Raw genomic sequence first — 288,358 nt, forward strand, 5'->3', positions numbered from 1 at the left:
AATTATTTTAACTAGGTAACTATTAAATAGTTCTTAACTATTTAATAGCTATTGTACATGGTTAAAATAATTACAAAGTTGCCTGTAAAATAAATATTAATCCTAAAATAGCTACAATGTAATTATAATTTATATTGTAGCTATATTAGGATTTATTTTACAGGTAAGTATTTAGCTTTAAATAGGAATAATTTATTTAATAAGAGTTAATTAATTTTGTTAGATTAAAATTATATTTAATTTAGGGGGGTGTTAGGGTTAGACTTAGCTTTAGGGGTTAATACATTTATTAAAATAGCGGTGAGCTCCGGTCGGCAGATTAGGGGTTAATAATTGAAGTTAGGTGTCGGCGATGTTAGGGAGGGCAGATTAGGGGTTAATACTATTTATTATAGGGTTAGTGAGGCGGATTAGGGGTTAATAACTTTATTATAGTAGCGGTGCGGTCCGCTCGGCAGATTAGGGGTTAATAAGTGTAGGCAGGTGGAGGCGACGTTGAGGGGGCAGATTAGGGGTTAATACATATAATATAGGGGTCGGCGGTGTTAGGGGCAGCAGATTAGGGGTACATAAGGATAACGTAGGTGGCGGCGCTTTGCGGTCGGCAGATTAGGGGTTAATAAGTGTAGGTAGCTGGCGGCGACGTTGTGGGGGGCAGATTAGGGGTTAATAAATATAATATAGGGGTCGGCGGTGTTAGGGGCAGCAGATTAGGGGTACATAAGGATAACGTAGGTGGCGGCGCTTTGCGGTCGGCAGATTAGGGGTTAATAAGTGTAGGTAGCTGGCGGCGACATTGTGGGGGGCAGATTAGGGGTTAATAAATATAATATAGGGGTCGGCGGTGTTAGGGGCAGCAGATTAGGGGTACATAAGGATAACGTAGTTGGCGGTCGGCAGATTAGGGGTTAAAAAAATTTAATCGAGTTGTGGCGATGTGGTGGGACCTCGGTTTAGGGGTACATAGGTAGTTTATGGGTGTTAGTGTACTTTAGAGTACAGTAGTTAAGAGCTTTATAAACCGGCGTTAGTACAGAAAGATCTTAACTACTGACTTTTTTCCTGCGGCTGGAGTTTTGTCGTTAGAGTTCTAACGCTCACTTCAGACACGACTCTAAATACCGGAGTTAGAAAGATCTCATTGAAAAGATAGGATACGCAATTGACGTAAGGGGATCTGCGGTATGGAAAAGTTGCGGCTGAAAAGTGAGCGTTAGACCCTTTTTTGAGTGACTCCAAATACCGGAGGTAGCCTAAAACCAGCGTTAGGAGCCTCTAACGCTGGTTTTCACGGCTAACGCCAAACTCCAAATCTAGGCCATAGTGTCAAAGTTCTATAAGGGGGGTAAGGGGGGGGGGGCGGAGAATTCACCTGGATTTACTAATAACATTAAGGACATTATTCACCCCATTACAGCATATCTAAAAGTATGAGGGGATCATCAGTTATGTAAAGTTTCAGCCTTCAACTAGTCAACCCCTGCTGAAAGTGCGAATATCTGGCAACGTACCCTACTGCTATCATTTAGTGAAGAGTAAAAATATTCAGTAAATTGATGAAAACAGCGGGAAATAAAGACTAGGGGATGAAGAATATATTCTAAAACAACGTAGCCCCAGTATAATGAGGTACATGTCTCCATAGGAGCAAAATATAGTATGGACTGCATTTGGTTCTGCGTGAACATAAATGTATCTGTATTAATATTTATAAATCTTATTGACTGGCTGTGGGCCCTACACCCAGCAACAAATGAAGCATGTGAATAAACAAGTGTCCATAGCTAAAGGGAAAATAATATATTGAACTCTGTGAGTTTAAAACACAACTAAAAGTGTACATTGGTGGAGCAGAGTATAAATTGCAGAGTGGAGAAACCATGGAGGGTTGCTTATGGGTCAAAGGGAAAAGTATAAACCACTAGTCTTTACTAAGGGGTTGTGATGAGGCTAAGTTTGGCAATGACAATAATATAGATTTCAATATGCATCCAAATATATGCTTCCTTGCGGTATTAAGCACATTAAAGGCAGGAGAATAAGAATATACAAAAGTCTAGTAACCATGTAATCCAACCTACAGGCGGGTGAATAGCTATCTGCTCACAATCTAATGTAAGTCTCCAATAACATAGACCCAAGCCCAACAGATGATGTATATATGATATAACATTGTAAACTGACTTTCAGATGATAAACAAAAGCAACTAATATATGTTTGGATCTGGACATGCTCAAGTACCTCAACAGTAACTCCTCAATCAGTACTGACTAGATAACTGTAACTGCCGTAATTGTTAACTGGTATGTGTAAATCATAGTTTCCACTTCTCAATATTTAGGAGTTTAGCACATTTGATTAGAGATGTTTAACTAGCTTAAAGAGTAACATAACATATGTAGTCAAATCCTAGCAAAGCCTGTAGAGAAAGAGATGGACCAGACTGTTATGAATAACATATATGTATTGTTTGAGTTTACATATATGAAAAACAACATATGGTATTAAAGCTTAGTCTGCTCAGAGATGTGTGCTCAATCACATCTCACAGCCTGTAGCCATCTTTATATCTCCTGTAGAGAATAAATATCTAGAGCAAGGTTCACATATATGTATGTATATCAGATAATATTATAGGATCCATTAGAAATCGTCTGACGTAAACTAAATCATATAAAAAGTATGACTATACAGTATAAAATCTAAACTGCTAGGGGGACAACAAGCTACCTAACCATAGGAAATTACTGTGAGAGCTGGTCTAAATTGTATTTAAATATGTAAACAGTGCACTTCAATAAGCTTACTTAACTTGGTATAGTAACCTAGAGTATGAAATACCCTAAGTAGAAAAAGCAATATGTTGGATTGTAAGCTGTGCTATCAGTCAATACTAATTTGAAACTGCAGCAATCGTCCCATAATGTATTTATAACTCCACAAACAAATCTCAGCAAGAGCGCCAGTGAGCAAGGAACAACATTTATAAGAGCAATAAAAAAAACAAATAAGGTATTTATGACATTTAACCTTAAACGTAACAGTCAGAGGCACATTCTGCCAACTGGAACTAAAGGAACGGCATATTTAGGAATAGATTAAGAGCAAAAAGGAGCTCCATGTGGTATATTACACATTTACCCCACTCCAATCTTTAGTGAAGGGTAGCAACTCTCTGCTATGGCTAATGGATCTCTAAAGTCCCAGCAGGAGAAAAATGAGTCCCTGTAGCAAAGTGGGCTTGATGGCAGAGAGGTGTTTAGAATAAATTCTCTTTAAAGCTGTATCTCCTCTTCTTTATCCAGCTTGATAAGATTTACGACACACAGAACATCAGTGTCCCAGACAAAATGCAGCAACTCCCTGTAATGAGAAGCACTGGGGAGTAAACAGGCTGTAGAAGTATGTGCTGCTTGCGACCATGCTTCCTCTTGACTCTCCAGCTTGTTGAGATGTACAGCACACAAATCACCAGTGTCCCAGCCAAACTGTAGTAACTCCATGTAGTGACAAGCACTGGGAACTAAACATATTGTATAAGTGAGTGCTATTTGAGGCCATGCTTCTTCTTGTCTTGTGACTAGATTGTTGTCAATGATTTTTGATTGCAGAAAGCTCCCAGTCGTATAAGCAATCATAGTGGGCAATTGTGTCTCGCCTATGACTGGTTTATTATGTTTCATGTCGGTTGACAAGTGCTGGGGCCCCAAAACGCCATCCTCCACACTTTCTATTTGTTGAGATTTCAGCTGAGTACGTAGCTGGGTTGCACATAAGCCGCTTGTGTTAAGAGCCATGCGTATGATCTCATCGAAGGCAGCATAGTGTTTCACCAGTATACAATCAAACTCCTCTATGATGTTGCTAGCAATCACCATTTCAATCCACAGTATAAAATATTTAAGTAAAGTGGTGAAGCCGGTCTCTATGGTCTTATGCTGGTTGCTCTGGTGTCTCAATAAGCCGTTCTGTTATTGGTGAAGGCCGCACATAAATGTTCCACTTTTGCAGGATCATAAACTTATATTCCACCTGTTTGCAATGGGTATAAAACTTCAGGCACCTTTGATATAGTAGTGTTTATGTTATCTGAGCTATTATAAGTAGATATGATGCTTCAGAATCGTTAATTTTGTAAAACATTATGCAAGCTCCTCTGTAAAGCAACCGCTCCGGATCATGGTTAGCTCCGCCCTCCCCCAAGATATTTTTTTTATTTAAAAAATACCCTAACAATAACTACAAATTCTTTTGTGAATTCAGCAAACTTGAAAATCTGTAAGAAAAAAATACAAATAATTAGAATATGAAAGCAAGTATGTTATTGCATAACACATTAATACATTTTTATCTGTAAGTATAATAATTCTAATGTCATCTTCTGTCTATGCTATAAACTTTAGTGTTTGTACTGATATTAAAGCCAGGTTCAAACTGGATATCTAAATATACATAATTTGAAAGAAATAACCTTAAATTGGCTAATCAAAAGTTGACTTACATATTATCATTTAAAATTAGACAAATGACTGTCTAATATCCTATTTTGGGCAAATATTCATTAATAATTCAATTGTATGAGGGCACTGATATGTTTTATTGTAGAGTCGTTAGTTTGTTGCATGTAGAGTTTGTAAATGGGGGAAATGGATGTCTCTCCTTGCGCTATTCTGTGTATTAATCTATCCCCAGGTTTTGATTTTGAAGTTCCTCATGTTTGAGTAGTTCGTTGGTGTAGTGCCTTGCCTGCAAGTATGCAAACTTATGTTTGTGTGGTAAATTATATTGGGTTTGTATATCCCTGAATGATTTCATTTTCATGTCCAATCTGTTTATGATCTGGGAAACCAAGGTCAAACCTCTGGATTTCCACATAGCAAACACTCCCAAATCTATTCCCGCAGGGAATTCAGGGTTACCACTCATTGGAAGATATCTTGTGTATTTATAATTGAACTGGAGTTTTTTTACACATTTTCCACCAAGCTCGAAGAGGTTGATGTAACATTGGATAGTCCTTGAGAAGTTTACTAACTTGTGTGGGTTGTATGTGTGGGATGGCTTGTAGCGACCAAGGGGATATTGGTTGTTTTTGTCGGCAATGTGAAATGTTGCTTCCCAGTTAGCCAATCTAGTACATATTTAATTTGGGCCGCCCACAGTATGTTTCGAAATTTGGGATCTCAAACCCTCCCGAAAATCCTCCGCCATCATCCTAGAAGCGTTTATTTTGTCCGTATTCACTTTATAACCCGAGACAAGGCCAAATTGGTGTATGATTTGCATAATCTGTGGAATGTTTTCTTTTGGATTATGTATGTAAAGGATCATATCGTCTGCAAAAAGTGATAGATGACATTGGACCCCCCCACCCACAACCCTCTCGTTTCCGACCTAATTTTAATGGCCAACGGTTTGACCGCTAGATCAAAGAGTAGGGGCGACAATGGACATCCCTGTCTAATCCCCCTTCCCAGCTGGAAAGACGGAGACGGGATCCCATTGATTAATATGGAAGATTTAGGGTTAGCGTATAATGCCCTGACTGTGGGCGCGAAAAGGCCTGTGACACTGAATCTGTTGAGCGTGTGATAGAGATGTTCCCAAAGGACCATGTCAAAAGCCTTCTCCGCATCTACCAGCAGTGCACATGCTTCAGGGCTATCTTCCCCCCTCTCCCCTTTTTTATTCCAGAAATGGGTTAGAATGAATTGGAGCTTCCTAAGGTTTAACACTGAAGATCTTCCCTTTACAAAGCCTGTTTGATCATGATGTATTAAAGTAGGTAGGGCCACAGCCAGTCTAACAGCTAGTATTTTTGTCAATAACTTATAGTCCTGATTCATTAAAGATATGGGGCGGTAAGACTGAGGAAGGAGTGGGTCTTTGTTTGGTTTGAGGATTACACTAACATTGGCTTCCGTGAACCTATCATTTGGAGTAACTTCCCGGTCATAATTTTGTTATAAAATGCTGTGAGTGTCGGTGTCATACTTGCCCCCAGTAATTTGTAATATTCTCCGGGAAGCCCATACGGGCCCGGAGTCTTGTCGAGTGAAAGATTATTTATCGCTCTTAATGTCTCTGTGTCAGTGATTTTAGCATTTAAGAGATTCAAATGCTCTTCTGAGATATGCGGATTGCATATAGATTCCCAGAACAGATCTTGACTTTGTTTGTCTATTGAAGTTCCCTTATACAGTGATTGATAATATTATGTAAAGGTTACTTGTATGTCTGGTGTTGTTGTGTGAATGGTGTCCCCTCCTTTAATGGCATTAATATATCTATTGGGTTTGGTAAGCTTGGTGAGTCTAGCTAAGAACTTCCCTGTCCTATCCCCATACCAGTAGAATTTTGCTTGTGTTGCTGTCATACCCCTTATGGCCTCCTGATTCAATGCTGTGTCCTTCACGACTTTTGCCCCTGCATAATAATGCTTTGTGAAAGGGTTGGGGTTACGCAGAAATGTATTCCTCGCACTCAACACTCTTCTGAGCAGGATTTCTGCTCGCTGATTTTTCTGCTTAATTTTGCCTGCAGAGTATGAGGTTATAGTTCCCCTCATTACTGCTTTGCTCGCCTCCCAATACAATTGGGTGTTATCTCTGTGTGCAACATTTAAAGTCTTGTAAGCCCTCCATTCCCCAACTAGTGTGGTTTTGAAATTCACATCTCCATAGAGATACTTCGGGAAGAACCATCTACGTGGTCCCTCCCTTCGGGGTGTGAGACACATTTTTAGGCTGATAGGTGCATGGTCTGAGATTGTTGGGGTACCAATATTTGCGTCAGTAATGTTCGGCCCTAGTGAGTAGGTGGTTAGAAATAAATCTATCCTCGAAAATGTGTTCTTTGCTGGGGTGGAGCATGTATAGTCTCTTTCCTCTGGGTGTTTATCCCTCCATATATCTGTTAATGCTAGGGAGTGTTTAAATTTGGACAGAATAAGGGAGTCTCTTTTCGTATTGTGTTGATTCAGAGTTTGCGTAATATATGATGAGGGGTCCCTAAACCTGTCAGCCGGTGATTGCGGGACTATGTTATAATCTCCACCCAGGATCATTTGGGTGTCTGCAAATTGTAATATCCTGTTGCTTAAGTCTCTCCAGAACTCTTTTTTGTTAGTGTGTGGTCCATATACTCCTCCAATAGTAAGAAATTTATTCTCACATTTTAGTTTGAGGAGAACATATCTCCCCTCTACATCTGTTAGCTGCTTGTCAATAGTGTATTCTAGATTTTTCCTGAAAAGGATAGCGACTCCCCTCGCTCGCTTTTCCTCATATGTAGTATGAATCACCTCCCCAACCCACCCCTGTTTCAATTTTTGGTGCTCTGCATTTGATAAGTGTGTTTCCTCTAGGATTGCAATGTCGGCTCGTTGGTTTTTAAGGTGTTTAAGTATGGCCTTCCTCTTTATGGGGGAGGTGATCCCCTCCACTTTCCATGACACAATTTTCATGTTTTATGGTACTAAGTGTGTTTCCAGCTAATCTCTCCAATAGTGGTATGGTGTGTGAGTGTAAACTATGTCACGTTTACTTACTGTTTGTTGGTGGAGGGAGAGAGTACAATCTTACCAATATCTCTAAGGTCAGATTAACTTTTCCTTCAAGAGCTCTGCAAATAAAACAACAATTAAATGCAAAATAGTTTAGCTTTTCTACAATGAGGAACAATGTCGCTTAATTAAGAAAATAATCCCACTCTGTGAAACAATAATACACATGCACAAACAAATAAACAACTAAATGAACTTCAGAAACTCCCAACAGCCCCCCCCCCCCCATTTCCTAGTACTAGCATGTTAACTGTGATAAACATCACTTAGAGTTCTTAGCGACCTTCGATTCGGTCAATGTAGGCTGCTGAGCCCATGGTGTGAGTCTTTGTAATAAGTTCAAAAGTACTTTCCTAGTTCAGGCTCCCATGTCTTCTTCACAATGCTCACCCTGCCTGTTGTCCAAAGGTCTTTTTGTATGGTATGCTCCAGAAATTCCTGCAGATGCTGTGGGGTCTCAAACACCTTCGGACCTTGCGCTGTTTGCAGCCTCAGCTTGGCTGGGTATAGCAGCGCCACAGATTCCCCCTGGGCTATCAGCTCCTTACAATACGGTGAAAATTCTCTCCTTTTTTTGGTTACTTCTGCCGAATAGTTCTGAAAAATATATATTCTTCTCTTCAAATGTGACGGTTGGTATCTGTCTGTAGGCTCGGAGTATTAGCATTTTATCCTTAAAGTTAATATATCGCACCATAATCTGTCTTGGGGCTCGATCTTCGGCGTTCTCTCTCAGTGGTGTTCCGATTCTATGAGCCCTTTCAACTATGCACAGTATATTAGAAGCTGGGAGCTTGAGGAGTTCTGAGAGGATAACTTCAGCAAACTGTATCAGATCTTTCGATGGAACAGATTCTGGAACTCCTACTATACGAATATTGCTCCTCCTCTATCTATTTTCCAGATCCTCCAATTTGGCTTGTAGGATCCTATTTTTTTTTTGGATATTAGAAATCGATGAGGAGGCCTCTCTATGTCTCTCCTCAACTTTTTGCTCCACATTGGTTAGATGGGGCGAAAAGGCTCTAACATCCATGGATAGTGTGTCCATACCCGTCTGGAGCTGTTCAATCTTAGGTAAAAAAAGGGCAGAGAGTTGTGATACAATTGGGTGTGCTTCCTGCCCAAGGTGATCAGAGGTTACTGGTCTTGGGTTTTCTGTTTCTGGAGCATCTGTATGGTTTTTATGATGCCTATCCAGCTGTTTTTGCCTCCCTGACATCCTGTCAGTCTTTTTATGATATGGGGGAAAATACTTTTGCATACAAACAGGGCTTGCTTAGAGGACTGGCACTTAAAATTAGAAAGACACTGCAACTTCAAACGTATTTAGAACCAGTACTAATATTGTACACAGAAGGTCTTCAAACAAGGGGGAAGGGTTACTGGCCCCTGTTTAGTGTGCCATGTTTATCTTATGATTCCCCGGGGAAAATCCTGATAAGGAGAATAAATCAACAAGGTGTGCTTTCCTTTATTTGTTTTTTCTTTCAGCCAGTCTTTCCCCTTATTGTATTTTCTTCCCTTTTATCCCCCCTTTTATGTCCCCTCCTCTAGCGAATTCCCTTCTATCCTTACAGCTCTCTCAGGTTAGGGATATTGAGAAGGTTGGGATCTCAGTGTGATTAAGATGTCAGATTATGATGCGTTCTTCTCTGATCTCTTTTTCACACTTCCGGTCTTTGAGTCAGTAGACCTAATGTAGTGGGCCACAGCTTTAGCTTTTATATGGCTACCTGACCTCAAATTGTAGAGTTTTTTTCAAGAAATGGTAGACAAGTACCTTTATAATACTGCACCCTTAACTTTTGTAATGTGTGCTGAGGATTAAAGGCAAGGAGCAGGGGGTGGGGTTTAAGATGGCGCTTGGTTGCGCGCCCAAATGTTGTTTCCTTATGCGGGTATATCAGTGTCTCTACCCCTCTACTCTCAGCCCCCGTTTGTCACCTGCAGCTCACTTTGCCTGCTTCTTTGGGTTCCGTGGTCTCCCTGAGATGAGAGTATCTGTCGCGGTCCGCAGTCCGGCGTTTTTCTATTTACCCTCCGGTGTGGAGTTAGATGGCGACTCCTTGCTCTACCAATGTTCCGACGGCTACCTTCAGTTAATGCCGCCAAGGATCCGAGAAACTGGGCACTTTAATAGGTATTTTTATCCTCTTTTTCTTCCAGGCTGCACGGAGCTCCTTCTCAGTGCGTCCTGCTCGTATACCTGCCCACCGGAAGTCCCCTGCCTCCCCCAGTCTTGTTCCAGATATTGTGTACACTTGCCATGTGAAGGTGTTTTTAAATGTTGTAGAAGTCAGCACAGTTGAAAGACAATGCCACAGACATGATCACATAGGTATTCTTCACTTTTAGTCTGTAGATGAAGTAAATCTCCCTAATCGAAAATAAAGTGTAAATCTAATAAAGTGGTACATAGTTCTGCATCCATCCCCCTAAGATTAACTATTTCCTAAATGTTTATTAGCAATAGCTTAATAAGTGTATGTAGCCTCTTTTGTGTTATAACAATCAAGTGTGAAGCTAAGTCACATACATTGTGCATACTTAACCTGTGATGTATGACTTTGTCAATTCGATATGCTTTGAGTATCCCTTTATCTGCTATCTGTGGCATTCATCCCTTTCAGACTATCTAAAATCTAATAATGTCTAAAATGAATAATAAATGTAAACTAATTGTGTGCCATATGATGGATCAGTGGCCAACATCTCCACCCCCTAGTCTTGCTCCATACATTGTGTATACTTACAATGTGAAGGTGTCTTTAGATGTTGTGGAAGTTGAAAGACAATGCCACAGACGTGATCACATTAGTATTCTTCACTTTCAGTCTGTAGATGAAGTAAATCTCCCTAATTGAAAATAAAGTGTAAATCAAATATCTAATAAAGTTGTATATTGTTCTGCGTCCCTCCCCCTAACACTATCTATTTCCTAAATGTTTCTTAGCAATAGCTTAATAAGCGTATGTAGACTCTTTTGTGTTATGTTATAACAATCAATTGGTAAAGCTGAGTCACATCCATTGTGCATACTCAACCTTTGATGTATGACTTTGTCAATTTGATGTGCTTCAGAGTATCACTTTATCTGCTATCTGTGGCATTCATCCCTTTCAGACTATCTAAAATCTAATATGTCTAAAATAAATAATACATGTAAACTAATTGTGTGCCATAAGATGGATCAGTGGCTAACCCCCCCCCCCCCCCCCTCCCCCTCCAGTCTTGGTCTATACATTGTTTATGCTTATTAGATTAAATTAGATTTAGATTCGTTTATTGTCATTGTACAGAGTAAAAAAACAGAGACAACGAAATTGTAATTGAAAATCTAACCAATCCCATACACAGATAGTACTATAATGGTAAATCTAGTAGACAAAAAAAATCAAGTGACTTGTGCAAAAAAATTCTATACCACAGGAATAAACACAGATGCAAGTGTAATAAAGTGCAAGTGCGAAAAATCAGTTCCATACAAAGGAATATATATATATATGTGTACAAAATACAATATAAAGAGTTGCTCATCTTAATCACACATGTGCATATTTGCTTAATGTATATAATGTGAATTGTGTGTGTTATATAAATCACATGTGTATTTTATATTATGTGTGTGATGTGAATAAAAAGTGAAAAGGACCATTAACAAGATAAACAATTAGATTAGGTTAAAACCATTAATTTAGCACTTTCTCTGTTATAAATAAAAAATCCAATCATAAAAGATAAGAAGGATAAAAAGATAAAAGGTTAAAAGAAATATGAGCATAAGAGAAGATTTTTAAAAATTATTATTTAGCAAGGTAATGGCGCTTGGAAAAAAGCTATTCCGAAACCTAGCAGATTTTCCTTTTAAGCTCCTATAACGTCTCCCAGATGGTAAAAGGGCAAATATTCTATTGCTAGCATGAAAAGGATCTTGGGTAATTCGATAGGCCTTTAAAAGGCTGCGTCTGCTTTGAAGATCTTCGATAGAAGGTAGTTAGGTACTTACCATCTGATGTTTTCTTTAAAAATCAGGTGGGGAAGTCATCACAGAAGCCAATGCCAGAGACATATGATGTATAATTCACCTATGATTATGAAATTTATATTAGATTTGATACAGTAATTTCTTGAACAATCCTAACATGTTCACACGATTCTACTTTCATTTTACTAAAAGTGTCACATATTCACAATGCTCCTATATAACTTATAGTATTTACCTTCTGAAGTGGTGAAGTGGTTGTTAATGATGTTGTCTCTGACATTGACCCCCTCATTCCAGAATGGCCCCTCTACGGCTTTATTGTCCTCCTCATCTCTTTGGAGGGCTAGGGGCACCTGGACGTCCTGCATCATCCCTGCCTGTTGAACTATGTTATGAAGCACGCTGCAGGCTATAATGATCTTCACCACCTTCCTAGGGCTGTATTGGAGGGCTCCTCCAGACCTATCCAGACATTGAAAGCGCATTTTGAGGAGCCCAAACATCCATTCAACTACAGCCCTAGTTCGCTTGTGCACCCGATTGTAGTGCTCCTGTGCCTCATTGGTGGGGTTACGTAGAGGCGTAAGGAGCCAATTCCGGCTCAAGTAAGCCGAATCGCCTATAAATAATTAACATTACAAAATGTCAATATTATAAATATATGATAAATATTAAGATGAAAAAATGCATTTAAAGAAAGTAAAAGAAAATGATACAATGCCTTTGTGTATACGAAAATCGCATAAACTCCATGAAATTAAAATGAGGGTTAAACATTTACATAACCTAGCTAAAATTGCTCTGCTAGTGACTTTGAAAGACTGTAAAATCAGCAAACTGCTAAACTGTCGTCTACGTCAGTTATGTTTAAAGATCTACACTGTCACTTTAAAAGTTTTGTCAAGTCTATGAGCTGCTACATATCTGTTTATATAAACCTAGACATTTGCTGAAAGAGACAAGTAAATGGCTAAACCTCATTCTATATCTGCACATTTTAGCTATGACCTGCTGCATATCTGTTTATATAAACCTAGACATTTGCTGAAAGAGACAAGTAAATGGTTAAATGGTTAAACCTAATTCTATATCTGCACATTTAAGCTATGACCTGCTACATACTGTATCTGTTTTGAGCTAAAACTAGACATTTGCTGAAACAGACAAGTAAATGGTTAAGCAACATTCTATATCTGCACATTTTAGCTAAAGGTACCTTCATTCAGCAAGAAGACGTCGGCCGAAGAGGATGCTCCACGTCGGATGTCTTGAAGATGGAGCCGCTCCGCGCCGGATGGATGAAGATAGAAGATGCTGTCTGGATGAAGACTTCTGCCCGTCTGGAGGACCAATTGTGCCGTCTGGAGAACCACTTCTGCCGGATTCGTTGAGGACTTCGACCCAGTTGGGTGAAGACTTCTCCCGGTAAGGTGATCTTCAAGGGGTTAGTGTTAGGTTTTTTTAAAGGGGATATTGGGTGGGTTTTAGAGTAGGGTTGGTTGTGTGGGTGGTGGGTTTTAATGTTGGCGGGGGATTTGTAATTTTTTTTTTTATAGGTAAAAGAGCTGATTACTTTGGGGCAATGCCCCACAAAAGGCCCTTTTAATTTAGTGTAGGGTAGGGCTTTTTTATTTTGGGGGGGCTTTTTTATTTTGTTAGGGTGATTAGATTAGGTGTAATTAGTTTAAAAATCTTGTAATTTGTTTATTATTTTCTGTAATTTAGTGTTTGTTTGTTTTTGTACTTTAGATAATTTTATTTAATTGTATTTAATTTAGGGAATTAATTTAATTATAGTGTAGTGTTAGGTGTTAGTGTAACTTAGGTTAGGTTTTATTTTACAGGTACTTTTGTATTTATTTTAACTAGGAAGTTATTAAATAGTTAATAACTATTTAATAACTATTCTATCTAGTTAAAATAAATACAAACTTGCCTGTAAAATAAAAATAAACCCTAAGCTAGATACAATGTAACTATTAGTTATATTGTAGCTATCTTAGGGTTTATTTTATAGGTAAGTATTTAGTTTTAAATAGGAATAATTTATTTAATGATAGGAATATTTATTTAGATTTATTTAAATTATATTTAAGATAGGGGGTGTTAGGGTTAGGGTTAGACTTAGGTTTAGGGGTTAATAAATTATATAGTGGCGGCGGTGTCGGGGGCAGATTATGGGTTAATAAATATAATGTAGGTGGCGGCGGTGTAGGGGGCTGCAGATTAGGGGTTAATAAGTATAATGTAGGTGGCAGAGGGCTCCGGAAGCGGCGGTTTAGGGGTTAAACACTTTATTTAGTTGCAGCAGGGTCAGTGAGTGGTGGTTTAGGGGTTAATACATTTATTAGAGTTGCGGTGGGCTCCGGGAACGGCGGTATAGGGGGTAAACAGTATAGTATAGTGTGGGTGTTTATTGACAGTATACCAATAAAGCTGTGAAAAAGCTGAAGAGCAGCGAGATCCATCACTGTTAGTTAACAACAGTCGCTGCTGATCGCCCCGTACTTGGTGCGTGGCTTTTTGACAGCTTTTTTGGTAACTTTGGAGAGCGTATTCAGTTCCGCGGCCGCGATGTTAGGAGATCTTAGGCGAGCGTATTGGTGCCGTTGAATGCAAGTAAGTTGACGGCTTGATAAGTAGATGCCTATATCTGCACATTTTAGCTATGACCTGCTACATATCTGTTTGGAGCTGAAACAAGACATTTGCTGAAAGAGACAAGTAAATGGTTAAACAACATTCTATAGCTGCAGATTTTAGCTATGACCTGCTACATATCTGTTTATATAAACCTAGACATTTGCTGAAAAATACAAGTAAATGGTTAAACCTCATTCTATATCTGTACATTTTACCAATGACCTGCTACATATCTGTTTATATAAACCTAGACATTTGCTGAAAGACAATTAAATGGTTAAACATCATTCTATTGCCTAGATGTAGAGTTTTGTCTGTAAAGACCCACGTAGCTAACGCTGCTTTTTTTTCCCCAGCGCACCCTTTAAACAACGCTGGTATTGAGAGATGGTAGCGGTAAGCTGGCAAAACGTGCTCGTGCACGATATCCCCTTAGGAAACAATGGGGCAGTTTGGGCTGAAAAAAAACCTAACACCTGCAAAAAAGCAGCGTTCAGCTCCTAACGCAGCCCCATTGTTTCCTATGTGGAAACACTCTCTAAGTCTACACCTAACACCCTAACATGAACCCCGAGTCTAAACACCCCTAACCTTACACTTATTAACCCCTAATTTGCCGCCCCCGCTATCGCTGACACCTGCATTTTGTTATTAACCCCTAATCTGCCGACCGGACACCGCCGCCACCTACATTATCCCTATGAACCCCTAATCTGCTGTCCCTAACATCGCCGAACCCTACATTATATTTATTAACCCCTAATCTGTCCCCCCAACATAGCCGCAACCTAACTACAAGTATTAACCCCTAATCTGCCGACCGGACCTCGCCGCTACTATAATAAATGTATTAACCCCTTAACCGTCGCACTCCCGGCTCGCAAACACTATAATACATTTTATTAACCGCTAATCTGCCCTCCCTAACATCACCGCCACCTACCTACAATTATTAACCCCTAATCTCCCGCCCACAACGTCGCCACTACTATAATAAATGTATTAACCCCTAAACCTAAGTCTAACCCTAACCCTAACACCCCCCTAACATAAATATAATTTAAATTAAACAAAATAATATTCCTATAATTAAATAAATTATTCCTATTTAAAACTAAATACTTACCTATAAAATAAACCCTAATATAGCTACAATATAACTAATAATTACATTGTATCTATTTTAGGATTTATATTTATTTTACAGGCAACTTTGTATTTATTTTAACTAGGTACAATAGCTATTAAATAGTTATTAACTATTTAATAGCTACCTAGTTAAAATAATTACAAAATTACATGTAAAATAAATCCTAACCTAAGTTACAATTAAACCTAACACTACACTCATTAAATTAATTAAATAAATTACCTACAATTAGCTAAACTAAAATACAATTAAATAAACTAATCTATAATACAAAAAAAACACTAAATTACAAAAAATGAAAAAATATTACAAGTATTTTAATCTAATTACACCTAATCTAAGCCCCCTAATAAAATAAAAAAGTCCCCCAAAATAAAAAAAATCCCTACCCTATTCTAAATTACAAAAGTCAGTCCAAAAATAATGATATAGCTGCACCACCATCTGTATTAAAACATCATTATTTTATTGTGCCACTTAAAACAGACAACGTTTCGGACCCATGTCCTTATTCATGTCTAACATACAACTCTAAAAACAAACCTTATAAAGGCTGCGGCTCCACCCACCACACCTGTTCTCACCTGTGTTCAATTAATACAAACTTTTTTGTTTTGCTTAATGCCATCTAGTGGTCATTACTTACATCTCTAATTACATTTATCATAGTTTTTCAACAAAGGACATAAAGAGTACAAAAAACTTTTTTTCATCATTGTTAATCATACATCAAGTTAATCTACTCAGTACAAAAAATAATTGAATATACACTTATTGTCATTAGTTATTGTATTGCAATGTATTATTTTCAAAAAATAACATACAAAACATAAAAAAGGGGATTTTTTCTTTTCTTAATTCTTTTTCAACATTGCTAATTGAAATATCTTTTGAAGAAAAGCAAATTTTAATTGTTGCCCTTCCAATTAGATCTTATTAAATGGTCATCTTGAAAAAAGAATACTTTTGGAGCTCTTAAACAATTACCAAGAACGTCCTTCAACAAAGGATAAAAAACAAAAAGGTCAACCTAAAAAAATTCTTTTTTTATAAAATGTATGCCAGTTCTTAAATCTTTTTACACGTTCAGCATTAAATTTAAAAAGGTATTAGCTAAGTGAATTTAAATTCCAATCTATCAAAAAAAAGACTTTCAACAAAAGATATCAAAAGAACTGAGTAAATGTAACTATCCGTATCCCTGAAGTTTTAAACCCAAAATTTTTTTAGAAAAAATTTTGGGTTTAAAAGGCAACCATGGGGGGCTGCCTTTAAAAGGGGCAAGAACCTTAAAGATACATTGGTTAAAGCTGATGTGGGCCCAAGGGGTAGAATTACCCAGGGACACATTGGGCATAAAAACTTGGGATGTTTTCCATGCCTTAATTGTCAAAACTGCAATAGTATCATTAAAGGCCCCATTTTTACCCATCCCTCGTCGGGTAAGAAATATAAACTTAAGGATTACTATACTTGTAACTCTAAGTTCGTGGTGTATCTAATTAAGTGCCCATGTGGTTTAGGGTATGTGGGCGAGACCACCAAGATGGTACGGGAGCGTATTAACCAACACAAAAGTAATATCAGGACAGGAAAATTGGATGCTCCTGTATCCCACCATTTTATAACTGCTGGACACCAGATTAATCAGCTTAGATTCCAGGTGTTAGAACATATTAGTCTTCCTAGGAGGGGTGGTAATAGGGTTAGGTTGTTAAAATATAGAGAATTATACTGGATTCATGAACTGGGGACTATGATACCCAATGGGATGAATAGGGAAATGGATTGGAGTGTATGTCAGTAAATATGGATGATTAGGTACTTGATAGTAGTTTAACTGGCAGTTTTTTTAAAAAAAATTTGGGTTTAAAACTTCAGGGATACGGATAGTTACATTTACTCAGTTCTTTTGATATCTTTTGTTGAAAGTCTTTTTTTGGATAGATTGGAATTTAAATTCACTTAGCTAATACCTTTTTAAATTTAATGCTGAACATGTAAAAAGATTTAAGAACTGTCATAAATTTTATAAAAAAAGATTTTTTTTAGGTTGACCTTTTTGTTTTTTATCCTTTGTTGAAGGACGTTCTTGGTAATTGTTTAAGAGCTCCAAAAGTATTCTTTTTTCAAGATGACCATTTAATAAGATCTAATTGGAAGGGCAACAATTAAAATTGGCTTTTCTTCAAAAGATATTTCAATTAGCAATGTTGAAAAAGAATTAAGAAAAGAAAAAATCCCCTTTTTTATGTTTTGTATGTTATTTTTTGAAAATAATACATTGCAATACAATAACTAATGACAATAAGTGTATATTCAATTATTTTTTGTACTGAGTAGATTAACTTGATGTATGATTAACAATGATGAAAAAAAGTTTTTTGTACTCTTTATGTCCTTTGTTGAAAAACTATGATAAATGTAATTAGAGATGTAAATAATGACCACTAGATGGCATTAAGCAAAACAAAAAAGTTTGTATTAATTGAACACAGGTGAGAACAGGTGTGGTGGGTGGAGCCGCAGCCTTTATAAGGTTTGTTTTTAGAGTTGTATGTTAGACATGAATAAGGACATGGGTCCGAAACGTTGTCTGTTTTAAGTGGCACAATAAAATAATGATGTTTTAATACAGATGGTGGTGCAGCTATATCATTATTTTTAGACTGACTGACTTCTTGGGACCTTGGTGCAGGTCCAATAGTTGGCACACCTGCAAACAAGCTGATTTATACCCTTGGTGCTTGTGCAATTCTTTGCTTTCTAAATTACAAAAGTAATCAGCTCTATTACCAGCCCTTAAAAGGGCTTTTTCCGGGGCATTGCCCCAAAGTAATCAGCTCTTTTACCTGTAAAAGAAAATACAACCCCCTCCAACATTACAACCCACCCAAAGCCCCCTTAAAAAAACTATCACTAACCCCCTGAAGATCTTCCTACCTTGAGTCGTCTTCACTCAGCCGAGCCAAAGTCTTCATCCAATCCGGGAGATGTGGCCTCCATCCGGTAGAAGTCTTGATCCAAGCGGCAAAAAAGAGGTCTTCCATCCGGGCGATGTCTTCTTCCAAGCGGCATCTTCTATCTTCTGTCTTCCGGATCCATCTTCATCCCGCGGACGCGGAACATCCTCCTTCCCCGACGGACTAACGACGAATGAAGGTTCCTTTAAGGGACGTCATTGAAGATGGCGTCCCTCAAATTCCGATTGGCTGATAGGATTCTATCAGTCAATCGGAATTAAGGTAGGAAAAATCTGATTGGCTGATTCAATCAGCCAATCAGATTGAGCTTGCATTCTATTGGCTGATCGGAACAGCCAATAGAATGCGAGCTCAATCTGATTGGCTGATTGGATCAGCCAATCGGATATTTAACAAAATAGCTGTCAAACAGCTGAGCACCAAGTATGGGGCAATGAGCAGCAGACTGTTGTTAACTAACAGTCATCGATCTTGCTGCTCTTTGGCTTTTTCACAGCTTTATTTGTATACTGTCACTAAACACTGCCACTATACTAAAATGTTTAACCTCTACCCCGTTGCTCCCCGACCCTGCTGCAACTAAATAAAGTTATTAACCCCTATCCCGCTGCTCCCGGAGCCCACCGCCACTCTAATAAAGTTATTAGCCCCCTATTCCTCCGCTCCTGGAGCCCACCGCCACCTACATTATGTTATTAACCCCTAATCTGCTGCCCCCTACACCGCCGCCACATACATTATGTTATTAACCCCTATCCCGCTGCTCCTGGAGCCCACCGCAACAAAATAAAGTTATTAACCCCTAAACCGCCAGCCCCCCACATCGCCATAAACTAAATTAACCTATTAACCCCTAAACCTAACAACCCGCTAACTTTATATTAAATAGTAACTCATCCCTATTTTATAATAAATTTAAACTTACCTTTAAAATTAAATTAAACTATATTAAACTATTAATTTATCTACCCTAACTGGTATACTAAAATTACATTAAACTAACAATTAAATTAAATATATATTTAAAAACCTAACCCTACTCAAATAATTTAATTCTACAATTAAAAATTACAAAGTTACAAAAAATTAACAACTAAGTTACAAAATATAACAAACACTAAGTTACAAAAAAAAATAAACACTAAGTTACACAAAATAAAAAAGAAATTATCAAAGATTTAAGCTAATTACACCTAATCTAAGAGCCCTATGAAAATAAAAAAGCCTCCCCCAAAATAAAAAAAACCCCATACCTACAATAAACTACCAATAGCTCTTAAATGGGCCTTTTGCGGGGCATTGCCCCAAAGAAATCAGCTCTTTTACGTGTAAATAAAAAATACAAACAACCCCCCCAACAGTAAAACGCACCACCCACACAACCAACCCCCCAAATAAAACCCTAACTCAAAAAACCTAAGCTCCCCATTGCCCTGAAAAGGGCATTTGGATGGGCATTGCCCTTAAAAGGGCATTTAGCTCTATTGCAGCCCAAACCCTAATCTAAAACTAAAACCCACCCAATACACCCTTAAAAAAAATCTAACACTAACCCCTGAAAATCGACTTACAGTTTTGAAGATCCGACATCCATACTCCAAGAAGCAGACAGAAGTCTTCATCCAAGCGGCAAGTTGTTCTCAACGAAGCCAGCAGAAGTGGTCCTCCAGACGGGCAGAAGTGCTCCTCCAGACGGGCAGAAGTCTTCACCCAGACGGCATCTTCTATATTCATCCTTCCGACAGGAGAGGCTCCATCTTCAAGACATCCAGTGCGGAGCATCCTCTTCAATCGACGTCTTCTTGCTGAATGAAGGTACCTTTAAATGACGTCATCCAAGATGGCATCCCTTAGATTCCGATTGGCTGATAGAATTCTATCAGCCAATCGGAATTAAGGTTGAAAAAATCCTATTGGCTGATGCAATCAGCCAATAGGATTGAACTTCAATCCTATTGGCTGATCCAATCAGCCAATAGGATTGAGCTCGTATTCTATTGCTTGGTTGTAAGAGCCAATAGGATGAAAGCTCAATCCTATTGGCTGATTGTAACAGCCAATAGGATTTTTTCAACCTTAATTCCGATTGGCTAATAGAATTCTATCAGCCAATCGGAATCTAAGGGACGCCATCTTGGATGACGTCATTTAAAGGAACCTTCATTCGGGAAGAAGACGTCGTAAGAAGAGGATGCTCCGCGCCGGATGGATGAAGATAGAAAATGCCGTCAGGGTGAAGACTTCTGCGGGCTTGGAGGAAGACGTCGGCCGCTTGGATGAAGACTTCTGCCGGCTTCTTGGAGGATGGATGTTGGATCATCAAAACTGTAAGTGAATCTTTAGGGGTTAGTGTTAAGATTTTTTAAGGGTTTATTGGGTGGGTTTTAGTTTTAGATTAGGGTTTGGGCTGCAATAGAGCTAAATGCCCTTTTAAGGGCAATGCCCATACAAATGCCCTTTTCAGGGCAATGGGGAGCTTAGGTTTTTTTAGTTTAGGCTTTTATTTGGGGGGGTTGGTTGTGTGGGTGGTGGGATTTACTGTTGGGGGGTGTTTGTATTTTTATTTACAGGTAAAAGAGCAGATTTCTTTGGGGCAATGCCCTGCAAAAGGCCCTTTTAAGGGCTATTTGTAGTTTATTGTAGGTTAGGGTTTTTTTTTTTATTTTGGGGGGCTTTTTTATTTTCATAGGGACCTTAGATTAGGTGTAATTAGTTTAAATCTTTGATAATTTCTTTTTTATTTTTTGTAACTTACGGCTAGATTTAGAGTTTTGTCGGTAACGACCCGCGTAGCTAACGCTGGTTTTTTTTTCCCCGCACCTTTTAAATACCGCTGGTATTTAGAGTTCACAGAAGGGCTGCGTTAGGCACCAAAAAGGGAGCGTAGAGCATAATTTACCGCCACTGCAACTCTCAATACCAGCGGTGCTTACGGACGCGGCCAGCTTCAAAAACATGCTCGTGCACGATTCCCCCATAGGAAACAATGGGGCAGTTTGGGCTGAAAAAAAAACTAACACCTGCAAAAAAGCAGCGTTCAGCTCTTAACGCAGCCCCATTGTTTCCTATGGGGAAACACTTCCTAAGTCTGCACCTAACACCCTAACATGAACCCCAAGTCTAAACACCCCTAACCTTACACTTATTAACCCCTAATCTGCCGCCCTGCTATCGCTGACACCTGCATCATTTTTTTAACCCCTAATCTGCCGCTCCGTACATCGCCGCAACCTACATTATACCTATGTACCCCTAATCTGCTGCCCATAACACCGCCGACCCCTATATTATATATATTAACCCCTAATCTGCCCCCCACAACGTCGCCGCCAGCTACCTACAATAATTAACCCCTAATCTGCCGACCGGACCTCACCGCTACTATAATAAATGTATTAACCCCTAAACCGCCTCACTCCCGCCTCAATAACCCTATAATAAATAGTATTAACCCCTAATCTGCCCTCCCTAACATCGCTGACACCTAACTTCAAGTACTAACCCCTAATCTGCCGACCGGACCTCACCGCTACTCTAATAAATTTATTAACCCCTAAAGCTAAGTCTAACCCTAACACTAACACCCCCTAAGTTAAATATAATTTAAATCTAACGAAATAAATTAACTCTTATTAAATAAATTATTCCTATTTAAAGCTAAATACTTACCTGTAAAAGAAACCCTAATATAGCTACAATATAAATAATAATTATATTGTAGCTATTTTAGGATTAATATTTATTTTAAAGGCAACTTTGTAATTATTTTAACCAGGTACAATAGCTATTAAATAGTTAATAACTATTTAATAGCTACCTAGTTAAAATAATTACAAAATTACCTGTAAAATAAATCCTAACCTAAGTTACAATTAAACCTAACACTACACTATCAATAAATTAATTACATAAAATACCTACAATTAGCTACAATTAAACCTAACACTACACTATCAATAAATAAATTACATAAAATAGCTACAAATAAATACAATTAAATAAACTAACTAAAGTACAAAAAATAAAAAAAGAACTAAGTTACAAAAAATAAAAAAATTATTTACAAACATTAGAAAAAGATTACAACAATTTTAAGCTAATTACACCTACTCTAAGCCCCCTAACAAAATAATAAAGCCCCCCAAAATAAAAAAAATGCCCAACCCTATTCTAAAATTGAAATAGAAAAGCTCTTTAACCTTACCAACCCTTAAAAAGGCCTTTTGCAGGGCATGCCCCAAAGAAATCAGCTCTTTTGCCTGTAAAAAAAACATACAATACCCCCCCCCAACATTACAACCCACCACCCACATACCCCTAATCTAACCCAAACCCCCCTTAAATAAACCTAACACTAAGACCCAGAAGATCATCCTACCTTATCTTCACCACGCCGGGTATCACCGATCGGTCCAGGCTCCGAAGTCTTCATCCAAGCCCAAGCGGGGGCTGAAGATGTTCATGATCCGGCTGAAGTTTTGATCCAAGCGGGAGCTGAAGAGGTCCATGATCCGGCTGAAGTCTTCTATCAAGCGGCATCTTCAATCTTCTTTCTTCCGGATCCATCTTCATCCCGCCAACGCGGAACATCCTTCTTCACCGACGACTTCCCGACGAATGACGGTTCCTTTAAGGGACGTCATCCAAGATGGCGTCCCTCGAATTCCGATTGGCTGATAGGATTCTATCAGCCAATCGGAATTAAGGTAGGAAAATTCTGATTGGCTGATGGAATCAGCCAATCAGATTCAAGTTCAATCCGATTGGCTGATCCAATCAGCCAATCAGATTGAGCTCGCATTCTATTGGCTGTTCCGATCAGCCAATAGAATGCGAGCTCAATCTGATTGGCTGATCCAATCAGCCAATCGGATTGAACTTGAATCTGATTGGCTGAGTCCATCAGCCAATCAGAATTCTCCTACCTTAATTCCGATTGGCTGATAGAATCCTATCAGCCAATCGGAATTCGAGGGACGCCATCCTTCGTCGGGAAGTCATCGGTGAAGAAGGATGTTCCGCGTCGGCGGGATGAAGATGGATCCGGAAGAAAGAAGATTGAAGATGCCGCTTGATAGAAGACTTCAGCCGGATCATGGACCTCTTCAGCTCCCGCTTGGATCAAGACTTCAGCCGGATCATGGACATTTTCAGCCCCCGCTTGGGCCAAGACTTCAGCCGGATCATGGACATCTTTAGCCCCCGCTTGGGCTTGGATGAAGACTTCGGAGCCTGGACCAATCGGTGATACCCGGCATGGTGAAGATAAGGTAGGATGATCTTCAGGGGCTTAGTGTTAGGTTTATTTAAGGGGGGTTTTGGTTAGATTAGGGGTATGTGGGTGGTGGGTTGTAATGTTGGGGGGGGTATTGTATGTTTTTTTTTACAGGCAAAAGAGCTGATTTCTTTGGGGCATGTCCTGCAAAAGGCCCTTTTAAGGGCTGGTAAGGTTAAAGAGCTTTTCTATTTTAATTTTAGAATAGGGTAGGGCATTTTTTTTATTTTAGGTGGCTTTGTTATTTTATTAGGGGGCTTAGAGTAGGTGTAATTAGCTTAAAATTGTTGTAATCTTTTTCTAATATTTGTAAATTATTTTTTTATTTTTTGTAACAGTTCTTTTTTTATTTTTTGTACTTTAGTTAGTTTATTTAATTGTATTTATTTGTAGGTATTTTATTTAATTTATTTATTGATAGTGTAGTGTTAGGTTTAATTGTAGCTTAGGTTAGGATTTATTTTACAGGTAATTTTGTAATTATTTTAACTAGGTAGCTATTAAATAGTTATTAACTATTTAATAGCTATTGTACCTGGTTAAAATAAATACAAAGTTGCCTGTAAAATAAATATAAATCCTAAAATTGCTACAATATAATTATAATTTATATTGTAGCTATATTAGGGTTTATTTTACAGGTAAGTATTTAGCTTTAATTAGGATTAATTTATTTAATAAGAGTTAATTTATTTCGTAAAATAAAAATTATATTTAACTTAGGGGGGTGTTAGGGTTAGACTTAGCTTTAGGGGTTAATAAATTTAATAGAGTAGCTGTGAGGTCCGGTCGGCAGAGTAGGGGTTAATACTTGAAGTTAGGTGTTGGTGATGTTAGGGAGGGCAGATTAGGGGTTAATACTATTTATTATAGGGTTAGTGAGGCGGATTAGGGGTTAATAACTTTATTATAGTAGCGGTGAGGTCCGGTCGGCAGATTAGGGGTTAATAATTGTAGGTAAGGTAGCAGCGACATTGGGGGCAGTAGATTAGGGGTTAATACTATTTATTATAGGGTTAGTGAGGCGGATTAGGGGTTAATAACTTTATTATAGTAGCAGTGTGGTCCGGTCGGCAGATTAGGGGTTAATAATTGTAGGTAAGGTAGCAGCGACGTTGGGGGCAGCAGATTAGGGGTTAATAAATATAATATAGGGGTCGGCGTTGTTAGGGGCAGCAGATTAGGGGTACATAGGGATAATGTAGGTGGCGGCGGTGTGCGGTCGGCAGATTAGGGGTTAAAAAAATTTAATAGAGTGGCAGCGATGTGGGGGGGCCTCGGTTTAGGGGTACATAGGTAGTTTATGGGTGTTAGTGTACTTTAGAGCACAGTAATTAAGAGCTTTATGAACCGGCGTTAGCCCAGAAAGCTCTTAACTCCTGGCTTTTCTCTGCGGCTGGAGTCTTGTCGTTAGATTTCTAACGCTCACTTCAGCCAAGACTCTAAATACCGGCGTTAGAAAGATCCCATTGAAAAGATAGGATACGCAAATGGCGTAGGGAGATCTGCGGTATGGAAAAGTTGCGGCTGCAAAGTGAGCGTTAGACCCTTACCTACACGACTCTAAATACCAGCGGTAGCCCAAAACCAGCGTTAGGAGCCTCTAACGCTGGTTTTGACGGCTAACGCCAAACTCTAAATCTAGGCGTTAGTGTTTATTTTTTGTGTAACTTAGTGTTTGTTATTTTTTGTAACTTAGTTGTTAGTTTTTTGTAACTTAGAAATTTTTTAGTGTAGATTTAAATTATTTGAGTAGGGTTAGGTGTTTAAATATATTATATAGTTAAAGGAACATTAATCTCAATTTTTTTCTTTCATTATTCAGATAGAGAATACAATTTTAAACAACATTCAAATTTACTTCTATTATTTAATTTGCTTCATTCTTTAGATATCTTTTGTTGAAGAAATAGCCATGCACATGGGTTACCCAATCACACAAGGCATCTCTGTGCAGTCACCAATCAGCCGCTTCTGAGCCTATCTAGATATGCTTTTCAGAAATGGATATCAAGAGAAGGAAGCACATTAGATACTAGAAGTAAATTAGAAAGTTGTTTAAAATTGCATGCTCTTTCTAAATCATGAAAGAACAAAATTTGGTTTCATGTCCCTTTAATTTAATTTGTATTTTAATGTAATTTTAGTATAAAAGTTAGGGTAGATTAATTATTAATTTAATATAGTTTAATGTAATTTAGTCTAATAGTTAGGGTAGATTAATTATTAGTTTAATATAGTTTAAAGTAATTTTAGTATAACAGTTAGGGTAGGTTAATTAATAGTTTAATATAGTTTAATGTAATTTTAGTATAATAGGGTAGATTAATTAATAGTTTAATATAGTTTCATTTAATTCTACAGGTAAGTTTAATTTTATTATAAGATAGGGATGAGATAATATTTAAAATAAAGTTAGCGGGTTGTTAGGTTTAGGGGTTAGTAGTTTAATTTAGTTTATGGCAATGTGAGGGGCTGGCGGTTTAGGGGTTAATAGGTTTAGTAAGTGCTAGTGATGTGGGAGGCCAGGGGTTTAGGGGTTAATAAATTTATTTAGTTGTGGTGGGGTCCGGGAGCGGCGGGATAGGGGTTAATAACTTTTATTTAGGTGGCAGCGGTGTCGGGACGGCAGAATAGGGGTTAATAAGTATAATGTAGGTGGCGTCAGTGTCGAGCAGCAGATTAGCGGTTAATAAGTCAAATGTAGGTGGCGGCGGTGTAGGGAGCGGCAGATTAGGGGTGTTTAGACTCGGGGTACATGTTAGAGTGTTAGGTGTAAACATCACTTTTATTCTCCCATAGGAATCAATGGGATATTGGGCAGCAGCGAACATACGCTTTCACTGCTTTCAGACTCCCATTGATTCCTATGGCATCCGTCGCCTCCAGGGCGGCGGATTGAAAAGCAGGTACGCTGGGCCGGAATAGTGGCGAGCGTACCTAGAAGATTTTTGTTAACTTGCAAAAGTAGTCAGATAGTGCCAAATTTGCATTCGGAACATCTGTAGTGACGTAAGCATCGATCTGTGTCGGACTGAGACTGGCGAATCGCATGTTACGTCACAAATTTCTACTTTTGCCGGTCTGTAGGCTTTGATAACTAAGGCGAATCAAGCTCTCCACAATTACGTTGCGGAATTCCAGCGTATTTGCGGTTGACGGCTTGATAAATAGACCTCATAGTGTAAAATGTCCAATGGTAGCATGTTTGTAATGATTGCTGATTGTATACACTTGATTATATCTGAGTGGCGCGAATGCTTTCAAAGTGGACATTTTTTTTAATGTTTGTTTATATGCGTAACAAATACTTAGTAAATGCAATGTTATATTAAAAACCACAAGTCCACGCTAAAATGATTCAAAGTGCATACTTTATAATGTGTGCATAGACATGGCATAGAATCTGATTGAGCAATGTTGCTGAAATATTGTTCCAAGTGATTGTCAAGATTTCAGTATTTTACGTGTACCATTGAAATCGCAATAATAATGAAGATTTTCCAAACCTCTCGTCTACTTATATGTAATATTGAGTGAGATACTGATTAAAGGGACACTGAACCCAATTTTTTTCTTTTCTGATTCAGATAGAACATGCAATTTTAAGCAACTTTGTAATTTACTCCTATTATCAATTTTTTTTCGTTCTCTTGCTATTTTTATTTGAAAAAGAAGGTATCTAAGATTAGCACTATAGCACTATTTTTTTGGTGGATGAATTTATCCACCAATCAGCAAGAACAACCCAGGTTGTTTACCAAAAATGGGCCGGCATCTAAACTTACATTCTTGCATTTCAAATAAAGATACCAAGAGAATTAAGAAAATTTGTTAATAGGAGTAAATTAGAAAGTTGCTTAAAATGGCATGCTCTATCTGAATCACAAAAGAAAAAATTTGGGTTCAGTGTCCCTTTAAAGAGGCAGCAAAGTCCTAATGCTATACTCTGTATGGTTGAAGATTATAATGATGTCATCATATTAGCTACATGCCTGTTTACTTTCCATATCTTCTTTCTCTTGTTCTACTTTGCAACATTATTATTGTGTGATGATTAAAAAGATAAATGTGAGTTTTGTTGTTGTGTGATGTGTGTTATGTACATATATGTATGTATAGTGATTCTTTACCACATATGTTCCTTTATATAAAGCAGTATAGCATTGTTGTTCCTTCCAAAAAAGCTGCAAAAACATAATTTATGCTTACCTGATAAATTTATTTCTCTTGTAGTGTATCCAGTCCACGGATCATCCATTACTTGTGGGATATTCTCCTTCCCAACAGGAAGTTGCAAGAGGATCACCCACAGCAGAGCTGCTATATAGCTCCTCCCCTCACTGCCATATCCAGTCATTCGACTGAAACAAGACGAGAAAGGAGAAACCATAGGGTGCAGTGGTGACTGTAGTTTAATTAAAATTTAGACCTGCCTTAAAAGGACAGGGCGGGCCGTGGACTGGATACACTACAAGAGAAATAAATTTATCAGGTAAGCATAAATTATGTTTTCTCTTGTTAAGTGTATCCAGTCCACGGATCATCCATTACTTGTAGGATACCAATACCAAAGCTAAAGTACACGGATGATGGGAGGGACAAGGCAGGAACTTAAACGGAAGGAACCACTGCCTGTAGAACCTTTCTCCCAAAAACAGCCTCCGAAGAAGCAAAAGTGTCAAATTTGTAAAATTTTGAAAAGGTGTGAAGCGAAGACCAAGTCGCAGCCTTGCAAATCTGTTCAACAGAGGCCTAATTTTTAAAGGCCCAGGTGAAAGCCACAGCTCTAGTAGAATGAGCTGTAATCCTTTCAGGGGGCTGCTATCCAGCAGTCTCATAGGCTACGCGTATTATGCTCCGAAGCCAAAAGGAGAGAGAGGTTGCCGAAGCTTTTTGACCTCTCCTCTGTCCAGAGTAAACGACAAACAGGGCAGATGTTTGACGAAAATCTTTAGTAGCCTGTAAGTAAAACTTCAAGGCACGGACTACGTCCAGATTATGCAAAAGACGTTCCTTCTTTGAAGAAGGATTAGGACACAATGATGGAACAACAATCTCTTGATTGATATTCCTGTTAGAAACCACCTTAGGTAAAAAACCCAGGCTTGGTACGCAAAACTACCTTGTCTGAATGAAAAATCAGATAAGGAGAATCACAATGTAAGGCAGATAACTCCCAGAGACTCTTCAAGCCGAGGAAATAGCCATCAAAAACAGAACTTTCCAAGATAAAAGTTTAATATCAATGGAATGAAGGGGTTCAAACGGAACTCCCTGAAGAACTTTAAGAACCAAGTTTAAGCTCCACGGGGGAGCAACAGTTTTAAACACAGGCTTAATCCTAACCAAAGCCTGACAAAATGCCTGGACGTCTGGAACTTCTGCCAGACGCTTGTTCAAAAGAATAGACAGAGCAGAGATCTGTCCTTTTAAAGAACTAGCTGATAAGCCTTTGTCCAAACCCTCTTGGAGAAAGGACAATATCCTAGGAATCCTAACCTTACTCCATGAGTAACTCTTGGATTCACACCAATAAAGATATTTACGCCATATCTTATGGTAGATTTTCCTGGTGACAGGCTTCCGAACCTGTATTAAGGTATCAATGACTGACTCGGAGAAGCCACGCCTTGATAGAATCAAGCGTTCAATCTCCATGCAGTCAGTCTCAGATAAAGTAGATTTGGATGATTGAAAGGACCTTGTATTAGAAGGTCCTGCCTCAGAGGCAGAGTCCATGGTGGAAGAGATGACATGTCCACTAGGTCTGCATACCAGGTCCTGCGTGGCCACGCAGGCGCTATCAGAATCACTGATGCTCTCTCCTGTTTGATTTTGGCAATCAGTCGAGGGAGCAGAGGAAACGGTGGAAACACATAGGCCAGGTTGAAGAACCAAGGAGCTGCTAGAGCATCAATCAGCATTGCTCCCAGGTCCCTGGACCTGGATCCGTAACAAGGAAGCTTGGCGTTCTGGCGAGACGCCATGAGATCCAGTTCTGGTTTGCCCCAACGATGGACAAGTTGAGCAAACACCTCCGGATGGAGTTCCCACTCCCCCGGATGAAAAGTCTGACGACTTAGAAAATCCGCCTCCCAGTTCTCTACACCTGGGATGTGGATCGCTGACAGGTGGCAAGAGTGAGACTCTGCCCAGCGAATTATCTTTGAGACTTCTAACATCGCTAGGGAACTCCTGGTTCCCCCTTGATGGTTGATGTAAGCCACAGTCGTGATGTTGTCCGACTGAAATCTGATGAACCTCAGTGTTGCTAACTGAGGCCAAGCTAGAAGAGCATTGAATATTGCTCTTAACTCCAGAATATTTATTGGGAGGAGTTTCTCCTCCTGAGTCCACGATCTCTGAGCCTTCAGGGAGTTCCAGACTGCGCCCCAACCTAGAAGGCTGGCATCTGTTGTTACAATCGTCCAATCTGGCCTGCGAAAGGTCATACCCTTGGACAGATGGACCCGAGAAAGCCACCAGAGAAGAGAATCTCTGGTCTCTTGATCCAGATTTAGTAGAGGAGACAAATCTGAGTAATCCCCATTCCACTGACTTAGCATGCATAATTGCAGCGGTCTGAGATGCAGGCGCGCAAATGGCACTATGTCCATTGCCGCTACCATTAAGCCGATTACTTCCATGCACTGAGCCACTGACGGGCGTGGAATGGAATGAAGGACACGGCAAGCATTTAGAAGTTTTGATAACCTGGACTCCGTCAGGTAGATTTTCATCTCTACAGAATCTGTAAGAGTCCCTAGGAAGGAGACTCTTGTGAGTGGTGATAGAGAACTCTTTTCCACGTTCACTTTCCACCCATGCGACCTCAGAAATGCCAGAACTATCTCTGTATGAGACTTGGCAATTTGAAAGCTTGACGCCTGTATCAGGATGTCGTCTAGATACGGAGCCACCGCTATGCCTCGCGGTCTTAGAACCGCCAGAAGTGAGCCCAGAACCTTTGTAAAAATTCTCGGGGCAGTGGCCAACCCGAAGGGAAGAGCTACAAACTGGTAATGCCTGTCTAGAAAGGCAAACTTTAGAAACCGATGATGATCTTTGTGAATCGGTATGTGAAGGTAGGCATCCTTTAAGTCCACTGTGGTCATGTACTGACCCTCTTGGATCATGGGTAGGATGGTCCGAATAATTTCCATTTTGAATGATGGAACTCTGAGGAATTTGTTTAAGATCTTTAGATCCAAGATTGGTCTGAAGGTTCCCTCTTTCTTGGGAACCACAAACAGATTTGAATAAAATCCCTGTCCTTGTTCCGTCCGCGGAACTGGATGGATCACTCCCATTACTAGGAGGTCTTGCACACAGCTTAGGAATGCCTCTTTCTTTATCTGGTTTGATGATAACCTTGAAAGATGAAATCTCCCTTGTTTAGGAGAAGCTTTGAAGTCCAGAAGATATCCCTGAGATATGATATCCAACGCCCAGGGATCCTGAACATCTCTTGCCCACGCCTGGGCAAAGAGAGAAAGTCTGCCCCCCACTAGATCCATTTCCGGATAGGGGGCCATTCCTGCATGCTGTCTTGGGGGCAGCAGCAGGCTTCCTGGCCTGCTTGCCCTTGTTCCAGGACTGGTTAGGTTTCCAGGCCTGTCTGGAATGAGCAACAGATCCCTCTTGTTTTGAAGCGGAGGAAGTTGATGCTGCTCCTGCCTTGAAATTTCAAAAGGCACGAAAATTAGACTGTTTGGCCTTTGATTTGGGCCTGTCCTGAGGAAGGGTATGACCCTTGCCTCCAGTAATGTCAGCAATAATTTCCTTCAAGCCAGGCCCGAAAAAGGTCTGCCCCTTGAAAGGAATGTTGAGTAATTTAGACTTTGAAGTCACGTCAGCTGACCAGGATTTAAGCCATAGCGCCCTACGCGCCTGGATGGCGAATCCGGAATTCTTAGCTGTTAGTTTAGTCAAATGAACAATGGCATCAGAAACAAATGAGTTAGCTAGCTTAAGCGTTCTAAGTTTGTCAATAATTTCATTCAATGGAGCTGCCTGGATGGCCTCTTCCAGGGCCTCAAACCAGAATGCCGCCGCAGCAGTGACAGGCGCAATGCATGCAAGGGGCTGTAAAATAAAACCTTGTTGAATAAACATTTTCTTAAGGTAACCCGCCAATTTTTTATCCATTGGATCTGAAAAAGCACAACTGTCCTCAACCGGGATAGTGGTACGCTTTGCTAAAGTAGAAACTGCTCCCTCCACCTTAGGGACCGTCTGCCATAAGTCCCGTGTAGTGGCGTCTATTGGAAACATTTTTCTAAATATAGGAGGTGGGGAAAAGGGAACACCGGGTCTATCCCACTCCTTGCTAATAATTTCTGTAAGCCTTTTAGGTATAGGAAAAACGTCAGTACACACCGGCACCGCATAGTATCTATCCAGCCTACACAATTTCTCTGGAATTGCAACTGTGTTACAGTCATTCAGAGCAGCTAATACCTCCCCAAGCAATACACGGAGGTTCTCAAGCTTAAATTTAAAATTAGAAATCTCTGAATCAGGTTTCCCCGAGTCAGAGATGTCACCCACAGACTGAAGCTCTCCGTCCTCATGTTCTGCATACTGTGACGCAGTATCAGACATGGTTCTAACAGCATTTGCGCGCTCTGTATCTTTCCTAACCCCAGAGCTATCGCGCTTGCCTCTTAATTCAGGCAATCTAGATAATACCTCTGACAGGGTATTATTCATGATTGCAGCCATGTCCTGCAAGGTAATCGCTATGGGCGTCCCTGATGTAATTGGCGCCATATTAGCGTGCGTCCCCTGAGCGGGAGGCGAAGGGTCTGACACATGGGGAGAGTTAGTCAGCATAACTTCCCTCTCGACAGAACCCTCTGGTGATAATTCTTTTATAGATAAAGACTGATCTTTACTGTTTAAGGTGAAATCAATACATTTAGTACACATTCTCCTATGGGGCTCCACCATAGCTTTCAAACATAATGAACAAGTAGGTTCCTCTGTGTCAGACATGTTTAAACAGACTAGCAATGAGACTAGCAAGCTTGGAAAACACTTTAAAACAAGTTTACAAGCAATATAAAAAACGTTACTGCGCCTTTAAGAAACACAAATTTTCCCAAATTTTGAAATAACAGTGAAAAAATGCAGTTACACTAACAAAATTTTTACAGTGTATGTAATAAGTTAGCAGAGCATTGCACCCACTTGCAAATGGATGATTAACCCCTTAATACCAAAAACGGAATAACAAATAACAAAAACGTTTTTTTTAAACAGTCACAACAACTGCCACAGCTCTACTGTGGCTTTTTATCTCCCTCAATACGACTTTTGAAGCCTTTTGAGCCCTTCAGAGAAGTCCTGGGTCATGCAGGAAGAAGCTGGATGTCTGTGTCTGTAATTTTTGCTGTGCAAAAAAACGCCAAAATAGGCCCCTCCCACTCATATTACAACAGTGGGAAGCCTCAGGGAACTGTTTCTAGGCAAAATTCAAGCCAGCCATGTGGAAAAAAACTAGGCCCCAATAAGTTTTATCACCAAACATATGTAAAAAAAACGATTAAACATGCCAGCAAACGTTTTAAAATACACTTTTATAAGAGTATGTATCTCTATTAATAAGCCTGATACCAGTCGCTATCACTGCATTTAAGGCTTTACTTACATTACTTCGGTATCAGCAGCATTTTCTTCCCTAGAAAAATATTTTAACTGCACATACCTTATTGCAGGAAAACCTGCACGCTATTCCCCCTCTGAAGTTACCTCACTCCTCAGAATATGTGAGAACAGCAAAGGATCTTAGTTACTTCTGCTAAGATCATAGAAAACACAGGCAGATTCTTCTTCTAAATACTGCCTGAGAAAAAACAGTACACTCCGGTACCATTTAAAAATAACAAACTTTTGATTGAAGAAATAAACTAAGTATAAAACACCACAGTCCTCTTACGACCTCCATCTTAGTTGAGAGTTACAAGAGAATGACTGGATATGGCAGTGAGGGGAGGAGCTATATAGCAGCTCTGCTGTGGGTGATCCTCTTGCAACTTCCTGTTGGGAAGGAGAATATCCCATTCCTTACAGTGAAAAATTGTTTCCGTTGCAGGTGATTAAATCTCCTTTCCTCCAACCTTAAATTGTGACTTCTTGTCACAAATAATTTTCTTGGAATAAACAGAGCTTCTGCCATCTCTGTATATGAGGCCTCTCCTCATGCTTAATTTCTCCATTGCCCTTATTATCGTTGTGACCCTTCTTTGAACTTTTTCTAATTCTGCAATATATTTTTTTGGGACCGGTCCCCAGAACTGCACTCCATATTCAAGGTGAGGTCTTACCAGGGATTTATATAGTGACAGAATTATTCTTTCTGCCCTTGAATCAATGCCTCTTTTAATACCTGCTAGTATCTTATTCGCCTTTGTAGCTGCTGCCCTGCATTGTGCACCCATCTTTAGCTTGTTATCTATTACTACTCCCAAATCCCTTTCCTCCTCTGTTTGGCTAAGCCTTGTCCCATTTAAATAATACGTTGCCTGCTTATTTTTACTTCCAAAATGTAGACCCTTGCATTTTCCCACATTAAATCTCATTTGTCATTTACCTGCCCATACTTCTAATTTTTGCAGATCCTTTTGTAACGAAAGTTTATCCTGCTCTGACCTAATGACCTTACTTAACTTAATATCATCTGCAAAAATAGAGACGTCACTATTTAATCCTTGCTCCAAGTCATTTATAATAATATTAAAAAGAACAGGGCCCAGTACTGATCCCTGGGGGACTCCACTGATTACCTTTGTCCAATCTGAGTATGATCCATTCACTACTACTCGTTGCTCCCTATCTTTTATCCAGTTATTTATCCATGAGCTAAAGTTTTCAGCTATTCCCAGTCCCTTAATTGTGTGCATTAATCTCTCATGTGGCACTGTATCAAATGCCTTTGCAAAATCTAAGTGTATCACATCAACTGATTCCCCTTTATCTATATTTTTACTTACTTCCTCATAGAATCTAATTAGATTAGTTTGACATGATCTATTTCTCATAAAACCATGCTGATTTGAACTCATAATCTTGTTTACACGAATGTGCTCATTAACATAATCCCTTATAATCCCTTCAAATATCTTCCCCACTATTGATGTCAGACTAACTGGTCTATAGCTTCCTCAATTATCCCTGCTTCCCTTTTTGAAGAGTGGCACCCCATCAGATTTATGCCAATCCTGTGGCACCATGCCTGAGGATAATGAGTCTTGAAAAATTAAGAGTAAAGGTTTGTCTATACCAGTGCTAAATTCCTTTAACACCCTTGGGTGAATTCCATCTGGGCCTGGAGTTTTATTTACTTTAATATCATCCATTTTTTCCTGATATCCTCTATACACAACCCAGTTAATGGTATGGGCTGGCATGTTCTAGTTTGTTCTAAAGTATCGTACATTGGTTACTCTCTTGTGTATACTGAAGAAACAAATTGGTTTAGTATCTCAGCCTTCTCCCTGTCACTGATAACCATGCTACCCTCCACGTATTTTAATGTACCTATATTGTCCTTCTTAGATTTTTTGCTAATTATGTACTTAAAGAACCTTTTAGGTTTAGACTTAGAATCCTTTGCAATAAATTTTTCATTTTCAATTTTGGCTAATTTGATTGTTTTTTTGCATGCTTTGTTATATTCCTTATAAATATGGTATGTTGAGTCTGTATTATTTTCTTTGAATACTTAAAATGCCCTACGTTTTTTCCTAATTTCTTTTAACACATTTTTATTTAGCCATATTGGCTTGGATTTTTTTTAAATTTATTTTGATAACCATATGGTATTTGTTGATATGTATACTTATTTAACAAAGTTTTAAATGTTATCCATTTATCCTTTGTATTTTTAATAGAGAATACTTTGTCCCAATTTATGTTATTTAATGATTTCCTTAAATCGTTGAATTTTGCTTCATTGATATTAAAATCTTAGTTAAACCTTTAAGACACTGCTTATGAAAAGAGATTTTAAATGTGACCGTGTTATGATCACTGTTACCCAAATGTTCTTTGACTTCTATGTTTGATATTATATCTGTATTATTTGATAGCACTAAATCCAAAATAGCTTTACTCCTAGTTGGCTCCTCTATTAATTGTGACAAGAAGTTATCTCTGAGAACATTTAAAAATCTATCCCCCTTAGATGAATTACTAGTTTCATTGGCCCAGTTTATATCAGGGTAGTTAAAATCTCGCATACAGCACTGTTATTAGCAGCCTTACCTATTTGCATTAGTAGTTTAGTGTTTCCTCCGGGTCACTAATGTTGAGGGGCTTGTAGCATGTTCTAAGTAAAAAAAAAAAAATAGGATCCCCCCCTCTTTATTTCAACCCACCATTATTTATATATCCTTTGTTGAAGAAATAACAATGCACATGGGTGAGCCAATCACCCAGGGCATCTATGTGCAGCCACCAATCATCATCTACTGAGCCTATCTAGATATGCTGTTCATCAAAGGATATGAAGAGAATAAATCAAATGATAAAATATAAGTATATGAGAAAACTGTTTAAAATTGCACACTCTTTCTGAATCATGAAATATAAAAATGGTGTTTTAAGTCCCTTTAAATATGTGTTAATTCTTGAAAATGATTTCCTATTTGTGATAATACAATTGATCGTGATTTATACTTGATGTAATGTAATTTCCTAAATGATTTTGACCTTGTACAGATATTCACACATGTAAAACACAAAACTACAGTGGCAAATATTATATTTTGTGATCTATTTGTCATTGCGGGACCCACGCAAGAATTAATGAATTAGCACAAACCATAGACAGCCAGTATTACGAGTTTAAAAATAGAAAATTATCGTGTGCGTTACGGAAAGAGGCTGATTGCATGCACGAGCATGTATTCCCCATAGAAGTCAAAGGAGGAGAGAAATAGAAAATAAAAGAATATTCCAACACTCCTGGTGAGCTCAAAGTGAGTGATGTTATGTGATTCTGTGAAATAGTACATGAAATTGTGATAATTTCATATTTAAAAAATTGTGTACGTAATCTGCTGTATATTGTTTATATGTAGATAATTATGTATGTATGTGATGATATTTGTACGGAGATCTAACACCCGAGTTCTCGAATCTTTGATCCATTATAAAAAATAAAAAAAAATTATTTTTACAAATGAATTTATTGTACAGTGTTTGTTTCAGTGTAAGTGTACTTTGTATAATATATTTGAAGTGATTACTGAAGGTTTTTAGTTGCTATATATCAAAAACTACTGGTCTTGGAAAGCGTTATGCATTTGTGCATAAATGGGGATTTTTGTTGCGCTATGGAGGTTTTTTCAAACTTGTAATGGCTGCATTATGGAAATTGATGCATTATGGGCCATAATGCTACAATTTGAGTCATGACGCACAACTTGAAATCTAGCTGTTTGTCAGTAATCTAAATTTCATAATTCAAAAAACAAATGTGTGGGATTAAGGGCAACCAAAATGGCTATTTGGTGGGTTTAGCAAATACATCACATGTTGAATGGCTTCTGTGTTGACTGATCCCTTTTGATGTAGTGATGCTAATAAGTGATGTGTGCAATCAACCTGCTGTGTTCTGAAACCATAGAGATATGTGTGTATGTCTCTTTATGGAGGTTCTGCTGGAGTATTATCAGTATAATGAGCATGTGTGCTTGTTGGGTTGTACCTAGATGCCCCATCATTTTAAAAAATGTGTGTGGTGATGTCACCGGCATTTGGCCATCTCATATCCAGCGGGGGAAATAAGCTCCATGGCTGTCATCCGCATTTAAATCATTGTGGGGGTATAATAACCTAGTTGTATCAGCAGCATTTAAGTGTTTAATTACTTTTTTTTGCTTTAATTGACTCAGCATGTAGCATTTGTATCTGCTTGGTGATGTTTCTTCATAAAATCATTCAATATGTCGGTAAATAATTTCAGTGTATTTTGCCCCTGCACAAAATCAAAAAGTTTTTGGAGTACTCGTAAGTTGAAAATCTTGTCATGGTTTTTTCAAGTTATTTCAGCTGTAGAATTCAATAAATCAAAAATGGCCTTGTACATGTGTTAAGTATCAAGAATTTGGATTGTGATCAGGCAAACAGGACTGGCACATATTGACACTAGGGACATTTTTTAACAAACAATATGCATCTGCAGCCATTAACATGGTCATCCAATATATATTATATTGTTATCAGCCCCTATCTTTTTTGAAAAGCAATCTAGTGTTTCACTTTGGACAATGACCCCTGGCAAAAATAATGGGTAGCTGATTAGGAGTGGTGGCAGACGGCTAGTATTGATTATTATTGATCATTGGCAAAAGGCCAGGTCACCACTCCAAATCCTGTACAGGGGGGACATAATGGAAAATGTGAACAGAAGAGGTTAAGGTAACACCCTACAAATAAACTTTGACTTGAACCTTTAAAGTTTGGTTCTTGAAAATAAGCAGAGTGATATATTAGCTTAATAATCGGTCATAAATTGTGAGTAAAAGATGTTGTCAATAGCACTGAGGAAAATGGGATAAGCACTGTTTTTTCTAGCAATCTTAAAGGAACACATGCAGATGGATTAATCCAATGATTTAGTCAAATAATTAAGTTTAACATTACGTTTCAAATAGAACAGAAATAAAAGTGAACTGTTACCTAATTCTTTAATTTTCATTATACTCAAAGGACAAATTAAAGTTTGCTGGTCCTTTTCAGATATACAATTTAATTAATTCCTGATGTGATTCGTACACTTTCACAACAGCAATATAATGTAACATTCTGAAAACACTCCCTGCTAGATGAGAAGCCTCTTCCCAAATTACATATTGTACTCAGTGGCAAATCTCAATAAAACCATGTGAAGTTTGAGAGCAAACTGTAGGTAAATGGTTATTAACATTTGAATCTTAGTAATAATGAATGAAGATAAGTAATTATTTAATTAACTTTATCAAATTATTGTATAACGCATAAGATGTCTTCTTTACACTGGACTGTAAATCCTTTTTTCTGTGAGCTGTGCCAGCTATGTGCTACTAATAAATATTGAGATTTTATTTATGGAGCCCCTGTTCTTCACTTTGTTTCTATACAAACCATATCATTATGCTAGGAGCAAGGAAGATAGAAGTAACTATTAATTTACAATTATCAACAATTAATAAAAAAATATAGGTTGCAGAAACATAGAGTATGCAAGTGAACTTTCCAAAGAGAGCCTGCCCCCTCTTACATGACCTATTAAATACCTTATTCAACTAATGAAATTATTGTGTATAAAACACACCTTTTTTTATTGCATTGTCATGCTAATATCTCATTCCTGCATAATAACCACCAGAAGTAAAAAAAATGAAATATCTATTTGCATAAGTACTGATATCTATATTAAATAAGTACCAGTGATTACAATAATCAATAATCCTGTCATCTACTAGACCCCCCCATCAGAGTATGGCTAACTGGACCAGCCCCCACTACATTAGCCTGTACCATCAGCCTTATTATTTTAACCCTAAGCTAACATCCTACTACTGCAGGAAAGGAACAGTAGACACCTTCTAATTACAAGACATTTCTGTTGTGTTGCTATAGAATAATATCAGCCAAGTCTTAATGTTTCTAACAAAAATGAACATGCTTTTTACTAAAATTATTTTTCAATACAAAAGCTCCTCTCAACATTTTCCTTAGTTGGAAGAGCCAATCTGGGCTTTAGTCTGCAGACAACAAGGCTAGTCATGTTAATAAAACTAGAAGTTTAAACCCAAAATATAGTAATTTTTATATCTTGGTCCATATCCCTGGGTAATACCTACCATTGAGAACCCTTCCCAGAAGGGGCATGGACAGAACTGCCCACTCCCCTAGTTACCTGTATATAGTTAACTTATGGGTAGTAAAACCCCCTCCTCCTATAAATGTCCAGCCAAATAATGGTCATGAAAAAATGGGAGGGAGCCTGGTAGGCATTACCCAGTGATATGGGCCAAGATATAGAAATTACTATATTTTGAGTTTAAATTTCTAGTTATCTTGGACATCCCTGGTAGTAATACCTAACAATGAGAAGAAATTAAAGCTATAAAGATTACAAGGGTGGGAAATTAAAAAATGAATACTACAAATTTTAACTGCAAAAACATAATCATTTTATTCAAGACAAAAGTGAAGAAAGAATCTTGCGACCAAACTTAGCAGAATCTGATTTTTGAACATCCAATTTATTGTGAGATATGAAAGTATGATGTTATTTCCAAATAGCCGCTTGGCAAATCTCCTCAGGAGTAGCATCTGCGTGAAAAACCCAAGAAGTTGCAACTACCCAAGTTGAGTGTGCCTTAAGCCCCTTAGGAACCTGTTATCCTTTCTGCTTTTAAGCTCTTTAAATAGACTGGACAATCCAGCTTGTAGAAGAGTTTCAATAACAGATTTTAATAACAGATTAAGAAATATTCTTTAAATGTAATCTGGAGACCTCAGCAACCAGGCCATCAGCCTGAACATCTGTGGGTTTGGATGATACACAGGACCCTGGCACAACATGTCCTGATGCACTGGAAGGTGCCAAGGTGGAAGAATTGCCATCTTCTGAACCAGGGAAAACTATGACCTGTGTGGCCAAAAGGAAAATATCAGAATGAATGTCCCTTTTTTCCTTTTGAATTCTTCTTAATAACTGATGAATTAGAGGAAGAGGAGGAAAGACATAAATCAGATTAAACTGCCAACTTTGTAGAAAGGCATCTACCCCCAAGGCCTGAGGTGTTGGAACATGACTGTAGAACTTGGCAACTTGATGGTTGTCCTTGGAAGTCATGATATCAATGAAAGCTATAAAGATTACAAGGGTGGGAAATTAAAAAATGAATACTACAAAAGTGAAGAAAGAATCTTGCGACCAAACTTAGAAGAATCTGATTTTTGAACATCCAATTTATTGTGAAAAATGAAAGTATGATGTTATTTCCAAACAGCCACTTGGCAAATCTCCTCAGGAGTAGCATCTGCGTGAAAAGCCCAAGAAGTTCCAACTACCCTAGTTGAGTGTGCCTTAAGCCCCTTAGGAACCTGATAGTCTTTAGAGTAAGAAAACAGAGTGAAACATCTTGAAGTGTTTCAAAAGGGTTTTCCATAAAAGAATCCAGAACTAAAGGCAGAACCCAGGAAGTTATAATATTTTTAGTAAATGTTGAATATGGGCCAAGGTTTGAAAAAAATTAATAATTAAAGGTTCTTGTGCCCACTTGGTTCCAGAAATAGCAGAGATAGACTTGAACCTTTAAAGTTTGTGCTTTAAGGCCTCAAAGAAATCCATCATGTAAAATTTCCAAAATGTTGGAAAGCCGAATAGTTGATGAAGCTTGATGATTAATCATTCATGAAGAAAAAACATCCCAATCTTGTAATACATCTTAGAAGCTGAACCTTTTCTAGCTTGTAGAAGAGTTTCAATAACAGATTAAGAAATATTCTTTAAATGTAATCTGGAGACCTCAGCAACCAGGCCATCAGCCTGAACATCTGTGGGTTTGGATGATACACAGGACCCTGGCACAACATGTCCTGATGCACTGGAAGGTGCCAAGGTGGAAGAATTGCCATCTTCTGAACCAGGGAAAACTATGTGTAGCCAAAAGGGAAGTATCAGAATGAATGTCCCTTTTTTCCTTTTGAATTCTTCTTAGTAATTGATGAATTAGAGGAAGAGGAGGAAAGACATAAATCAGATTAAAATGCCAACTTTGTAGAAAGGCATCTACCCCCAAGGCCTGAGGTGTTGGAACATGACTGTAGAACTTGACAACTTGATGGTTGTCCTTGGAAGTCATGATATCGATGAAAGTTATAAAGATTACAAGGGTGGGAAATTAAAAAATGAATACTACAAATTGTAACTGCAAAAACATAATCATTTTATTCAAGTTAAAAGTGAAATCCTGCTAACATACCAATGGCAATTGTTTCGTAGCAGGGATGCAGATCGGACCGGAGACTCCTTCCTGAAGCCAATACTGCATAGAACAGCAAACGCTATAATAAAGCCGGCACCAAGGCTTTTTAAATATTGGCTCACATGCCAACCAGAACAGCCCTTAGATGACATCATGGTCAAGATCGTGGCCCCCACGAGACGATCACAAGAGGATTACCGCCAGCACAGGCAACAGTGCCACAATGACAAAGAATATGCTGCACATACTGAGTAAGTACCAAACTCCCCTGGGAAGCCAAATAATGTCCACAAACACACATGAAAATCTTGAATATGGAGAAGGTCTCCCAGCTCTGACCACCTTGAAGGCTGGACAGAACTAGGAGGAGGGGGTGTTACTACCTAGAAGTTACCTATATACAGGTAACTTGGGGAGTGGGCAGTTCTGTCCACGCCCCTTTGGGGAGGGGTTCTTACTGGTAGGTATTACTACCAGAGAGGGCCAAGATAGTTAGTATAAAGTGTTCTGTTTTGTCAGTTAAACCCAATTAGTGAAAGATCTGTAATAGGGTTGGCATTGAGAAGTCAGTAGAGTGCTTTTCATGTTCTGAGAAGTAGAAATTGCTCAAATTTTCTGAGCTAAATTACATGAAAATGGGGCAAAATAAATAATGAAAATATACTGCAAAGTTGTTTAATTATGCATAAAAACATTTTATATAAAAACAATCTCAGTGTTTACTGTCCCTTTAAGCCTTAATATACTATGCTTTCCAGCACATTACACCCTACCTCATATATTTTGCAATTATATCCCTTATATATAACTGCAATCCAGTAAACATAATTTTTATAATCTTCCTTCTAGTGAAAACTGTATTTTCATAACCAACTGGATAATTGTCCAGAAAATGTAATCCTCTAGTTCCCTTGCATATCGGTTTGCATAGCTAATTGTACAGTTAAATTAGCTGAATTTTTCACAGCTTCTTGCACAGCTATCATCTTACTTACTAACGGCTAGATTTAGAGTTTTGTCGGTAACGACCCGCGTAGCTAACGCTGGCTTTTTTCTGGCCGCACCTTTAAAATAACTCTGGTATTGAGAGTCCACAGAATGGCTGCGTTAGGCTCCAAAAAAGGAGCGTATAGCATATTTAACGCAACTGCAACTCTCAATACCAGAGTTGCTTACGGACGCGGCCAGCCTCAAAAACGTGCTCGTGCACGATTTCCCCATAGGAAACAATGGGGCTGTTTGAGCTGAAAAAAAACCTAACACCTGCAAAAAAGCCGCGTTCAGCTCCTAACGCAGCCCCATTGTTTGCTATGGGGAAACACTTCCTACGTCTGCACCTAACACTCTAACATGTACCCAGAGTCTAAACACCCCTAACCTTACACTTATTAACCCCTATTCTGCCGCCCCCGCTATCGCTGACCCCTGCATATTATTATTAACCCCTAATCTGCCGCTCCGTAAACCGCCACTACTTACATTATCGATATGTACCCCTAATCTGCTGTCCCTAACACCGCCGACCCCTATATTATATTTATTAACCCCTAATCTGCCCCCCACAACGTCGCCTCCACCTGCCTACACTTATTAACCCCTAATCTGCCGAGCGGACCGCACCGCTATTATAATAAAGTTATTAACCCCTAATCCGCCTCACTAATCCTATAATAAATAGTATTAACCCCTAATCTGCCCTCCCTAACATCGCCGACACCTAACTTAAAACATTAACCCCTAATCTGCCGACTGGAGCTCACTGCTATTCTAATAAATGTATTAACCCCTAAAGCTAAGTCTAACCCTAACACTAACACCCCCCTAAGTTAAATATAATTTAAATCTAACGAAATTAATTAACTCTTATTAAATAAATTATTCCTATTTAAAGCTAAATACTTACCTGTAAAATAAATCCTAATATAGCTACAATATAAATTATAATTATATTATAGCAATTTTAGGATTTATATTTATTTTACAGGTAACTTTGTATTTATTTTAACCAGGTACAATAGCTAAAATAGTTAAAATAATTACAAAATTACCTGTAAAATAAATCCTAACCTAAGTTACAATTAAACCGAACAATACACTATCAATACATTAATTAAATACTATATCTACAAATAAATACAATGAAATAAACTAACTAAAGTACAAAAAATAAAAAAGAACTAAGTTACAAAAAATAAAAAAATATTTACAAACATCAGAAAAATATTACAACAATTTTAAAGTAATTACACCTACTCTAAGCCCCCTAATAAAATAACAAAGACCCCCAAAACAAAAAAATGCCCTACCCTATTCTAAATTACTAAAGTTCAAAGCTCTTTTACCTTACCAGCCCTGAACAGGGCCCTTTGCGGGGCATGCCCCAAAGAATTCAGCTCTTTTGCCTGTAAAAAAAAAACATACAATCCCCCCCCCCCAACATTGCAACCCACCACCCACATACCCCTAATCTAACCCAAACCCCCCTTAAATAAACCTAACACTAAGCCCCTGAAGATCTTCCTACCTTATCTTCACCATACCAGGTTCACCGATCGATCCAGAAGAGCTCCTCCGATGTCCTGATCCAAGCCCAAGCAGGGGGCTGAAGATGTCCATGATCCGGATGAAGTCTTCATCCAAGCGGGAGCTGAAGAGGTCCATGATCCGGCTGAAGTCATCATCCAAGCGGGAGCTGAAGAGGTCCATGATCCGGCTGAAGTCTTCTATTAACGGCATCTTCAATCTTCTTTCTTCCGGATCCATCTTGTAGACCTCCGACGCGGAACATCCTGCTGGCCTGACGGACTACCAACGAATGAAGGCTCCCTTAATTCCGATTGTCTGATAGAATTCTATCAGCCAATCGGAATTCGAGGGACGCCATCTTGGATGACGTCCCTTAAAGGAGCCTTCATTCGTCGGTAGTCCATCGGGCCAGCAGGATGTTCCGCGTCGGAGGTCTACAAGATGGATCCGGAAGAAAGAAGATTGAAGATGCCGTTGATAGAAGACTTCAGCCGGATCATGGACCTCTTCAGCTCCCCCTTGGATGATGACTTCAGCCGGATCATGGACCTCTTCAGCTCCCACTAGGATGAAGACTTCAGACGGATCATGGACATCTTCAGCCCCCTGCTTGGGCTTGTATCAGGACATTGGAGGAGCTCTTCTGGATCGATCGGTGAACCTGGTATGGTGAAGATAAGGTAGGAAGATCTTCAGGGGCTTAGTGTTAGGTTTATTTAAGGGGGGTTTGGGTTAGATTAGGGGTATGTGGGTGGTGGGTTGTAATGTTGGGGGGGTATTGTATGGGTTTTTTTTACAGGCAAAAGAGCTGAATTCTTTGGGGCATGCCCCGCAAAGGGCCCTGTTCAGGGCTGGTAAGGTAAAAGAGCTTTGAACTTTAGTAATTTAGAATAGGGTAGGGCATTTTTTTTATTTTGGGGGTCTTTGTTATTTTATTAGGGGGCTTAGAGTAGGTGTAATTAGTTTAAAATTGTTGTAATATTTTTCTGATGTTTGTAAATATTTTTTTATTTTTTGTAACTTAGTTCTTTTTTATTTTTTGTACTTTAGTTAGTTTATTTCATTGTATTTATTTGTAGATATTGTATTTAATTAATGTATTGATAGTGTAGTGTTAGGTTTAATTGTAGGTATTTTATTTAATTAATTTATTGATAGTGTAGTGTTAGGTTTAATTGTAACTTAGGTTAGGATTTATTTTACAGGTAATTTTGTAATTATTTTAACTATTTTAGCTATTGTACCTGGTTAAAATAAATACAAAGTTACCTGTAAAATAAATATAAATCCTAAAATAGCTATACTATAATTATAATTTATATTGTAGCTATATTAGGATTTATTTTACAGGTAAGTATTTAGCTTTAAATAGGAATAATTTATTTAATAAGAGTTAATTTATTTCGTTAGATTTAAATTATATTTAAGTTAGGGGGGTGTTAGTGTTAGGGTTAGACTTAGTTTTAGGGGTTAATAAATTTATTAGAATAGCAGTGAGCTCCGGTCAGCAGATTAGGGGTTAATGTTTTAAGTTAGGTGTCGGCGATGTTAGGGAGGGCAGATTAGGGGTTAATACTATTTATTATAGGGTTAGTGAGGCGGATTAGGGGTTAATAACTTTATTATAATAGCGGTACAGTCCGCTCGGCAGATTAGGGGTTAATAAGTGTAGGCAGGTGGAGGCGACGTTGTGGGGGGCAGATTAGGGGTTAATAAATATAATATAGGGGTCGGCGGTGTTAGGGGCAGCAGATTAGGGGTACATAAGGATAACGTAGGTGGCGGTCGGCAGATTAGGGGTTAAAAAAAATTAATCGAGTGTCGGCGATGTGGGGGGGCCTCGGTTTAGGGGTACATAGGTAGTTTATGGGTGTTAGTGTACTTTAGGGCACAGTAGTTAAGAGCTTTATGAACCGGCGTTAGCCCAGAAAGCTCTTAACTACTGACTTTTTTCTGCGGCTGGAGTTTTGTCGTTAGAATTCTAACGCTCACTTCAGCCACGACTCTAAATACCGGAGTTAGAAAGATCCCATTGAAAAGATAGGATACGCAATTGACGTAAGGGGATCTGCGGTATGGAAAAGTCGCAGCTGAAAAGTGAGCGTTAGACCCTTTTTTGACTGACTCCAAATACCGGCGGTAGCCTAAAACCAGCGTTAGGAGCCTCTAACGCTGGTTTTCACAGCTACCGCCAAACTCCAAATCTAGGCCTAAAACTTTCTTCCTGGGGCATCCCATGTCAGTGCACTACTTACTGAATCTATTTTGGAAGTGTGCACTGTAACATAGTCACATAGTAGATGAGGTTGAAAGACAAAAGTTTATTATACAGATTGAACTTAAATTAATTAATTAAATTAATTACATTAAAAAGGTGACAACATTTAACATAAGCTACCACATCCCCAAAATCCTGTTTCCAGCCATAAATGTATCTAAGCCATTTAAATGTATCTAAGGTATTGGCATTCATTTCTATCCTTAGGTAATGAGTTCCACAATTTGATTGGTCTTACAGCAAAAATATGTTAATGTTGCTGGAGATTAAATCTCATTTCCTCCAGCTTTAAATTGTGACCTCAAGTCATAAACTATTTCCTTAGAATAAACTGAGCTTCTACCAACTCTGTATATGGGTCTAGAATTTAATTATTTAAAGTAATCATATCACCTCTCAAGCACCTGTTTTTCTAGAGAAAAGAGACCCAGTTCGCCTAACCTCTCCTCATAGTTTAAATTTGACATTCCCCTTATTAGCTTTGTGGCTCTTCTCAGAACTTTTTCTAACTCTGCAATTTTTTTTTAAGATTGTTCCCCAGAACTACACTCCATACTCAAAGTGAGGTTTTACCACATATTTATATAAAACAGTTGTCCACAGCACCAAGTAAACTATTATATTTAACTATTACAATAAAGATGTTATAGTTTACTTGGTGCGGTGGGTACCTGTTTTGTGAAGATTGCTTTGGGGATTTGGCAGTATCCCTTGTCGTCTTGCGCACCTATTATATTCAGGAGTGCTGTTCTATTCTTGGATGTAGGGATTTATATATTGACTGTGCCACTCTTGCTTTAATGACTTTGTAGAGTTTGTACACATGGTGTGGTTTTAAAACATTCTTGCAGGCAATGCAGGGAGTACAATAAACTAAACAGTCCCAATGTTCTCCTTTTTTTTTTTTTTTTTTTTTCTTGTCATCCACTGACATTGTTTGCCTCTTCTTATGTATACTGATTACATTTTTTTATTATTATTATTTCCTAAAAAGTCATAATTTTTTTTATCAAAAAGTGTCCTATCCCTTTCTTTAGCATTATATATATTTCCATCATATAAGAACTGGATAACTTGATTTAATTAATATATTTTCTGTCTTCCTTCAGCATTATCCAGCACTTCTTTCAAGTCTTGCATTTTATTTTTCACTAGTGGCCTTTGACTTCCCTGCAGTACGCTGCTTTCTTTCTGTTGTTTCATATCGGTTGTAAACTTTTCTGAAAATTCTCCATCCTATGAATTTGTCTTATCTACATTCTCTGGGTATTTCATCCATATTTCACCTGTAATGACACCAGAGAATTTAGGCTTTGCACTTTTTTTAAGACTGTGTTTTTATTGAAAGATTTTACATGCTGACATAAATAATAATAATAAGTAATAAAACAATAATGGAAAGAAAAAAATATAAATAAATGAGTTTGAATAAACATGATCTCCAAGCTTTAAGTAAGGTGAATAACATTGAATAATTATGTGACATTTATCATTAGCTATAGTACTGGCAAATATTAACAAAAATGAGGACACATTTTTTTCCAAAGAGATAGTATATTATATTAAATTGAGCCATTCAGTTGTAGAAGGTATTTGTGACTTTTCCAATATTTCAGTATTAATTTTTGCAGCACAATTTGTTGTAATTTTGTATAGAGATTGCCTGTGTTCAAAAGGCAATTGTATCGGGTCATTTAAAGGGACAGAGAAAGGAAGTAATATAAGGTGCAGAGGTGCCTGAGGTTTATAGAAAAATAAACTGTCTGAAAATACAGGGCGGACCGTGGACTCACTGTGTCAAGAAATAAATAAATTTATCAGGTAAGCATAAATTTTGTTTTCTTTCTAATGACACGGTGAGTCCATGGATCATCTATAATTACTGTTGGGAATCAATACCCAAGCTAGAGGACACAGATGATAAGGCAGGGACAAGACAGGTGATCTAAACAGAAATTACCACTGCCAGAAGACCCTTTCACCCAAACGAACCTCAGCCGAGGTAAAATAATCAAATTTATAGACCTTAGAAAAAGAGAGCAAAGAAGGACCAGTCGTCATCTCACAATCCATTCTACAGAGGCCTCATACTTGAAGGCCCAAGAGAAAACACCACCCAAGTGGAACAAGCTGTAATTCTCTCAGGAGACTGCTGTCCAGCAGACCCATAAACCCTAAGAATAACACTTCTCAAACAGAGAGAAAGAGAAGGGGCAGAAGCTTTTTGACCTTTATATCTATCCTGAAAAACAACAAACAATACAAAAGACTAACAAAGTCCTTCATAGCCTGTAGATAAAATCTCAGGGCCCGCACAACAAATAAGTTGTGCAACAGATGCTCCTTATTAGAAGAAGGATTAGGACTGGGAAAGGAACAAAAAGTTACCAATTCAAATTTCTGTCCAAAACAACCATAAGAAGAAAACCAAGCATGGTACAAAGAACTGCCTTATCCCTTAAAATACGAGATAAGGAAACCCACATTGCAAGCTGAAAGATCAGAACCCTCAGAGCAGAAGAAAATAAACCTTCCAAGATAACAACTTAATATCCATGGAATACATAGGCTCAAACGGAACCTGAAGCAAAACCTAAAGAACAAGAATAAGGCTCCAAGGGAGCAACAGACTTAAACACAGTCCTGAATCAGACCAAGACCTGATAAAAAGATTGTACTTCCAGCACGTCCGCCAGACGCTAGAGCAGCAGAATGGAAAGAACCGAAACCAGACTCTTGCAGGTACTTACAGATACCCCTTCTCAGGTCTACCTGGATAAAAAATAAGATCCCTGAGATCCTGCCATATCCTATAGAAAATCTATCTAGCAATAGGCTTACGAGCCTGAATTGTGATCTCAAAAAACGATTTAAAAACCCATGCTTAGTTAAAAACAAGCGTTCAATATCCAATCATTCAGCTTCAGAGAAAGAGAAATGAGGATGGAGGACCCCTGAAACTAAGATCCTTCCTCAGCAGAAGCTTCCACAGAGGTAGAGACGACATCTCTACAAGATCTGCCTATCAGATCCTGCAAGGGCACACAGGAGCTAGAAGAAAACCAATGTTCTCTCCGACTTAACCCAACGGTGGCTCGTGGAAAAAGAACAAACAGAGAGGAGGATATGCCAACCTTAAGTTCTAAGGAACTGCCAGAGCATCTATCAGAAAAGCTTGAAGATCTCTTGACCTTGAACCAAACTTGGGAACTTGAAGTTCTGACAAGACCCTATCAGAACCAATTCTGGTAACCCCCATGCGGTAGATAACCTGGAGAACACTCCCGGGTGGAGTTCCCACTCCCCGGAACAGGAGGTCTGACTGTTCAGAAACCGCTTCCCAGGTGCCTGAACTAATAGAGCATCCAGGAGGAACGCCCCTGCAATCCCGGACCAGATTGCAGCCCAAAAGGAGAAAACACTGGGAAATGTGGCAAAGCGATAGTTGAACCACAAACTCTAAGGTAATTAAAAAGGAACCTGATAGTATACATCCTTAAAGACTAGGGTCGCCATAAACTGACCCTCTTGCACCAAGAAAAATTGAGCAAATAGTCTCCATCTCGAAAATGATCACTCTGAAAAACTAGGTCAGACATATACTGTCTAAATTAAGAGGAAATTCCCTCTTTTTTCACAAACAGTATGGAAAAGAAACTAAACCATGTTCCTATACTGGAACTGGAACATTACTCCCATGAGGAAAATCCTTTCAACTATCGGCTTTGGAAAATACTGAACCTGCAAATGCAGAAATATAAAACCTAGGCTGTACCACTAGACCACAATTAGGCTTCTCAGCTGACCACATATAATTGGAGTGAGCAACAGGAAAATCCTTTAAGGACGGAAGACAGGGAGAAGACTATTTATGAAAATATCCAAAACAGGGCTAGAACACTTCCTCATCGAAGGAACACCACAGAACTCAGCCACAAAGCCTTAGCATGCTGACCTATCTGTCTAGCTATCTATATATTCAATAAACAATAAATACTGGCCTTAACAGAATAGGAATTCACCAGCAGCCTCCAGTTATTAAAACAGCTTTCTGATACAATACTATCCTATACTATGCAAGCAAATCTGAATTGCAAAAACAATTAATCCTTAGGAGTCAAGAGACTCATAAGAAAGAATGATTTTATTGTGAAACCATTCTAAACATAAGGAACCTACTATTAGGTCCTTAAGAGCCTAAGAACAAAACCCAGTCCCAAAAGAAAATTTCCAATTTGATATTTTAATAAAAATAAACACATATATAAATAACGTTTCCACTAGGTGTACAGTATTTCAAACATTGTAAGAGGAGTACTCTCTATCCTGCGGATCTCCTCTATAAGACCTCTCCGCTGTGAAAGAAATGTATAATGAGAACGCTGCTCCGTTCTCGATTGAAAACAAGGCGGATTTATAGAAAAAAACTAACAAGAGCCTAAAATGGTGCTGCTCCGCTTCTAAGAAGAAAAAGGAGACAGAGCCATAAAAACAGAATGGGATGAAGTGCTCTGTATACACGCTTTATCCCGCCGAACTAGGAATCTGGTCTTGAAACCAGAGCGATGAAACCTGTAACTCTAAGGTGGTGTAGAAAAGACAGAGGGGCCTATCTATCAAGCTCCGAAAGGAGCTTGACGGCCCGTGTTTCTGGCGAGTCTGAAGGAGTTAACCCCTTAGTCTCCAAACTCACATGCAAGAAGTACCTGCTTACTGCCAAAAAATTCCTAACTAAGGAATTCATGTCCCATATAACTGCAGTTACCAGAGTCCTAAACCCTTTCAGTGCCCGAGCTCCCAAAGACAAAAAAGGGCACTTACCTGCATTCCAGTCATGTGGCAGCTTGACAACCTCACAAAGTATGGGAGGATACGACTCCTCACAGAGACCTGTGGAAAAAAGAAAGACAGAGTAAACTTACTCTGACTTTCTATACAAGGGCAGCAACCTGTTAGGAAAATGCAGCAAAGCACACTTTACAAGTTCCTAACTGCTTAAAATCCACCACTGCTCTACTGAACAGACTGACATGGACTACGGATAGACCCCAGAAAAAAACTGCTCTGCTTTAAAAATAACAAACTCTTGATTTATGGATCAGACACCAAACTTTACCACCTCCTTGCAACTGATACAAGCAAAGAGAATGACTGGGGATTGTGGGTAGCGGAGTTGTATTTAACAGCTTTGCTGTGGTGCTCTTTACCTCCTCCTGCTGGTCAGGAGTGATATTCCCAACAGTAATTATAGATGATCCATGGACTCACCATGTCATTAGAAAGAAAGATAAACATTTTGTTTGCATTGCAGTGATTTTTGTAATGCAGTAGTTAATTTCTGAGACATATATAATAATTTACTTTAATCTCAGGTTTCTTAAAGTCACTACCAGACACTGCCCTTTCTCCTTGGATATTGTTGTCTGCAGCATTTTTAGTGCAGACCTCTGCAAATTAATTTTCACTGGCTGGTTGCCAAGTGCTCACACAAAATCATCAAAATCTCCACTAGAGGAGGCCTCTGGAGAGGGTCTATACCAGAATAGGTATAAAGGTACATTAGAGAACCAAGGAGAAACACACATTTTTCCACAGGTAAACATCCAGATAGTCACAGTGCTTGATGGGGACATCTTCCATAGCTCTTTTGATGGAGCTGGACAAACCACGATTTCTTCAGTTATGAAATAATCCATCTGTTTTAAATCTAATAATAGGTTTTGAAATATTTGTGACAGGACAAAGGAACTAGGAAAACAATATATAGGTAGGAATACCAGGACTGAGGGTGTTTAGAAACCTGGTTTTAATACTTTAGTGAAAGCATGTAGTCTGATTATTAGTCCAGTTTAGCCTAGTGTTCCCTATTCTTACAAAGACGCTTTATGAAATGTTGGAATTCAAAATCTTATCTATCAATATCTGAAGGTAAATCTGAGAAGATTCTGCAATGAGGACTCTATCTGGATCCATTTTTTGGGCTATTAATGACAACTCTTAAAGGGACAGTCTACATCAGAAGTGTCATTGCTTTAAAAGATAGATAATCCCTTTATTACCCATTCCCCAGTTTTGCATAACCAACACTGTTATATTAATATACTTTTTACCTCTGTGATTACCTTGTATCTAAGTATCTTCTGACAGCCCCCAGATCACATGACTCTTTAGTTATTATCTTTTGACTTTAATTTTAGCCAATTAGTGCAGTGTCTGCCACAAGCCACAGGCGTGATCACAATGTTATATATATGGCTCAAATGAACTAGCACTCCCTTGTTGTGAAAAGCAAATAAAAATCATGTGATAAGAGACTGTCTTTAATGGCTTAGAAACAGGCAGACATTTAGAGTTTCAATGTTATAAAGTATATTAATATAAAAATGTTGGTTGTACAAAGCTGAGGGATGGGTAGTAAAGGTGTTATCTTTATTTTAAACAATAACAATTTTAGTGTTGACTGTTAATTTAAGAGAGTTTCATGTTATATGTTGAATAAATATGTAAAGAAGGTGTTGATTATAAAAGACACAATATCAGCAAATGGCTTTCTCAGAAAGGCCTTAAAGGACCAGTCAACACAGTAGATTTGCATAATCAACAAATGCAAGATAACAAGACAATGCAATAGCACGTCATGTCCGCCAGACATCGCTGAATGTGGACAGCATACGCGGTCCGTATTCAGCATTGCACAAGCAGTTCTAGTGAACTGCTTGTGCAATACCGCCCCCTGCAGATTCATGGCCAATCGGCCGCTAGCATGGGGTGTCAATCAGCCTGATCATATAGGATCAGGAGGATTGCTGTACGCAGCCGCAGAGGGGGCGTATGAGTTAAGGAGCAGCGGTCTATAGATCGCTGCTTCTTAACTCCTGTTTCAGGCGAGCCTAAAGGCTCGCACAGAAACAGGGTGAATTGGCCCAAATCGGCCAATAATAATTTGACCCGTTAGTCTGACCTTCAAATGAGTAGTAGATTTTTTTTCTGACAATTTTAAAAATTATGTCTATTTCCCCTCCCCCTGTGACAGCCATCAGCCAATCACAAATGCATACACGTACCATGTGACAGCCATCAGCCAATCACAAATGCATACATGCTTATTCTGTGAATTCTTGCACATGCTCAGTAGTAGGAGCTGGTGACTCAAAAAGTTTAAATATAAAAAGACTGCATATTTTGTTAATGGAAATAAATTGGAAAGTTGTTTAAAATTGCCTGCTCTATCTGAATAGTGAAAGTTTAATTTTGACTTGAGTGTCCCTTTAATAAATATGCTTGCAAGACACCAATGCATTGCCACCTCATCAAACTAGTACTTATGTTGTTCCTTAGCTCAGATAGGGCAAAGAAATAGATAATCCGTAGAAAAGCAGACAGTCAAACTGTCCCTATTTAAGAGGGACATTCCTTAATTCTAAGCTCTGCCCCAACGTCCCTCTGAGACCGCATATTTATTGAATGTGGACAGGCTTGGTAAGAATCCATTTAGTGTTATCGCCAATCAGCTAATATTACATATATATTCCCTCTGAGACAGCCATACGCCAGAATTTGCAGAATTTCCCTTAGCCCTGCCCATTGACCATCTAGACATGTCCATGTTCTGTCCACTAAGTATCTACCCATGGTCCCATCTTCCCTCTCCACAAAAAAGGAATTCCCATAAATTTCCTGAGCCCCTAATACCAAGCCACAAATGCTGGGACATATGGAAAAGTTGCTTTGCATTTTATTAAATGTGCTATATTTGTTTGCTATTTTAAAATAAATCTTGTATTTAGTATTGAGGATTATTACAAAAAGGAAGTTTATCAAACATGTATTTTTATTATACAAGCCTAACTAATATACCAAGAAATAAATTGTGACTCATTAGAATAAAGTAGAAATTTGCACTTAAAGTTCACTAGTCCATAAAAGAAATCTCAATTTGCATGTCGTATAGTTTTCCTTTCTTTCAAGCTTGTTATCAGCTCTGCATAATTACCACTTCATTACTTGGAAGCTTTGCAATCCTTGTGAGTTTTCATTAGCTGAGCTCAGGTTCTGCTTCATTAAAAGCAGCTTCAACACTTATATGACAATCAAAAAAGGAAAAGTTGAAGCATTGTACAGAATTTACCCAGCTGACCTTATGACTTACATAGTAACTGCAGGTAAAATGTCTAAATATTATTGTTCTACTGTCTTGTTACCAAGAAGAGGACCTGAGGAATCTTGTGTTAAATGACTGGTGTGGCTGTGTGATTCCTTTTCTAAAGCAAGTTGCTTACAGTAATACCTTTAAAGTGGTTCAAAGCTTTCTATAAACCCATTTTTTCATCATAGGCTTAGATTCTTGATCATCATCTTGATATTTTTCTTAGGTGATTCAACATCACATGACCAGCAGCTTTTAAAATCAGAGCAATCTCTATACATTCATTAAACTATTGTTCTGCATTTTTTCGAAATGACATAAAAAGGCATTAGATACTTAACATTGTGACCTCTTTTAATCCATTAGAAAAATATTTTTGTTAATTTTATGAGCGATTCCGACAAAGCGCAAGATTTGAGTTGTATTAGGAGGTGGGGGTGGGTGGAGAAGAGTATTGAAAGTGTAGAACAGACGTTTCGGGGCGTATTAATCAATGTGTGAGCGGACATGATACGAAGTAGCGTATCATGTCTGCCGCACATCGATAAATGCCGACAGCATACGCTGTCGGCATTTATCATTGCACCAGCAGTTCTTGTGAACTGCTTGTGCAATGCTGCCCCCCAATCTGTCGCTAGCAGGGGGTGTCAATCAACCCGATCATATTTGATTGATTTCTGTCCGCTGCCTCCGAGCAGGCAGACAAGTTATGGAGCAGCGGTCTTTAGACCATACTGAGCTTGATAAATATGCCCTTTTGGGTTTGCAGAAAGAGTAGAGATAAGAGTAGATAAGTAATGTTGCTTATAAAGATTAAGGGCAGAATAGTAGGAGTTCAAGATGAACTTGTAGTAAAGAAAGTCAGCTGAACTCTGAGATTTTCTCCAGTGTCGCTCAGCAGTACGTGGACATATATATATATATACACATATAAATACATAAATACATATGTACACACATATAAACACACACACACATATATAAATATATATATATATATATGTAAGAAAAAGCTAATGGCACTACAAATCTTGTCACTGAGGAAATATATCTATACTGTATATATATATATTTATTAAAAAAAATTCTAACACCTGATACCTCATATCTTTGAGCCTTTATAACTGTGTAATTATAAGTGCAACTGTAGCTTTTACATGCAATTTTGATGTGTTTGGTGCAACTTTTTATTCAAACCTAAGAGTTAACCAGAGTTCTGAGGTCACGGTAACCATTCTAGCCTAAATTTAACTTGTGCGCAAACGGCTGCAAAAAAATTCAATATCACTTGCTTGCAAATAATATTGCGTTATTCATAATCTGGCCCTACTGTAAATGAAACAAAAAGTTTACAGTACAATGTCCCTTTAAAATAAAATAAAATAACAGGGGCTCAGATAACATAGAATAGTATCGGTTTACTACCCGCTCAATCATGAGTGATTTATTTATTTTTGTATTTATTTTTTCAAGGGTTAAACATGATCAAGTCTTCAACATCAAGGTCCTTCACCTGCATTGCTGACCATTCTGTGAGATTGCAGCGTACCTTGGAGTGCTCAGTCTTGCATGTGTTTCACTTTATCAGAACATCACATGCAAAAATACACAGACAACTACAGGTTTTATATATAATTTATTTTTGGAGGGAGGAAGCTGAGGACTGTAAATTGTTTAGTAGGTATAAATATATATAGCAATTTCAATGTTGTATGTTGTCCTGCTGTTATCATACAGTTCATGAAACTGTCACACTTGCTGAACTTCAGACCAACCACATGCATACTTTTTTAGCCCTAAGAATAATGGAAAGGATCTATCAAAAGATGAGGAGATGTTTGAACACATTTATTACAGATTACAAATGATGGCATTATTTGTTCATTCTAAATTAAAACCACGTCAGCTGCACATTCAGCATTAATTGTATTTGCATATTAATCTTCATCTTAATTTTTGTTTCTTTTCTGAAAATGGAATTCAAATATCAAATGTTGACATTTGAGTGTTGATTCTAATAGACTTTGGTTGATGTAAAACTGGAGAGTTACATTCAGTATTCAAATATTAACATTTATTTTATAAAAACTTTTATACGTTAGGCTGAATTGGAAGGGAATACGTTTTTTACCATTTGTTATATATAAAAAAAAAGAGTTCCATAATACTGCGCAGTCACAGGTTTTCGATAACTGTTTTGTTGTATTTTTTTGTTTGTTTAAATTAAATATGTCCTCTTAAATGCAACTTCTTTATTAATTGCATTTCTTTTTAGAATTCATAGTAAAGGAGTGTCGAATATTTGCTATGAGCACTTTTTTCTAATACTAAAGCTTGTTTATTTTGCTGGTTAAGAAATAACATCAGTTGGTACTTTATTTAATCCCTTTACCAGAAAAGTGGTTTATGATAAAAGGTAACTGCATCTTTTTACAAAAGAATATGGACCAGATTATAAATGAAGAGCAAAATATCGCTTACGCTAAAGTGATATTTGCGCTCAACTGAATAATGTGAGCTAATCTGCGCTGGCATTATGAGTTAGATGCAATGTGAATGTGACCTCGCGTTCACATTGCACAGAAGCTCCATAGGCTCCAATGGGAGCCTCGTTCTGATGCCGTCATACACGGCACAGAACCTAAGGTAGGCAGTGATGGGCAGCAGATTATAAATATATATGTGTATGAATATATATTTATGTGTTTATATGTGTATACACACATTAACACATAAATACTGTATATATCTATATCAGCATATGCATATATATTTACAGGGAACACACAGTTCCGATACACCGCAATGTAAAGGCACTTTTCAGTGCCGTTTTTTTTTAACACCTCAAAGTCACCAACTTTTAACCCCTTAAAACTGCCTAGTGCAGTATTTCTTTGGTTAAAAAGTTTTTAACTTTTTTTCAATAAAAAAATAAAATACCCTCTTTTTTGGGGGCATTTGGGGCACTTTTAGAAAATTAACCAGAGCTCTGATCTCTGGTTAATTTTCTGAGTGTTAATTGCTACCGCGAACTTGTGGTAGCAATAACCAGATACGTGTAATGGCTGGTTATTTATTGTGTGCCCGCAAACGGGCGAATTTGCCCATTTACGGGCATGTGATAAATTAACGCTCCACTTGTGATCTAGCCCTATATGTGAAAATAGAAAAATGCTATTTGCAGGGTATAAAAAAGCAATAATTAAATAGCTTTGATTAGGTAAAGAGAACAGGATCTGTTATGCTTGTCTGTGCATGCATGCACTACTTTTAGTATTAGAGCTTAGCGCTATCAACCTGATTTGAAGCACAGGCCCTTTAGGAAATAACCAGACAGAAGAACAGCTGATTCTAAGCTGAACAGTGGTAACAACGGTTTTGAGTTGCTGTAAAGAATGCCTTGTATCTCTGAGCTCTGACATGATTACAAGCTAATGATGTGACAGGACCACAGGCAAGTCTCACTGCTTACAATGATGTCTCGAGAGCATCATGCAGTTGCATTTTTCTGAAGTTTAGTAGGGGTCTTGCAATCACTAGCTATTTTTAAAGTACAAAATAAAAGGTTACAGGCAGAATTCAATCAACACTGTAGAATGCTTTTAATTAGAGAAATAGAAAAATGGAAATGTGAAGCAACTATATATTTTCTGCCTGTTATGCATCGCTAATGAGGGGAAGACCATCACAGCTTATCCACTTAAGATACAAAACTGATTAGTAGCATCAATACAAGATATAGATTTGTCAGTATATACAATTCAATGGGTTCTTTTGTTATATTTATTGTGCTATTGTTGAAAGTTATGATTAATTAAAGGGATACTAAACCCAATTTATTTCTTGAATGTTTCATTTTCCCTGTTTTTGTGTCATCTGTATTGCAAGCCTCTCTTTTTGCATTTTTTCTGTATAATTAATTATGTATTTACCCTGCTGATATCTTGTCTTTATCTATGTGATGTTCAAACCTTGCAAATACTTGTTTTACTTCCTAAATTTATCATTTCACTAATGGTTTAACCACAGCCCCAAATTCCATTGTCTATTATTTTTAACTTATCTCACCCTGAATCAAATGTTCCCAATTGGCCTTTCTACTGTCTTTGATTAGGTCATTACCTAATTTATTGCATTCAGCTGAATGCTCTGGCCTATAAATTTTACACTGTTATGGAGAAAGCAATGCAGTGGTTAGCAATGTAGGTTATATAGCAATAGTGTAAGATCATCTGTTCACATCTCTTAAGTGAACATTTATAAGTGAGGCACAACAAATTATACAATAATTCAACAAGGATTGGACAAGGGATAAGGCAAGTTCTGTCTTAATACTGAGCTTTATACACTGTCTGACTATTTTGTAAAAATGCACAATATCTTAATAGCCCTTTTTGACACCTTTTGTCTGTTTAACAAACTACTTTACTCAATTACCCCTCACCACCTGCACTGCTCATTAGTCCATCTCTCTTAACCTCACCCTATTTTTGTATTCATGAACTTCACACATTCCTAAAGACTCTCTCTCCCCCTTGCAACTCATCACAAAAACAGTCTCACTACTGCAAAGCCGCATCTCATCTCATGTGACACTCCCTCTTGCTCATAATAGCTGCTGGCGACATTTCCCCTAATCCTGGTCCCCCACAACTTCCTTGCCCTGCACACCTATGTGTACCCTTCAATAGACTTCAAAAACAAAACTCTGTTAACCTTAATCGTATTCCTCTTGCATCTAAAGCCACCACCCCTTCACTTGTGCACTATGGAACTCTCACTCTGTTTGCAACAAACTCACTTCTATCCATGACCTCTTTATCTCCCACTCTCTCAATCTTCTGGCTCTCACAGAAACCTGTCTCTCTCCTTCAGACACTGCTTCCTCTGCTGCACTGTCACATGGGGGTCTCCACTTCAGCCACACTCTTAGGTCTGACAATAGACAAGGAGGTGGTGTTGGTATTTTACTTTCCTCTCGTTGCACCTTTCAACAAATACAGCCCTTCTCTTCCCTCACATTTTCTTCATTCGAAACACACATGATTTGCTTATTCTCTCCCCTCTCTATACACGTTGCAGTCATATACCACCCCCTGGCTCTGCAACTCTATTTCTAGATCACTTTGCCACCTGGATACCTTACTTCCTTTCCTCAGATATCCCTGCCCTCATTCTCGGTGACTTCAACCTCCCTGTTGATAATCCCACTGCCTCCTCTGCAAAACAACTTCTGCAACTCACTTCCTCTTTCGGCCTGTCACAATGGACTGACTCTCCCACTCACAAAGATGGTCACTCCCTTGATCTGATTTTCAGTTATCAATGCACTATCTCAAACTTCACTTGTACCATCACCTCCCTCCCTACAACTCTCCCTCCTTTTACCCCTCACACTAAACTTCACAGAAGAATCAAGTCATTAGATCAGCAACAGCTCGCTAGCTCTTTCGAACATCTTCTCTCTTCCATCCCCTACTTTTCCTGTCCTGATGAATCCATCTGCCACTATAACTCCACCCTTACATCAGTCCTTGATAACCTGGCCCCACCTACCATAACTCAGAAAACATACACTCATCTTCAGACCTGGCATACTCCTTTGACACGGTACCTACGCAGATGTTCCCGTACTGCTGAGCGACACTGGAGGAAATCTCTGAGTTCTGCTGACTTTCTTCATTATAAGTTCATCTTGAACTCTTACTATTCTGCCCTTAATCTATATAGCAACATTACTTCTCTACTCTTATCTCTACTCTTTCTTCAAACCCAAAACGTCTGTTCTCCACATTCAATACTCTTCTCCGCCCACCCCCACCTCCCACCACAACTTTTCTCTCAGCCCAAGATTTTGCCAGCTACTTCAACAACAAAATCGACTCCATCAGAAATGAAATCAGCTCTCAACATACTACTGGTCTCCCACCCCCCTCAAAAGCTCACAATCATCCAAAACCCACATAGCCAAAAATTTAGCTCTTTTGCCCCTGTTACAGAGGATGAAGTTTCTGCCCTTATACTATCCTATCACCTCACTACCTGTCCCCTCGACCCCATCCCCTCACAACTACTCCCCTCCCTCTCTTCTACCCTTGCCCCTATACTCACACACATCTTCAACCTCTTCCCTCAGCACTGGTATAGTTCCCACATCTCTTAAACATGCATTAGTCACACCTATTCTCAAAAAACCTTCTCTTGATCCAACCTCCCTATCCAACTACCGCCCTATTTCCCTACTACCTCTTGCCTCAAAACTTCTTGAAAAGCTAGTATATGCACATCTATCCCATTTCCTTACATTAAATCCCCCCCTTGACCCACTGCAATCTGGATTTCGCCCCCTTCACTCAACAGAGACAGCAATTGTTAAGGTTACCAACGACCTACTTACAGCAAAATCAAAAGGCCATTTCTCTCTACTTTTCCTCCTTGATCAGTCTGTAGTGATTGATATTGTCGACCACCCTCTTTTGCTCCATACCCTCCAATCCTTCGGCATCTGTGACACAGCTCTCTCTTGGTTCTCTTCATATCTGTCTAACCATACCTTTAGTGTAGCCTTCTCTGGGGCATCCTCTGCCCCGTTATCTCTTTCTGTTGGGGTACCACAAGGCTCTGTCCTCGGTCCCCTTCTCTTCTCAATCTACACGTCCTTACTAGGTTCCTTAATAAAGTCCCACGGGTTTCATTATCATTTGTATGCCGATGACATTCAAATCTACCTCTCTGCACCAGAACTATCTCCTTCCTTGCTAACCCATGTCACTAACTGTCTCTCTTATATCTCATCTTGGATGTCCTCTCACTACCTCAAGCTAAATCTATCCAAAACTGAGTTCCTTATTTCCTCCCTTCTTCCAAAATCTCCACCCCCCATGTCTCTATAACTGTTGATAACTCCATCATTACCCCAACCTCACATGCCCGATGTCTTGGGGTCACACTTAACTCAGATCTTTCTTTCACTCCTCACATTCAGTCCTTGGCTAAAGCCTGCCGCTTCCACCTTAAAAACATTGCTTAAATTAGACATTTCCTTACACAAGACACGACGAAAATTTTAATTCACTATCTCATCCTTTCCCGCCTCGACTACTGCAACTGTATCCTTTCTCGTCTCCCTAGCTGCCGCCTAGTTCCTTTACAATCCATAATGAATGCCTCTGCCAGGCTCATCTTCCTTGCACATCTCTCTTCATCTGCCACACCTCTCTACCAATCCCTTCACTGGCTTCCTTTTGCCTCCAGGATTAAACACAAAATTCTCACTCTGACACACAAAGCCCTCAATTGCATTGCTCCTCCCTACATCTCAGACCTTATCTCCAGATACTCTCCCTCCCGTGACCTTCACACCACTCATGATCTCCTACTCTCCTCCTTTCTTCTTACCTATTCACATTCCCGTCTACAAGATTTCTCCAGACTTACTCCCATCTTATGGAACTCTCTGCCTCGCTACAGAAGAATCTCCCCTAGTTTTAAAAGCTTCAAGTGCTCCCTGAAGACTCTAATATTCAGGGATGCTTACAACCTACACTAACCTTACTATGTCCACTGCTATCCCCTAAAACCCCATAGCATGTAAGCCTATAAGCCCAACTGTTTGTAGTTCACCTTCAGAAGAGCCGACTACAACTGTGCAACTCTCGGCAGGACCCCCTCTCCCCATTTGATCCCTGTAATCGTTTTTTTATATACCACCTATGTTCACAGCGCTGCATAACCTGTTAGTGCTCTACAAATACCTGATAATAATAAAATAATAATAATAATAAAAGATAGAACATGCAATTTTAAATAATTTTATAATTTACTCCTATTATCAATTTTTCTTCATTCTCTTGCTATCTTTATTTAAAAAAAGCAGGAATGTAAAGCTTAGGAGCCAGCCCATTTTTTGTTCAGACCTGGGTTATGCTTGCTTATTGGTGGCTAAATGTAGCACTATCCAGGGTGCTGAACCTAAAATGGGTTGGCTCCTAAGCTTTGCCTTCCTTTTTTTTTTTTTTTAATAATAGGAGTAAATTAGAAAGTTACTTAAAATTGCATGATCTATCTGAATCATGAAAGAAAAAAATGTGGGTTTAGTATCCCTTTAATACTCACTAGAACATCTTATATGTGCCAGGAATGAGTTCTACCACATCCACCAGAAGTACATTCCATATATTTTGCACATTTTTGGAAAGGCTATTGTTAATGACTCTACAATTTCAAAACATAGGGGCCGAATGGAGCTTGATGCCCCTGTTTCCATGCGAGCCTTTAGGGTCGCCAGAAACAGCAGTTATGAAGCAGCAGTCATAAGACGCTGCTCCATAACTGGTACGCTGCCTCCGAGGCTGCGGTCTGCAATCCGCACGATCCTATACGATAGGGATGATTGACACCCACTGCTAGCGGCCAAATCTGCAGGGGGCGGCATTGCACAAGCAATTCTAGTGAACTGCTTGTGCAATGTTAAATGCAGAGAGCGTATGCTGTCGGCATTCAACGATGTCTGCCGGACATGATACGCTACAGCGTATCATGTCGGACAGACAGTGATAAATTGGCCCCATAGACTCCTTTTGCAAAGCTTCTCCTTTTCCTAAAAATGGTTGCCAGTTAAATTTAAAGAGACATACAGGCATTACATATATACACACACACACATATATATATGTGTGTGTGTATATATATATATATATATATATATATATCACAGCAATCCAGGGATATAACACAGAAAGTCCCTTAGGTACTGTTACCTGGTCCCGTTTTGGTCAGGTGTAAAACAGTGTGTAGTTTCTTATAGAGCAAGGCAAACTAAACATTTAAAATATTTAATTAAATGGATATAAAACCCAACATAGAGCCAGATTACAAGTGATGCGCCAGTGGTAGCGCGGGTCACGGTACGCAATTTCTCTTGGTATTACAAGTCCAAGAGATAGAGCGTTCACCAGAGAAGGGTTCGTGCCGCCGACATTGCTCTAGCACAAGCTATACTTTCAATTGATGAGCTCTTATTACAAGTAGAAAGTTATAGGTTGTGCTTGAGCAAAAGCTGAAACTGTGCAAGAATATTTGGTGTGACTTAAAACATGGGGGCCGAATTATCAAGCTCTGAATGGTGCTTGATGTCCCTTGTTTCTGGCGAGCCTGAGCAGTGGTCTAAAGACTGCTGCTCCATAACCTGTCCGCCTGCTCTGAGGCCACAGACAGAAATCAACCCGATTGAATACGATCGGGTTGATTGATACCCTCTGCTAACAGCTGATTGGCCGAGAATCTGCAGGGGGCGGCATTGCACCAGCAGTTCATAAGAACTGCTGGTGCAATGATATATGCCGACAGCTTATGCTGTTGGCATTTATCGATGTGGCGGAAATGATACGGTACATCGTATCAGGTCCACTCATACATTAATAATTAGGCCCCCATGAAGAAAAAAAAAAAAAAAAAGTTCACAAAACATATCCAACCAACACACAGTAAAATAATGTATTACACTCATATGTAAAACATTTTTATAAAAATATATATTTTAAATATTGTTCAAAATGTTTTAGAAGGGTTAAAAGGGATATGGTATATGGCAAGGTGTTTGACTGGAAAGGGCTCCAATGTGTGTGTGTATATATATATGTATATGTGTGTATGTGTGTATATATGTTTATACATGTGTATTTATGTGTTTAGATGTGTAAAAATGTATGTATGTGTGTGTGTATGTGTATATATATTACTATGTGGATGTGTGTATATATGTTTATACATGTGTATTTATGTGTTTAGATGTGTAAAAATGTATGTGCACACATACATACATATATATATATATATATATATATATATATATATATATATATATATATATATATACACACACACACTTTTAGCCCCTTTCCAGTCAAATAACTTGAAACATGCAATATTATTTTTATTCATTTAATGTGTTTTTATATATATATATATATATATATATATATACACAATGTATATCTATGTCTGTAAATATATACAGTATATACAGTATATATATATATATATATATATAAATATATATACATAAATATCTATTTAAAGATAAAAATGTAAAGAACATAAGAATGTTAGCTATTCCTAATAGGCTTAGTGCAGATGGTCTAAAGCAGTGTCGTATTAGCAATAGCTTTTTTCAGTTGCGATATCCAAAGGCCTGAAGTTAGCTCCCCTGTTTTTCATTCGCTCACTATGGCCTAGATTTAGAGTTCGGCGGTAGATGGCCTGCTAACGCCACGCGTGTTTTATGTCTAACGCACGGCATTGTTTGACTCCGGTATTTAGAGTACAAATAAGACCATCTAACGATGCTCCTAACGCGTGTATGTCACACGCGTAATCCTGCCCGCGTTAGACAGTCTCCCATAGAGATCAATGGGAAAGGCAAAAAATTGATTTTTTCACCTAACACTCGATCTCGCGAGAATACGCACAGCTCGGTCATATGACGCATACCACATCATGCACAACAATAACACGCCGCAAATGTCACAACAACAATCAATCAACAAAGCACACAAGCATTACACATTCACAAGCGGGGGGATTTGAAATAAAATTATATACGGGGAATACGCATATACTTTAAGATGCGGAAATTCGCAAAATAACAACAAGGAATAAAAAATATATACATACACTAGAAAAATATTCGCATTCAATATCACTATATATTAGGACAAACATACATATACAACACTTCAATAATACCACACCATCGCAAATTCACATTTAAAAAGAATACTATTGGACAATGTTAGAGAAAACGACCACTATGACATCATTGCATTCTACACATTCCACAAATAACTCAAAATGAGCATGCGCAAATTCACACAACTAATACACATTGCACTAATATTAATTGATAATAAAGCACACATGAACACAATTTACAACGGAAATTGGTACATCATTAAACATTTACACAGGGTATATAAGCACCACACAAGCAGGGCTTCTTTGACTGTGTTGCTGGTGGGTCTTTGGAGATTGGAGGTTTAATATTAGAGAGTTGGTGAATTATTGTGAGTGAGTTAGTGAGTTAGTGTTAGCGTGAGAGTCAGTTGTTAGTGTTATCGTGAGTTAGTGGGAGTGGGAGAGAGTCTGTTAGTGGGAGCGTGAGTGAGTTAGTGGGAGTGGGAGTTGTTAGTGAGAGTTGTTAGTGGGAGCGTCAGTTAGTGGTAGTTAGTGAGCGTTAGTGGGAGTGTTTGTTAGTGAGAATTAGTAGTAGTGTGTTAGTGAGAATTAGTAGTAGTGTGAGTTAGCGAGCGAGTGATTTTTCTGTACACTTAACACATTTACACGCAAACACATTCAATACATACATACACTTATCAATAACACTACATACACTCCATACCCCATACCCCCTCATACTACACTCCATACCCCATTCCTTGTAGTCCCATTCCCTTTCATCCCATTTACTCTTATCCCATACCCCATACCCATCCCATACCCATCCCCTAGTTACATTTAGTTTACATATCCTCCTTTTAGTCTTATTCTTCTTTTGGTTTATTTAAATACTCCTTACCCTCTTTGTTTTTTTACATCCCTCTCACACTTTAAGCACCTTTTTTGTCTTTTTACTTCTTTATTTTGACCCCCTTTCATTTCATCACACTCACTTTTTGTTTGATTATTTGGGGTTTAGTTTAGGCAACAGATGGAGGCCAGGCAGGGTACAGGTAGAGGGGGGAGGAGAGGGAGGGTAGAGGAACAGGGCAGGAAGGGGAGCAGGAAGGGGGGCAGGAAGCGGGGGTGGAAGCGGTGGGTGGACCCAGCCACTTGGTTCAAGATGACCAAGTGGCTGGGCCCAGTGGCGGTCAGAGTAGGGCTTCACAGTCCGGGAAACAGAGGGCATCGTCACAGGGGAAGGCCAAGGCGACTAGGGAGGCGAGGTTTTCGATGGAGGAGAAGGAGGCCCTCGTAGAGGCCTATATGGCCAGGCATAGGAGGCTGCAGCACCAGAAGACAACCCCGACTGACAAGAGGAGGCTCTGGAATGAGATCAGAAATGCAGTCAATGCAGTGGGTGGCCGGAACAGAGATCTGGATTCCATAAAACATCGCTACCGGGACTGTAAAATGGATCTAAAAAAAAAGTTAAGTCTGGAGGCCCGACATGCCGCAGGAACCGGTGGCGGACCTGCCCTGGAAGTAGAGTACTGCCGATGGGAGGAAATGTTGTGGCCCAGCATCTCCGAGGTGGAAGTAGTCGGTATCGGAGGAATTGATACCGGGAACCTGCCACTCTCATCTGACGGTAAGCTCATTGAACAATAAATTCACATACGAATGTATTTCAAGGGACACTATACGCAAACCTTTACTTTCATGATTGAGGTAGCGAATACAATTTGACAAAACATTCAAATGTACTTATATTACCTAATTTGAATCCTTCTTGAGATATATTTTAATGAAGAAATAGCCATGCACACGGTGAAACAATCACAGGAGGCAGCTATATTCAGCTAACAGTCAGCATCTTATAAGCATATTTAGATATGCTTTTCAGCAAAGAATATCCAGAGAATGAAGCTAATTAGATAATAAAAGTACATTAGAAAGTTGATAATAAATGTATGCTTCTAAATCATGAAAGATAAAACATTGGGTTTCATGTGCCTTTAAGGATCAGATTAATGCTATAACGTTGTTTACACGCATTCAATTACTTTGCGGTTACATCAGTATCTAGGCTATAGGTTAGGTGTGCATTTAAACAGACTGAAAACAAACGCAAAAACATTCACATTGACCACAGATATCACAAACACGGTTTTGAAAAAGCGGAAATCGTATTGATTGTTTGTTAGATTTCAAAGTGGATTAATGATTCTGCATTTGTAATTGTATCGTAAGCTAAGTCATTTAAAGCTTCATTTGCAAATATGCTAATATATACATTTTTTTTTTTTCTTTTTAAATATACAGAGTCTGTGGAGGAGGCAGCACAGGAAACACAGCCTCATGCATCTCCCCGGGATGAGAGTGGTGGGGAGGAATTTCCACTTCGGAGGGAAGAGGCCCCCCGTGACGAAGAGCGCACGGGAGCTGATGAAGAGGCCCCGGAAGCAGAGGAGTATCCCGTGGAACCAGGGGACCCTCAAGGACCCGCACACCGCCGTGCACGGGCACCCCGCCGTGCACGGGTACCTCGCCAAGCACAACAAGAGGAAATAGCGGAGGTGCGGGTTCTACTGGACTACATAGACCAGATGCGTAACTCCCGGATACAAAATATCGAAGGACGCACTAGAATACTTGATGGCCAAAATCAAATAATTGAAGGACAAAACCAAATCATAAACATACTCAATAGAATCAAAGAAGGCCAAAACAGAATATTTCAGCTGCATCAAGAGATGTTCAATTTTTTCCGGGAGGCGCATGCTGGTCTACCTCCTGGTCCGCCTCTTGCTGCTGGGCCTCTTGCTGCTGGGCCTCTTGCTGCTGGGCCTCCTCCTGCCGGCCCATCTACTCCTGCCGGCCCATCTACTCCTGCCGGCCCATCTACTCCTGCCGGCCCATCTACTCCTGCCGGGCCATCTCCTCCTCTTCAGCCATCTCCTCCTCTTCAGCCATCTTCTCCTCCTCAGCCATCTTCTCCTCCTCAGCCATCTTCTCCTCCTCAGCCATCTTCTCCTCCTCACCTTGGTCGCCCCAGTACTCTTCCTTCCACTCTTCCCACAACATCTCCAAGGAGAACTCTTCGGAGTCGGCAGTTGCCCCTCCCAGAGCCTCAGCCCCGTGGGAAGAGGGGAAGCAAGAGGAAGTAAGTATTTGTTTTCATCTTTAATGTTTTTTTTATTTAATGTGTAATGGATAGGTATGTGATGATGTGGTTTTCATACACTTGTGGACCACACTCTGTATATAATCTACTTCTATGGGACCGGGTCCATGGAGGCAGATTGTTTGCAGAGTGTGGGTTATAAGTGTGTGAAAACCACATCATCACATACCTATCCTTGTTCATGATATTGATGGTTTCTGTGATGTGATGTCTAAACTGTTTCCCGAATCGCAAACAAAATTACCATTACAATTATCCATGATGGCATATTACTGTTTGAATGCCAATAACACAGCTTAAAGGGACAGTCAGAAAACTATTGATTACAAAGAAAACACTGTATTACGCATTATCAAGTTGGAAACAACAAAACATGGAGAAATACGTGTGACTTATGTGCTTAACCTTGTATCTATGACTATGAAAAATGACCACTTATTTGTTGTTCAGACATAACAACATTTTAGATATCAATGATCAATACATGGTAAATAATATGCTGTATGAGCACAACGTTTTACATATACAAATGCTATCCAAATGCCCTCTAGTGGTCAAATTGTATAATGATTACATGCACTCTTCAAGCTCCAAGAAATGAGCACACGAACCTCATAGGTTTAGCTAGCAAATTTAAATAAACACAGACAAATGATCAATTGGTGAGAAACATTTGATATCATTGATATTACATAATTGACTTTTAGAATAATGAAAATCATTATTTGTTTTCTAAACTGTCCCTTTAACAAAATTACATATGCTAACACATATTTGAAGCTTGTTGGTATATCTACATGTACTTGTTCAAAAAATAAATATTGAAATCACATTTATATTGACGTGTTAAATAAAGTCTATTTTCTTAAAGAGACATTATTGTGTTAATTTTTTATTGGAAAGACATTTGTTTGAACAATGAATATGGTTTAAAGTCCTTTTAGGAGTGGGGGGGTGAAAATATGCTAACAATAATATATTTGAAGATTAAACAATGTGGAACTCATACATGATACAAAAATCAACATTTGCATTAAAGGGACAGTATACTATATTTTTAACAGAACTGTATGTAATAGACACTACTACAAACAACAAGATTAACATATACTGATATCAATATTACAAAGCTTCAAACACTTTCAAAGAAAATCGGGTTAGCTCTATTGAAAATATAGATGAACCCCCATTACAACCGTAAAACAAGACAATACCCTATCATTAACATATGAAAAGACCCTTTACACAAACAGGAGAAAGCTGGAGATGGTACTCACATGAAACTCAGAGGCTTTGCGAGGAGTCTGAAAATTACTTAAATTTTCTTAGAACAGAAGCAAAATGAAGCGTATTTGTTAAACAATGGACTATCTAACTAGAGACAAAATAAAAGCTTTTGATTTATAATGTGAGTGTCTAATGAACCTTTAATAAAATATACAACGAAATTACATTTAGAAGAAGTCGGCATCATATATTTAGCATATGATAAAGATAAATGCATATTGATTACTTTATTCTAACACAATAGCGCATATTTATTAATTAGATATCTTTAACATTAAACACAACAGTCATTTTTCTGAAAAAGGAACATTGTTGACAAACATATTAAACAACATGGACTATAGAGATTTGCACTTGCCTCGAAATATCATATGCATGAAAACATTTTGCTTTCGTTCGTTTATTCAACCAGACATCCAGCAAAAGAGAATGTGGTGGTCTTTATCAGCTACGGGTCAACAATGTAACATGATGCAAATAATACATATTCGCAAGGTTTTTAAAATTGGCTGCAGTCACAAACATTTTTAACATGCACAAACAAATATTGCGGGACTACGTAATCCAATCCGACGTTTTTTTACCTTTGCATGTGACGTCTTAACATGGCGCTTCCTTGATCACGTAAGAACGCCATCCAATGAAAGGCACATTCTTGATCACGTAAGAACGCCCAAAAAAAAGGAGCATCCTTGATCGCGTCAAAACGCAATCCAATAAAAGGCACATTCTTGATCACGTAAGAACGTCAGTCAATACAAGGAATCATTGGACAGCCTGGCAGGTGACGTCTTAAGCAACATGGCGCATCCGAGATCGCTGAAAAACCGCAGCCAATACAAGGACTCAGTGATATCTTGGCATATCACTAAGAAACGTATTTATATTTTAGGAACTAGTATGTGTCTAGATTGCTATCTAGGAATGTCACCAAATCATGAATCATCTTTTCGGACTTGACTGTCCATTGAACTATAGCTATGGTGTATATCTTTAACATTTAAAAGATACACATGAGAAATACATATGCCATTGATGTTTTAAGATATGTTTTGATTGTTTTGGAATAACAATAGTTATACATGGATTGATTAAACGTGTCATTTATTAAAGTTTAATTATGGTCAGCCTACCTATAGCCATATATGGGAGGAGAAGTATTTTGTTAACATATTTGTTAACAAATATTCATCATCTAAATTATTTGCATTACACACAGAGATTTATTTGGTTACACTTTTACAATAAGATAGAATTGAAAATGAAATACATGTGCTGTCAACATTACAATAAGATTGTTTATTAATAAGATTATATGTCCTTGTTCATGTAAAAAGGACAAAAACGCTTTAGAAATGGAAATACATTCATTAACAATTGTGCTCACCATCACTTAAAGGGACATGATTTTGTTTTTAAAAAGAGCATACACATAGACAATACTATTTCAATAAAATGAACACTTTACAGGGATTATATCTTTGTATCAATACTCAGATCATTTGTTAAAGGTGCATCAATTCATGCAGAGTTTCTAAATACACACATGGATCTGAACATTGAAATATACATATATACACAAATAACAATCTATATATACATATATAAAACAAATAATATGGTAATCATAATCATGCAATGATAAAGCTAAGAGAAAAATATATAAAGACAAATAATAAGATTACATTGGAGATGTTAATCTTAAAGTCATTTACAATTGTCTTACATATATGATTTTATTCTAAAAAATATTTTTGGTAGGTCCCTTTAAGGATCAACAACATAAACTAGAGCTTTCAAAAAATAACATGAAGAATCAGGACAAAGATTTGTGCAATGACATGTCTTTTATTAGTATGTAAGAAAACATCAACAACGTTTATAAATAATCTTGTAAAAATAAGGAATATATGAGCCATATGACAAGGTAACACAGTGCATCACAGTCCATGAAGAGAGTTGCCAAGGGCCAGCATAGCCCCATTGGAGACATATGACAAGGTAAAAGAGTGCATCACAGTCCATGAAGAGAGTTACCAAGGGCCAGCATAGCCCCATTGGAGACATATGACAAGGTAACACAGTGCATCACAGTCCATGAAGAGAGTTGCCAAGGGCCAGCATAGCCCCATTGGAGACATATGACAAGGTAACACAGTGCATCACAGCCCATGAAGAGAGTTGCCAATGGCCAGCATAGCCCCATTGGAGACATATGACAAGGTAAAAGAGTGCATCACAGTCCATGAAGAGAGTTACCAAGGGCCAGCATAGCCCCATTGGAGACATATGACAAGGTAACACAGTGCATCACAGTCCATGAAGAGAGTTGCCAAGGGCCAGCATAGCCCCATTGGAGACATATGACAAGGTAAAAGAGTGCAACAGGCACAACAATAAACTTTTAAAAAGGCCAAATGGCAACAATAAAACAAAAATATCAACATGTGGACGGAGGATTCTTATCTGCCACCTTGGAGCATCTCCAGATCCTCCACTTACTGGTCATCCTCTTCATCGTCCTGTGCATGTCCAGCTCCAGATTCAGGCCTTGAACTTAATCGCATAATTGCACGCAGAGTCAAGTCCTGAACCCGGAGCTGGGCCTGCATGGTGTCGTTCATCCCTCTCAGGACAGCTGCGTTCCTCAACACGGCCTGCTCTACTCTTGCTATGCCTTCTAGCATGAGCCATGCTGAGTCACAGCCTAAAATAAAGAATACATTAAATATTAAGGATAATTACACAACAGACGAAAAAATTATCAAAGATACATTGTCATCATAAAGACAAATCATTCTTTACATCAATTAGTTTAAATTTATTCTTTACACATGAATTAGGTTATTCAGACAGACAGAAATCATTAAAGGGACAGTTTACTCAAACATGTTGTCCCCTGTAATTGGTTTTAGATGATCCACTTATACAGCTTGAGTGTATCAAATCTTGTTAAAGGATTTACATTGTACTTACATTAGCAATTTAAATATTTAAATTATACTGTGGTAGGCACACCTATCCTTAAACATTTTGGCATTGAGGACAAGCTGTGTAAACATAGCAACCAGAAGAAATTACATTCCCACTGGGTTAGACAAGAGATAATGTATCAACATTTGTACATTAATTGTTGGATCCAAGTAGTGGTGATTGGTATATGTAGTGATATCCAATTAAAGGGACACTGAACCTAAATATTTAATTGACTGATTCAGATAGAGCATGACATTACAAATCTTTAAAACTTACACATATTCTTTAAATGTTTGAATTCTATAGCTAGATTTTGAAGGCAAGAATGTTGCTTTTTAGGCCAGCCAATATTTGTTTATCAACTTTGTTTGTCCCTGCTGGTTGATGGATACATTCATCCAACAATAAAGAAATGATGGCCAGAATTATTTTTATTTTTTTTTAAATTATAGGCATTTCTTTGTTTCAATAAAGATATCAAGAGAATGAAGAATAATTCATAAGAGTAGTAAATTATAAATTTGATTAACATTGCATGCTCTATTTGAATCACAATAGAAAATATTTACCTTCACTGTACCTTTAAGTATCTTATAACGTGGATTTTGAATGATACTTACAGCTGTGCCTGGGAAGGACAATCCGACACCCAGGACAATGAAGGTTGAGACAGGGGGGAGGGATGGGATTGGCTTGGGGAGGGATGGGATTGGCTTGGGGAGGGGTGAGCTGCCGCTCCAGGGTAGGCCGTACAGCTGGGGAGTGGGGAGTTGGGGTCTGGGCAGCTGTACGGGCCATAATATGGGGAGAGCGGCGAAGGGGGGTGTAGGGGCGTTTTTTGGGAGGGACAGGAAATTATAAATGGGAAGGGCCGGCAGGGGTCTGGGCATGGGCAGGAGTCTGGTCATGGGCAGGGGTCTGGGTCTGTGCAGGAGTCTGGTCATGGGCAGGGGTCTGGGTCTGTGCAGGGGTCTGGGCATGGTCAGGGGTCTGGGCAGGGGTCTGGGCAGGGGTCTGGGCATGGGGAGGGGTCTGTGACTGTGCAGGGGACTGGGCAGGGGCGGAAACCAGATGACCAGAAGTGGTGGATCCATCTGAAAATTTATTAAATATATATTAACATCTCATACATCATGAAATCAAATCAACGCATTTCAAATTGTTTATGTTTTCAATATACTTCGAAGTGTGTTTGAATTTGTAAACAATTATGAAATGAGGATATGGTATGCATATAGGCACTCAGATGAATATCAATTACTGTCTGTACAATTATAACATTATTATTGTGTTTTGGCCTGGAATATGCATGTGACATAATGATGGCATGAATTTTAAATATTTTCAATTAAAAAATTTTCATGCTGCCTGATATAGAAAGGGGGCAGTAGTGTATTTGAACAGACAAATAATATTCCTTTTTAAAGTGCAAAAGCTGTAGACTTTGAATGTCTTCAATGAAATTATTTCAAAGAAACCAATATGTTGGAAACATGATAGATATATTTCACATACCATTAGACTCCAAGGCAGCCTCTTCCTCCTCCGTCACATATGTTAAATCAATCTCTGTAAAACATAACATGTTGTGTACACGTTAACAACAGATATTATAACATATGTTACTGTTGTTCAAAGACACACATCAATGTTGCTTTAAAGATATACACACCCAAAGTTATAATTTACATCATTTTGATGGAGCATACAAATTACATTAGATTTGTTATTCTCAATGATTCATATTTTCGATGTATTGTTTGGATTAATTTAAAAATCATAAAAGCATAGTACATAGAACATTTAAGATTTCTCATGTGTGTATCACTTGATGACTGTTGTCAAAAAAGAACATGGAAACAAACATATGCTATACATCTTCTGAATAACAAATGTGTAGACTAATAAAGTTTAAATTATTAATCGTTCAATATTAAAAGAAAATTAATATATAATCAGAAGAGAAAATTATATGTTTGTTTCAAATGTTATGCTTCATCAGAATCATGCTCATAATATTGATTAACATTACACCTTCAATTACATATAAATGAGTCAATGGACTTACCAGGAGACCGCAAAGGCGGCTCTATGTCACTGCTGGATTCCTGTGGGCTCACCACACCAACTCTCTCTATGAATGATATAGATATATATTAGGAAACACATTTGGGATATCACTAAATCACATCTGTCTCGAATTTTAAGATTAATCAACTTGAAAATGTGAAGAATAGAGCAGTCATTAAACCAGAAAATGATTGATTGAATCAAGGGGATTCTGTTAAAAATTCTGTATTGAACATATGTTTAATTTCAGACTATATTAGACATCAAACTCATCTCATACGATGCTATTGCATATCTAAATATACCCATTGATCAATGTTCGTAAAAGAATACACACAAACCACATTTTGAAGAGCAGCTGTTGACAAATCTAAACAAACACATGTGGCACATCGAGCCATTTGTGCAATGTACAGTATTCTTGTTTAGGACACAACACATATTTATCACAATACAAAACCAAATTGATTATTACAAATATGTAATCATGGTGCTGTTAAGAGTATGCTGATATCTATAAAGTAACTCCAACAGTGAATATGTGAATTATATATCAATATTGTTTAATCCAAAGAATGTAAAGATGAATGAATCTATTTTTTCTTAAAGGGACACTGACATGATTAATTTAAATCATTGATTTCTCTGTTCAAACTGTTCAACATTATTTAACATTGACTCCTATTATAATTTGAATGTTGCTAAATTTTAATATTAAAGGCAGATAAGCAATATTGGATTCAATAAATATTGTTTGTTGAAGGTATCCACCAATCATCAATAAAAACCCAGGTTGGTCAACCAAAATTGAGATGCAGATAAACGTACATTCTTGATTTTAAAATACATTTAGCAATAGAATATTTAACATATGATGATAGTATTATATTTAAATGTTTATTAATATTGCATACTCTATCTATATGTTTGTTTCAAATGTTATGCTTCATCAGAATCATGCTCATAATATTGATTAACAATACACCTTCAATTACATATAAATGAGTCAATGGACTTACCAGGAGACCGCAAAGGCGGCTCTATGTCACTGCTGGATTCCTGTGGGCTCACCACACCAACTCTCTCTATGAATGATATAGATATATATTAGGAAACACATTTGGGATATCACTAAATCACATCTGTCTCGAATTTTAAGATTAATCAACTTGAAAATGTGAAGAATAGAGCAGTCATTAAACCAGAAAATGCTTGATTGAATCAAGGGGATTCTGTTAAAAATTCTGTATTGAACATATGTTTAATTTCAGACTATATTAGACATCAAACTCATCTCATACGATGCTATTGCATATCTAAATATACCCATTGATCAATGTTCGTAAAAGAATACACACAAACCACATTTTGAAGAGCAGCTGTTGACAAATCTAAACAAACACATGTGGCACATCGAGCCATTTGTGCAATGTACAGTATTCTTGTTTAGGACACAACACATATTTATCACAATACAAAACCAAATTGATTATTACAAATATGTAATCATGGTGCTGTTAAGAGTATGCTGATATCTATAAAGTAACTCCAACAGTGAATATGTGAATTATATATCAATATTGTTTAATCCAAAGAATGTAAAGATGAATGAATCTATTTTTTCTTAAAGGGACACTGACATGATTAATTTAAATCATTGATTTCTCTGTTCAAACTGTTCAACATTATTTAACATTGACTCCTATTATAATTTGAATGTTGCTAAATTTTAATATTAAAGGCAGATAAGCAATATTGGATTCAATAAATATTGTTTGTTGAAGGTATCCACCAATCATCAATAAAAACCCAGGTTGGTCAACCAAAATTGAGATGCAGATAAACGTACATTCTTGATTTTAAAATACATTTAGCAATAGAATATTTAACATATGATGATAGTATTATATTTAAATGTTTATTAATATTGCATACTCTATCTATATGTTTGTTTCAAATGTTATGCTTCATCAGAATCATGCTCATAATATTGATTAACAATACACCTTCAATTACATATAAATGAGTCAATGGACTTACCAGGAGACCGCAAAGGCGGCTCTATGTCACTGCTGGATTCCTGTGGGCTCACCACACCAACTCTCTCTATGAATGATATAGATATATATTAGGAAACACATTTGGGATATCACTAAATCACATCTGTCTCGAATTTTAAGATTAATCAACTTGAAAATGTGAAGAATAGAGCAGTCATTAAACCAGAAAATGCTTGATTGAATCAAGGGGATTCTGTTAAAAATTCTGTATTGAACATATGTTTAATTTCAGACTATATTAGACATCAAACTCATCTCATACGATGCTATTGCATATCTAAATATACCCATTGATCAATGTTCGTAAAAGAATACACACAAACCACATTTTGAAGAGCAGCTGTTGACAAATCTAAACAAACACATGTGGCACATCGAGCCATTTGTGCAATGTACAGTATTCTTGTTTAGGACACAACACATATTTATCACAATACAAAACCAAATTGATTATTACAAATATGTAATCATGGTGCTGTTAAGAGTATGCTGATATCTATAAAGTAACTCCAACAGTGAATATGTGAATTATATATCAATATTGTTTAATCCAAAGAATGTAAAGATGAATGAATCTATTTTTTCTTAAAGGGACACTGACATGATTAATTTAAATCATTGATTTCTCTGTTCAAACTGTTCAACATTATTTAACATTGACTCCTATTATAATTTGAATGTTGCTAAATTTTAATATTAAAGGCAGATAAGCAATATTGGATTCAATAAATATTGTTTGTTGAAGGTATCCACCAATCATCAATAAAAACCCAGGTTGGTCAACCAAAATTGAGATGCAGATAAACGTACATTCTTGATTTTAAAATACATTTAGCAATAGAATATTTAACATATGATGATAGTATTATATTTAAATGTTTATTAATATTGCATACTCTATCTGAATGACAACATTAATAATTGTAGCTCAGTATCCCTTTAATATAAAATTAAATTGATTTGACAATGTTGGTGTTAATGAATTCTCTACTCCATATGTTGATGTAATGAATGGGATTGAGCATGCAATTCAAATCTAATATGTTATTTAAGGATATCCGAATAATTATTTAATTTTCATCTATTAAAGGGACATTACATATAAATATTGAACAATGTGGATTTAGTATGTAATGTTCTGTCCATGTTTCTAAGACAAATGTCAATTAAAATGAGACACACCATACTGTGACAAGCCCTGCCTTAAGGATCCAGCAGCAACATCCATATCTGTAATATATTAAATGAGGATTGCATATCATTAATACAAATCATGCCATGTTTAAAATCTTTACATTATTAACAAATCAATTTAAAACTATTAATCCTTTGGTAGTCCCATGAGTTAATTGTTTCCTCAATTAAATTCATGATAAATATATCCTGGACTCTTATTTTCAATCAGTTGTGTTGTTTACTGTATCTTTAATAATTTTTTGGTGTTATTTCATAATCATCAATTGATGGCCATATGTTATAATTTTTTTTTTTTTTTTTTTTATTATCTATAATATTGAAAATAAGAATACTGTATTCTTCACTAATATAATAATTCACATTTAATTTTGACCAACATGTATAAAGCAATGCCACTTACAGCAAAGCCATGTTAACGTGGATGCGAAATTCCATTTTCGCGATCATTGCGCAATGATTCAAAGCGGAATTACGCATCCGTCATTTGACCAACATGTATAAAGCAATGCCACTTACAGCAAAGCCATGTTAACGTGGATGCAAAATTCTATTTTCGCGATCATTGCGCAATGATTCCAAGCGGAATTACGCATCCGTCATTTGACCAACATGTATAAAGCAATGCCACTTACAGCAAAGCCATGTTAACGTGGATGCGAAATTCCATTTCCGCTCTGTGACGCATATTCTGTAGAGCGCAAGAAACATCATTCCTATTTCATGTGTCACTAATCTAAAATCAGATATCTAAACATCATATGTAGTGTATGTTGTGAGATCTGTATAGGTTTAGTATCTGACTATATACACATTTTTGGATAAAAATAACAAATATTAAGATATTATATGAAGTTGGATAGTTACCTGGTTCAGATTCTCTTTCAGCTCCTCCCAGGCCACCGGACGGAGAAGCAGCTGCCCTGGCCCCCGGGCCAGGACTTTCAGATCCAGCAGCTGGGAGGGAAGAAGAGGAGGCCGAGGATGGCGAGGATCTAAATCTTTTGGGGACCCGGAGAGTGAGGAGCTCGCATAAAGTCACCTCATAAGGGAGTAGGTAGAGTTTCCGCGGGGCCTTTCTTTGGCCCCCTCTTTTACGGGCTTGTACCCACTCCCTTATGAGTTCGACTTTTTTTGTCAATCGCAACCTCATATCTCCGAATCTCCGCATGATCTGATCCTGGCTCCTCTGGACGCCACACACCAATTGAACCGCATTGGTGATAGACTCCCAGAGGGCCTTCTTAACAGGCGCATCTGTCGACCTCCTCTTGTTCCCAAACAGCTGGGGATAAAAGTCCTTAACGGCGTGGACCAGTGCAGCGCTCTCCTCCTTGGTGAACCTGGGAACTGACATGCCTGCTGGGTTTTCCAAAAAATATATTATTATAATATATACTGCCTGCAGGCATTAGAGAACTGACAAAGATGGCAACGTGTAATGGACTTTTATATGGTGAAGTAAACATGAGATGCACCATGGGACAAGTTATCTGTACATCTGATTGGATAAAAGTTTGAAATATTGTTAGAATGTCTGTGAGACCATCCTGACTAAAGTTGTGTTTGTGTGATGAACTCGGATTGGCCGTTCCTTAATGTTTCATATCTTAGTAACTTCCTTACACATACCGCTTGGTGGTGCTGTTACTTCATTTTTCATGTAGACTTATTTGTAACTCATGGGCCTGTCATGCGGATATGTGTGACGCAGATTTAATATCCGTGATCTGTTAAATATTAATGATTAAATTCTCTTTAAAATCTAATACTGTCACATTATTAAATGTTGTAGACATTTTTCGGTTTAATAACGGTCTGTTTCTTTAATACAAATACACATTTAATATTGTATGTCTTTATTGTTCATAAAATAAATTTGTTGACTTATTGAGAATTATTGACATTGCTCTATTAAATGTCTTTATAATGCACATTGATTGTGTGCTATTGCGTGACATTAGACTAATGTTTAAAGATGCTAATCTGGTGTTTCAAGATGCGTTTCCCACGCAATATTTCTTAATGTTCAAATTCAGGTTAGAATGTCAGTAACTTGGATAATCTGTTTATAAATGTTAAACTACATGTTTGTTTGTTATTAGCAAATAAACCTCGAGCTTGTATTTCTCTGAAGTGCTCATATATGTTATTGTGCAATGGCGTCTTTATTTTTAAATAGACATTACAAACAAACAATTGTATCAAATGATCTGTAGAGCTAGAAGATTGTTTAGACTTTAAAATGTAAATCAATTTCTCTTAGTATTTATATATCCTCAACAGAAGAAATTTCAATGCACATGGTTGAGCCAATCACATAAGGCATCCCTGTGCATCCACCAATCTTCATCTACTGAGCCTATCTCGATATGCTTTTCAAGCAAAGTATGTCAAGATAAGAAGAGAAGTAAATACACTCTTTAAATCTCTTAAAGGGACACTGTCCAAACAAATTTAGCGTTCGTGATTCATATTGAGCATGAAATGTTAATCAACTTTATAATTTAATCCGATTATCAAATGTTAACAGTTATCTTGTTATGTTTCTTTGCAAATCAATAATGATATTTTAGCTTACGGACATTTGTTTCCAAAAAACCTGGGTTGTCCTTGACGATTGTTGGATCAATTAATCCAACCAAAAAAAGCAAGTTCTGTCCAGAGTACTGAAGCAAATAAATTATCTTTTTAATGCCTTTTTTTTAAAGTAATGATAGCAACATCACAAGGAGCATTCATAATACGAGACAATTTTTAAAGTTGCTTAAAATAGAAAACTCATTCAGAATGTATAAATCATTAATTTTTTAATTGTCTCCCTTTAAGTATATTTTGAGTTCATGTCCCTTTAAAGAAACATTTCACAATAATGCTTAAAATATCAGAAACCTAGGCACCTTCCTTTTGCTAAATTAGTCTAACATATGAGTAAAGCAAATTTAGATTAACTTCTAGATTGTTTTACACACTGACTGAAATATATTTATTAAAGGAGGTATTTTGGAGCCTTCAGCTTAGAGGGACATTAAGCTATATGTTATGTATGCATTTTGTATAAGATTCTAATATTTGACCAACTTAATATGTTTTGTTATTCAATCATTATATTGTAATTATATATATTCTTGGATTAAATACATATCTACATAGGCTATTTTGATGCTGATTGTTGGTTGCATATAAATGCCTTATGTAATTGACTAAGATATGTGCATTGATGTATTTTTTTAAAAGTATATTTAAAGACTGAATGTAATTCTATATTACTTTCTAAATATGTTTAAATTCTTTTATGATTTTTTTAAAAATCTATACACAATATACTTTGTGAATGTCCCTTTAAGGACCAAAACATTTGGAATGTTGATTTAACATTGTCAAAATAAACTAAAGGGGAATTAAAATTATATATAGATATTTGATGTCTAACCCAAGAGGTAATATTTTTTTAAATACATAATATTACTAACTATAGTTAAATGACTCCACTAGAAAATTACATAGATTAACCTGGCATCCAATAACTAGCTTGTTAAAAATATCAAGTTAAATGACCTACCATTTATACAAGTAAAAATTTAAATAATTTCTAAAAAAAATTTTAGAGATACCTAAGGAAGATACAAGATCTTATAAAATTAATTTTACATTCAACAACACTGTCACTTTAATGTAATTGAACCACTTCCCCTTCTTAAAAGTGAAAATAAATAATTTATGAGAAATTTTGACTACATATCAAAAATTAATTTAATATATAAGATTTTCAAAAGAAAAGCATCGAAGGATCTCACTCCCCAATTAATGTTAATAAAGATAGTTTAATGTAATATTCTCTGAATCAGTTGATTTTCTAAAATTAATGCATTATTTGATCTTATGCATGTGCTTGGCAAATAGCCAACTACCAGTCATGGGAGTCAAACTTTTTTTTATTGACAGATTATATTGATATTTATTATAATCTGTTCAAAAGAATGTATTTAATAATAAAATGTTTATTATTAACATTTAAAAAAAAAAAAAGAAAATTTATTGAAAAAAAAAAAAATATTCCTGGAAGTCATCAGATGCCAATCTGAAATGACAAATAAAAAAATGGAACAAAGTTAATACACACGTTGTCAAATATTCATAAAATACATTTACAATCATCTTGTGTCTATGCTCTAACTTTGTTCAACATTTTTGAAAGATATTTATTAAATTGATTAAAAAAATAAACATACAACATTATATTGTTGAATCAAAATTCAATTTAAATATCCAAATTTCTAATTATACATAATGTATATCACATTTCAACAATATATGTATGCTGAACATAAATGTAATATTTCATGTCCATTCAAATACCTCTATATCAACTATAATATGTATTCCTTTTTCTGATTGTGATCCCTAAATATCTAATGATGAAATAAGTATGACTAATGTATGTAAGCTAACAATAATCGACATTCTTCCTGTGATTCTTAACTAGCATGCACCAACCTGGATAATGCATGGTCTTTAAAGTCAATTCAGGGGTAAACAGTTTATCTTCAATAGGTGTCTTATTCATCAGTTCATTAAATAGAGGACTGGGAAATACCATCTAAAAATTAGAAAATCATCTAAGTGTCTCCAATAGGATGTCTCCACAGCCTTATTCTAGCAAATAGTTGGCACTTACCATGTGAACATGTCTTTGTATGGTTTTCAAGGTCAGCAGATTGGAAAGATAATGCCAGACATGATCCCATTGGTATACTTCAATTTCAATCTTGGCTTTTTTCCACTGTCAGTCTGGGCAATCTTCACTGTCAGGCTTCAAATTCTTCCCTTTCAGTCTTTAGATTAAGTCAGCTCCCTAATGGAAGAAACATTTTAATTAAAATTACTACAAGTGTGTGAATCAGTTCTGTACCCCTCTCCCACCCCCCATTTCATAATAAATTTCTGTCAATAGCTTACTAAGCGTGTGTAGCAACTTGTGTTATTTTCTATAAAGTGTGAAGATGAGTCATATTGAGCAGAACAAACCTCTAATGTGTGACATTGAACCATAGTCATTCTAGAGGATCCCTTTCTGAGTATTTACATTTTAAGTAATGTGTAAACTAAATACTATTTTTGAAAATGTATGCCATATGATGTATTTGTGTACAATTCATGCCAGCAACAGTCCATACATTTATACTTACCATCTGATGTCCTCTTTAAAAACCAGGTGGCAAAGACTCGCTACAGGACCCAATGCCCAGAGCATCACCTATATTAATAAATGAAACACATTTTTATCATTTGATGAACAATCCTAACATGTTTGCACAATTCTCTACTTGTCATTTCCCTAGAGTTCACATCTATGGAAAATACTACAGTCTAACTTCTATTCTTTACCGTCTAAAGTGGCGTTTGATGACGTCTGCTCTGACATCGAGGCCCTCGTCCTGGAATTCCCCCTCTAGAACAGGATCATCCTCCTCATCTCTGAGGAGGTCTCTGTCCACCGGGACGGCCTGCAGCATCCCAGCCCGCTGTGCAATATTATGCAGGACGCTACAGGCTACAACGATCTTAGCCACCTTCTTTGGGTTGTACTGGAGTGCTCCTCCAGAACGGTCCAGGCACCTGAATCTCATCTTCAGGAGCCCAAACATCCTTTCAACCACCACCCTGGTTCTCTTATGAGCCCTATTGTAGCGCTCCTCAGACACATCAGTCGGGCTACGCAAGGGGGTAATGAGCCAAGGCCGGCTCATGTACCCAGAATCACCTATAAATTATGAACAGAACATAATTCAAACAGAATCCTTAAAATAGTATTTTGATAAAAAAAAAAATTTTGGTACACGATAATCCATTAAAAATTTTTTTCTTACAAATCCAAAAATCAAGTTCTATATTATTCTGTATCTTCCCATTTCATCTAACACATGCTACATATGCATATTTCTCCTAAACCAAACCTTGTGTAAAATGCTAAATACATGGTTACATTGCATTCTCTGAGCATTTAAGGTAAGACATGCTACATATCTGCATTGAACTAAAAGTAGACATTAGCGGAAAGAGACAATGACATGGTTAAATTGCATGAGCTAATATCTTCCCATTTCAGCTAAGACATGCTACATATGCGTATTTCTCCGAAAAAAAAACTTGTGTAAAATGCTAAATACATGGTTACATTGCATTCTCTATCTGAGCATTTAAGGTAAGACATGCTACATATCTGCATTGAACTAAAAGTAGACATTAGCGGAAAGAGACAATGACATGGTTAAATTGCATGAGCTAATATCTTCCCATTTCAGCTAAGACATGCTACATATGCGTATTTCTCCGAAAACAAACCTTGTGTAAAATGCTAAATACATGGTTACATTGCATTCTCTATCTGAGCATTTAAGGTAAGACATGCTACATATCTGCATTGAACTAAAAGTAGACATTAGCGGAAAGAGACAATGACATGGTTAAATTGCATGAGCTAATATCTTCCCATTTCAGCTAAGACATGCTACATATGCGTCTTTCTCCGAAAACAAACCTTGTGTAAAATGCTAAATACATGGTTACATTGCATTCTCTGAGCATTTAAGGTATGACATGCTACATATCTGCATTGAACTAAAAGTAGACATTAGCGTCGGAAAATAACAAATGGTTAAATTGCATCCTATAGCTGAACAAGACGCTAACATTTTAAAACTACAGTGGCAATTGTCAAACTAATTAACCATGTTGTGCACAAATACTCACCAACGAGATAACCAGGGGGCATTTGTCTTTCCTCAAACTGTCTCCACAGGGACGACTGAAAGAGGATGCGGGCATCATGACAAGCACCTCCAAAATTCGCATACACATGCATAATCCTCATCCGTGCGTCACAAACATACTGCACGTTGAGGCTATGAAAATGTTTGCGATTTCTGAAGGGCAAGTCATCAATTGGAGCACGCAGCGCAATGTGGGTACAATCAATGGCTCCCAAGACATTGGGCAATTGAGCAATATCAAAGAATTCCCGCTTCAGGCGCCTCCAATCACCATCATTCTGTGGGAATCCTATGTATTGCTTACTGATACGTACCATGGCGTCCAGAAAGTTATCAAACACCCCAGAGAATGTACCTTGAGCCAGGCCATGCATGTACAGTTCTCCGGATTGAAAACTCCCGGAGGCCAGGACGTATAGACAGCTTAGCATCTTACTCATGGGGGGAACAGCAGTCCTTATTTGTATACGTGGCTCCAAATGAGGTTTAAGAAGCTCGTAAAGGCCAATGAGCTGTTCCCGATTGAGCCGATACTTATCAAAAACCTCAAAGTCGCTCATGTTTTCCAAGGTGGGTCTCACCCTGTAGACACGAGGACCGCGAACCAGACGACCCCTTCGTCTCAGTCTGAGCCGCCGAGGCTGCCTGATTCGACCAACAGCTAGTTCGCCAATAGCAGCACCAGCAGCGTCTACCATGTCATCGTCATCCATCTTTCAAAACAGCGTAACAAGGTAAGCACTTGATCTGATGTGGATCACAAGTGATGCTTTGGCCATGTTGTTTGGGGGATTTATAGTACAATTAGTCCAATGGTAGTGAGTTTGTAATGATTGCTAATTGTATTCACTTGTTTGAATGTGAGCGGCGCGAATGCTTTCACAGTGGGCGTTTTTTTGGTGTTTGCTGAAATGTTGTTTTCCCCCAATGAATCTCAATGTGAAAGTGTCAAATATCACACATACAGTGCATGTTTGCAATGTTTGTTCATATGCGTAATCAATATTTCTTAAACGCGATCTTATAGTAACAAGCACACGTCCAGGCTAACATGAATGAAAGTGCATAGTTGTGTATAATGTGCATCGAATGTGATCGATCAATGTTGCTGCAATATTGTTTGTAAACGATAAAGTAACATCTGCCATCTGTAGTATTGTATATATAAGTGATTGCCGAGATGTCAATATTGTATGCGTCCCTTTAAAATCGCAAGAATAATTCAGAACTTCCCGTCTGCCATCTGTAGTATTATATATATAAGTGATTGCCGAGATGTCAATATTGTATGCGTCCCTTTAAAATCGCAATAATAATTCAGAACTTCCCGTCTGCCATCTGTAGTATTGTATATATAAGTGATTGCCGAGCTGTCAATATTGTATGCGTCCCATTCAAATGGCACTAATACTGAATAACTTCCGGCTGTCATCTGTAGTATTGTATATATAAGTGATTGCCGAGATGTCAATATTGTATGCGTCCCATTCAAATCTCAATAATACTGAATAACTTCTGGCTGTCATCTGTAGTATTGTATATATAAGTGATTTCCGAGCTGTCAATATTGTATGCGTCCCATTCAAATCGCAATAATAATTCCGAACTTCCCGTCTGCCATCTGTAGTATTGTATATATAAGTGATTGCCGAGATGTGAATATTGTATGCGTCCCATTCAAATCGCAATAATAATTCCGAACTTCCCGTCTGCCATCTGTAGTATTGTATACATAAGTGATTGCCGAGCTGTCAATATTGTATGCGTCCCATTCAAATGGCACTAATACTGAAGCACTTCCGGCTGTCATCTGTAGTATTGTATATATAAGTGATTGCCGAGATGTCAATATTGTATGCGTCCCTTTAAAATCAGCATAATAATTCTGAGCTTCCGGATGTCATCTGTAGTATTGTATATATAAGTGATTGCTGAGCTGTCAATATTGTATGCGTCCCTTTAAAATCAGCATAATAATTCTGAGCTTCGGGATGTCATCTGTAGTATTGTATATATAAGTGATTGCCGAGCTGTCAATATTGTATGCGTCCCTTTAAAATCAGCATAATAATTCTGAGCTTCCGGATGTCATCTGTAGTATTGTATATATAAGTGATTGCCGAGCTGTCAATATTGTATGCGTCCCATTCAAATCGCACTAATACTGAATAACTTCCGGATGCCATCTGTAGTATTGTATATAAAGTGATTTGCGATCTGACAATATTTCTTAATTGTCCCATTGAAATTTCCCTAATAATGCTGTTCAAAAGTGTTGTTTACTAAGAGAGTAGTGGCAGCAAATTATGGGTCTCTGCTCAAAGAGCTCCAGCAGACAATCTCTGGTTGGAAGTTCCCGGAGGTCTCATGGACGGGTAGGGTTGCGGCTGTAAAGATGCTCCTACTACCAAAACTAACTTATCTATTCCGTTGCCTCCCAGTTCCGCTCCCGGCATACCTTCTCAACCATTTCCAATCTATCTTCACAAAATACGTATGGAAGGGGCAACATGTTCGGCTTCCCCTAACCCAATTACAAAAACCGAGGAGGTGTGGAGGCATGTCGATGCCGAATATTACGCTTTATTATAAAGCTGCCATGCTCACGCATATCGCGGCCTGGGGAGTGAGGGACTGTTCCGCAAGGTGGTTCCAAATTGAACAGGGCTCGCTGCCCGCGGGAGTGGACATAGCCAACCTCATATGGATCCCTGATCATGCAGAGGTACTGAACGGAATACACTGCCGCATAGTCAAGACCTGTCTGAAGCTATGGAGAGGGCTCCGTCCCCTGGACCCGGTTGCCCCACATCCCTCCCCCATACACTCTATCAGAGCCCTGCTACACTGCCTTCCGGACTCACACCCCGGGAGGTGGGAGACCTTGGGGCTCAGATCACTCTCGGATTTGTACAGAGAGGGCGCCTTAGCTATCCCACCCCAAAATTACCCGATGGACAGCTTTCCTAGAGAGCTGCAATTCGAGTATCTCCGCCTGGCTTCACTTCTCTTATCCTGGGGATTTCAGAAAGATAACTTGAGAGCTCTTACTAGGTGGGAGAGGAGGTGGTTGGCTGGTAGACCTCTACGAGGCTCTCTGTCATTTCACTACAGGACTCTCTTGGACTCCCCTTGCTTCACAAAAACTCGCTCCTCAGAGGACTGGGGGAGAGACCTAGGAGTGGAGGCTTCGGAGAGTAAATGGCAGAACGCTCTTCAGGATGTCGGGGTGGCAGTGCGTTGCTCCAACATGTTTGAACTGTACCTCAAAATTTTGCTTCGCTGGCACTGGGTGCCCACCAGGCTACATAGAGTTTACCCCTCCAGGTCGGCAGATTGTTGGAGAGGCTGCGCCCTCCGAGGCACTCACCTCCACATTTGGTGGGAATGCCCCAAGCTCAGACACTTCTGGAACCAGGTGGCTGGTTTGCTCCGAGGTCTAGGCCTCATTGACGACCTCTCAGGGAGTACGGCATTATTTCATTTTGGTCTGCAGGATCTTCCAAAACCATCTCGTCTCCTGGGGGTTATTGTCCTTCTGTCGGCAAAACTGGTTATAGCCAGACAGTGGCTGAAACAGGCCCCTGCTTCGCTGACCCCAGTTCTTGATTCACTGGAATTTATTCAAAACATGGAAGAATATGGTCTAAGAGTCGAGGGCCGATATGATCACTACTGTTCTATTTGGTCGGCATGGGATGAATATAAGAGATCTGGCGAACTCCCAGTCTCTTTGAATAGCCAGATGGATCTGTAGGCCCTGGTCTCTATCAAGGATTTGGCGACCTGAATACCCCTGCGGCACCTAACCCTTAATATATGTACATATATCTATATGTCTATTCCTTTTTTTTTTTTTTTTTCTCCTCTCCCCCCCCCCCCTCCCTCCCCATTCCTGCCTACCCCGCCCACCTCCCTGACCCAACCCTGGCAATAGTTCTCCGGGATATCCCCCCCCCCCCCATATTTCACATCATATACCCTTTCAACTGACTCCCGTATCCTATCTAATATTCTACTAATCTCGTATTCTTACGATCAGCATAACCTAGCATTCGATCTTTGCTGTATATGTTCCATTCTGACAATTTTTTTTTTTCCTTACGAGTTTCGTCTTCAGACAAGAATTAAGTTCCAGGTCCCATAAGTGGACCTATTATATCCTGTTGACACATGTTTCTCCTGTTATTAAAATATATAAAATGGGGCTCTATTAGGGTCAATACAATGCTCCTTTTACTGTCTATTGCACTTATGTCCGAATGATGGAATACTGTCATGTAATTGTGTTTGAGATATTGCCCTATATTTTGTGTTTGTACTTTGTCTTATTATTGCCTCAATAAAAATATTTTTCAAAAAAAAAAAAAAGTGTTGTTTACGTATATGTTGTATTGTAGTATTGAGTGTTAAAGTTCCTAAAGGGGCGGTACAGTGGTGAATCTGTGATGTGTATGGTTGAATCTTCTAATGACGTCATGATATTATTAACCTGCCTATGTAGTTCAGAAATCCTCATTGTGTTGTTGTATTGTGCTACATTGTTATTGTGTGCTGAATAAAATATAAATGTGTGCTTTGTGGTTGCGTGATGGGTGATGCGTGTTATGTACATGTACGTATATATTGTGATTGTGTCCCACATATGCTGACTTCTATATAGTGGTGTGGCATTGTTGTTCCTTCCCATAAAGTGACATCTGTAATCTTGTGTAATGATGTTCTTGTTGTACGTAATTCCTAATGGTTTCTGGTGATGGAATCATGATGTTAAAAGTACAGTAAAATCCATATGTTCTGTTTTGTGATTCCTAGAGAGAATGTAATGTGTTTGTCCCCCATCATTTGAATGCACATGTATGAGTGAATGGTAAAAGTAATGTATGTGCATCCATGACTGATCATGTGTTAAGCCTATGTAGATATGCAGTTGCTGCAAGCATATGAGTTGAATAACTGAAATGCAATAATAAAGGTAAATGAGAGGTGTTTCCCATTGTGTACTGTTTGTGAATCCAGAAAAGGTTAATGAATTTTTTTTTACGTTTAAATGTAATTTTATTTAAATAATAATGTGTTACTATTGATGTTGATTTGTAGTTGATGTAATCTAAAAGTGTGAAACAATTTAATAGTGTTGTGAATATTCAAACTGTAAAATCCATAAATCCACCATAGGGAAATAGTCATTTGTTGATCTATTTATCCTAGCTGTGTCTAACGCATAAAATCATGTATTTTCTAGCGCTGGTATTTGGAGTTTTTCTGTCTACGCTATTTGCGTGCGTTAGGGAAATGTGGGTTTCGCGTGCACGAGCACGTCTTCCCAATAGAAGTCAATGGAGGCTCTAAAAAAATTTTTTTTTTTTTTCTAAGACTGGTTTTCCTCGTAAAGTGAGTGACGTCATGAGCTTTTGGGAAAAAGTAACTAAATCGTGTTCTTTATGTAATAAATCAATTTTTTTTGTATGTCATGTGGTGTATATTGTTTGTATGCATCGATGAGTGTATATTTGTGATAATGTTATTAGTTAGATGTAGGTATATGAGGGTCTCTTCCCCTGTGTCAATGTAAGTCAATGGGAAAATGGATTTGTGTATATTTTTTTCTAACACCCGAGATCTCGCAAATTTGATCCTTTGTATTTTGATGAAAAATTATTAAATCATAAAAATAAAAATAGTGTAGTGTTTGTATGAGTGTAAGTGTAGTTTGTGTAATATTTGTTTTGTGATTCGTGGATGTTTATTTTGTCGGTATATGTTTACTACTGGGTCAGAGGTGGCGGTAGAAATTTGAGCGTTAGGTGATTTTTGAGTGTCGGTAAATAAACTCTAAATACCGGAGTCCGTAAGAAACCCGCGTTAGGGGCCTCTAACGCTGGTTTTCACGGCTAACGCCGAACTCTAAATCTAGGCCTATGTTTTTAACTTGTAATATGCTTGCTAATGTCGCAGCAATAAAATTTTACCTTGAGAACAGTAAGTGTGCAAATGGAAAATAAATTTTTAAAAAATCACTTCTGATCTGGCTCATTGAGTATACAATTTTAAACAACTTTCTAATTTACTTCTCTTATCAAATTCACTATTGGTATCCTTTGTTGAATGCACTCATGGGAGCTAGCTGAACACATCAGGGAGCCAATAACAAGTGGTATATATGCCCAGCCAGCAATCAGCAGGTAAACCCCTTTTAATGTATTGCTGCTTCTGAACCGACATAGGTATTATATGCTTTTCAACAAAGAATACTAAAAAAAGAAAACAAATTTAATTGTAGAAGTAAATTAGAAAGGTGTTTAAAACCGCATGCTCTATTTGAATCATGAAAGTGTTTTTTTTACATTACTGTCCCTTTAATGCATATTGCACTTTTTAATATGCTTAATTAAACATGTTATTGGAAGATTCATATACGCCTAGATTTGGAGTTCTGCGTTAGCCTTAAAAAGCAGCGTTAAGGGGTCCTAACACTGTTTTTTAACACCCGCTGGTATTACGAGTCAGGCAGGAAAGGGTCTACCGCTCACTTTTTTCCGCGACTCGAGGCTTCCGCAAATCCCCTTACGTCAATTGCATATCCTATCTTTTCTATGGGATTTGCCTAACGCCGGTATTACGAGTCTTGGAAGAAGTGAGCGGTAGAGCCTCTACCGCCAAGACTCCAACCGCAAAAAAAAGTCAGTAGTTAAGAGTTTTATGGGATAACGCCGGAACATAAAGCTCTTAACTAAAGTGCTATAAAGTACACTAACACCATTAAACTACCTATGAACCCCTAAACCGAGGCCCCCCCACATCGCAAACATTATATTAAAAATTATTTAACCCCTAATCTACCGACCGGACATCGCCGCCACCTACATTATAGCTATGAACCCCTAATCTGCTGTCCCTAACATCGTCGACACCTACATTATATTTATTAACCCCTAATCTGCCCCCCCCAACGTCGCCGCCACCTACCTACACTTATTAACCCCTAATCTGCCGACTGGACATCGCCGCCACTATAATAAATGTATTAACCCCTAAACTGCCGCACTCCCACCTCGCAAACACTATAATATATTTTATTAACCCCTAATCTGCCCTCCCTAACATCGCCGCCACCTACCTACAATTATTAACCCCTAATCTGCCGCCCCCAACGTCGCCGCTACTATAATAAAGTTATTAACCCATAAACCTAAATCTAACCCTAACACCCCCCTAACTTAAATATAATTTAAAGAAAACGAACTAAAATTACTATCATTAAATAAATTAATCCTATTTAAAACTAAATACTTACCCATAAAATAAACCCTAATATAGCTACAATATAACTAATAGTTACATTGTAGCTATTTTAGGATTTATATTTATTTTAAGTTACAAATACACCTAACACTACAGTATCAATAAATTAATTAAATAAATTACTTACAATTATCTAAACTAAAATACAATTCAATAAACTAAACTATAATACAAAAAAAACCAAACACTAAATTACAAAAAATAAAAAAATATTGCAAGAATTTTAATCTAATTACACCTAATCTAAGCCCCCTAATAAAATAAAAAAAGCCCCCAAAATAATAAAATTCCCTATCCTAAACTAAATTATAAGTAATCAGCTCTTTTACCAGCCCTTAAAAGGGCTTTTTGCGGGGCATTGCCCCAAAGTAATCAGCTCTTTTACCAGTAAAAAAAAATACAATCCCCCCCCAACATTTACAACCCACCACCCACACACCCCTACTCTAAACCCACCTCGCATTCTATTGGCTCATCCAATCAGCCAATCGGATTGAACTTCAATTGGATTGGCTGATTAAATCAACCAATCGTATTTTTCCTACCTTAATTACGATTGGCTGATAGAATCCTATCAGCCAATCAGAATTCGAGGGACGCCATCTTGGATGACGTCATTTAAAGGAACCTTCATTTGGACTTAGGACATCGGAAGAAGAGAATGGCTCCGCGTCGGCTGGATTCAAGATGGCTCCGCTCCGGTTGATTGAAGATAGAAGATGCCGCTTGGATGAAGACATCTGCCGCTTGGAGGACCTCTTCTGCCCCGATCGGATGAAGACTTCTGCCGCTCCGGATGTCCACTTCTGGCCCATCGGTGGCCGGCTGGCTGAAGACAGCTCAAGGTAGGGTGATCTTCAGGGGGGTAGTGTTAGGTTTTTTAAGGGGGGATCGGGTGGGTTTAGAGTAGGGGTATGTGGATGGTTAGTTGTAATGTTGGGGAGGGATTGTATTTTTTTTTACAGGTGATTACTAGTAAAAGAGCTGATTACTTTGGGGCAATGCCCCGCAAAAAGCCCTTTTAAAGGCTGGTAAAAGAGCTTATTACTTTGTAATTTAGTTTAGGGTAGGGAATTTTATTATTTTGGGGGGCTTTTTTATTTTATTAGGGGGCTTAGATTAGGTGTAATTAGATTATAATTATTGTAATATTTTTTTATTTTTTGTAATTTAGTGTATGTTTTTTTTTGTATTATAGTTTAGTTTATTAAATTGTATTTGAGTTTAGATAATTGTAGGTAATTTATTTAATTAATTTATTGATAGTGTATTGTTAGGTGTATTTGTAACTTAGGTTAGGATTTATTTTACAGGTAATTTTGTAATTATTTTAACTAGGTAGCTATTAAATAGTTATTAACTATTTAATAGCTATTGTACCTAGTTAAAATAAATACAAAGTTGCCTGTAAAATAAATATAAATCCTAAAATAGCTACAATGTAACTAATAGTTATATTGTAGCTATATTAGGGTTTATTTTATAGGTAAGTATTTAGTTTTAAATAGGATTAATTTATTTAATGATAGTAATTTTAGTTCGTTTTATTTAAATTATATTTAACTTAGGGGGGGTTTTAGGGTTAGGGTTAGACTTAGGTTTAGGGGTTAATAACTTTATTATAGTAGCGGCAACGTTGGGGTCGGGAGATTAGGGGTTAATAATTGTAGGTAGGTGGCGGCGATGTTAGGGAGGGCAGATTAGGGGTTAATACAATTTATTATAGTGTTTGCAAGGCGGGAGTGCGGCGGTTTAGGGGTTAATACATTAATTATAGTGGCGGCGATGTCCGGTCGGCAGATTAGGGGTTAATAATATAATGTAGGTGTCAGCGATAGCGGGGGACGCAGATTAGGGGTTAATAAGTGTAAGGTTAAGGGGGTTTAGACTCTGGGTTCATGTTAGGGTGTTAGGTGTAGACTTAGAAAGTGTTTCCCCATAGGAAACAATGGGGCTGCGTTAGGAGCTGAACGCTGCTTTTTTGCAGGTGTTAGGTTTTTTTCAGCCAGCTCAGCCCCATTGTTTCCTATGGGGAAATCGTGCACGAGCACGTTTTTCCAGCTTACCGCTACCGTAAGCAACGCTGGTATTGAGGGTTGAAGTGGAGCTAAATTTGGTTCAATGCTCCCTTTTCTGAGGCTAACGCAGCCATTCAGACAACTCGTAATACCAGCGTTGTCTTAAGGGTGCGCTGGAAAAAAAGGCTCGTTAGCACCGCAGGTCTTTACAGACAAAACTCCAAATCTAAGCGTTTGATTTTTAATTTGGCTTAATTGAAATTCTTAATGTATGTGAATATTTTCTCAATTAATTTGTCTCACAAGAATTTCACCTTCCTTTAAATTAAGTGTCTTTGGATTACCTATAGTAGAATCTACCTTTCAAAATGTAGATTATTTAACACTGGACAATAGTTTTACATTATGCTGCACTATTAAAGGGACAGTCTACACCAGAATTTTTATTGTTTTAAAGGATAGATCATCCCTTTATTACCCATTCCCCAGTTTTGCATAACCAACATAGTCATAATAATACATGTTGTACCTCTGTAATTACCTTGTATCTAAGCTTCTACTGACTGCCCCTTTATTTAAGTTCTTTTGACAGACTTGCATTTTAGCCAATCAGTGCTCACTCCTAGGTCACTTCACGTGCATGAGCTCAATGTTATCTATATGAATCACATGAACTAATGCCCTCTAGTGGTCAAAATGCTTTCAGATTAGAGACCGTCTTCAAGGTCTTGGAAATTAGTAAATGAACCTCCTAGGTTTTGCTTTCAACTAAGAATACCAAAAGAACAAAGAAAAATTTGTGATAAAAGTAAATTAGGAAGTTGTTTCAAATTACATGCCCTATTTAAATCATGAAAGTTTTTTTGGGACTTGACTGTCCCTTTAATGTAGTTCCTGTTCTTTTTCTTTCCCCATTCCACCATTATTTCCCCTCACTTGCCACGTTACTCTGCTATATAAGATATATAAATATTTAAATCTTTTAATCCTGTTTTTTTTCATTATTTTTTATTGTATCTTAATAATTTTATTTCACTTTTTGTCCACTTTAGAATTGATCCCAATCTTCCCTATATATTTTCAGCCAATAACAAGTTTTGAACTTTCAATAATCAGCATAGTTTCCGACTGATTCCAACTTACTTCTGTTATTAAATCCACGAGCCACAATTTTTTTTTTTAATAGATAATGAAGTCAAAACGTATTTTCTGTTGTTAAAGGGTCAGGAAGTCACAATAATTTTTGTTCATATCTAAATATATAGATAGATATATCAATTTTGTTTTAAACTCTAAGGGCCCCATTTATAAAACTGTAAAAGCAGCTCTGGGGCCCCAGTGTTTCAGCCTTGCACAAGTAAAGTGTGGCGGAGTGAAATCATTCTGATCCAATCTGATCAGAATGATTGACAGAGTCTGCTCACATTCAATTGGCCATTGTTTTTGCAATATTAAACACAGGCAGTGTATACTGCCTGTTTGCCGCGAGGCCAGACAGGCAGGTTCATGGCAAAAAACCCTTTCCTCCTGGGAATCAATAAATGGGACCCTAAGGCCCAAAGGTTCATCAGGTCTATGAAAAATGTGTATTTCAGTCTTGAGATATATAGGGCACGGTGCCTCTATGGGAGGTGCGCAGACCAAACAATACCAGAATCCCCAAGAGGAACAGTACATAAAGGCAGCACTCTTGAGATGGTAGATGAAAGAAACCTGTAGGGACAGGTGAAAAGGCGCCTAATAAAACAATATCGTTTGTACAGGTGAGACAATTAGAACGAAGACAACCCAAAACAGGTGGGTACTCACATAAGGAGCGACACTTGACAGAAACGCGTTGCTGTTAAACTGTGTTTTAATAAATGTTGACACTTTTTTGGTACTTGCTCTACGTATTATCTTTATTTTTGCCACGTTTCAACTATAATTCCACTGAGGTTTGTTACCGGGCCTGCTGCACTTTGGTTGGCTACATCGCTAAACATTGTGATTCGTAGGACATAGTAGAACTCCTGATTGGTGATTGATCCCCATGTGGTCTGATCAGAGTGGTAGTCTGCCGGTGACGTTGTGAGGTCCCGGCCTGCGTTGTTGGGCACCATACAAGTGCCGCTCTTTATGTGAGTACCCACCTGTTTTGGGTTTTCTTCGTTCTATTTGTCACCTGTACAGACGATATTGTTTTATGAGGCGCCTCTTCATCTGTCCCTAAAGATTTCTTTCACATATTTCAGTCTTGCCAGTCTTGGAATCTGTCTGCCTGGGAAAATGTTATAAAAAAGCGAAATTTATTGTGCGGTTATATTGGCATCACAAAAATGTATTGAAAACATTAAAAAAACAAAACTTCTTTAAATACAAATACAACACCCTCAAACCAATATACACTAATATGTGGAAAAATAAAAATTAAATATATATACAGTATATATAATAACCTTTGTAATAGAAACTCAAGATTGCAACATGAGATACTTCAGGTTTAAAATAATGTATTTTAAATTCCTGCATTCTGGGTTAACGTTTTTAAAAAGCTGTACCACATCTCTACGGAACACTCATAAATATTAGCTTCTTCTTGTCTATGAGATTTCCAAGACAAATTACATTTTCCAAAATGAGACTACAGTAACATCACAAAACACGTGACTATTTACTAATACAGGCATTTGAAGAGCCGGTTGACAAACATGTTTTCTAGATATTGTTTTCTGTTGGTTCTCTTTAGCTATGCATAATACAATGTTTTGTTGCCACTTAATGTAATTATAATGTAATTATATATGTTAATTTCAGGAACACCCACAAGTGGAGGGTGAAATGAGCCTAAATAACCATTGTTCCCTAACCACATTCAATATGGTGTTGGGTATATACAGCGTGTTTTGCTCATGGGGTGCACAGTAATAAGTAATTACAGCCTAGCCCCTTATTTCAGTAGCTGCAAGAAGTACAAATATAGTTAAATTATGGGCTCTTTATCAAAAGCAGCACTTCTGATGTGATGTTGTAATGGCTGCAATGCAGGATGCCAAGTTTGATTGACAGTTTCTTTAAGTCCTGAAGATGTGAAAGAAATCATTGTTGAAGATACAATTCTCTTTCTCTAAACATCTTAATCTGTCAGTTTAGATAACACACAGGCTATGCATGTCTAAGGATGTCCACAGGTATCTTAAGTGGAGACAAAAAAATACAAATCTTCTGGCCATAATGTTGAGAATGAAGCTAGAAATTTACAGTTTTATAGCTCTGCATCAAGTATCTAGCGTGAAAAGTCACTGATGCTTTATTGTTAGTGGTATCATTTGCCTCTCATTTATTATTAATTTCATTAGACTATTTTCATTAATTATGTGACACCTAGATAAATCTCTTAACTTTTAAATGAGGAAAATCATGGGTGTATGTAGAAATAGACACAAATCAGTCCTCTCCTATATTACTCTACTGGATAATGGATTTGCTTATTTAGCCTTAACTATATTATACAGTATCTAGGTGAAAATGTATTTGTTCATTCTTTAAAATAAGAGGTGCTACTCTTCATAAACACTGACCCTTTCAAGAATTACCTATATATGATGTAACTGATGTCCACAGCCTCAACATGTGAATTTTTCTTAATAGATACCCATTGTCTTATTTAGTTGTTGATATTCACTACAGCTATGCTGTCATATATTAGTATTGGGTTATTTTATTTTTTATTAAGTCATAGGGCTCCATGTACTAAGCAGTCAGCGAGCTACCCGCAACAAATCTCGCGTCAAAATTCGCAAACTGATATGTACAAAGCCGTCAATTATGTTAAAACTCGCATCTTTAAAATTGCGAGCGTACTTATCCGCCAAACCTCGCTACCGCTCCATTTTTCACTGTAATTAGACACATTTGACCACCAACTCGCCAAAAACGAATGTACTAAAAAAGCTACAATTTCCGCTCCCACCTCGTTATTTTTGCCTCGCCACCTTTTAGGTGGCGGGCAAGGTACAAAACAATAGGAAAGTCAATCTAGACGCCAGTCTAGACATATATAAAAGGCAGTAATATCAGCATTGTACTTACAGCATAACTGGCGTCTAATTTGTCTCTCATTTCCATGTACATAAATTGCGCCCAATTTGTCAACTGTAATTAAAGAGTAATCTATTTAAATTTGTATTGTATAGTTGTCAATCTTTATAATTATTTTTATATTAATATTTATATATTATCAGATCCAGATGAAGCCATATCCAAATTGTAAATAAATATTACAAAAATAACGCTCTGTTATCACTCTTCAAAAAATTTTGAACAATAATAAAGTTGTTTAGATAAGTTGAACTTTTATAGGAGCAAAATTCTATTCCCGCGACTACTATGATGTTCGTGACACCTTGCATGTCACGTGTTAATAATTGGCCAGACAATTCAACTGAAAGTTAAGTACATCAGCTTAGTCGCGGCGAGCGAGGCGTCAAATTTATCAACAATCCGCAACTGCTCGCGGCGGGCTAGACTTGTCTATTTATTGGGGGAATATTAGTACATAGCGACAGCGGACACCATTTCGCCCGCGGCGAGTAACGGCGAGTTTATCCGCGTCTACAATGACGGATGAATTGACTGCTTAGTACATGGAGCCCATAGTTTGTCATTCATTAAGCTTAAAATATTGAATGACTATCTACTGCTATCTTACTTGTTATTTTGGTTCCATATACCCTGGACCCTTTATGTCATCCCAGATATGTTATGCTGTATTTTTTTCAATGCTAGTAACCCCTGAATCTTTACCAAGTTGCTTTTTGTATTTCTTCCCCAATTTGTAGGAAAACACATTCAATTGCAGTTCAAACTTTTATTATTTTTACTCACAGTGTGTTGATTTTTAAACCTCAATGTTAGCTTATTTCTTTATATTTTTCAGCCTTATGTGGGTTGGATTGACATGCGGTGAGGTCAGAGGCTGGTGAGGTACTTGGCTATGATATGGCCGAGAAACACATATATGAACCCGACAGAGGCATCTTAAATTTATGATTAAATTGGCAGGTTGCGGGTCCAATTTACTGCTATTATTAAATTTGCTTCATTCTCTTGGTATCCTTTGTTGAAGCATATGCAGCATTGCACTACTGGGAGCTAACTGAACACTTTAAATGAGCCAATGATTAGAGGTATATATGTGCAGGCACCAATCAGCATCTGCTCCCAGTAGTATATTGCTACTCATGAACCTACCTAGGTATGCTTTTCAAATGATACCAAATGGAAAAAAAAGCTAATTAGATAACAAAAGTAAAATATAAAGTTGTTTAATATTGTATGTTCTATCTGAAGCATTAAAGAAATAATTTGTGTTTAATACTCCTTTAACATTTGAAAAAAATAAACATCCTTTTTACTGCAGCTATTCTCCAGTAGTCAAACTCCACCCACCATTTGTCTTATTTGGAGATACCAATCTGGGCTTTATTCCTCAGACAGCAAGGCCACTCTCATAAAGTTAGTATAAACAGTTTTGCTGCTGTTATCCACTAAAGCCAATTAAGGACAGATATGTAGCAGGTTTAGCCTTGAGAAGTCAGCAAGATGCATTCCATGTTCTGATAATTAGAAATTGCTGAACTTTCAGTGCTAAATTACATGAGAAAGGGGGCAAAATAAATAATTAAAATAAGTTGTTTCATTTTGCATAACAAGGAGGGATTGCTTTTGCTTAGCTCTGTCTGTGTTTGTGTATCCATGTGTGTGTGTGACTGTGTCTGTGTGTTTGTCTGTACCTAGGCAGCACTAACCTTTGAAAGACAAGTGAAGTCCGTCCTCCGGCTGGGCAGCTCTGGTCCTTCCTGTGTGTCTTCAAATTTTTGGATCCCTCAGCAGCACTGCAAGTGTTGTGTGTCTTCCCGGCCACTTCTTCCCTCCACTCTGATTGTCTTCATTTAGGGCTGGACTATAAATAAAAAGCAGCCCTGGATAAATTTGAAGACCAGCCCCATATCCAGTCAAGTCTGTAGAATGATTATAAATATACTGTAGATAGGCTAACACACACAGGCAGGGTGACACACACAGGGAGGGAGACAAACACATAGGCAGGGTGAGACACACATAGGCAGGGTGACACACACACAGGCAGGGAGACAAACACATAGGCAGGTGAGACACACAGAGAGGTAGGGTGACACAAACAGGCAGGGAGACAAACACATAGGCAGGGTGAGACACACACAGAGGCAGGGTGACACACACACACAGGCAGGGAGACAAACACATAGGCAGGGTAAGACACACACAGAGGCAGGGTGACACACACACAAGCAGGAAGACAAACACATAGGTAGCGTGAGACACAGCAACCCCTGTCACCCCTCAGCAAATGTATTGCTTTTCTCTGTCTCTGCTGCGGTCCCCCCCCCGGAACTAATTACTGCCTTCTGGTCCCCTACTCACCCTCTCTGAGTGAGGTAGGCTAGTGCCGCTTGCCTATCCAGCAGCGGTACAGGGATATTTGTTCAGTTAGGGACCTGTAATCACTAAGAAGGCTCTTTGCTCTTTTCTCTCTGCCTCTGCTCCCTCACTGAGGCAGTGTCTGTAAGTTGGGCCCGGCCTGTTAACCACACCCCCCAGCCATAGCAGAGCAGAGTGAAGCTTGTTTCTCTGCCTGCTTGTGCGTGCGGTCCCTACTCACACTGAGGCACTGTCAGTTTCTTCATGTGGCGCCCTCCTCTGGTCCCACTGATCCCAACAAAATATTTCTTTAAGGTTAAAGGGATACTGAACCCAAATTTTTTCTTTCGTGATTCAGATAGAGCATGCAATTTTAAGCAACTTTCTAATTTATTATCTATTATCAATTTTTATTCGTTTTATTGCTATCTTTATTTGAAAAAGAAGGCATCCAAGCTTTTTTCTTGGTTCAGTCTATGGACAGCACTTTTTTATTGGTGGATGAATTTATCCACCAATCAGCAAGGACAACCCAGGTTGTTCACCAAAAATGGGCCGGCATCTAAACTTACATTCTTGCATTTCAAATAAAGATACCAAGAGAATAAAGAAAATTTGATAATAGGAGTAAATGAGAAAGTTGCTTAAAATTTCATGCTCTATCTGAATCACAAAAGAAAACATTTGGGTTCAGTGTCCCTTTAAGGCAGTGCCAGCTGCTGCACTGGTGATGTTGTGTCCTCCTCACAGCTCAGCTCACAGTCTCACACAAGCTCTCATCACATGCACACTTGACTACTTGTGTCTCCCTCTGTGCCTCAGTGCAGTCTCCTTCCGGCCCGACGGCCAGACTTTGATGACATCACATGCAAGTTGCTGATTGGCTGGGCTCTGAGGCTGCTTATAGAGCAGCCTCTTTGGGAGCCGTATGGGCCGCATACTAAGAGAGACTAAGACAGTAAGCGCCATTGGGTGGCAGTCTCTTTGGCCAATATTACATTTGAACTAAAGACAATGCATCCATATTGCACAAAGGGAGGGGAGCTGAACGGCTCACAGCCTCATCTTCCTTGCGCAATAATGGATGAGCATGGAGATGAACAAAGTAACTCAAAGTAATACTTCATTAAAAAATTGGAATTAATTAATTGCATGTTGGCAGTGGCAGCGGCAGGGGATAGGGGGTAGGTGGGGTCAGTTGTAATAAATACAAAAAAGATATTTAAAAAATAAAAATTTGATAATTTAAAAAAAGTGTAATTACACTCCTATGACTGCACGTCACTGGTTGGATAATAAGATATATTTTAGCTAGAAAATAGGTTAATAAAAGTTTTGACAATTTTAATGAAAAGTAAATTTGGGCAGTCACTGCATTCATTACTTGCTCCAAGTTTCTTAGAGTTATGTTGTGCTTTGTGTCATAGGTGCCAACGATGGGCTAGATTACAAGTAGCATGCAAATGTTAGCGTGGTGTGCAATATGCAATATTGCGACCGCACTAACTAGCATGCATATTGCAAGTTGAAAGTAAATGGGTGTGCTCGAGTGCAAACAAAATTTGTGCTCACCGGATTAGCGGTCAATCGGCCCCAATGCTTCTAATTCCGCACAAGCCTTCAGGCTCGCAGGAATCAAGAACCAGCGGTCTTAAGACCGCTGCTCCTTAACTCGTCCACCTGCTCTGAGGCTGCGGACATCAATCCGCCCGATCATGTATGATCGGGTTGATTGACACTCCCTGCTAGCGGCCGATTGGCCACGAATCTGCAGGGGGCAGCATTGCACAAGCAGTTTACCAGAACTGCATGTGTAATGTTAAATGCCGAAAGCGTATGCTGTCGGCATTCAGTGATGTATGGCGGACATGATCCGTTACAGCGGATCATGTCCGCCAGACATTGATAAATCGGCCCTCTAGCGTAAAGTGTGAGCATTTAAAAAAAAAAAATGTTCACCAAACACAACAAGCTTACTTTTAAATAAACTATTACACTCATATCCTGTAGCGAGAAGAACAAAGCGCAAACCCACATCAAGGTAGACGTTTTTGTATTTATTAAATATAAAACGGTTAAAAACACTCACAAGGTAATTAAAAACACAAGCCTGTATCCCACTATAAGGGAAGAGATAAGAGTCACAGTTCACATTGACCAAATATCCTTTGAGTACTTGAAAGTACTTAGTGAGATAATTGTATATTATTAACAAGTGGATTTCAGCACCAATTGTATAACACCTTATAACATCTTTGAGTCCATTTTTAGCTGCGCTGTAAATATCTTATTTTTAGTTTTATTACACTCATATAAACACTTTCTGATAAAAACTATTATCCTATTCTATAAAAGGCCAAGTGTGTTTGTCCGAAGCTGTCATGCGCATTAGAAACTGCGCAATGACAAACACACCTGGCCTTTGAGAAGACTGACCTGGCTGGAATGATATCTGGGACGACCGTGTGAGATGGGGGAGGGGCCGGCCGGGGAGAGAGAGAGGAAAGAGAGAGCAAAAGAGATGGGAGAGAGAGCAGAAGAGAGGGGGAGAGCACAAAAGACAGGGGAGAGAGAGTGCAAAAGAGAGGGGGAAAGAGAGGTGAGAGAGAGAGGGAGCAAAATAGAGGGTAAGAGAGAGCATAAGAGAGGGGGGAGAAAGGGGAGAGAGAGCAAAAGAGGGGAGAGAAAGAGCACAAAAGAGGGGGGGGGGGAGAGGGAGGATATATATGGTATCAGGAAAAAGCCTAGCAATATGAAAATACACTTCCTAATACAAATGTATTGTAGTGTAATATCATTATGAAAAAAACAACAAGCAAACTGTTATTAACATAAAATGTGTATTGATGTTGCTTGATGTACGTATCATATATAGCAAGTATAGTCTATCAAAATAGAAAGATAATATATAATGATAATGAAGCATAAGATACATACGCCTAGATTTGGAGTTTTGTCAGTAAAGACTTGCGTTGCTAACGAGCCTTTTTTTTCAAGCACGCCCTTAAGCCAACGCTGGTATTACGAGTTTTCTGAATGGCTGCGTTAGCCTCAGAAAAGTGAGCGTTGAGCCAAATTTAGCTCCACTTCAACCCTCAATACCAGGGTTGCTTACGGTAGCAGTAAGCTGGAAAAACGTGCTTGTGCACGATTTCCCCATAGGATACAATGGGGCTGAGCTGGCTGAAAAAAAACCTAACACCTGCAAAAAAGCAGCGTTCAGCTCCTAACGCAGCCCCATTGTTTCCTATGGGGAAACACTTTCTAAGTCTACACCTAACACCCTGACATGAACCCCGAGTCTAAACACCCCTAACCTTACACTTATTAACCCCTAATCTGCCGCCCCCACAATAGCTGACACCTGCATTATACTATTAACCCCTAATCTGCCGCTCCGGACACCGCCGCCACCTACATTATAGCTATGAACCCCTAATCTGCTGTCCCTAACATCGCAGACACCTATATTATATTAATTAACCCCTAATCTGTCCCCCCCACACGTCACCGCCACCTACCTACACTTATTAACCCCTAATCTGCCGACCGGACATCGCCGCCACTATAATAAATGTATTAACCCCTAAACCGCCGCACTCCCGCCTCGCAAACACTATAATAAATTTTATTAACCCCTAATCTGCCCTCCCTAACATCGTCGCCACCTACCTACAATTATTAACCCCTAATCTGCCGCCCCCAACGTCGCCGCTACAATAATAAAGTTATTAACCCCTAAACCTAAGTCTAACCCTAACCCTAACACCCCATAACTTAAATATAATTTAAATAAATCTAAATAAATTTTCTATAATTAAATAAATTATTCCTATTTAAAAATAATTACCTATAAAATAAACCCTAATATAGCTACAATATAACTAATAGTTACATTTTAGCTATTTTAGGATTTATATATTTTTTTTTACAGGCAACTTTGTATTTATTTTAACTAGGTACAATAGCTATTAAATAGTTAATAACTATTTAATAGCTACCTAGTTAAAATAATTACAAAATTACATGTAAAATAAATCCGAACCTAAGTTACAAATACACCTAACACTACACTATCAATAAATGAATTAAATAAATTACCTACAATCATCTAAAATAAAATACAATTAAATATAGTACAAAAAAAAACCAAACACTAAATTACAAAAAATATAAAAATATTACAATAATTTTAATCTAATTACACCTAATCTAAGCCCCCTAATAAAATAACAAAGCCCCCCAAAATAATAAAATTCCCTAACCTATACTAAATTACAAAAGTAATCAGCTCTTTTACCAGCCTGTAAAAGGGCTTTTTGCGGGGCATTGCCCAAAAGTTATCAGCTCTTTTACCTGTAAAATAAAATACAAGACGCCCCCCAACATTACAACCCACCACCCACACACCCCTACTCTAAAACCCATCCGATCGCCCCTTAAGAAAACCTAACACTACCCCATTGAAGATCACCCTACCTTGAGCCATCTTCAGCCAGCCAGGCACCGATGAGACAAAAGAGGACATCCGGACCGGCACAAGTCTTCATCCAATCGGGGCAGAAGAGGTCCTCCATCCAGCAGAAGTCTTCATCCAGACGGCATCTTCTATCTTCATCCATCCGGCGCGGAGCGGGTCCATCTTCAAGACATCCGACGCAGAGCATCCTCTTCTGACGTTGGCTAACACTGAATGAAGGTTCCTTTAAATGATGTCATCCAAGATGGCATCCCTCGAATTCCGATTGGCTGATAGGATTCTATCAGCCAATTGGAATTAAGGTAGGAAAAATCCGATTGGTTGATGCTGTCAGCCAATCAGATTTAAAACTAATTACTTACCTATAAAATAAACCCTAATATAGCTACAATATAACTAATAGTTACATTGTTTCTATTTTAGGAATTATATTTATTTTACAGACAACTTTGTATTTATTTTAACTAGGTACAATAGCTATTAAATAGGTAATAACTATTTAATAGCTACCTAGTTAAAATAATTACAAAATTACATGTAAAATAAATCCGAACCTAAGTTACAAATACACCTAACACTACACTATCAATAAATGAATTAAATAAATTACCTACAATCATCTAAAATAAAATACAATTAAATAAACTAAACTATAGTACAAAAAAAAAAAAAAACACTTAATTACAAAAAATAAAAAAATATTACAATAATTTTAATCTAATTACACCTAATCTAAGCCCCCTAATAAAATAACAAAGCCCCCCAAAATAATAAAATTCCCTACCCTATACTAAATTACAAAAGTAATCAGCTCTTTTACCAGTCTGTAAAAGGGCTTTTTGCGGGGCATTGCCCAAAAGTAATCAGCTCTTTTACCTGTAAAATAAAATACAAGACACCCCCCAACATTACAACCCACCACCCACACACCCCTACTCTAAAACCCATCCGATCCCCCCATAAAAAAACCTAACACTACCCCATTGAAGATCACCCTACCTTGAGCCATCGTCAGCCAGCCGGGCACCGATGAGACAGAAGAGGACATCCGGACCGGCACAAGTCTTCATCCGATCGGGGCAGAAGAGGTCCTCCATCCAGCAGAAGTCTTCATCCAGGCGGCATCTTCTATCTTCATCCATCCGGCGCGGAGCGGGTCCATCTTCAAGACATCCGACGCGGAGCATCCTCTTCTGACGTCGGCTAACACTGAATGAAGGTTCCTTTAAATGATGTCATCCAAGATGGCATCCCTCGAATTCCGATTGGCTGATAGGATTCTATCAGCCAATCGGAATTAAGGTAGGAAAAATCCGATTGGTTGATGCTATCAGCCAATCAGATTGAAGTTCAATCCGATTGGCTGATTGGATCAGCCAATAGAATTGACCTCGCATTCTATTGGCTGATCCAATCAGCCAATCGGATTGAACTTCAATTGTAGTTGAATTATATTTTTTTTACAGGTAAAAGAGCTGATTACTTTGGGGCAATGCCCCGCAAAAAGCCCTTTTAAGGGCTGGTAAAAGAGCTGATTACTTTTGTAATTTAGTATAGGGTAGGGAATTTTATTATTTTGGGGGGCTTTGATATTTTATTAGGGGGCTTAGATTAGGTGTAATTAGATTAAAACTATTGTAATATTTTTTTATTTTTTGTAATTTAGTGGGTTTTTTTTGTACTATAGTTTAGTTTATTTAATTATATTTTATTTTAGATGATTGTAGGTAATTTATTTAATTAATTTATTGATAGTGTAGTGTTAGGTGTATTTGTAACTTAGGTTAGAATTTATTTTACATGTAATTTTGTAATTATTTTAACTAGGTAGCTATTAAATAGTTATTAACTATTTAATAGCTATTGTACCTAGTTAAAATAAATACAAAGTTGTCTGTAAAATAAATATAATTCCTAAAATAGAAACAATGTAACTATTAGTTATATTGTAGCTATATTAGGGTTTATTTTATAGGTAAGTAATTAGTTTTAAATAGGAGTAATTTATTTAATTATAGTAAATTTATTTCATTTTATTTAAATTATATTTAACTTAGGGGGGTGTTAGGGTTAGACTTAGGTTTAGGGGTTAATAACTTTATTATAGTAACGGCGACGTTGGGGGCTGGAGATTAGGGGTTAATAATTGTAGGTAGGTGGCGGCAATGTTAGGGAGGGCAGATTAGGGGTTAATAAAATGTATTATAGTGTTTGCGAGGCGGGAGTGCGGTGGTTTAGGGGTTAATACATTTATTATAATGGCGGCGATGTCCGGTCGGAAGATTAGGGGTTAATAAGTGTAGGTAGGTGTCGGCGACATTGGGGGGGCAGATTAGGGGTTAATAAATATAATATAGGTGTCGGCGATGTTAGGGGCAGCAGATTAGGGGTTCATAGGTATAATGTAGGTGGCGGCGATGTCCGGTCAGCAGATTAGGGGTTAAATTATTTTATTTTAGTGTTTGCGATGTGGGGGAGCCTCGGTTTAGGGGTTCATAGGTAGTTTATGGGTGTTAGTATACTTTGGAGCACTGTAGTTAAGAGCTTTATGTTCCGGCGTTAGCCCATAAAACTCTTAACTACTGACTTTTTTATGCGGTAGGAGTCTTGGCGGTAGAGGCTGTACCGCTCACTTCTTCCAAGACTCGTAATACCGGCATTAGGCAAATCCCATAGAAAAGATAGGATACGCAATTGGCGTAAGGGGATTTGCGGTAGCCAAAAGTCGCGGAAGAAAAGTGAGCGGAACACCTGTACCTGCCAAACTCATAATACCAGCGGGCGTTAAAAAGCAGCGTTAGGACCCCTTAACGCTGCTTTTTAAGGCTAATGCAGAACTCTAAATCTAGGTGATAGAGTGGTGAAATGTATCAAATTTAATTTTGAAATACGCTAAAATGTATTCAGGTGTGTTAAATATTAGATGTGTTGAATATATTGAATGTATTCAGGACCTAGTTCGTCTGCACACAGGTCATGACAAAATAATTTGCATGTTAACAAAATTTGCTCTTCAAAGAGTAGTGCTAAACACAGCCCTGAACACATATATAAAAACACAAACTAAAGCACAAATTTAGATTTAAGTCTAAAATTGAATACAAATTTTGAGTATTTACATTTATTGCATAAAGAAAAAATAATAAATAAAGGCATAGGCCTAGATTTAGAGTTGGGCGGTAGCCGTCAAAACCAGCGTTAGAGGCTCCTAACGCTGGTTTTAGGCTACCGCCGGTATTTGGAGTCAGTCAGGAAAGGGTCTAACGCTCACTTTGCAGCCGCGACTTTTCCATACCGCAGATCCCCTTACGTCAATAGCGTATCCTATCTTTTCAATGGGATCTTTCTAACGCCGGTATTTAGAGTCTTGGCTGAAGTGAGTGTTAGAAATCTAACGACAAAACTCCAGCCGCAGAAAATAGTCAGTAGTTAAGAGCTTTCTGGGCTAACGCCGGTTCATAAAGCTCTTAACTACTGTGCTCTAAAGTACACTAACACCCATAAACTACCTATGTACCCCTAAACCAAGGTCCCCCCACATCGCCGCCACTCTATTAATCTGCCGACTGCCACCTACGTTATACTTATGTACCCCTAATCTGCTGCCCCTAACACCGCCGACCCCTATATTATATTTATTAACCCCTAACCTGCCCCCCACAATGTCGCCGCCAGCTACCTACAATAATTAACCCCTAATCTGCCGACCGCAAAGCGCCGCTACCTACGTTATCCTTATGTACCCCTAATCTGCTGCCCCTACATCTGCCGAGCGGACCGCACCGCTACTATAATAAAGTTATTAACCCCTAATCCGCCTCACTCCCGCCTCAATAACCCTATAATAAATAGTATTAACCCCTAATCTGCCCTCCCTAACATCGCCAACACCTAACTTCAATTATTAACCCCTAATCTGCCGACCGATTCTCGCCGCTACTGTAATAAATGGATTAACCCCTAAAGCTAAGTCTAACCCTAACCCTAACACCCCCCTAAGTTAAATATAATTTAAATCTAACGAAATAAATTAACTCTTATTAAATAAATTATTCCTATTTAAAGCTAAATACTTACCTGTAAAATAAACCCTAATATAGCTACATTATAAATTATAATTATATTATAGCTATTTTAGGATTTATATTTATTTTACAGGTAACGTTGTATTTATTTTAACCAGGTACAATAGCTATTAAATAGTTAAGAACTATTTAATAGCTAAAATAGTTAAAATAATTACAAAATTACCTGTAAAATAAATCCTAACCTAAGTTACAATTAAACCTAACACTACACTATCAATAAATAAATTAAATTAAATACCTACAATTACCTACAATAAAACCTAACACTACACTATAAGATAAGGTAGGAAGATCTTCAGGGGCTTAGTGTTAGGTTTATTTAAGGGGGGTTTGGGTTAGATTAGGGGTATGTGGGTGGTGGGTTGTAATGTTGGGGGGGGGGTATTGTATGTGTTTTTTTACAGGCAAAAGAGCTGAATTTCTTGGGGCATGCCCCGCAAAGGGCCCTGTTCAGGGCTGGTAAGGTAAAAGAGCTTTGAACTTTTGTAATTTAGAATAGGGTAGGGCATTTTTTTATTTTGGGGGGCTTTGTAATTTTATTAGGGGGCTTAGAGTAGGTGTAATTAGTTTAAAATTGTTGTAATATTTTTCTAATGTTTGTAAATATTTTTTTATTTTTTGTAACTTAGTTCTTTTTTATTTTTTGTACTTTAGTTAGTTTATTTAATTGTAGTTATTTGTAGGTATTGTATTTAATTAATGTATTGATAGTGTAGTGTTAGGTTTAATTGTAGGTAATTGTAGGTATTTTATTTAATTTATTTATTGATAGTGTAGTGTTAGGTTTAATTGTAACTTAGGTTAGGATTTATTTTACAGGTAATTTTGTAATTATTTTAACTATTTTAGCTATTAAATAGTTCTTAACTATTTAATAGCTATTGTACCTGGTTAAAATAAATACAAAGTTCCCTGTAAAATAAATATTAATCCTAAAATAGCTATAATATAATTATAATTTATATTGTAGCTATATTAGGGTTTATTTTACAGGTAAGTATTTAGCTTTAAATAGGAATAATTTATTTAATAAGCGTTAATTTATTTCGTTAGATTTAAATTATATTTAATTTAGGGGGGTCTTAGGGTTAAAGTTAGACTTAGCTTTAGGGGTTAATAAATTTATTAGAGTAGCGGTGAGCTCCTGTCGGCAGATTAGGGGTTAATACTTAAAGTTAGGTGTCGGCAATGTTAGGGAGGGCAGATTAGGGGTTAATACTATTTATTATAGGGTTATTGAGGCGGGAGTGAGGCGGATTAGGGGTTAATACATTTATTATAGTAGCGCTCAGGTCCGGTCGGCAGATTAGGGGTTAATAAGTGTAGTTAGGTGGAGGCGACGTTGGGGGCGGCAGATTAGGGGTTAATAAATATAATATAGGGGTCGGCGATGTTAGGGCAGCAGATTAGGGGTACATAGGGATAATGTAGGTGGCGGGGGTGTACGGAGCGGCAGATTAGGGGTTAAAAATAATATGCAGGTGTCAGCGATAGCGGGGGCGGCAGATTAGGGGTTAATAAGTGTAAGGTTAGGGGTGTTTAGATTCGGGGTACATGTTAGAGTGTTAGGTGCAGACGTAGGAAGTGTTTCCACATAGAAAACAATGGGGCTGCGTTAGGAGCTGAACGCGGCTTTTTTGCAGGTGTTAGGTTTTTATTCAGCTCAAACAGCCCCATTGTTTTCTATGGGGATATCGTGCACGAGAACATTTTTGAAGCTGGCCGCGTCCGTAAGCACCGCTGGTATCGAGAGTTGAAGTTGCGGTAAATATGCTATACGCTCCTTTTTTGGAGCCTAACGCAGCCCTTCAGAGAACTCTCAATACCAGCGGTATTTAAAAGGAGCGGCCAGAAAAAAGCCAGCGTAGCTAACACACCCCTTTGGCCGCAGAACTCTAAATCTAGGCGTTAGTGACTTAACCCATAAGTCACATATGGACACTTTAATTTTTGGTTATATAGTATCTAGTTTCTGAGGAGAAAAGGGACAAACATTTTGTCTATTGCAATAGTAGGGTAAAGCATTCTTGAGCCTATAAGAGGATAAGTTTGATATATATTCTCAGAAGTTCCAAAAGCATAAACTTTAACTATATAATAGACAATGATTATACAGATATCATATCTGAATCTTGTCAGTGTTGGTAAGCACAGCTATTGAAACTCAACACAAACCGAAATCTCTGATTAAGCATATGCTAAATATTTCACAGAGGAGATGGAACATTAAACATGACAATGCTGCCGTATGATCTTAAGTGGTAATGTTATATAGTGATGTTATGGACTATGGATATGCATGATTTAAACAGGATACAATTAAAATATATCAACGTAACTTTATCCTACAAAGAGACTCATATTCCATTCCCTGTTTATTCCACCTGGAGTGATGGTTCTCAGTTTATAAATCAAAAATATCTCCTGTTTCAGTAATAGTTTGTTTCTATCCCATCCCCTTATTGGCCTTCTTACTGTGTCAATTACTTTTTACTCTCATATTGAACTTGTTGGTCATATGCATTGTGAAATGATGTCTAGCAATTGCTGAGTCCTTATTTAAGTTCTTAGTGTCATTGATGTGTTCCCTCATTCATGACCTTAGCTGCCTTGTAGTTTGTCCAGTGTACTGCATTTTACAAATATTGCACTCCAAAAGATACACCACATACTCACTTCTACAATTTGCATAAAACTTAATTTCAAACTGTTCTTTTGTGATAAAGCTAGTAAAGGTGGTCCCTGGGCTAATGATGTCATAAGTTAAACATGGACCTGTCCCCACATCTAAATGTACCTTTTCTATGTAACCAAGTGTCCCTTTCATGTTTTTTAGAACAAACCAGACTAGGTCATAGTTTGTTCGACAAGGTGGGTGCCTTTCTAGGGACAAATTTACATTTTTCAGCAACTTCACTGAGAGCCTCATCTTGTCTCAAACTATACAGGTTCCTTTTTAAAATGCCACACACCTGATGGAATTGGTCAGAATATTCTGTTGAAAAAACAACAGCTGAATCATTAAATTCATTATTCCTCCTCATGGTCTTAGATACTAAACTCTGCTGAGTGTGACTACTTGCATGCATAAGACTGTTGTTAAGTAATTTTTCTCCATAGCCCCTTTCGCTCAATCTTTCTTTTAATGCTAATGCCTGTTTGTCAAAGTGTTCGTCTGAATTGGTATTTCTCCATAGACGCAGGAAGTGTCCCCTAGGTACTGATCTTTTTAAATGTGGAGGATGACAAGAGCCCGCATGCAGTATTGTGTTACCGGCAGTCGGTTTACGAAAAGTATCTGTTATGATATTGCCAGTGTCACCATCACCTCTTAGTGTGAGGTCAAGAAAATTGATTGTGTCATGTCTACATTCCCCAACAAACTTCAGATTTAGACCATTTTCATTCAAATATTCCATGAATGTATCAAAGTTAGTTGATTCGCCCACTATAAAGATCAAATCATCAATATATCTCATGTACATGATGATGGACTCTACATATGGGTTTTCACCACTGTATATCATATAGTTCTCCCACCAACCTACATATAGGTTGGCAAACGATGGGGCAAACTTGGCACCCATCGTGGTGCCACAAACCTGAAGGTAGAATTCATTATCGAACATGCAGAAATTGTGTTGTAGCAAAAATTCAACTATTTTACAGAGCAATACTTTTGTCTCCTCAGAAAAGCTAGTGTCCAAATCAAAAAAGGATTTGTTAGCTCTAATACCCATTGAGTGTGGTCAGGGCCGCCACTAGAAATTTTGGGGCCCCTGACTCAACCATTGAACAGCCCCCCCCCCCTTTGACATGTGCAATTTTTGACCAAGTGACTAAAATGTATATGCACTTTATTCTTAAGTGTCTATTTAAACTTGGAAATGTTGTAAAGGTAGTAACATACAAACACACAGACACACTCATACACTGAAACACACACACACACACTCACACATAAGGATTCCCATATAGACACTCTAGCAGACACGCAAAGAAACACACTCAGACACAGACACCCCAACAGACACTTAGCACTCGTTTACATTGACCTGACAAGTAATGAGGTAAACTACAGTTTTGTAAAAAAAAAAAAGGAGAATTAGAAAACAAAATATGGAGTTCTGATTGACTTTTTGTAAAGGAAGATGACAACTAAATTATGACAACAGCATGCAGTGGCTGAAAGGAAGGGCCCTTAACTGCCTAAACAATAATTTAAAGGTTAAATGGTGGATTGGTTACTTCCGGAAAGGTCTTGTTAGTCTCAAAGTCTGTAGAAAGATGTGAATAATTAGTAGTAAGGTCAAAATGTCCTAAAAAGGAACAGACAATGGACACACACACACAAACTCAAACTTGCACACTCACAGAGACACCCACAGAAAACACACAAAGACATACATACACAGAGAGACAACCACATAAAAAACACAGAAAGACATACATACACACACTCTCACTGAGACATCCACAGAAAACACACAAAGACATACACACACCCTCACAGAGACACCCACATAAAACACACACCCAAACAGAGACATCCACAGAAAACACAGACATACATACATATACACACACACCCTCACATCCACAGAAAATACACAAAGACAAACATGCACACACCCTCACAGAGACACTCACGGAAAAAAGCTCAACGACATATGCACACACCCTCACAGACATCCACAGAAAATGCACAAAGACAAACACACCCACCATCACAGAGAGACCCACAGATAAAAAATACATACACACTCAGAGACACAAACCAAAGCACAAAGACAAACATAGACACCCACAGAAACACTCACAGGAGGAAACATTTATGCACATTGCATCCCCTAAATCAACAGTGTGTGACATGAATGATAAAAATTTTTTTTAGAAATTAAGAGATCACTTTTTAAAGAATCATATTTGTAAATGTGCAAACAAAAATAATTCTGTGAATTCAAAATTGTACATTAATGAGCTGGGTAGATGGCTAGATGAAGAAAAGTACCTTTAAAAGGTTGACATATGATGTTTGTTTGTTTTTTCACCATTTTCCCCAACCAAGAGCCCCCACTTCAAATATAGTGTACACATTTTCCCAGCTGTCAGCTGTTCTTATGGATTTTGAAAATGCTGTACTCTATATGGTCTTGGTGGGACCATAAGCTGTGGTACTCATACCATTAGATCTGGATAAATGCAGGATTTAGGCTTGTTGGTATGTATTTCAAAATTAAGCCAGCTGTAGTGTAAACTGAACAGTTTTAAGTTAACCTTTCTCATTTCAAACACTGAGCAATCTTAGTCTGAGAGTATAAAATTTTATGCAGATGTAAAAATCTTAGATAAAATGCATCCTTGCATCTGGAAAGTCCTTGCATGAAGGGGCAGTAAACTGGAATGGAATGTTTTATATATATATATATATATATATATATATATATATATATATATATATATATATATATATATATATATATATATATATATATATATATATATATATATATATATAAAATGCATATCTGCCAAAAGGGCATCTACCATTTGTGTATTGAGGAAGAAACATTTCTGCATGGTTTTAAATATAGAATTTCTACAGCATTGTCAAATAATCATAAATACACTGCTGTTAAAAAAAAATAGTTTTTATGGACCCCTAGCCCCAAAAAAACTACTACCACTGACACACACTGTACACAGTGCCAAGTCTGTCTCACACTGCACATAGTGGTTTAGTGCACACTAAGAAATCCTCTCAAATGCTAATACTTTACTTCTTGTAATAACATTTTCCATGCTCAATTAGCACTCTGCTGTAGTACCCACTGCACTGGTGGCTGCCCAAATTTAAAAAAAAAATAAAAAATTTTAGTTCTTGCCTCATGGGGCCCCCCTGGCTCATTGGGCCCCTGACAGGAGTCACCCCTGTCACCCCCTGATGGTGGCCCTGAGTGTGGTATACAGGAGTATAGAGATGCTACGTCAGCTACTATCCAACGATACCCTCTCTTCCATATTACATGTTGTAAAATTGAGTGGAATCTCTCAAATAACTGCTTAGTTTGATCACTAAAGGTTGTAAAATGGAATCAATCCAATCCGACAGAGGATCAAAAAGTGAGCCTATGCCCGAAATGATTGGACGTCCAGGTGGAGAAATAATACTTTTATGAATTTTTGGCAGGTGATGGAAGATGGGTATCGATGGATAGTTTGGAACCAAAATGCTGATCTCTTTCTTTGTCAATATCCCCAGTGCAGTGGCCTGATCTAACAGTCTAAGGAGTTTCCTTTTGAAATCACATGTTGGATTTCTGGACAACTTTCTATCGCCTAGATTATGAGTCTTGCGTTAGCCTTAAAAAGCAGAGTTGAGAGGTCCCAACGCTGCTTTTTAGCGCTCGCTGGTATTACGAGTCTTGCAGGTACAGGTGTACCGCTCACTTTTTTTCCGCAACTCGAACATACCGCAAATCCACTTAAGTCAATTGCGTATCCCATATTTCCAATGGGATTTTCCTAACGCCGGTATTACGAGTCTTGGAAAAAGTGAGCGGTACAGCCTCTCCTGTCAAGCCTGGTACCGCATTTAAAAGTCAGTAATTAAGAGTTTTATGGGCTAACGCCGTAACATAAAACTCTTAACTAAAGTGCTAAAAAGTACACTAACACCCATAAACTACCTATTAACCCCTAAACCGAGCCCCCACCCACATCGCAAACACTTAAATAAATTTTTTAACCCCTAATCTGCCACCCCCAATGTTGTCGCAACCTACCTACAATTATTAACCTCTAATCTGCCGACCAGACATCGCCGCCACTTTAATATATATATTAACCCCTAAACCGCCGCACTCCCGCCTCGCAAACACTAGTTAAATTTTATTAACCCCTAATCTGCCGTTCCTAAAATCGCCGATACCTACCTACATTTATTAACCCCTAATATGCCACCCCCATATTAAATGTATTAACCCCTAAACCTAAGTCTAACCCTAAACCTAACACCCCCTAACTTAAATATAATTTAAGTAAATCGAAATAAAATTACTACAATTAACTAAATTATTACTATTTAAAACTAAATACTTACCTATCGTTGGAAGAGGATGCTCCGCGTCGGATGTCTTGAAGATGGACCCGCTCCGCTCCGGATGGATGAAGATAGAAGATGCTGCCCGTCTGTAGGACCTCTTCTGCCCGGATAGGATGAAGACTTCTGCCCGTCTGGAGGACCACTTCTGCCCGGTTGGGTGAAGACGTCTCAAGGTAGGGTGATCTTCAAGGGGTTAGTGTTAGGTTTTATTAAGGGGGGATTGGGTGGGTTTTAGAGTAGGGTTGGGTGTGTGGGTGGTGGGTTTTAATGTTGGGGGTATTTTTTTTTTTACAGGTAAAAGAGCTGATTACTTTGGGGCAATGCCCTGCAAAAGGCCCTTTTAAGGGCTATTTGTAATTTAGTATAGGGTAGGGCTTTTTATTATTTTTGGGGGCTTTTTATTTTATTAGGGGGATTAGATTACGTGTAATTAGTTTAAAAAACTTGTAATTATTTTATTATTTTCTGTAATTTAGTTTTTTGTTTTTTTGTACTTTAGTTTATTTTATTTAATTGTAATTAATTGAAGTTAATTTAGGGAGTTAATTTAATTATAGTGTAGTGTTAGGTGTAATTGTAACTTAGGTTAGGTTTTAGTTTACAGTTAAATTTGTACTTATTTTAGCTAGGTAGCTATTATATAGTTAATAACTATTGTACCTAGTTAAAATAAATACAAAGTTGCCTGTAAAATAAAAATAAACCCTAAGATGGCTACAATGTAATTATTAGTTATATTGTAGCTATTTTAGGATTTATTTTATAGGTAAGTATTTAGTTTTAAATAGGAATAATTTAGTTAACTGTAGTAATTTTATTTTGATTTATTTAAATTATATTTAAGTTAGGGGGTATTAGGGTTAGGGTTAGACTTTAGGGGTTAATACATTTAATATAGTGGCGGCGACGTTGGGGGCAGCAGATTAGGGGTTAATAAATGTAGGTAGGTGTCGGCGATTTTAGGGACGGCAGATTAGGGTTAATAAAATGTAACTAGTGTTTGCGAGGTGGGAGTGCAGTGGTTTAGGGGTTAATATATTTATTAAAGTGGCGGCGATGTCCGGTTGGCAGATTAGGGGTTAATAATTGTAGGTAGGTTGCAATGACATTGGGGTTGGCAGATTAGGGGTTAAAAACTATAATGTAGGTGTCGGCGATGTTGGGGGCGACAGATTAGGGGTTCATAAGTATAATGTAGGTGGCGGCGGTGTCCGGAGCGGCAGATTAGGGGTTCATAAGATTATGCAGGTGGCGACTATGTCGGGGGCGGCAGATTAGGGGTTACTAAGTGTAAGATTAGGGGTGTTTAGACTCGGGTTCATGTTAGGGTGTTAGGTGTAGACATAAAAAGTATTTCCCCAATCAATGGGGCTGCGTTAGGAGCTGAACGCTGCTTTTTTGCAGGTGGTTTTTTTTCCAGCCGGATCTGCCCCATTGACTCCTATGGGGAAATCATGCACGAGCACGTTTAGCAAGCTCACCGCTACCGTAAGCAGTGCTGGTATTGAAGTGAGATGTGGAGCAAAATTTTGCTCTCTGCTCACTTTTCTGTGGCTAACGCCGGGTTTAAAAAACACCCGTAATACCAGCGTTGTTTGTAGGTGAGCGGTGAGCAGAAACTGCTTGTTAGCCCCGCACAGCTTACCGACAAAAACTCGTAATCTAGTCATATATGTATTAACGTCATTCAGTTGTCTTTTAGCCTCTGATATGTAATCCTTTATGTTTAATATTACAACATTGCCTCCTTTGTCACTGGATCTAATTGTGATATTGTCGTTTTTCTGTAGTGACTTAAGAGCTTCTTTCTCATCTCTAGTCAATTTAGGTTTAATATGTGTGGATTTTGACCCCTCTTCTAGTTCTAGGATCTCTTTTTCAACCTGTTTCTGAAAATTATTTAAAGCTCTACCCTTAAAATGGACAGGATAAAAATCCGAAGATTTTTTTCATAGGCGTTACAATGTCACGATCAGTTGGACCTATATTCACGTGATCCAGATCCCTTAATTGTTTTACACTCATTAGATCTTTAAAATCAAAATCAAATTCAAAGATATTTAAGTGACTGTTTATCTCAGTGGGTGTGTGCCCTTCTGTTGTGGGAGTGGTGTCAGGTGTTATGCATCTATCATTCTTAAAGAATCGTTTCAACGTAAGTTTTTGCACAAACTTATTTACATCAATAAATGTTTTAAAGGCAGAAAACTTGTGAGATGGTGCAAACCCCAATCCCTTACTCAACAAACATATTTGTCCTTGTGTTTCTGGAAAATCTGAAAGATTTTGTAAGTCAATTTTTCTTGTGTCCCTTTGATTTTCTTGAAGATTTTCTTCTGTCTTCTGCCCGCTCGTCTTGTCCGTCTCCTAAAGGGACCGCTTTAACCTTTGGACAGACCACCCTTTCTTCTTGGTCTGTGTCGCCATCCAACACCTGCAGAGAGAGTGAGGAGCAGGAGGAAAGAGAAGAGAGAGACGAGAGAGAAGAGGAAGATAAGGAAGAAGAGGAAGAAGAGAGGGAAGTAGTAGATAATGGAAATGAGGCACAGCTCCCATCAGCTAAATTGGATTCATGGTCTGAGGTGTCTGTGGATGAAAATGCCACTTTTCGATCCTTTTTATTCTTCAAGACTGATTTTGGAGCTGTATCCTTATCTTTTTCTTTATTGGTTGACTCTCTTATTTTGTCTTCCTTCTTCTTATAACTTTTGTTAGGGTTGTTTTTCCCAAAGCGTCTTCTGGGACCTCTCTGGAACCTAGACTAGTTGTATACCCTGTTAACATAATCCTCCCAGTCTCTTGAGAATTTTGTTCCTTTTCTCACAGCCAGTTCACCATCCAATTTGTGCACTTTTAACTTAAGATTTTTCTTATAATCTTTATATTTGTCTTTGTCATTTGTTTTCATGGACTTCAAATTGATCTTTATATTATCTATTCTTAGATAGAGAGAGCAAAAGACAGGGAGAGAGACAGCAAAAGAGAGGGGGAGAGCAAAAGAAAGGGAGAGAGAGAGAGCAAAAGAAATGGAGAGAGAGAGAGAGCAAAAGAGAGGGAGAGAGACAGCAAAGGAGGGGGAGAGAGACAGCAAAAGAGGGGGAGAGAGACAGCAAAAGAGGGGGAGAGAGAGAGTGCGCAAAAGATAGGGTGGGGAAAGAGAGGGGAGAGAGAGCACAAAAGAGAGGGGAGAGAGAGAGCGCAAAAGAGAGGGGGAGAGAGAGAGCAAAAGTGAGGGGGAGAGAGAGAGCATAAGAGAGGGGGGAGAGAAAGAGCAAAAGCGAGGGGGAGAAAGACAGCAAAAGAGAGGGGGAAAGAGAGCAAAAGAAAGGGGAGAGAGAGAGTAAAAGAGAGGGGGAGAGAGGGCAAAAGAGAGGGGGGAGAGAGAGAGCAAAAGAGGGAGGATAGAGAGAGCAAAAGACAGAGAGAGAGAGAGAGAGAGAGAGAGAGAGAGAGAGAGAGAGAGAGCAAAAGAGAGAGGGAGAGAACAAAAGAGAGGGGGAGAGAACAAAAGAAAGGGGGGAGAGAGAGAGAGCAAAAGAGAGGGAGAGAGCGAGAACAAAAGAGAGGGGGATAGCACAAAAGAGAGGGGGTAGAGAGAGCGCAAAAGAGAGGGGGAGACAGAGAGCAAAAGAGAGGGGAGAGAGAGTGAGCAAAATAGAGAGGGGGAGATAGAGAGCAGAAGAGGGGGAGAGAGAGAGCAAAAGAGAGGGGGGAGAGAGAGAGAGCAATGGGTTGAACCGCTGTATTGCAAAAAATGACCTGTGTTCACGGGCTTTAGGACTAGTTATATAAATGTTTTATAAGGGTTAAAAGGGATAATGGTAGATGGTAATGTATTTAACTGGAAAGGGCTAAAGAGGCCTCTATTTAGCATTAGGGGAATTTGTTTCATTATCATAATAGAACTTTTATTTTAATCATTTTTATTGAGGTTATTCATGTAAATAATAACAGTCAAAAGTTCAGCAGTAATTACATTAGGTATATCTTAAATTGATTTAGCTATTATATTCAGACCTTAAAGGGAAAAAAAAAAAAAAAACAGAATACAAGACTGTCAAAATATACCAATAGTACCAATCCATTTAACACGTTACTGCCAGACTAGTGAAACATAATAGAACTTTTAATTGAAATGGGGATAGCTATTTTCATTTTATTAGCATATTTGAGGTTTTATTTTATAGTATTGAAACCAGGCTATTTCTAGGGTGTATTTTATGCTTCTACTTTTGACATCTTGAGAACTGTTGCCTGCTATATTTTCTATTATAACCTCAATAAAAGAGATTTTTTTTTTTTTTTTTTCATCACTGACAGATATTTAAAACATGTTTTTAAAAAGTGTTTTTATATTAAGTTTTTTATTAAAGGGACATGGAAGTCAAAATTAAATTTTCATGAATCAGGTAGAAGGAACAACTTTAAACATTTACTTATATTATCAAATGTGCCTCTTTCTTAATTTTGACCCTTTCCATGACAGCATACTGAGGTATGTAGCGTATGCACGTGTCTTTAGCGGATTATGTCTACCGCACATCGATAAATGCCGACAGCATACGCTTTTGGCATTTATCATTCTAGTGAAATGCTTGTGCAATGCCGCCCCCTGCACATTTGCGGCCAATCTGCAGCAAGCAGGGGGTGTCAATCAACCCGATCATATCCAATCGGGCTGATTGCTGTCCGCTGCCTCAGAGGTGGCAGACGAGGTAAGGAGCAGCGGTCTTAAGACCGCTGCTTCTCAACTTACATTTTCAGCAAGCCGGAAAGTATGGGGGTAGATAGCATCATCTGCTGCTTGTTAAATCTACCCCTATATGTCAGCAGTGTTTGTAAAAGTGTTATACATACAGTGCCTGTAGCCATGATCCTACCTCAGTATGTTTTAAGAACATGATCTAAGTTTTCACAAAGCATAATGAGATAAAAGGGTCATTTTTATACTGCTTTGTTATCCTTTAGAGGAATTAGGATATAAAAAAGAAATACAATTACTTAATTACCCTAGATGGAAACCCTTTGCCATTCCCTGCACCACTTTAACCTAATCAAAAATGAGGTTCCTGTCAGGTGTTTACTTGGATTTAGGCTGCTTTGTAAAAGGATCTACCTATATACCTATTGTTTACCTAAATCTCCTCCACAGGGGAGCTCCGGGCAACCTGGTTTTGACCTTTGTTTAGTCCTCGATTCTGATATTTTGTGCTGCAATGACCTTTGCCAGTCTGATGCTGATAAGTGTTAGCTTTTTTTAATAACTGTACTTGTTCCTATTGACATGTGATTTTGGCCGCTGCAGCTACAGGCTCTAGTCTGTATTTGAAACCAACTATACCACACATGCAGCCACGGTTGGTTCTGCACTATAGGAAAAAATAACAATTGGGACTATTGTTGCACCTGCTCATGGTGGTCTGTCACAGCTGTAGCCTTTTAACAGATCTTCTTCTTACTTCAGTTTTTCTCTGCTGTACCTGCTAGTTTACATATAAATAAAATCAGGTTGTCTCTTGCTCTGGGAAGTTTGCTGGTAACTCTTTTTATATAATTACGAATTTCCCTCTGTCTACATTTTTTTTGTAAGCTTAAGATATAGGGCACCATTTATGGAGCTGTACATGCAGCTTAGGAGCCTTTACGGTGCAGGTTCTCTCTTATGGGAGCCCACAATGTTGTAAGACTTCATAATCTGTGGGTGATGAAAGAGACAATAGCGCAATAAGAAAATAAATCTCCAGCAAATAATTAAACAAGTGAGAAAAAAATCCACATCTGATCCTGCAAAGCATCTAATATATCAGGGATACTAGAAAAAAATAATCCATGTCTGTGAGAAATCATGTATATCTATTGTCTGAGGAGAGGGATGTTAGCTAAAGAATTGTCAGACCTTGTGACTTCTGTTTCATGCCATCAAAACCACTTGTGGACATCCTCAGTGTTTTCTGTTATCTCACGGAAAACATACTTGCGAAGGTGCCATTGGATAGATTTATCAGTCTACTTAGGTAATCGGCTTTGTGATTGTGATCCACAAATAGATAAACTGCTGTTAGATTCTCTATATGTTTCTAGGTCTAAAAAGAGCAGACTGATTTACTTGACAACGGCTTGGCTTTTTATCCTTCCTTGAGATGTATGTAAGACACTGCTGTCTTGTTGTCTGTGAACATCTTGACTGATTCCCCTCACAGAGAATTTTGAAAGTGGCGCTTTGCCAAGATTATAGCTCTGATCTTCAGAATGTTCGAGGGAATAACTGATTCTTTTTTACTCCATTCTCACTGAACGTACTGCCCATGGCACGTTGCACACCATGACAATTTGCTACTATTTGTCCTTATCTGTAAAATAATACATTGATTTGTAAAAGGGAGGGACTATAAAGCTACTAAGCTAGATGCTGCTTAAAGTGAAGTGCATTGGGTATTTCTTGGGAGTGACTTACTTTCTGATTCAATTAAGTACAATTGCAACAGACATATTTACCATGTTCCCCATTTAAGTATATGGATGGTTAATACCAACTTTCCCAACATATTGTCATACTGTAATAAATCAATAAATCAGCTAGAGTTTTTGTAGCCACTGGACTAGTGCGTCCCTTTTTTGTATCATCTTATAATGTGCAATCCCACTCCCAGGGGAACCTGCATGCATCACATATCAGTATGGTTGTAAGATACCCTAATCAGTGGAATTACTGTTAAGTGCATACATCAAAGCAAAAAATTGAAACACAATTAAAAACATATTAATTTATACAGAATAAACATTCTATTTCCCAGAGTAAAAATTCCCTAGACAGTGACAAGCATCATATACTACAGCCCCAACCTCAGCAGGAGAGATTCTGTCAACAGTGGCTGTTACCCTGCTAATTCTAACAGTCTGATGAGTAACAGGGTCTATTTGCATTGAGGACTTGACTTCTACAGTGACTGAAAAAAAAAACTATAAATGAAAGAAAATCACAAAGCATCAAAAAGAAAATTAAAAACTACTGATAGATTGGAAAATGATAAAAACAGCACCTGTGGTTGGATTAAAAAAAAAAAAAAAAAAAAGATTATGTTCCTGATGTCTTTTAATAGTGGTATAATTTTAAGGCGCTGACAGTATCCTTGTAATTTGGTGATTTATCAATAAGAATAGCGTAAGTTGTAGTTTATCAACGGGATATACGCTTGCATCAGCAATGCCTAACCATAAGGAGATAATTAATAGTGCCTAAAGCAAATATTATATGCAGATTTTGAAGATTTACTATTCTTCTCTGCTACAAAGTTCCTTACTAGAGATAATGGCATAAAATTCAGGCTCCTTGATATTAGAATAAAAATGCTGTTGCCAACCAGTTATTAAATTGAAATAAAGCCCTAGCAATACAAAATGAACGCCTAGATTTAGAGTTTTGCGTTAGAAGGGGTGCGTTAGCTACGCGTGGTTTTTTTCACCCGCACCTTTTAAACAACGCTGGTATTTAGAGTTCTCAGAAGGGCTGCATTAGGCTCCAAAATGGGAGCGTAGAGCATAATTTACCGCCACTGCAACTCTAAATACCAGCAGTGCTTACGGACGCGGCCAGCTTAAAAAATGTGCTCGTGCACGATTCCCCCATAGGAAACAATGGGGCAGTTTGAGCTGAAAAAAACCTAACACCTGAAAAAAAGCAGCGTTCAGCTCCTAACGCAGCCCCATTGTTTCCTATGGGGAAACACTTCCTAAGTCTGCACCTAACACCCTAGCATGTACCCCAAGTCTAAACACCCCTAACCTTACACTTATTAACACCTAATCTGCCGACCCCGCTATCGCTGACCCCTGCATATTATTTTTAACCCCTAATCTGCCGCTCCGTACACTGCCGCAACCTACGTTATCCCTATGTACCCCTAATCTGCTGCCCCTAACACCGCCGACCCCTATATTATATTTATTAACCCCTAATCTGCCGCCCCCAACGTCGCCGCCACCTACCTACAATTATTAACCCCTAATCTGCCGACCGGACCTCACCGCTACTATAATAAATGTATTAACCCCTAAAGCTAAGTCTAACCCTAACACTAACACCCCCCTAAATTAAATATAATTTTATTCTAACGAAATAAAATAAATCTTATTAAATAAATTATTCCTATTTAAAGCTAAATACTTACCTGTAAAATAAACCCTAATATAGCTACAATATAACGAATAATTATATTGTAGCTATTTTAGGATTTATATTTATTTTACAGGCAACTTTGTATTTATTTTAACCAGGTACAATAGCTATTAAATAGTTAATAACTATTTAATAGTTACCTAGTTAAAATAATTACAAAATTACCTGTAAAATAAATCCTAACCTAAGTTACAATTAAACCTAACACTACACTATCAATAAATTAATTAAATAAACTATCTACAATTATCTACAATTAAATCAACTAAACTAAATTACAAAAAAAAAACACTAATTTACAAAAAATAAAAAAAGATTATAAGAATTTTAAACTAATTACACCTACTCTAAGCCCACTAAAAATACCCCCCCCCAACATTACAACCCACCACCCACATACCCCTAATCTAACCCAAACCCCCCTTAAAAAACCTAACACTAAGCCCCTGAAGATCTTCCTACCTTGTCTTCACCACGCCGGGTATCACCGATCCGTCCAGATGAGGGTCCGAAGTCTTCATCCTATCCGGCAAGAAGAGGTCCAGAAGAGGGTCCGAAGTCTTCATCCTATCCGGCAAGAAGAGGGCATCCGGACCGGTAGACATCTTCATCCAGGCGGCATCTTCTATCTTCTTCCATCCGGCGTGGAGCGGGACCATCTTGAAGCAGCCGACGCGGATCCATCCTCTTCTAACGACGTCCTAAGTCCGAATGAAGGTTCCTTTAAATGACGTCAATCAAGATGGCGTCCCTCGAATTCCGATTGGCTGATAGGATTCTATCAGCCAATCGGAATTAAGGTAGGAAAAATCTGATTGGCTGATTGAATCAGCCAATCAGATTCAAGTTCAATCGGATTGGCTGATCCAATCAGCCAATCAGATTGAGCTCGCATTCTATTGGCTGTCATAGTGGAGGTTACTTCTTCAGTAAAAATATTGACATTAGGTATTATTTTATGTTTATGTTAAAACAACAGGAGGAAAAGAAGAAATATGGTTGTGGTGCACACTTAAAGGGACATTAAACACTAAGGCCTAGATTACGGGTGGAGCCGAATATTGCGCATTCGTGATTGCAATATTTGTGCTCCCCTCAGTAATACCAGTGCACGTAAATGTGTGCTGGTATTACAAGTCAGGCGCAATGTAAACGTGACCTCATGTTCGCATTGCCTGGAAACCTTGCTCTCAAGAGAGCTCGCTTCCAAAGGCTCCAAGCAAACCAAGATATGGAAAACCACCAAGCGCAGCAGGCAATTCACGCAGTGTTGGGCAGCAATAAAGATATAGATGTATTTGAATATATACATATATATTTATGTGTTTATATGTGTAAATACACATATCAACATGTAAATATATATGTATATAAGCATATACATTTATATTTAAAGTGAAAACACAGTCCCCCATTAACATCAATGTAAAGGCACTTTATGTGCCGTTTTTTGCTAACACCCCACCTCCCCTCACTTTAAGTCTTTATTAGTGCTTTGTGCAGTCTTTTGTTGATTTAAAAAAAAAATGCTCATCTTTATTTTTTAATTTTAACTACTGTCTGACCTCTGGTTAATAGCGCTAAGCGCAAAGTGAAACCGCGTGTCATCTTAGAAATAAATAACAAATAGACCCAATTAAAATAGTTGTATGTTAGTGAACCTGGAGCATAATTCCTCAGCATAACAGACAAGACAAGGTACAGGATAGTAAATATGGGCCTCCATTACATATGCAGCATCGCCCGCAAAAGTCGGTGACGCCAGATTTTACGCGATTTTGGTATTACATATACGGCGTAGCATACAAGTTACGAGCGTATATTTCACCCTTCGGACGTATTTTTTTTAACCATAGACTAACATAGAACAGACGCCCAATTTGGTATCCAATATACAGCGTAAGGACTTACGCGCGCAGAATTCAGAGAATCTGCTCCATTCTTATCTCGCCACAAATTGCAGGCGCAGTAACCCTTGCACTGACTAAAAAAGCAACGTAACTCCCTGACGGGGACCCCACTGCTCCTCCTGTCCTCTCCAATACTCCTCTCCTTGCCATCCTCACACTAAATCACACTACACACACTCACACTCACTCCCAGTTAAATCACACACAATCACAACCAAACACTCAGCCTATCACACTGTAAAATTGAAATAAAATGTGTGAGGTGTTAGAAAAAAAAGTGTGTTGTATTTTGTATATGTATGTATGCAAAATGTGTGCAATATGAAAAAATATGTGTAAGTGTACAAGCTTTATCAAACAACAATGCGACCTAACTAACTCCTCTGTTTGCGCCTCTCTCTCTACTTTGACTAATCCTCCACTCCAGTGTAGTGTGCTGTAGCTCAAATAACAATCGCATTTATATTTGAAATTGCGGTTCATTTTTACGAGTGTTAGCCTAATTTGCATAAAACTACTCTTTATTGACACTTTCCGTGTAGAAAATACTGGCGTAAGTTACTTGCGACGACTAAAATGTGTATTTGCGCACATTTCAGAAGATCGCCAGTTTGTCCTACTTACGCCAGTTTAGCATCTAACGGCGCAGTATATGTAATACCCCAATGTGCGAGGTGAAATTACGGGTGGCGCAGGTTCCCACGCTTGCGCCGAGACCTGCGCCGTATATTTGATCGCACCCATGATTCCTATACATCAGTCATTTAGGCAAAAACTTCTATTTTATAGTTTTGTGAATAGTAATACTCTTTGAGATGTTAAATTCTGTAACTTAATTATTTTTTAATCTGGATACTCTTAATATATAAGATTAAAAAATATTTTTAAATTTATTATTACAAGTGGGAAAATATAAATAGGTCATTTCCCTCCCACACCAACCCACCTACCCACCACTTCAACTGAAAAAAGTAGCTACCATCAGTTAAATAAATCCAACATTTCAAACCTTCCCACTGTTCTTGAAAAGAATAAAGCAAAACCTTGTAGTTCAAAGTGAACCGATGCCGGGCTAGATTACAAGTGGAGCACTAAATTGGGCGCATATTACAAGTTGAAAATAAATGATTTCACTTGAGCACAAATTAATTTTTCAGTCGTCGAGCGCAACTGAAGACCTCACATAAAGGGTAAAATGCTGCACCAAACACAACATAAATACATTCAAATAAAGTGTTACACTCATATATGTGGTAGGCAAATAATTATTGCAGGTTAATAGGTTTTTTTTTTTTTGCATTTTTTTTTTCAGCTTTAAAAACGCATTTGCCTTGGTAAAAGCATTTTGCCTAATTAGTAGTCAGACAAATAGTTTTCAGAAAGTCAAATTATCTGTGAATGTCTTATTCAGCTTTCAAAGCCATGGCACTCTGGGAAAATGGCCCCTGCTCACCAATAGGCTCTCAGGCACCCTGGAAAAGTGGCCCCTGGCCACTAATAAGTTCAGAGGAACCCAAGGAAAGTGGCCCCTGCTCGTCAAAACACACCCAAGCTCCTTAAAGAAAGTGGCCTCTGCTCACCATTAGGCACCCTGGCAACCAAGGAATGCAAATCCTGTTTTCCAATACAAGCCCAGGCACCCTGGGAAAATTGGTTCCTGCTTGTCAATAGGCACCATGCAATCCAGGGCAGTAGTCCCTGCTTGCCAGTAGGCACCCTGCTACCATGGTAAAGTGGTCCCTACTCACCAATAGGCGCACAGGCACTTGGGGAAAGTGGTCCCTGCTTCCAAATAAGTGCACAGGACCAATTCACCCTGGGAAAGTGGCCCCTGCTCACTGATAGGCACCCAGGCACAACATGAATGTGGCCCTTGCTAACCAATTGGTGCTCAGACGCCCTGGGAAAGTAGCCCCTGCTCACCAAATAGGCACACAGGCACCCTGAGAAAGTGGCCCTGGCTCATTAATAGGCTCCAATACATTCCAGGAAAGTGGCCCCTGCTCACCAAAACACATCCAAGTACCATTGGAAAGTGGACCCCGCTTGGCGCAATGTGCTCCCAGGCACCCCAGGAAAGTGTTTTCAATGCAGGCCAAAAGATGTACAGGCACCCTGAGAAAGTGACCCTGCTTGCCAATAGGCTCCCAGGTATCATGGAAAAGTGGCCCCTGCTAGTCAATAGAGGCCAGCCACACCGGGAAAGTGGTACCTGCTCTCTAATAAGCTCCCAGGAACCCTAGGAAAATAGCTCCTGCTCAACAAAATACAACCAAGCATCTTGGAAAAGTGGCCCCTGCTTATTAATAAGTGCCCAGGCATCCCAGGAATGTGGCCTCCTGGGATCCCCAGAAAAGTGGTCCCTCCCTACCAATAGGCACCCAAGCACCACAGGAAAGTTGCCCCTACTAGTCAACAGGAGTCCAGGCACCACGGGGAAGTGATGCCTGCTTGGTAATAGGCTCCCAAGCATTCCAGGAAAGTAGCCCCTGCTCAATAAAATACACCCAGACAACCTGGAAACGTGACCCCTGCTTACCAAGGCATCCCAGGTATGTGGCCCCTGCTAGCCAACAGATGTCCAGACACATGGTAAAAATGGCCCCTGCTTGTAAATAGGCTCACAGGCACCCCAGAAAAGTGTCCCCTGCTCATCAATATGCACCAAAGCATCCTATGGAAGTGGCACCTACTAGCCAATAGGTGCCTAGACACCCTGGTAAAGTGTTCGCACTTGCCAATATTTGCACTGGCGCCCTGAGAAAGTGACCCCTGCTCTCCAATAGGCTCCCGGGCACCCCAGAGAAGTGGTCCATACCTACAATAGGTGCACCAAGGGAAAATGGCCCCTGATCACCAATAGGCTCCCAAGCACCCAAGGAAAGTGGCCCCTGATCACCAATAGGTGCCCAGATATCCCAGGAAAGTGGATTCTGATCACCCCAATAGGAGCACAGGCACCTTGAGAAAAAATCCTGCTTGCCATTAGTCTTCCAGGTACCCCTGCTTGTTGATAGCCTCCCTGCTCTCACAGGAAAGTGGCCCTATTAGCCAATAGGAGCCCAGGCACCTTGAGAATGTGGCTCTGCTTGCCAATAGGCTCTCTGGCTCCCTGGTAATTTGGCCCCTGCCTGCTAATAGGAACCCAGCTCTCATCACTTGCCAATAGCCACCTAGAAGCCCTTAAGAAAAGTGGCCCCTCCTTACTGATTGGTGCACTGGCACTCTGGTGATGTGGCCCCTGGACATCAATAGACACCTAGGCTAGTCGGTGAAGTGTCCCCTTCTGACCAAGCACTTTCCCAAAGTGCTTGGGTGCATATTGTGTCAGGGTTTCTCATTGTCTCTTTAAGGATTGTTCTTCCTGCTGCTGATTGGTTACACCTCCTTTAAAACAGGTGCTCTCTCAACACACCTTGCTCAGTATTCTGGAAACCTAGCCTAAGTTAGGTGTGATACAAGCCTGATAATCTCTAATGTTATAATTTATGCACTGACTCGTGTTTTCCTCTTACAGCATTTCTACAACTTTCCAAAAGGATTACAGTGATCTCACCTTCTTTCCGTATTGCAAGCAGCCGTGAATTCACTTAATACAAAGCTGCTGCAATTTGACAGGCTCACCATTGGGGCAATCTGACTACAGGTAAACTCGGGACTTCCGATAACAATTTGCTTTCTTATTTTTACTTACCCGGTTAGTTTTAAGAACAGCTGTACCAGACTGACGTCACGTCACTTCCTGTTCTCCCGGACTCATTGCCGTGAACGCTGTTCAGGGAAGCTTGCAAGGAAGCGGTGCTGTAATCAAGTACATGGACATTCAGGTACCATTGGGATCTCTCATTATTACTTATCCTCCTTGTAATATAGTACATGTATGCCGGAACTCTTGTTGACCTACACTAATCGCTGTGTCAGTATTTGCTTGCTGCTCGGCACAGACAGTTCTCACTACACATACACTGGGATTAATTTGTGACTCTTATGTCTCTGCAAATTAAATTCAAATTAACTCTGTTGATCTAAAAGCAGAGGAACTGTGTCTAATGTTGTAAGTGACTTTCCCTAAGTTCTTGATGGTAATCTAACCTGTGCTCAAAACTTGTTGCCTTTATTCATATCCTCTCTCATTGCAAGTCAGTACTAAGAGAGCTAGAGTCATCTCTTTCTCTCAACCATTTAACTGTGTAACAATATATACAGTACTAAGAAAATATTAATATCACTGATAAAAAAAAGGATCTTCTCTTTCCATAGTGGATCCAATTACATTAGTGAAAACAATCTATCAATTTAACCTGCAGTTGTGTTCCACATTTAAAGTTGTATCGTTATATAATACTGAGCCCAAAAGAAAATGGAACCAGCAGAGTTACCACAGATTGTTTTCAACTTATCCCAAAAAGTAGATCAGCTAGCCCAAGGCTTACATGACCTACAAATAGAAAATGCTGCATTAAAAAGTGTCATAAGAGATTCAATTGCTATTAAATCTAACCAGTTGGAAATGTTTGCAGAACCCCAAGTTTCTCTGCCAGAAACATTTTCAGGGAACCGAAAAGCTTATAGGCAATTTAAGAATGCATGTCACCTACTATTTCTGATGAAACCTCGTACTTACCCCACTGAGAGAGTGAAGGTCCTAACGACCATTTCCTTTCTCAGAGGGGAACCCAGGAATTGGGCAGATCGGTTCTTTGAGACCGATGACTCCATTCTAGGGTCCCTGAATGAATTCTTCTCAGCTATGGATGAATTGTTTCAGGACACTGATATACAACTGACCGCAGAAACCTCCATGAGGAGCCTCAAACAAGGCAAAAGGCCTGTGGAGGAGTATATCACGGATTTTAAACAATTCGCTTCTGATTTGCCCTGGAGCCCCGTTGCCTTGCAGAATCAGTTCCGTTTAGGCCTGTCAGAGGCACTAAAAGATGAATTTGCAAGGATTGAGTTGCCAAAAACTTTGGATGACTTTATGCGAGTTGCCACCAAGATTGATCGTCGCATACGTGAGAGAAAAGCAGAACGTTATACAGCAGACACTAAGCCTAAAAGTTTTCCAACTTCTACAGGTATCAGCTCCTATAGTCATTCCAAACCTCAGACCGAGGCTATGGAGATTGGATTCCTAAGGGGTCCCCTCACTCCAGAGGAAAAGCTACGACGTAAGATAAAAAACCTATGTATGTACTGCGCAAGTCCCTAACATTCTGTCCAGGATTGCACAGTTCTGAGAAAAACCAAGAAAAGTAAGTCACACATAGTATACACCTCTATACTATCTCTGACTAAACCTACAATTTCTTACTGTACCTTATCTCTCTTCCTGCAGCTGGATCAAAAACGTCTGACGATTAACGACGCCATAATAGATTCTGGTGCTACAGGAAACTATATTGATGAAGAGTACTGCCTAACCAACAACATTCCACTGATAACAAAGAAAGTCCCTATTCCTATCAAGGTCATAGACGGTTCTCCTATGATCTCCGGACCTATTACTCAAGAGACTGTACCATTATTTGCTAACATTTCAGGACATCTTGAAATGATTTCTTTTGATGTTTTACCCTCTCCTCATTTTACTTTGGACCTACAACCTTATCCGGATAAAGGAAGGTCATGAGTGGCTGACGGCATTTAGGACCAGGTACGGCCTTTTTGAGTACCTTGTAATGCCGTTCGGCCTGTGTAATGCCCCCGCCACGTTCCAACACTTCATTAACGATGTGTTTTGGGATTTGTTGGACGTGTGCGTAGTCATCTATCTCGACGACATCCTCATTTATTCCAGAACTATGGATGAACACAGGAAACACGTGCGTTGGGTCCTCTCCAGACTTTGAGTCCATAAGCTGTATGCCAAACCCGAGAAATGTAAATTCCATACTAATCATGTCTCCTTCCTCGGGTATAACATCTCAAGGGAATACAAATGCAGACTGAAAAGGTTACGTCCGTACAAGAATGGCCAGAACCTAAAACAAAGAAGGATCTACAGAGATTTCTAGGTTTTTCTAACTATTATATAAAATTCATAAAGGATTTTTCCACACTGGTAAAACCTTTGACAAGATTAACTGGCTCTAACGCAGTATTCAGATGGTATTCTGAAGCCAAAACCACATTCAATCTGTTAAAAGCTAGGTTTACAACCGCACCTATTCTGCAATTCCCAAACCCGCAATATCAATTCACATTGGAAGTTGATTCCTCTGATTATGCAATTGGAGCTGTCTTGTCCCAACAGAGAACCTTAAAAGAACCACTACATCCCATATCTTTCTATTCAAAAACAATGACATCAGCTGAAAGAAATGATGCTATTGGGGATAAGGAGTTGCTGGCAATCCGCCAATCTCTAGAGCATTGGAGGCATCTCCTGGAAGGAACTAAACAACCAATCAATATCTTCACCGATCATAAGAACCTGCAGTACCTCCAAAGGAATAAAACACTCTCGGCTCGTCAGGTACGTTGGAGCCTTTACTTCGATCGATTCAATTTTAACGTCATTTATAGGCCTGCAGAGAAAAACGGCAAAGCGGATGCCTTATCCCGCATCCCTAAAAACCTACAGACTCACCCACTAGGACTTCTATTGTTTCACCAGAGTGTTTCATCGGGTTGTCCATCCCATTACTTGATGAACTCAAGGATTATTGTAGGAAAGTTCCTCTTTCCCCTGAACCCAACCTCTTGAAAACCTCTGGAATATACTACCACGGGGACAAAATGTATTTGCCTTCTCATATGAGATTACAACTACTACAGTCTACACATGATTCACCGCTTGCTGGACACCCAGGTGTCCAACGTACCATGGAGCGAATAAAATGCAGTTTCTGGTGGCCTGACATGAAAACAACTGTACAAAACTACATCAAAACTTGCAAGGTATGTGCCACTTCCAAACCAGAGAGGAAAGCACCATATGGACTCTTAATGTCCATTCCTGTTCCACAGAAACCCTGGGAACATGTGTCAATGGACTTTATCGTCGATTTGCCTCCATCCAACAAACAAACAACTATTTTTGTAGTCATAGATCTATTCACTAAAATGGCTCATTTCGTTCCTTATCACAAGGTCCCTTCCTCCTCTGAAACAGCTCATCTTTTCATCGACCACATTGTTAAGTTACATGGCATACCCCCCGTCTTGACAACTGATAGGGGATGTCAATTCACTTCGAAATTCTGGACCAAGCTATGTGAGTTGACTCAAATGGACCACTGTTATACCACAGCTTTTCACTCACAGACCAACGGTCAAGCTGAGAGACTAAATCAATGGCTCGACCATTACCTCAGATGTTACTGTTCATATCATCAAACAGACTGGCTAAAATTCCTCTCTATGGCTGAGTATGCATATAACAACTCGATTAACTCCTCTACAAAGATGACACCGTTTTTTGCGAACTACGCTTATCACCCGGATTTCCCACTCTCAACAATTGGGTCACTTGATTCACCATTAAATGATGATTTATGTAACACCCTGCAAGAAAATTTCAAGTATATAAAAGAAAATATCTTATCCGCTCAATATACTCAGAAACACTACTACGATCTTCGTCGAAGGAAACCACCAACATATTCTATAGGAGATTTAGTGTGGCTTTCCACGAAAAATCTGAAGCTTCAGATCCCCTCTAAAAAATTAGCCTCTCTTTTTATTGGACCTTTTCCTGTTCAGAAAGTTGTAAATGAAAATGCTATTCGATTGCAGTTACCTGTGACTATGAAGATACATCCTACTGTTCACGTGTCTTTAGTAAAACCTTACATAAGGACAAGAGATGATCAGGTGTTACTCCCACCAACTGATCCCGGACTCGCTTTGGATGAATATGAGGTTGAGCCAGTATTAGATTACAGATATCACAAAGGAGTTCTACAGTATCTAGTGAGATGGAAAACTACTCGGTGGATGAGGACTCTTGGGAACCTGTATCCAACTTAAACGCTCCTCGTTTGATCTCTGTTTTTCATCGCAGACACCCTGAACGTCCTCGTCCTCTCGCTGTGGAACAGCGACCCTGAGAGGGGGGTCATGTCAGGGTTTCTCACTGTCTCTTTAAGGATTGTTCTTCTTCCTGCTGCTGATTGGTTATACCTCCTTTAAAACAGGTGCTCTCTCAACACACCTTGCTCAGTATTCTGGAAACCTAGCCTAAGTTAGGTGTGATACAAACCTGATAATCTCTGTTATAATTTATGCACTGACTCGTGTTTTCCTCTTACAGCATTTCTACAACCTTCCAAAAGGATTACAGTGATCTCACCTTCTTTCCGTATTGCAAGCAGACGTGAATTTACTTAATACAAAGCTGCTGCAATTTGACAGACTACTACTGCTCACCATTGGGGCAATCTGACTACAGGTAAACTCGGGACTTCCGATAACAATTTGCTTTCTTATTTTTACTTACCCGGTTAGTTTTAAGAACAGCTGTACCAGACTGACGTCACGTCACTTCCTGTTCTCCCGGACTCATTGCCGTGAACGCTGTTCAGGGAAGCTCGCAAGGAAGCGGTGCTGTAATCAAGTACATGGACATTCAGGTACCATTGGGATCTCTCATTATTACTTATCCTCCTTGTAATATAGTACATGTATGCCGGAACTCTTGTTGACCTACACTAATCGCTGTGTCAGTATTTGCTTGCTGCTCGGCACAGACAGTTCTCACTACACATACACTGGGATTAATTTGTGACTCTTATGTCTCTGCAAATTAAATTCAAATTAACTCTGTTGATCTAAAAGCAGAGGAACTGTGTCTAATGTTGTAAGTGACTTTCCCTAAGTTCTTGATGGTAATATAACCTGTGCTCAAAACTTGTTGCCTTTATTCATATCCTCTCTCATTGCAAGTCAGTACTAAGAGAGCTAGAGTCATCTCTTTCTCTCAACCATTTAACTGTGTAACAACATATACAGTACTAAGAAAATATTAATATCACTGATAAAAAAAAGGATCTTCTCTTTCCATAGTGGATCCAATTACATTAGTGAAAACAATCTATCAATTTAACCTGCAGTTGTGTTCCACATTTAAAGTTGTATCTTTATATATTGGCAAGCAGGGGCCACTTTCCTTGAGGGTTCCTAGGCAGCTACTGGTGAGTAGGGGCCACTATCCTTGGGTGCCTGGACATCATTTGGTGAGCAGAGGCCAATTTCCCAGGTTGCCTGGGAGCCTATTGATGAGTATGGGTCACTTACCTGTGGTGCCTGGGCACCTATTGTTGAGCAAGGGCCACATTCCTGGGGTGCCTGGGCACAAATTGTTCAGCAAAAAAATTATATTGATGGAAATTTTGTTTCTAAGACCCCTAACGCTCAACCACCAAGCAAACCACACAAACTTTCTAATTGTGACTGCAACAAATACATTAAGACATGTATTCATTCTGAATTGGTTTTAATATGTTTAACAACTTATGTTTCTCACCTCAGAAAACTCACAATAGCCACATTCTCCTCACGGCTGAGTTTTCCTGGCATGCAGCAGATTAACCCCTTTACTAATAGGAGTCTCAGAGAACTTGTCCAGATTTTTTAGCATTTTTTATATAATTCCATTTAAACAGAAATATAGCCTTTTTTTTTTCTATTTACCTGTAAAACTACATATTTTTTTAAGCATTGATCAAGGCCCATTTTGGTATATTTCACCGCCAAATGCGATCAAATAATAAAAAATCTTTTTCACAAACTTTGGGTTTCCCACTGAAATTATTTACATACTGCTTGTGCAATCATAGCACACAGGATTGTGAAAGCTTTTCTGGGATCCCCTCTGTTCAGAAATAGCAGACATACATGACTTTGCCATTGATTTTTGGTAATTAGAAGGCTGCTAACTGCAGCTGCGCACCACACTTCTATTATTCCCGGCAGTGAAGGGGTAATACAAGGTAGCTTGTAAGGTTAATTTTAACTGTAGTGTGGAGATTACAATTCCACCACCTGATCTTTTCCCAAACAGCTCTCTTCCCTACAGACATCCCAACCTGTAAAAACTAATTTCAGGGAGGTGACTTCACCAGCTAATGCACTGCGTGCCGCCCCTCCCAATTATATACTGGACACATGGAAACCCTAAATAAGATAGAGACTTATCATTAAAGTAGCTTCCCACTAAACTCACATCTCACATTAAAAAAATAGCTTTATTGCACAACTACATACAACAAACCTATTTTCCAGTGATCGTATGCTTGTTGAATGCTCAAATATTTTAGAATAGGAAGTTTAACTACGTGCAGTAAATAAGGAAGTATTTGTGTTTTATTTTATTTTAGTAAAATCAGTGGGGGCTTTTTGGTTACTTATGCATGCTTTGAGGGTTCCATAGCATCCCAGCTTGTGAAGTACTTAGTATAGTTGTCCCTATACGACTTTCGGATTTTCTGTCTGGGAATGTGTGTGATTTTGAGTTTGAGAGGCTATTTATGTTTTGTACTCACAGTAGAGTCAGTTTGATAAGGACCTGACAGCAGGGGTGTCTATCTCCTCCTTCACAGGGGAGCACTCTCTTTGCCCTCTCAGTTCTCACTCAGCCTATGCTGCAGCCGATGTTGCCTGCTGCTGATTCTCCTCCTCCTCCCACAAGAGCCTTATTGCCACCTCCAAACAGCAGGAGGGAGGGCAGCAGACACGCAATATGCTGAAAGTAAAGACAGACTTGCTGTGACAATGCCTTCCTGCTCGATGATGTCACTGCATCAAAAAGGCATTCCTTAAAGAAATACTGTTTCTGGATAGTTATCAAGCTCCGAATGGAGCTTGATGCCCTGTGTTTCTGGCGAGCCTGCAGGCTTGCCAGAAACAGCAGTTATGAAGCAGCGGTCACAAAGACCGCTGTTCCATAACCTGTCCGCCTGCTCTGAGCAGGCGGACAAACATCGCCGGAAATCAACCCAATCGAGTACGATCGGGTTGATTGACACCCCCTGCTGGCGGCCTATTGGCTGCAAGTCTGCAGGGGGCAGCGTTGTACCAGCAGCTCTTGTGAGCTGCTGGTGCAATGCTGAATACGGCGAGCGTATTGCTCGCCGTATTCAGCGAGGTCTGTCGGACCTGATCCGCACTGTCGAATCAGGTCCGACAGACCTTGATAACTTGGGGCCAATATCTCAGATATATTTTCAATGCGATATTTGCATATGTCATATTCCATCTGTCCCTTTAACTCTAAATCTCCTCCCACATTATCTATCTATATAAGGATCACACTCCAACACACACCTTGCTTGATTATTAGCATGCTTTACTGATTTGCTTCTTCTCCTAAGCATAATCGTTCTAAGGAACTCAACCTCTCCTACTTGCCAAGCCTTTTCTCCCAGCCTTCCTGCACCTGACGTTTCTGACAGCAGCTCAAACCTTGTTCCGGACTTTCTTACTTTCAACTTGCTGCCGTGAGTAAAGAGACTAATCCTCTAGCCACTGCCTGGCATTCACGCTGAACCTCTGATGTCATCAAACCGCAACATCGCTCATTCCATGTGAGTGTTTGCTACAGCTTAGCCGGCCACACAACCTCCGGTTCCTTTTGGATTGCTGACATTCACCTCTTGCTGGCTAATTATCCTACCGCTCACATCATCCTGCTGCTCCCCATCATCTGCTGAGATTAGTGCCAGTCCTGACCGCAAAACCAACAGTTGAACTCCTCAAGTATTTCACCTTAATTGGTGGTTGTTTTTCTACTTTAACCTAAACGTATCATTACAATTGTTTGTGAACTCATACAACAGACTGTGCTGCAACTAATTCTATTCAGTCACTAATCTGAGTATTCTACACTTTATTGTCTTCAACTAAATATAAACTCCATAAGTGTATCATAATATATATTGTAAACCTCAGCTTCTAAACAAGACATACCAAGGTTTATTTCTCATTACCTGAAGGCTAACTTCCTACTTTATGAACACTTATTGCTGGGATATAACATATATCTAACACCTATTGTGTTACTATCCGTGTTAAAGACCAAATTGCTATTCATCTCTATTTCAGCTCTCTAACTCTATATTGAGCTGTATTTCTGAATAGCTACATTTACCATCTTATGTAAAGTATTACTGGCAGTTAATCAGTCTAACCTACAAAATAACTGGTTAATGTTATTGCAGAATAACCAAGCCTTAAAAAGAATTTTGTGATTAGGTTAACAATGGATCCTAATGAAGTTGCTAGTCACATTTCTGCTCTAAATCAGAAAGTAGACATTTTGGCCCAAGGGCTAACTGTAGTACAAGCTGATATGAATACATTAAAAAGATTATTTAATGACTTTCTAACATCTAAAACTTTTGAACACCCAGAACCTCAAATCAATCCTCCTATCCATTTTTCTGGTGTGCATTCACGTTTTAGAGAATTTAGAAATGCCTTTCTTTTACTTTATTCATTAAAACCTAAAACATTTCATACAGAGAGAATAAAAGTTTGCACTACAATCTCTTATTTAACAGGAGAACCCAGATCATGGGCAGATAGTTTCTTTAAGACTGGAGATAGTATCTTAGACTCCCTGGACAACTTCTTTTCAGCCATGGAAATCCTCTATGAGGATACAAACAAACAAAACACTGCAGAAAACAACCTTAGGTCCCTAAAACAAGGTAAAAGACTATGTCGCAGATTTTCAACTATGGGCTACTAACTCATTCTGGAACACTGTTAGCCTCAAGAATCAGTTCAGAGTAGGTCTATCAGAGATTCTGAAAGATGAATTGTCTCGCATAGACATGCCAGATTAATTGGAAGCTCTAATAAAATTTTGCATCACCATGGATCGGAGGCTCAGGGAGAGGAGAACAGAAAAATATCATTCTGATCCTATCCCAAAAAGAACCTTCAATGCTCAATATGATAAACCACCTAATATTCCAGTACCAATGGAAATAGGACCATTAAAGGACCACTTTCCCAGGAAGAAAAGTTAAGATGATGCATGGTAAACCTTTGTATGTACTGTGCAAGTAAGGACCATGTGTTTTCTACCTGTCCAACAATAAACCGACAAAGAAAGGGTAAGACATTAAACATTCAAACTGTATCCTCCTAAAATCAATCATCTCATCTTTTCCTCTCATTGTCTTTACAGTGGGATCAACAATTTCTGCAGACTGAGGATATGATTGACTCCGGAGCTTACGGAATGTTTATTGATGCCAAACTTGTTACTTCTAATAAAATTCCTTGTGTCCTTGTGTGCTTAAGCAAAACCCTGTCTATGTAAAATGTATTGATAGTTCATATTTCTTAAAGGGTCCAATCACTCACCACAAAGTACTGTTACTTGTTTCCACATCACAAGGTCATAAAGAATATTTAACATTTGATATTATACCTTGCTCTCTACATCCAATAATTCTGGGTCACCCGTGGCTACAAAAACATAACCCCACAAAAGATTTGGTTCATAATAAGTTAGACTTTAATTCCACCTATTGTATTTCCACTTATTACCCATTTGTGGAAATAGCACATCTTGAATCCTCAATTTCCTCCGAATACCAAGATTTCTCAGATGTGTTCGACTTAAAAGAGGCAGAAAATCTGCCTCCCCATAGGTCCTATGATTGTCCTATTGATACCAACCCTGGTACCATAATTCCATTTGGACGCATCTTCCCTTTGTCACAAAAAAATTACAACACCACCACGAATACTTAGGTGAAATCTTAAGAAAGGGATTTATTAGTCTCTCTACTTCACCAGCAGCAGGTATTTTATTTTAACACAAACAAAGAAGGGACACTCAGACCAATAATTGATTATATAGCCCTGAACTCAATAACCATAAAAAATTGTTATCCATTACCACTTATACCTGAACTTTTAGAAAGATTAAATGATGCCACCATTTTCACCAAACTAGACCTAAAAGGAGAATAAAACTTAATCAGGATAGGGAAAAGAGTTGATTAGAAAACTGCTTTCAGAACCCGATATGGTTTGTTTCAGTATAACGTAATGCCTTTCGGTTTATGCAACGCCCCAGCAACTTTTCAGTTCTTCATTAATGATATTTTCAAAGATTTAATGGACGTCTGTGTTGTGATTTACTTGGACGATATTCTCATTTATTCCAAGAATCTCCCTGAACACATAAAACATGTAAGATGGGTATTGGTTAGACTCAGGGACCATAAATTATATGAGAAGTTGGAAAAATGTAATTTTCATGTGAAGACCATAAAATTCCTTGGTTATATTATATCTCCTGATGGGATTAAAATGGATCCAGAAAAGGTTTCCGCAATTACCAAATGGCCACAACCCACTACAAAAAGATCTTTACAAAGATTCCTTGGTTTCTCTAATTTTTATAGACGGTTCATATATAACTTCTCTACAATTATAAAACCCCTTACAAAACTAACCGGTAAACAGAGATTTAATTGGACACATGAATCACAGAGGGCTTTCCATAAACTAAAACATAGTTTTGCTACTGCTCCTGTATTTCGCTTACCTAGCCCAGATCATCACTTTACTGTTGAACTTGATGCATGCAATAAAGGAATTGGTGCTATTCTTTCACAACATAGTATCAACTCCTCAGCCTTATATCCTGCTGCCTACTTTTCTAGAATTTTAAGCCCTGCAGAAATAAATTACTCTGTTGGAGATAAAGATCTACTTGCCATTAAGTGTGCACTTGAAATCTGGCAACACTTATTGGAAGGAACTAAAAAACTTTTTTTTATTTTTACTGACCACAAGAACAAGATCTTAGTAAAAACAAGACTCTTTCCTCGAGACAGGTGCGTTGGGCTTTATTCTTATTCTTGGCCAATCCAAAAGAGAGCCACAGCACCTATTCATGCATCAAGTGTTGATTTATTGGTGAGACATCACAGTATACAGCAACAATGTTTCGGTCAACAATAGACCTTAATCATGTTATATAAATGAACACTCCTGATCACCTTTTATACCCTTACATGTGGGAGGGCTTTATTCTTAGACAGGTTTTATTTTATCATAACATACAGACCAGGTTCAAGAAACATCAAAGCAGATGCCTTATCCCGAAGCTTTCAAGAAATTCCTGAAAAAGAAGCATATACTTACATAATACCTACTGAGAAGATTATTGGTGTGAAAACCTCTCGAGTCAGAAATGTTATCTGATTTAAGGACTGATTCTGAAATATCTTATAGAGAACTTTAACAAAGCCCCTCTGGTCTATACCTCCACCAGAATCAAACTTATGTACCCCCTTCAATAAGAAACCAACATCTCCATCACTTTCATGATTCCCTGTTATCTGGTCATCCCAGGATCACTAAAACAAAAGAGTTAATAAACAGATACTTCTGGTGGCAAAAATTATCTCACAATGTATATGACTATGTTCAAACTTGCCAAGTATGTGCTAGAAATAAAATAGATCATCACAGACCTTTTGGTTATCTTAATCTAATACCAATACCTGAGACACCATGGACCATGATATCCATGGATTTCATTGTGGACTTACCCGCCTCAAACCATTTTAATACTATACTTGTTGTAGTGGATCATCTTACCAGCAAACTTTATTCCTCTCAGACAACTACCAAACGCTCTAACAACAGCAAAGACTTTTTTCTCACACATTGTGAAATTACATGGTTTGCCAACCTCCATTATCTCAGACAGAGGAACACAGTTCACCTTGAAATTCTGGAAAGAGTTATGTCGTATCCTTAAGATTAGCTCCAAACTATCAACTGCTTACCACCCTCAAACAAATGGTCTCACTGAGAGGGTTAATCAGATACTAGAAAAATATCTTCGATGTTACATCTCACATCTACAAGAAGACTGGTCTGATTGGCTACCTATGGCAAAATTTGCCTACAATAACTCGCTCAACTCATCTATGAAAACAACTCAATTTTATGCAACTTACGGTTATCATCCAACAACTCTACCTACAATTAAGACAATGGACAAATCCCCAGCTGCTCACAACATAAATAAAACCCTGGATCTACTAAAGAAACACTTGGTTGAAGCTAAATTAAAACAGAAATATTACTATGACAAAAGACATAGGCCAAGCCCTTCCTATAAAACCGGTGATTTAATTTGGCTTACTACCAAGAACTTAAGATTGAATGTACCCTCAAAAAAGTTAGCAAACCAGTTCATCGGACCTTTTCCAATTTCAAAGATCATCAATTCAAACACAGTGGTACTCTCTCTCCCTTCTGCCTATAAGATACACCCATCAATCCATGTCTCTCTCCTGAAGCCCTATATTGAAGACAATAATCCTTCCCGACAAAAGATTCCCTCACCTCCTATACTAATCGATGATCATACAGAATATGAGGTGGAAAGTATCTTTAACTCCAGTGTCAGATGGAGAAGACTAGAATATCTGGTACACTGGCGAGGTTATGGACACAAAGAGGATTCTTGGGTGCCTCACTATGATTTGCATGCCTCTCGTCTCATTTTAGCTTTTCATAAAAAGTTTCCTGGTAAACCTCAATCAGAATCCTTATAGAGGATTCCTTGAAGAAGGAAATCTGTCATATTCCATCCGTCCTTTTAACTCTAGATCTCCTCCCACATTATCTACCTATATAAGGATAGCACTCCAACACACACCTTGCTTGATTATTAGCATGCTTTACTGATTAGCTGCTTCTCCTAAGCATAATCGTTCTAAGGAACTCAACCTCTCCTACTTGCCAAGCCTTCTCTCCCAGCCTTCCTGCATCTAACGTTCCTGACAGCAGCTCAAACCTTGTTCTGGACTTCCTTACTTTTAACTTGCTGCTTTGAGTAAAGAGACTAATCCTCTAGCCGCTGCCTGGCATTCACGCTGAACCTCTGACATCATCAAACCGCAACATCGCTCATTCTGTGTCAGTGTTTGCTACAGCTTAGCCGGCCACACAACCTCTGGTTCCTTTCGGATTGCTGACAATAACCTCTTGCTGGCTAATCATCCTGCCACTCACATCATCCTGCTGCTCCCCATCATCTGCCGAGATTAGTGCCAGTCCTGACTGCAAAACCAACAGTTGAACCCCGCAAGTATTTCACCTTAATTGGTGGTTGTTTTTCTACCTTAACCTAAACGTATCATTACAATTGTTTGTGAACTCATACAACAGACTGTGCTACAACTAATTCTATTCAGCCACTAATCTGAGTATTCTACACTTTGTCTTTAACTAAATATAAACTCCATAAGTGTATCATAATATATATTGTAAACGTCAGCTTCTAAACAAGACATACCAAGGTTTATTTCTCATTACCTGAAGGCTAACGTCCTACTTTATGAACACTTATTGCTGGGATATAACATATATCTAACACCTATTGTGTTACTATCCTTGTTAAAGACCAAATCGCTATTCATCTCTATTTCAGCTCTCTAACTCTATATTGAGCTGTATTTCTGAATAGCTACATTTACTATCTTATGTAAAGTATTACTGGCAGTTAATCAGTCTAACCTACAAAATAACTGGTTAATGTTATTGCAATATAGATCTTGAGATATCTAGACATATATTCATATCATATTTCGCAATAAATAGATATATCAGTCAAAATATCATCAAATATATAGAGAAATATTTATTTAGAAATAATTAGAACATATTCCATTCCGAAAACATTTTTTGCAATATGAAATGTTCGCATTTTCATGTACACTTTTCAAGGAGAATATGACATGGCTTTGCACAACATATAAGTTTTTTTTTTTTTTATTATTATTTGTCTTCTCCATTGACTTTTATGGGGAATATGTGAACATTTATTATTTATTATTATCGGTTATTTGTAGAGCGCCAACAGATTCCGCAGCGCTATAAACAAAGGGGGAGTACAAAACAAAACAAATTATAGGGTAGAGGGCCCTGCCAAGAGTTGCACTGTTGTAGTCAGCTCTTAAGAAGGTGATCTACAAACAGCTGGACTTTTAGGCTTACATGCTAAGGGGGTTCAGGGGATTGCAGTGGAGGAGAGGAACTGGTATTAGGAAAGGTTAGCGTAGGTTGTATGCGTCCCTGAACAGTAGAGTCTTTAGGGAGCACTTGAAGTTTTTAAAACTAGAAGAGAGTCTTGTGGAGCGAGGCAGAGTGTTCCACAAGATGGGAGCCAGTCTGGAGAAGTCCTGTAAACGGGAGTGTGATGAGGTGACAAGAGAGGAGGAGAGTAGGAGGTCATGAGCAGAGCGAAGGGGAAGGGAGGGAGAGTATCTGGAGACAAGGTCTGAGATGTAGGGGGAGCAGTGCAGTTGAGGGCTTTGTATGTAAGAGTGAGAGTTTTGTGTTTGATCCTAGAGGCAAGAGGAAGCCAGTGAAGGGATTGGCAGAGAGGCGCAGCAGATGAAGAGCTACGTGTAAGGAAGATGAGTCTGGCAGAGGCATTCATTATGGATTGTAAAGGAGTGGATTAAAATCTTAGTTGTGTCTTGTGTAAGGAAGTGTCTAATTTTAGAGATGTTTTTAAGGTGGGAGCGGCAGGCTGTAGCCAAGGACTGAATGTGAGGAGTGAAGGAAAGATCTGAGTCAAATGTGACCTCAAGACATCGGGCATGCGGGGTAGGGGTAATGATGGAGTTGTCGACAGTTATAGAGATATTGGGGGTGGAGATTTTGGAAGAAGGGGGGAAAATGAGGAGCTCAGTTTTGGAGAGATTTAGCTTGAGGTAGTGAGAGGACATCCAGAAAGAGATGTGAGAAAGACAGTTAGTGACACGGGTTAGCAAGGAAGGTGATAGGTCTGGTGCAGAGAAATAGATTTGGGTGTCATCGGCATACAAATGATATTGGAAACCGTGGGACTTAATTAGGGAACCTAGTGATGACGTATAGATTGAGAAGAGAAGGGGACCGAGGACAGAGCCTTGCGGTACTCTGACAGAAAGTGGTGACGGGGCAGAGGAGGCCTCAGAGAAGGCTACACTGAAGGTACGGTTTGACAGGTAGGAAGAGAGCCATGAAAGGGCTGTGTCACAGATGCCGAAGGATTGGAGGGTTTGGAGCAAAAGAGGGTGGTCGACAGTGTCAAAGGCTGCGGACAGATCAAGGAGGATAAGCAGAGAGAAGTGCCCTTTTGATTTAGCTGTAAGTAGGTCGTTGGTGATCTTAACAATAGCTGTCTCTGTGGAGTGATAGGGACGAAATCCAGATTGCAGCGGGTCAAGAAGGGAGTTTAACGTAAGGAAATGGGATAGGCGTGCATATACTAGTTTTTCGAGAAGCTTTGAAGCAAGAGGGAGGAGGGAAAAAGGGCGGTAGTTGGATGGGAAGGTAGGATCAAAGGAAGGTTTTTTGAGGATAGGTGTGACCAGTGCATGTTTCATCGATGAGGGAAATGTACCAGTGCTGAGGGAGAGGTTGAAAATGTGTGTTAGTATAGGGGTAAGGGTAGCAGAGAGAGAGGGGAGCAGCTGTGAGGGGATAGGGTCAAGGGGACAGGTAGTGAGGTGAGAGCGCAGTATAAGTGCCGAAACTTCTTCCTCAGTAACAGGGACAATGAACTAAGTTTCAGGTTATGAGGGTTGTGGTTGAGTGAGAGTATTTGAGGGGGGGAGAGAATGGAATTATGTTGAGAGCTGATTTCATGTCTGATGGAGTAAATTTTGTTAATGAAGTGACTGGCAAAGTCTTGAGCTGACAGAGAAGTTGTATTAGGAAGTGGGGGAGGGCGGAGGAGAGTATTGAAAGTGGAGAACAGACATTTTGGGTTTGAAGAAAGATTAGAGATAAGAGTAGAAAAGTAGTGTTGCTTGTGGAGATTAAGGGCAGAGTAGTAGGAGTTCAAGATGAATATGTAATGAAGAAAATCAGCTGAACTCCGTGATTTTCTCCAATGCCGTTCAGCAGTACGGGAACATCTGCGTAGGTACCGTGTCAGAGGAGTATGCCAGGGCTGGGGATGAGTGTGTGATTTCCGAGCAGTGGTAAGAGGGGCGAGGTTGTCAAGGACGGATATAAGGGTGGAATTATAGTGGCAGATAGATTGTTCAGGGCAGGAAAAGGAGGAGAAGGATGAGAGGAGCGGTTTAAGGGAATTAGCAAGTTGTTGCTGATCTAAAGACCTAATGACCTAAAACATGCGCGCGTTTTTGCGGTTTGCATTACGCGGCTTAACACACACGCAAAATAAGTTATTTTGCAACTTGTAATACCTGTGCAACCCCAAATGCGAAAAAACAATAAAGTGTGCTGTGTTTTCGCAAATGATTTGCTGCAACTGATTTGACTTGTAATCTTGTCCTTACATAGCATGTAGGCTGCAGAGGACAGCAAAAAAAAAAAAAAGTGTTTATTTATGTTTACATTATTTAAGCACTAGCTGTAACTACAAGAGCTCCAGGCAACTTGGGCAGCTGTCTGGTTGTCCCACCCCTCAAAAAAACTCTGACAGACGACCCCTCATTTAAATGAGGAGTAATAGTGATCCCCAGATAAACAAGGTGCATAAGTAAAATCAATAAATTGGGTAAGTCTCTGCAAGGGATTGGAAACGTTTCATTATTCCATGCACAAATAATTTATTAACCCCTTCCCATTGCTAAGACTTCTATGACGTACTAACTGTTCGGCTGACCTGAAACTATAGCCGCTTCCTTTATGGGATTGCATGCTGGGGGGGTGGGGGAGTGCTGGGCTCGCTGCAGCAATTAGAGCTTATAAAATTAACCAGAGATCAGATCTCTGGTTCATTTTATAAATGTCCCCCAAAATACTGTCTAGCGTATTTTATTAAAAAAGATAGCAGCATCTTTATTTTTTAATAAAATTACTGCACTAGGCAGTATTTTGGGTCTAAAGTTGGTGAGACTTGGCTGTTAGAAAAATAAATGGCACTAAAAAATGCCTTTACATTGTGGTCTATGGGAACTGTGTGTTCCCTGTAAATATATACAGTATGTATATGCTTATATACATATATAGAAGTTAGGTGTTAATATGTGTATATACACATATTAATATGAAGAAGAAAAAAGAGGTCTGGTACCGTAAAAGCATCAGGTTTATTGTAAAACTTTAAAAGGATCCAAATGGATGAAACATCAGCAACAAACCTCAGCGTACATCAGAGAAGCATACACCAAATGGCTTACGCGTTTCGGCCATTGGCCGTAATCATAGCCTAACTGGTTAGATTCTAGCATACTATTTAAGCTAACAGCTCAATGTTAATAGGTTAAAAAATAAAAATCATGCCTCTCTGAATACACTTGAAAGTTAATTATTTAAAATCAACTTCTCTTGGCCTGCGACTGCCTAACATACATAGAAAAAAGGAATAGTTACAAAGTGAAAAATACAAGGTTAGATACTTATATTTTTGGAGATACACCATAGCCCATTTTAAGTCCAAAACTCAGACAGTTATTATATATTTGTCGAAAAATGTATCTTCAAAAAATATATATACAAAAAGAATACAATACTCAAACAGAGGGCTAAGGTACAGAAAGTACAAATGATCAAGAGTCACATTCCTAATATATACGCATATATAGCCAACAATGGGTTATAAACACATTATAAAATAATAGCTATAAGCAGAAATATAATTGTGAATGGGTTAGTATAGGGATATCACAACACCTTGAGATCATAAAGGTAATAAAAATGATCTTATCAATCTACCGGTAATAGGTAGTAATACTACTACAGAGTGTTATTTTTAAGATCATTTTTATATTATAGCTGTCCGTGTTTTGGACTTGTCAGGAATTTTTTCTTTCTTAAAATTGGCTATGTATCTCCAAAAATATTATAAGTATCTAACCTTGTATTTTGCATTTTGTATTTTGCACTTTGTAACTATTCTTTTTTTCTATGTATGTTAGGCAGTCGCAGGCCAAGAGAGGTTGATTGAAATGATTAAAGGGACATTAAACCCAAAAGTTTTCTTTCATTATTTTGATAGAAAATACTATTCTCTATCATGTCATGTTATTCTTTGTTGAAGGGATACCTAGGTAGGTAGCGTGCACATGCCTGAAGCACTACATAACAGGAAATAGTGCTGCCATCTAGTGCTCCTGTTAATGTATAACATTGTTGCAAAACTGCTGCCATATAGTGCTGTAGACACATGCACACTCATGAGCTTGGATCCCAGCTTTTCAACAAAGGATAACAAGAAAAAAAGACAATTTGATAACAGAAGTAATTTAGAAAGTTTTTTAACATTTTATGCTCTATCTGAATCATGAAAGAAAAAAATGGGTTTTATGTCCCTTTAACTTTCAGGTGTATTCAGAGAGGCGTGTTTTTTATTTTTAACCTATTAACATTGAGCTGTTAGCTTAAATAGTATGCTAGAATGTAACCAGTTAGGCTATGATTACGGCAAACGGCCAAAACGCGTAAGCCATTTGGTGTATGCTTCTCTGATGTACGCTGATGTTTGTTGCTGATGTTTTATCCATTTGGATCCTTTTAGAGTTTTCCAATAAACCTGATGCTTTTACGTTACGTGACTTCTTTTTTCATCTTCATATCCATATTACCAGTTGGTCCTGGTTACCGTCAGCCCAGTTGCTGTGGCTGTGATTGATTTCCTCTCTGATGATCCATACATCCCACAGTCCCTGATCACGTCATGGTCCTTGATGACTGCTACTGAGAGCGGAGGGATACGCCGTGAGTACACGCCATGAGGGGTGAGGACGCTGAAGGCACGAGTAGGCAGAAGTATCCAGCTCCCCATCCAGCTTCTTTATCGTCACTATGGGACATGAGCATAGCTCAAGGTGCACTGAAGACGGAGGTATACCTTCCTTTGTCATTGATATGATATATTTATATTTACACTTGCACCTAAGGAAGTGGGAATTTATTGTGATCATTGTGTTTGTAACTTTGCACGACAAGTGCATATACAGCCGGAACTGAACCTCCCTTTTCTCTGTACACATATTAATACATAAATATATTTATATAATTATATACATATATATTTAAAATTTCTGCAATCGCTGCGCTACATCTGACGGCATCAGAACGACGCTCCCATAGGAGGTTGCATTCAAATTACTATGAACTTGTAATACCAGCGCACATTAGCGTGCGCTGGTATTACACAGTGGAGCACAAATATCACTTTTATGAAAGCGATATTTAGTGCTCCACTTGTAATCTGGGCTTTAATGAATTAGCACATCATATTAAAACTTTGCTTTTAGAGAACACATACAATTGCAGGCCAGCTAAAGCCTTGGGAATAAGGCTTTGTTTACATTACTGCTCCAGCACAACATAAACAATATAGGTTTTTCAGTATCGCATAGCGCTATGAGAAACTAACTTTATTATGACTAATTAACATAACGTTTTTTCAACAACTGGCAGGAAAGTAGTGACATCACTACTTCTTAATATATTGTTCACAGACTTGTAATAAAAAGTAAGTTCTGTGAGTCTGTGGAAGGGGGCCAAGATCTGTGGGCGAGCCACAACTGTCTCTTTGACACCATGCAAGCTGAGAGAGAAGCAGACTAAAAGCTTGGTTCAGTGGGGTTTTTTTTTGGGTATCACCACAGTGTTGAACCTGGACTGTTCTCTGTTGAGATGAGACTTGACTGAACATCTTCTACAATTTGTTTGTTCCCTGATGAGATGGAGTTCGTGTTATCTTTTTCCCTGCCATTGTATGTCATCATCTTTAGTAACTAACAAGTCATTAACAATCAAAGTTAAGTATTGCCTAATGTATAATTATTGCTTTGTTTAGCATAAGTTCTAGTGATCTAGTTCACACGCTTCCTGTGTCCTCCTTTTATTCAGTACTAATAGTTACCTTAGTGCTATCCCTGGTGAAGTCTCTGTGGTTCCCCACAAAACTCTGAGAGACATGAGACTCATAAGATGATTTCAATACCTTTGTTCAGACAAAGATAACATTAGTAGGATTGTTTTCCTGCAGGCTTAGCCCATTTTTATGAGGATGTCCTCGAGAACAAGAATTGATGGTTTTGAATTAGCAAAACCAGCTATTTCAAATACAAAAATACGCATAAAGGAATAATTTCCTATACATTTTATACTCTACAGTAGGTATAACAAGTCATATGGAACACACTAAAGGGACATTATACACTAGATTTTTCTTTGCATAAATGTTTTGTAGATGATCCATTTATATAGCCCATATAGTTTGTTTGTTTTTTAGTTTGTTTTTTTAAATAGATAGTTTTGCTTATTTTTAAATAGCATTGCTCTGATTTTCAGACTTCTAACCAAGCCCCAAAGTTTTAGGAGAATACTGACGTATACCTACTCTAGCTTGCTTCTGTTTGTGTAAAGGGTCTTTTCATATGCAAAAGAAGGCGGAGGGGGGAGTGTCTGCTATTTCCCACTTGCATTGGGTGTTCCAGTAACCTTTTAAATAGAGCTAAACTGAAAGCTTCTAAGCACATTTTTATACCAGTATCTGTGCATATTATTCTTTATAGTAGTGTCTATTACATGCAGTTATATGGAGTATACTGTCCCTTTAAGGGGAATCAAATGTTAAAGGACAGTGTCCATTTAAAGGGGTATTAACTATCTATTGATTTTGTGTAAATTATTGTGCTTAGTCCCACGCTTCCTAGAGAGGCCAAGAAGAAATATCGTTAACCTAGGTTCAATATGCTTCAAATTGCCTAAACCAGCTATTTGATTTGCAGTAATTGCAGGTTGCAGAATTTGCTTTTTGACTTCAATTTTACACAAAAGCAAGAGCTTTAAAAAAAGTTCTAAAAAAGAGGGATATTAAAAAACCACTAAGCAGTGGCTCATACTTAATAGAAAGCATTGCAATATGTAGTATTCATCTATATAAATTGATTCTACCTTTTATTTATGTTTTTAAATTTAATTTGTGCAGTGTCCATTACTTCCTTTCCCAGCCCTAAAATGAGGTTGTGGTCTCTGCAGGAAGCTTATCCCGAGTTGGTTTAATATTAAAGGACATGTTTACTCTGTGGTGATGGGTTTCATAAGCAGCTATAATACAGTTTTAACAACAAAACTAGATGAATAATAATTATTATTATAATAAGGAAATAAATGTTTTCCTTTTTGCCTTGTTCCTTGCTGCTCTGCCTGATAAACCCAGACTGCCCTGAAAAAAGGGCTGTGTTAGAATGTTACTTTAGCCTACCACATGGCCAATCATTTTATGTTATTAAATTATATGCAACTACTCAAGGTTAGCAAGGACGCATGGGCACTCTGTTGTCACACTGTTTTTCTCAGGGGCAATTTCTCTCAGTGTTGGTCTCAGCTGCAGGACTGATTGAAACCAATGAATCTGCTTATACACAGTGTAATTTAAAGTCTATATTGCAGAATTCCACTAATGCTCAGAAGCATGTTTTGCAAAGTAACTCAGATTTTTGTTCAGTGCGCGCGCTAAGACGTGGGTGCACCATTATGTATAGTAGACATTTTATTCATGGGCCAACATGTGTATTATTAGGGACTAATAAAGTGCTAACTGTATACATTGAACCTAGCACGTCAAGAACTATAATAACAGGTCTTTGCAAGCATGATCCATAAGAGAATTAACAAGTCAAGCAGTGATAAATATAGCAGGACTGTAAGATTAAGCAATAATTTAAATTTGTGGTTATTGTAGTACCAAAGCCATCATTTACCCCTGACCAGTTATATAAAAGGTACACTAGCAAGCTATACGCAAGAGGCAGAGCAGAGTCAGGGCTATATAATCCATACCATGTGACCATATTTGCATATGACTGCATGTGAGATGCAAAAAGTATTATAGAAAGTCGCAAACCCACTTGTATGGTAAGGTAAAGCATAGCATCTTTAATACTAGAGAAATGATAAGACACCAAAGAGGAAATAAGAATGTATCTTATACCCAGGTTATGTGTGAGGGGGATTATCAAAAAAAATATATATATATATGAAGCGTGAAGAACTTTAGTATGAACCCCTCTCCTAGGGAAATGCCAGCTATAGGCGATGTGGGGGAGGGAATGGGGATATGACCCGCAGGCAATAAATACCGGCGGGAAAGGGAGGAGAGGGGCCCAGCAGAAATAGGATAATTGTCCCAGTGAATCCAACTACCTGAGGAGCATAGTCATCTGGAGAAATAAATGTCATGATGTAGTATTACATATCTAGAAATACAAAATATCAAGCTTCGGGACATTGCCCTAAATAGTACTATGGGGCGCTCATTATTCAGGCGGGGCAAATAAAGCTAACATCACTGGATAACAATGCGGTCAGTAGGGAATATGGGAAGAAGAAATAAGAATTCAATATTACACCTTGGCTTGTACAATAAAAGATCTTAAATATACACTCAAGAATGTACCACAACCATAATAACACCATTATAAGTAAAACATAGGAAGTATGCAATTTGCCAGTAGTAATTAGATGTTTTGTACATCAACTGAGTTATAGATATAACATTACCTTATAAACTAAAGGGTTATTTGAGACAGACCTAAATACATATACAATTAGACTAGCATACTTAAGGAAGTCTATCAGGAGATGAAGCTAAATCAAAAAAGACAAAATATAGACGAGTCAGATAAAACCTATCTGAATCTAGCACCTGCTATATTTAGCAATTCGTGAGCAGTTGGTGTTGCAGTATGAAAATAAAATAGATTAGCTGCCCACTATAGGAAATATATTCTAAAATTACAAAGACACATTTGTTTTGATTTAAACATTATAGCATGTGTTCTATGTCTGAAGATGTGGCAGGTTCTTATAGGTGACCCCTGTTATTGAGCATGTAATATCAAGTGTATGTGTATAATAAACAAAGAACCTAAAAGGTGTGATACATTTGTGCGAATTGTAAGGGTCTGTAAAGCTGTAGAAGGAGCCTAATTAACATTATAAGTGGAGTTAAATATAATCTAACTATGGTAGTGTCCAGCAACGTGCAGTATGATAAGCTGTACATCGACAGCATAAATGTCCAGTTTTGCCAGAGACTATATAGGCAATTAATGTTAAACATAACTAACTTGGAAGTAAAGATAACAAACAGCATTAATACAACATCTAAGAAGAGAATAAACAGCAAAGAGATATCACATCATGAGATACAGTAGATATCAGCGTTCCTGTAGTCCACTGAATCTAGAATAAGAGCACAGTCAGAATGTATCAGACATGTTTATCATGTCATCATTAACGTTGATCTATGAAGCTGAAAAGTAATCAAAGGTTCTGCAGAAGATATGTAAAGTTTTTCAACTGTTTCGTGGGGAGTAAATAGTAGAAGTGCTGTATCTTTTCTTGTTACTCGGACTGATGGTGACGAGCCTGTGTGTTTTCCTATCCATAAAGGAGTCGCATACTGTCTGGAAGAAGTGATATATCTGGTATTGCAGCCGTCATAAATATCTTCCAGTGACAGGAGGATAAACTGTGATATATTTCAGTTGGTGTGTACCTGCAAATGCTGCGCTTGATGAGTGTAGTGCCTCAAGGTAAAATGTGGCAGAGACAAAAAGTTTTTATCACACGTACCCCACAGAACGATCCAAACTGTTATGGGCTTCTATAACATCTTCCTCTAGCCAATACCCGTAACAGTTGCCTTGTAGGTCCCTAAGAGCAATCCTGGAAAGAAGGGATGACATGCCCCCGATGATAGGCTCCACATGATGCCTCCGTTAGGTAAGGTTGGGGGATCGTGGGTTAGGGGATCGTGGGTATCTGCCAATCTGGAAGGCAAAAGATCTAAGGGAACTCCGGTAATCAGCCTGCGTGATGCCACCTCCATGAAATCCGTCAGGTAGGTGTTCAGCTCCATATCTTTTGCTGACCTAGACTCTGGCGCAGTAGGTCCCGGCTCCATTACTCTCAAGCTGTCCGTCGGGTCTTTGCCGCACTGGTTGTACTGCTGCCTGCTAACTTCAGGAGATATAACAACCGCTTCCTGAGAGACAGAAATTGAAATTTCAGGGCCATGAAAATCTTGCATGTTAGCAGTGCTTGCGGCTCCCGATTTGTCTCCGCCATCTTGTGCAGCATATGGATTAGAAAACTGTTCGCATAGCTGCAGGAGTAAAAGGCTCATTTCGGAGTAATGAGTGTCCAGGGCGTCGCAAAAGCGGTCCTCAAACTTGTGTAGGGTAGCCTCTAGATCCATTCTGCGGGAAGCAAGATAGGGACTCTTCAGGGGTATGAGATAGAATTATACCCAAACTGCCACATTAGATCAAGTAGGCCCTAAACTGTGTCGCTATTGAGGTAGATTCATAGTCCGCAAATTAAGGGTTTTTTTTTTTAGTAAAAAGTTAGTAGATCGTATTACCCTTAACTACTAAGGTGTTGATAAGTTGGAATCATTAGAAAGTTATATATTTGCCCATCTTTAGTTTGTTATAGCATAGGAGCTCCATAAAAACACGTCCATGCTCCACGTTAGCTGGCTCCGCCCCCCAAAAATGCACTTTTCAAAAAACAAATATTTAAAACTTAGAAAATTCACTTTGTTGTTGGACCAGCAATAGCCTATGTAATTAATTCATCTAAAACATTGTTTCTCAACCATGGTCCTCAAGTACCCCCAACAGGTCAGGTGTTTATTATAGCTGAGCCAGTGCACAGTTGAAATAATCAGCTGATGGGTAAGAGCAGGTTGATTACTGATCAGCTGATTATTTCACCTGTGCACTGATTCAGCTATAATGAAACCTGCCCTGTTGGGGGTACTTGAGGACCACAGTTGAGAAACACTGATCCAAAGCATTTAAAAATGATTCTCATATTGGGTAAACTGTCACTTTAAGTGAATAGACTAGAGTAAAAGGGAGTCAGATTTGTTCATGCTCAGAACTAGCCGAATGAAAATTAAAGTGACGGTCTAGTCAAAATTAAATGTTCATGACTCATATAGGGAATGCAGTCTTAAACAACTTTCCAATGTACTTTTATCATCAAATTTGCTTTGTTCTCTTGGTATTCTTTGTTGAAAGATAAACCTAGGTAGGATCATATGTTAATTTCTAAGCCATTGAAGGGCTTTCCCAGGGCATTTATATAATAGGATTTTGTTTCAGAAATGAAAAGCAACACTCACAGCTGATTTTAAAGTCATGCTCTATTTATTTATTTCCATTCAGTCTGTTGGTTCAAAGAAGGCAAAAAGCCCTGGACACTTTTGCCTTATTAGCCTAATCTGTATCCTCAAGTATGACAAGACTCATTATAATACATAACATAGTAAATGAGGTTGAAAGAAGACAGAAGTCCATTGAGTTCAACCTATAAAATGAGTATATAAATATTGCCACACTCTGTGAGGGTATACGATGATCCAGACGATATAATTCTTCCTTCTACGCTTTCCTGTGAAAAAAAAGTTCTTGTTCAGAGGAATTATGCTATGGCAAAGCAGACAAGTCTCATTCTCCAGCCTCCATCTTGATATTCAGGTAGCATGGCAACAGGGAGTGACCATCCACAGGTCTCCAATTTCATATTCCATTACACAATCATTTTCCTCAGGTATGAAAAGACTCATTATAATACATAACATAGTAAATGAGGTTGAAAGAAGACAGAAGTCCATTGAGATCAACCTATAAAATGAGTATATAAATATTGCCATAATGTGTGAGGGTGTATGATGGTCCGGAATATATAATTCTCCTGTAGGACAAAGACATCGTTTTAAGGAACAAATCTCATTCTCCAGCACCCATCTTGATATGCAGGTAGAATTATATACATGGGTCAGGGAGTGCCCATCCGCAGGTCTACAATGTCTCCCTGGAACTATTCTCCTGCTGAGGCTCAGATAGATTTTTTTTGAGGGTCACTACTGGACAGAGTCTGGGTGTCTTTGTCAGCACTAGAAGAAAGATTTTGCCTTAACTGATTGCTCCTTTGCAAGGATCTTAGGCGTCTCTGTTGCTCTCTTTGGGTGTTCAAGTTCTCTCATCTTCTTTGTTTGAGCTCTCTTCTTTTAGTTCTCTCAGTACTCTTTCTTGCCTCTGTCTACTTTGATATTGTACTTGCCTTGATCTCTATTGCCAGGTAGATACTGCCTGCTCCTCATTTTCTTTCTAGAAAAGGTGTATAAAACACTAACCTCTGTTTTTTATACCCTGACACTTATTTATGATGTCTTAATGAACAGTCTGACTTTTAGCCAAGAATGGACAAAAGGTAAAATGGTTGTAAGGTAAGGTGACATCACAATAGGTGTACTAGTTATAGGGTTGCTACTTTTTGCCCAGATATTTTAGTACTCATTTTTAGGGGGAAAGCATATGTGTGTGGGGAGGGAAGACCACAGATAAAGAATACTACAGACAAAACATAATGGCTTAGATTAAAAGTTTTGCGTTATGGTGCGGTACGGCTATTACCACTGAAAAATTGGCCATTGAGCTGGAATGGCCGGTATCGCATATTAAGCACAAGCATTTTAGCCTGTAACGCAACATCCATTCTGCACTCCAAAAAATTATGTTTGAGTGTGGGATTTTCCATAGCGCCGTATTACAGGTTGTGCAGTCCGGCTAAAATGCTTGCGTTACAGCCTATACCGACACGATCCATTCCACCATCTCAGACCAGTAGTTATGGATTTTGCAAATCAAAATTGTCTCACAAAACTCATAACTAAAATGTTAGAAAGTACACTAACACCTATAAACCACCTATTAACCCCTAAAATGCCACCCTCCCGCATCGCAAATACTATATTAAACTTATTAACCCCTAATCTGCCACCAACCCACATCGCGAATATTAAATAAACCTATTAAGCCCTAATCCGCCGCCCACACTATTTAAACCTATTAACCCCTAATCCGCTGCCCACATCACCAACACTAAATAAATCTAGTAACCCATAATCCACCGCTCCCCGACATCACCGACACTAAATAAACCTATTAACCTCTAAACCACCAGCCCCCCACATCACAAAACACTAAATTAAACTATTAACACCTAATCTAATAGCCCTATAAAAATAAAAAAGCCCCCCAAAATAAAAACACCCCCTAACCTGCAATACACTACCATAAGCCCTTTAAATGGCCTTTTGTAGGGCATTAACCCTAAGTTTTTCGCAGTGTTAGGTTTTTTTAAAATTGGAATTTTTATTGGTTGTTTCTTTTTATTTTATTAGAATAGTAATGTTAGTTTAGTTTATAGTTTAATGTTAGTTTTTTTTATTTCACATTGCAATGAATTTAATTGCGCGGTAGGGCCGGGCTGTGACTAGACAGCTGGCCCGATGCGCTCTGAGGGAAAACCAGACCCGCTCAGTAGAGCACAGAGGGCGGGTCTGGAAAACCCTCTTCTTTTTATAAAAAATACTGGATATATTATGTAATAAAAAAAACTAGCACAAATATAATGTTATATAATTCTGCACTATGTGCAGAATTATATAACATTATTTTTTAGGTTTACTGGCACTTTAAAGTTAGGGGGGTGTTAGGTTTAGGGGTTAATAGTTTAATTTAGTATTTTGCGATGTGGGGGGCCAGCAGTTTAGGGGTTAATGTTTATTTACTAGTTGTGATGTGGGGTCCGGCGGTTTAGGGGTTAATAGGTTTATTTATTAGTTGCAATGTGGGGGTCCGGCGGTTTAGGGGTTAATAGGTTTATTTATTAGTTGCGATGTGGGGGGCCAGTGGTTTAGGGGTTAATAGGTTTATTTCGTGTCAGCGATGCCGGAGAGTGGCTGATTCGGGGTTAATCACTTTATTTAGGTGTCGGCGATGTTAGGGGCGGCAGATTAGGAGTTAACTTTTATTAGTGTCGGCGATGTCGGGGAGCGGCGGATTAGGGGTTAATAACTTTTATTAGTGTCGGCGATGTCGGGTAGCGGCGGACTAGGGGTGTTTTGACTAGGGGTTTATGTTAAGGTGTTTCTTTCATGATTTAGATAGAGAATACATTTTTAAACAACTTTCAAATTTACTTCTATTATCTAAGTTGCTTCATTTTCTTGGTATCCTTTGTTGAAAAGCATATCTAGATAGGCTCAGGAGCTGGGAGTTAGGTGCTGAATGGCGTCTGCACATATATTCCTCTTGTGATTGGCTAACCAATGTGTTCATATAATTCCCAGTAGTGCATTGCTGCTCCTTCAAGAAAGGATACCAAGAGAATAAAGCAAATTGATAACAGAAGTACATTAGAAAAATGTTTACAATTGTATGCTTTATCTAAATCATGAAATAATTTTTTGGGGTTTCATGTCCCTTTAAACTTAACTTTCTTTTCCCCATAGACATCAGTGGGGTTGCGTTAAGGCGATTTGCCATTCCACGATTGCAGGTGTTAGGTTTTTTTTCTAACACTCTCTCCCCATTGATGTCTATGGGGGAAAATGTGTACGAGCACGTAAACTCAGCCCTTGGCTTTTGTGCGGTATGGAGCTTATCGCACCATACCACATAGCAAAAGGAGGTTTTTTAGTAACTCGTAATGGCAGCGCAATGGAAAGTGCGGGTCCGCTCATTTTATTGCGTTCCTCTCGGGGAGAGGCGGATTAGGGGTCGGTGATGTCGGGGAGCGGAGGACTAGGGGTGTTTAGACTAGGGTTTTATGTTAGGGTGTTAGGTTTAAACGTGACTTTCTTTTCCCCATAGACATCAATGGGGTTGTGTTACAGCAATTTCCAATTCCGCGATCGCAGGTGTTAGTTCCTGCCAATAACCACCTAGGAACCCGAAAGGAAAGTAGCCCCTCCTCAATAATTGTACACAGGCACCCTGGGAATGTGACCCCTGCACGTCAATAGATGATCAATAGATGTGCCTGGACACCTATTGGTGAGCAGGGGTCACTTTCTCAATCTGCCTGGGAACCTATTGAAGTTTCCTGGGTTGCCTGGGCACTATTGGTGGATAAAGGCCACTTTCCTGGGGTATTTTTCAGCAGGAACCACTTTCCTTAAGGGTACCTAGGTGGCTAATGGTGCTCCCAGGCAACCCGGAAAAGTGGCCCCTATTCATCAAAAGACACATAGGCACCCCGGGGAAGAGGCACCTGCTAGCCAATAGGTGTCCAGACACCTTTGTAAAGTTGTCCCACTCGTCAATATATATACAGTATATATATATATATAAACATACACACATATGCATAAATACACACACAGTCACACATACATACATACACACAAACACAAGGGTAAAACAGAAAGACTAACCCCTGTAGTAAGAGACACTAGTGAGGCATCAACCATGTCACACTCATATGATATCAGTGCAGGCAGTGGCAGGTCAACCCTTTTTTATTGGATTTTTTTTTTTTATCTGGGCCCCCACCCTCAGGGGCCCAGTCGCAGTTTCATCCTCTACACCCCCTGTAGTTTTGCCCCTGCCTCTCTTAGATCTCTCAGATGCCTTTAATACCACTAATCCCAATCTTCTCAATATTTTTCATAATATTAGCCTTAAAGGGACATTGAAGTAACAATGTTCTTCCCTTTTATGTGCTCCCAATAATCCCCTTTACTGGTTAGAGTGTATGCAATTGTTTGCAAATAGCTAATTTTACCTTATTTTGTCATTTGCAAAAGATGATTTTGCCTGTTCAAGGCACCACCTATACTGAAAATGTCAGTACAGTATTGTGTATAGAAAATCTAGGGCATCAGCAGAGATCAACATTACAGTGTGTGGCAGCCAATTTGAAATAGTACTCCTGCAGCTTCTTTAAATATAATGAGCCCTTATCAGCTCTTTCCTGAGCGCATTGTGCCTGTAATGATACATCTCTTCTCTGCTGTTTTAAATCCTGTTTTTCCTTTGTGAATCATTCCCCCCGGCTATAATCTAGGTTACTTTCACTTCTCTTTATATACTTCCTCATTCGGAAAATTGATCCGCACATTTGGCTTTCATTTCTTTTATACTTATAATACTAAAACCTACACATTCTCTGCCAGCATCAGACTCCTGTGCATGTTCCCTTACTAATTAGGACAACCCCCTTTATAGTATAAAGTATAAAATAATTTCTTAATCATAGTAACATTTTCGTCATGATTCAAAAAAATCTTTACTGCATATTATGTAACATCCTTTAGATGCAACAAAGAAAAAAAATACATAAGGGTCCCTGTTACAAAGGCATCTTTATGTGCATTAATGGTTAGGGCAAGATTTATTAATTTGCAAGCGGACAGGATTCGCAAGTTGTGAAACTGTCTGCACTTGATCATAATTTGTATGGTGGATAATATTCCCCATATTTATCCGAACACTCATGCAATCCCGCCCCTCTACCCTCACACAACCAATTACTTTAGAGTAGGGCTTGTCCATCCAGGGCAAGTTTTTTTATTATTATTATTATTATTTTTATTGAGGATATACATGGTCACAAGAAGGCAAATAAACATAAGATTATAATACAGTCATCCAGGTTACATGCTTTGTCAGATAAACACAATAAAACAAACAAGATCTACATTGTTTTCCCTTATATAAACTAAGCAGATCACTTTTGGACTCATTGTGGTTATTTAATAAAGGCGATAAAAGGATAAGGAAAAGGGTGACCATCTTTAAGTTGCAGCACTAAGAATTATACACGATTTGAAGAAGATTTGACACAAGCAAAATATTTTCATTTCAAACAGTCTTTTAATTAATGTTCTAGTATGTTTTCAGGACTGTTTTATCTTTTAACAGTTTCATGCCTATTGCACAAGCATGCTCACATGCTCATACCTTAGCCTTCTCCACATGCAGTTTTTATAGGCCCCTCTCTCCTTTCTTCTCCATACCTTAGCTCTCATGAACCACTTTCTATTTTAAAATCTATATCAATAAACTGCACCACCTCACAGAAATACCCCCACTACTTTACATCTCATTCTCATCTACTCATACTTTCCATCTTGCTGCTATTAGTATCAGGCGACATCTCTCTAAATCCTGGGCTCACCCACATTCCCACCATTACCCAATCACGCACTCCTTATAGAAACTTTAACAATAGCAACATACATAACCTCATTTCCATCCAATACATCCCATACATACATACTCCTTTCACTTGTGCACTATGGAACTCTCGTTCTGTGTGCAACAAAGTTACAACCATTCATGACCTGTTTATATCAAATGCTTTCATCCTTTAAGGGATTACTGAAAGGGACACTAAACCCAAATATTTTCTTTCGTAATTCAGATAGAGCATGCAATTTTAAGAAACTTTCTAATTTACTCCTATTATCAATTTTTATTCATTCTCTTTCTATCTTTATATGAAAAAGAAGGCATCTAAGCTTTTTTCTTGGTTCAGTACTGTGGACAGCAGTTTTTGATTGGTGGATCAATTTATCCACCAATCAGCAAGGACAACCTAGGTTGTTCACAAAAAATGGGCCGGCATCTAAACTTACATTCTTGCATTTCAAATAAAGATACCAAGAGAATAAAGAACATTTGATAATAGGAGTAAATTAGAAAGTTGCTTAAAATTTCATGATCTATCTGAATCACAAAAGAAAACATTTGGGTTCAGTATGCCTTTAAGTTTCTTCCTTACTATCTTCCTCACGCCTCACTACCTGCCCGCTCAACCCTATCCCTTCCCATATAATACCCTCCCTGTCTTCCACCCTCACTCCTGCTTTTACTCACATCTTCAACCTCTCTCTCTCTACCGGTTCATTCCCATCTTCTTTCAAACATGCAAAAGTCACTCTCATACTCAAAAAACTCTCCCTTGACCCTAATTCTCCTAAAAGTTACCGACTCATATTACTGCTTCCACTAACATCAAAACTCCTTGAAAAACTAGTTTACAATTGCCTAACCCACTTCCTGTCCAACAATTCCTTGCTTGACCCCCTGCAATCTGGATTCTGTCACAAACACTCAACTGAGACTGCCCTTACCATGGTTACTAACAATCTCTACTAAAAGTAATGGCCACTACTCTATACTCATCTTACTTGACCTCTCAGCTGCCTTCGACACAGTTGACCACCCCCTCCTCCTCTATTCTTCTCCATTTATACTTCTTCACTGGGTAAACTTATCAACAGTTATGGCTTCAAATATCACCTCTATGCTGATGACATTCAGATCTACCTCTCCACCCCTGCTCTCTATTCCTCTGTCCTTTCTAATGTCAGCGATTGCTTATCTGGTATTTCTTCCTGGATGACCTCTCACCACCTAAAGATTAACATTTCCAAGACTGAACTCCTTCTAAACGCCCCTAAAGCTCTACATCAACTTCTGAATTTTCTATCCCTGTTGACGGCATCACCATTTCCCCATCGCCTCAAGTAACACTTGACTTAAATCTATCCTTTGTCCCCAACATCCAATCGCTTTCTTCATCCGCAACCACCTACGCAACATTCTCAAGATTCGCCCCTTTCTGAGCGCTAACACCACAAAGCAAATAATCCACTCCCTTGTTATTTCCCAACTTGACTACTGCAATATCCTACTTACTGGCCTTCCTCTTTCTCGTCTTTCCCCCCTTCAATCCATCCTAAATGCATCTGCCAGGCTAACCTACCTTTTCCGTCGCTCTGTATCTGCTGTACCTCTCTGCGAGTCCCTTCATTGGCTCCCCATTCACAGCAGAATTAAATTCAAAATGCTCACCCTTACATACAAAAATCTCACCAACGCCGCTCCCCACTACTTATCCTCTCTAATAAACATGCATACTCCAGTTTGCCCACTAAGATCCAAAAATGACCTGCTCCTTGCATCTTCGACTATCATCTCTTCCCATGCTAGACTGCAGGACTTCTGTTGTGCTGCACCTACCCTCTGGGACACTCTCCCTCGTGCTGTCAGGCTTTGCCATAATCTTTCTTCCTTTATATGCTCCCTGAAGACTTTTTTGTTCAGAGAAGCCTACCACACAACTCAGTAATAAATTAATTTCACTTACCTAACATTTCCCTCATATAATTCTGCATTAACATCTTTCTCAATCTTGCAGTCATCACCTCCTGTTTCTCAACCTCCTACCCTTCTAGATTGTAAGTTCCCACGGGAATAGGGCCCTCAATTCCTCCTGTATGTGTTTGTAAATTTTGTCCTGTCTCCTACAAGTCTTATATCATTGTTTTATTTAAAATTATTGTACCCATGGACAGCACTATGGAATATGTTGGCATTTCATAAATAAAGTATAATAATAATAACGAATAGGAGATTTAGTGCTGCATTGTGTAGATTTATGTGGGTCTACAACCTCTATTACCTGATGGCTCGTTGAAATCAAGATATATAAATTTCAGATCCCCCGTGGCCTCGGCCGCTAGCTACAGGGCAAAGTTCAAGTTACTGGTGAAACATTTACGCCATCTTAGATCTTAGATATCTAGCCGTTAGTAATTGTATTGTATGTAATAAGCTAGGATGTCTCCTTTTCACACTAGGCTAGATCCAAATTTGCAAGCAAAATGACTATTAAAGGAGGGTATAAAAGGGTTATTAAATCTACCGTTATTAAATCTACTGGTTCAACAGTGTGTACTACAACAGAACCGTAAATATGGAGAGAGCATGCTAATAAATATTAACATATGTAAAAAAGTATCGATACTCACAAACGGTTAGACTAAATTAGTCTGAATAATCCTGGAGTCCCTATTTGCAACAGAGCAAGGCTATAGTGGCAAAAATAGATTTTATGCATATTATCAATCTTATGGTTTAATTTGAACAGTCTCAGTGGAAATATGAATAATCTTCGAGCAGGAGGTGAACAAGTCCAGTCAGTAAAGATGGAAGACCAAAATATGCTGAATGGCAGTTTCTGAAGGCCAAGTACAAAGTGTATTCCAGCCACCAAACATCTTTAAAAAACCTTTATTTTCACATAGGGTCCTGAGCAGTAAATTACAACGTTTCAAGCCTCAGCAGGCTCTTAATCATGTATAACGTTTTTAAAGAAGTTTGGTGGCTGGAATACACTTTGTACTTGGATTATTTGGGACCTGGCAAGTCCTTTATTCCATGCCCCACTATAGAAGAAGAAGGTGTGCTTTTTTTCCTAAACCTTTTGGTGATAAAGTTTCTGAAGGCCCACAGGTCAAGCTGTGCTGCATGGGTTATTGGGAGTTGCTCCGTGTAAGATAGGCTTACCGTGAGTGTTATCAGGAGTGATGGCGTGAAACGGGCTGCTAGGTCTCTCAATGCTCTCAGTTATCCAGGAGTCCCACTCAAGCACCCACATAAATACCACCAACTTTGAGTTCTTTTCTTCCTGCAGAGACTTTTTCGGCATTCTGGCGGTTTCTGAGTGCACTGATGTGAGTAGAGGTGTACACCACTCACCCTGGCTGAGGTGTGCTGAGCTTGAGTTATCATCCGGAAAGATGTTAGAAATGGGTGAGGACTCCACAGTATACTGTGGCTCTCGTGGTAGAGCGAGGGCAGTTTTTCTGCATTGAGGTCTATCTTGCTGATGGCTTATTGTAGTTGCGCTCATGGTTGCGTTGATGTTATTTAAGGGGATTACATCTGGAACTCCTGCAGTTGTAAGCTTTGTACTATCTGTGAAGTATCTATTGAGCAGGAAATCTAGTGGTGCTCTATCGAGCAGGTGAATCATGGAGTTGTCAAACTTTTCAAATAGTTGGTTGAAGCGCTGTTGCCGGCTCACTTCCCATGCAGTTGCCATTTCAGTCGTAGTGCTGTATAATCAGCTAGTGCTTTCTTCCCCTCATTTGTACGGATCTCTCTCAATCTCGATTATATTATAGGAACAAAGCCAAGATGTAATTGTGTTTGAGTTAGATAAGATGCCTCAGAGCCCTGAGGGGATAGCATTGCCTCTAGTTGGCCGCCGCCTTTGGCCTCTATTGTCCAATCTAGGGCTCCAGTGTCAGGAATACAGCTAAAATTGAGATAATTGATGCACTACTAGGTAGTACAGCAGTATAATGTGCAAATATATTATTGTAGCTGTAGGATGCTTCCAAAAACCAGCGGATTATTAGAGATTCGGCTAGAGCTCTTAGAAAGTGTGACCGCTCAGATTCGCCCCTCCAAATCCAGGGCAATTTTAATCTGCAAACTCCAGAGTTTAAACCGCTGGTTCCCAATATCAGTTTTAGGCTCAAATGAGCCAGCCTATAACAGATAAAGGCATTCGTCTTGTTATAAATCTAGCCCTTAGTCACGTCAAAATTGACGCAGATGTTTTCAAATGCTATTGCATATAATGTGTTGTTATGGATCTAATGAGGCCCATGTATGAACTCATTCAGTGTTTGGGTGCACTTGCTGTTACTGTATTTGCTGGATTTGTTGACACTTTGCCTGAACTTTAACTAAATCATTAGTTTACTGGACTTTTGCCTGTCTCTGCCAGCCTGTGTGATATCGCTGGAATATTCTACCTGCAACCTGGATTTTGTGAATTGTTTTGATAAGCCTGTGTGTGACTAGCCAAGCATCTATTACTTTCTGTACCTCCATTCTGAGACTCTATCACCTGCCTTTCAATTGTCAAAGTAACTGCTAATGAACAGTGCCTTGTCTTTACTCTACAGTCTGGTGGGTTTATGTCCAGAACTCAACCTAGGATATAAGTTTAACTATGCTGTACCCCCCACCTCAGCTGCTGGCTTCGCCTCCTGGCCTGCATTGCAGAAGAAAGTGATGTGTAATATTGTACCTTAATTTGTATATTCAGTGACTATTTGGGGTATTAGCCTATTTATCTCCTAATAATGCAGGAATACAGCTAAAATTGAGATAATTGATGCACTACTAGGTAGTACAGCAGTATAATGTGCAAATATATTATTGTAGCTGTAGGATGCTTCCAAAAACCAGCGGATTATTAGAGATTCGGCTAGAGCTCTTAGAAAGTGTGACCGCTCAGATTCGCCCCTCAAAATCCAGGGCAATTTTAATCTGCAAACTCCAGAGTTTAAACCGCTGGTTCCCAATATCAGTTTTAGGCTCAAATGAGCCAGCCTATAACAGATAAAGGCATTCGTCTTGTTATAAATCTAGCCCTTAGTCACGTCAAAATTGACGCAGATGTTTTCAAATGCTATTGCATATAATGTGTTGTTATGGATCTAATGAGGCCCATGTATGAACTCATTCAGTGTTTGGGTGCACTTGCTGTTACTGTATTTGCTGGATTTGTTGACACTTTGCCTGAACTTTAACTAAATCATTAGTTTACTGGACTTTTGCCTGTCTCTGCCAGCCTGTGTGATATCGCTGGAATATTCTACCTGCAACCTGGATTTTGTGAATTGTTTTGATAAGCCTGTGTGTGACTAGCCAAGCATCTATTACTTTCTGTACCTCCATTCTGAGACTCTATCACCTGCCTTTCAATTGTCAAAGTAACTGCTAATGAACAGTGCCTTGTCTTTACTCTACAGTCTGGTGGGTTTATGTCCAGAACTCAACCTAGGATATAAGTTTAACTATGCTGTACCCCCCACCTCAGCTGCTGGCTTCGCCTCCTGGCCTGCATTGCAGAAGAAAGTGATGTGTAATATTGTACCTTAATTTGTATATTCAGTGACTATTTGGGGTATTAGCCTATTTATCTCCTAATAATGCATTCACACAGGAAGCCTGTCAACTCAAGCCAGTTACAGTTGTATATTAAGGAGGATGATGATTGCTGAATATCAGATAAATGGGGCATTACATCTTTATCATAGAAAAAACAGAATTTATGCTTACCAGATAAATTACTTTCTCCAACGGTGTGTCCGGTCCACGGCGTCATCCTTACTTGTGGGATATCTCTTCCCCAACAGGAAATGGCAAAGAGTCCCAGCAAAGCTGGCCATATAGTCCCTCCTATGCTCCGCCCACCCCAGTCATTCGACCGACGGACAGGAGGAAATATATATAGGAGAAACCATATGATACCGTGGTGACTGTAGTTAGAGAAAATAATTCATCAGACCTGATTAAAAAACCAGGGCGGGCCGTGGACCGGACACACCGTTGGAGAAAGTAATTTATCAGGTAAGCATAAATTCTGTTTTCTCCAACATTGGTGTGTCCGGTCCACGGCGTCATCCTTACTTGTGGGAACCAATACCAAAGCTTTAGGACACGGATGAAGGGAGGGAGCAAATCAGGTTACCTAAACGGAAGGCACCACAGCTTGCAAAACCTTTCTCCCAAAAATAGCCTCCGAAGAAGCAAAAGTATCAAATTTGTAAAATTTGGCAAAAGTGTGCAGTGAAGACCAAGTCGCTGCCTTACATATCTGGTCAACAGAAGCCTCGTTCTTGAAGGCCCATGTGGAAGCCACAGCCCTAGTGGAGTGAGCTGTGATTCTTTCAGGAGGCTGCCGTCCGGCAGTCTCATAAGCCAATTGGATGATGCTTTTAAGCCAAAAGGAAAGAGAGGTAGAAGTCGCTTTTTGACCTCTCCTTTTACCAGAATAAACAACAAACAAGGAAGATGTTTGTCTGAAATCTTTTGTAGCCTCTAAATAGAATTTTAGAGCACGGACTACGTCCAAATTGTGTAACAAACGTTCCTTCTTTGAAACTGGATTCGGACATAAAGAAGGTACAACTATCTCCTGGTTAATATTTTTGTTAGAAACAACCTTAGGAAGAAAACCAGGCTTAGTAAGCAAAACCACCTTATCTGCATGGAACACCAGATAGGGCGGAGAACACTGCAGAGCAGATAACTCTGAAACTCTTCTAGCAGAAGAAATTGCAACCAAAAACAAAACTTTCCAAGATAGTAACTTAATATCTATGGAATGTAAAGGTTCAAACGGAACCCCTTGAAGAACTGAAAGAACTAGATTTCGACTCCAGGGAGGAGTCAAAGGTCTGTAAACAGGCTTGATCCTAACCAGAGCCTGAACAAATGCTTGAACATCTGGCACAGCTGCCAGTCTTTTGTGTAGTAAGACAGATAAAGCAGAGATCTGTCCCTTTAGAGAACTTGCAGATAATCCTTTCTCCAAACCTTCTTGTAGAAAGGAGAGAATCTTAGGAATTTTTATCTTATTCCATGGGAATCCTTTGGATTCACACCAACAGATATATCTTTTCCATATTTTATGGTAAATATTTCTAGTTACCGGTTTTCTGGCCTGAACCAGAGTATCTATCACAGAATCTGAAAACCCACGCTTCGATAGAATCAAGCGTTCAATCTCCAAGCCGTCAGCTGGAGGGAGATCAGATTTGGATGTTCGAATGGACCCTGAACAAGAAGGTCCTGTCTCAAAGGTAGCTTCCATGGTGGAACCGATGACATATTCACCAGGTCTGCATACCAAGTCCTGCGTGGCCACGCAGGAGCTATCAAGATCACCGAGGCCCTCTCCTGATTGATCCTGGCTACCAGCCTGGGAATGAGAGGAAACGGTGGAAATACATAAGCTAGGTTGAAGGTCCAAGGTGCTACTAGTGCATCTACTAGAGTCGCCTTGGGATCCCTGGATCTGGACCCGTAGCAAGGAACCTTGAAGTTCTGACGAGACGCCATCAGATCCATGTCTGGAATGCCCCATAATTGGGTTATTTGGGCAAAGATCTCCGGGTGGAGTTCCCACTCCCCCGGATGGAATGTCTGACGACTCAGAAAATCCGCCTCCCAGTTTTCCACACCTGGGATGTGGATCGCAGACAGGTGGCAGGAGTGATCCTCCGCCCATTGAATTATTTTGGTCACTTCTTTCATCGCCAGGGAACTCCTTGTTCCCCCCTGATGATTGATATACGCAACGGTCGTCATGTTGTCTGATTGGAACCTTATGAATCTGCTCTTTGCTAGTTGAGGCCAAGCCCTGAGAGCATTGAATATCGCTCTCAGTTCCAGAATGTTTATCGGAAGAAGAGACTCTTCCCGAGACCATAGACCCTGAGCTTTCAGGGATTCCCAGACCGCGCCCCAGCCCACTAGACTGGCGTCGGTCGTGACAATGACCCACTCTGGTCTGCGGAAGCTCATTCCCTGGGACAGATGGTCCAGGGTCAGCCACCAATGGAGTGAATCTCTGGTCTTCTGATCTACTTGAATCATTGGAGACAAGTCTGTATAGTCCCCATTCCACTGTGTGAGCATGCACAGTTGTAATGGTCTTAGATGAATTCGTGCAAAAGGAACTATGTCCATTGCTGCAACCATCAACCCTACTACTTCCATGCACTGCACTATGGAAGGACGAGGAAAAGAATGAAGAACTTGACAAGAGCTTAGAAGTTTTGATTTTCTGACCTCTGTCAGAAAAATCCTCATTTCTAAGGAATCTATTATTGTTCCCAAGAAGGGAACTCTTGTCGACGGAGACAGAGAACTTTTTTCTATGTTCACCTTCCATCCGTGTGATCTGAGAAAGGCCAGAACGATGTCTGTATGAGCCTTTGCTTTTGACAGGGACGACGCTTGTATTAGAATGTTGTCCAAGTAAGGTACTACTGCAATGCCCCTCGGTCTTAGAACCGCTAGAAGGGACCCTAGCACCTTTGTGAAAATCCTTGGAGCAGTGGCTAACCCGAATGGGAGGGCCACAAACTGGAAAAGGGTTGTCCAGAAAAGCGAACCTTAGGAACTGATGATGTTCTTTGTGGATAGGAATATGTAGGTACGCATCCTTTAGATCCACGGTAGTCATAAATTGACTTTCCTGGATAGTGGGTAGAATCGTTCGAATGGTTTCCATCTTGAACGATGGTACCCTGAGAAATTTGTTTAGGATCTTCAAATCCAAAATTGGTCTGAAAGTTCCCTCTTTTTTGGGAACTACGAACAGATTGGAATAAAATCCCATTCCTTGTTCCTTTATTGGAACTGGGTGTATCACTCCCATCTTTAACAGGTCTTCTACACAATGTAAGAATGCCTGTCTCTTTATTTGGTTTGAGGATAAGTGAGATATGTGGAACCTTCCCCTTGGGGGTAGTTCCTTGAATTCCAGGAGATAACCTTGAGAAACTATTTCTAGCGCCCAGGGATCCTGAACATCTCTTGCCCAAGCCTGAGCAAAGAGAGAGAGTCTGCCCCCCACTAGATCCGGTCCCGGATCGAGGGCTACTCCTTCATGCTGTTTTGTTAGCAGCGGCAGGCTTCTTGGCCTGCTTACCCTTGCTCCAGCCTTGCATCGGTTTCCAGGCTGGTTTGGGTTGTGAGGCATTACCCTCTTGCTTAGAGGATGCAGAATTAGAGGCCGGTCCGTTCCTGAAATTGCGAAAGGAACGAAAATTAGACTTATTTTTGGCCTTGAAAGGCCTATCTTGTGGAAGGGCGTGGCCCTTTCCCCCAGTGATGTCTGAAATAATCTCTTTCAATTCTGGTCCAAATAGAGTTTTACCTTTGAAAGGGATGTTAAGCAATTTTGTCTTGGATGACACATCCGCTGACCAAGACTTTAGCCAAAGCGCTCTGCGCGCCACGATAGCAAACCCTGAATTTTTCGCCGCTAATCTAGCTAATTGCAAAGCGGCATCTAAAATAAAAGAGTTAGCCAATTTAAGTGCGTGAACTCTGTCCATAACCTCCTCATATGGAGTCTCTCTACTGAGCGACTTTTCTAGTTCCTCGAACCAGAACCACGCTGCTGTAGTGACAGGAACAATGCACGAAATGGGTTGTAGAAGGTAACCTTGCTGTACAAAAATCTTTTTAAGCAAACCTTCCAATTTTTTATCCATAGGATCTTTGAAAGCACAACTATCTTCGATAGGAATAGTAGTGCGTTTGTTTAGAGTAGAAACTGCCCCCTCGACCTTAGGGACTGTCTGCCATAAGTCCTTTCTGGGGTCGACCATAGGAAATAATTTCTTAAATATAGGGGGGGGAACAAAAGGTATGCCGGGCTTTTCCCACTCCTTATTTACTATGTCCGCCACCCGCTTGGGTATAGGAAAAGCGTCGGGGTGCACCGGAACCTCTAGGAACTTGTCCATCTTGCTTAATTTCTCTGGAATGACCAAGTTGTCACAATCATCCAGAGTAGATAACACCTCCTTAAGCAGTGCGCGGAGATGTTCTAATTTAAATTTAAATGTCACAACATCAGGTTCAGCTTGTTGAGAAATTTTTCCTGAATCTGAAATTTCTCCATCTGACAAAACCTCCCTCATGGCCCCTTCAGATTGGTGTGAGGGTATGACAGAACAATTATCATCAGCGCCCTCCTGCTATTCAGTGTTTAAAACAGAGCAATCGCGCTTTCTCTGATAAGTAGGCATTTTGGATAAAATATTTGCTATGGAGTTATCCATTACAGCCGTTAATTGTTGCATGGTAATAAGCATTGGCGCACTAGATGTACTAGGGGCCTCCTGCGTGGGCAAAACTGGTGTAGACACAGTAGGAGATGATGTAGTATCATGTTTACTCCCCTCATCTGAGGAATCATCTTGGGCAATTTCATTATCTGTGGCAGTACTGTCCTTACTTTGTTTGGACGCTATGGCACAATTATCACATAAATTTAAATGGGGAGACACATTGGCTTTCATACATATAGAACATAGCTTATCTGAAGGCACAGACATGTTAAACAGGCTTAAACTTGTCAACAAAGCACAAAAAACGTTTTAAAACAAAACCGTTACTGTCTCTTTAAATTTTAAACAGAAAACACTTTATTACTGAATATGTGAAAAAGTATGAAGGAATTGTTCAAAAATTACCAATATTTCACCACAGTGTCTTAAAGCATTAATAGTATTGCACACCAAATTTCAGAGCTTTAACCCTTAAAATAACGGAACCGGAGCCGTTTACAAATTTAACCCCTATACAGTCCCAGCTATAGCCTTTGCTGAGACCCAACCAAGCCCAGAGGGGAATACGATACCAATTGACGCCTTCTAGAAGCTTTTCCAGCAAATTTCAGATCCTCACACATGCATCTGCATGCCCTGCTCTCAAAAAACAACTGCGCAGTAATGGCGCGAAAATGAGGCTCAGTCTACAACTAGGAAGGCCCCCTGACTGGAAAAGGTGTCTAACATAGTGCCTGCCGTTTAATAAACGTTCCCCAAGTTTATAAATGCAAATTGTCAGCATAAATATGAATAAAATGCCCAAATAAAGCAATCGATTTAGCCCATAAAAATGTCTACCAGTTTTTTAGCCCATATTAAGCCCTTTATTCTGTTTGTTTGACTAAGAAAATGGCTTACCGGTCCCCATGAGGGGAAATGACAGCCTTCCAGCATTACATCGTCTTGTTAGAAATATGGCTAGTCATACCTTAAGCAGAAAAGTCTGCTAACTGCTTCCCCCAACTGAAGTTACTTCATCTCAACAGTCCTATGTGGAAACAGCAATCGATTTTAGTTACTGTCTGCTAAAATCATCTTCCTCTCACAAACAGAAATCTTCATCCTTTTCTGTTTCAGAGTAAATAGTACATACCAGCACTATTTTAAAATAACAAACACTTGATAGAAGAATAAAAACTACATTTAAACACCAAAAAACTCTTAACCATCTCCGTGGAGATGTTGCCTGTGCAACGGCAAAGAGAATGACTGGGGTGGGCGGAGCCTAGGAGGGACTATATGGCCAGCTTTGCTGGGACTCTTTGCCATTTCCTGTTGGGGAAGAGATATCCCACAAGTAAGGATGACGCCGTGGACCGGACACACCAATGTTGGAGAAAAAAAACATTATGAAACCAGCATATACATTTTTATAATAATTATATTTATTATACAGTATATCACTGATAAGACAGGTAATTCTGTGTTACTGACTTTTTGTTATATCGTTTTTTTTGCTAGAGAACAAACTTTATAAATGTCAATTTGAAATGCCATCTCAGCATATCAGTTAAAGCACAGATCTGCATCACATATGCCTCATTTTAAGCTATTAAACTACACTTCTAAATTAAGATTAACATCTTCTCATTACCCTTCCTCTAGAATTAAATAAACCTTAATTGCAATAATACACTCAAAGGACATACGGAAATTAACCTAATATATTAGGAAAGGGATTCTCTGATTACAAAATATTATATTGTATAGCTATTTAAGCATAACTACATTCACTATGGAGATTCCTGCACTATAGAGAGCTTAACTTTTATACTTGTACAATTTTAGCCTGCATTTTAAACATACTTTTTAATGAATAAGGAAGTGTTTCTAATATGTTGCTTTTGCTTTAATAACTGTTTGTTTGTTTTTCAACAGCAGCAAACAAAAATCTGCACAAATTGAATACAGATCATGAACATTACCTGCAGTTTTTCATTTATGTCTCAGTGACAAAATAATACATGTAGATTAATTTAAATGTTTATATGCTTTATTAAATATCTGGTATATTAAAAAACAAAAGTGTGTTCGTCATTTATTTGCAAAGCAAACAGTAATGTATTGTAATTCTGTGTTCTGGATAAGGTCACAAATTATTTGTTAGTGCTACTCAAGAAACACGGAAATATATCTTTAACAGTAATTTGTTTAATGCCAAAACATAATTCATATTATTCAAATAAATAATTTTGCTTAAAGGTTCACCAATACAAGTTTGAACTACATCATGATTAAGGGTGTATACAGTTATATAAAAATGTTTTTTCTATGTTGCAGACAGATAAAGGTATCTTTATTTCCAAAGGGTCTTTAGTGAGACTGCAATGTTTTTTAATTTACTTTAAGAAAGTGTAAAAAGATTGTTCTTAGCAGAAAAAAAAATAACAAGTGAAAGAACCTGTCAATAATAATAATTAGTCTCCTAGGTGAAGCCTAGACAAGGTTATGATGTCAATTTCGGCAAGCATTCTGCAAGCTGTTCCATAGTAGCAATGCTGTCATTCTTCTATGGTACACTGAGCTATAGTTTTGTAGACTCAGTCAGCTAGATTACGAGTTTTGTCGGTAAAGCTGTGCGGGTCTAACGAGCAGTTTAAGCTCACCGCTCACTTGCAGACAATGCTGGTATCACGGGTTTTATTAAACCCGGCGTTAGCTGCAGAAAAGTGAGCGAAGAGCAAAAATTTGCTCCACATCTCACCTCAATACCAGCGCTGCTTACAGTAGCGGTGAGCTGGCTAAACGTGCTCGTGCACGATTTCCCTATAGGAATCAATGGGGCAGAGCCGGCTGAAAAAAAACCTAACACCTGCAAAAAAGCAGCGTTCAGCTCCTAACGCAGCCCATTGATTCCTACACCTAACACCCTAACATGAACCCCGAATCTAAACACCCCTAATCTTACACTTATTAACCTCTAATCCACCGACCTGACATCGCCGCCACCTGCATTATATTATTAATCCCTAATCTGCCGCTCCGGCACTGCCACCACCTACATTATACTTATAAACCCCTAATCTGCTGACCACAACATCGCCGACACCTACATTATATTTATTAACCCCTAATCTGCCGCCCCCAATGTCGCCGCAACCTAACTACAATTATTAACCCCTAATCTGCCGCCCCCAACGTCGCCGCCACTATATTAAAGTTATTAACCCCTAAAATTAAGTCTAACCCTAAACCTAACACCCCCTAACTTAAATATAATTTAAATAAATCTAAATAAAATAACTACAATTAACTAAATTATTCCTATTTAAAACTAAATACTTACCTATAAAATAAACCCTAAGATAGCTACAACATAACTAATAGTTAGGGTTTATTTTTATTTAACAGGCAACTTTGTATTTATTTATTTTTTTTATTATTTTTTTTTATTTTATTTTTTCAAAGAGCTTTATTATCATCCACAAAAAGAAAAATATACAGAACATGGAAGAAAAAATGAGAGTCATCAAATACATAAATATAGTCTTTTACATTCTTCTCCCAATGTGTAGGCTTGGATGAGATTAACACATGGGTATGTAAGTTCGTTGCTCCATGGTAAAAATTATTCTCATAACTTTGTAACGGTAAACTTAACTATAAACTTTGGAACCACCATTCCTTCCAAGGGGGGGGGGCCCGAGATAAGTGTCAGCAAGAGAAGTAGGAGGAAACGGAGAGAAAGGGAGACAGGGAGAGAGGGGACTCTATGTTATTGACCTAAGTAAAGGAACCTGTCGTGTAGTTAATTCTTCCCAAAGAAATTTGATGTCTGCAAAAGTGCCAATCTGTTTCCTTTTGTAGTAACCATATTCCTCGAGTGTTAGCATGTCCGTGACCTTGTTAATCCATTCTAATAGTGTTGGCCTGTGCTGTGTTTTCCAGTGAAATGCTATTAGAGATTTAGCGCTTGTAATGCCTATTTGTAATAGTCTAAGTCTCAATTTGCAAGGGAACGGGGGGAGGTCATTTAATAGCGCTATTCTGGGTGTCAGCTCAAATTCCTCAGTCAGTATCTGCCTATAAAAAATTTCTATTTCGCGCCAGAGTGGTTTAATTATATCACAGTCCCACCACATATGTAAATATTGGCCTCTAGTAGGGCAACCTCTCCAGCAATTACTGCCTGCCAGATGGAGTGGATGCGTGAAGGGGTTAAGTACCATCTCATTAGCACTTTAAAATTAAGTTCTAGCATTTGGGGTTAGCTTGACGACTTTTTTTGTGTTTTGAAAGATCTTCTTCCAATCTTTCCCATTCAGATCATGTCCCAGCTCCTTGTGCCATTTGGTCGTGTATGAGGGGAGCGTGTGTGTGTGTTCTATTTGTATAAGTTTGCGTGTCAAGGACAGCGAGTGCCGTAGTGGGGTTGTGTTTGTGCAAAGAGTTTCGAACGGGGTCAGTTCCCTAAGAAAGTCTTTCTGGTGTGGTGAGGTGTATATAAAATGGTGTAATTGAGAATATTTTAGCCAGTTAGAGTATCGTCCCCCTGCTACTGCACTCAGACTTTCTCTCCCCGCCAACTTCCCATGAAGCGTAAATTCTTTTAGTGGCACTGTGTATCCCCATTCAGTTAGTCTCTGTTGTCCTTTATCTAACCCTCCTATCATCTCAGCATTCAGTGGTATGGGAAAAAGAGGAGAGCGAGCTCCAGTAAGATACGTCTGGTGAAGATTAATATTATCCCATGAGTCAAAAACATGCTTATGAATCATTAAATCGTAACACTGTGGGGGCCGTAAAGATTTTGGTACCCAGCAAAGAGCGCCCACTGAAGGAACTCTAAGGATGTTAGAGTCTAAGGATACCCAGGCTTTCGAGTCACCTGCTCTATGCCAGTCTAGAATTCTTTGTAAGGTGACTGCGTTATAATATACTGTTAAGTCTGGTAGCCCCAGTCCTCCATTTATTGTGGCTCTGTACATGTTGGATTTATTAATCCTAGGTTTACCTTTTCCCCAAATAAAGGCATTTATATGTCTTTGGAGTTGAGCTAGGTACCATTTGGGAAGAGCTATGGGCACAGCCTGAAGTAGGTACAATACCCTGGGTAAAGTGGTCATTTTAATGCATTGTGTGCGTCCCCACCAGGAAATTGGTTTTAAAGACCAAGTGCGAAGATCTTGTTGCGTTGTTAATAAAAGTTTGGTGTAATTTTCTTTAAATAGTTGTGTGTGGTTGGGGGAGATATGTATCCCTAAGTATTTTATGGACCTGTCCCGGGCAATCATTGGGCAGGTGTTTGAGACATTAAGGAAATCAGTCTGGGTCATGGAGACATTTAGAATCTCCGATTTCTGCGGGTTTATCAGGAAACCCGAGAACCGACCAAAGGTGTTAATTTCCTTTAAGATCATAGGTACTGTGTGATGTGGATCAGTGATTGTGAATAGTACGTCGTCAGCGTATAATGCAATTTTAAAATCGTGAGGGCCTATCTTTACACCATGTATCTCATTGTTACTTCGAATATGGGCTGCAAAGACCTCCATTGTTAAAATAAACAGTATGGGTGACAAGGGGCAACCCTGGCGTGTGCCATTTTGAATTCGGAAGGGATCTGACAGCATTCCATTTGCCTTAACTTTAGCAGTGGGACTTGTGTATAGGCTAAGTATACGTGAAATCATGTGTGGTCCAAATCCTATCGCCTTTAGTGTCTCTTCAAGGAATCTCCAATTTATGCGATCGAACGCCTTCTCGGCGTCCACCGCCAAGAGGGCTGATGGAATTTTGTTATGTTTAGCATATGATATTAAAGTCAGGGCTCTTATTGTATTGTCCCTCGCCTCCCGTCCCAGGACAAATCCCACTTGGTCCGTATGTATTAGGGACTGCAGTACTACATTGATTCTTTTTGCTAAGATTTTGCCTAAAATTTTTATATCCGTGTTTAGGAGGGATATCGGCCTATAACTACTGGGGTCTGTTGGATTTTTTTGGGGTTTGGGTATTACAGAAATATGTGCCGACAGCATGTCTTGCGAGAAAGAGCCCTCGTTCTCCAATGTTTGGAATAAATTGAGTAGGTGTGGGGCTAGGATATGTTTATAAGTCTTATAATATGTGTTTGAGAAGCCGTCTGGTCCCGGGCTTTTACCTGTAGGTAAATCTTTTATTGCAGACAAGACCTCTAACAAGCTTATTGGGTTTTCTAGTGTAGTGTGTTGCTCTGGTTGTAAAGAAGGTAGGTCTGCTTTGCTAATGTATGCCCGCATCTGCGCTAGGTGTTCGGGTGTGTCGTCTTTGCTAAGGTTATATAACTTAGCGTAATATTCTTTAAAGTGGTTAGCAATACCTTCACTGTCTAGTATATCCCGCTTGTTAGGGGTTGTTAACTTATGTATCTGTGCTTTTAGTGTCTGGGTTTTTAAGGCTCTGGCCAGGAGCGAACCTGCTCTATTACCCTCGAAAAAGTAGATTTTTTTTAAGAGTTAATGCTCGTCTCTGGGCCTCTTTCAAGAGTATTTTATTGAGTTCTTGTCTGGTGTCTGTCACCCTTTTTAGTAATGTATTGTCTTTCGGAGAATTTTTGTGGGAGAGTTCCAAGCCGGCTAATTGTGTAGTCAGGGCATCTATTGTCTGGTTGTACCTCTTCTTCCTATATGTAGTATGTTTGATGCAATGGCCTCTGAGTACCGCTTTGTGAGCCTCCCATAACGTGTGTGGAGAAGTGTCTGGTGTAGCGTTAATACTAAAGTATTCCTTTAGTGAGGTTGCCAAAGCGTCAGTTGTGTCTGGTTGATGTAATAACGAGTCGTCCATTCTCCAAATATAGGGGGTCGTTGGGTGATCGGGCCATTGTAGTGATCTGACCATGGGGTTGGCTGAATATCTGCGTCTTTAAGTAAAGAGAGATGGTTTCTATCTATGAAGATATAATCGATTCTAGTGTACACTGACCAGGGGAAGGAGAAAAAGGTGTAGTTGCGCTGTGACGGGTGTTTTAGTCTCCATGTATCAAGTAAGCCTAAATGCGTTAGGAATTTGTATACTAGGTTAGGAGGTCGTGTTTGGGCTGTTGGTCTGTGAGAGGAGGTGTCCAGTGTAGGGTTTAGAGCGATGTTTAAATCTCCTCCTAAAATGAGGGTACCAATTTTATTTTCTACTACTAGGTTCTGCAGTGTCTGGAAGAATTGGGCTTTCTTGCCATTGGGGGCATAAGCATTTACTAACGTCACAGGTTGGTGGAACAGTAAACCTGTTAGGATTAATATTCTGCCTTCTGTATCAGATATCTGTTTGTTAAGTTGAAATTGTATGTTTTTATGTATTAAGGTGCATACCCCGGTTTTTTTAACTCTGTCTGAGCTGTAATAACTTGTTGTGAATTCTTTTGAGTGGAATTTAGGTTCTGACTCCCTTATGAAATGTGTCTCCTGTAAGAATATGATTGCATTTTTATGCTTAGCTAAGCTGCGCAGTGCAATCGCTCTCTTCGTAGGTGAGTTGAGGCCCTTCACGTTCTGAGATATAATGTTTACTACTGGGTCAGCCATGTTGGAGTATGTGTGTTAGTGAACACTGTGATCTTACCCTCAAGAGGATCATCTGTAGCTTGGGTTGCAATACTCTACTAGCACAGCATAGGTAAAAGTGGAGGAGAGTTGTAGATGAGAGGGCTGTTTTCCGTTCTCCGGAAGTAACACAGAAAAAAGAGAAAGGATGGATGGTGGTTCCAATACTGAAATAAATAAGCAAAACATGAAAGCAAATCAACAAAGATAAAAGTATCAAACAACAATAACAATAACATTCCAGGTGTCGTAGAGTACAATGTACTATCATCGTACAGTTAGGGGGGGGGGCAAGGTAATGGGGAATTAGGGAAATGGATTTTCTTGTTTCCGTTGAGAGGGGATGGGAGGTAAGAGTGGTAGGGGGAGAAAGGCATCTATTATGCCTATCCATTCTTGATATTATGTTAGGATACTTGTTGTGGTCATGGGGGCTAGCTTATAAGTTGGAGGGGGGGTATAGGGCGGAGAAGGCGGAGGGGGGATCTCCGCGAGTCGCTAAGCAATCTATTATGGCTTTGTACTAAATACTAGAGTCTTTGAGTTTGGGTGGACATTCCCACAACAGTCCTTGTTCAAAACTCTATTAGGGAGTTATATCAAGTGAAAGTCAAATATAAAAGGAAATAAAGTACTCCCTTCATGTTGGTTCAGAGTCAGCTTCCGGTTGGGCCTGTGAAGCTGTGGTGTTGTTTCTTCTTTTCTTCGATACTGTTGACCAGTCTGATTGTTGATTAATTTTCGGAGTTTTCTTTTGTGTAGGTTTATCTGTGATGAGATCTTTTATTGAAGGCAACGTGGGTTGCGGGATATCAAGCTGTTGGCAAAATGATTCTAGATCTTCGGGGTCTTTATATGTGTAGGTTTTATTGTCCTTAATGACTTTTATAGCAAAGGGAAAACCCCATCTGTAGGGTATATTTAAGTCTGTTAAATGCAATGTAAGGTATCTCGCCTCCTTCCTCTTTGCTAATGTTAGTGGGCTCAAATCTGAGAAGATCTGTAGAGAGTCCTCCCCGAATCTAAGTGGGGATCTTTTTCTTGCCGCCAGCATAATTCTTTCCTTATCTGCAAACTTGTGGCAACATAATATTATATCTCTAGGAGGTGCCGATGGCGATGGTTTGGGTCTAAGGGCACGGATCATGTCATCTTTGCCTAGACCTAGTAAAAATTTGAATAGGTTTTGTAAGTATGATGGAATTTGTGGTGGTGTAATTTCCTCTGGCACCCCCTAATTCTCAGGTTTTGGCGTCTGCCTCTATTATCAAGGTCTTCGACTTGGGATTGCAGTTGCAATATTGTCGTGTTCTGTTGTTGTAGTGCTATAGTCATGTCATCAGTGGTTCTGGTGTATTCCTCTGTTTGCTCCTCCAAATGCAGTACTCTGTGACCCAGTGCATTAACATCTCTCTTAACTTCAGCTAAACCGTCCTTTATTGCCTTGCTGACATGAGTCATAAATGTGCTTAGGTCATCTTTAGTGGGTAATAGGTTAAGGTCTGCCCGTGTTATAGGTGTGGGGTCAGTTGCGTGATCCGCGAGATCTGACATGTCTAATTGTGCAGTTTGCACAGAAAGCGCATTTACATTGTCGAATGGCTTAAAGAATGCATTTAATTTCCCCCCACCAGGGGTTGTAGTTTTCTGTTGCTTGTCAGGCTTCTGTTTTCTGGTAGCCATATGGCAATATTAACATAAAGTGTTAACAATAATGTTGATCTTAGCGGGGGCCCTTGTGATATCTTTTCTTTGAAGTTCGTGGCCCTTTTCCTCTATATATCCCTTTGAATATAGTATTGATGTGTCACTGCGAAGTTATGTCCCCAGGGCCTAGTTTCTTATGTGTGTGGCGACTAGCTCCGTCTATATTGTGTGGTTTTGGTTTGTGTCCCTTTAGCTAGTAGTTCGTTCAGCGTGCAGGGCCTCTCTCTTTGCATATGTAGCTAATAAACTAATATAAAGTTGGGATGTTCGACTTACTTAAATTTTGGTGTCGCTGCTGCTCTCTCCTGTTTGTCACAGGGTTGTTTCTGTACCTGCGTTACCATGCGGCTCGTTCCCTGTATCGGGTTCTGTAGCGTCGTGACAGCGATCCGGCTGGCGGCAGCAATCACTGTCTTGAAAGCCGGTGTCTGAAGGTACCTTTGTAAGTGCACTGCTCTATCCGTCCCAAGTTGTCGGTCTTTCTCTAACCAGGAGATACTGCTCGCCACGTGGGTAATTCCGAGAGGCCTCTGCTAGTGACCGCTGCAGTCTGGGTTTCTCCGCCGTTTATACGTCTGCCTTCGGTCTCCACACCTAACCCCCTGTTGTAAAGGTTATGGCACGCTATTTCATGCCCGTTTACTGTGCTTTAGCCCCCTTAGCTGTGCTTATATCAAGTGGATGTAGCCGGAGCTTCAGTTAGTTGCGGCCATGTTCTTTCCCGGCCGGCTCCGCCCCCCCAACTTTGTATTTATTTTAACTAGGTACAATAGTTATTAAATAGTTATTAACTATTTAATAGCTACCTAGTTAAAATAAAGTCAAATTTACCTGTAAAATAAATCCTAACCTAAGTTACAATTACACCTAACACTACACTATAATTAAATTAATTACCTTAACTAAATACAATTAAATACAATTTTAAAAAATTATCTAAAGTACGAAAAAAAGCACTAAATTACAGAAAATAATAAAATAATTCCAAGTTTTTTAAACTAATTACATCTAATCTAATCCCCCTTACAAAATAAAAAAGCCCCCCAAAATAATAAAAAGCCCTACTCTATACTAAATTACAAATAGCCCTTAAAAGGGCCTTTTGCTGGGCATTGCCCCAAAGTAATCAACTCTTTTACCTGTAAAAAAATACAATACCCCTCCAACATTAAAACCCAGCACCCACACACCCAACCCTACTCTAAAACCCACCCAATACCCCCTTAATAAAACCTAACACTAACCCCTTGAAGATCACCCTACCTTGAGAATTCTTCACCCAACCGGGATGAAGTCCTCAACGAAGCCAGGCGAAGTGGTCCTCCAGACGGGCAGAAGTCTTCATCCAGTTGGCATCTTCTATCTTTATCCATCCGGCGAGGAGCGGCTCCATCTTCAAGACATCCGACGCAGAGCATCCTCTTTAAACAACGTCCAACTGAAGAATGAAGGTTCCTTTAAATTATGTCATCCAAGATGGCGTTCCTTGAATTTCGATTGGCTGATAGAATTCTATCAGCCAATCGGAATTAAGGTAGAAAAAATCCTATTGGCTGATGCAATCAGCCAATAGGATTGAAGTTTAATCATATTGGCTGATCCAATCAGCCAATAGGATTGAGCTTGCATTCTATTGGCTGATTGGATCAGCCAATAGAATGCAAACTCAATTCTATTGGCTGATTGCATCAGCCAATAGTATTTTTTCTACCTTAATTCCGATTGGCTGATAGAATTCCATCTTGGATGACGTCACTTAAAGGTACATTCATTCCGAAGAAGCCGTCGATTGAAGAGGATGCTCCGCGCCTGATGTCTTGAAGATGGAGCCGCTCCGCGTCGGAAGGATGAAGATAGAAGATGCCGTCTGGATGAAGACTTCTGCCCGTCTGGAGAAACACTTCTGCCCGTCTGGAGGACCACTTCTGCCGGCTTTGTTGAGGACATCTTGCCGCTTGGATGAAGACTTCTTGGATGACGTCATTTAAAGGAACCTCATTCTTCAGTTGGACTTCGTTTGAAGAGGATGCTCCACGTTGGATGTCTTGAAGATGGAGCCGCTCCGCGCCGGATGGATGAAGATAGAAGATGCTGCCTGGATGAAGACTTCTTTCAGTCTGGAGGACCTCTTCTTCCCGGCTTCGATGAAGACTTCTGCCCATCTGGAGGACCACTTCATCCGGCTTCGTTGAGGACTTCGGCCCGGTTAGGTGAAGACTTCTCAAGGTAGGGTGATCTTCAAGGGGTTAGTGTTAGGTTTTATTAAGGGGGTATTGAGTGGGTTTTAGAGTATGGTTGGGTGTGTGGGTGGTGGGTTTTAATGTTGGGGGGGTATTGTATTTTTTTTACAGGTAAAAGAGCTGATTAGGTTTCGGCGATGTTAGGGACGGCAGATTATGGGTTAATAACATTTAACTAATGTTTGCGATGCAGGAGTGCGGTGGTTTAGGGGTTAATATATTTATTATAGTGGCGGCAATCTCTGGTTCGGCAGATTAGGGGGTAAAACATGTATTATAGTGTTTGTGATGTGGGGGGGGCCTCGGTTTAGGGGTTAATAGGTAGTTTATGGGTGTTAGTGTACTTTTTAGCACTTTAGTTAAGAGTTTTATGCTACGGCGTTAGCCCATAAAACTCTTAACTACTGACTTTTAAATGCGGTAGGAGTCTTGACAGGAGAGGCTGTACCGCTCACTTTTAGGAAGACTCGTAATACCGGCGTTAGGAAAATCCCATTGAAAATATAGGATACGCAATTGACGTAAGTGGATTTGCGGTATTTTAGAGTCGCGCCATAAAAGTGAGCAGTACACCTGTACCTGCAAGACTCTTAATACCAGCGGGCGTTAAAAAGCAGCGTTGGGACCTCTCAACGCTGCTTTTTAACCCTAACGCAAGACTCGTAATCTAGCCGAGTGAATGATAGCTGAATTTCATTACAAATACTAGTAATTTCCAGGCTTTCCCCAGATATATTATAATTACTGCAGCCTCACAAACTGCCCATTCAGTTTCCAAATAGAACACAGTACATTCATTGGCACCTCCAACGTGTATTTGTTGTTCATACGTCAGTGCTCTATACATATGTTAACACTAACAGGTTTGTTTTTCATTTCATCTAAAAAAAATGGGTTTTAAAATTATTATTTTTTTTTTGTCTTTTTTAGTGTGGCTGTTTGTGTTCTAAAGGGGCATTGTAGTCAATATTCTATTCTATATTTCATATAAAAGAGGCTGGTTTAAAATTAATAGCAGAGGCTGCTCCCCACCACTCCCCATATTCCATCAATCACATAATCAGCTCCTACTTCGCTGGAAAGTCTATGCTCAGCCCATGAGTTGCTGTTCATAGCACTCCTCCTCCTTGTTACTGATTGACACCACTGATCCTTCTGGGACATTGAAGAGTGTTTTGCTCCAGCAGGTTTATCATAACTGCAGTTTGTATCACTTACTCAAAAATTGCAGTCAAGAACATCTGGAGGTGCTTGTGCAATATAGTTCTTCTGACTAATCTAAATGCAATGTATAGAATGTATATCGTTCCTCACAGGCTATGCTAACACTTAAGATAAGACCTTATTTTATAATACTGTGTTGCAGATCTCATTCAGGCCTGATGATCGAAAGTGCTGCTAGGCGGTGATATATTTAAAACGGATCCACTACAGTGACGACATTACTCTTAAAAGGCAGCATAGGCGAGAGGCGTTTTACTGTACATCGCAATGAGTGGCAATGCTGGCAAAATATTCCAAGCAGCATTGGCATAGACATTGGCGATGTAAAGTAAAGGATCCCCTTTAAATATATAGCACTAAGACTAATAAATATAACTTTGTACCCCTAAACCGACATAATCCACCACCAAAATCTAACTCTACACTATTTAGCCCCTATACCGCCACAACCCCCAAACGCAAACTACTTACTAAGAGGTAGATCCTGGGCAAAGCACCACAGCACCTTAGGCTTCACTGAAACTCCATCAACACAACCGTCCGGATTTGTGCAAGGTCATTTTCGGCATAAGCAAAGACAGAGAGGCCTAGTTATCAACGTGTCTACTTACCTGCCTTCGCCGGCCCAATACGCCCGCCTAAGCTCGCCAACCATCGCCGCCACGGACCTGAATAATCTCGCCAAAGTTATCAATAAAGCTGTCAAAAAGCCGTGCACCAAGTACGGGGCGATGAGCAGCGGACTGTGATTGTTATCACTCATCCGATCTCGCTGCTCTTCGGCTTTTTCCCAGCTTTATTGCTAGCCTGTCACTAAGCACCCCCCAACATTAAAACCCACCACCCACATACCCCTACTCTAACCCAAACCCCCCTTAAATAAACCTAACAGTACCCCCCTGAAGATCATCCTACCTTTAGCGGTCTTCAGCCAGCCGACCACCGATGGAACAGAAAAGGACATCCGCAGCGGCCGAAGTCATCATCCAAGGGGCGCTGATGAAGTCTTCCATCCTATTGAATTCATCATCCAGGCGGCATCTTCAATCTTCATCCATCCGTTGCGGAGCCATCTTCAGACGAGCCGACGTGGAGCCATCCTCTTCTACCGACGGACTAACGATGAATGACGGTTCCTTTAAGTGACGTCATCCAAGATGGCGTCCCTCGAATTCCGATTGGCTGATAGGATTCTATCAGCCAATCGGAATTAAGGTAGGAAAAATCTGATTGGCTGATTTAATCAGCCAATCAGATTGAGCTTGCATTCTATTGGCTGTTCCGATCAGCCAATAGAATGCGAGCTCAATCTGATTGGCTGATTGGATCAGCCAATCAGATTGAACTTCAATCTGATTGGCTGATTAAATCAGCCAATCAGATTTTTCCTACCTTAATTCCGATTGGCTGATAGAATCCTAACAGCCAATCGGAATTCGAGGGAATTCGAGGGGCGCCATCTTGGATGATGTCACTTAAAGGAACCGTCATTGGTAGAAGAGGATGGCTCCGCATCGGCTCGTCTGAAGATGGCTCCACTCCGGATGGATGAAGATTGAAGACGCCGCCTGGATGATGACTTCAATCGGATGGAAGACTTCTTCAGCGCCCCTTGGATGATGACTTCAATCGGATGGAAGACTTCTTCAGTGCCCCTTGGATGATGACTTCGGCTGCTGCGGATGTCCTCTTCTGTTCCATCGGTGGTCGGCTGGCTGAAGACCGCTAAAGGTAGGATGATCTTCAGGGGGGTAGTGTTAGGTTTATTTAAGGGGGTTTTGGGTTAGAGTAGGGGTATGTGGGTGGTGGGTTTTAATGTTGGGGGGGTTGTATTTTTATTTTACAGGCAAAAGAGCTGATTTCTTTGCCCCGCAAAAGGCCCTATTAAGGGCTGGTAAGGTAATAGAGCTGTTAACTTTTTAATGTAGGGTAGGGCATTTTTTTTTATTTTGGGGGGCTTTGTTATTTTATTAGGTGGCTTAGATTAGGTATAAGTAGTTTAAGGCCTAGATTTAGAGTTTGGCGGTAGCCGTGAAAACCAGCGTTAGAGGCTCCTAACGCTGGTTTTAGGCTACCGCCGGTACTTGGAGTCAGTCAGGAAAGGGTCTAACGCTCACTTTTCAGCCGCGACTTTTCCATACCGCAGATCCCCTTACGTCAATTGCGTATCCTATCTTTTCAATGGGATCTTTCTAACTCCGGTATTTAGAGTCGTGGCTGAAGTGAGCGTTAGAAATCTAACGACAAAACTCCAGCCGCAGAAAAAAGTCAGTAGTTAAGAGCTTTCTGGGCTAACGCCGGTTTATAAAGCTCCTAACTACTGTACTCTAAAGTACACTAACACCCATAAACTACCTATGTACCCCTAAACCGAGGTCCCCCCACATCGCCGCCACTCGATTAAATTTTTTTAACCCCTAATCTGCCGACCGCCACCTACGTTATACTTATGTACCCCTAATCTGCTGTCCCTAACACCGCCGACCCCTATATTATATTTATTAACCCCTAACCTGCCCCCCACAACTACTTGTTGGGTTTTAATGTTGGGGGGGTGCTTAGTGACAGGCTAGCAATAAAGCTGGGAAAAAGCCGAAGAGCAGCGAGATCGGATGAGTGATAACAATCACAGTCCGCTGCTACTTACGTTATCCTTATGTACCCCTAATCTGCTGCCCCTAACATCGCCGACCCCTATATTATATTTATTAACCCCTAACCTGCCCCCCTCAACGTCGCCTCCACCTGCCTACACTTATTAACCCCTAATCTGCCGAGCGGATCTCACCGCTACTATAATAAAGTTATTAACCCCTAATCCGCCTCACTCCTGCCTCAATAACCCTATAATAAATAGTATTAACCCCTAATCTGCCCTCCCAAACATCGCCCACACCTAACTTCAAGTATTAACCCCTAATCTGCCGATCGGAGCTCACCGCTACTCTAATAAATTTTTTAACCCCTAAAGCTAATTTTTAACCCTAACACCCCCCTAAGTTAAATATAATTTTATTCTAACGAAATAAATTAACTCTTATTAAATAAATTATTCCTATTTAAAGCTAAATACTTACCTGTAAAATAAACCCTAATATAGCTACAACATAAATTATAATTATATTATAGCTAATTTAGGATTAATATTTATTTTACAGGCAACTTTGTATTTATTTTAACCAGGTACAATAGCTATTAAATAGTTAATAACTATTTAATAGCTAAAATAGTTAAAATAATTACAAAATTACCTGTAAAATAAATCCTAACCTAAGTTATAATTAAACCTAACACTACACTATCAATAAATTAATTAAATAAACTACCTACAATTATCTACAATTAAACCTAACACTACACTATCAATAAATTAATTAAATACAATACCTACAATTATCTACAATTAAACCTAACACTACACTATCAATAAATTATTTAAATAAAATATCTACAAATAACTACAATGAAATAAACTAACTAAAGTACAAAAAATAAAAAAGAACTAAGTTACAAAAAATAAAAAAATATTTACAAACATTAGAAAAATATTACAACAATTTTAAACTAATTACACCTACTCTAAACCCCCTAATAAAATAACAAAGCCCCCCAAAATAAAAAATGCCCTACCCTATTCTAAATTAAAAAAGTTCAAAGCTCTTTTACCTTACCAGCACTGAACAGGGCCCTTTGCGGGGCATGCCCCAAGAAATTCAGCTCTTTTGCCTGTAAAAAAAACACATACAATACCCCCCCCAACATTACAACCCACCACCCACATACCCCTAATCTAACCCAAACCCCCCTTAAATAAACCTAACACTAAGCTCCTGAAGATCTTCCTACCTTATCTTCACCATACCAGGTTCACTGATCGGTCCTCGGAAGTGTTGATCCAAGCCCAAGTGGGGGGCTGAAGAGTGACGTCCATCCTCAGGCTGAAGTCTGGATACAAGCGGCATCTGAAGAAATCCATCATCGGGCTGAGGTCGGAAGTCCATCATCGGGATGAAGTCTTCTATCAAGCCGCATCTTCAATCTTCTTTCTTCTGGAGCGGAGCGGAACCATCTTCTTCCAAGCCGACGCGGAACATCCTCTTCAACCGACGACTAGACGACGAATGGCGGTTCCTTTAAATGACGTCATCCAAGATGGCGTCCTTCGAATTCCGATTGGCTGATAGGATTCTATCAGCCAATCGGAATTAAGGTAGGAATATTCTGATCAGAATCAAGTTCAATCCAATTGGCTGATCCAATCAGCCAATCAGATTGAGCTCGCATTCTATTGGCTGATTATTTTTTGTAACTTAGTTCTTTTTTATTTTTTGTACTTTAGTTAGTTTATTTCATTGTATTTATTTGTAGATATTGTATTTAAATAATTTATTGATAGTGTAGTGTTAGGTTTAATTGTAGATAATTGTAGATATTGTATTTAAATAATTTATTGATAGTGTAGTGTTAGGTTTAATTGTAGAAAATTGTTGGTATTTTATTTAATTAATTTATTGATAGTGTAGTGTTAGGTTTAATTGTAACTTAGGTTAGGATTTATTTTACAGGTAATTTTGTAATTATTTTAACTATTTTAGCTATTAAATAGTTCTTAACTATTTAATAGCTATTGTATCTGGTTAAAATAAATACAAAGTTGCCTGTAAAATAAATATTAATCCTAAAATAGCTATAATATAATTATAATTTATGTTGTAGCTATATTAGGGTTTATTTTACAGGTAAGTATTTAGATTTAAATAGGAATAATTTATTTAATAAGAGTTAATTAATTTCGTTAGATGTAAATTATATTTAACTTAGGGGGGTGTTAGTGTTAGGGTTAGACTTAGCTTTAGGGGTTAATACATTTATTAGAATAGAGGTGAGCTCCAGTCGGCAGATTAGGGATTAATGTTTGAAGTTAGGTGTCGGCGATGTTAGGGAGGGCAGATTAGGGGTTAATACTATTTATTATAGGGTTAGTGAGGCGGATTAGGGGTTAATAACTTTATTATAATAGCGGTGCGGTCCGCTCGGCAGATTAGGGGTTAATAAGTGTAGTTAGGTGGAGGCGACGTTGTGGGGGGCATATTAGGGGTTAATAAATATAATATAGGGGTCGGCGGTGTTAGGGACAGCAGATTAGGGGTACATAGGGATAATGTAAGTAACGGCGGTTTACGGAGCGGCAGATTAGGGGTTAATAATAATATGCAGGGGTCAGCGATAGCGGGGGCGGCAGAATAGGGGTTAATAAGTATAAGGTTAGGGGTGTTTAGACTCGGGGTTCATGTTAGGGTGTTAGGTGCAGACGTAGGAAGTGTTTCCCCATAGCAAACAATGGGGCTGCGTTAGGAGCTGAACGCGGCTTTTTTGCAGGTGTTAGGTTTTTTTTCAGATCAAACAGCCCCATTGTTTTCTATGGGGGAATCGTGCACGAGCACGTTTTTGAAGCTGGCCACGTCCGTAAGCAACTCTGGTATCGAGAGTTGCAGTGGCGGTAAATATGCCTGTAAGCTCCCTTTTTGGAGCCTAACGCAGCCATTCTGTGAACTCTCAATACCAGAGGTATTTAAAAGGTGCGGCCAGAAAAAAGCCAGCGTTAGCTACGCGGGTCGTTACCGACAAAACTCTAAATCTAGGCGTTAGATTGTTGTAATATTTTTTAAATGTTTGTAACTTATTTTTTTTTATTTTTTTATTGTAACTTAGTTTTTTTATTTTTGGTACTTTAGTTAGCTTATTTAATTGTAGTTATTTGTAGTTATTTGTAGTTAGGGGGCCTAGATTAGGTGTAATTAGCTTAAAATTGTTGTAATATTTTTTAAATGTTTGTAACTTATTTTTTTTATTTTTTGTAAGTTAGCTTTTTTTATTTTTTGTACTTTAGTTAGTTTATGTAATTGTATTTAATTGTAGTTATTTGTAGTTAATTTATTTAATTAATTTAATGATAGTGTAGTGTTAGGTTTAATTGTAACTTAGGTTAGGATTTATTTTACAGGTAATTTTGTATTTCTTTTAGCTAGGTAGTTATTAAATAGTTAATAACTATTTAATAACTATTCTAACTAGCTAAAATAAATACAAAGTTACCTGTAAAATAAATATAAATCCTAAAATAGCTACAATGTAATTATTAATTACATTGTAGCTATCTTAGGGTTTATTTTACAGGTAAGTATTTAGTTTTAAATAGGAATAATTTAGTTAATGATAGTGTAGTGTTAGGTGTAATTGTAACTTAGGTTAGTTTTTATTTTACAGGTAAATTTGTCTTTATTTTAACTAGGTAGCTATTAAATAGTTAATAACTATTTAATAGCTATTGTACCTAGTTAAAATAAATTGAAATTTGCCTGTAAAATAAAAATAAATCCTACGATAGCTACAATATAATTATTATTTATATTGTAGCTATATTAGGGTTTATTTTAAAGGTAAGTATTTAGTTTTAAATAGGATTAATTTAGTTAATAAGAGTTATAATATTTAGATGTATTTAATTAATATTTAAGTTAGGGGGGTGTTAGGGTTAGATTTAGGTTTAGGGGTTAATAATTTTATTATAGTGGCGGCGGTGTAGGGGGGGGCAGGGTAGGGGTTAATAAATGTATTATAGTGGCGGCGGTGTAGGGGGGGCAGGATAAGGGTTAGTAGGTATTATGTAGGTGGCGGTAGGGTCCGGGAGCGGCGGTTTAGGGGTTAACATATTTATTGTAGTGGCTGCGGGGTCCGGGAGCAGAGGTTTAGGGGTTAACATATTTATTGTAGTGGCGGCGGGGGCCGGGAGCGGCGGTTTAGGGGTTAATCAGTTTATTAGAGTGGCGGTGGGCTCCAGGAGCGGCGGTTTAGGGGGTAATACTTTTATTTAGTTGCAACGGCGTAGGGGGCAGATTAGGGGTGTTTAGTCTCGGGGTACATGTTAGGGTGTTAGGTGTACACACTTCCCATAGGAATCAATAGGATGTCGGGCAGCAGCGAACATGAACTTTCGCTATGGTCAGACTCCCATTGATTCCTATGGGATCCGCCACCTCCAGGGCGGTGGATTGAAAACCAGGTACGCTGGGCTGGAAAAGTGCCGAGCGTACCTGCTAGTTTTTTGATAACTAGCAAAAGTAGTCAGATTGTGCCGAACTTGTGTTCGGAACATCTGGAGTGACATAAGAATCGATCTGTGTCGGACTGAGTCCGGCGGATCGAAGCTTACGTCACTAAATTCTACTTTTGCCGGGCTGTAGTGCTTGATAACTACAGCGAATCAGCCTCGCCATAAATACGCTGCGGAATTCCAGCGTATTTGAGGTTGACGGCTTGATAACTAGGGTCCTATGTGTGCATGGGGTGATTGCTTTAGCTGTTGCTATAGTTACTCTACTCTGCTCAGCTTTGTGTGGGTTTGTGTGCAAATCTATTCTTGGGTGTCCTTTACTGTACAGTGCTGAGTACGGCACTCAGTAGCTCAGTGTGGTGCTATGCTATGAAAAATGTTTTTTTTTTTTTATTGATTAATACAGTTTTATGTGTATTACTCTGCAAGGATTTTGTTAATTGTTCTGATGCTGAGGATGCCGCTCTCCTCTGTGTATTGCTGTCTTCAACATTAATCTATATAGTTTTTTCACTGGTGCAGCTCTGCATGCAGAGTCTTGATGCATAGAAGGCTTGTGCAAAATCAGAGGCTGTTTGTGATATTGCTTGTGTATTGTACGTGTGTTTACAATTAGCATGTGGGTGTCTAATAGTGATGGTTCTTCTTAATGTCTCTGGGTGCCTGGGTTGTTTGTGTGTGCACGTGTGTGCTTCTGCGTCTGTGTGTGCTGTTTCTCTGATAGTGCAGCTTACAAGTGATTGCTCAAGTGCCTGTTATCTATAGTGACCCTAACTACACAAGCTGATCCTTTGTTTACTATACATTTAAAAGTTGTACTATTCAGTGCAAACCAATTTACAAAATATAATGACTGAAAGGTTTTATAAACTTTAAATAATACTATCATAAAAGCCCGGAATTTGAAAACCAAGCAAAAACTCAATGTGAGGCATTTTTCCTGCTCTTTTAAAGAGATTATGGTCTACAAGTGAAGCGAAAGAATGCATGCAGTAAGTGTCTAGTGTATAATGGATAGTACAGGTGCATAAATTCCATCACATAATAGATTTCTATGCTGGGGGCGGACAGTAAAATTCATGTCAGATAACGCTTGAGCATTTAAGCCGATGGAGTGGATTTTTTTGCATTTAGTTCTGTGCTATACACAAATACAAATACAAAAGAGAATCAAAGGAATGTTCCACAGTTCATATGTATATTATGAATAACTTTGCCCTGGCTTTTATAGATGCTTTTATGGGCTAAAAACAGCTTTATTAATCCACGTTAAAAAAGCAGCAACAAAACAAGTGTCAGAAACAGCCCATAAAACAATAGCTTCATAGAGGTTCTGTGTACTGAAACGGCTTACGCGTTTCGGCAGAAGCCGTAATCATAGTCTGTGGTTTCAAGTTCACAGTACCCAAATAACCCACACAATGGATGCGATTGGTTAAAACTTAATTAAAAGGAACACACCTCTAATTAAAGAAATACTACCTTGGGGAACAAGTGTATTACATAGCCCCATACAGCTACATGATACAACAGTATTACTCATAAAATATATATATTACTACCTGATATTCAAAATATGCTAGTAATCATTGGACACAAAAGGACATCCAACATATAGTACATACTGTATATATGATAATAGTACAGCATCATAGAATGTATGTACAATCATTGTAAATGGACTAAAGAGTAACAATGACTCTGTTATATGTCCTATTTACTTGTCCACATTGTCCACTGAGCACCAGCATAAGAATAATTTTATGCAAATGTATATATATATATAAACAGATGTACGGAGAAGGGGGCTTACTAGATAAGGTCCCAGCGCATGAAAACAATACTTAACTGACCACTTGAAATATGAGTACATTAATAGCAATCAGTGCTTTCCATTAAAAGTCTAAGGTGCACTAAAAAAATCTCTACCACATTAAGATGAATTTGTTAAAAATTGTAAACATCCATTTGTAAAGCCAAATTTGTGTTATTCTGTGTACAAGGCTTAGTGCAATATAACACAATGCACTATTGATTGCTCTCTACTTGTAATCTAGCCCTATATTGGTTATATTGGTTATATTGGCTTTGTCAGGAGTTTACTTTAATTATCTGTCCCACAGAGATGCATGAGGAAAAGAGGGGGCACAATGAGAAAAAAATTGTGATAATAGTATCACTGGGGGGGTGCTTAGATACTAATATCAAAACAAATAAATACAAATATCTCAAAAATGAACCACAGACTCTCAATAAACCATGTTCAAACAAATGGCTAGATTACGAGTTGTGCGTTAAAGTAAAAAAGCAGCGTTAACAGGTCCTAACGCTGCTTTTTTATGGCCGTTGCTATTACGAGTCTTGCAGGTATAGGTGTACCGCACAATTTTTTGGCCTTACCGCAAACCTACTTACGTAAAGTTCGTAAAGCCTTTTTTCTATGGGACTTCCATAGCGCTGGTATTACGAGTTTGTCCTCGGAGGCCAAAAAGTGAGCGGTACAGCCTCTACCAACAAGATTCCTAACGCATTTTAAAGTCAGTAGTTATGAGTTTTACGCTACAAAGCTGTATCATAAAACTCATAACTTAAGTTCTAAAAAGTACACTAACACCCATAAACTACCTATTAACCCCTAAACCGAGGCCCTCCCGCATCGCAAACACTAAAATAAAATTATTAACCCCTAATCTGCCACTCCGGACATCGCCGCCACTATAATAAACATGTTAACCCCTAAACCGCCGCACTCCCGCCTTGCAAACACTAGTTAAATATTATTAACCCTAATCTGCTGCCCCCAACATCACCGCCACCTACATTATACTTATTAACCCCTAATATTCCGCCCCGGACATCGCCGCCACCTACATTATATTTATTAACCCCTAATCTGCTGCCCCCAACATCGCCACCACCTACCTACATTTATTAACCCCTAATCTGCCGTCCCCAACGTCGCTGCCACTATTCTAAATTTATTAACCCCTAAACCTAAGACTAACCCTAACACCCCCTAAATTAAATATAATTTAAATAAATCTAAATACAAATTACTATCATTACCTAAATTATTCCTATTTAAAATGAAATACTTACCTATAAAATAAACCCTAAGCTAGCTACAATATAATTAATAGTTACATTGTATCTAGTGTAGGGTTTATTTTTATTTTACAGGCAAGTTTGTATTTATTTTAACTAGGTAGAATAGTTACTAAAATAGTTACTGAAAAGGGCATTTGGATGAGCATTGCCCTTAAAAGGGCATTTAGCTCTATTGCTGCCCAAAGTCCTAACATAAAAAATAAACCCACCCAATACACCCTTAAAAAATCCTAACACTAACCCCCGAAGATTCACTTACTGGGAGAAGTCTTCATCCAAGAGGCAAGATGTCCTCAACGAAGCTGGTAGAAGTGGTACTCCAGACGGGCAGAAGTGGTCCTCCAGATGGGAAGAAGTCTTCATCCAGACGGCATCTTCTATCTTCGTCCTTCCGGCACGGAGCGGCTCCATCTTCAAGACATCTGGCGTGGAGCATCCTTTTCAATCGACGGCTTCTTCGGAATGAATGTACCTTTAAGTGACGTCATCCAAGATGGCGTCCCTTAGATTCTGATTGGCTGATAGAATTCTATCAACCAATCGGAATTAAGGTAATCAGCCAATAGGATTGAGCTGGCATTCTATTGGCTGTTCCAATCAGCCAATAGAATACGAGCTCAATCCTATTGACTGATTGGATCAGCCAATAGGATTGAAGTTCAATCCTATTGGCTGATTGCATCAGCCAAAAGGATTTTTTCTACCTTAATTCCGATTGGCTGATAGAATTCCATCTTGGATGACGTCACTTAAAGGCACATTCATTCAGAAGAATCCGTCGATTGAAGAGGATGCTCCGCGCCGGATGTCTTGAAGATGGAGCCGCTCCGCGTCGGAAGGATGAAGATAGAAGATGCCGTCTGGATGAAGACTTCTGCCCGTCTGGAGAAACACTTCTGCCCGTCTGGAGGACCACTTCTGCCGGCTTTGTTGAGGACATCTTGCCGCTTGGATGAAGACTTCTCCTGGCAAGTAAATCTTCGGGGGTTAGTGTTAGGATTTTTTAAGGGTGTATTGGGTGGGTTTATTTTTTAGGTTAGGGCTTTGGGCAGCAGTAGAGCTAAATGCCCTTTTAAGGGTAATGCTTATCCAAATGCCCTTTTCAGGGCAATTGGGAGCTTAGGTTTTTTTTTAGCTAGGCTTTTATTTGGGGGGTTGGTTGTGTGGGTGGTGGGCTTTACTGTTGGGGGGTGTTTGTATTTTTTATTTACAGGTAAAAGAGCTGATTTCTTTGGGGCAATGCCCCGCAAAACGCCCTTTTAAGGGCTATTGGTAGTTTAGTTTAGGCTAGGGTTTTTTTTTAATTTGGGTGGGCTTTTTATTTTGATAGGGCTATTAGATTAGGTGTAATTAGTTTAAAGATGTTGTAATTTGTTTTTATTTTCTGTAATTTAGTGGGGGGGGTTGTGATTTAGCTATTTTAATTTATTTAATTGTATTTAATGTAGGGAATTTATTCAATTGTAGTGTAGTGTTAGGTGTTATTGTAACATAGGTTAGGTTTTATTCTACAGATCAATTTGTATTTATTTTAGCTAGGCAGTTATTAAATAGTTAATAACTATTTAGTAACTATTCTACCTAGTTAAAATAAATACAAACTTACCTGTAAAATAAAAATAAACCCTAAGCTAGCTACAATGTAACTATTAGTTATATTGTAGCTAGCTTAGGGTTTATTTTATAGGTAAGTATTTAGTTTTAAATAGGAATTATTTAGGTAATGATAGGATTTTTTTTTAGATTTTTTTAAATTATATTTAAGTTAGGGGGTGTTAGGGTTAGGGTTAGACTTAGATTTAGGGGTTAATACATTTAATATAGTGGCAGTGACATTGGGGGCGGCAGATTAGGGGTTAATAAGTGTAGGTAGGTTGCAGCGACATTGGGGGCGGGAGATTAGGGGTTAATAAATATAATGTAAGTGTCGGCGATGTTGGGGGCAGCAGATTAGGGGTTAATAAGTATAATGTAGGTCGGCGGTGATGTCCGGAATGGCAGATTAGGGGTTAATAAATGTAAGATTAGGGGTGTTTAGACTCGGGGTTCATGTTAGGGTGTTAGGTGTAAACATAAAATGTGTTTCCCCATAGGAATCAATGGGGCTGCGTTACTGAGTTTTACACTGCTTTTTGGCAGGTGTTAGACTTTTTCTCAGCCGGCTCTCCCCATTGATGTCTATGGGGAAATCGTGCACGAGCACGTATAACCAGCTCACCGCTCACTTAAGCAGCGCTGGTATTGGAGTGCAGTATGAAGCTCAATTTTGCTCTACACTCCTTTCTTGCCTGTTGACACCGGGTTTGTGAAAACCTGTAATACCAGCGCTGTAGGTAAGTTAGCGGTGAGAAAAAACTGCACGTTAGCAACGCACAGCTCATAACGCAAGACTCGTAATCTACCCGAAAGAAAATAATATTGTTCAGTAAAAATGTTTTTACAAATACAACCATGCAAAAGTCCATCTGATTATCCCAAATTGAGCTGTAATGCTGCTGGATGTGAATTCAAGGCATATGGTCAATCTCTGGTCATCCGGCACGCTGATAAGGGCAGTGGCATTGTTCTCCAAAACTATAGTGGCTATGTGAATGAGGCCCAGAATATTCTGTTGAATAATGAATATTATAGGAAACTTGATACAGACCCCACCTGTTTATTTACAGAAAAACTTTTGAAAATTCTGGAATTTGGAGGTCATGAGGGAATTTTGAACAAAAAAGAAAGGAGATATTTAACTCCTGATCATCCTTCAGTCCCTCATTATTACCACCTCCCAAAAATACATAAGAATTTATTAAAGCCCCCTGGGAGACCAATAATCTCGGGTATAAACAGTATAACAGATGGATTATCCGAGTATATTGATACATTTCTCCAGAAGTATGTACAAAATTTATCATCTTTTATATGAGACATCAAATATTTGTTGGATAAAATTAAAGATATAAAATATGAAAACAACTTTTTGTGGCTGGCCTGTAAAGTAGGGGCATTATACTCAAATATCTCTCATGAGTTAGGGATTTCTGCAGTCAAATATTATTTGGATGGGGATGTATATATGCCAACTAGGGATTGGCGAATGTGTAAATTTCCGAATTTGAATGTTAGAACGAATGTTATTACCAAAATTCGAATTATAAATCCGAATGTTGATAAGAACGAATATTCTTAAAAATTCTATAATCGAATGCTATTTACAGTTTTCGAATATCACTTTCGAATTCGAATGTTTATAATTATATCGAATGTCCACATTCGAAATTTCGAATTTAACATTCTATTTAACAAATACTATTCAGAAGTTCAATAGTTCATGTGGTAGGGAGGGAATCTAGTAAATTGATACATAATAGATACAAATATATCATTTTGAATGTTTCTATATAGAATATTGCATAATTCGAATATAACATTTAAAGAAAGCATTAGAAATACTATTACAAACATATAAATTCGAATTTGAATATTGCATAATTTGAATATTACATTTAAAGAAAGCATTAGAAATACTATTACAAATATAAATTCAAATTTTTCTAAATGAATATTTTCGAATGTAATCGTAAAATTCTAAACAGAACATTCGAAAATCGAATGTTAGAATGTTATGTAAACATTCGAAATTCGATTTGAACGAACGAATGTGTTAAAATTAATTTCGTTTTTCGAATGTTGCGAAACATTCGCCCATCCCTAATGCCAACACTACAAAAAGAGTATTTACTTACCTTAATTGGGTTTATCTTGAAACCTAACTACTTCAAATTTCTTGATAGCTTCTTCCTGCAAACTAAAGGTACGGCCATGGGCACCAGGTTTGCTCCTACCTTTGCAAATCTCTTCATGGGAGCATTCAAAGAAAACTATATATATGATGCAACGTGGAGGAGCAACCTGGTGTTCTATGGCCGATACATAGATGATCTTATTTTTATCTTTAGATGACCAATGGAAGAAGTTGAACAGTTTTGTACGTATATGAACAAGAATGAGATGGGTATCCAATTTACCTCTAATATACAAACACGTTTTTGGATTTAGTTTTATCTTGGGACAAGGATTTAAATATCTGTACCTCCACATTCTTTAAATCAGTAGCTTGCAACAATTTTCTACATTTCTCAAGTAATCATCATAGAAAATGGAAAGTTAATATTCCATATAGTCAGTTCTGTAGGATTAAAAGGAACTGTAGCACTGCTGATAAATTCCATTCATAATCTGAGATTCTAATTGAGAAATTTAAAGAAAAGGGATATCCTATTGAAATAATCATGAACGGTTACAAAATGGCATGTAATATAGATAGGTCTGCTATGTTTCAAACCAAAAAGAAAAAAACAATAAAAATGAATAATAATAATATGAGCGGCAATAATCAACCACGTTTTGTGACGCAGTATAATTCCAATTTTAAACTAATTAAAGAAGTTTTGTTTAAACATTGGCCTATTCTCCTTAGAGACCCCATACTCAAGAAAACTCTTGAGGAGCAGCCACATTTGGTCTTTAGGAGAGCACCCACTTTTAAACAAACACTCGCTCTGAGCAAAGTGGTTATTTCTAAGAAGTCAAATTAAAAATGCAATAAACAAGGGAGTTTATAAATGTGGGAAGAAAAGATGTTTATGTGTAAATTTGTGACACACGGTCACAAAAGTATTAAATCTAATGTTACGGGAGAAATATTCCACATTGGAGAGCACCATACTTGTGGCTCTTCAATTGTTATCTATCAGCTAGATTACGAGTTTTGCGTTATGGGTGAAAAAGCAGCGTTATGGCTCTTTTACACTACCGCTGGTATTACGAGTCTTGCATGTATATCTGTACCGCAAACTTTTTTGGCCGCAACGTAACTACTGCAGCTTTCAAAAAGACCTTTTTCAATGGGACTTCCACATCACCGGTATTACGAGTTTGCCTGTCCGGCCAAAAAGTGAGCGGTACAGCCTATACCGTCAAGATCCATACCGTAAACTGAAAGTCAGCAGTTATGGCTTTTATGTTACAAAGCTGTAACATAAAACTCATAACTAAAGTGTTAAAAAGTACACTAACACCCATAAACTATCTATTAACCCCTAAACTGAGGCCCTCCCGCATCGCAAACACTAAAATAAAATTATTAACCCCTAATCTGCTGCTCCGGACATCGCCGCCACTATAATAAACATATTAACCCCTAAACCATAGTACTCCCGCATCACAAACACTAGTTAAATATTATTAACCCCTAATCTGCTGTCCCTAACATCGCCGCAACCTACATTACTGTTATTAACCCCTAATCTGCTGCCCCAAAATCACTGCCACAATACTAAAGTTATAAAACCCTAAACCTAACCCTAACCTTAACACCCCTAACTTTAATATAATTAAAATAAATCTAAATAACAATTACTATCATTAACTAAATCATTCCTATTTAAAACTAAATACCTATAAAATAAACCCTAAGATAGCTACAATATAACTAATAGTTACATTGTATCGGCTTAGGTTTTATTTTTATTTCACAGGCAAGTTTGTATTTATTTTAACTAGGTAGACTAGTTAGTAAATAGTTATTAACTATTTACTAGTTACCTAGCTAAAATAAATACAAATTTACCTGTAAAATAAAACCTAACCTAAGTTACACTAACACCTAACCTTACACTACAATTAAATAAATTACATTAATTAAATACACTTAACTAAATTACAACAACAAAAAAACACTAAACTACACAAAATAAAAAAGAAATTATCAAATATTTAAACTAATTACACCTAATCTAATAGCCCTATCAAAATAAAATAGCCCCCCAAAATAAAAAAAACCCTAGCCTAAACTAAACTACCAATAGCCCTTAAAGGGACACTCAAGTCAAAATTAAACTTTCATGATTCAGATACAGCATGCAATTTTAAACAACTTTCCAATTTACTTCCATTAACAAAATGTGCACAGTCTTTTATATTTACACTTTTTGAGTCACCAACTCCTACTGAGCATGCGCAAGAATTCAGAGCATATACGTATATGCATTTGTGATTGGCTGATGGCTGTCACATGATACAGGAGGAGTGGAAATAGACATAACTTTGCAATTTATTTAACAAAAATCTACTACTCATTTGAAGTTCAGACTAAGTGCTATTGCATTGTCTTCTTATCATGCATTTGTTGATTATGCAAATCTACAGTGTTGACTGGTCCTTTAAAAGGGCCTTTTGCGGGGCATTGCCCCAGAGAAATCAGCTCTTTTACCTGTAAAAAAAAAATACAAACACCGCCCCAACAGTAAAACCCACCACCCACACAACCAAACCCCCCAAATAAAATCCTATCTAAAAAACCTAAGATCCCCATTGCGCTGAAATAGGCATTTGGATGGTAATTGCCCTTAAAAGGGCATTTAGCTCTTTTTCAGCCCAAACCCTAAGCTAAAAATAAAACCCACCCAATAAACCCTTAAAAAAACCTAACACTAACCCCCGAAGATCCACTTACAGTTTTTGAAGACCGGACATCCAGTATAGGTAGGTAGCGACAACATTGGGCGTAGCAGATTAGGGGTTAATAAGTGTAGGTAGGTGGCGGCGATGTCGGGGCGGCAGATTAGGGGTTAATAAATGTAATGTAGGTGTCGGCAGTGTCGGGGGTGGCAGATTAGGGATTAATAAGTATAATGTAGGTGTCGGTGATGTCGGGGGTGGCAGATTAGGAGTGTTTAGACTCGGGTTTATGTTAGGGTGTTAGGTGTAAACATAACTTTTGTTTCCCCATAGGAATCAATGGGGCTGCGTTACGGAGCTTTACGCTCCTTTATTGCAGGTGTTAGGCTTTTTTTAGCCGGCTCTCCCCATTGATGTCTATGGGGAAATCATTCACGAGCACGTAAAACCAGCTAAAAGCAGCGCTGGTATTTTGGTGCGGTATGGAGCTCAATAGAGCTTTACACTGACATATTGCCTGCTAACGCCGGGTTTATGAAAACCTGTAATAGCAGCGCTATAAGGAGGTGAGTGGTGGAAATAACTTGCAAGTTAGCACCAAGCCGCTCATAACGCAAAACTCGTAATCTAGCCATATATTCTTACTTGTAAATGTGGACTCCAACATTTGGGTTGCAAGATTCGCAATGTAAGCACCAGGTGGAGTGAACATTTCCGAAATATCAGCAATAAATCACTTAAACATAGTGTATCTAGACACCATGTCCATGAACATAATGAGGACCCCTGTAGTTTCCAAATTACCCCATTAGAAATTATCCCTGGTTCCAATAAATATAATAGATTCATTAAATTAAGACAAAGGGAAACTTTTTGGATCTATAAATTTGGTTCATTATTTCCACTTGTTCTTAATGAGGTCATTGACACTAATAAAAAGAGAGAAGCGCTCAACCTGGAAACGAACAATAGCATAATAGCTTGTTCTATGGCTAGTTACCACCCAAGAAGCAGCCTCTTTTTGCTCAACATGTGCCTTTCACAGAGAAAAACTTTCCTGAAGCATATCAGTCTGATCCTGACTTCACAGTACAGTCCAGCCCCGAAATACCAGGCAATCCTTCTCTGAATGAGAGAAACAGCAAAACCCCAGACGTACGTTTCGGCCTATTGTGGGCCTCGTCAGTGAGGTGCAGCCATATCCCTCTAGGCACACTGAGCAACGGGTCCACGTCTGGATTCCCGCATCACACTTAGGGAGACTTCCCAAAATGTCATAATTTGCATAAATAAAAAGAGAGAAGCGCTCAACCTGGAAACGAACAATAGCATAATAGCTTGTTCTATGGCTAGTTACCACCCAAGAAGCAGCCTCTTTTTGCTCAACATGTGCCTTTCACAGAGAAAAACTTTCCTGAAGCATATCAGTCTGATCCTGACTTCACAGTACAGTCCAGCCCCGAAATACCAGGCAATCCTTCTCTGAATGAGAGAAACAGCAAAACCCCAGACGTACGTTTCGGCCTATTGTGGGCCTCGTCAGTGAGGTGCAGCCATATCCCTCTAGGCACACTGAGCAACGGGTCCACCTCTGGATTCCCGCATCACACTTAGGGAGACTTCCCAAAATGTCATAATTTGCATAAATAAAAAGAGAGAAGCGCTCAACCTGGAAACGAACAATAGCATAATAGCTTGTTCTATGGCTAGTTACCACCCAAGAAGCAGCCTCTTTTTGCTCAACATGTGCCTTTCACAGAGAAAAACTTTCCTGAAGCATATCAGTCTGATCCTGACTTCACAGTACAGTCCAGCCCCGAAATACCAGGCAATCCTTCTCTGAATGAGAGAAACAGCAAAACCCCAGACGTACGTTTCGGCCTATTGTGGGCCTCATCAGTGAGGTGCAGCCATATCCCTCTAGGCACACTGAGCAACGGGTCCACGTCTGGATTCCCGCATCACACTTAGGGAGACTTCCCAAAATGTCATAATTTGCATAAATAAAAAGAGAGAAGCGCTCAACCTGGAAACGAACAATAGCATAATAGCTTGTTCTATGGCTAGTTACCACCCAAGAAGCAGCCTCTTTTTGCTCAACATGTGCCTTTCACAGAGAAAAACTTTCCTGAAGCATATCAGTCTGATCCTGACTTCACAGTACAGTCCAGCCCCGAAATACCAGGCAATCCTTCTCTGAATGAGAGAAACAGCAAAACCCCAGACGTACGTTTCGGCCTATTGTGGGCCTCGTCAGTGAGGTGCAGCCATATCCCTCTAGGCACACTGAGCAACGGGTCCACGTCTGGATTCCCGCATCACACTTAGGGAGACTTCCCAAAATGTCATAATTTGCATAAATAAAAAGAGAGAAGCGCTCAACCTGGAAACGAACAATAGCATAATAGCTTGTTCTATGGCTAGTTACCACCCAAGAAGCAGCCTCTTTTTGCTCAACATGTGCCTTTCACAGAGAAAAACTTTCCTGAAGCATATCAGTCTGATCCTGACTTCACAGTACAGTCCAGCCCCGAAATACCAGGCAATCCTTCTCTGAATGAGAGAAACAGCAAAACCCCAGACGTACGTTTCGGCCTATTGTGGGCCTCGTCAGTGAGGTGCAGCCATATCCCTCTAGGCACACTGAGCAACGGGTCTACGTCTGGATTCCCGCATCACACTTAGGGAGACTTCCCAAAATGTCATAATTTGCATAAATAAAAAGAGAGAAGCGCTCAACCTGGAAACGAACAATAGCATAATAGCTTGTTCTATGGCTAGTTACCACCCAAGAAGCAGCCTCTTTTTGCTCAACATGTGCCTTTCACAGAGAAAAACTTTCCTGAAGCATATCAGTCTGATCCTGACTTCACAGTACAGTCCAGCCCCGAAATACCAGGCAATCCTTCTCTGAATGAGAGAAACAGCAAAACCCCAGACGTACGTTTCGGCCTATTGTGGGCCTCGTCAGTGAGGTGCAGCCATATCCCTCTAGGCACACTGAGCAACGGGTCCACGTCTGGATTCCCGCATCACACTTAGGGAGACTTCCCAAAATGTCATAATTTGCATAAATAAAAAGAGAGAAGCGCTCAACCTGGAAACGAACAATAGCATAATAGCTTGTTCTATGGCTAGTTACCACCCAAGAAGCAGCCTCTTTTTGCTCAACATGTGCCTTTCACAGAGAAAAACTTTCCTGAAGCATATCAGTCTGATCCTGACTTCACAGTACAGTCCAGCCCCGAAATACCAGGCAATCCTTCTCTGAATGAGAGAAACAGCAAAACCCCAGACGTACGTTTCGGCCTATTGTGGGCCTCGTCAGTGAGGTGCAGCCATATGCCTCTAGGCACACTGAGCAACGGGTCCACCTCTGGATTCCCGCATCACACTTAGGGAGACTTCCCAAAATGTCATAATTTGCATAAATAAAAAGAGAGAAGCGCTCAACCTGGAAACGAACAATAGCATAATAGCTTGTTCTATGGCTAGTTACCACCCAAGAAGCAGCCTCTTTTTGCTCAACATGTGCCTTTCACAGAGAAAAACTTTCCTGAAGCATATCAGTCTGATCCTGACTTCACAGTACAGTCCAGCCCCGAAATACCAGGCAATCCTTCTCTGAATGAGAGAAACAGCAAAACCCCAGACGTACGTTTCGGCCTATTGTGGGCCTCGTCAGTGAGGTGCAGCCATATCCCTCTAGGCACACTGAGCAACGGGTCCACGTCTGGATTCCCGCATCACACTTAGGGAGACTTCCCAAAATGTCATAATTTGCATAAATAAAAAGAGAGAAGCGCTCAACCTGGAAACGAACAATAGCATAATAGCTTGTTCTATGGCTAGTTACCACCCAAGAAGCAGCCTCTTTTTGCTCAACATGTGCCTTTCACAGAGAAAAACTTTCCTGAAGCATATCAGTCTGATCCTGACTTCACAGTACAGTCCAGCCCCGAAATACCAGGCAATCCTTCTCTGAATGAGAGAAACAGCAAAACCCCAGACGTACGTTTCGGCCTATTGTGGGCCTCGTCAGTGAGGTGCAGCCATATCCCTCTAGGCACACTGAGCAACGGGTCCACGTCTGGATTCCCGCATCACACTTAGGGAGACTTCCCAAAATGTCATAATTTGCATAAATAAAAAGAGAGAAGCGCTCAACCTGGAAACGAACAATAGCATAATAGCTTGTTCTATGGCTAGTTACCACCCAAGAAGCAGCCTCTTTTTGCTCAACATGTGCCTTTCACAGAGAAAAACTTTCCTGAAACATATCAGTCTGATCCTGACTTCACAGTACAGTCCAGCCCCGAAATACCAGGCAATCCTTCTCTGAATGAGAGAAACAGCAAAACCCCAGACGTACGTTTCGGCCTATTGTGGGCCTCGTCAGTGAGGTGCAGCCATATCCCTCTAGGCACACTGAGCAACGGGTCCACGTCTGGATTCCCGCATCACACTTAGGGAGACTTCCCAAAATGTCATAATTTGCATAAATAAAAAGAGAGAAGCGCTCAACCTGGAAACGAACAATAGCATAATAGCTTGTTCTATGGCTAGTTACCACCCAAGAAGCAGCCTCTTTTTGCTCAACATGTGCCTATCACAGAGAAAAACTTTCCTGAAGCATATCAGTCTGATCCTGACTTCACAGTACAGTCCAGCCCCGAAATACCAGGCAATCCTTCTCTGAATGAGAGAAACAGCAAAACCCCAGACGTACGTTTCGGCCTATTGTGGGCCTCGTCAGTGAGGTGCAGCCATATCCCTCTAGGCACACTGAGCAACGGGTCCACGTCTGGATTCCCGCATCACACTTAGGGAGACTTCCCAAAATGTCATAATTTGCATAAATAAAAAGAGAGAAGCGCTCAACCTGGAAACGAACAATAGCATAATAGCTTGTTCTATGGCTAGTTACCACCCAAGAAGCAGCCTCTTTTTGCTCAACATGTGCCTTTCACAGAGAAAAACTTTCCTGAAGCATATCAGTCTGATCCTGACTTCACAGTACAGTCCAGCCCCGAAATACCAGGCAATCCTTCTCTGAATGAGAGAAACAGCAAAACCCCAGACGTACGTTTCGGCCTATTGTGGGCCTCGTCAGTGAGGTGCAGCCATATCCCTCTAGGCACACTGAGCAACGGGTCCACGTCTGGATTCCCGCATCACACTTAGGGAGACTTCCCAAAATGTCATAATTTGCATAAATAAAAAGAGAGAAGCGCTCAACCTGGAAACGAACAATAGCATAATAGCTTGTTCTATGGCTAGTTACCACCCAAGAAGCAGCCTCTTTTTGCTCAACATGTGCCTTTCACAGAGAAAAACTTTCCTGAAGCATATCAGTCTGATCCTGACTTCACAGTACAGTCCAGCCCCGAAATACCAGGCAATCCTTCTCTGAATGAGAGAAACAGCAAAACCCCAGACGTACGTTTCGGCCTATTGTGGGCCTCGTCAGTGAGGTGCAGCCATATCCCTCTAGGCACACTGAGCAACGGGTCCACCTCTGGATTCCCGCATCACACTTAGGGAGACTTCCCAAAATGTCATAATTTGCATAAATAAAAAGAGAGAAGCGCTCAACCTGGAAACGAACAATAGCATAATAGCTTGTTCTATGGCTAGTTACCACCCAAGAAGCAGCCTCTTTTTGCTCAACATGTGCCTTTCACAGAGAAAAACTTTCCTGAAGCATATCAGTCTGATCCTGACTTCACAGTACAGTCCAGCCCCGAAATACCAGGCAATCCTTCTCTGAATGAGAGAAACAGCAAAACCCCAGACGTACGTTTCGGCCTATTGTGGGCCTCGTCAGTGAGGTGCAGCCATATCCCTCTAGGCACACTGAGCAACGGGTCCACGTCTGGATTCCCGCATCACACTTAGGGAGACTTCCCAAAATGTCATAATTTGCATAAATAAAAAGAGAGAAGCGCTCAACCTGGGAACGAACAATAGCATAATAGCTTGCTCTATGGCTAGTTACCACCCAAGAAGCAGCCTCTTTTTGCTCAACATGTGCCTTTCACAGAGAAGAACTTTCCTGAAGCATATCAGTCTGATCCTGACTTCACAGTACAGTCCAGCCCCGAAATACCAGGCAATCCCTCTCTGAACGAGAGAAACAGCAAAACCCCAGACGTACGTTTCGGCCTATTGTGGGCCTCGTCAGTGAGGTGCAGCCATATCCCTCTAGGCACACTGAGCAACGGGTCCACGTCTGGATTCCCGCATCACACTTAGGGAGACTTCCTAAAATGTCATAATTTGCATAAATAAAAAGAGAGAAGCGCTCAACCTGGGAACGAACAATAGCATAATAGCTTGCTCTATGGCTAGTTACCACCCAAGAAGCAGCCTCTTTTTGCTCAACATGTGCCTTTCACAGAGAAGAACTTTCCTGAAGCATATCAGTCTGATCCTGACTTCACAGTACAGTCCAGCCCCGAAATACCAGGCAATCCCTCTCTGAACGAGAAAAACAGCAAAACCCCAGACGTACGTTTCGGCCTATTGTGGGCCTCGTCAGTGAGGTGCAGCCATATCCCTCTAGGCACACTGAGCAACGGGTCCACGTCTGGATTCCCGCATCACACTTAGGGAGACTTCCCAAAATGTCATAATTTGCATAAATAAAAAGAGAGAAGCGCTCAACCTGGGAACGAACAATAGCATAATAGCTTGCTCTATGGCTAGTTACCACCCAAGAAGCAGCCTCTTTTTGCTCAATATTTCAGGATCAGACTGATATACCTCAGGAAAGTTTTTCTCTGTGAAAGGCACATATTGAGCAAAAAGAGGCTGCTTCTTGGGTGGTAACTAGCCATAGAACAAGCTATTATGCTATTGTTCGTTTCCAGGTTGAGCGCTTCTCTCTTTTTATTTATGCAAATTATGACATTTTGGGAAGTCTCCCTAAGTGTGATGCGGGAATCCAGACGTGGACCCGTTGCTCAGTGTGCCTAGAGGGATATGGCTGCACCTCACTGACGAGGCCCACAATAGGCTGAAACGTACGTCTGGGGTTTTGCTGTTTCTCTCGTTCAGAGAAGGATTGCCTGGTATTTCGGGGCTGGACTGTACTGTGAAGTCAGGATCAGACTGATATACTTCAGGAAAGTTTTTCTCTGTGAAAGGCACATATTGAGCAAAAAGAGGCTGCTTCTTGGGTGGTAACTAGCCATAGAACAAGCTATTATGCTATTGTTCGTTTCCAGGTTGAGCGCTTCTCTCTTTTTATTTATGCAAATTATGACATTTTGGGAAGTCTCCCTAAGTGTGATGCGGGAATCCAGACGTGGACCCGTTGCTCAGTGTGCCTAGAGGGATATGGCTGCACCTCACTGACGAGGCCCACAATAGGCCGAAACGTACGTCTGGGGTTTTGCTGTTTCTCTCGTTCAGAGAAGAATTGCCTGGTATTTCGGGGCTGGACTGCACTGTGAAGTCAGGATCAGACTGATATGCTTCAGGAAAGTTTTTCTCTGTGAAAGGCACATGTTGAGCAAAAAGAGGCTGCTTCTTGGGTGGTAACTAGCCATAGAACAAGCTATTATGCTATTGTTCGTTTCCAGGTTGAGCGCTTCTCTCTTTTTATTTATAGAGGTCATTGACACTGCAGCCTTTTGATATGCTAGTATATAAATTCAATTTTTAGTTACAATATATAGATGATCATTTGGGTTTTTTATATATGTTTTTATATGTTTATATATGTTTTTTATGATTCATATTGTTTTAGTATTCTATGAAATGAATTATTGTCGCTTTTATGAGTATATTCATATGCATGTATGTATATGTATATATATATCTATAATAGTTGTAAGTCCTCTGGAGCTGGAGGTTCAGGTTATTGGTATTTTCAAACGGTATTCATAGGAGTATTTGTACTTCATTATTATACGCGTTTTGTAGCCACAGTATGGTACTGATTCATGTATCACAATTACATATAATTGATGTACTTATTATTTCTTATTACACGGTCCATAGGAGCAATAGCGATATAGCCTTTGGCCTTCACTAATAGGGGACTTAAATTAAATAATTTTATATTTTAATGGTTCTATATACATATATATGTTTCATTAGGGTCCCCATAGTGTAGATATGTACATTAGTTTTCCATTATGATTACATTTGACTCTCCATAATAATTATTATCTATCTGCACATTGCCCCCCATCACTATACACGTCTATTTCATTGATCACTTTACATAATTGATGTCTAATATTGCTAACCACCCCCAGTTGGGGCCCAATAGGCTAGTATTAATTTAGTAGACACCTTTTGTTGACGATATTCACATCGCGATCCGGTAGGACCCACTACACTTTCAATAGGTACACTTAGTATATATACTAGATAGTTTTAATAATTCTTCACTGCATTCACAAATACATTGTGACAAACTCACTAGCCTATATTCACATTTATTATATATTATTATTTTTTGTTACCATCAGGCGTTAACGCCGTCATTGTTTTTCACACATATATATTCGATTATATTTATTCACCTCTATATATGCGCAATATGTACCATTTGGTATAACATTTATGACCTCCTAGTTACCTTCTGATATAGAGTGCCATATGTATGACAAATGTAATAGATCGGGTAGGTTTGACATAAATTTATATATATATATATATATATATACACATATATATATATATATACTGTATATATATATACACTTAATTTTTTATACATTATTGTCCCAGCTATCGATACTATTCTATTAGTGCACAGCTGACACCATTTGTCTAACATCTAGTCCTGCAACTAGAAGATGTGCAATTGTCTAATAGATATGTATGTACATATTGCACTTTGTCATGCACTTTGTCATGAATTGGTTACGATTGGCCCAGTGGGCTGCAGTTTGGTTCCTCGATAAATCGCTCTTTGTTTATAGCGATGTAACTTTTTTTGTTTATTTAAAGTTTATTGTTAATACAGTTACATAGATTATGATAAACATCACATGTATAATGTGTTTTTGTGTCACACAAATTCCAAATAGAATATCAGTTTGAATATACGTAATATGGACGAACAGGTGTTTTTACACACCCACCATTAGGAGGATAGGGATTGGTCCGCTTTTTACTCCCACAAGTGGGAGGTTTTACAATGTTTGGTAGTGCCTGGCTATATAAGTCAGTGATATTAAAGGTTTAGTTATGCCTGATGAAACGGCCTGAGAGCCGAGAAACGTATTGCAAGATTGATATTTGCTTTTAATTGCTCATTGGAGCGGAACAGTTTTATGGTATCTTTGATCTTTGTTGTTGTTTTTACAATAAACAATTTTTATATGATAACGTTTCCCGAACTTTCTACCGTGAGCTTTTTACTACCAAACAGATGGACTGTCGATTTCCCTGGTTCCAGTACCTAGGAACAGCCAGCTGGTTAGCTGTGATAACCAGCTTGTGTCCACAAGCACATTGGTGTGCTCTTCATAAATGTGAGTAACCTGTGCTTACTTATGTGGTATTGCTCTTCATGATCTACTGATATACACATGTTGGCGCCTCTTTTTGGATTACTTTAAAGGGACACAATGAGCCTCATTTATCATTTGGCAGGAGGACGAAGTTCACTGTCATGAACCTCGTCCACCAAACCTCACAGCGAGCGGGCAGTAGTACGCTTTCTACATTTAACATTGCACAATCCGCTGATTGTGCAACACCTCCCCCTGCTTGTACATGGCCATTTACGTGCAAGAAGAGACTGACAATCATTCCGATCTGATTGGAATTAGTGCAATCCAACAAACTTTAGGTGATGGAGAGGATATATTAAAACCGCTGCTACTTAACTAGCGTTTCAGGGTCGTTTTAAGACAGGGCTCCGAAGCTTCTATCTTAGCTTGATAAACTGTTCAATCTGGAATTACATGTACTATTTTGCTGGAAGTCAGCATTAAGAACAAGATGGTTAGTAGGTGTTGTAATGATCTGCAGGTAATTTATTTGCTTTTTCACAATAGCGTACATTATAATAGTTTGGACACATTGAGTGAGATTATAAGTTGTGCAGTAATGCCGTAGGGTACACACCGTGCAAAATGGAATTTGTATCCATTTTGAAACAGAACAGTTCTAACATTTTTCTCACCTGTACTAGTGACAGCCATAGTATTAGTTTTTTGGACCTTTTGATTAGTAAAGGCAAAGACCAAATTCCTACCGAAGTATAAAGAAAGAAAACAGCTTCTAACAGTGTACTGTTGGGAAGTAGCCATCACCCTGAAAATTTAAAAAGAGGGATTTCCTATGGCCAATTCCTTTGCTTACATAGAGCTTTCTCAAATATTCATACCTTTGATAAACAAGCAAAAGAAATTGCAGAGAGATTTATGAGAGAGGTTATTCGAAAAGAGCAGTGAAAAGAGCAAGGTATAAAGGTAAGATTCAAAATTGACAGGACTTCCTGTATGGTTGGAGAGATGGGCTGAATGAGGACAGCAAAATACGATTCATTACGAAATACAACTCACACTGTTGTTTCAAAGGTTTTAGTTCTTTTAACGAAAGTACATGCTGCACAATGACTGCATGGAGAGCATCCTGCTATGTTTTGTGCAAGGTCTGTCAACCAATCATTTTGTATTGTCTTCACAAATTCACTTTTTACCAATAGATCTTTAAGATTACCTGCTCTCCGTGCTGTCATTAAAGGATACTCTCCTATAGAGTTGGAGAGATCATCGTCATGGGACAGCAGATACCAGTTTCTACTTAGTATGGTTCTTTACAAAAAATCACAAAATCTAAAATCAAAGTAACAAAACCTAACATTACACAAATAACAAACTCTAAAATTACAAAAAATAAAAAAAATCTAAGATTACAGAAAATAAGAAACTAAATTATCCAAAATAAAAAAATTAAACCTAATCTAATACCCCTGTAAAAACAAAAAAGCCACCCAAAAATAAAAACACCCTATAATCTAACACTAAACTACCAACGGCCCTTAAAAGGGCCTTTTGTAGGGCGTTGCCATAAAGTGATCAGCTCTTTTACTTTTAAAAATGTCAGCGCCATCGCCAATCCAGCTCCACTCCACGCCGCCTCAGCTCCACGACTAGAAGATGGCTCCACTACACCGGGATAAAGATTGAAGATGGAGCCATCTGGAAGAAGAACTTCACCGCCCGACTTCAGGAATGGTGAGTACCTATTTCGGGGTTAGTGTTATTTTTTTGGAGGGTTTTTTGAGTGGTTTTTTTTTTAGATTAGGGCTTTTTTTGTTTTTTAATGAACACTAAAGAGCTGATTGCCCTTTTAATTATGTCTTTTTCTTTTGGGGGGTTTGGTGGGTGGGGGGTAATTTGTATTTTTTTTTTAATGTAAAAGAGCTGTTAAACTTAGGGCAATGTCCTACAAAAGGCCCTTTTAAGGGCTATTGATAGTTTAGTGTTAGATTAGGGGGTGTTTTTATTTTGGGGTGGCTTTTTTGTTTTTATAGTGGTATTAGATTAGGTTTAATTTTTTTTATTTTGGATATTGTATTTATTATTTTCTCTATTCTTAGATTATGTTATTTTTCGTAATTTTACAGTTTGTTATTTTGTGTAATGTTAGGTTTTTTTGTTTTTTTTCCATAGTGTTAGGATTTTTTAATTTTGTAATTTAGGTTTTTTTATTTTTGGTTTCTTTTATTTTTTTAAATAGTAATGTTAAGTTTTTTTATAGTTCAAGCTTAGTTTTTATTTATTTCACAGGTAAGTTTATTTATTTAAAGGTAGTTATATTGTAACTTTAATTTAAAGTTAGCGGAAAATAGGTTTGGGGTTAATTTAATTCTATATAGAGTTATAGAGACCGGCAACTTCATTCAGACACACCGCGGTAGTAAAATGTGAATGGAAGTAGGTGTGTCTGATCCGATCTCTGGATTGGTCTGATGGCCAGCCTATAGAAGTGAAGCAGGAGTTTAAAAGGAAGGATCCCCGCAAATTTGAACTAGAAGTCCTGAGTCTTGAAAAAGTCCTGTTGAAAAGGACGAAACACGTAGACCGATGTAAAGAGGGACACTGTTGCAGACATTTACATTAATTGCAGTTGCAAGTACAGTCACAACCTGGGGTTATCGATACCTGTGCCTGCGGATTTCACAGAGACGCCATTCCGGATTTCAGCTTGGAGAGCTGTCAGCGTGATTGTGGTCCAGTGAACATTTGCAATGCGAGGAGTGGAGTTTTAGGGGTTAAAAGTGTAGTTTATGGGTGTTAGCGTATTTTGTAACATTTTTGTTATGAGTTTTGTGAAACATTTTTGTTTCACAAAATCCATAACTACTGGTCTTTGATTGCGGAATGGATCGTTGTGGTATAAGCTATAACGCTAGCTGAATAGCTGTACCGCACGACTTGTAATACCCAGTAGGTTACTATTCTGCATGCAAAGGCCAATTTTTCAGCAGTATATTCGTACCACACAACTTGTAATCTAGGTCATTGATGGGTGTGGGAAAATGGCTATATTCTTCAAATAATGTGGCTTTGATTGCAGTTAACATCATGAGGTATATTTAACAAATGTCTGTCGGACCTGATCCGACAGTGCGGATCAGGTCCGACAGACATCGCTGAATGCGGAGAGCAATACGCTCTTTACGTATTCAGCATTGCACCAGCAGCTCTTGTGAGCTGCTGGTGTAACGCCGCCCCCTGCAGACTCGCAGCCAATCAGCCGCCAGCAGGGGGTGTCAATCAACCCGATCGTACTCGATCTGGTTGAATTCCGGCGATTCCTGTCCGCCTCATCAGAGCAGGAAGACAGGGTTATGGAGCAGCGGTCTTTGTGACCGCTGCTTCATAACTGCTGTTTCTGGCGAGCCTGCAGGCTCGCCAGAAACATGGGTCATCAAGTTCCATTCGGAGCTTGATAGATAGACCCCCATATGTTTGAAAGAAAGTTCACAATCAAACATTGCACCAAAATGTCATACCCGTTTTAAGGTCTATATTAACATTTCTCCATATTCAAAATTAATTTGCTGACCATGTTAAAGTCTTGTTGTTTTTAGATGACTCCCACCAACCGCAAGTATCACTTTTTATGAGGGTTCAGCCGTTACAAAAAATGAGCAAAGCAATAAATCACCGCTACTAAATTGTCGGAGATTGGCTTGAGTGACTTTTTTCTTTTTTTTCGCATCACAAGCACACCAATGAAAACCTAGATCATGTTGTCTTTTTCCCTTACTGGAAACAGACACTGAAAACTGCACGCCAGAGAATGCCCTCTCTGTTGGTAGTTGGAAATTATTTAAAGAGAGAGTCTACTTGAAAATTGTTATTGTTTTAAAAGATAGATAATTCATTTATTATACATTCCTTAGTTTTGCCATATTTGTTATATTAATATAATGAATAAATGAAGAACAAAACTGGTCATTTCAGTCTATAATTTCACAGTTGCAGATAATATCTAGTAGGTAATGCATCATCCAGGCTTAAATGGACATGAAACCTAAAATTTTTCTTTCATCATTCAGATAGAGAATACAATTTTAAACAACTTTCCAATTTACATCTATTATTTAATTTGCTTTGTTCTCTTGTTATCCTTTGCTGAAATGTTTATCTAGGCAAGCTCAGGAACAGCAGAGAACCTAGGTTCTAGCGGTTGATTGGTGGCTGCATATATATATATATATATATATATATATATATATATATATATATATATATATATATATATATATATATATATATATATATATATATCGATTGTGATTGGCTCACACATGTGTTCAGTTAGAAACCATTAGTGTATTGCTGCTCCTTCAACAAATTATACCATGAGAATTAAACAAATTAGATAATAGAAGTAAATTAGAAAGTTGTTTAAAATTATATTCTCTATCTGAATCATGAAAGAAAAAATGTGGATTTCATGTCTCTTTAAGTTATTTATCTATACCTGTCTATATTAATATATTTTTTACCTCTATGATTACCTGTGTCTAAGCCCCTGCAAACTGACCCTTATCTCAGTGCTTTTTACAATCTTGCATTTTAGCCAATCAGTGCTGGTTCTTGTATAACCATTATAATTCTCCACGGGCGTAGGCACAATGTTATCTATATGACACACATGAACTAGCACTGTCTGGCTGTTGAGCAACATTTAAAAAGCTAATAAAATGCGTAGTAAAGTCATTATCTAACTTTTTAAACAATAAAAAATATAAATTAGACCTTTGACTATACCACCCAGCCAAAATATTCCGTTAGTTAGTCAATCAGAATACCATGATTCACAATGTCATGTGCTTAAAGGGACATGAAACCCAAAATATTTATTTCATGATTCAGATAGAGAATACAACTTAGAAAACTTTCAAATGTACTTCTATTATATAATTTGCTTCATTCCCTTGGTAACGTTTGTTAAAACAGTAGCAATGCACTACTGGCAGATAGCTGAATGCACTGGGTGAGCAAATAAGATGACGTATATATGTATAGCCAACAATCAGCAGCTCCTGAGTCTACCTAGGTATCATTTTCAATAAAGGATATTGAGAGAATATAACAATTAGATAATACAAGTAAACTGTAAAGTTATTTAAAATCATGTGCTCTATCTGAATCAGGAAAATAAATGTGGGTTTTATGTCCCTTTAAGAATGTGTTGAACTAAAATTATATTCTTGTCTCAAGGCTCCAGTATTACCAGCTGCTTTAAATGAGGTGAAGCAAGAAAATGTCAATCAACACTTTAAACAACTTTTCAATGTACTTCTTTTATCAAATTTGCTTCATTGTCTTTATATCATAAACTAGCTAAACACGTCAGGTTAGCCAATGACAAAGGCATAACCAATCAGCAGCTAGCTCCCAGTAGTGCTTTACTGCTCCTGAGCCTACCTAGGTTTGCTTTTCAACCAAGAATACCATAAGAATGAAGCAAATTAGATGACAGCAGTATAGTAGAAAGTTACTTAAAGTGAATGTAAATTTTGATGTTAAAGTGCCCGTTTTTTAAAAATTTGATTAAAAACTTGGGCAATTTAATTCATCAAAATGTACATTTCAATCGTGTTGTGAAAATACTTACCTTTTAATCTTGACAGTTGCTCCAGCTTCCCAGCCCCCCGGTCATCACAAGCTTCTTCCTACGTCAGAAATGACGGATCGGTTATCCTCCAATCATGGCTCCCCCCCCCCCCCCTGGGGGAAATAAGTGTCTGATTCAACGCCGTGATTGGAGGAAGCCGGATTCCTCATTTTAGACCCAGGAAGAGGCTTTGTAACGGGCGGAGGAAGCGATGCAGCGGCTGTCAAGATTAAAAGGTAAGTATTTTTACAAAAGAAGTGAAATGTAAATTTTGATGAATTAAAGTGCTCAGTTAAACTGGGCACTTTATCATCAAAATTTGCATTCACTTTAAAATTACTTGAAGAATCATGACTGTTTTTGACTTTACTTTTCCTTTAATTAAAGTTATGAAAATTAAATAAAAAAAAGAGATTGTTATGTAGCTAGGACCAGCAAAATAGAAAATATGCAGGTGTAGGTACCTATCTGTTGGATTAAAAGGGACAGTCTACTTTAGAATTGTTATTGTTTAAAAAGATAGATAATCCCTTTATTACTCATTCCCCAGTTTTTGCATAACCAACACTTTTATAGAAATACAGTTTTTACCTGTGATTATCTTGTATCTAAGTCTCTGCAGACTACCCCCTTACCTCAGTTCTTTTGACAGACTTGCAGTTTAGCCATTCAGTGCTGACTCCTAGGTAAATTCACAGGAGTGAGCACAATGTTATCTACATGTCACACATGAACTAGCACTGTCTAGCTGTGTCCAAATGCACAGATATAAAAGAGGCGAACTTCAAGGTCTTAGAAATTAGCATATGAGCCTACCTAAGTTTAGTTTTAAACTGAGAATACCAAAAGAACAAAGCAAATTTGATGATAAAAGTAATTTGGAAAGCTGTTTAAAATTGCATGCTTTATCTGAATCCTGAAAGTTTAATTTTGACTAGACTGTCATTTTAAGTGATGCAACATTGCAGTTGTTCCACCATTATTTTAAATTCATACAGAAAGATAAGTGCTCCCTCAGGATTGAACAGCATAAAAGCTTGTTCTATGGCAATTTTTCACCTGGGAGCAGCCTCTTTTAGCCCAGTAGTGCTTTTCACAGAGAAGAACTTTCCTGAAGTATATCAGTCTGATACTGCCTAGCAAGGTCAGTCCAGCACCGAAATTCCAGGCAAACCCTCTCTGAACAAGGAGCATGGTAACCTCAGACAATAGTTTCGGCCTTCTTTGGGACTCATTAGTGAGGTGCAGCCATATTCCTCTCAGCAGTTTGCTGCAAAGCTGGCAGCCCTGTACAAGCAAACAAAAGGACATTTATAAACATTTTCTTAGACAAAGATGTGTTCATAAAGACATTTTAGGAAATAGGGGACCCTTCATGTGTACTTCAGCAGTTTAAGCTGCAGTAGTAAAACTGTATGACAGGGGGGGGCGTGTCTAACTGGCAGCAGTGATGGCTGCTATTTTTCATGGCTGAGCAATAGAGTAACTAAATCTGCTATTTATTACTCAGAAGATTGGTGAACTTGGGCACTTCTCGACATTAGAGGGAAGTCCTGGATTTACTGAGTTGATCACACTACTTTTAAGAAAGATATTTCAGCCCGGAACACCTTAATTGATGAAGTGCGTAGCAGAGGTCCTTTAGTGACCTAGGCCTTCATTTCGCCCTCCCCATATTCCTATGAATCTAGGATTAACAGCTATATATGCTGTATAACTTTCACTTAGCAACCATGGAGAAGCAAATACTACATGCGCTTGAAGAGCTACTAACAACACATCTAACTCGCATGGAGGAGGAGATACTCAGCACAATCCAGCATGCCTATGGGACAAAATCTGATATGGAGTATGTTGCTGAGGCCCTACTGATACCAGTGGATCAGGAGTCACATTTACCCTACATGCTTGCAGTACCTGAGCACCGGACGGCCGGAGCGCATATATATGGAGATGAGACCCCTGTGGTGGGTCTATTGCGGTCCGGATGCACATCGGAGGCTCCTGCTCCAAGTGGGAAAAAGAGATCTATCATGGATTCAGTGGAGACTCATCTGGATTCCCTACCTGATCTATTAAACTGTCAAGTGACTGACTCGGAGAGGAGATCTCGTTGCGACGTTGGACACCTTTGCAGCGAGTGGGGAGGCAGATACACGCCACGCAGCGCTTTTCAGCCGCACTATGCTGCATTACAAGAACTGATCGCTCCTGTACCCGCTGTTGCGGCTAACAGGTCCTGGATTCTACGTTTAATCCTGCCAGTACCTCTACTCCCAGACAGACTGCAGCTACATGTTGAGTTGCATCAGAGGGTGATAAGTATGTCAATTTGCTCTGTTTATAGCTGCCACCCACCCCAGAAGGACAATTATATGACACTAGCTGAGCCTCAGAGGAGATCTGGAGTGGGTTAGGATGTTCACATGCAGCAAGTTCATGTTATGTAACTGTCATCGTTCCCTAAGACTTGTTGCACTTTGATCTCATTATGGGACTCTGACATTAGTTTATTAGTGCTAGTGAATACCTTCTAGTCTGATGAGGGGTTCTGTTTTTCTCTCTGTATTTAACGTGTTTTAGGATTTAATTTTTGTTAATGCCATGTGTTAGCTTGTTTTCTGTTTATGAAGTACACATTTACATGTCCAGTCTATCCTATAGATATATTGGGATCCACTGAAAATACAGGTCGTCATATGTTATTCACTGCTGCAGCTTAACACATAATAGAGTTAGCATAAATATGACATACAGTTGCAGGACTTCTCCACTAGAGGGGAGTGGAGGAGTACTTATTTGTATAAATGTATATAGACGAAAGGGGTCATTTATGGCCTCACCTACATTAAAGAAGGTTTAAGATCCCAGAACTGTCCCTCCAGGTATACATAAAGTAGCCTTAGCTAAGGATTTCATATATACTCCATGTTAATTAGAAGTTCATTCCTATAATTAAAGGCCCAAAAGGGGCCATTTCAGAATCTAATAGTCCTCTCTTACTCAGCATAAGAGTTTCTGGGCCCAAGAGTGGCCTTCAGCCCTATAAGAGGATTCTATAATATGCTTACCGCACAAAAAATAAAATAAAGAGGTTCCTAAAATATATATATTTGCTGATATACATGCCGAATATGGCTCTTTCATTTACAGTTGATATGAATGTGTTGATATCTTACTCAATATGTCTATTCAGCAGGTTGAATTTTAGCTATTATACCAGCAATGGTCTGTAACTACTTTCTTGTGTTAGTTGAGCTATTGTGTCTATCAGTATCCTATGAATAGATTTTCCACAGTAAGCCTAATTGTACTTTTTACTTGATGATTTGTTAACTTGTCATTTAATATTTAGATCTGTATCCGGTATAGACTTTAGTGTCTGTTTGTTTGACCTGATGTCATTGTAAACTGTAATATTTTTCATTTCCTTTTTCTCCTTTTGATGTATTCTTTACAAACCTCAATAAAATAAAAATTATCTTGGAAAAAAAAAAAAAAAAAAAAAAAAAAACTGTATGACAGGCTTGTCAGTGCAAGTAACATGCTATATATAGTACCTCACTGTTTGCTACAGGCTCGATTACAGGAGGTAGTGCTTCCCATTGTGTTTCTACTGCTGCTCCCAATTTACAGTATCATAATCAATATGTTGGTGGCACAAGGAGAGGATAATGGGGCACCTATTGTCTCTAGACGTTAAACATTTTCCTTCACATTCAGATAAATTAAGACTTTTCACTTTTATGGGAATCAAGTAGGAAAGAGACTGCAAACTAGCAAACGTATATGATTTATAAATGGCATCTTTTTAATTAATAAATATCTCTATTATGTAGTTTAAAGGGGAGGAGGAAATTGTCTGATTTCTTCTCTTTACTTGCTCTGTCTATTTGAATCAGTGTGTAACATATCTCAGCCTTATGTCACTATCCCTTTAAGGCTTCCTTCTCTGACTGCTACATTTGGGCAGTATTCACATTCAGCTTGCTTGCCTGCCTGATTAATCATTCATGCACCTGATTACCTCAGCCTCTTTTTAAGCCTTCTCAGGTCTAATGTGCTTTGCACTAACATTGAAGTTGTGATCCTGAACAACAGAGGTCTGTGACTGTTTCCTGCATGAACTTAGCAACTATTCCAAGATACAGCATTTTCTATTACCTATGCAAAATATCATCAAACCGCAAGTATAAAAATATCTCCATTCTGTTTCCTGGACACAGCTACTTAATCTCTGAACTTTATTATAAATCAACTATGCTTTTGCTTACCATCACTCTCTAATTTCAACAGCATCTTACTCAGAACTTTATAACTATTTCTCTGCTACAAGTTGTCATTGCTGAAATATCCTGCTGCTATTCAGAACTCTGCATCTTTATGTTCAGTTAAAAGGTTTCATGTGATTCTTCAATATATGCACAAAACAGTAATTAATGCCTAAGACTTGCAACCTGTTTATCACCTGTGCTGCTCTGCTAATTACTGCTATACAGCTCTTTATAATATTATGTACTGTGAACCTGCAACAAACCAAGTTTGCATTTATATGCACAAACAATGCCTAAACTTTCAGCTTGTCTAAATACCTGTGCAGCTCTGCTTAACTCTGAAATACAGCTTTATATAATATTATGTACTGTGAATCTGCAACAAACCTTAGTTTGCATCTAAGTGTCAATCTTCTACCAGTTTACTCTGAAGCCTGAACATTCCACACTGCTATATTTTTCTCTCATTGAATCCTGCAGCTACTTCTATTAACTAACTATAAGTCAAAGTGAAGTTAGAATATATTGTATACAAATGTTGCACTCTCCATTTATTCTACAATAACTTCTAGCAAATATGAATCACAGAATATCATCTATCCACGTCCAGGATACTCTTCCCAAGGTCAGGGGTCGGTGTCTTCAAATCCCTACCACTGCCCCGAGGGTCTGTTTCCTGAGCGCTTGTACACCGGATCATGACAGAATGTTAGTGCCTAAAAAAGGGATCCGCAGTGGTAGTGGATGCACCGACCCTCAAAGGAAAATAAAAAATTACAACATAACTCAGACCCAAGCAATCCCTAAAGGAAAAACAGAAGATTTTCAAACTTTAAAAAATTTAAAGACACAGTACTCCCATTCTAGACAATCCTCTACTCATGTTTGTGGTTACCATTTTGGTGAAACTGATCCTGAATCTGACTATGAAAATGAAGAGGATTTAACCATAGCTTCAGCAGAAAAAATTCAGATTTTTAAAGATTTAAAGAGACAGAACCACTTTTCTAAAATGTCATCTGTTCCTCAATTTCGTGCTTACCATTTTGGTGAAACTGATCCTGAATCCGACTATGAAAATGAAGAGGATTTAATCATAGCTTCAGCAGAAAAAATTCAGGCTTTCAAAGATTTAAAGAGACAGAACCACTATTCTAGAATTTCATCTGTTCCTCATGTTCGTGATTACCATTTTGGTGAAACTGATTCTGAGTCTGACTATGTAACTGAAGAGGATGCATTCATAGATTCAGCAGAAAAAATTCAGACCTTTAAAGATTTAAAGAGACAGGACTACTGTTCCAGAATACCATCTACTCCTCCTGTTTGTGATTCCTATCATGATGATACTGATTCTGAGTCTGTATATGTCAACAAGGAGGATGACTTCACAGATCCAGCTGAATTGGCATTAGACTGGTATGAGCGCAACTTTAATTTGTCACAAACTCAGACAAAACCTCAACCTATTTGCTATAATGACATCCTTGGTTGTTATATTTACAACATGGATGATACAGACAGCTCCCATCATGAAACCTCTCATGGAAATACTGATCTTCCTATTTCTGATATTACAATGGATTCGTTAGATTGGACAAATTCAGAGCTGGAAGAAAAGACATCTGATTTACAGACTGCTGTTAGGAGTAAAGGTCCCCTCAACTACTATGCTGAATTATCACATCAGAATTATGCATCCAGTGATGAAGAGGATTTCTGTTCTCAACCTTTCTACAAGCCACAATGGCAGCAACCTAAGAAGCCTCATACTGGGAAGAAATATCAGTTATCTAAGCTCTCTAAGAAAAAGACGAAGAAGAAAGTCTTTCTGCCTACAGAAAATCAAAAGTGCAAAGAGGAAACTCAGCCTGAATCTCCTGTTTCAGTTTCTGTTGTACCAGACCCTCTCTTGCCTCCTGACACTGTCAACACCAAGCTGGATGATGTCTATAGTCACTATCAACCTGTTCTTAAAGCATCTAATGGTATCTCTTCTCAGACTCTACAACAACTACAAAAATTGTTTCCAACTATTTTCTTGCATCCCACTCATGCTGCCTCAATGTCTATAAATCCTGTGCTAGAAACAAAAGATAATTTTGTTCCAGATATACAATCTAACAGTTTACCAGAGATAGTCCCTGGAGAATTTAGCTCTAATATTCAAACTCAAATAAGTATGCCTGCTGAACCCCAGACAACTTCTCAGTCAGAATCTTGTGTCACAATTCCTCCGCATCTACCTGAGTGTGGCATATTTCAGTACACTTCACCTTCTCAAAATTCTTCTGTTACTGCATCTAAGAAATTGTTTCCCTTGGGAGATACTTTGCATCAACCTACGTTTTCTACTACATCAGTTTCCTGTACAGGAATTCCTGAGACTGAATCCTGTGAGGACAACTTTGATCCAAGTTCGCAAGTGGACATTCTTGAACCTGAAACTTGTACAAAAGTTCTTCAAGAATATTCCCCAGTGCCCATTCCTGTTCCTGTTTTCCATGATTATACTACTAAACCTGACATCAAGGTGGACTCTCCTGTTTTTAACCCTGGTATGGGTATTCCTATGTTTAACCCAGAAATGGGTGTAATAATACTTGATCCTGAAGATAGCCATGCCCTCTACTCAGAAGCGAGTATGGTTCTTGGCTATAAAGTGGGTCTTGTTAATTCTTTGTTTATGAACCCTGAAGAAAGCCTTGCCCTCTGCTCAGAAGAGAGTATGGTTCCTGGCTCTAAAGTGGGTTCTTTTTCTTTCTCTATAGTTGAACCTTGCCCTGGCATGGGCATTCCTTCACCCGATCCTACTGAGGATATTCCTGAACCTTGCCCAGATGTGGGTACTTCCGAACCTTGCCCTGGCATGGGCATTCCTTCACCTGATCCTACTGAGGATATGACTGAACCTTGCCCAGATGTGGGTATTCCTGAACCTTGCCCTGGTGTGGACATTCATATACCTGTTCTTAGTGAGCACACTTTTGATTCTGAATCCAGTAAGGAGACATTTCATATTGAATTAGAAGATGGCAAGAACTGGACAATTCTTGCACTCTACACTCCTATCTCCTACTTTGAAGAAAGCCCTGCTATTGCGTTAGAAGTGGCTATAGCTTTTTCTTTTGGAGTATATCTAATCCTCAGCCAAGAGGTTAATTCTGAGGATACTCAAATCTCTGACCCAAAGGTGGTTAATTTGGTTATCATTCCAGAATGCTGCATCTCTATTTCTGAAGCTGAGGAAAGCCTATTCATATCTCTAGGACTGGCTGCCTTTTCATTGGCTATGTACATGGTCATCTATCATGAAGAACATCCACCTATCTACCCTCAGGATGATTCTGTGGTAGGAAGCTCATTGTATGTTACGTTCATGCATTCTCACGATGACTACAAAAAAGTTGACTTCAAGTTTTGCTCTCATCATTGTCAAGATCTTTTGATACCTGAATTACATGGCCTTTACTTCGTCATTCAACTTTTTCAAGAGATCTCCAACCCTCCTTTCTTGATTTCCGATTGGACTCACTACCTCCATACACCTACTACCGGTTCTCCATATCATTTTTGTTCTCTCTCCTTTTGGATTGTGTTGGGCGCCCGGAGGTCGCCTTTAAGGAGGGTGATCTGTAACATATCTCAGCCTTATGTCACTATCCCTTTAAGGCTTCCTTCTCTGACTGCTACATTTGGGCAGTATTCACATTCAGCTTGCTTGCCTGCCTGATTAATCATTCATGCACCTGATTACCTCAGCCTCTTTTTAAGCCTTCTCAGGTCTAATGTGCTTTGCACTAACATTGAAGTTGTGATCCTGAACAACAGAGGTCTGTGACTGTTTCCTGCATGAACTAAGCAACTATTCCAAGATACAGCATTTTCTATTACCTATGCAAAATATCATCAAACCGCAAGTATAAAAAATATCTCCATTCTGTTTCCTGGACACAGCTACTTAATCTCTGAACTTTATTATAAATCAACTATGCTTTTGCTTACCATCACTCTCTAATTTCAACAGCATCTTACTCAGAACTTTATAACTATTTCTCTGCTACAAGTTGTCATTGCTGAAATATCCTGCTGCTATTCAGAACTCTGCATCTTTATGTTCAGTTAAAAGGTTTCATGTGATTCTTCAATATATGCACAAAACAGTAATTAATGCCTAAGACTTGCAACCTGTTTATCACCTGTGCTGCTCTGCTAATTACTGCCATACAGCTCTTTATAATATTATGTACTGTGAACCTGCAACAAACCAAGTTTGCATTTATATGCACAAACAATGCCTAAACTTTCAGCTTGTCTAAATACCTGTGCAGCTCTGCTTAACTCTGACATACAGCTTTATATAATATTATGTACTGTGAATCTGCAACAAACCTTAGTTTGCATCTAAGTGTCAATCTTCTACCAGTTTACTCTGAAGCCTGAACATTCCACACTGCTATATTTTTCTCTCATTGAATCCTGCAGCTACTTCTATTAACTAACTAACTATAAGTCACAGTGAAGTTAGAATATATTGTATACAAATGTTGCACTCTCCATTTATTCTACAATAACTTCTAGCAAATATGAATCACAGAATATCATCTATCCACGTCCAGGATACTCTTCCCAAGGTCAGGGGTCGGTGTCTTCAAATCCCTACCACTGCCCCGAGGGTCTGTTTCCTGAGCACTTGTACACCGGATCATGACACAGTGTTTGTAAAACTAGAGAACTTTATCTACTTATCAACAATTTAAAGGGAAATGAAACAAAAAAAAATGTATTTTGTTACTCAGAGAGAGAGCACAATTTAAAAAAAAAATCCAAATTACTTCTATAATCAAATTTGCTTCTTTCCCATGGTATTCTTTGTTGAAGAGATACCTAGCTAGGTGTCTGGAGGACTAAATGGCAGGAAATAGTGCGGTCATCCAGTGCTCTTGCAAATGAATAATAATCTTGCAAAACTGCTGCCATATAGGGCTCAAGACATGTACAGAGCTTACATCCCTGCTTTTCAACAAAAAAGAACAAGAGAATAATGAAAATTTGATAATAGAAGTAAATTAGAAATCTTTTCAAAATTGCATGATCTATATGAATCATGAAAAAAAATGTGGGTTTCAGGTCTCTTTAATACTCAAAAATAATTCAGGTCCAGCATACACAGGTATGTATCTCATTCACAAGGGGATTCGATAACGACATTGGACCTGACATGTCAGTTGCTTATATACTTGTTTTTCATATTTTGTTTAATACTTATGTGACGTTTTATGTTTATTTGTACTGATAATACTATCTATAATAGTTATATGAACAAAAGGGTTACATGTCTAAGACAAGTGATCACACAGACAGACAAATAGATGTCATTGGCTAAGAAGTGATATGATATAGCATTATCATTCAAAAAATACATGTTAATGCACAAAACATGCCAGGCTATGGCCAGATTTCAACATTACATTTATTTGTATTAACTATTAATAAAGGATATTTTACTCTTTCATGACATTGATGATTCATTATGCACATTCACCAAGATTACAAGTTGTGCGCTAAACTCGGTGCGTAAATAACGCTAAATATTTAGCGGTACCAAACTTCCCATAGCGATGCCATTACAAGTTACAGAAAAAACGTCTTTTGTTGTGCGATATGGTGTTATAAGTTCCATACCGCACAAAAGCCAAGGCCTGACTTGATGTGCTCGGGCACGTTTTTCCCCATAGACACCAATGGAGTGAAAGTGTTAGAAAAAAACTAACACATGAGATTGCGGAGTGGCGATCCCTATAACACAATCCCTATTGATGTCTATGGGGACAAGAAGGTTATGTAAAAACACCCTAACATAAATCCCTAGTCTAAATATCCCTAATCCACCGCCCCACCGACATCGCCGACATTAATTAAAATTATTAACCCCTAATACGCCCCACACATCGCTAACACCTAAATAAATCTATTAACCCCTAAACCGCCGTCCCCCAACATTGCAAATACTAAACTAAACCTATTAACCCCTAAACCGCCGGCCCCCCACATCGCAAATACTAAACTAAACCTATTAACCCCTAAACTGCCAGGCCCCCACATCGCAACACACTAACTTAAACTATTATCTCCTAAACCTAACACCCTCTAACTTTAAATTAAAGTTACAACATAACTACCTTAAAAAAAAACTTACCTGTGAAAACTAAGCTTAAACTATAAATAAACCTAATATAAATATTTTAAAAAAACTAAAATAAACAAAAAATAAAAAACCTAAGTTACAAAATTTAAAAATCCTAACACTATGGAACCCCCCCCCCCCACACACACACACACACACACACACACTAAAATTACAAAAAATAAAAAAAATCTAAGATTTCAAAAATAATAAACAAAATTATCCAAAATAATAAAAATTAAACCTAATCTAATACCCCTATAAAAACACCCCCTAATCTAAGAATAGACTACCAAAAGCCCTTAAAAGGGCCTTTTGTAGGGCATTGCCCTGAAGCAATCAGCTCTTTTACATAAAAAAATTACAAAGTACCCCCTAACAGTAAAACCCCCACCCAACCAACCTCCTAAAATAAAAAAACCTTAGCTACCCATTGCTCCATAAGGGACATTTGTATGGGCATTGCCCTTAAAAGGGCAATCGGCTCTTTAGTGCTGATGAGAGCTGCTTAAATCATACTGGCAGTTCAAATCAAATTTAAATATTTCAGCCAATAGGAATGCAAGGTACCTCAAATAAAAAAGGGGTACTTTTCATTCAATCTTCAGTGTGCGGCGGAGATCTCATGAAGAGGAGCCTCCACGCTGCTGAGGAACGCCGCCGGGGAAGACCGCTCCGAACCTCCGGGTAGAAGATAGAAGATGGTCCCGAGATGGAGCCGCATAGAAGAAGACCTTCATCGCCAGACTTTTTTTGGGTGGGTTTTTTTTTTAGATTAGAGTTTTTTATTTTTATTTTAATGGGCACTAAAGAGCTGGGGCCCGATCCGATATGCAGCGTCGCCAAATTTTGCGCGGGTTTGGTATCACATATACGGCGTAACCTAGAAGTTACGCTCGTATATTTCTGCCTTCGGCCGTAGTTTTTTGGCCCATAGACAGGTATACCAAACCCACGCAGTTTGGTATCCAATATACAGAGTAAGGACTTACGTGGCGAAAATGGAGAAATCTTACTCCATTTTCACCTCGCCACAAATTGCAGGCGTAGTAAGCCTTACGCTGTCTATTGGAGCCCCGTAGCTCCCTAAACTGGCTGCTAAATAAAACCTAATACCTAACGCATGCGCAATGTCTATCTACCTGTCAACCGCGATCCCCCGCCGCAATCCCTAATAAAGTATTTAACCCCTAAACCGCCGCTCCCGGACCCCGCCGCCACTTACATTAAATGTATAACCCCCTAATGTGAGCCTTTACCACGCGGCCATCTATATTACCTACTCCCTAATGTGAGCACCTTACACCGCCGCCATCTATATTACCTACCCCTAATGTGAGCACCTTACACTGCCGCCATCTATATTACCTACCCTCTAATGTGAGCCCCTTACACTGCCGCCATCTATATTAACTACCCCCTAATGTGAGCCCCTTACACCGCCGCCATCTATATTACCTATCCCCTAATGTGAGCCCCTTACACCCCCGCCATCTATATTAACTACCCCCTAATGTGAGCCCCTTACACCGCCACCATCTATATTACCTACCCCCTAATGTGAGCCCCTTACACCGCCATCTATATTACCTACCCCCTAATTTGAGCTCCTTACACCGCCACCATCTATATTAACTACCCCCTAATGTGAGTTCCTACCCCGCCGTCAGCTATATTAAAATTATTAACCCCTAATCTAATCCCACTACACCGCCGCCAGCTATATTAAAATTATTAACCTCTAATTTAATCCCCCTACACCACCGCCACCTATATTAAAATTATTAACCCCTAATCTAATCCCCCTAAAGTAATCACCTCTATTACCAGCCCTTAAAAGGGACTTTCGCGTGACATTGCCCCAAAGTAACAGCTCTATTGCCAGCCCTTAAAAGGGCTTTTTGCGGGCCATTGCCCTAAAGTAATCAGCTCTTTTACCAGCCCTTAAAAGGGCCTTTTGTGGGGCATGCCCCAAAGAAATCAGCTCTTTTGCCTGTAAAAAAACAACAACACCCCCCCCATTACAACCCACCACCCACATACCCCTATTCTAACCCACCCAATCCTCCCTTAAAAAAACCTAAGTCTAACCCCCAAGTGCTCCTTACCTGTCCTGAAGACCGGCGGAGAAGGTCCTGTTCCAGGCAGAGATGTCTTCTTCCAGGCAGCGACCTCTTCTTCCAGGAACCAGCCGGCGCGGAGCAGAGAGTTGAAGACCGATGACCACAGAGCTGAAGACCGTCCATCTGGAACTGAAGACCGGCGATGCTGGAACTGAAGATCGGCGACGCTGGAACCGAAGACCTCTGGAACTGAGGACCGGAGCCAGAACGTGGAGGATCCTCTTCATACGATCACCGCCGTACACTGAATAGGAATTCAAGGTACGCGATTAAAAATTACGTCCCTTGAATTCCTATTGGCTGATTTGAGCCTTCAAATTCAAATCAGCCAATCGGATGCTAGATACTTTAATTCTATTGGCTGATTTGAATAGCCAATAGAATAAGAGCTACTGTAATTCTATTGGCTGATTAGAATAGCCAATACAATTACAGTTGCTCTTATTCTATTGGCTATTCAAATCAGCCAATAGAATTAAAGTAGCTCACATCCGATTGGCTGATTTGAATTTGAAGGCTCAAATCAGCCAATAGGAATTCAAGGGACGCCATTTTTAATTGCGTACCTTGAATTCCTATTCAGTGTACGGCGGCGATTGTATGAAGAGGATACTCCACGTTCCGGCTCCAGTATTCAGTTCCAGAGGTCTTCGGTTCCAGCATCGCCGATCTTCAGTTCCAGCATCGCTGGTCTTCAGTTCCAGATGGACGGTCTTCAGCTCCGCGGTCATCGGTCTTCAACTCCTCCGCTCCGCGCCGGCTGGATCCTGGAAGAAGAAGAGGTCGCCGTCTGGAAGAAGACATCTCCTCCTGGAACAGGACCTTCTCCGCCGGTCTTCAGGACAGGTAAGGAGCACTTGGGGGTTAGACTTAGGTTTTTTTAAGGGGGGATTGGGTGGGTTAGAATAGGGGTATGTGGGTGGTGGGTTGTAATGGGGGCGGTGTTGTTGTTTTTTTACAGGCAAAAGAGCTGATTTATTTGGGACATGCCCCACAAAAGGCCCTTTTAAGGGCTGGTAATAGAGCTGTTAACTTTTGTAATTTAGATTAGGGTAGGGAAATTTTTTTATTTTGGGGGGCTTTGTTATTTTATTAGGGGGCTTAGAATAGGTGTAATTAGCTTAAAATTCTTGTAATCTTTTTTATTTTTTGTAATTTAGTGTTTGTTTGTTTTTGTAATTTAGTTTAGTGTATTTAATTGTAGTTTAGCTCAGATATTTGTAGTTTATTTAATTTATTAATAGTGTAGGTGTATTTGTAACTTAGGCTAGGATTTATTTTACAGGTAAATTGGTAATTATTTTAACTAGGTAGCTATTAAATAGTTATTAACTATTTAATAGCTATTGTACCTAGTTAAAATAAATACCAAGTTACCTGTAAAATAAATATAAACCCTAAAATAGCTACAATGTAATTATTAATTATATTGTAGCTATCTTAGCGTTTATTTTATAGGTAAGTATTTAGTTTTAAATAGGAATATTTTAATTAATAATATTAATATTAATTATATTTATTTTAATAAGAATTTAGTTAGGGGTGTTAGAGTTAGATAGGGTTAATATAGTTAATATATATAATCTAATAAATATATTAACCCTAATATAATTAGGGTTAATATAGGTGGCGGCGGTGTAGGGGGGTCAGATTAGGGGTTAATCTATTTAATATAGGTGGCGGCGGTGTAGGGGGATTAGATTAGGGGGTTATACATTTATTATAGGTGGCGGTGGTGTAGGGGGATTTACATTAGATGCAAAAGAGCCGATTACTTTGTGACAATGCCCCGCAAAAAGCCCTTTTAAGGGCTGGTAAAAGAGCTGATTACTTTAGGGCAATGGCCCACAAAAGCCCTTTTAAGGGCTGGCAATAGAGGTGATTACTTTAGGGGGATTAGATTAGGGGTTAATACTTTTAATATAGGTGGCGGCGGTGTAGGGGGATTAAATTAGGGGTTAATAATTTTAATATAGCTGGCGGCGGTGTAGGGGGATTAGATTAGCAATTAATAATTTTAATATAGCTGGCGGCAGGGTAGGAGCTAACATTAGGGGGTAGTTAATATAGATGGCGGCGGTGTAAGGGGCTCACATTAGGGGGTAGATAATATAGATGGCGGCGGTGTAAGGGGCTCACATTAGGGGGTAGATAATATAGATGGTGGCGGTGTAAGGGGCTCACATTAGGGGGTAGGTAATATAGATGGCGGCGGTGTAAGGGGCTCACATTAGGGGGTAATTTAGATAAAATAGGTAGCGGCAGTGTAGGGGGCTCACATTAGGGGGTAATATAGATAATGTAGGTGGCGGCGGGGTCCGGGAGCGGCGGTTTAGGGGTTAATAACTTTATTAGGTGCGGCGGGGTCCGGGAGCAGCGGTTTAGGGGTTAATACATTTATTATTATTAGGAGAGTGAGGGGGAATAGCGGATAGAGGGGTATACGTGTCGGGCTATGTTTGGGAGGCGTGTTAGACAGTACGGGTGATTTAATAACTTAGTCAGGTTTTTTATGCGACGGCAGTTTCTAAAGTGCAGTAAGTCACTGGCGACTCCAGAAATTTGTACTTACGCAGATTTCTGGACATCGCTGGTTTGTGAGACTTACGGCACTTTAGCCTCTGACGGCGTCGTATATAAGATAGCTCGAGTTGCGAGCTGAAACTACGGGCGGCGCAGGTTTCCACGCTTGCGTCGAAACCTGCGCCGTATATCGGATCGCGCCCCTGATTGCCCTTTAAAGGCCAATGCCCATACAAATGCCCCTTTAGGGGCAATGGGTAGCTTAGGTTTTTTTAGAGTTAGGTTTTTTATTTTGGTGGGTTGGATGGGTGGGGGTTTTACTGTTAGGGGGAACTTTGTAAAAAAAAAATTATGTAAAAGAGCTAATTACTATACTACTATAAAAGGCCCTTTTAAGGGCTATTGGTAGTTTATTGCTAGATTAGGGGGTGCTTTTATTTTGGGGTGTTTTTTGTTTTTATAGGAGTATTAGATTAGGTTTAATTTGTATTATTTTGGAGAATTTTGTTTATAATTTTTTTGTAATATTATATTTTTTTTATTTTTAGTAATTTTAGTGTATTTTTTAGTATTGTTAGTTTTTTTTTTTTTCGTATTGTTAGGATTTTTATTTTTCGTTTATTTTAGTTTTTTAAAATAGTTAGATTAGGTTTATTAATAGTTTGTTTAGTTTTCTTTTATTTCACAGGTAAGTTTATTTTTATTTAAAGGTAGTTATATTGTAACTTTAATTTAAAGTTTGGGGGTGTTAGGTTTAGGGGTTAATAGTTTAATTTAGTGCGTTGCAATGTGGGGGGCCAGTGGTTTAAGGGTTAATAGGTTTAGTTTAGTATTTGCGATGTGGGGGGCCGGCAGATTAGGGGTTAAAAAGTTTAGCTTAGTATTTGCAATGTGGATGCGGCGGTTTAGGGGTTAATACTTTAAGTTAGTTTTGGCGATGTGGGTGGGCAGTGGTTTATGGGTTAATAGGTTTATTTTAGTAGTAGCGATGTGGGGGGGTAGCAGATTAGGGGTTAATACTTTATTTTAGTGTTGGCGATGTGGGTGGGTGGCAGGTTAGGGGTTAATAGGTTTAATATAGTTTTTGCAATGTGGGGGTGGCGGTTTAGAGATTAGTAGGTAGTTTATGGGTGTTAGTGTACTTTTGTAACATTTTTGTTAAACTTTTTTGTTTTGCAAAACCCATAACTATTGGTGTTTGATCGCGGAATGGATAGTTGCAGTATAAGCTATAATGCTAGAGGAATAGCCGGACCGCACAACCTGTAATACAGGAGACCTGAAAATTCCACATTCAAAAGCCATTTTTGAGTGCGGAATGGAGAGTTGCGGTACAGGCTAAAATACTTGCGATATAGCTGTACTGCTGTGACTTGCAGTACGGGAGACCTGCCATTCCGCGCAAAGGCCAATTTTTTTAGCGGTATAGACGTACCGCACAACTTGTAATCTTGCTGATTATATGTTAATAGTGCCGCTTTCAGATGGGGGCAAAAAAGTTTAAGGACTTTTCTACAGAATTCTCCATTAAGGGAGTTTTTTTTTTGTTGATAAATCGTTTGATAAGGTTTTTTAAAGGATTGTAATCTACCCCTGTAAAAATAATATATAAATATATATATATATATATATATATATATATATATATATATATATATATATATATATATCCTTGAAGAAATACTCAGGTAAAGCTGTTTAAATGTAAAATTCAACTAGGACAGCAGGTTTATTTGTGTACTGCCCACTGCACCAATAGCTGTGCTAGATATATTATTAGCCAGAGGGACAGTTATCTACATGCCGGGTAATAAAACGCAGGTTTGTTTAGGGTATGCATTTAAAAAAATAAAGTTTTGACATTTAGTTTTGGAATGAAGCAACCAAAAAAAACTGTCCATTTAATTAAGGGAATTATCATTTTTATTTATTCTCATATAAATGCAACATTTTTTATTTTGCTAAAATAAAATGTGTTGGGTAAATATAATAAGGAACTGCAAAAAGATTAAAGGGACATGAAACCCAATATTTTTCTTTCATGATTCAGACAGAGCTTTTGATTTTTAACAACATTTCAAAATACTTCTATTATCTATTTTGATTTGTTCTCTTGTTATTAATTGTTTAAAAGCATACCTAGGTGGGCTCATACGCTGTAATGCGCCACTAGGAGATAACTGCTGATTGTGACTGTACATAAATGTCTGTTGTCAGTGGCTCACCCAATGTGTCCAACTAGCTCACAGTAGTGAATTGCTGCTCCTTCAATAAAGGATATCAAGAGAATGAAGAAATTTTGATAATAGAAAGTTGATAAATATCTATATGATTTGTAACAACTTTCTATTATCAAATTTTCTTCATTCTACCTGAATTATGAATGAAAAATGTTGGGTTTTATGTTCCTTTAAGCTGCAGGAGAATAATGCAACTGGCAATAACATAAATATTAACAGTTATCCTCTTGGTTATGTTTGTTTAGAAGCACAGGACAATACAAAGACTTAAGTGTTCTGCAAAAAGAAAAAGAAATGGGTATATTTTAGAGAGAAGTCTGTTTACTATGTAATTAATGGGACTTTTATTTCCAGTGTCCTTGTCGTGGACTTGATAAATATCCCCAATGTCTTTCTTTCAAAGGCCCTATTGATTAACTTTGTTTTGATGGGGTTTATATGAGGATATTTCTGACTTTCCAAGAAAGCTATTGTCTGCGGTTTTCAAAGAAATATGTCCTTGTTATAAAAACTCAATTCTAACAAGATTACAATTGTTCACAAAGTCATTGTTGAAAAAGTGACCTTATGTAGCTGACTTAAAAAACCAACAACTTAAAAATGTACCTATATTTAGCTGATATTTGCTGACAACATTTTTCCTGTATTATGAGCTACCACTCAAACCTTTCAATTTTGATATTGTTTTCTAAAATACAAAGTGTATGGCAAGGGGAGAAATGTTATCAGTGTAAGAGGAGTTTTCATTTAAGAGAAATTGAAGGATGTACATTACTTACGGCTAGATTACGAGTTTTGCGTTATACTGAAAAAGCAGCGTTATCAGGTTATAACGCTGCTTTTTCACTACCGCTGGTATTACGAGTCTTGCAGATTTAGGGGCACCACACACTTTTTTTGGCCTTACCGCAAATCAACTTACACAATTTGCATATAGTCTATTTTTAATGGGACTTGCATAGCGCCAGTATTACGGGCTTGTCCTGGGAGGCCAAAAAGTTAGCGGTACACCCTATCCTGCCAAGATTCCTACCGCATTTTAAGGTCAGTAGTTATGAGTTTTACACTACAAAGCCGTAGCATAAAACTCATAACTAAAGTGCTAAAAAGTACACTAAACACCCATAAACTACCTATTAAACCCTAAACCGAGGCCAGCCCGCATCGCAAACACTAAAATAAAATTATTAACCCCTAATCTGCCGCTCTGGACATCACCGCCACTAGAATAAACATATTAATCCCTAAACCTCCGCACTCCCGCCTTGCAACGTTAGTTAAATATTATTAACCCCTAATCTGCCGTCCCTAACATCGCCGCAACCTATCTACATTTATTAACCCCTAATCTGCCGCCCCCAACGTCGCCGAGCTCAATCCTATTGGCTGATTGCATCAGCCAATAGGATTGAAGTTCAATCCTATTGGCTGATTGCATCAGCCAATAGGATTTTTTCAACCTTAATTCCGATTGGCTGATAGAATTCTATTAGCCAATCGGAATCTAAGGGACGCCATCTTGGATGACGTCACTTAAAGGTACCTTCATTCGTCGGGTAGTCGTCGTTGGAAGAGGATGTTCCGCGACGGTTGTCTTGAAGATGGACCCGCTCGGCGTCGGAAGGATGAAGATAGAAGATGCCATCTGGATGAAGACTTCTGCCCGTCTGGAGGACCACTTCTGCCGGCTTTGTTGAGGACATCTTGCCGCTTGGATGAAGACTTCTCCCGGTAAGTGGATCTTCGGGGGTTAGTGTAAGGATTTTTTAAGGGTGTATTGGGTGGGTTTTATTTTTAGGTTAGGGCTTTGGGCCGCAATAGAGCTAAATGCCCTTTTAAGGGCAATGCTCATCCAAATGCCCTTTTCAGGGCAATGGGGAGCATAGGTTTTTTTAGTTAGAGTTTTATTTGGGGGGTTTGGTTGTGTGGGTGGTGGGTTTTACTGTTGGGGGGGTTGTTTGTACAGGTAAAAGAGCTGATTTCTTTGGGGCAATGCCCCGCAAAAGGCCCTTTAAAGGGCTATTCGTAGTTTAGTTTAGGCTAGGGGGTTTTATTATTTTGGGTGGGCTTTTTTTATTTTGATAGGGCTATTAGATTAGGTGTAATTAGTTTAAAGATCTTGTAATTTGTTTTTTATTTTCTGCAATTTAGTGTTTGTTTTTTTTGGTAATTTAGCTAATTTTATTGAATTTAGTTAATTGTATTTAATTGTAGTGTAGTGTTAGTGTAACTTAGGTTAGGTTTTATTTTACAGGTATTTTTGCATTTATTTTAGCTAGGTAGTTATTAAATAGTTAATAACTATTTAATAACTGTTCTGCCTAGTTAAAATAAATACAAACTTGCCTATAAAATAAAAATAACACCTAAGATAGCTACAATGTAACTATTAGTTATATTGTAGCTAGCTTAGGGTTTATTTTACAGGTAAGTATTTAGTTTTAAATAGGAATAATTTAGTTAATGATAGTGATTTTTTATTTATATTAATTATATTTAAGTTAGGGGGTGTTAGGGTTAGACAGATTTAGAGGTTAATAAATTTAATATAGTGGCGACAACATTGGGGGCGGCAGATTAGGGGTTAATAAATGTAGGTAGGTGGCGGCGATGTTAGGGACGGCAGATTAGGGGTTAATAATATTTAACTAATGTTTGCGAGGCGGGAGTGTGGCGGTTTAGGGGTTAATATGTTTATTATAGTGGTGGCAATGTCCGGAGCGGTAGATTATGGGTTAAAAAATATAATGTAGGTGGCGACGATGTCGGGGGCTGCAGATTAGGGGTTAATAAGTGTAAGATTAGGGGTGTTTAGACTCGTGGGTTCATGTTAGGGTGTTAGGTGTAAACATAACTTTTATTTCCCCATAGGAATCAATGGGGCTGCGTTACTGAATTATACGCTGCTTTTTTGCAGGTGATAGACTTTTTCTCAGCCGTCTCTCCCCATTGATGTCTATGGGGAAATCGTGCGCGAGCACGTACAACCAGCTCACCGCTGACTTAAGCAGTGCTGGTATTGGAGTGCGGTATGGAGCACAATTCTGCTCTACGATCACTTCTTGCCTGTTAACACCGGGTTTATAAAAACCCGTAATACCAGCGCTGCAGGTAAGTGAGCGGTGAGAATAAAGTGCAAGTTAGCACAGCACCCCTGTTACCGCAAAACTCGTAATCTAGGTGTTAGTTTGTAAGTTTAAAGTGATGGCAAACTTCCCCCTTTGTATAAACAAATCCGGAATGTTAGTGATATTTTAGATGGAGTTTAATTCATCAGTTGTAGATGCGCTTTAATTAATTTAGTGCTGAAATTCAAATACCCCACGCTCCAGCTGCTCATTTTGTCATTTTTATTTGTGAATTAATATTTTTAACTATTCCCAGAGGTGACGCGTCACATAAAATGATGCAAGACAGATTGTGTCATCAAAGATACTGTGTCATAGCAACCGTGTTGTAGCAATTTGGCATCACAACAGCTAGCAAAAAAAAATTACTTTTAAAGTGGGCGGTGGGAGTGTGGGGTATTTGAATTGAATGCTACATTAAAAACTGATTCATGTTGAATGATAGTCCCCAATGGATTCCCGTGCATTGCAGGACAAATGCTGTCTGTATACAATGGTCACAACTAGTATTGCTAGGCACGTGGTCTATACAAATACAATGTTATCAGTGAGCATGCATACTGGCACTTTTGCCAGTGTTAAATGTGGGGGTTGATGGAAATCTTGCACTTGTTTTCAATAGATAATGGTTTCTCAATGCCAGCTGGTATTATCAATGTGTTTTTTTTCAGCTATCACAATCCTAAAATGCTTCTGCTGTTTATACCCCTGAAGCTTAAAAATCATCTTCTACCGAAAACAACACAAAATCCTTATGCGCCTTAATAATATACCAATTTTATAATCGAAAACCCAAATGGCCAGGATTAAAGACAAACAAACTTGAAATTGAGGGGTTTACTGATTACAATACAGACTGAATGGTAGTGTAAGGTAGCAAAGTCTCCTGCTACGAATTTAAGGGCCTGTGCCATCTAGTGGTAGTAAAAATCCTGGTTAGAGTAGGTTATAGCAACTTTGTTGCAGTTAGAGCGGTGGGTCCTTACTCACAGGTTATAAGCCATGGTTCAGATGTATCCAGCCTCTTTCTCCTTTAATTTTTATAGCAGTGGAAAATTTCAGGACCAAGTCCAGTTCTTGTGACATCGTTCCACCCACAACAGCAGCGTTCAGGTCTGTATCAAGCCTCCTCCCCTCGCCCTCATCCCAGTCTTACACAAGAGTCTCCCCCAATAGGGGCCCCAGAGCAGAGTACCAGGCCGGTGGTAGGGGACAGGCTTAGTGGTAACCCAGGCCTAGGGCCTCAAAACTTGGTGCAGGCCTTAGAGGTCGGTGTGGGGGCCTAACTTCCTCCCGGCTGTCCCAGAAGGCTACTGCAGTGGTCGTTGGCCTATTTAGAGCTCTATCCACCGCGGTGATCCCCCAGGCTGTCGTGCCTTTGGTCTTAGCTGCGCCCTTAGGGCCTGTTACGGCCTTGGGCTTGGTGGCATTGGGGGAGGGGCAGGCACATTTGATTGCCATTACAGGCCCCAGTCTACCGCCCACTAACCCACTAGGCCACATCACGTCATTGGGTGCTTCCGGTCCTTCCAATTCGACCCCTGCATGACGTCACTTCCGGAAGTGACGCGAGCGGATCAGGAGTGCACAGAGTGGCGGCAACAGCGACGGTTGACCAAAAGGGGAGTAGCAGGGTGCTAGCTGCAGGTGAGTGGGGAGTATCTGGGCAGGGTAGCTGCGCAATGCTCTGCACACGCCTTAAGAGCGGCAAGAGCATAAATGTTAAAAAGGGGCCGTAGGGCAGCCACATTGCATAGGGGTATCGGAGGAGATAGGAGTATATCAACACATGGCCGGTAATAATGCAGAGGTAGCCACTAGGAAGGGAGCAGCAGTTGGGCACAGGGCCAGACCTTACCCGAGAGGCCGCGGGGCACCTATTAAACCCTGTGGGTCTCGGGGAGCAGTAAAGAGTCATAGCACACATTTCAGGAACGCTGGCAACACCGGCCAGGCTAGCAAGACAGGGCCCAAAAAAGTCCAAGGCATGAATGATTGGTCAAATGAACGTTGCGGCAAGAACGCTGTGCAGGATGAGAGAGATGATATAGAGGTAGAACAGGGGCCAGGCATGGTCCGCATGCTGAAATTCCTAGTGTCTGATCGTAACCAAAGCAGGGAAGCAGTAGTTGGGGGTTAGACCCATACTTCACGCTACGCTGAGCATCATGCCTTCCACCCTGCACAAAACTAGGAGAAACACAGGGTGGGAGTGGCCAGAAAACGCGATTAGCGCTAGGAAAGTGGTGGTGCAGGGGGACCCATATTCCTGCAAGATTCATTCCTTGCATGCATTCCCCACAAACATCAAGTCAGGTGCTTCATCCTTTTTACAGATGCGGCCGGGACATCAGGTTATAGGGCATATCTGGATGGGAAATGGAGTGCAGAAACATGGCTGCTACCATGGGGGTGCATGCAGGGTTGACCAAAAACCTGACGATACTTGAACTGTTCCACATAGTCGTAGCTATGGAACTGTGGGGCCCAGGGCTTCGGGACCGCCACATAGTGTTTGGGAGCGACAATGCCAGTGTTGTCTTCTCCATCAAATTGTCGTCTGCCTCTTACCCAGTAGTGGTTAGGTACCTCAGGCATCTTGTACTGTGGTGTTTGCAATTTAACGTACAATTCCAGGTCAGGCACGGTCTTCAATTCAGCAACTAGTCTGCATTGCCCGAGAGGTTCCAGCATCTGAGGGTAACCAGGGAGTGTTTCTAGAATGGCTGGCTAGGCGGAAAGAGCAAAGGACTAGGAAAGGGAGCGATATCAAGCAAGCTAGCAGCAATATCCTTTTTTTAGTTGGGCAGATTGGTTGGGGTAAGCTAGAACATAAAGCTCCTGATGCCTGTGAACCAGTCACTTTGTGGAGACTAGGGCAGCTATTAGAGGCTGCTAAGTTGGTATGCGATGGGGATTACGAACAAGCATTGTTCATTTGCATTTCGCCTTTTGCGGTGCGCTTCGGCAAGGAGATCTGGTGGCACCGTCAAAGGGGGGAAAGGAATACAAGCTGATCATGTCAGATGGTCTGAGAACAGCGATCTGCTCTTTATCCCTAGGTCTAAGATGGACCAGGAATCAAAGGGTGTATGGTTGTCCTTTCCCGTGTCAGTTTCGGGTATATGCCACATAGCCCAAACTTTTATGGCCATGCGCATGCATACGGGTCACCAGTTCTTAGTGCACGAAAATGGTTCAAACTTGCGGTCCATTTCTGTGTTTTGTATTTACATAGGGGAGGTTACAAAAGCCTGTCACCCTGGGAGGTTCCCAGTTAGTTTGTTTGATAGTATGCATTTTGTGGGTGCTGGTTTAAGGTCCCAGGAAGGAGGAGACCTAGACGTGATCCTGGGCTTGATCCTTTGGTGCCAAATTTAACTGACTTCCCCCAGTTTTGCTTTTAAACATTACTGAGTATCTGCTGGCGAGTGCCAGGTTTTCTGTGTGCTGTATATATATATATATATATATATATATATATATATATATATATATATATATATATATATATATATATATATATATATATATGTGTATATATATATATGTATATGTGTGTGTGTACATATGTATTTATATGTGTATATACATATTTACAGACATTGCATTGGAGCCCTTGGCAGTCATGTAGCTGAAAGCAGGTAAACACATATTTATGCAATATTCATATTTAATAGTGTTTAACTATCTTAAGATAAATTAATATTCCTACATATAACTGTATATACAGTATATATGTGTGTATGTATATATATATATATATATATATATATATTCCTAATCATTTAAATATATAGGTATAGATATATATTTTAACAAAATACCATTATATATAAAAAGGTGTGTCATTGTTAACCTAATTTGCATATCTTACCCAGAATCCTTTGCTGCATTGGAAACAATGTAATTCAGAGGTTTTCTGTGGGGAAAAAACAAGCCTTCTGGCCTGTCTAGATTTGTTAATGAACTACACAATGAGTTATTTTCTCTATATTTTGTGCGTAGTGGAGGATTTTAAACTCACCTTCCCCTAATTTTAAATGTTGTTGTATTTTGCCCCGAAATCAACTTCACCCAGCAGTGATTCAAACCTTCCCCCAGCTGATGAGTGGCAAAAACCATGAAACAGTCTGTCCTGGGATGGTTATGAATCCCTGCACTAACCCTAGCTAAGCTTATAAGCTGTGTGAACAGCGATGCTTTGGCATAAAGGGTATCTGCTGAAAAGCAGGCTTGAAGTAAAAAGGTGTGTCATTGTGAACCTAATTTGTATATTTTACCCAGAATCCTTTGCTGCATTGGAAACAATCGCCTAGATTTAGAGTTCTGCGTTAGCCGTCAAAAGCAGCGTTAAGGGGTCCTAACGCTGCTTTTGGCCGGCCGCTGGTATTTAGAGTCAGGCAGGAAAGGGTCTAACGCTCACTTTCAAGCCGCGACTTTTCCATACCGCAGATCCCCTTACGCCAATTGCATATCCTATCTTTTCAATGGGATCTGCCTAACGCCAGTATTTAGAGTCTTGGCTGAAGTGAGTGGTAGACCCTCTACCGACAAGACTCCAGCCGCAGAAAAAAGTCAGTAGTTAAAAGCTTTCTGGGCTAGCGCCGGTTTATAAAGCTCTTAACTACTGTGCTACAAAGTACACTAACACCCATAAACTACCTATGTACCCCTAAACCGAGGCCCCCCCACATTGCCACCACTATAATAATTTTGTTTAACCCCTAATCTGCCGACCGCACACCCTTGCTGCCACCTACATTATCCCTATGAACCCCTAATCTTTTGCCCCTAACACTGCCGACCCCTATATTATATTTATTAACCGCTAATCTGCCCCCCCCATGTCGCCGCTACCTTACCTACACTTATTAACCCCTAATCTGCCGACCGGACCTCACCGCCACTATAATAAATGTATTAACCCCTAAACCGCCGCACTCCCGCCTTGCAAACTCTATGATAAATAGTAATAACCCTAATCTGCCCTCCCTAACATCGCCGCCACCTAATTTCAAGTATTAACCCCTAATCTGCCGACCGGACCTCGCCGCTACTCTAATAAATGTATTAACCCCTAAAGCTAAGTCTAACCCTAACCCTAACACCCCCCTAAGTTAAAAATAATTTTAATCTAACGAAATAAATTAAATCTTATTAACTAAACTATTCCTATTTAAAACTAAATACTTACCTGTAAAATAAACCCTAATATAGCTACAATATAATGAATAATTATATTGTAGCTATTTTAGGATTTATATTTATTTTACAGGCAACTTTGTATTTATTTTAACTAGGTACAATAGCTATTAAATAGTTATTTACTATTTAATAGCTACCTAGTTAAAATTATTACAAAATTACCTGTAGAATAAATCCTAACCTAAGTTACAATTAAACCTAACACTACACTATCAATAAATTAATTAAATAAATTACCTACAATTACCTACAATTAAATAAGTAAACTTAATTACAAAAAAAAACAACCCACTAAATTACAAAAAATAAAAAAGATTACAAGAATTTTAAGCTAATTACCTCTACTCTAAGCCCCCTAATAAAATAACAAAGCCCCCCAAAATAAAAAAATATCCCTACCCTAATCTAAATTACAAAAGTTAACAGCTCTATTACCAGCCCTTAAAAGGGCTTTTTGCGGGGCATGCCCCAAAGTAATCAGCTCTTTTGCCTGTAAAAAAACCCCACAATACCACCCCCCAACATTACAGACATCTTCATCCAAGCGGCATCTTCTATCTTCATCCATCCGACGAGGAGCGGCTCCATCTTCAAGACCTCCAGCGCGGAACATCCTTCTTCACCGACGACTACCTGACGAATGAAGGTTCCTTTAAGTGACGTCATCCAAGATGGCGTCCCTCGAATTCCGATTGGCTGATAGGATTCTATCAGCCAATCAGAATTAAGGTAGGAAAAATCTGATTGGCTGATTGAATCAGCCAATCAGATTGAGCTTGCATTCTATTGGCTGATCGGAACAGCCAATAGAATGTGAGCTAAATCTGATTGGCTGATTGGATCAGCCAATCGGATTGAACTTGAATCTGATTGGCTGATTCAATCAGCCAATCAGATTTTTCCTACCTTAATTGCCAATCGGAATTCGAGGGACGCCATCTTGGATGATGTCACTTAAAGGAACCTTCATTCGTCGGGTAGTCGTCGGGGAAGGAGGATGTTCCGTGCCAGAGGTCTTAAAGATGGAGCCGCTCCTCGTCGGATGGATGAAAATAGAAGATGCCGCTTGGATGAAGATGTCTGCCGGTCCGGATGTCCTCTTCTGCCCGGATAGGATGAAGACTTCTCTCGGTCTGGATGTCCTCTTCTGCCCCATCGGATGTAGACTTTGGCCTGCTTGGGTGAAGACGACTCAAGGTAGTGAGATCTTCAGGGGGTAGTGTTAGGTTTATTTAAGGGGGTTTGGGTTAGAGTAGGGGTATGTGGGTGGTGGGTTGTAATGTTGGAGGGTGGTATTGTGTTTTGTTTTTTTTTACAGGCAAAAGAGCTGATTACTTTGGGGCATGCCCCGCAAAAAGCCCTTTTAAGGGCTGGTAATAGAGCTGTTAACTTTTGTAATTTAGATTTGGGTAGAGTAATTTTTTTTATTTTGGGGGGCTTTGTTATTTTATTAGGGGGCTTAGAGTAGGTGTAATTAGCTTAAAATTCTTGTAATCTTTTTTTATTTTTTGCAATTTAGTGTTTTTTTTTTGTAGTTTAGTTTATTTAATTGTAGGTAATTGTAGGTAATTTATTTAATTAATTTAATTATAGTGTAGTGTTAGGTTTAATTGTAACTTAGGTTAGGATTTATTTTACAGGTAATTTTGTAAATATTTTAACTAGGTAGCTATTAAATAGTTAATAACTAATAGCTATTGTACCTAGTTAAAATAAATACAAATTGCCTGTAAAATAAATATAAATCCTAAAATAGCTACATTATAATTATTTGTTATATTGTAGCTATATTAGGGTTTATTTTACAGGTAAGTATTTAGTTTTAAATAGGAATACTTTAGTTAATAAGATTTAATTTATTTTGTTAGATTAAAATTTAGGGGGGTGTTAGGGTTAGGGTTAGACTTGGCTTTAGGGGTTAATACATTTATTAGAGTAGCGGTGAGGTCCGGTCGGCAGATTAGGGGTTAATAAGTGTAGGTAAGGTAGCGGCGACGTTGGGGGGGCAGATTAGGGGTTAATAAATATAATATAGGGGTCGGCAATGTTGGGGGCAGCAGATTAGGGGTACATAGGGATAATGTAGGTGGCGGCGGTATCCAGAGCAGCAGATTAGGGGTTAATTGTGTAATGCAGGTGTCAGGGATAGCGGGGGCGGCAGATCAGGGGTTAATAAGTGTAAGGTTAGGGGTGTTTAGACTCAGGGTTCATGTTAGGGTGTTAGGTGCAGACTTAGAAAGTGTTTCCCCATAGGAAACAATAGGGCTGCGTTGGGAGATGAACGCTGCTTTTTTTTTTCATCCCAAACTGCCCCATTGTTTCCTATGGGGGAATCGTGCACGAGCACGTTTTAGCTGCTTACCGCTACCGTAAGCAACGCTGGTATTGAGGGTTGAAGTGGCGGTACATTAAGCTCAACGCACCCTTTTTGGAGCCTAACGCAGCCCTTCAGACAACTCTAAATACCAGCGTTGTCTTAAGGGTGCGTTGGGAAAAAAAGCGGCGTTAGCTACGCAGGTCTTTACTGACAAAACTCTAAATCTAGCCGATAGTAATTCAGAGGTTTTCTAAGGGGGAAAAAACAAGCCTTCTGGCCTGTCTAGATTTGTTAATGAACTACACAATGAGTTATTTTCTCTATATTTTGTGCGTAGTGGAGGATTTTAAACTCACCTTTTACCTCCCCCTAATTTTAAATGTTGTTGTGTGTGTGTGTGTGTGTGTATATATATATATATATATATATATATATATATATATATATATATATATATATATATATATATATATATATATATATATATATATATATATATACACACAGTATATATACACACAGTATATATACACACAGTGTATATATATATATATATATATATATATATATATATATATATACACACAGTATATATACATATATATATATATATATATATATATATATATATATACACATACTGTATATATACAGTATATGTGTGTGTGTGTGTTTATAAATAAATAGAACATATCCTGCTATGTGAAGAACACTGGAATGTGAAATATTCATATTTTCATGTTGGATTAGCACATCTATCCCCAAGAGTATGAAGCAAATTAGATAATAGAACTAAATTAGAAAGTTGCTTAAATTGTATGCTCTATCTGATTCACAAAAGAAAAAAAATTGGGTTTCATGTCCCTTTAAGTACTGGTTATAGGAAAGCTATTTAAACATGAAGCTGCCAAAGAAATTACACTTAAAGGGACAGTCTACCATAGAATTGTTATTGTATTAAAAGATACATAATCCCTTTATTACCCATTCCCCAGTTTTGCATAACCAACGCAGTTATATTAATACACTTTTTACCTCTGTGATTACCTTGTATCTAGGAACCTTCTTCCAGCCCCCTGATCACATGACTGTGACTGTTTATTATCTATTGTCTTAAATTTAGCATTGTTTGTGCTAAATCTTAACCCTTTAAGGACGCAGCTTTCAGTTTGCTCAATTGTTTTATGACGGAAAAATTCCGTCATATGTCCTTAAGAGGTTAAATAACCCCCTGTGCCTGAACACAGTGTTATCTATATGGCCCACGTGTACTTTCTGTCTCTTTGTGTTGAAAAGAGATTTAAAAAGCATGTGATAAGAGGCAGCCCTCAAAGGCTTAGAAATTAGCATATAAGACTACCTATGTTTAGTTTAAACTAAGAATACCAAGAGAAAAAAGCAAATTTGATGATAAAAGTAAATAGGAAAGTTGATTAAAATTAAAAGTCCTATCTGAATAATGAAAGTTTAATTTATACTTGACTGTCCCTTTAAAGTAGGGGGTTAAAGATATAGGTATTAAAAAGTCTCCAAGTCCTGACTTTTGTGTAAACATGCAGAGATAAGAGGAGGAGGCAACTGTGCATAGAAATAAAGATAAGATAAGGATGTCTGCTCTTCCTAAAATCTCAGCCCATTAAAATTAATTGTGGTTTAAATTACCAAAAAAAAACCCTGCTATTTCACATTGAAAAAACAATCCTAAAGGAGGAATGCCCTATACACTTTATACTCACCACTGGAAACTCAATAAAGGGAAATTGGAACCTATGTGAAGTTGGCACCCAATGTTTGTAAAAACTGAACTAAAATATACAGTTTGTGCCGAATTGTGCCGCAAAAATGAACGTTTGTGCTGGTTTGGTTTAGGAGATATTGCGCATTATATTTTTATGAAACCCTGCCCACTTTGCACCCCATGTTATGCAATTTTAAAAACAAATATACAATTTGTTTGTGCTGCATTTGTGCTGATTTGTACTGCAAAAACGAACGTTTGTGCCGGTTTGGTTTCGGAGATATAGCGCATTATTTTTTATGAAACCCCGCCCACTTTGCACCCCATGTTATTCAATTTAAAAAAAATATATACCATTCGTTTGTGCTGATTTGTGCCATAAAAAACGAACCTTTGTGCCGGTTTGGTTTAGGAGATATTGCGCATTATTTTTAATAAAACTCCGCCCACTTTGCACCCCATGTTATGCAATTTAAAAAAAATATATACCATTCGTTTGTGCTGCGTTTGTGCTGATTTGTGCCATAAAAAACAAACCTTTGTGCCGGTTTGGTTTAGGAGATATTGCGCATTATTTTTTAATGAAACCCCGCCCACTTTGCACCCCATGTTATGCAATTTTAAAAACAAATATACCATTTGTTTGTGCTGCGTTTGTGCTGATTTGTGCCATAAAAAACGAACCTTTGTGCTGGTTTGGTTTAGGAGATATTGTGCATTATTTTTTAATGAAACCCGCCCACTTTGCACCCCATGTTATGCAATTTTAAAAACAAATATACCATTTGTTTGTGCTGTGTTTGTGCTGATTTGTGCTGCAAAAATAAAGTTTGTGCTGGTTTGGTTTCAGAGATATAGCGCATTATATTTGCTAAAAACCCGCCCACTTTGCACCCCATGTTATGCAATTTTAAAAACAAATATACCATTTGTTTGTGCTGCGTTTGTGCTGATTTGTGCTGTAAAAACGAAGGTTTGTGCCAGTTTGGTTTCAGAGATATAGCGCATTATATTTGCTAAAAACCCGCCCACTTTGCACCCCATGTTATGCAATTTTAAAAACAAATATACCATTTGTTTGTGCTGCGTTTGTGCTGATTTGTGCTGTAAAAACGAAGGTTTGTGCCAGTTTGGTTTCGGAGATATAGCGCATTATATTTGCTGAAACTCCGCCCACTTTGCACCCTATGTTATGCAATTTTAAAAACAAATATACCATTTGTTTGTGCTGAGTTTGTGCTGATTTGTGTTGCAAAAACAAACGTTTGTGGTGGTTTGGTTTCAGAGATATAGCGCATTATATTTGCTAAAACCTTGCCCACTTTGCACCCCATGTTATGCAATTTTAAAAACAAACATACCATTTTGTTTGTGCTGTGTTTGTGCTGCAAAAACGAACGTTTGTTCCGGTTTGATTTCGGAGATATTACCCATTATATTTGCTGAAACTCCGCCCACTTTGCACCCCATGTTATGCAATTTTAAAAACAAATATAGCATTTGTTTGTGCTGTGTTTGCGCTGATTTGTGCTGCAAAAACATTTGTGCCGGTTCGGTTTCTGAGATAATGGACATTCTAGATTTTTAGATTATGTAAACTCAAGCACCGCCCCCTTTTAACCAATGTTATTAAATTAAAAAAACTAAAATTTGTTTGTGCTGATTTGTGCCACAAAAAGAAACGTTTGTATCGATTTGGTTTCGAAGATACTGCATATTATATGTTATCAATCCTCACTGACTTTACACTTTATGTTATTAAATGTTACATACAACTATATTCATTTGTTCCCTGTTTGTGCCGAATTGGTGGATATTGCACATAATATTTTAGTTAATCTGTTTAGTTTTGCCTACTGAGATATTACACATGTTTTTTTTTCATTATTCAGATAGAGAATACAATTTTAAGCAACATTCCAATTTAATTCTAATATCTAATTTGCTTCATTATTTAGATATCCTTTGTTAAAGAAATAGCAAAGCACATGAGTCAAACACACGAGGCATCTATGTGCAGCCATCAATCAGCAGCTGCTACGACTATTTAGATATGCTTTTCTACAAATGATCTCAAGAGAATGAAGGAAATTCTATAATAGAAAGTAAATTGGAAAGTTATTTTAAAATGACATGCTCTTTCTAAATCATGAAACAATGTTCCTTTAAAGTATAGACACTTTCAGTATAGTAACATTACGTATGTATAATTATACTACTAATTATGAATGAAAACAAACTAAAACAAACATTGAAAATTTAACAAAAAGAACACTTTGGACGAAACAATTTTTTTTCTTGTGAACATCTCTACTGGGTTTTTTTTCTGCAGTCTTGCAGTAAACTTGCATACTGGCTAAGTTGGAAATGTTTGGAATGCATTATCAATTAGGGAAGCCAATAAAGATTTGTTTCTGGTGCAGACAAGGCTGGCCACAGTCATTATGTTGGCAAACTCTGAATTTTTGTGCAGCTGTTATTTAATCATTTCTGCAGAAGCCAGTTAGGGACAGATATGTAGCTTCTAATGCCTTTCATGTTTTCTATCAGTATTATTACTAAACATAATTAAATCTTTATACATGCAAAGTGTTTACTGCAGTTTATTTTATTTTTTAGTTAAAGTAACATAATTAATTTCTAATGCAAAGAAAACTGATTACATTGAAGCCATTGTAGATGAATAACGTGTAATTATATAAAAATATATAGTAGCTTCTTAAACCAGACAGTGAATCAGCCCTACAAATGTTCAGGGATGGGCTGGTTCCAAAGATCAGTGGACCTAAGTGAACCGTAAAAACATTTAAAGGGGCACTAGAGACAGGTAGAAGAGTGTGTTCCTGGCACCCTTTAACAGAAGCAATAATAGAATTATGTGGACCAAGGGTGGCAGTTGGAGGAATTCAATAAAAGGACCCACAGGAGACTAAAATACATTTTGTAAAAGAAAAACGCAAAATACATTTGCAACCTGATTTCTTTCATCTCCTACAGGTGTGTCTCACCAAAGCAGCCCATACCTATATAGAGGCAAGCTGCTGACCAGTTAGAATCAGAATCTGAACCTTGGAATCTGCTTAGGCAATAGATTCCATCAAGCTTGTGATAAAATTACCAGAAGTACAGAAAAGCAGTGGCAGTCAAGACAAGTGACGTGAAGACTTAAAGGGACATAGAACTCAACATTTTTCTTTCATGATTCAGATAGAGAATACAATTTTAAAACTTTGAAATCTACTTCTTTTATCAAATTTGCTTCATTCTCTTGTTATTCTTTGTTGAAGAGATATCTAGATCGGTAGCGTGCACACGTCTGGAGCACTACATGACAGGAAATAGTGCTGCCATCTAGTGTTCTTGCTAATAAATAACATTGTTGCAAAACTGTTGTCATATGGTGCTAAAGACACGTGCACACTCCGGAACTTACCTTCCTGTTTTCAACAAACGATAACAAGAAAACAAAGAACATTTGATAAGAGAAGTAAATTAGAAAGTTGTTTAAAATTGTATGCTCTATCTGAATCATGAAAGAAAAAAATGTTTATTTTTGTCCCTTTCACATGATTATCAGAAGCACATAGTTAACATAATATGCAAATAAGTATGGGCTAACTGCGGTCATTCGGGCCAAAAATGTGCCTTAAAAGCACAACTCATTTTATTATTTTTCGTTTGCGCCCACAATAAAAAAAAACTGCTTTTTTTTCTTGCATAACTGTTTGTTCTAAAATAAAACGTGACTTCTAAAAGATTTCTTAACAAACCACTTCACTTTTGAAACTACAACAATGACTTTCAAATGAAATAGCTGTACAGAGGTTGCAGATATTCTGATTGGTTATAAATTCTTAATTAAATGGACATTATACATTAGAATTTTCTTTGCATTAATATTTTGTAGATGATCCATTTATATAGCCTATACAGCTTTTTTATGCATAGTTTTGCTTAATTTTAAATAACATTGCGCTGATTTTCAGACTCCTAACCAAGCCCCAAAGTCTTAGGAGAATACTGATGTATACCTTCTCCAGCTTGCTCCTGTTTGTGTAAAGAGTCTTTTCATGTTCAGAAGAAGGGGGAGTGTCTGCTTTTTTTGCTGTTGCTATAAAACCACTTGCAGTGGGTGTTCCAGCTAACCTTTTCAATAGTGCTAAACTGGGAGCTTCTAAGTAAGTTTTTAAACTGTATCTGTGCATATTATTCTTTATAGTAGTGTCTATTACATGCAGTTAAATGAAAATTGGTGTATACTGTCCATTCAATTTTAAGATGCACTTCTCACTTTCTGACATAATGCTCTGTCTTACAGAGGCAATTAAAGATAACATGCAGAATTTCCTTCCATGTAAATGCATAACATCTTATTAGCAAAACAGCTTGCACGCATTTGGAAGTCTGGGTTTTCATCGATTACAAGAAAAATAATTAAGTAAACAAGCATAACACAGATGTGAGAATGTTTGTTTTCTGACTATTTCTACAAATAATAAACAGACGTAGCAATGACAAAATATGCATTTGAAAGTCAAGTAGCCTTGCATGTCTTTGAAGAATACATTAGTAATGAGTATAGAGCAAACTGTTAAAGTGCTTGAAGCAAAAAAAAAAGGTTCCAGGATGTAAAAAGAGGGATATTGTTTAAGGGTCACTTAAGATGATCTTTTGACTACACAAACTAGCTGAAAATGGTAGCGTTGTCAATTAAGAGAATCTCATTATTTAGTTCAATGAACACTTGAAGAATATATTTTTGGTGGGTTGAAAGCAGGTTAGCTCTTCCGTGAAGAGCAGAAATATTTGCCCACTAAATGGCATTATCACTAAATGCCAAATGGATCATAAAGCATTTAAATAAAAGTCAATTACAACTACTAAAATCATGGCTAATCTATTTTAGAAATGCCAAACAAAAGTTCCTCTTCCTGCCTTTATATTCACTTATATTGCAATAATAATACATTCTATTGCATTCTTTTTTTCCTCTTGTAATGAAGCACTGCATTGTAAAAACAATATCCGGTATTCGTTTAAAACTAAACAAATACAGAATTTTAGTTAAACATTTACATTTGATTTCATTAAAATAAATGTAAATGTTTCAAAGCTACAAGTGAAAAGTTCACCTGTTGCTAGAATACTTACTTTAACGCGGATGCAAGTCCCAACGTTTAACGCTCTCCATTCCCGAGCGAGCTAAGCCTCCTGTTAGCGTTTCCAGGGTTGTGGCACACTCTCCAGAGCACATTAAAGGTAAGTATTAACCCTTTAATAACAATTAAAGGAATCTAATAAATACTATTGATTTTTTTCAGTATTTTTTTTCTTTCATTTTCTTTGTGCATAACCGAAAATCCGATTTTTGTCACAAATATGTATTTATGACAAAATTAATCTACAAACCTAGTATGGATATATATATATATATATATATATATATATATATATACACACATATATTTTTTTAAAAAATCTAAGGCCTAGATTTGGAGTTTGGCGTTAGCCGTGAAAACCAGCGTTAGGCTCCTAACGCTGGTTTTGGCCGCCCGCTGGTATTTGGAGTCAGTGATTAAAGGGTCTAACGCTCACTTTTCAGCCGCGACTTTTCCATACCGCAGATCCCCTTACGTCAATTGCGTATCCTATCTTTTCAATGGGATCTTCCTAACGCCGGTATTTAGAGTCGTTTCTGAAGTGAGCGTTAGAGCTCTAACGACAAAACTCCAGCCGCAGGAAAATAGCAGTAGTTAAGAGCTTTCTGGGCTAACGCCGGTTCATAAAGCTCTTAACTACTGTACCCTAAAGTACACTAACACCCATAAACTACCTATGTACCCCTAAACCGAGCTCCCCCCACATCGCCGCCACTCGATTAAAATTTTTTAACCCCTAATCTGCCGACCGCCACCTACGTTATACTTATGTACCCCTAATCTGCTGCCCCTAACCCCACCGAGCCCTGTATTACATTTATTAACCCCTAACCTGTCCCCCACAACGTCGCCGCCAGCTACTTACAATAATTAACCCCTAATCTGCCGACCGCAAAGCGCCGCCACCTACGTTATACTTATGTACCCCTAATCTGCTGCCCCTAACACCGCCGACCCCTATATTATATTTATTAACCCCTAATCTGCCCCCCTCAACGTCGCCGACACCTGCCTACACTTATTAACCCCTAATCTGCCGAGCGGACCTGAGCGCTACTATAATAAATGTATTAACCCCTAAAGCTAAGTCTAACCCTAACACTAACACCCCCCTAAGTTAAATATAATTTAAATCTAACTAAATAAATTAACTCTTATTAAATAAATTATTCCTATTTAAAGCTAAATATTTACCTGTAAAATACATCCTAATATAGCTACAATATAAATTATAATTATATTATAGCTATTTTAGGATTTATATTTATTTTACAGGCAACTTGGTAATTATTTTAACCAGGTACAATAGCTATTTAATAGTTACCTAGTTAAAATAATAGCAAATTTACCTGTAAAATAAATCCTAACCTAAGATATAATTAAACCTAACACTACCCTATCAATAAATTAATTAAATAAACTACCTACAATTACCTACAATTAACCTAACACTACACAATCAATAAATTAATTAAACACAATTCCTACAAATAAATAAAATTACATAAACTATCTAAAGTACAAAAAATAAAAAAGAACTAAGTTACAAAAAATAAAAAAATATTTACAAACATAAGAAAAATATTACAACAATTTTAAACTAATTACACCTACTCTAAGCCCCCTAATAAAATAACAAAGCCCCCCAAAATAAAAAATTCCCTACCCTATTCTAAATTAAAAAAGGTAAAAGCTCTTTTACCTTACCAGCCCTGAACAGGGCCCTTTGCGGGGCATGCCCCAAGAATTTCAGCTCTTTTGCCTGTAAAAAAAAACATACAATACCCAAGCCCCCCAACATTACAACCCACCACCCACATACCCCTAATCTAACCCAAACCCCCCTTAAATAAACCTAACACTAAGCCCCTGAAGATCTTCCTACCTTGTCTTCACCATCCAGGTTCACCGATCCGTCCTGAAGAGCTCCTCCGATGTCCTGATCCAAGCCCAAGCGGGGGGCTGAAGAGGTCCATGATCCGGTCAAAGTCTTCATCCAAGCGGGGCAGAAGAGGATCTTCCATCCGATTGAAGTCTTCATCCAAGCAGCATCCATCCGGAGCGAAGCGGCAGGATCCTGAAGACCTCCAGCGCGGAACATCCACCCGGCCCGACGACTGAACGACGAATGACTGTTCCTTTAAGGGACGTCATCCAAGATGGCGTCCCTCGAATTCCGATTGGCTGATAGGATTCTATCAGCCAATCGGAATTAAGGTAGGAATTTTCTGATTGGCTGATGGAATCAGCCAATCAGAATCAAGTTCAATCCGATTGGCTGATCCAATCAGCCTATCAGATTGAGCTCGCATTCTATTGGCTGATCGGAACAGCCAATAGAATGCAAGCTCAATCTGATTGGATCAGCCAATCGGATTGAACTTGATTCTGATTGGCTGATTCCATCAGCCAATCAGAAAATTCCTACCTTAATTCCGATTGGCTGATAGAATCCTATCAGCCAATCGGAATTCGAGGGACGCCATCTTGGATGACGTCCCTTAAAGGAACAGTAATTCGTCGTTCAGTCGTCAGGCCGGATGGATGTTCCGCGCTGGAGGTCTTCAGGATCCTGCCGCTTCGCTCCGGATGGATGCTGCTTGGATGAAGACTTCAATCGGATGGAAGATCCTCTTCTGCCCCGCTTGGATGAAGACTTTGACCGGATCATGGACCTCTTCAGCCCCCCGCTTGGGCTTGGATCAGGACATCGGAGGAGCTCTTCAGGACGGATCGGTGAACCTGGATGGTGAAGACAAGGTAGGAAGATCTTCAGGGGCTTAGTGTTAGGTTTATTTAAGGGGGGTTTGGGTTAGATTAGGGGTATGTGGGTGGTGGGTTGTAATGTTGGGGGGCTTGGGTATTGTATGTTTTTTTTTTACAGGCAAAAGAGCTGAAATTCTTGGGGCATGCCCCGCAAAGGGCCCTGTTCAGGGCTGGTAAGGTAAAAGAGCTTTTACCTTTCTTAATTTAGAATAGGGTAGGGAATTTTTTATTTTGGGGGGCTTTGTTATTTTATTAGGGGGCTTAGAGTAGGTGTAATTAGTTTAAAATTGTTGTAATATTTTTCTTATGTTTGTAAATATTTTTTTATTTTTTGTAACTTAGTTCTTTTTTATTTTTTGTACTTTAGCTAGTTTATTTAATTGTATTTATTTGTAGGAATTGTGTTTAATTAATTTATTGATAGTGTAGTGTTAGGTTAATTGTAGGTAATTGTAGGTAGTTTATTTAATTAATTTATTGATAGGGTAGTGTTAGGTTTAATTATATCTTAGGTTAGGATTTATTTTACAGGTAAATTTGCTATTATTTTAACTAGGTAACTATTAAATAGCTATTGTACCTGGTTAAAATAATTACCAAGTTGCCTGTAAAATAAATATAAATCCTAAAATAGCTATAATATAATTATAATTTATATTGTAGCTATATTAGGATGTATTTTACAGGTAAGTATTTAGCTTTAAATAGGAATAATTTATTTAATAAGAGTTAATTTATTTCGTTAGATTTAAATTATATTTAACTTAGGGGGGTGTTAGTGTTAGGGTTAGACTTAGCTTTAGGGGTTAATCCATTTATTATAGTAGCGGTGAGCTCCGGTCGGCAGATTAGGGGTTAATAATTGAAGTTAGGTGTCGGCGATGTTAGGGAGGGCAGATTAGGGGTTAATACTATTTATGATAGGGTTAGTGAGGCGGATTAGGGGTTAATAACTTTATTATAGTAGCGCTCAGGTCCGCTCGGCAGATTAGGGGTTAATAAGTGTAGGCAGGTGTCGGCGACGTTGTGGGGGGCAGATTAGGGGTTAATAAATATAATATAGGGGTCGGCGGTGTTAGGGGCAGCAGATTAGGGGTACATAGGGATAACGTAGGTTGCGGCGGTTTACGGAGCGGCAGATTAGGGGTTAAAAAAAATATGCAGGGGTCAGCGATAGCGGGAGCGGCAGATTAGGGGTTAATAAGTGTAAGGTTAGGGGTGTTTAGACTCGGGGTACATGTTAGGGTGTTAGGTGCAGACGTAGGAAGTGTTTCCCCATAGGAAACAATGGGGCTGCGTTAGGAGCTGAACGCTGCTTTTTTGCAGGTGTTAGGTTTTTTTTCAGCTCAAACTGCCCCATTGTTTCCTATGGGGATATCGTGCACGAGCACGTTTTTGAGGCTGGCCGCGTCCGTAAGCAACTCTGGTATCGAGAGTTGCATTTGCGGTAAAAATGCTCTACGCTCCTTTTTTGGAGCCTAACGCAGCATTTGTTTGAACTCTCGATACCAGAGTTAAATTTATGGTGCGGCCAGAAAAAAGCCTGCGGAGCGTTAACAGCCCTTCTACCGCAAAACTCCAAATCTAGGCCTAAGTGAAGAACATAGGAATTTCAAGTATTTATATTTAAAACATTTTAAAACATATTAAAATTAAATGTTGCATATTTCAATGATGTTAGTACAGATTTAGATGAAGGCAATTAGATAGGTAAGTGGAATTAATTTGTTACTGAGTTGGGTGGTAGGCTTCCTTGAACAAAATTGCATTTTGGGAGCATTTAAAGGATTGCCTTTTGTGAAAAGAAATTTCTGCCAGGTACCTTCCACTGCGGTGTCCCAATAGATACAATTTTTTTAAATGCATCAGACTCCACCAGCTTGTATGGTAAAAGCTGGCGGGCTAAGAGTTCAGACAAGCCAGCTGTCAGACGCCGGGCAAGTCCTGTAGTCTAGCATGGGAGGGGGTGATGGTAGAAGATGCAAGGAGCAGGTCATTGTTGGATCTTGGTGGGTGGGCTGAAGTATATTTGTTGATTAGTGAGGACAGGTAGTGGGGGAATCGTTGGTAAGGGTTTTGCAGGTCAGGGTGAGAATTTTGAATTTAATTCTTCTACAAATGAGGAGCCAGTAAGGGGACAGAGAGTGGCAGCAGATACAGAGCACCGGGAAAGGTGGATTAGTCTGGCAGAGGCATTGGATTGTAGGTGGAGAGGCAGGAGATAGGAAGACCAGTTAGTAGGTTATTACAGTAGTAATTTTGAGAAATAACCAGGGAGTGAATTAGTTGCTTAATGGCATCAGCGCTCAGAAACAGATACATTTTGGATATATTGCGTATGTGGTTGCGGCAGGATAAAGAGAGCAATTGGATGTGGGGTATGAAGGACAGATTGTAGTCAAGTGTAACTCTGAGGCAGGTGATGGGGAAATAGTGGTGAGGCCAACAGTGATAGAGAAGTCAGAAATTTGAGTAAAAGGGGGGGGGGATTAGAAGGAGCTCAGTCTTGGACATGTTAATCTTTAGGTGGTGAGAGGTCATCCAGGAAGACATTTCAGATAAGCAGTTACTGACATGAGAAAGGACAAAAGGATGGAGAGGTTGATCTGTGTGTTATCAATATAAAGGTTATATTTGATGCCATAGCTGTTGATAAGTTTACCCAATGAAATATAAACAGCAAAGAATAGAGGACCCAGGAGGACAGAGCCTTGAAGTACTCCAACAAAAAGAGGCATTGAAGAGGTGGGGTCACCAGCAAATGAGGCAGAAATAGACCTAGAGTGTGGAAGTGTGGCGATTGCTGCAGGGCAAGGTTAGGGGAGATGCCACCAGCAGCAAGCAGCAGTAGGGGTGTAAGTGAGAGAAGTTGAGAGTGAGACTTGTAGGAGCAGGTATGATTGGACACAGAAGAGTTTGATGGGGAAGAATTTCTAAATATTTATGTGCACATGTATATATGTATATATGTGTGCCCATAAATATTTACACATAAATACACATGTATACACATATATACCTATATATGGGAGAGAGGGGGGAGAGAGGGGGGAGAGAGGAGAGAGATTCCAAAGCAAGAATCAACGGTATCGTAAGCAAATATTGTATATGCTGGAGGAGGAAATATAGGCCACTTCTACTGTGAGTGATTGGCTATAATAACCGTCTGTGCATGCATCGTTCATGATGACCAGCCTGATTGTATATGGAAAAATACATGCAACATTAACTCTGCAGCTTTTGGAAAACTCTCCATACTAAGTGCCTACTGCATACATCCTTCTTAGCAGCTTTGGCATTTCACCAACTTATGCTACTTTGCAAACTGTGCTTTGTCTGCCTGTGCTATTTGGCAATACATATGAGAGCATTATTCATGCTTACGAACTGCTTGACTTGAACCTCAGATGTATGTGCGTGCACATTAAGCTTTGAATATGTCATTACTCCTCTGTTGACACTGTGTGTACTTATTATATGTAGCATGCTATACTTAATGCTCTTATGACAGCTTAGATCCCGGTGCTTTTGCTGCCCAGGTTCAGAGACGTGCAGTGACATCAAAGGCTGGTGAGGCAGTGGCTAGGATACACCTTCATTCTTTAGATATCCTTTGTTGAAGAAATAGCAATGCACATGGGTGAGCCAATCACATGAGGTATCTATGTGTAGCCACCAATCAGCAGCTACTGAGCATATTTAGATATGATTTTCAACAAAGGATATCAAAAGAATGAAGAAAATTAGATATTAGATGTAAATTGGAAAGTTATTTAAAATTGCATGCTCTTTCTAAATCATGAAAGAAAAAATATGGGTTTCATGTCCCTTTAAATTGTGTCTTGGAAAACTGGTCAACTTAGTAAACATCTGATTTTAGTCTAAAGGATTGTAACAGAAACTCTTGCCAGATAACAAAATGCTTGCTCTGATTATGAGATCTAGAAATCCATGCCCATTAAAATATGTTTAAAACATACTTTTTACTTTAATGCTGAAAATTATGCTTATAGATTCTTTGATTATTCAGTAAATATAAAAATGTCTTGATCCAGTGGCGGCTGGTGAAATTTAAAGATGGTGGGGCGCTTGACCCCACCCCTTTAAATAAAGCCACACCATCAGATGGCACTACCAATTAATTAATTAAATAAATAAAAGGTAGACAGAAACACAGAAAAGCACTCGGGGGAGAGAGAGATGGGGGGGGGGAGAGACACAGAGGGTTAGAGAGAAAGAGAGAGACACAATCACACACAGAGGGTTAGAGAGAGAGAAAGAGAGAGAGACACAATCACACACAGAGGGTTAAAGAGAGAGAGAAAGAGAGAGAGACACAATCACACACAGAGGGTTAGAGAGAGAGAGAAAGAGAGAGAGACACAATCACACACAGAGGGTTAGAGAGAGAGAAAGAGAGAGAGAGACACAATCACACACAGAGGGTTAGAGAGAAAGAGAGAGAGAGACACAATCACACACAGAGGGTTAGAGAGAGAGAGTGAAAGAGAGACACAATCACACACAGAGGGTTAGAGAGAGAGACAAAGAAAGAAAGAGAGAGAGACACAATCACACACAGAGGGTTGGAGAAAGAGAGAGACACAATCACACACAGAGGGTAGAGAGAGAGAGAAAGAGGGACACAATCATACACAGAGGGTTTGAGAGAGAGAGAGAAACAGAGAGAGACACAATCATACACAGAGGGTTAGAGAGAGAGAAAGAGAGAGAGACACAATCACACACGGAGGGTCAGTAAATATAAAAATGTCTTGATCCAGTGGCGGCTGGTGAAATTTAAAGATGGTGGGGCGCTTGACCCCAACCCTTTAAATAAAGCCACACCATCAGATGGCACTACCAATTAATTAAATAAATAAAAGGTAGACAGAAACACAGAAAAGCACTCGGGGGAGAGAGAGATGGGGGGGGGGAGACACAGAGGGTTAGAGAGAAAGAGAGAGAGAAACACATTCACACACAGAGGGTTAGAGAGAGAGAAAGAGAGAGACACACAATCACACACAGAGGGTTAAAGAGAGAGAGAAAGAGAGAGAGACACAATCACACACAGAGGGTTAGAGAGAGAGAGAAAGAGAGAGAGACACAATCACACACAGAGGGTTAGAGAGAGAGAGAAAGAGGGACACAATCATACACAGAGGGTTTGAGAGAGAGAGAGAGAAACAGAGAGAGACACAATCATACACAGAGGGTTAGAGAGAGAGAAAGAGAGAGAGACACAATCACACATGGAGGGTCAGTAAATATAAAAATGTCTTGATCCAGTGGCGGCTGGTGAAATTTACTTATAGAGAGAGAGAGAGAGAGAGATAGAGATATACTTTATTTTAATGTTTTTTTTATATGTTTTGTGATTTATTTATTTTTTAACCCTTACACTTTACTTCAGGTTTCAAGTCGTGCGTGATTGTGGTGTTGGTGGGAAATTACTTTTAAAAAAGGGATTCTGGGAGAGGGGGAGGGGGGGGCCAGCTACACTACAGAAAAATAAAAAAAATTATTACAAAAATGCACATTATTTTGAAAAGTGGGTACTGGCAGACAGCTGCCAGTACCCAAAATGGCACCAAATAGCGAGAGGGGGGAAGGTTAGAGAGCTGTTTGGGGGTTAAGGAAGGTTGGGTGGTAAGGGGGGATCCTACACTGCAGAAAATATATAAATTAAAAAAAAACAAAAAAACTTTTTTTTTTATACTGGCAGTCTTTCTGGCGGGGACAATTGTGGGGTGGGGGAGGGAAGAGGGCTGTTTGAGAGGGATCAGGGGGTGGGATGTGTCAGGTGGGAGACTGATCTCTACACTAAAGTTAAAATTAACCCTTCAAGCTCCCTACAAGCTACCTAATTAACCCCTTTACTGCTGGGCATAATACAAGTGTGGTGCGCAGCGGCATTTAGTAGCCTTCTAATTACCAAAAAGCATGCTAAAGCCATATATGTCTGCTATTTCTGAACAAAGGGGATCTCAGAGAAGCATTTGCAACCATTTGTGCCATAATTGCACAAGCTGTTTGTAAATAATTTCAGTGAGAAACCTAAAGTTAGTGAAAAAGTGAACGTTTTTTTTTTTACTTGATCGCATTTGGCGGTGAAATGGTGGCATGAAATATACCAAAATGGGCCTAGATCAAAACTTTGGGTTGTCTACTACACTACACTAAAGCTAAAATTAACCTTACAAGCTACCTAATTAATCCCTTCACTGCTGGGCATAATACGAGTGTGGTGCGCAGTGGCATTTAGCGGCCTTCTAATTACCAAAAAGTAATGCCAAAGCCATATATGTCTGCTATTTCTGAACAAAGGGGATCACAGAGAAGCATTTACAACCATTTGTGCCATAAATGCACAAGCTGTTTGTAAATAATTTTAGTGAGAAACCTAAAGTTTGTGGAAAAGTTTGTAAAATGTTAACATTTTTTTTTATTTGATCACATTTGGCGGTGAAATGGGGGCATGAAATATAGCAAAATGGGCCTAGATCAATACTTTGGGTTGTCTACTAAAAAAATATGTATACATGTCAAGGGATATTCAGGGATTCTTGACAGATATCAGTGTTACTATGTAACTATCGCTAATTTTGAAGAAAAAAAATGGTTTGGAAATAGCAAAGTGCTACTTGTATTTATTGCCCTATAACGTGCAAAAAAGCAATGAACATGTAAACATTAGGTATTTTTAAACTCAGGACAAAATTTAGAAACTATTTATTTTGGTTGTTGTTTGGTGGTTGTAGATGTGTAACAGACTTTTGGGGTCAAAGTTAGAAAAAATATAATTTATGCTTACCTGATAAATTTATTTTTCTTGTGGTGTATCCAGTCCACGGATCATCCATTACTTGTGGGATATTCTCCTTCCCAACAGGAAGTTGCAAGAGGATCACCCACAGCAGAGCTGCTATATAGCTCCTCCCCTAACTGCCATATCCAGTCATTCGACCGAAACAAGCCGAGAAAGGAGAAACCATAGGGTGCAGTGGTGACTATAGTTTAAATTAAAATTTAGACCTGCCTTAAAAGGACAGGGCGGGCCGTGGACTGGATACACCACAAGAGAAATAAATTTATCAGGTAAGCATAAATTATATTTTCTCTTGTAAGGTGTATCCAGTCCACGGATCATCCATTACTTGTGGGATACCAAAGCTAAAGTACACGGATGAAGGGAGGGACAAGGCAGGCTTAAATGGAAGGAACCACTGCCTGTAGAACCTTTCTCCCAAAAATAGCCTCCGAAGAAGCAAAAGTATCAAATTTGTAAAATTTTGAAAAGGTATGAAGCGAAGACCAAGTTGCTGCCTTGCAAATCTGTTCAACAGAAGCCTCATTTTTAAAGGCCCAGGTGGAAGCCACAGCTCTAGTAGAATGAGCTGTAATCCTTTCAGGGGGCTGCTGTCCAGCAGTCTCATAGGCTAAGCGTATTACGCTCCGAAGCCAAAAAGAAAGAGAGGTTGCCGAAGCTTTTTGACCTCTCCTTTGTCCAGAGTTAACAACAAACAGTGTAGATGTTTGGCGAAAATCTTTAGTAGCTTGTAAGTAAAACTTCAAAGCACGGACCACGTCCAGATTATGTAAAAGACGTTCCTTCTTTGAAGAAGGAATAGGACACAATGATGGAACAACAATCTCTTGATTGATATTCTTGTTAGAAACTACCTTAGGTAAAAACCCAGGTTTTGTACGCAGAACTACTTTATCTGAATGGAAAATCAGATAAGGAGAATCACATTGTAAAGCAGATAACTCAAAAACTCTCAGAGCCAAGGAAATAGCCATCAAAAACAGAACTTTCCAAGACAAAAGTTTAATATCAATGGAATGAAGGGGTTCAAACGGAACCCCTTGAAGAACTTTAAGAACCAAGTTTAAGATCCATGGGGGAGCAACAGGTTTAAACACAGGCTTGATTCTAACCAAAGCCTGACAAAAAGCTTGAACATCTGGAACTTCAGCCAGACGCTTGTGCAAAAGAATAGACAGAGCAGAAATCTGTCCCTTTAAAGAACTAGCTGATAATCCTTTTTCCAAACGCTCTTGGAGAAAGGACAATATCCTAGGAATCCTAACCTTACTCCATGAGTAATTCTTGGATTCACACCAATAAAGGTATTTACGCCATATCTTATGGTAGATTTTCCTGGTGACAGGCTTCGTGCCTGTATTAGGGTATCAATGACTGACTCGGAGAAGCCACGCTTTGATAAAATCAAGCGTTCAATCTCCATGCAGTCAATCTCAGAGAAATTAGATTCGGATGATTGAAAGGACCTTGTAGTAGAAGGTCTTGTCTCAGAGGCAGGGTCCATGGTGGAAAGGATGACATGTCCACTAGGTCTGCATACCAGGTCCTGCGTGGCCACGCAGGCGCTATCAAGATCACCGATGCTCTCTCCTGTTTGATTTTGGCAATCAGTCGAGGGAGCAGAGGAAACGGTGGAAACACATAAGCCAGGTTGAAGAACCAAGGCGCTGCTAGAGCATCTATCAGTGCCACTTCTGGGTCCCTGGACCTGGATCCGTAACAAGGAAGCTTGGCGTTCTGGCGAGACGCCATGAGATCCAGTTCTGGTTTGCCCCAACGATGAACCAATTGAGCAAACACCTCCGGATGGAGTTCCCACTCCCCCGGATGAAAAGTCTGACGACTTAGAAAATCCGCCTCCCAGTTCTCTTCACCTGGGATATGGATTGCTGATAGGTGGCAAGAGTGAGTCTCTACCCAGCGAATTATCTTGGAGACTTCCAGCATCGCTAGGGAACTCCTGGTTCCCCCTTGATGGTTGATGTAAGCCACAGTCGTGATGTTGTCCGACTGAAATCTGATGAACCTCAGGGTTGCTAACTGAGGCCAAGCTAGAAGAGCATTGAATATTGCTCTTAACTCCAGAATATTTATTGGGAGGAGTTTCTCCTCCTGAGTCCACAATCCCTGAGCCTTCAGGGAATTCCAGACTGCACCCCAACCTAGAAGGCTGGCATCTGTTGTTACAATTGTACAATCTGGCCTGCCAAAGGTCATACCTTTGGACAGATGGACCCGAGATAGCCACCAGAGAAGAGAATCTCTGGTCTCTTGATCCAGATTTAGCAGAGGGGACAAATCTGTGTAATCCCAATTCCACTGACTGAGCATGCATAGTTGCAGCGGTCTGAGATGTAGGCGCGCAAATGGCACTAAGTCCATCGCCGCTACCATTAAGCCGATAACTTCCATACACTGAGCCACCGAAGGGCGCGGAATAGAATGAAGAACACGGCAAGATTTTAGAAGCTTTGATAACCTGGATTCTGTCAGGTAAATCTTCATTTCTACAGAATCTATCAGAGTCCCTAGGAAGGAGACTCTTGTGAGTGGGGATAGGGAACTCTTTTCCTCGTTCACCTTCCACCCATGTGACCTGAGAAATGCCAGAACCATGTCCGTATGTGACTTGGCAATCTGAAAGCTTGACGCCTGTATCAGGATGTCGTCCAGATAAGAGGCCACTAATATACCTCGCGGTCTTAGAACCGCCAGAAGTGATCCCAGAACCTTTGTAAAGATTCTTGGAGCTGTAGCTACCCTGAAGGGAAGAGCCACAAATTGGTAATGCCTGTCCAGAAAGGCAAACCTTAGGAACCGATCTTTGTGAATCGGTATGTGAAGGTAAGCATCCTTCAAATCCACTGTGGTCATGTACTGACCCTCCTGGATCATAGGTAGGATGGTCCGAATAGTTTCCATTTTGAACGATGGAACTCTGAGGAATTTGTTTAAGATCTTTAGATCCAAAATGGGTCTGAAGGTTCCCTCTTTTTTGGGAACCACAAACAGATTTGAATAAAAACCCTGTCCCTGTTCCGTCTGTGGAACTGGACAGATCACTCCCATAATTAGGAGGTCTTGCACACAGCGTAAGAATGCCTCTTTCTTTATCTGGTTTACAGATAATCTCAAAAGGTGAAATCTCCCTTGAGGGGGGAAGCTTTGAAGTCCAGAAGATATCCCTGAGATATGATCTCCAACGCCCAGGGATCCTGAACACTTCTTGCCCACGCCTGGGCAAAGAGAGAAAGTCTGCCCCCTACTAGATCCGTTACCGGATAGGGGGCCGTTCCTTCATGCTGTCTTAGAGGAAGCAGCAGGCTTTCTGGCCTGCTTGCCCTTGTTCCAGGACTGGTTAGGTTTCCAGCCCGGCTTGGATTGAGCAAAAGTTCCCTCTTGTTTTGTAGAAGAGGAAGTTGATGCTGCACCTGCCTTGAAGTTTCGAAAGGCACGAAAATTAGACTGTTTGGCCTTTGATTTGGCCCTGTCCTGAGGAAGGGCATGACCCTTACCTCCAGTAATGTCAGCAATAATTTCCTTCAAACCAGGCCTGAATAGGGTCTGCCCCTTGAAGGGAATGTTAAGTAATTTAGACTTTGAAGTCACGTCAGCTGACCAAGATTTAAGCCATAGCGCACTACGCGCCTGGATGGCGAATCCAGAATTCTTAGCCGTTAGTTTAGTCAAATGAACAATGGCATCAGAAACAAAAGAATTAGCTAGCTTAAGTGTTCTAAGCTTGTCAAGTATTTCAGTCAATGGAGTAGCTTCTGAAAGGCCTCTTCCAGAGACTCAAACCAGAACGCCGCAGCAGCAGTGACAGGTGCAATGCATGCAAGGGGCTGCAGGATAAAACCTTGTTGAATAAACATTTTCTTAAGGTAACCTTCTAATTTTTTATCCATTGGATCTGAAAAAGCACAACTGTCCTCGACAGGGATAGTGGTACGCTTTGCTAAAGTAGAAACTGCTCCCTCCACCTTAGGGACCATCTGCCATAAGTCCCGTGTGGTGGCGTCTATTGGAAACATTTTTCTAAAAATAGGAGGGGGGGAAAACGGCACACCGGGTCTATCCCACTCCTTTTAAAAAATTTCTGTAAACCTTTTAGGTATTGGAAAAACATCAGTACACACCGGCACTGCATAGTATTTATCCAGTCTACACAATTTCTCTGGCACTGCAATTGTGTCACAGTCATTCAGAGCAGCTAACACCTCCCCAAGCAATACACGGAGGTTCTCAAGCTTAAATTTAAAGGTAGAAATATCTGAATCAGGTTTCCCCGAATCAGAAATGTCACCCACAGACTGAAGCTCTCCTTTCTCAGCTTCTGCATATTGTGACGCAGTATCAGACATGGGCCTTAAAGCATCTGCGCGCTCTGTACTACGTCTAACCCCAGAGCTATCGCGCTTTCCTCTGAATTCAGGCAGTCTGGCTAATACCGCTGACAGGGTATTATCCATGACTGCCGCCATGTCCTGCAAAGTAATCGCTATGGGCGTCTTTGATGTACTTGGCGCCATTTTAGCGTGAGTCCCTTGAGCGGGAGTCAAAGGGTCCGACACGTGGGGAGAGTTAGTCGGCATAACTTCCCCCTCGTCAGAATCCTCTGGTGATAATTCTTTTAAAGACAACAGCTGATCTTTAGTGTTTAAAGTGAAATCAATACATTTAGTACACATTCTCCTATGGGGTTCCACCATGGCTTTTAAACATAATGAACAAGGAGTTTCCTCTATGTCAGACATGTTTACACAGACTAGCAATGAGACTAGCAAGCTTGGAAAACACTTTAAATCAAGTTAAACAAGCAATATAAAAAACGTTACTGTGCCTTTAAGAGAAACAAATTTTGCCAAAATTTGAAATAACAGTGAAAAAAGGCAGTTAAACTAACAACATTTTTACAGTGTATGTAACAAGTTAGCAGAGCATTGCACCCACTTGCAAATGGATGATTAACCCCTTAATACAAAAAACAGATTAACAAAACGAAAAAAAGTTTTTAAACAGTCACAACAACTGCCACAGCTCCACTGTGGCTTTACCTTCCTCAATACACGACTTTTGAAGCCTTTTGAGCCCTTCAGAGATGTCCTATAGCATGCAGGGGACTGCTGAGGGAAGCTGAATGTGTCTGTAATTTTAACTGCGCAAAAAAGCGCTAAAATAGGCCCCTCCCACTCATATTACAACAGTGGAAAGCCTCAGGAAAAAAGCGCTAAAATAGGCCCCAATAAGTTTTATCACCAAAGCATATATAAAAACGATTAAACATGCCAGCAAACGTTTTATATTGTAAATATTATAAGGGTATTACCCCTGGGAGTAAGCATGATACCAGTCGTTATTAAATCACTGTATTCAGGCTTAACTTACATTAATCCGGTATCAGCAGCATTTTCTAGCTTTCCATCTCTAGAAAAAATTATAACTGCACATACCTCATAGCAGGGTAACCTGCACGCCATTCTCCCGCTGAAGTTACCTCTCTCCTCAGATATATGTGAGAACAGCAATGGATCTTAGTTACAACCTGCTAAGATCATAGAAAACCGCAGGCAGATTCTTCTTCTATTTACTGCCTGAGATAAAATAGTACAACTCCGGAACCATTTTGATTGAAGAAAAAACTAACTATATTACACCACATTCCTCTTACTACCTCCAGCTATGTTGAGAGTTGCAAGAGAATGACTGGATATGGCAGTTAGGGGAGGAGCTATATAGCAGCTCTGCTGTGGGTGATCCTCTTGCAACTTCCTGTTGGGAAGGAGAATATCCCACAAGTAATGGATGATCCGTGGACTGGATACACCTTACAAGAGAGTCTGTTTTTTCCATGTTTTCCTCATATTTTATATTTTTTTTATAGTAAATAATAAGATATGATGAAAATAATGGTATCTTTAGAAAGTCCATTTAATGGCGAGAAAAACGGTATATAATATGTGTGGGTACAGTAAATGAGTAAGAGGAAAATTACAGCTAAATACAAACCCCGCAGAAATGTAAAAATAGCCCTGGTCCTTAAGGGAAATAAATTGAAAAATGGCCTTGTCCTTAAGGGGTTAAACCCAATTTTTTTCTTTCATGATTCAGATAGAGCATGCAATTTTAAGCAACTTTATAATTGACTCCAATTCTCAATTTTTCTTTGTTCTCTGGGTATCTTTATTTGAAAATGAGAAGTGTAAGCTTAGGGGCCCATTTTTGTTTCAGACCCTGGGTAGCGCTTGCGGGTTGGTGGTCGAATTTAGCCACCAATCAGCAAGCACTACTCAGGGTGCTGAACCAAAAAGTTTACTTAAAATTGCATGCTCTATCTGAATCATGAAATAAAGAAAATTGGATTTCATATCCCTTTAAACATCTTAAATACGATTCAGTTTTGAGTTGAATGTCCCTTTATAAAGTACATTGGTTGTCATTTTCAGTTGAAGGGGTTTAATAGAGCAGCTCTTGCTGAAAGCGGCTAGACACTTTTATTATATGCGTCACTCCAGGAGTGTTATTAAAGGGTCAAAATACAGGGTTTGTCTATGTAACTAAGGGGTTAATATATTAGGAATAGGGGAAAAGGAAGCCTTTAAGGGAAGAGAAAGAGTAGTATGAATGCTCCATAGAACTTACTGTTTGTCTGTAATCATTCACATTTGAGCTTCATTTAACTGTAATAATTATTTCAGATCTTTTAGTGAAAAGATTGGTAATGTGACTGGCTACTAGTATTCTATAAGTTTAAAATCCAACTAGACCCGGATAGACAAACGTAAAGAGCCTAGGGCGCGATCCGATATAGATCGTAGTTTGCGGCGCAAGCGAGGGAACCCCCGCCGCCCGTAGCTTCAGCTTGCAACTCGAGCTATCCAATATACGGCGCCGTCAGATGCTAAAGTGCCGTAAGTCGGATAAACCAGCGATGTCCAGAAATTTGCGTAAGTACAAATTTCTGGAGTCGCCAGTGACTTACGGCACTTTAGAAACTGCCGGCGCCTACAAAACCTGACTAAGTTATAAAATCACCCGTACTGTCTAACACGCCTCCCAAACATAGCCCAAAACGTATACCCCTCTATCCGCTATCCCCCCCTCACTCTCCTAATAATACAAAAATGTATTAACCCCTAAACCGCCGCTCCCGGACCCCGCCGCACCTAATAAAGTTATTAACCCCTAAACCGCCGCTCCCGGACCCCGCAGCCACCTACATTAACTACCCCCTAATGTGAGCCCCTTACACCGCCGCCAGCTACATTAACTACCCCCTAATGTGAGCTCCTACCCTGCCGCCAGCTACATTAACTACCCCCTAATGTGAGCTCCTACCCCGCCGCCAGCTACATTAACTACCCCCTAATGTGAGCTCCTACCCCGCCGCCAGCTACATTAACTACCCCCTAATGTGATCTCCTACCCCGCCGCTAGCTACATTAACTACCCCCTAATGTGAGTTCCTACCCCGCCGCCAGCAATATTAAAATTATTAACCCCTAATTTAATCCCCCTACACCACCGCCAGCTATATTAAATTAATTAACCCCTAATCTAATCCCCCTATACCGCCGCCACCTATATTAAATTAATTAACCCCTAAAATACTAAACTATCCCTACCACTAAACCTAAGTCTAACCCTACAAATAGCGCTGAAAAGGGCTTTTTGCGTGGCATTACCCCAAAGTAACCAGCTCTTTTACCAGCCCTTAAAATGGCTTTTGGCGGGGCATTGTCACAAAGAAATCAGCTCTTTTGCCTATAATCTAAATCCCCCTATACCGCCGCCACCTATAATAAATGTATTACCCCCTAATCTAATCCCCCTACACCGCCGCCACCTATATTAAATAGTTTAACCCCTAATCTGACCCCCCTACACCGCCGCCAGCTATATTAACTATATTAACCCTAATTATATTAGGGTTAATATATTTAATATAGTTATTATATTATATATATTTACTATATTAACCCTAATTATATTAGGGTTAATATAGTTAATATCGTTATTATATATATTTACTATATTAACCCTAATTATATTAGGGTTAATATAGTTAATATCGTTATTATATTACATATATATATATATATATATTAAGTATAATAACCCTATGTAATTCTAACACCCCTAACTAAATTCTTATTAAAATAAATCTAATTAATATTATTAATTAAAATATTCCTATTTAAATCTAAATACTTACCTATAAAATAAACCCTAAGATAGCTACAATGTAATTAATAATTACATTGTAGCTATTTTAGGGTTTATATTTATTTTACAGGTAACTTGGTATTTATTTTAATTAGGTACAATAGCTATTAAATAGTTAATAACTATTTAATAGCTACCTTGTTAAAATAATTACCAATTTACCTGTAAAATAAATCCTAACCTAAGTTACAAATACAAAGTCCAAACAGGAACCAGCACTATAACCAGAGGAACTGACACATCCGTGGGCCACTGCCAAGCCCACCATCAAATCATAGAAACAGCACAGAGGTGTCAGGTTAAAAATCCCTTTATTTTAGAACATGGGGATCAAAGAAAACACTGATCAAATCAGCCAATCAGATTGAGCTCGCATTCTATTGGCTGATCGGAACAGCCAATAGAATGCGAGCTCAATCTGATTGGATCAGTCAATCGGATTGAACTTGAATCTGATTGGCTGATTGAATCAGCCAATCAGATTTTCTTACCTTAATTCCGATTGGCTGATAGAATCCTATCAGCCAATCGGAATTCGAGGGACGCCATCTTGGATGACGTCATTTAAAGGAAACTTCATTCGTCGTTCAGTCGTCGGGCCAGATGAATGTTCCGCGTCGGAGGGCTGAAGAAAGAAGATTGAAGATGCCGCTTGGAAGAAAACTTTGCCCCAATGGAGGACCTCTTCTTTGCCGCTTGGATGAAGACATCGCCGGATGGAAGACTTCTTCTTTGCCGCTTGGATGAAGACATCGCCCAGATTGGATGAAGAGTTTGGCCCGGCTGGGTGAAGACGACTCAAGGTAGGGAGATCTTCTGAGGCTTAGTGTTAGGTTTTTTTAAGGGGGGTTTGGGTGGGTTTAGAGTAGGGGTATGTGGGTTGTAATGTTGGGGGGTGGTATTGTTTTTTTTTACAGGCAAAAGAGCTGATTTCTTTGGGGCATGCCCCACAAGCTGTTAACTTTTGTAATTTAGTTTAGGGTAGGGAACATTTTTTCTTTTGGGGGGCTTTGTTATTTTATTAGGGGGCTTAGAATAGGTGTAATTAGCTTAAAATTCTTGCAATCTTTTTTTATTTTTTGTAATTTAGTGTTTGTTTTTTTGTAATTTAGTTTAGTTTATTTAATTGTATTTTAGTTTAGATATTTGTAGTTTATTTAATTTGATAGTGTAGGTGTATTTGTAACTTAGGTTAGGATTTATTTTACAGGTAAATTGGTAATTATTTTAACAAGGTAGCTATTAAATAGTTATTAACGATTTAATAGCTATTGTACCTAGTTAAAATAAATACCAAGTTACCTGTAAAATAAATATAAACCCTAAAATAATAATTATTAATTATATTGTAGCTATCTTAGCGTTTATTTTACAGGTAAGTATTTAGATTTAGATAGGAATATTTTAATTAATAATATTAATATTAGATTTATTTTAATAAGAATTTAGTTAGGGGTGTTAGAGTTAGATAGGGTTATTATACTTAATATATATATATATAATATAATAACGATATTAACTATATTAACCCTAATATAATTAGGGTTAATATAGTTAATATATATATAATATAATAACTATATTAACTATGTTAACCCTAATATAATTAGGGTTAATATGGTTAATATAGCTGGCGGCGGTGTAGGGGGGATTAGATTAAGGGTTAATCTATTTAATATAGGTGGCGGCGGTGTAGGGGGATTAGATTAGGGGGTAATACATTTATTATAGGTGGCGGCGGTGTAGGGGGATTTAGATTAGATGCAAAAGAGCTGAATACTTTGTGACAAAGCCCCGCAAAAAGCCCTTTTAAGGGCTGGTAAAAGAGCTGATTACTTTGGGGAAATGCCCAGCAAAAAGCCCTTTTAAGGGCTGGCGGGCTGGCAATAGAGCTGTTACTTTGGGGCAATGTCCCGCAAAAGGGCCTTTTAAGGGCTGGAAATAGAGGTGATTACTTTAGGGGGATTAGATTAGGGGTTAATGTATTTAATATAGCTGGCGGCGGTGTAGGGGGATTAAATTAGGGGTTAATAATTTTAATATAGCTGGCGGCGGTGTAGGGGGATTAGATTAGGGGTTAATAATTGTAATATAGCTGGCGGCGGTGTAGGGGGATTAGATTAGGGGTTAATAATTTTAATATAGCTGGCGGCGGTGTAGGGGGATTAGATTAGGGGTTAATACTTTTAATATAGCTGGCGGCGGTGTAGGGGGATTAGATTAGGGGTTAATAATGTTAATATAGCTGGCGGTGGTTTAGGGGGATTAGATTAGGGGTTAATACTTTTAATATAGCTGGCGGCGGTGTAGGGGATTAGATTAGGGGTTAATAATTTTAATATATCTGGCGGCGGTGTAGGGGGATTAGATTAGGGGTTAATAATTTAATATAGCTGACGGCGGGTAGGAGCTCACATTAGGGGGTATGTAATGTAGACGGCGGCGGTGTAAGGGGCTCACATTAGGGGGTATGTAATGTAGGTGGCGACGGTGTAGGGGGATCACATTAGGGGGTTATACATTTAATGTAGGTGGCGGTGGCGGTGGAGTCCGGGAGCGGCGGTTTAGGGGTTAAATACTTTATTAGGGATTGCGGCGGGGGATCGCGGTTGACATTGCGCATGCGTTGGGTGTTAGGTTTTATTTTGCAGGCAGTTTAGGGAGTTACGGGGCTCCAATACACAGCGTAAGGCTTACTACGGCTGCATTTTGTGGCGAGGTGAAAATGGAGTAAGATTTCTCAATTTTCGCCACGTAAGTCCTTACGCTGTATATTGGATACCTGTCAGGTTACTGTCAGATTTTTTCTGTAAGTCAGAAAAAGGTATAATTAATATGAGGACCACAACTGCAGCCTAGTGGTTTTGTTTTAAGTGTATGTGGCAAACTACAATTAGTGATGGGCGCAACAGGGTTGCAGTGAGCCAATGCACTTAAGTTTGATATTAGGTTCTACAGTACAAATTGCTGAGATACTTTATGTCCAGCTCAGTATTTGTCATGTTCACCTGATTAGTTATGATATCAATTCCAATCTGTATACAATTTTGGAGTACTGACTTTGTACTTAAATACCTATAGTATGGTATAGACTTTAGTTAAGAAGTGAATTAACGATTTAATACTTTAGGTTTGTCTGAATAAATAGTAGCAGTGCTGAGCGGTTTAACTGCTGTCTGTTAATGAGAGATTGAATAGTAATTGTCTTGATTGCATTTGGAACGATAGAACATGATCATGTAATTACTATTTTGTAGGTAAGAGTAAGTTAACTTACGTTAGTTTGTACAGAGACGCTCCGGAATTTAATTCTGGTGGAATCAGTTCTAAAGAAAACTTTAAGCGAAAGGTGCTGCTTCTTGTTACTGAGCCGAGAGGAGACTGTGTCGGCGCGGCCGCGAATGTCGGCGTGTGACGTCACCGCTAGGTCCGGGAGAGCAAGGAGCTGTAATTGGAGCGCAGCTGAGTAGCAAGCTTGTAGCGTAGAGTGGCTGTCAGAGATACAGCGTGAGTTGTAAGCTTGTAGCGTAGAGTGGCTGTCAGAGATACAGCGTGAGAAGAAATTTCCAAGCAGTGATTGCATGATGTAGAGGGCTTTTATAGAATTTCTAAAGGAGTTGTCAGAGTCAAAAGTGAAGAGTGCGGTACTTAACTGTTTAGGTGAAGTAGGCAGACATATGAAATATGACAATACCAAACTGCGCGGGTTTGGTATACCTGTCTATGGCCCAAAAAACTATGGGATGAAGGCAGAAATATACGAGCGTAACTTCTAGGTTACGCCGTATATAGGATACCAAACCCACGCAAAATTTGGCGTCACCGGCTTTTGCGGGCGACGCTGCATATCGGATCGGGCCCCTAATGTCTAGCAATATCTGTTGGCACATTGTTCTAATTAGACTGAGAAATTTTAGTCCATTAAAAATAATTATCTAACATTAAGAATAAACCAGCTTACTTCAAATATTTCAACATAAATATTCAATTGCAAAATAAAAGTTAGACTTTTATTCAATCAGCAGCCCAACAGACATCTTATAAATAAGGCTGCTAGGTGTTAGTTTTCTACACAGCGGATAAGGAATACAAAACAAAAATGTTGTCCTATTTTTAAAGGGACCCCTAACATAGCTAAAGTGCTGCAGCAGCCAGTCTGAAATAGCTTCAAAGGCAGACGTTTTGCTGATTTTAACCCTTTGCATGGGTTAAACGAAAAATGGCGAGCATTACTGTAATGATCAAATGCTATTAATTCATTATGGGCATTTTATTTTGGCTGAAGAGAGTTCTTTTCTTTTATGTTTGTTATGTAGTAACATTTTATAAATGAGGGGCCAGAAAAATCTACATTTATCTGCATGGTCAAAAATCCTTGCTTAAAACCTTCAGCCATGTAGAGGTGTGCATCTGTGTGCTTTAAACTGTAATTATGTAAATGAGTATATATCTGTGTGCAATTTGCATATCTCTGCCCACAAAAACACCTAGAATCTGTGTGTGTGTGCAAATTAGTATGGATCTTGAATTAACATTCAATCTGGTTTTTGTGTGTGTTATATTTTCACTATAGCATCTTCCAAAAACCCATAATGGATTCAATTTTGTGAATTGCATAATCATCTCAAGAGCTTTATGAATGCATTGCGTTTGGCTTCTGTAAATATTTCTACTTCAGAGTAGGTAAAAGGGGGGGATTATTGTTTCATGTCTTCTGGCAATTTTTGCAGAAAATGGAGATCCCTGTGACAGAGCGCACAGAAGAAGAAAAAGCAAAAGATTGTGTAGCATGATATTCTCATGGGAGTTTTCACAGAAAAGCCGTCACGTATGAGGTATCATGAAAACACTTGCACAGAGATACAATTTATGTTTTCTCTCAGCCCTCCTTCTCAAGTGAGTTGAAATGCAATCACTTGAATTTCTCCTGACTGAAAATGCTCAATTTAGGAACCATTTATGTTTGTAACATAATCAAGCTAAGTGTTGCAGTCCTATGTCAGTTTTGGTTGGATTCACAGTTTCTATCCTGATAACAATTACTTAATACGCAAAAATACGTTTTTGGGAACTTTTCTGTTGAAAACACACTAGCCGCCATGGGCTTTTAATGTACAGATGCATTTTGGATTGTGAACTCTCAAAAACCACACTGCCCAATCACCTAGGGACCAAAAAGCCTTATGGGCAGCAGATAGCCAATCGATTTTGAATGAAGTCTCTTTTTTAAGGATTAAACACATAACCCTATGTAATTAATTGTGCAATAATAAAATGCTCTAATACATTTTTGTGCACTTTAAGTACTTTTAAATATGCTGCAACTGGCCTGACCCGGCTACATACTAAACAGTGATTGGTTAGAGCAGTGCAAAAAATAATTTATAGTTAGCCCTAATAGGCCAGAATCAAAAGAGATACACTTAAAGGGACATGAAACCCAATTTTTATCTTTTATGATTGAGCATGCAATTTAACTTTACTTCTATAATCTAATTTGTTTATTACTCTTGGTAACCTGTGTTGAAAAAATATACCTAGGTAGGCTCAGTAGCTGCTGATTTGTGGCTGCAAATATATTCCCCATGTTACTGGCTCACCCATGTGCATTGATGTTTCTTCAACAAAGGATACCATTAAAATAAAGCAAATTAGATAATAAAAGTAAATTGCAAAGTAGTTTTAAACGATATGCTCTATCTGTATCATGAAAGTAAAATTTTGGGTTTCATGTCCCTTTAACATACTTCCAAGGTTATTCATGTAGCTCATTCTCAGTTTAAAAAACCCTACACATCCTGCTAACAAACGGCTAGATTACGAGTTTTGCGGTATGAGTGAAAAAGCACCGTTAAGGCTCTTTTTAACTACCGCTGGTAATACGAATCTTGCAGGTTTAGCTGCACAGCACACTTTTTTGGCCGTAATGCAACGTAACTACCGCAGCTTTCCAAAAGTACTTTTTCAATGGGACTTCCTTTGCGCCGGTATTACGAGTTTGCCTATGAGGTTAAAAAGTGAGCGGTACAGCCAATACTGTCAAGATCCATACCATAAACTTAAAGTCAGTAGTTATGGGTTTTATGCTTCAACGCCGTAACATAAAACTCATAACTAAAGTGCTAAAAAGTACACTAAGACCCATAAACTACCTATTGACCCCTAAACCAAGGCCCTCACGCATCGCAAATAATAAAATTATTAACCCCTAATCTGCCGCTCCGGACATCGCCGCCATTATAATAAACATATTAACCCCTAAACCGCCGCACTCCCGCATCGTAAACACTAGTTAAATATTATTAACCCCTAATCTGCTTTCCCTAACATCGCCGCAACCTACCTTACTGTTATTAACCCCTAACCTGCTGCCCCCAAAATCATCGCCACTATACTAAAGTTATTAACCCCTAAACCTAACCCTAACACCCCTAACTTTAATGTAATTAAAATAAATCTAAATAAAACCTACTATTAATAACTAAATAATTCCTATGTAAAACTAAATACTTACCTGTAAAATAAACCCTAAGCTAGCTACAATATAACTAATAGTTATATATAAGTTTGTATTTATTTTAACTAGGTAGACTAGTTAGTAAATAGTTATTAACTATTTACTAGCTACCTAGTTAAAATAAATACAAATTTACCTGTAAAATAAAACCTAACTTGAGTTACACTAACACCTAACCTTACACTACAATTAAATCAATAACATTTATTAAATACAATTTACTAAATTACAAAAAAACAAACACTAAATTACACCAAAAAAAAGAAATTATCAAATATCTAAACTAATTACAACTAATCTAATAGCCCTATCAAAATAAAAAGCCCCCCCCCCCCCCCCCAAAATAAAAAAAACCTAGCCTACAATAAACTACCAATGGCCCTCAAAAGGGCCTTTTGCTGGGCATTGCCCCAAATAAATCAGCTCTTTTACCTATAAAAAAAATACAAACAACCCCCCAACAGTAAAACCCACCACCCACACAACCAAACCCCCCAAATAAAAACCTACCTAAAAAAACCTAATCTCCCCATTGCCCTAAAAAAGGCATTTGAATGGGCATTGCCCTTAAAAGGGCATTTAGCTCTTTTTCGGTGCCCAAACCCTAAGCTAAAAATAAAACCCACCCAATAAACCCTTAAAAAAACCTAACACTAACCCCCAAAGATCCGCTTACAGTTTTTGAAGACCCGACATCCATCCTCAACGAAGTGGCAGAAGTCGTCAGCGAAGCCGCCAGAAGTCTTCATACAAGCGGACTGAAGACTTCATCCAAGTCTTATTTTTTTACAGGCAGAAGTCTTCATCCAGACGGCATCTTCTGTCTTCATCCATCCGGCGCGGGGAGGCTCCATCTTCAAGACATCCGGCGCAGAGCATCCTCTTCTTCTGACGGCTCTTCTTGAATTAAGGTTCCTTTAAGTGACGTCATCCAAGATGGCGTCCCTTGAATTTCGATTGGCTGATAGAATTCTATCAGCCAATCGGAATTAAAGGTGAAAAAATCCTATTGGCTCCAATAGGATTGAGCTTCAATCCTATTGGCTGATCCAATCAGCCAATAGGATTGAGCTCGCATTCTATTGGCTGATTGGAACAGCCAATAGAATGTAAACTCAATCCTATTGGCTGATTGTATCAGCCAATAGGATTTTTTCACCTTTAATTCCGATTGGCTGATAGAATTCTATCAGCCAATTGTAATTCAAGGGACGCCATCTTGGATGACGTCACTTAAAGGAACCTTCATTCGAGAAGAGCTGTCGGAAGAAGAGGATGCTCCGCACCGGATGTCTTGAAGATGGAGCCACTCTGCGCCGGATAGATGAAGACTTCTGCCGGCTTGGATGAAGACTTCGGCCCGCTTGGATAAAGACTTCTGCCGGCTTCGCTGAGGACTTCTGCCGCTTCATTGAGGATGGATGTCGCGTCTTCAAAAACAGTAAGTGGATCTTCGGGGGTTAGTGTTAGGTTTTTTTAAGGGTTTATTGGGTGGGTTTTATTTTTAGCTTAGGGTTTGGGCACCGAAAAAGAGCTAAATGCCCTTTTAAGGGCAATGCCCATCCAAATGCCCTTTTCAGGGCAATGGGGAGCTTAGGTTTATTTAGATAGGTTTTTATTTGGGGGGGTTTGGTTGTGTGGGTGGTGGGTTTTACTGTTAGGGGGTTGTTTGTATTATTTTTTTACAGGTAAAAGAGCTGATTTCTTTGGGGCAATGCCCAGCAAAAGGCCCTTTTAAGGGCCATTGGTAGTTTATTGTAGGCTAGGGGGGTTTTATGCTTTTTTGGGGGGGTTATTTTGATAGGGCTATTAGATTAGGTGTAATTAGTTAGAATATTTTATAATTTCTTTTTTATTTTGTGTAATTTAGTGTTTTGTTTTTTTGTAATTTAGTTAATTGTATTTAATAAATGATTTAAAATGTTAGGTTTTATTTTACAGGTAACTTTGTATTTATTTTAACTAGGTAGTTATTAAATAGGAATTATTTAGTTATTAATAGTAGATTTTATTTAGATTTATTTTAATTACATTAACGTTAGTGGGCGTTAGAGTTAGTGTTAGACTTAGGGTTAGGGGTTAATAACTGTAATGTAATTGGTGGCGACATTGGGGGCGGCAGATTAGGGGTTAATAAATGTAGGTAGGTGGTGGCGATGTTAGGGGTTAATAAGTGTAATGTAGGTGTCGGCGATGTCGGGGGCGGCAGATTAGGGGTTAATAACAGTAATGTAGGTGGCGGTGACATTGGGGCGGCAGATTAGGGGTTAATAAATGTAGGTAGGTGGCGGCGGTGTCGTGGGTGGCAGATTAGGGGTTAATAAGTGTAATGTAGGTGTCGGCAATGTCGGGGGCGGCAGATTAGGGGTGTTTAGACTCAGGGTTTATGTTAGGGTGTTAGGTGTAAACATAACTTTTCTTTCCCCATAGGAATCAATGGGGCTGCGTTATGGAGCTTTACGCTCCTTTATTGCAGGTGTTAGGCTTTTTTTCAGCCGGCTCTCCCCATTGATGTCTATGGGGAAATCGTGCACGAGCACGTAAAACCAGCTCACCGCAGCGCTGGTATTGGAGTGCGGTATGGAGCTCAATTTTGCTCAACGCTCACTTATTGCCTGCTAACGCCGGGTTTATGCAAACCTGTAATAGCAGCGCTATAGGGAGGTGAGCAGTAGAAATAACTTGCAAGTTAGCACCAAGCTGCTTTTACCGCAAAACTCGTAATCTAGCCGAAAGTGTTAGTTTTATCATTTATTTTGTATGTAGTTTTTTTTTTTTTTTTGGTGGTTTATTTTGAGAGTATATATATATAATAAAAACAATCCAAAGTGGAATCCTACAATCAGGGCAACAATACAGGATTCATATGTTAAACAAATGAATGCCCAAAAATGGCCATGAAACATATCTATATATAACTCTCTGGTATGTTAACCTAAATGGAAATAAAAATCCAAGCAAGAAAGTAAATAAATAAAAAAAAAAATGAACCTGTGTTGCTGGTCATCTTGCGGGTCGTCTTGTCATAAGTAACTAGGAATGAAACTAGTAATTATTGTATGTAGTTCTTTTGCAGTTCAATGATTAATTGCTGCTATATATACACTATACATACAGTATATTAAAAAAAAAAAACACTTTATTGTCTGTTTAAGCTCAGTTTGATCACTTGTCAATAAAAACTAACCCCACCATTCCTCTCCAAAGAGGTGAAATAAAGAATTTTAATGGTGCACTCTAATATGCAATGACAGATCAGATAGTCCCCTTGGATATTGATTTAAAATGATTCCCAGTGGACCAATTTTCCCTGTGCTTTCTCCACAACCATTAGCAAGAAGTTTATTAATGAGCGGGTTACTCAAGCAGGAGACTATGCATTACGTACATTTACCTAGTGCAGTTTTTTTTATTTTTTATGTCTATATTTAGTGTGATTACTGTGGTTATAGAATCATACCTTACTTCTTATAGAGATTATTTGTGATTATGATTCTGCTCAATCTGCTCCAATAAAATGTGTATAGAGAGATATTAAAAAGGGAACTTTTTGGTGCACATTACATTGAAAAAATTTGAATAGTTGTTTTAAAATACAAATATATATATATATATATATATTTATTTATAATGTTTTTGGTTATCAGTAGCACTAGATTTTATTTTCGAGCAAAAACTTTTTACTTTCAACTTGTAATATGAGCGCAAGAATAGCAGTGCTATTGATTTAACTTGATCGTCGTTAGCTCTCAATAGCGCTAATATTTTTGCGTTCCTCTTGTAATCTACCCCGTAATGAGCTAGATTACTAGTGGCGTGCTATTTGCTTTTTGCATGCGCCGGGTAGCGCATGTATTACACGTTGAAAGTAAAAAGTTTCCGCACGAGCAAAACTCGACGCACGCTAACCAAAGGACTTCAAATATGGTGACCGTGTTAACTTATTCTCCCCATAAACCTCAATGGAGAGTGTAGAAAAAAAAAACCTAACACTTATCACTCGCTAACCTGACATATTTTATATTCCAATGTTCTTCACATTCAGAAAATGTTTATTTTTATTGTAAATATATAATTCTAAATTTACATCTTTATATACCTATAACTATATATCTATTCTATAGATATATAGGTATAGATATATATTTACATTAAAATGATGATGATATATATATATATATATATATATATATATATATATATATATATATATATATATATTTAATAATACAAATTAAAAAAAATTCTATGTGAAGAACATAGGAATGTAAAATATGCGTAACGCGATTCATGTTTCACGCTTTAGGTCTATCACGGTGTTGGGTTAGAGCACATGAAGAAATAGTAGTCTTAAAGCGTGTTCTTGAAATATTAAACATAAAATATTTAAAAATATTAACAATCATTTTTAAAAATTATTATATATACTGTAATATATACATATTCTATTAATTATTTAGAATTGAGTGCAGACCCTGGGAGCCACCAAGTTAAAGGGGCACTGAACCCCAATTTTTTCTTTCGTGATTCAGATAGAGCATGAAATTTTAAGCAACTTTCTAATTTACTCCTATTATTAAATTTTCTTCAGTCTCTTGGTATCTTTATTTGAAATGCAAGAATGTAAGTTTAGATGTCGGCCCATTTTTGGTGAACAACCTGGGTAGTTCTTGCTGATTGGTGGATAAATTCATCCACCAATAAAAAAGTGCTGTCCATGTTCTGAACCAAAAAAAAGCTTAGATGCCTTCTTTTTCAAATAAAGATAGCAAGAGAACAAAGAAAAATTGATAATAGGAGTAAATTAGAAAGTTACTTAAAATTGCATGCTCTATCTGAATCACGAAAGAAAATTTTGGGGTTCAGTGTCCCTTTAAGCTTTAGCATGGCTGGGGCTCTGTGAAGGAGAGTGGGTTAGCATGGATCCTCAGCGTGCTTAAGTTATTTGAACTATTTAAAGAAAACAAAGAAATACTGCCAAATTCTGTTCCTTTGTTTTCTTTAAAGTTTGCGCTGCATTTGTTCAGATATTCATCTCAGTAAAACGAAATGAATATCCATGTTGAACATGTCTAGGAATAATTGTATTATCTTGTGCACATGCAATACTCTCTGAAACGGCCAAAGACAACATTTTAGATGTACATTATATATCAATATATGGTGTAGATTCATTAAACCTATATTCAGATATGTTATATCTTGCACAGCTAACGAGATCTGCAGAAAAAGCAAAAAAATCATGAAAGCAAAAAATAAAAAATGGTGTTTAGCAATCATGCTTTTGATATCTTTGTTTTTATTTCATACTCAATATTTTTGGGATTGTAGTGCATTCTCATATTTAGAATTGGTTTTCTCTTGGCAATTGCATTGTTTTGATTGTTAGTTAAGCATTTGCCATTCAGTCTTGTTTGTTTTAAACCGCAATCTTCTTACAGTTATAAAAATGCGGCAAAGAAAAACCCTGTTCAGTACAGTGGGAGTGAGAGTGGAAATTGAGGTCTGTATACTGAGATAGTTTATACAGTGAGGATTGGGAATATCAGTCTGTTCAGTGAGTTTTTGAAAAAACACGGTCTGTACAGTGAGTTTTGCAACTTTGGACTATTTCCAAAACTTCGTCACTCAGGGGTTTCATGATTTACAGTGTGAGAATTTTAGATGAAAATCTCACCAAAACAGTAAATGTAAAATGGGGTTTTCTTAATGGATTTCAAAAGCATAATTCAAAACAAAATCAAACAAGCACAGTATACTCATCCTGCCCATATGCAAATAATAAACATCAATGTATCCAGTTGCCATTAACCCTTTTACCCTTTTGTTAACAGTGCCATTGTGGGAAAATGGAGATCAAATCTTGTGTAAGTTATCAATCTTGCCTGTGTTTGACTCGGAAAGATTGTGATTACTTAATTAATTAAAAAAAATAACGGAACACACACAAAAAAAGAAAAGACTGGAATAGACAACCCTTGTCTCTTACTTAGTATGAATTATTCTATTACTTTTGTGAACCTCAAGGGGTGTGATAAGCAGACTGAGATTTGTTAAAGGGACAATGAACCCAAATTTTTTCTTTCATGATTCAGATAGAGCATGCAATTTTAAGCAATTTTCTAATTTACTTATATTATCAATTTTAATTCGTTCTCTTGCTATCTTTATTTGAAAAAGAAGGCATCTCAGCTAAGGAGCCAGCAAATGTTTGCTTCAGAACCATGGACAGCACTTGTTTATTGGTGCTGACCAATCAGCAAGGACAACCCAGGTTGTTCATCAAAAATGGGCCGGCATCTAAACTTACATTCTTGCTTTTCAAATAAACATACCAAGAGAATGAAGAAAATTTGATAATAGGAGTAAATTATTATTGCTTATTATTGCTTAAAAATGCATGCTCTATGTGAATCACGAAAGAAAATTTTTGAGTACAGTGTCCCTTTAAATTGGCATTTGATAACTGTGAAAGATATATTTGATTGTGATCAGTTTTTAACAAAAAAGAATAAAATTGTCTCCAAAATGTATTCAATTGTATTATGTTATTTAATTCTCTGGAATGGGGGGGTTTAATGTCAGAATTGCCATGTTTTTTTAGCATTTGATTAACCTCTGGCATGAATATACATTTTTGCCACTGAATTTTCTTGATTTATGTATTAAAAATGCTTATGTTTGCACACATGACATGTGTGTGTGTGTGTGTGTGTAGTATATGTGTATAATTTGTCTGCAGTGCATGTGCAGTATGCATGTAGAGTGTGTGTTGTGTTTGTGGGTTGTGTGTGTTTTGTGTTCTGTGTGTCTAGAGTGTGTACTGTGTGTATGTGTAAAGTGTGTATGTAATCTGACTTTTACTTATGAATATACAACCTAAATGTACTCACTATCTTACAGTGCTATAAAGATAAAAAATACCCATGGTGCTACTGAGCATGTCTTATATATTTATGAATGTATATCTCAGCAAACACTGCCTATTATTAAGACTATAGACAAAGTTCACATTACACAATAAAATCTACATACATGACAATTTTCATAAAGCTTAATGAAGCATTTTTTTGCTGTAGGTTTTGCTAATAATTTTCAATGCCAATATATATTACCTTTATTTTAATACTTAAATACTCCCAAAACACTCAACTAATTTATTTCAATTTTTAGTTTCATTTCACTAATGGTATCCAAACAAGCTGCAAAGTTTCAAAGAAATTAATTCATGCAATCCAAAGTGACAACAACCTAAAAAACAGGATATAAAATGTAACAGACAAACTTAAAATGTACATAATTAGCAGGGCAGATATTGATTGCTTCTCTAGTGCTCAGCTTGTCATTTCAGCTGTAATACATGTTGTAAAGACCACCTACTAATAAATAAGCTGAGTCGCTCTGTCAGGCAGAGCTAATAAGCATATTCTGCTGCATTTGAATATGAACTTGTATTTGCAGAAACCCATGTCAATTCTTTCCAATATTCTGTTCATGCTTTTGCATCTCTTATTTCTGCCAGTATTAACAGCTGTGGTGGATAAGCCATCATTCTGCAGCATATAAGAGGGACAGGGCTCTGAATTCCATTAAATGTACTTCAGCCTTTGTAGAAAAAAGTATATGAATTTGTGGAAAAACAAAAGGCTAGATTAAGAGTTTTGTGTTAGGCTTAAAGTGAAGGTTAAGTTACCTTTTTCTTTATCCTGAATTAGATTAATTGACCAAAATTAGTAGGAGTTTCATTCATCATCTTTTACACAAATGTCGATGTAAAAAGTTATCACTGTAATAAATAACGATTTTTAGCTGATCCGATTCAACCCGTTTTCTATTTTTTTTTTTTACCTCCAGATCACGTTCTCCTAACATCCAATTGCAATTCTGGCCGTTAGGTGCCTGTCAATCCACGTCACCCGTCTCCCTTTTAAACTGCGCATGCGTTACATTTAGAGTGTCAATCTTAAACTCGATACGCGCTCCCGTTTTGCGCAAGCGTATTCCATGTCATTAGGACTTGTATGAGTGTCTGCTTACGCATGCGCATTGTTGTCAGAATCGCCGATTCGCGCATGCGCAGTATAAATGAAGGTCGTGCACGCGCTTGGGAGATACGTATAGAGCGGGTGGGACCGCTCTATACGTCACAGCATTGAAAGTCCGGAAATATAGGTGGGGAGGAGCATACATGGAAACGGTAGGAGTATAATAATATAAATATAATAATCATATTGATTAAAAATTGAAAAATAAAGTTAGCGATCAGCTTCTTATAGTAAAAATAGACACATTTATGTCTTATGATAGAGTAAAATTTACCTTCACTTTAAAAAGCTGCGTTAGCCGGTCCTAACGCTGCTTTTTAACGCCTGCTGGTATTACGAGTCTTGCAGGTACAGGTGTACCGCTCACTTTTATGGCCAGACTTGGAAATACTGCAAATCCACTTACGTAAATTGCGTATCCTCTTTTTTCAATGGGACTTGCATAGCGCCGGGATTACGAGTCTGCCAAAAAGTGAGCGGTAGACCCTCTCCTGTCAAGACTGGTACCGCATTTTTAAACTCTTAACTAAAGTGCTAAAAGTAAACTTACACCCATAAACTACCTATTAACCTCTAAACCGAGGCCCTCCCACATCGCAAACACTAAAATACAATTTTTAACCCCTAATCTGGTGAACCGGACATCGCTGCCACTATAATAAATATATTAACCCCTAAACCGCCGCACTCCCGCCTCGCAAACACTAGTTAAATATTATTAACCCCTAATCTGCCATCCCAAACATCGCCTCCACCTACCTACATTTATTAACCCCTAATCTGCCGTCCCCAACGTCGCCGCCACTATATTAAAGTTATTAGCCCCTAAATCTAACCCTAACACCCCCTAACTTAAATATAATTAAAAGAAATCTAACTAAAAATTCCTATCATTACCTAAATTATTCCTGTTTAAAACTAAATAAACCCTAAGATAGCTACAATATAACCATAAGATAGCTACAATATAACTTATAACTAATAGTTACATTGTATCTAGCTTAGGGTTTATTTTTATTTTACAGGCAAGTTTGTATTTATTTTAACTAGGTAGAATAGTTACTAAATAGTTATTAACTATTTAATAACTACCTAGCTAAAATAAATACAAAAGTACCTGTAAAATAAAACCTAACCTAAGTTACAATTACACCTAACACTACACTATAATTAAATAAATTAACTAAATTAAATACAATTAAATAAATTACATACAGTTACCTAAATTAAATTAGCTAAAGTACAAAAACAAACAAACACTAAATTACAGAAAATAATAAACAAATTAGAGAAATTAGAGAAATTTAAACTAATTACACCTAATCTAATTGCCTTATTAAAATAAAAAAGCCCCCCCCAAAATAAAATAAAAAACCCTAGCCTAAACAAAACTACCAATAGCCCTTAAAAGGGCCTTTTGCGGGGCATTGCCCCAAAGTAATCATCTCTTTTACCTGTAAAAAAAATACAAACAGCCCCCCCAACAGTAAAACCCACCATCCACACAACCAACCCCCCAAATAAAAACCTAATCTAAAATCTAAAAAAGCCTAAGCTCCCCATTGCCATTTGCCACCCAAAGTCCCTAACCTAAAAATAAAACCCACCCAATACACCCTTAAAAAAACCTAACTAAAAAACTAACCCCCTGAAGATCGACTTACTGGAAGACGTCTTCATCCAAGCCAGGCGAAGTGGTCCTCCAGACGGGCAGAAGTCTTTATCCAAGCCGGGCAGAAGTGGTCCTCCAGACGGGCAGAAGTCTTCATTCAGACGGCATCTTCTATCTTCATCCATCTGGCGCGGAGTGGGTCCATCCGAAGCGGAGCATCCTCTTCATCCGACGACTAAAACAGAATGAAGGTACCTTTAAGTGACATCATCCAAGATGGCGTCCCTTAGATTCTGATTGGCTGATAGAATTCTATCAGCCAATCGGAATTAAGGTAGAAAAAATCATATTGACTGATGCAATCAGCCAATAGGCTTGAAGTTCAATTCTATTGGCTGATCCAATCAGCCAATAGGATTGAGCTTGCATTCTATTGGCTGTTCCAGGTACTTTTGTATTTATTTTAGCTAGGTAGTTATTAAATAGTTAATAACTATTTAGTAACTATTCTACCTAGTTAAAATAAATACAAACTTGCCTGTAAAATAAAAATAAATTCTAAGCTAGCTACAATGTAACTATTAGTTATATTGTAGCTATCTTAGGGTTTATTTTACAGGTAGGTATTTAGTTTTAAATAGGAATAATTTAGTTAATGATATGAATTTTATTTAGATTTATTTAAATTATATTTAACTTAGGGGGTGTTAGGGTTAGACTTAGGTTTAGGGGTTAATAACTTTAGTATAGTAGCGGCGACGTTCGGGGCAGCAGATTAGGGGTTAATAAGTGTAAGATTAGGGGTGTTAAGACTCAGGGTTCATGTTAGGGTGTTAGGTGTAAACATAAATTTTATTTCCCCATAGGAATCAATGGGGCTGCTTTAGGGAGTTTTACGCTACTTTTTGGCAGGTGTTAGACTTTTTTCAGCCGGCTCTCCCCGTTGATTCCTATGGGGAAATCGTGCACGAGCACGTTACACCAGCTCAGCGCTGACTTAAGGAGCGCTGGTATTGGAGTGCGGTAATGAGCAAAATTTTGCTCATCACTCACTTCTTGTCTTTTAACGACGGGTTTTTAAAAACCCGTAATACCAGCGCACAGCCTCTAACGCAAAACTCGTAATCTAGGTGAAACATTTTTAGATTTAAAGGACAAGAAAGGCATGTAAAATAAATAATAAAAGTGCATTTACACCTTTTTAAATTAGTAATAATGAGAATTTTTTTAAAGGGAATTACATTTTGAATTGAATTTCCCTTTAGGTGTGAGTGGTGATTATAGATTGCTCTTTAGGACCTTTGAATTGCCTATTAGCTGTGTCTCACGTACATAGTTATAAACATGCTCCATTCACAGGTGTCATGACAATGAGAGCAGAAGAATGAATTAAGATCTATTGGGGTAGTTCTGTTAATTTGTTTAGGGGACGAAAATTCCACACTGCAAACTTGTTTATCATTTTACTTTACCCCAGTGTGATAGATAGCAGTTATAACAAAAGAGGATAGCTGACAGCGCTTAAGATACACTCATACAAGATCACTATTATAGGTTACCTAACAAACCTAGGATAATGGGGCAGATACAAATGGAGATATAATAGGAGCTCCAACAGGCTGAAGTGTGATATCAGGCAACAGATTATATAGTAAAATATAGATTATTACATTTATTATAAACAACTAAAAAACAATGTTCACAGATTAAAATAATAAGGTTAGATAAAAACAAATCTCTATCACCTAGATTACGAGTTTTGTGTTACAGTGCCATATGGCTTTTAACGCTGAAAAAATGGCCATTACACTGTAATGGCCAGGAACGCATATTACGAGCCGTGGCAGTATAGCTATAACACAAGTATTTTAGCCTGTAACGTAACGTCCATTCTGCACTCAAAAAAATGACGTTTGAGTGTGTGATTTCCAAAGCGCTGGTATTACAGGTTGTGCGGCCAGGCTAAAATGCTTGCGTTACAACCTATACCGACACGATCCATACCGCAATCTGAGAACAGCAGTTATGGATTTTGTGAAACAAAAATGTTTCACAAAACTCATAACTAAAATGTTACAAAGTACACTAAAACCCATAAACTAAACCCTAAACCGCCACCCTCCCGAATCGCAAACACTATATTAAATGCATTAACCCATAATTGTCGCCAACCCACATCTAGACTATTAAATAGATTTATTAACCCCTAATCTGCCGCCCACCCACATCGCCGACACTATTTAAATATATTAACCCCTAAACCGCCGCTCCCTGACATTGCCAACACTATAATAAAGTTATTAACCCCTTAACCGCCGCTCCCTGACATCGCCACCACTATAATAAAGTTATTAACCCCTAAACCGCCATTTCCCAACATCGCCGCCACTAAATAAACCTAGTAACCGCTAAACCTCCGGCCTACCACATCCCAAAACACTAAAATAAACTATTAACCCCTAAACCTAACACCCTCCTAACTTTAAATTAAAATTACAATATAACTATATTTAAATTTTAAAAAAAATTACCTGTGAAATAAAAATAAACCTAACATTAAACTATAAATTAACCTAACCTTACTATTTTAATAAAATTAAAAAAACTACCAATTAAAAATCCTACATTACAAATGTTAAAAAACTAATCCTACGAAAAAACTAAAAAAAATCTAACATTACAAACCCCCCCACTAAATCACAAAAAATAAAAAACACTAAGATTACAAAAAATAATAAACGAAATTATCAAAATTGAAAAGAATTTCACCTATTCTAATAGCCCTAAAAAATAAAAAAGCTCCCCCTAGCCTACAATAAACTACCAATAGCCCTTAAAAGGGCCTTTAGTAGGTCACTGACCTAAGTTAAACTGCTCTTTTACCTGGAAAAAATACAAAGTCCCCCCAACAGTAAAACCCACCACCCAACCAACCCCCCTAACTCTAAAAAAACCTAAGCTACCCATTGCCCCTAAAGGGGCATTTGTATGGGAATTGCCCTTAAACGGGCATTCAGTTCTTTTTCACTGCCCTTAAAAGGGCATTCAGCTCTTTTACAACTTGCCCAAATCCCTAATCTGATAAAAAAAGACACCCCCCCCCCAAAAAAAAAACTAACCCCAGAATATCTACTCACGGTTGCGGAAGTCCAGACATCCATCTCCATCCAGGCGGCAAAAAGTCTTCATCCAGGCGGTGATATCTTCATCCATCCCGGGAGCATCTTCTATCTTCATCCAGTAGTACTGAGCTATCCTGGAAGCCGATGCCATCCTGCACGGAGCGTCCTCTTCATAAAGTCACCGCCGTACACTGAAGCTTCAATGTAAGGTACCCGTTTCAAAATGGCGTACCTTGCATTCCTATTGGCTGATTTATAATAATAATAAAAAAAATAATAATAACTAGTATTTATATAGCGCCTTTCTCCAAGTGCGATT

This window comes from Bombina bombina, chromosome 1 (assembly GCF_027579735.1).
Source record: "Bombina bombina isolate aBomBom1 chromosome 1, aBomBom1.pri, whole genome shotgun sequence".
Lineage (NCBI taxonomy): Eukaryota > Metazoa > Chordata > Amphibia > Anura > Bombinatoridae > Bombina > Bombina bombina.